Genomic DNA, 275,073 nt, shown 5'->3' with positions numbered 1-275,073 from the left:
TTTTTGGTAAGTGGGTATTGTTGGTACGTTTATTCACAACTAGTAATACTTATTATTGAGTTATACTTAGTACCTTGAGACAAATTAAGTTGAATTATCAGTAATATGTTATACTTCCATACTAGTACCGGCAAGATTTAGTATGAAATCAGTTTTTGAAATAATTTCTTGACTGACATGTGCACCTGTAATGATGATCCCGTCTCAGTCAGTTTTTGGATGACAAAATCAATCGTAAGAATGAATCATTTGGGCAATGGTACCGTCGGATGCTTTGATTTTCTTAATTGGGTAAAGAAAAGTTTTCGCGAGCCGCAGACTGATACTGTATATTTTATATTCTGTCTTTACTTCAGTTTAATACAGAGGGCGCAATAGCCCGACAGCTCAGAGGTTCTCGTACATATGCTGTTACGGCTGCTACCAAAGAGGTACGTTTTGCGGTTTATTTATTTTTTTATTAAGGAGTAGTATGGAACGCCGTAGTTTGCATGACTACCTTTCTGATTCTAATCACCTGCACAAGATATTTTTCAAAGTAGAAGCCCATGTTATATCCCTATTAAAATATATGACATGATGATAAAGAATATTTTAATATGTACAGGACAGAACTTTAGACATTGCGTAAATAACATAAAAACTATCACGATATTTTATTCGATTATGGCGCTCGATATCCTTAACGGTCTAGCTGCTCTCATGCACGTAACAGTTTCCATGCAGTTCTGTGTGTGATAGCTCATCGCAGGGTTTACACTCATGATACACAGGTAGCTAGTAGGTAGGTCCGTGTAGCTAGCTACTCGTAGTGAGCAGCACGGAACAACGTGTCAGAATCATCTACGGCCCTATCTAACGTTAATCAGCCAGCCCACAGCGGCCTGCGAGTGTGATCAATTCTGGGAGCATCTACCTAATAATAGTGGAATATTTCGAAACGTGAGTATCAGTGTTTAAGAGAAAGTTCGCATTTATCATGTATACTATGTGAATAAAAGGGTCGTAAATGATGTGTTGTAGGTCGTCCTCCGTAATTTGAGAACTGATTGTAGATAAAAAGGGCCGGGCGTGAGCACCCGTGAGTGACCGCAATTGTAATGTCTTGTCCGCCGATACTCTCCGCTTCGCACTGCCAGCTGCTCCCGGTGTGTTGCTGCCTCACGGCACCACCAGTCGTGCGGCATACGGAAAGCAAAGCAGTCAGTTTTGCTGAGCAGTCAGCGTATGAACTATGATGATTGCTGAACTCTATTGAGTGTGCTACTCAAAGGATGTACGAAAGCCGCTTCGTGATGGTGACGTATCCAGGATAGTTCCATTTGTGGATATGTTTTGTAGTACATTAGTTAACATAATTTTTTTCGTGGAATTAGACGTACTTGTCGGTCAAGTTGGGCACTAATAACACTATGTCCATTCAAAGTTTCATATCCATGTAGATATTTCAAATTCCACGCACCCAGGCCTAGGCTGCATCAAAACCACAGTAAATACAATGTACTTCATCATGTTCATAGGTTATTTCCAATCACTCATGTAAATTTGAACCAAATCTGTCATCTAGAACTATGAAGGAATGGATGTCGCCTTTCATGCCGTTACTCAAAAACAAGCTCTTTGCGAGCTTGGATTGTGGCAGTGTATGTGGCCTGCAACCAGTGACAAGACAATCTGAAATTGAAATAAGCCATTTGATTTTAACTTAATGATTAAGGGCAAACAAAGGTATGACAACTTTTGGGTAAACATGAGGTAAAAAGCAATGAACAAGTGATTATGGCATGTCGAATGGTGTCGTTTGATGGATATATGATGATTAAAAAATGTAGGCCTACATGTAGTTCCAAGAGCACGTACACAAATGTTTTCATGTTTGCTCCGGCCAGGAATTCCATTTCTTAACTCACTTATTTCAACTTGAACTTTCCATAATCATTTGCAATTAAACCCTCATTACATGTTCGCATAAGATGATTGCTAACTTCAGTTTCAGATTGTGTAGGCAGTGTACGCTGTGATCGTGAATTACAAGCTCGCAATGAGTAAGTTGTTTTGAGTAGTGACATTAAAATCAGTGTTGATCTGATAACCGATTTGTTTTAAATGTATGCGAGTGATTTTGGTGCAGAAAATGTACATGGAATCTTTATCTACATAGATATGAAAGTACATTAGTCCCAGTTCCTAAGTTGTTGTGTAGGCCTACTGCTAACAAAGTGGTGGTATCTGTCATACATTCTATACATAGGGTAGAGTTCATGGAGTTTAGAGAACATTATCTTATGGATACCAATGGAAATTTAGGTTGACAATAAACTTGTAAATATGTGATTACCAATAGTTGACACTGACTGGTGAACTTTTTATGTCATGAGATGTAATAATGATTGTGTCAGTGTAGAATACAGTTATGTATAATACGTGTCACATATCTTACAGTGTTATTTTACATAAGAGGTATCAAAAGAGGTGTATGTGATGTGAAACTTGGGACTTGGTTTGAATACAGTACAGCAGAGTCTCTCTATAAGTATTGATTGGACTCGAAGATGTGTAATCAAATCGGTAAAATGACAAGTAATAGGTTGGATTGATTTTGGATTTTTGCTTGCATCCTGCCAAATGTTGAATTGATCCTCACTGTATTGTGCATGGTCTATATTCAATCCTGTTGCAGAATTGTGTGGATATACTTTATTTCCAATATGAAAACAGTCCTATACTAACAATTGTCTAGTTATCCACTTCAAGTTTCTTTGCGTTACTATGCACCCTCTTGATAAAAATGCATTGTATACTCCATTTACACAAGAGAATGCTTTTTATCATGATGGTTTAATCTTTACAATTTGAAGAAAGAACCAATTACTGTTACATCATTAATCATGCTAGCAATTAGGCATGTCAATGAAAGCTAGAAGAAAATGCAGTACGTGTACTTGTCAAATTGATCACAATTAAGGGCCCATTGGCTTGTATGAGAAATGTATTTCCAGGTTAGACACAAGTATTTAGGGTATTTATAAGCAAGCAAAATGAAGACCCCTTATCATATAGGCCTAAATCTGTTATCAGTAAAAACAAAAACACAAATATTGAGCATCTGAAGTTGTCAGTCTCAGTCACAAGTGGTTAAAATTACATTAAAATTTGTAACACAAAATAAAACATTTTATAATGAATCTGTGATTTTTGTAGGTCTGGCATATGTGCCAGCAAGATCTAGTGCAAATGAAAAAAAAAAAAAAAAAAAAAAAACAGCTTTCCAATTATCTTGTTAAACAAGCAGGAGAAGTGCAAGCTGCAGAAGACGCACAAAACATCTTTTAACACATTGATTATAGACATTTTATCATACAAATTTGTCGGTTGAGAATGATAAGGGCGTTAAGTTGCCACTAAACCCATAGTGCAGAGACTCCAACTCTCCCGTTTTCGACGGGAGATCTCCCACCGAAAACCCATTTTTGCAAAATCTCCCGTTCTCCCGCTTGAGATTTAATTTCTCCCGCCCTGGCTCTTTGTCTCCCGTTGGAAAGGATTTCTTACTTATTTCTATCGTATGTTGAAAAAATAAGCCTTAGATAGCATCAGAAAGCATCTAGAACCCTAGGAACTTCGCGCTTCGCACACATCAAGTTGGAGTCTCCCGTTTGCTAGGGGTTTCAGGCGGGAGAATCTCCAGATCAGAAGGTGCTTTGGGTTGGAGTCTCTGATAGTGTTCAAGACAACTTAACGCCCTTCTCATTCTCAACAGACGAATTGTATTTAATGCATCATTCTAACCCATGTTTGGTGGACATCTTTCAGTCCATTTTCAGAGTAAGATAGCAAAATATCCGTGAATGAGATCAGAAGTGATTTGCTATATAATAGAGTAAATGTGAAAATTGAATTTAAAATTCTAAGTGAGAGCCAGAGCTGAAATGCCTGGCTGCCCATCACTGACATTTAACAAAACATTTTGGAAATAAAATGAACAGGAAAACCACAGGGCCATTACTTTTTGTGCACCAATGATTTTAATGACTGCTCATTTCATAAGTATGTAATGACAATTAAGAGATACAAAGCCTGTCTGAACTACCAGCCATTGCAATTTTCATGAATCTTATTAGAAGGTGATTTTTTTTTTTTTTATGTCAGGGACAGTGTTTTCTTAGATTTTAGCTTGAATTGAAAGCTCGTTGAGTAATGCAAACATTGTTTAAAATTTTATCCAAAAAAAAGGCAAAGCTTGATAGACAGTGTCATTCAGTTGTCAAGGAGCATACTAACCCCTATTCATTGACACATACACACATATATGCACACACACACACACACACAGACATCCCTCACACACAAGTGACTTGAGGTGTTGATACACATTGTGTAGTTTAGTGATTTTCATTGCAAGTAGCTGAAAGTCTAAAGGTTTAACAAATCTTTGGTTGATAGTTATTCCAGACCCAATCCCCAGGTTAAGAAAACAACAAACAAACATAAACAGAACAAAAACAAAACAAAACAAAGTAAAAGTAGGAAAATGGCAAGTGAGCATTATTTTTTTTTTAATGTGCTGATGAGTTTTTATGGGCCCTTGGAGCACAATGAGAGGTTTTACATCAGTGAACGTAGTGATCAGATGTGTGTATTCACATTCAGATACATGACTGAACATTTATGTGTTTGTGTGTGTGTGTGTGTGTGTGTGTGTGTGCATAAATTGCAAATTTTTGTAATTCAATGGAATTAAACAGACATGTTACATATTCAGATCTGTACAGTGATGTCTTCTGACTCTGCCTTTTAACCCATGTTAATGGCTGGCCTCTCAATTTGGAAGTAGAATTGTATGCTTGCTCGATGATGCATGTTCTCAGTCATTCAGGAAATCAGATGATATTCCATATTTCTTTAGAATGATTTCCTTAAAGTTGGACAGGGCTATGAATGCTTTGTTAGCAGCACTTCTTATGAACCAGAGACTCCAACCCTAAGCACCTTCTGATCTGGAGATTCTCCCGCCTGAAACCCCTAGCAAACGGGAGACTCCAACTTGATGTGCGCGAAGCGCATATCATGAGCGCAAAGTTCCTTGCGGCCGGGGTCTAGGGCCCGCTTGGGCCCTAGAAGCTCTAATAGTTAGGGTTCTTGATGCTCTCTCGTGCTATCTAAAGGCTTATTTTTCAACATACGAAGACAAAAAGTAAGAAATCATTTCAAACGGGAGACGCAGAGCCAGGGCTGGAGAAATTAAATCTCAAACGGGAGAACGGGAGATTTTGCAAAAGTGGGCTTTCGGCGGGAGATCTCCCGTCGAAAGTGGGAGAGTTGGAGTCTCTGATGAACTCTAGTTCACACAATTTGCAAGTATCCTAGAAAACAATGAAAGAGTTTTGAATTACTTCCACTTTGCATCCCAAGTGTGGCAGATCTATGCGAATCTACATATTAGCTACACATGAAGTGGTTTGTCATACAAGGATTAGGCTGTGCCAAACCCTGGATTGATTAAATGATGCTAAAACTTGATACCATTGTAGTGCGTAGCAGTATCCCCAGCTCAATATTTACGTGTACCATGTTAAAAGAAGCACAACAAACACTGATGTGTTGTGCAAGAGTGTCTGTCTTTTTGTCACCAGAGTTCCCTCTTTGTGTAGATCTCTGTCTTTCATTGTGTTCTTACATTGTAAACCGTATTCACATTCAACAATGTAACAATGTATCTTGGCTGTGTTGAGATGTGCTGTTCTGCAGACTTTTATTTCGCCTGATGACACTTTTATGTGTGCTCAAATGAAATCAGCTTTGTCTGAAACTGAGTGATGGCTTTTTAACTACTGTAGAATAGAGATACGAAAAGAAACCGGTTTTTGTCTGCCGTTTTTATGGGTTTCTTTAGAGAACTGCTAGGCCATGGTGGCATTTTGTCACATGCTGCTAGAAATGCAAGAATTTGAAGCCCAAAGAGCAAAGGGGTTAGTCTTAGGTCAGATGGTAGTGCATGAATGAAAGGATACATTTTGAGTGAAACATATTGATATGAAAGAGAACTGAAAATTATAAATGAACTAGAGGTGGAAATGAGATTGTTTATGCAGAATGTTAATAAGAAATTGCCGAAATTATAGAAGAAATGGGCCTCTGCAGGTTGAAAAACATGATCAGTGGTTGGAACATTGGGTGACGTTATCCAGTCAGGGTTTCAGTTCAGAATCCCTCTTCCCCTCATTTATCCTGTACCAAGAGAAATTGCAGATTCGGTTGAGTCAGTGCTGTACCAGAAATACAATGTAAGAGCTACAGAGTAGATTGGCTCTTTTTTCCCAGTGCAGCTGCTCTTTCTGATCAATGAATTTTAGAAGCCTCCCCCTAAACTATGACGTCTCTCTTCCCACCAGAATGCATCTCTCCTCAAAGAGGCAGACTCCTGCTACATCGTGGTCTGTCCTGAATGTGAGTTCAGCTGGTGAACATGGTTCAATGAACGGCAAAATCCTATTAAAGGAGAGAAAGAAATTTCATGTTGAGATTGGTGGGGGTGGGTATACTATTGGTTGATAGTGGTAGAGGAAAAGATGTCTTGAGGGCTTTCCCAGCTAACAAGCTAAGAGATTAACGAGGCAGGTAGGGGGCAGAGGCAGGTGGGGGGCAGGGACAGGTTAAATGTGATACCAATATAATGAAGAAACTTGGGTACTAGGAGTATAGAATTGATCTGTGTTCATATTTAAAGGCTCAATCACGTCCACTCTTTATTAAAAAGAGGTTTATAGCCATAAAATGTTTATTTTATCTGTGTCCTGACCAAACAATGACCAGGCAGGAGTGCACAAGTTTGTCAGGTTTCCAGGCATGTGCTCATCGATGTCACTTTCTCTCTCGCTTTTTTGCTGTTTTTTTTTTTATGACTGCATCCGTGGAATCAGTCACTCACAGGAATGGTAGGTAAAATCAAGAAATCGACATGAAAAAAAAAATAGATTACCTGGTTAAAGTCGTTTCATTCTGTGGAGATACTGACCTGATTAATGGTTGCTTGTGTAGCCTTTCCATCGTAATTAATGCTAAGAAACAAAGAAAAAACAAACAAAACAAAGCACCTCAAACCCTTAATGTGTGGTAACACTTGGTATCAAGCAAAGCTGATAGCAGGGAAGGGAAGGGAAGGGGGAACTCGGGTGACAGGTGACTCTAATTTGGACATTCAATGTACACATTAAATGCATCACTTGAAAATGCACTAGGTTTGCTGGTCCCTTTGGAGCTGCACAAAAGGGATGCTATGATGCAAATCTGATGCAAATTGTTTTGGATAAAGGTGGGTACTAACATTTGAGCATGCATGTTTGTTGGACACACCATCACAGTAGCAGCGTACAAGGTTGTACAAAGTGTAAATGTTGAGAGTCAGGCTGGTGCTAATAATTAGCAAATCAAGGCGGGAGCTGCACTTCAGCACAATAAGATGAATTATATGAAATAATGTAATCCAAGACAGATGTAGTATTAAAATGCGTTGTGCGATACTGTATGTACCTGACTTTTGAATATTCTCACCCAGACTGGTCCCTCCCACCATAGGATCAGTAAAACAAATTATTAAATAGATAGGCCTATAAAGATGTCGCAGTATTAAATAGCTTGCATTTACCACCTGGTAAGTTCTGAATTGGTGGAAGCTTATATTGCACTTATTCATGACAATAAGTTTCTACTGAGTTTTGTAGAACAAAGTTCGCTAATACTCATTGTTCCACTATTGCGTGGCCATATGAGAGGAAAAACTGATTTTAGTTGAGATGAAGTACAGTCACCAGCCAGAGTACAAGCTACATTGTTCACATTCTTCCTCTTGACTCTATTAAAGGTCCTGTTTACCATTGGGAGCTATGATTAAAAAAATGTTCAAAATATCACATTTAATGCATATAATAATAGGTCTGTTGTATCACAAAACATCCTTCAATATAAATTTTTTTTTGCAATAAAACCTTAAATGTAAGGAGAGTATCAGTATTTCTCTCAATAAACCATAACTGTAGATGGTTTAGTCTGGAAATATTTTTATCATAACTATTATTCACATTTTGTGTGTTTAACAATATTTAACATTGATTATAATACAGATCCAAATTTTTGAAATGGCTGTTTCTATCCCTAACTCACATTTTAGAACTATTTTAAAGCACTAATGCTGAATTTTTGTTTCATCTGCAAAATATGGTACATGTAAATTTTGCCTTTAAAGAGAACTTTAGCCTTATAAGTAAGGCAGTCGCCAGAACTTCAAGCACTGCAGGATATTTTGCATATCATTATTAGGCTCCAGGCTCGATTTCACACGTTTGTGTGATTACACTAGAGGGCCGAGCCAAGTAGCTTATTGCAAATCATATTTTTCCTGTGGCCAAAATCATTATCCCCCCTCCCCAGCCAAGTAATTAAGTTCGTGACTCTGGTATCGCCCCAACTGGCGTCTTAAGCGGCTTTTTGGGGAAACCGTGTTGGAGGTGACACCAGAGACGGAAGAAAAGGATAGTTTAGTGGAGGGATGGAGGGAGGGGTGGAATCAGGCACAAAAGATGGAAAGAGAAGAGAGATGGTAAAGAAAGAGGAAAAGAGAAAAAAGAAAGGGTATAGAGAAAAGAAGAGAGATTAGAAAGAGAAGGAGAGAAAAGAGGAGATAAAAATATTTGGAAGGAGAAAAGAAAAATAGGAAAGAGAAGAGAGGAACCATACACAGGAGATGAAAGGAAGAAAGGAAGAAAAGGGAAGGATATAAACATATGTAACACACAATAGATTGTTTGCGGAACTTGCATTTTTCAGTGTGAAACATGCTAAAAGGTATTATTTTCATTCTGCTGTGAAATGTGCCTTCTGTAGCATGTGTGGTATTTGTTGAAAAGATTATCAGAAGCAATAAAAGGTAAAATCTCCTTCATTCATCTGTCAAAATGTCTGACTTTCTGTCCTTTTATTCCATCGTCATTTTCCATCCTGCATTATACTCAGGGGGGATTACTTTGATGGCTATAAATTGAAGGTTTGAGTCCCTACCTTAAAGGTATTGAGTGGTTTACCTTTTGCCAGGCAGGTGTGAGGATTTCTTTACCTCTATGGTTGAAGAGACTGCTTACAAATTATTTTCGGTGAGGCTCTTCTTACCCTGGTGATAATTTTCTTTCAGCTGGATGTGAGAGGGTTGTGAAGTGGTCAACATGATGCTGAAAAGTATTTCTGAGATAAGTGTTTTTACATGGCTTGAGCTAGTGGCCTGTTTCTTTGTAGGCATGATGTTGGTTATCAATTGTTCTGCTGTGTGAAGCAAAGAAAAAAATTATGGTATATAGTACTATAAACATCAATATTTTCGTGTGATTAATTTTTTTTTGTGCTGAGAAGCTCAAAAACATATTAGCGGGTTCTTGAATTTGCGACGCGCAATTGTCAACCCTTTCAGAATGTGCAGACAAAATTATGAAGATATTTTCACGGGTTTAAGTATTCGCGCTGGCCAGGAGTAGTGCGAAATATGCGAAAATTAATGTACCAAGAACATTTCTGTGTTTACTGTAGTAGAAGTAGGGCCTAATTGTAGAGGTAGTAATGATAATAGTAATGATGGTGATGCTTGTGATACTAATGATAAAATGATGATTAGAATAATGATGATTATAGAGAGAATTGATAAAGTGAGAGGATTTGGGGGACTTCAAATATCTGTGTTTGCTTGTTGCCTTGGGGCGAGTAATACTTTAGTTACCAGCAAGTAAAGCTTTTAAGCAAGGAACACAAATAGGCCTACACTTTGCTGTGAAATTGTGTATAGTACTTGTCCACTTCTTCTATTCATAAGCCAGCAGCGAAAACTGTAATACGTAATGCCCTACATGTATGATTATAGTTCTACTCACTTGTAGTGCTTCTTAAAGCCATGCAATGTCACCGCCATGGATGTGTGCATGGTGACCAAACATTATGAAGGAAAGTTTCCTTCCAGCCAATCACCGTTGATTTTTGATATTTTTCATTTCTAATATGATACTTGGACTTCAGACAAAAATACTGATTAATCTTGCAGTGAGTATGAGTAATCTTTTAGCCTAGGGCAGGTTTTTCATACCAGTGACATACAGTGTATTTGTTCTAATGCCTCCTTGAGCATGGTAGGAGGCAACATGTAGTCTAGACAGTGATAAACAGTGACATACAACATAAGAGGCATTTATTACACTACCACCAAAAAACCAAAGTCTTTTTGTACATTTCAGTTTTATGTCAAGTTGCTAGGCAACTACTGGCATGTGAGCAAAAAACAGGAATCGATATAAACCCTCCTCAGAAGTGAAGTTGTTTGAAACAGTTTTATTCCTCTTTTTTTTCTCTTCACCATGGTAAATGCTTGTCCCCAGCTCCAATACCAGTCTTCCGTGTGCTCATATTTCACTAAAGCTTCTCCTGGTGGGGTGCAGGGCTTAGCCATGGTATGCACTGCTGTTGGTTCCTTGAAAATAGTGTTCAGAATATTTATGATAGCAAGGGGGACGCTAGGGCATCCGTGATGATAGCAAACTCCTTGATGGTAGCAGGGGAATGTTAGGGAGAAGGAAAGAGCTGTAGGAAGAGGGAAGTCATAGAGGTCTTAGAATTGATTGAGACATTAGACATTCCGACAGGAAGTTTATTGCATGGATGGGCACAGCATAATTGTAGAATTGCGTGTATATTCCTCTTACGTGTGTACTCTCTTGGCACTGAAAAGTACAAAAATCCTTCTTTTGGTTTTCAGAAAGTTTTCAACTTTTCTGTTTTTTCCTCATTATTAAATACATGTATGTATATTAAAAGCTTGTGTACAGTGATATGCTATGTGTGATATATTTTGAGATATTGTCATCGTAAAAAAAAAGAAGGAATTGTCACCCTGAACACATTGCCCTGTATTATCATCTCAAAAGTGGGAAATCACTAGATTTTCACCCCAAACGGGCGATGCATGATGTTCATGTCATTAGTGGTTCTCTATCGTGAAATCAACCTCTCATCAACCACTCTCCGAACTGTCCCAAATTGCAGAAAAAGAAGAAATAATAGATAAAATAAAATAATAATAATAGAGTAAAAATTGTCCGAGATTGCAAAATATTATACAAATATGCTGTGTATGTAGGCCTAGTTGGAGTGTAAAGATTAGAAAAATAATGTATGCAAGAACAAGAAAAACAATTTAAAATGAGGAAAGTATATAGGCCTAGGCCTGTGCCAAAGTTGCTTCCTACATTTGAATGTGATGTAGGCCTACATTGTAAGTGATTGATTATACCCCCGCCAAACGAAGTTTGAAGGGGGTATATAGGAATCAGTGGACGGTCGGGCGGTTGGGCGGTTGGGCGGTCGGGCGGGCGGGCGGTCGGTCGGTCGGGCGGTCGGTCGGGCGGTTGGTCCGTTGCAAATCTTGCGTCGCGAACTACTTCCTCAGTTTTCAACCGATTCCCATAAAACTTGGCACAGATGTGTGCCTTGGGTTGTAGATGTGCAAGACGTATTTTTTGACAGTACCCAAAAGTACGTTGCCATGGTAACGGCATATTATGGGCAAAAATGGGTACAAATCTTGCGTCGCGAACTCCTCCCACAGTTTTTGATCAATTTTTATGAAATTAGGTACAGATGTTCATCTGAATATGTTAATGTGCAAGACACATATTTCCGCAGTGGCAAAAAGTGCGTTGCCATGGTAACGGCATGTTATTGGTAAAATATAGGGCAAAATGCTTCATGGCAAAACTGCTTCATCAGTGTTCTTCCAATTCTCATGGAATTCATATTGAATGTTTGTCTTAGGATATAGGTCAGCATGACACATTTCTTGACAGTGACAAAAAGTATGTTGCCATGGTAACAGCTCACATATTATGAGCCAAAATGATGGAAAATTTTGTGTTGCAAACTACTTCCTCAGTTTTTGCCCAATTCCCATGAAACTTGGTACAGATGTGTGCCTTTGGTTGTAGATGTGCAAGACGCATTTTTCGACAGTACCCGAAAGTACGTCGCCATGGTAACGGCATATTAATGGCAGAAGATCAAGGAAAGATCTTGCGGATTTAACTACTTCCTCAGTTTTTTGACCAAAGCTTATGAAATGTGGCACACACCTTGATCTTGGTGGGAAGATGTGGAAGACATATTTTTCGGACATGTCGGAAGCTGCGTTGCCATGGTAACGGCATATAAATGGCAGAAGATCAAGGAAAGATCTTGCGGATTGAACTACTTCCTCTGTATTCGACTGAAGCTCATGAAATGTGGCACACACATTGGTCTTGGTGGGAAGATGTGCAAGACATATTTTTTGGACGTGTCGGAAGCTGCGTTGCCATGGTAACGGCATATTAATGGCGGAAGATCAAGGAAAGATCTTGTGGATTGAACAACTTCCTCAGTTTTTGACAAAAGCTTATGAAATGTGGCACACACAATAGTCTTGGTGGGAAGATGTGCAAGACATATTTTTCGGACGTGTCGGAAGCTGCGTTGCCATGGTAACGGCATTTAAATGGCAGAAGATCAAGGAAAGATCATTCCTTGGGTAAGACTGTCGTCACGGGGCGGGGGTATTAATCACCTTAAGTGATATTTCTAGTTGAGGGGTTGATTGATTGGTTACAGCTTGTTATTCTGAAGGTTCGTTATTCCGAAGGCTCTTTATTCCTAAGATTCTTTATTCCGAGGGTTCATTGTTCCGAATTTCGTTTTCGGATTAACCAATCTTCGGAATAACGAACCTTCGGAATAACGCCACAAATTTTCGGATTAACGAACCCTTTTTCATTTTCGGATTAACGAACCTCTGGGTATAGGGAATTTGCGTGTTTCGGATTAACGACCCTTCGCAATAACGAACCTTCGGAATAGCGAACCTTCGGAATAACGAACAGCACCCGATTAATTGACAAGTGCTGGAATTTGATTGTGTGTGATGAAAAAAAAAAGCACATGCTGAGACTGTGTGAGGTTTAGACTGTTTGTACGTTATATAAATGAAGATCCAAGGCTGTTTTATATATGAGAGGAGAATATTGAATGCATTATGTCTATTACACAAGCTGTGTTGGCCATGCAGCGGAATTGATAGTTGTGCAAAATGAGTGTGCAATTACATTCACCTTGCCTATTGCATCAACCACTGCATGATGGCGAGATTGAGTTGTGAAGGAAAATGAACTACAGGGACCCAGTAGACTTCTTCCTCATGATCAAGTGTGATGTGGTATCAGTGATGGAGGTCTGTCTTGGTAACATGGGGGCGCTGTGGCATAGTGGATAAGACTCCCGTCTCCCAAACTGGAGGACTCTCGTCCGATTCCCTCCCAGTGCTTGCGTCCTTGGACAAGATGTTTTTACCCACCATGTCCCTCTCGACCCAGGTGTATAAATGGGTACCTGGCAATGCTAGGGTAATAATAATGGCAGGGCCTTCTGGTAGAGCAGTGGCAACACCACAGAGGCTACCCTGGATAAAGAAGACATTAACAATTATTACTATTATTATTGTTATTGTTATTATTATTTTAACCCCTCAATGTTTGGTTGATCTTGTACGAAGGGAATGTGGACTTCAGAAACCTGTATTCCAAAGTGTCGGAAGTGTAACAAAAATGCCATGCAGAAGAAAATGCAGAGAACTCCATGAAGTCTTGACAGGTAATGTGTCTGAACTCTAAAATGCCAAAGAGATGAAATTCAAGTTGGCCAGTGAAAGATGTCAAGCTGGGCTTTGCTGGAGATAGTTATTATCGAATTTTGTTTTTTCATCAAGTGGAGATATTTAATAGCTGTCCCTGGGGCCGTTTATGAAATATTAACATTTGCATTCAAGGCTATTTCTCCATACTTGCTACATGTAAGTATTATGTTGCATCGATTGTGTGATGTTTTAGAGTTATTACAGCTACTGCAGTAGATGACGTGTGTGTCTTTAAATACTCCTATGTGTAGACTCCATTAAGCTATGGCCATGAATACAGTGTAGGCTTGTTTCATCTGCTTTAATGAGTTTATCATAATTAGCTTTTTTTTTTTTGTTTAAAGATGCTTAATTGAGTGAGCAATTTTTGTTGAGTAGCATGTATGTAACAAAACAAAACTAGTGCAAGATAAAAGTTACGACATATTGTGTGATGCAAATAAAAAAAGAAAACTGTCATTAAATCAAATTAATTTTCATTCGTATCGGTTAATACTTTTTCTGTTATTGTCATAGAACTATTGTCAGAAGTGGTGAGTTGCCATACAGTGTACTTTTGAATGAAGTTGCTTAGCTGTTAACGTGGAACATAGCTGTCTGACAAACAAGCATACATCCTTGCCTGGGACAACTAAATTGACAATTGGTCAGGTAAAACGAATTGGAGCTTTTCTGCTCAAATGTGGTCTACATGTAAGGCACACTTGCCCAAATACCAATTTGGATAAGTTGGGAAAATGGTCTTCACTCTTTATGTGCCATGTACGCACGCCCGACTCGGGTCGACGGCGTGCCAACTTCGCATATTCTGCTCAAAAGCACAAAGCCGCCCAAACCGATTGATAAATCGCCCAATGCCACAATACAATGAAAGCGATTCTCGCGATTCCGTTACTCTCATATTTAGCTTGCACTTTATGTGGTGGTTGACTAGCAATCGGTGTTCCCTACTGGATTTGGGTGAAAATTGGAAGTTTCTGTCACTGTTTTGTTTGCAAAAGTCATGCTTTACAGTAATGTAGCTACTGGTCATTTGAAAGTCAAACAATCACGTGCCGTGTTTGTGCTAGACGGTCTAGCACGAACTTCACGCTGTGTTCATCCACTGTTCGTGCTGTGTTCACGCCGAGTCGAGCTTTCATATTGACAGTGGTCTTGGATGAACACGGCATGTCCTCCGGAGGACGTGCCGTGTTTTTGGCCAATATGAAAGGGGCAATAGATTTGACATACAATTCTAATACATCAAAGCAAAGCTTAGTATTTTCTTTTCAACGTTGCTCACTATGACGGCCTGAATTCACGAAGGTGGTACAAATGAAACCATGGTTTAAACCATGGACAAAAACCATGGAGCGCCAAGTGTCGCATGGAATATGTCGTTACGAAATCAGTCATTTCGTCGATGAAATGATTATTTTGTAACGAAATGACAACATTTTATAACTAAATGAACATTTCGTCCACGAAATGGTAATTTCGTTGACGAAACGGTCATTTTGTCGACGAAATGGCTAATTTCGTAACGAAATATTCTTTGTGACACTTGGCGCTCCATGGTTTTGTCCATGGTTTAAACCATGGTTTCATTTGTACCACCTTCGTGAATTTGGGCCTACATGTCCAGCTCAACAGAAATCTACAAAAGTTAAAGTTTGGGAAAACGGAATGTTTTCTGAAAGTATGACTACATTGATATTTCAGAATAATGTGGCACACAGGGGGTTTCTACCATGGCAAATAAAGAGATAGTGCAGTTCCCTTCCCTAGTGCTGATGTCATTTGTAGCTCAGGAATTCTTGTATGGATACACATTCATCTACTATACCCCTCTCTGCTAATCTCCATACAGTGGTGCTATGAGTCATGAAGGCATTTATCTTATGAAAGGATTAATCCCCTCTAAGCAGCAAACAGTCCCACAGATAGCCTTTTGTGTGGGTGATAGGAGATGATGCAAGAATGGCTTCTAATACCCAGCCATAGTGGAATTTCAATCGATATTTGAAGGGTCAAGATCCGGTGGGACGTGACGCTTCATTATGCCCACCTGCTGATGCCAATTTTAGGAAAAGAAAAAGAGGGAATAGTGATCAATATATCTGGTATCATTGTCTCCTATCTCCCATCGAAATCTCACGGGGGGGACAATGGAGTGATTAGCCCTTCTCTGCTGGTGCTAATTGACCACTGACACTCACTCCACTGACCATGGGTGTGGACTGGCCCACCACACACACACACTGTCACCAACCAGCTATCTTCATGGTCTGTGGTTCTTATTTTATGCCACTCAGTGCATCGATCATCTTTTTTAAATCATGAAACCCTATTAGGAATTATTGTTCCTACTCTCTAAAAAGATCGAGTGAAAATGTTCACGCTTGAAGGAGTGAATAACAGAAAAGAGTGAATTTAGAGTGAAATTGCAGCGAATTCTGATGAATATTTTCACTCGTTTTCGAGTGACCTCGGGATCACTCCAAAATCTTCGAGTGATCCCTGAGGTCACTCCAAAATGAGTGAAAATGAACAGTTTCACTCAAAATTCACTCCAAGTTCACTCTAAATTCACTTTTTTTTGTATTCACTCTTTCAAGAGTGAATATTTTCACTCAATTTTTTTTAAAGAGAGTATATCAACACTTATTGTTGTATGCTTCATTTGATACAGCCTGCGTTGAATCTGTATTATTCAATTGTGGGGGGAAGGTGAGGAGAAGTGGGGGGGGGGGGGGGGGTCATTAGTCAAAGCGTTTTCATCCACATTATACAATGTACAACTTTCATCTTTGAAATATTCTACCAGTAAAATACATAGTGATATCAAATCCCTGTACACATGTGCTCACTACAGCAGAAATACCTGCATCTATCAGAAAAGAAATTGTCATGTTCAGTGAAAATGTAAGCAATTGCTGTGGAACAATCATTTTCATACTGTATTTTTCCTGGTACCCCCGATATTTTTCATTTCTGAATCTAACTGCAGATTTAACCTACTTTTAGAAGACATTACAGAGGAGATTTGATGCTCCTTTACAGTCTGTAGGCCTATATATGTCATATTTAGATGTCTTTTAAAAGCAGGCACACGAACAGTCTGCAGTGTAAGGGTTTTAAAATAAGTGGGTAATCAACAAAAGTTTTGATAGACTATTCTCTAATTAATACCAGAAATATTTCCTTGCACTTTGCATCATTTCCACTGTCTATTGTGATATTGTATATTGTTTTTTGTTAATCTTGGTTACCTTACTACCTTTCTTACTACAGTATATTTAGCAATAACATAATGATGTATATCAATGGAACTACATGTACATTATTTCTAGTCTATAGACAAAATAGTAACACGTTATTTGCTCAGAAATAACAGAGAAAGAGGGGTGAGAGTTCTTTAAAGTCAAACAAAAAGTTACTTCAAATATTAAATTATATTTCTTATTCATTTTATATTTTGATATTTTCAGCAGTAGCATATGACAAGATGTTTGTATGCTTTACTGCATAGATCACACCTTGTGAAGTATAAAGTACATGGTAGAGTGATACAGCTACCACAACCAGTTCGACCCAGTCAATTAGAGGGGGCTCAAAGGAATCATCCTAGGATTGGATCCCAAAGCCACTGCAGGTGTTGACTCTCAGTTCCTCTCTATAATAAGGTGGCTGTAGTGTGGTTTAAACCCCACAGTGAGAGACCCAAAGCCCTCTTCAGTAAACCTTCAAACAGTGGCATCTTGGGATTGACTTCTTTGATCGGTGCACTACAGCCTAGCAGCCATTATGCAATCCCTTTGTGTTCATCAGTTCTCTGGTCTTTTCAGGCCATCTTTTTTTTTGACTGAATTGGGAATCGCTTGACTTGACACTCAAAACTCTGCTACTAGTATTGAAAAGCTGGATAAGGAATGGGGTGTGGAAGTTTCTCTTGATGCTGGATTGTGGTTAACTTTAGTTACACGTTCGCATGCAGTTGCCAAACATGAAGTTCAGGTAAAAAACTTAACTGTTGATGATTTGCTTCACTCGTGAATTCACGACGTGGGTCCACACACGCACCTAAACTTTAACAACTTACGAGCGAATCCTGCTCGATGATTATACCAGAAGTGCAGAGTCTTCGCTACGACCTTATGCCCATACAAAATAGCGCAGCTGGAGGTTGACCTGGAAGCGAATGAGAAGTGAGGTTCACACTAACTCACAAACTCGTTGATTATTGTGTCCACATGGAGCAAAACTACGAGTGGGGACCCCCCCATGGCTTGTGGATAGAGCATAAACTATAAGATGTCTTGTGGTTTTAATCATCAATGAAACTTTAAGATTGCTAACTCTCGAGTGCATCCACGTGGTGCTAAATACAAGCTAATCATAGAGAGTTAAGTTTTAGGAACAGCATGTGAACCTAACTTTTTCTGTGCTCTCATTCCCATTTTGAATTCTGAAATTAATACAGCTTCGAGTAATTCTGATTGATGTTGAGAGCTCAGGGGAGGGATGACATGAGTGGGGGTGGGGGAAGGAAGGGAGGAGGTAGGATTAGGGGGTTAAAGGTATGCCTTCTGGGGAGGGGGTAGGGTTGCTGAGGGGACTTTAATTGAGTGTAAATCCAGAAACATTCTTGGCATGAATCTTTTGCAAATTGGAGCCGATGACCTTTTTTATTGTGTAGACAAGAACTGTCACGAAGCTTGGCTCCTTGTTTTCATGTTTCATGTTATGAAGTTATTGCGATGAAGGAGGTAGAACGGGACAGGAATGAGAAGAAAGAGATGATATCAAACATGGAAAGAGGATGAAAACATGTCTTTGACTACTTAATGATACACCCATGGAATCAAACAATGAATTTGATTTTGTCGGAGGAGATTTGATCATAAGAACTGGATTCTGAGGCGTGTACAATTGCATCGATGATTCCTTTGAGTTAAGGACGTGTTGAAAAATGGTTCTCGCGTGCTCAGCCATGTTTCACTTGAAGACAGGGGTTAATGATGTTTTGTTGCCTGAAACCATGTTTGAACAGGCTGGATGTGGGGTTCGCTGGAAACATTCCTCATCGGGGCTGTCAAAATAACGGTTGTACATGAATGCCAACACCCTCTTTAACAATAGCTGTATGAAGACCGTCTCTAGTGACATCACAATAGAAACCTTTGGCTAGTGGTGGGTGGGGTGAGGGGGAAGGGCATTTCAGTTTGGGATGGGAAAGTTTGGAAATCAAAAGAAATGTGTTAACTTTGATGGCCACCTGGGTCATTGCGCCATTGATTATGTGTGACGTAACTCACACATGTGTCTGCTTCCAAATGCCAATATGATTGAACACTATTTTGTTCAAATTACTACTTTGTAATATTTTCAGTCGTGGTGAAGTTCATGATTTCATAAATTATAATCTTTTATTGATGTATACTGTTTCTCATGTAAGAATTGTCAAGGCCCCAATTAAGATTTTATGTAGCATTACATCTGTAACTTGCCCTCTGAAAGTTTTCGTGCAAATATTTTAGCGCTTTACATTTTTAGACATTCAATCTAAGGAATATCGATCTGAAATTACATCTCATCTTCCAGTCTTTCCGTGTGATTTAACCCGTTGAGGACGAGTCTTGAGCATACTGTACTCCGGCAGGTGTCTACAATGCATATTGTAGCAAAATCAGCCCATCCTCAACAGGTTATATATGCCTCTCAGAAGTCTTTACAACCAATCAGAATTGAGGATTCATCAAATGAGGTACATTGTATACTATGTTTGACACCTGACACAAATGTACACTGTAATAACACACTATGAATCATGTTTCTTTCCTTATCTTTTCAACTGTAGGTTTGAGGGACAACCCCTGAATTGACAGTGATCGTGTATAGTTTGGTTAAAGGAGACATTTGGATCCTGTGCATTCCAGTCTACATCCAGCACTGAAGGTTAATCTGATCTGGTTTCCTACAGGTAAGAGAATCTCTCCTATACAAGTGTAGCTCTCTTCCATGACTTGGCCTTGATAATGTGCTTAACATTAGCAAAATTCACAAACACCTAAAATTAACGGTGTCTGAAAATTGATTTTTTGCAAACAATGCAAAGACCGTTCATTCTTGTGTGTGGACACATGGAATGAGGTGAGTGTATTAAAGCCTCTGTAGGTTCCCCAACTTCTGTCTGGAATGAATTCTGACACAAGTAACTTCATACTTTAGCTCTTTTTACTCTGGTGATGGATACTGTTGGTGGCTCCGAGCACTTTGATCGTGGAATTTCCATCAAAACTTGAAAGACATCATCTACAAGCATCTTCTGTTTATTCCAAGTTGTATTTCAATTTCACATGTTTGTTTGTTGTTTTTTTAAAACACTCTGTATACGTAATGGCCAGTGATTGGTTCACAAACAACTTTGTACTCTACGCACATCCTCAGTAGTCAGTCAATCATTAGTTCAGAATCAACTCTGTACTATTGAAATGTCCTCAGGAGTCAATCAGTGATATTCAACACACATCATACATGTCTAGTTCTAGGCAGCTGAGTGAGAAGCAGTTAGTGATAGCCAGAATTTTGTGATAATTTTGTTCTTTTTCATTTTCAACCCTTTTCTGCACCCATCTATTGGAAATGTTATTTTTGTTTGTGGTTTACGATTTTTTTTTCTTCTAAAAAGCAGTAAATTATGAGGAAGTGCACTCCGTTGGTCTGTATCGCTTAGATTCTCTTGGAGTAGACAAGGTTATGAAAATAGCCAAAGGAAAAAAAAATATATATCTTTGAATAAATTTCTAGAAACCAGCTGTGAAAATTGATGTTTTGGCCTCACTATCTAATTGAACAATCAAACCTCTTTGGGTAGAGGTTGTACACCTTGTTCCTGTGGTGTAGCTATTGTATTCGCTTGCATTCATTCAGGACAAAGCACATTTCCTGAGTTTTGCCCAGAGTGCGTGAAACCAGCTGTGTGAAATCATTTACAAGTATCACGATTTTGATTCGACAACCAGAGACCTCCTTTTCATGAAATCTGCTCAGATCATTCCCCTTTTCTTGTGGTTGGTGTGTTGTCTAGCTTTCATAAAGCCATACTCATTAATTTCACAGATGTGTCGTATTCGGCTGTGAAAAAGATCTTTTTGGGTTGAATGAGATAGATAATGATCATCACAGATATGCCCAGGTCTGAACTAAATGCTGGATTGAGATTTCCATTCAGGGAAGGGAAGATTGTATGTTGCAGTGTACTATAGGAATAAAAAGGATACAACATAATATGTCTGTAAAGGAAACAGCATTGAACTCAAGATATAGATTTGATTACAGGAAGAAAGGGGAGGGTAAGATAAAGAAGCAGCAAGTTATGTCCTCAGGAAATTGTATCCAAAAGATGCAAACTTATGTGTTGCTTGATGCAAATCTTGTTTTACAGAATGAGACATTCAACCTTTTTTTTTTCTACATGGCATTGTGATTAGGTATTTGATAGATTTTATTTCCCATTTTGAACAAAAAAAGTGTAGTTTGCAAAATCAGTATAACGTGATTCCTTTCACAGTTAGGTTACAAAAAGTGAATAAATAAAATGACTAGAAAATGGCCTTCATCCAAAGAAAGTAACGCAGGTGTTTGATCTTGATAGATAAACAGATTTTGACTGGTATTGGCAAGGAGCTTCTTGGTATTGGCAAGCCGGGACCATGCAGCATGAAACCTAGCTGTGATTTTTTTTTTTTTTTTTTTAAAATAAGGAGATATCTCCTCTTTTCCATATTGACCAATCAGAATAATTTGTGATAGGATTAAAAGTATTATACCAGAAAAAAACAGAATCTCTCTGATGTTGTGGCATGTGCTTGTGTGAGAAAAACTGGACTATTGGGATTTTGGTAAGTAGTGCATATAGGGCCTACTATGCGCAACTTTCTGCCGTGTTTTGAGTGTAGGCAGGTGAGCAGGAGATTCCTAGTACTGAGGATGGATATCACATGACCACAAACTGGAATGAAACTCAAGAGCTGCAGAGCAAAAACTTATGCTGGCAGAAAAAAAAAGGAATTGAATTGTGGAATGTTGAAAAACTTTGCTTCTCAAGAGGGATTTTCAGTACTGTTTTTTAGCTCATATACCGGTAGTGGTCTAGCAGTGTCTGGCGAAAAGTGGAATGTGCAGAAAACCATGCCTTTTTTTTTCAGAGGCAGTGTAAAAGTTCGTAATGACGAGTGGGGCCAAGTAAAAAGCGGGAGACACTGTGTGGCTGATTCTTTGCTGATAACCTTGGAGAAACCAATGTGGCCGTGGAGAGAGAAGTAAATGGTGAGGCTGAGCATGCCGAACAGCAGAGTGGGGGAATATTGGAAGCAGATCGGACGGGTAACTGAGACGGAGAAAAGAAACAATAGTCTTGTCAGGCCGCGTAGATGAGGATTCTTTACGACAGAGATTGAGTGGAAGACACACAGGTAGTGATAGGTTGGACGTCATCAAACTGCACAAGCATCCAGTATCTCAAAGACGGCAATAGAGAGCAAGAAAGATAGACATAGAGATAAAGACAGTTTGAGGTCTGTAGAAAGAGATAGTACAGGAAAGAGAAAGTTTGAGATGGAGAGATAGATAGATAGATAGAGAGAAAGAGAGAGTGGGAGAAAGAAATAAAGGGAGATGAAGGGGAAACAAGGTTTAGAATTTTCTATTAGTGTCTAGAAGACAAGAGCCTATTGGCATCAATATGGACACACCTTAGGCACTGGAGGAAAATAGGAACCTGAATAGGATCTTGTGCAAGGTGCGAGAATTGTAAGGAGAGTAAAACACAAACCGAACAGACAGACGGAAAAGGGCAAACGTATCCGTCTCAATTCGTCTCCCTCTTCGAATCCCTCTCCTGCACTTTGTCGCGGCCTGGCATTGTTACGCCGTAAATTGTGCAGATGGAGCAATCCACGGATAGCGCGATTGATTATCGCTACTGGCACTCTCCTTCATTTCTTCTCCGCAAACAACATGGAGAAACTGTGGCTGGGACTCCGCTTGAGGAAATTTGGGAAAGGCTGAGGATTGGTGCCCAGGTCTTTCTCCTACAAACTTGAGAAGGTGAAAGAGAATAAGTCTTTAGTTGAAGCATGGTTAGAGGAGTTGAGTGTGACCCATATAGGGTTAGATGGAAGGAGAGAGGGTTAGATGGAAGGAGAGAGGGCTCAAAGATTCAGGAGGAGACAGGAAATTTACAGGTGCTAATATTGAAGGAAATAAAAAAAAAAATCATGAATGGAAAGCATCTTTTTGTCTACTGTTTACTGTCAGAAAAGCACAATTTTGCATCTAAACACACTTTTTTTTTAAAAGGAAACTACTGTAAGAAATACTGTTCTAAAAACTGCCTCGGCTGAAAAGGAAAGATATGATAGAAAGGTGGTTGTGAAACATTACATGTACAGTATAGACCGCCTACTTCTTGTATAGGCCTACTAGTGCTCCTGTGACTGCTGTAAAACCAGAAATTTTACAGTTATGAAAATTTTGTGAGGAGCGAAGAATCGTGAAGATAGTAAAATTCACACAGAAAGTGGTGTCCACACAAGCCACTGACTGCCAGTGGCAATTTGCAAAAGTTTAATCCTGAGAATGTTTTACGGATTTTACAGTATTCAGCTCACACAGTGGAGATGGGGGTTCACTAATCATCCCCTCTCAGCCAAATGAACCCCGGGTCGTTTCATGAGACACATGTATGAGAGACTTCATGAAATAGCTACATATGTGACCGACTTTGGCCATTCTGGGATTTATATAGGCCTAAAGGCTAGACAGGGTGTTCGGACGCAGAAAGTTTATAGTTGAACGGTATAGCTATACCAAAATGGTATAGCTATATGATAAATTTATGTCTGAACGCTGACTAACGAAATGACATATTTAACGAAACGACGGTCAGAGCATCGTTTCAAACTAGAACTTGATAACGAATCAGCATTCCGTCGTGTCCATTGTGCGTCTGAACGTATGGTGACCATACAGTAGAACGGTATAACTGAATGGGGCTTAATGGGAGCGCACGAAAGGCGACCCCATAGCTGTCACTCATGACTATAACAGCATGCACAGTGGGAAACTGCACATTTATACGACATTTTCCAGAATGGTTGAGATGTTTCTTTATCAAGTTTTGGTATAAACTGGCTTGCGTCAGAACAGGGTGTTTATGTGATGACTTCATGAAATGGAGCACTGGTGGTACCAGTCTCCTTCAGTATACCAGTCTGCCTCAATACACTGCCAGTCTACGTGAGTTCTTTTGCCAGGGAGTGAATGGCCTGGCTGCTTCAGTGTGGGCAAACCAATCATCTTGGGAATCTCGGGAGTAATGGCAATCTGTTGCAAATCAATCATGGCAGGCTCTGCCTACAAATAACATAAATAGACAGCTAGGAAAATACCAGCGGTGATGCCAAGTGGGGTCAGCCTTTGGAGTGGGGCTAGCCTCAAACTCTGTGGCCTTGGCTTCACAAGCAGGAATGCCTCGTTCTGATCTGATGATGCTGTATGGATATTCTTCATTGTGTGTGTTATTATCATATCAATAAATGTGCTATTTTGGCATGTGGGGGGGGGGGGGGAGGGGGGGGGGGTTGTATCCATAAAATGACAAATACATGAAAAATGTCTGGAATGTGTAAATGACTACAAAGTACTTGCTTAGCTCCCGATGTGCATGCTGTACACAGGATGAATATGCTCTGCAAGCAAGAAGTGTACGTTAGCTAGTTGTAACAAAAAGTTTTCGGGAAGAAATTAAATAGATGAATGTAAAGTAGCATGTACATCTAAAATAATGACTGAAGAGAAACAATGACGATTCTACATGTATCTATGCAGGTATGAAAGTTACTGTTGCTCTGGTATAATCCTGATAAAAAACATCCCCAAAAATGAAACATGGATCTGATGAATATAAAGAACCAAAGTTAATATGCATGATGTACACAAGTGATTGATATTCTCACAATGTTACACATGTCATGTTGGAACAGAGGACATATTTAGCAGACCATTTGACTTATTGATATTTTGTGAGCTTAGCGAAAAAGGGCATTAACACTGAAACATGTTTGGAGTAAGTGCCCTTTTAGCTCTCACATCACAATGTATCAAGAGTTGTTATGGTATAGGCCTACACTACTTGACAAGACACGATGTTTAGCATGCTGTTGAAGCAGCACCCTATTTCCTGGAAGCCACTATGAACATGTAATTACTTTGACTTCACAGGACACCCCCACAGATAATTTTAAAAGTGCTGCAACAGAACTCATGAATGATTCATATGTTCTTATTATGTATTCATCACAGGTTTGTCCTTAGGGCTAATCTCTCGGCCAGGAGACATCCCCCCCTCCCCCAGCCATCCCAGAGAGCAATGAGTAATTCTGCATGTACAATTTTTATCTATCAGTATCACCCATGATGTATCAGGGTTAATACTGTAAAACATGATATATTCGCAGCATCAAAATTTCGCGAATTGGAGCTGACGGCCTTTCTCATAGCATGAAATTTTCGTGACTTGCCACTGGCATCCAATGCATATTGTGTAGGCAAAAACCTTCGTGTGCATTTTAATTTCGCGAATGTTGCCGCTTGCAAAATTTGCGAAATTAAAATGCATGAGAAAATTCCTCATTTTACAGTACTAAATAGGGACTGTGCCGGTTAGCAGTGGTTGGCAGAATTAGTCAAAGACGTGATGAAAGAATTAGTATGAAACATTCTTTTTGTCTGTGATGTGGTTAAAGGGATCATACAGTTCTGGTTGAGACGTAATTTCAGGTTTCTAACATTTTAGGTGAGATAATGAGAAATCTCATAAGAAATATGAAAGAGCATGCAATTTTATGAGGAATTCAATGTTTATTTGATAAAAATTGGTTTTGAAATGGCTGAGATATCCAAAAAAAGAACGATTCTAGTAAAGTGTGGGACCCACACTTTGTAACGATCGCTTTGTTTTACTTTGTTTTTGGATGTTTCAGTTATTCCAAACCCGATTTTAATCAAATAAACTTTGAATTCCTCTTAAAACGGTAGGCTCTGTACTATATCATAAGTGTTTTCTTGGTATCTTGCAAAAATTTAAAAGCCTAATTCTCATCTCAACCAAAACTGTACTATCCCTTTAAAATGAGCTAACTACACATGTATGTAAATTCATGGCTGCAGTGAAGAATCATCTGTTATTGAATTTTCTTACTTGGAATTACATCTGCATAGTCCTGTCTCAGAGCAATGGATGAAGAACCTCCTAACACAAAGTGCCCAAATAATATTTATAAAATGATTATTTATCATGTGATGACACATCAAAACTGTGTAGGCCAATTTGAGTCTGAATGTGCAGTCTATTATATCAGCTCCAGTTTTTGTTAGTAGTAGTATTTGGCGACCCCAAAGCCCTTGCAAATCGGATTTAATTCATTTATTTATCAGCCAGTCCCTTATCGCCCCCATTCTGGACTAACCGGCAAGCTTACAGGATTATGTCTGGTATGCTGTCCTTTTCAGCAGGTTTGGATGAATGTTCAGCATTCTTCCTACAGGGGACGGGAGACTTCATCCAAAGAAATGTAGATTGGAAGAGACGGATTAGCATTTTCTAGCAGAATTTGTCTTCAGAAAAATTTCGATCCAATACTTGCGGAGGCATTTCTCTTCATGAGGAGACACCTTTCTATGAAATGTTGCAGAAAAATACATACACAAAGTTTTATTGATGCTATGGCTGTTTTTCTATAGAAGTTTTGTTGGATGTAAATATAACCTGACCATGATAACATGCTAGCATGTTTCACAAGCTAGATGTATAAAACTGTATTTGCAACTACCAAGTACGTTATGCTGTATTATTGCAACCACTTCAGAGCAGGGAGGTCTTATAGCACCTCCTGTTCAGAGTGTGGATTTGTATGTACCCTTCCTATTATAGAAACATCATTAGTCATTGCAGACAAAACTGATGGTAATCACACAAGACAAACTTCAAAAGTTGAAACAAATGTTGCCATAAATCATGTCTCAGGTAGGCAAGGAGGCCACCTGAAGCAATAGGTTGATCGATGACCTCAAACGTAGCCTTGAAGACCAGGTCATTCAGTCATCTGGTGCCATCTAATCTCCTGGCCCCTATTATCTGTTTAGTCTACTCACTGAGGTAATTGTTTCTTATCTGACGTGCAGCGAAGGGTGTCGTAGTAATAGCCAAGGAGGATTTGGTCTTGGTTAGCCAGGCACATTAGTTTGGGCTGGGCGATGACAGGGACAGGGAGGAAAGGCCGGCAAGCTTTAACGCCACTGCGATGCCAAGCTGCGGTTACAAGAATGCGTTCGTCATGATCTAAATGTCACAAGATGAACATAGAAGGGCCTAAGTGTGAACCATGTTCTGCTACCAACTCATCAAAAGCCCCCCTTCCCCTCCACTCAAATTTCATCGACACTTCATACATTGTATGCAAGGATTTCATTATCAACTGCACTTGTAATTTACTTCTTATCAAGTTTCTAGCCAAGAATTTTAGATTGTGAAGTTTGATGTGTGATTGCAAGTACTATACCAATAACGTCAGGGAATAATTTTCCAACTTAAATTTGATTAGCAATTTCAGCTGATGAACAATTTTTCAAATGGTATCCTGTACACTTCTATGGAATAAAACTGCTGCACGAAAGATAGCTTGTGTAGCAGTGGTGTGAAAGTGCATAGCAAATTGCGATGCGATACCAGGAAAATTATTCCCTGAACGTGTTTGTTTACACCCAATGAAATTTTACAAAGCTGTGGGAAATAATATGAACAAAGGAATAAAGAGCATTAAATATGATTTGTTGAAGATTGAACTGTTTTCGGTCTGTGTTGTATGATAGAAGACATTTTGTGTGCCTAAAATTAGGTGCAGTCAAGAAGTTCGTTGTCAAACTGAAATTTTAGCAGTTGAGCATTATTTTTCAGTGGTTAATAATCACAACAGTCCTATGTATCGGTATAAATTTGTGCTATATATATCCATAGTGTATGTTTGTACATGACCTACAGTAAGCTGCCGTTATGGTACATCATCAAGTCTACAGGTGAAACAATATGAGTTTCCACGGTCACACATTCAGAAGAGAAAACCTACTGGCCTCGTTGAGCAGATTTTGTATGGCATATTTAAAAAACAAAACAAAACCAATCTAGGTGGTAATGATTGCCCAAGTATCTTACCATTCAGTTTCATAGGGTAAACTATGCTGGACTCCTGCAACCATATTGTGAAAAAGTCTTTGTTTTCCATGTCAGAATGGAAAAATAAAAACAAAGCATCCAAATGTCCATTTTCTTCCAGTTGCTTCATTGCTGATCCTTATTCAAATCATGTGTATAACACTGCAGAGTGCAGGTGCTGTTTTGACATCCTATACTATAATACTCGAAGTTGTTGTTGTTGTCGCGGCCTTATGTATTTCCTGTTTTATTTCGGCGTTGCTGGTTTGTCTATCTCCTCCCGAGCCGTCGGCTCCGGGCAGCTGCGACCGGTGCCGTCGGCCGCAGGAGAGTATCCTACATCGAATGGCGCGGGTTTCGTCCCCTCTCCGCCTCCGTGTCGACGTCGAGGACGAAAAAGAAAAATTAATTAGCAACATGCATAATGCATTTTTGTGCGTGACGAAAGAGCCGAGCGTTTCAATATTCACGGAACCTGCGCTGGCCTCCTGCTTTCTCGATCTTCCATCTTTTAGCTTGCAGAGACACTGGGAAATACTAAAGATGATGGTGCAGCGAAATCTCTGACATCTTCCGGCGGACGCGCACGCACACACACAATGTACCTCGCAGAACTCTACACACTCTACACTGTGTGTATAGTTCTGTGATGTACCTTTGCCTCCGCCTGTTACGTGTACTGAATGTATTGACGATGGTTACACGAATCTGTGTGTGCGTCATGATATGGACTGCAAGGGCATTTACGTACAGTTCGCCATTATTGGCGTCCCCAAATGAAAACAACGAACGTTGTTATGTAATTGTATTTTGCACAACTGCAGAATACTATATGCAGCTAAGGTACGTCATTTAGTTTGCTCGCCGTTTGCTCTCAAGTCCGATGTCATTGTACGCAGACTGTTTAACAGTTTAGGACGCGGCTAAATATATTTGCCGATCGTACCCTTCCATATCAGATTACACGCGCAGCTGTGTCCATTCGTTTACTGCAGAGCTGCTGTAATCATACATATTCATAAGATGAGCGGACGTAGAGGAAAACCTCGCTTTGCCGACCGCCTATTTTTAAAATTGCAAGTGGAAATAGAATGTGTGGTTCTATGGTCTATCAAACCAAGTTTTGGTGACAAAAAAAAAGAGGGAGCAAATGAAGACGAATGCAGTGATGTATATATTCTTCTTTCTTCCATAACATGGGAAAAATATTAAAGAAAAAAAATACGAGGTCGTGAGACCCTACTCCCACGGGTGCCTATTAAACCTGATGACTATGATCTCCCCCTCCCCAAATAATAACAATAATAATAATAATAATAATAATAATAATAATACGGTAGTAATAATAAGGATACTGATAATAATAATATAATAATAACTATAATAGGAGCAATAATTGTAGGCCTAATATTGATTATGATAATGTACAGTCTGAAGCAGATGTAGTTCTATATGATATATCAAGCCAAGTTTTGGTGATTAAAAACAAAAAGGAGGGAGCAAAATTATGAAGACGAAAATATCTTATTTTTCTCTCATAACGTGGGGAAAAGAAACATGAAAAAAAAAACACAAAACAAACCGAGGCCTTGAGACCAGCCGTGGATTCCCGCGGGTGCCCGCGTGGATGCAAGAGCAGGGGGTAATCAAAGTCAGTGTTAATATCTTCCCGTTTTGACGGGAACAACCTGTGGGCAGAACTTTCGGGGAATCTCATTTGCGTTTTTGGTAATTTTTCCCTGAATGTTTTTGTTTTTTGCCCTGCGGAGGTGGAAATGAGTGTGTGCGTGAGGGGGGAGTGGTGAGGGGCAACAAGACAACTGTTGGACTTCAACGGGTGCAAATAACCTCTCGAAACTCAAGTTCTATAATAAAAGCAAGTAGTGGCGGGAATGATCCCTACCAATGGACCGGATCGCCGGGCATATACTACAAAAATGTGGGTGGTCATTTAGAAGACAGCACAATTAACGAAAGAATGAGAAGACTTTTCTTTTTATTTCTTCAATAAAAATGTGCAAAATCGTATTATGAGAAAAAAAAATAAATCCCCTCAGACCCGTGGATTTCCACGGGTGCTGCTAGTACACTGTAGGATCCTACTTACCGGTAGTACATTATGATTTACATTGTAACATGGGCTGTATTGTTACCTCACACAGACACTCCCCAACATCACTCCACACATTCCAGAGGTGATAGAGGGGAGGGGGTGAGGTTGAGGTTATGGGCAGTGCTTGTCATATTATGTAGTACCACTGTCAACTGCTGGAGGTGAGGTTGCCTTGTATGATGAACAATGTCAGTTTGTAGGATGAGGCACTGCCTAGCCTGGCTGTGGAGGTTAAAGGTCAAGCTAAGGTGAACTTGCAGCAAGTAATGTGAACCAAGGTGTGAAGAGTGAGTGACTTGCTACATGGTAGTCTTCCTTCAAGACAATTTCAGCATTCATCACACTTGCTCTACTATGTTGATGAAGAGAGCTCAATTAAACCAAGGGGGTACTGGGCTTGCCTATTACCTCCTTGATTAAACGGGACGAGTGGAATCAATTCTGCATCCTCTTCACTTAGCAAGTGAATTAATTACTCTTTGTGTAAGGGTCAGGATTTTGTGCTATGATGATGTCATACCAGTCGTAGTAGGTTTGAAGGGCCCCTAAAAACTTGCCTCAATAATTGTTTGCAATGATAGCAATCATTGTAGCGACAGCCAGAATTCTAGCATTTCTTTCTATGCTTGGCCATTGCACTAGAATTTGAAGTTATTGTTACAGTAAGTCATATCCTACCAAGACAGAATTTTATCATCAAGTTCAATGTAATCATGTGCCTTTAGTATTAATGAGCTTGTTGATAAGAGATATATTTGAAAGTAATAAGAGAAATGTACAATTATGATACGCTGATGAAAAGTGTAATGTATTAATACAAAATAACAGACAGACAAGACATTTATAAGTGTGTGAGAGCTTTCTCAAAACATTCAAAGGTGAACATAAAGTATGTAGACTTTTAGAAGCAGAAACCAATAGGCCTAATGCAGGGAATAATTTTCCTGGTATCGCATCGCAATTTGCTATGCATTTTTACACCACTGCTACACAAATTAACTTTTGTATAGCAGTTTACTTCCATAGAAGTGTACAGGATACCATGTGAAATATTGTTCATCAGCTGAAATTGCTAATCAAATTTGAGTTCCAAAATTATTCCCTGTAATGTTAAAGTTAGATTGCAGAAAACAATAGACTTTCCAGAAAGAAAGAAAAGAAAGAAAGAAAGAAAGCCAAATATACGATTTTGAAAGGGTTAACTACAGTGTAAGATGACAGAGAAATTTGAACTAAAAAAGTGTTAATGGAGTGTACAGTAGGAGGAAGTAATGTCTTACACTTTTGTGTCAAGCGAAGATCTCTGCATTATGTTCCGTTCAGTTTTTTCTTCTCCCAAACAATGTGTTTTATGTACCATGAAACCGTGTGAGTACTGTGTAGCTCCTATTCTTGGTGTACCTTCTGCACCAAGGTGCCATCTGGGTACAGCTACTAAATTGTATTCTCCTCTCCTATTATCTGGCAGTGAATGAGAAGGAAACGGCAGACAAGCTCAGACACAAACAAGAGAGAGATACCCCGTAGTGGTTGTGGTGTGGTACTGAGAAGGCAATGTTCACACCTATGCCGCTTTGTTGTTCCCTACCAGCGAGTCTGAGTAAGACCAAACCGATGTTGACATGCAGTGTAAACAGCCATTGTTTGGGAGCTGGATTGTTGTGGTTTGCCTGACCCTGATGAGTCATGACCTAAATGCTTTTGTAGGACATGTAGGAATGTTCCCTTGGTCAATCCTGTAATGGAATGAATCTTGAATACAAATCTTTAATAAGCATTGGACACTTTTCAATAGGCCTGTAGGCATGGTGAACTTTCCTCGTGTCTTATAATTGCAAGGTGTTTTCTTTCACATTTTCAAATGTCAGACTATGGCTGTTAACAGTATCCTTCCTTTGGTGCAATTGCTATACATATCATTAGATGTAGGCCATACTTGTAAGACATACTTTCCATGTCTTGACTTGAATACTTTGTAACAATTTTTGCTGTCATTTCATTATAGTGTACTACCCAACTCTAAGCCAGAATCAAGAAAATTAATAAAGGGTGCCTGTGCCTGAATGTTGAAAAATATTCAATCATCACTAGGTTGTCATAGAGGTTTCTTATGGTGATTGCCACAGGTACAATGTGGGGCTTACATAGTTGTCATGTTTATCACTGGTCTTACCTCCAGGCTGTGATGTTTTTTATACTAATGCATGTGCAGGTTTGATTTCTATCAGCCATGAGTAGAAAATAATTCTCAGTGGTATGTCCCATTAGCTGTACTCACCAAGAAATTAGCTGTGATTATCAGAACAAGTAGTCTTTTTTCCTTTATAAATAGTACATTGAAAGAACTTGAACTTGATAACAACAGCAAAAAATGCTGTACTTGGCCTTGGAAATAGGCTAGTTTGACAGAGGTGTCACAAGTCTGGTTGGTTACTAGGGAAGGAAGCCAACACCCGGTGACAGATGAGCCAGAGCCAAGTGATGTCTTCATGCCTTTCTGCATCACTGGGATTATGTTAGCCTCGCTTCAAGCTATATCTATATTTTTCCCCCAGTGGTGACCTTGTGTTTTTGTGAAATGATTCAGTCTTGGGAAAGACTACTTCTTCTGATACTTGGAGTCCCTTGGTATGTCATTAAAGGGGGGGGGGGGTGGGAGGAGGCAGAGGGGTGGTAGGTTATGATTGATGTAATGCTGACATGTGGATCGTGACGTAAGTATGTCACAGCCTGAGAACCGCATCACTTGTCTTGGGATAGGAGTAGGGAGAGGGATGGGAGAGGAGTAGGGAGAGGGATGGGAGAGGAGTAGGGAGAGGGATGGGAGAGGAGTAGGGAGAGGGATGGGAGAGGAGTAGGGAGAGGGATGGGAGAGCAGAGAAGGAGAGTGGGAGGAGGAGGAAGAGGTGGAAAAAGTGATAAAAGGATAGGAAAGAGAGAAAGAGGAAATGGAAAAAGAGGAGGTGGAGAAAGAGGGAGTTCCATTCTGCAAGATGGTTTGTGATTCAGTACAGAAGACGGAGAATGAATTCCTCTTTCAGACAAGGCAAAATTCAGTTGGTTTAAACAGGTGCCTTAGCTTTATACCTCTTTAATGAACTCAAATGGAAAACCAATGCAACATCAACTGAAAATTTAATGAAAGTATCCTGTCCTCATCTTTTGTGGAGTTCATCATCATTCCTTGGAAATGGGATACTCCTAGTCAAATTTTGCTGAATATATAGGATAATACTATTTACAGCTTAAATTTTGATAGATAAACAGGAATTCAGATTACTTGAAGATTACTGCTTCTGTAGCTGTCATTTTGCCAATTGACATGAAAAATGAATTTTATTTAATTCTTTTGATGTTTAATAGGCCTATGCAAGTATTACAGAATTTTATATTTAGCATCCCATTTCTCTAGTAAATGACACATGCATTGATTATTGAAGGATTATTCTTTTTTTTTAAACTTGATTGAAAGAAACAGCTTCAATGAAACTAGAAGGTGCCATTTTAGGAAAATGTTTCTCAGAAACGAGGCTGCCATAGGCATTCATAGTCCCATGCTGGCATCACACACATTTTGTATTGAAGTTCCGTCACAGTGAACAGGTGACTTAAGACACAAAGCACTGTGTATAACTTTAAGTCTGATGCAATGTTATGCGTGTACCTTCATCCATATTTCAGTCATGGCTGGTAATTCTGTGGGGACGGGAGGATAGTTGTCAGAAGCCGAACTTGGAGTGCCGTAAATTAGCGCTCTATCTCATACGGGGGCACTGAACCGTGAAATGCATGCACCATGAACGTATGAAGTGGTAATGAAATATTGATTTCTTTTAGGCTGCGTTGTGACGAAAAAATGGATTTTGCAATTACTGGACTCCCGACTTTGATCTGACACAGGCTAGGGTGCCGACAGTCCCAGATTCAGGTTTCAATAACGGCGGCTAGCTGTTGCCGGGATCCACGTTGGTTTGGGCTGACCATATGAGATTTTCAGGACGGGGTCACAGATTATTCATTTTTTATTCATATCAACCTTCCTTTACATAAATAATGTGTGTCCAGTAGCAGAGGTTGTAACTACTTTCAACCAGACCCTTATGAGAAGACTATCATGTCTCCATTCTTACAAAGTGTTTAATTCACATTGCATCTGCAGAATGCATTATATCAAAGAGACTGTGGAGTAATTACATTTAAAAAGAAAAGCATGTGCATATCTTGAAATGAAGATTGACTTGAGAATTTGAGCTAATAGCATGTTTATCTTAATTCATTTTATATATTTTTTGTTGTACATCGCACCCTGACTGACTCGAACATCTCATTTCTGCTTGGAGCATTCATGAAGCAATCTTGATGAGAAAGAGATGAGAAAAAGCGATCCGTTTGAAAAGAGCCAAATGTCTCTTGAATGAAGGCTAGTTTCTTGAATGAAGACTAGCTTCTGGCCAATTAGTCCTGCTTTAGGCAATGGTGATTAGCATATATCAGTTGTTCCAATATTTGAAGAAGAGTTGTGTCATTATTGCCAGCTATGTCAGCCCAGAGCCAAGCTCAGATTATATCCACTGTTTGTCCTCTGATGTAAACCCCTGGGACATTGTCGGGTGGAGGTTAATGGATTTCAATGAATATTGCCCAGAGCATTTTGTGGAGCTCTGGGCAGTTAAGTGCCAGTGGAGTTAAACTGTCACAGAGATAAATAAGTTGCCTCTTTTCTTTCATGCCAACACTAAGAAGTATATCTAAAAAGAAATACACTTTATGAAGACAAATAGAGTACCTAGAAATGGAAGATTTGGCTCATGTGAATTCTTTCTTGAGATTCCTTTCCAGATACTGTGAGATGATGAAAAAGTAATTGAATTTATATGCAACATGTTCCCCCCTTCAACTGGTACCTTTCTTTATACAGTCTGTTTTAATTTGCATAATGGTATCACAATATCTGTGCGGTCTCTAAATATGGAAAAAGCCTACCTATTGTGAGCCTCTGTTCAGTCTGTAAAAATACATCCCATGACTACAAACATTGTGTAACCTGCATGGTTGCAAGGTTGGACCGAAAAAGGAGAAGAGGAAAAGAATAACATGAGGACTGAATTTTGTCATATTAAAGTATGAATCCATACCATATTCAAGCTGGCTGCAATAACCAGGATAAAATTGATGAAATACAATGGTAGAAATTCAGATCTACAGTTGTAAGATGAAAAAGTTGAATAGTGAATTTTAAATTTTCCCACTTTGTAATGAATCAGTGATATTAGTTACAACCGCATATTCAAATTGGCAGTGATGATGTCATTGCTTCACAAATTTTCCTTTGAATTGCACTTATTTTTTTATCTTCACTAAATTCCCCCTTTTATGACATGAAATCAGTCAGAGAAATTAGTGTCTAAAAGCCATGATGATAGAAAAGAATGAATTAGTATCAACTGCAGACAAGCCCATAGAAAGTCTGCCTGAGAAGTATGAATGAAAGTGTTCATGTGGATGAAAAAAAAAATTATTTGCCAGAACTCATCAATTCTATCTTCCTCTTGCTTGACAGCCTACCTCATCAAAATCAGGAAGGAAGTAGGCCCTACTAAGATATCCTGGATTGATACTTAGGTAGTGCTAATATATGAGATTTTTGCACCAAATAAGGACAATTTTGAACTGTTTTGATAGCCACAGGTTAGTGACATTAACCCTGAATCCTTCATTTAATATGAGACAGCCCTGTACCATTGAAGTTGAGGATTTGTCTCATGTTGATGAAAACAAAAGTTCAAGAATTGTAGGTAGAGAGAGAATTTCAGCCAGAACCTATGGTGCAATTTTACAGTAGGGTTTTATTGGGTTCCTACAACCCATTCAGATTGGAATCGATAATGTTGGAGATATTTGTGTCTTGTTGCGGCATTTGAGTTTGATGTCAGTTATCAGCAACACGGTTTATGGACACCCTGTGTACCGGTGGCTTGATAAAGTACAGGCGACCTGTTTTCCAATTTTACTGCTCTGTTAGTACAGAGCACACAGTAAAATGTGGTGGGGGAGGGGGTGGTTAAAGATAGCATTTAATCAAATTTTCATATTGGATGTATGCCCCATTGCAGAATAAAATTGCATCAGGAAACAAGCATGGATTCAGAAGTTTAGTGAAGCGCTACAAGTATTTAGTAACTTGCACTTTTGAAAGAAAGAGCTGCTCTCGTATAATCTTGTGGTTTCCTTAGATACAGTACATCAGTGTTTATAACTTGAACAGTGCTTTTAGACTTCAGCGTTGTGCTATTAAAGTGAATGATGTTTCACTCTAACATCCTTCTGCTTCTGAACAGACAACATCTGAAGAGTGATTTGTAGCTTTTGATGCATTAAGTAACATCATAACTTCATAACATCATAACATCATAACATAACTTGCTATCAGATCTTCCTCTGTGATTTGATTCAGCACGCCGTACCCCAGGTTACTGTTGTAACGTAACCTGGGGTACGGCATTGGTAGCACCATCTCATGTCCATTATCATACAGTTGTGCAATGTTGTCATGGCAACTATTTTCTCATCATCGGTGCCAGCATAAATCGGCATGGCGATAATGATCCCAATGCCGATTTTCCTTCCATGTCAACCTGTGTAATCTTATCAGTACAAATTCACTGAGTAACTATTCAAGAATTTGTAAATTATTATTATTTTTTTTTGTGAATGATGTTTCACTCTAACATCCTTCTGCTTCTGAACAGACAACATCTGAAGAGTGATTTGTAGCTTTTGATGCATTAAGTAACATCATTTACTGTCTAACTTGCTATCAGATCTTCCTCTGTGATTTGATTCAGCACGTAGGCACCATAAAAAGTTGCTAAAATCTTCTCTGGCTTGGACACTGGAAAGAATGCAAATTTAAACAATAATGATTGCCGTCTGTAAGTATGTATTTTGAGCTAGTGTTCCAAACATAATTGAGGCTTCTCATATGTTCTCAAAATGTGCTTTTCTTTCTTTTCTTTTTTTTTTGAGGGGGGGGGGGTTGCATTGACATAATTGTTTTGTAGACATGGATGCATATGATACCTTGACATGATGTCACCAAGATGTAAATTGATGAAATTTTGTGGTAAACTACTTTGAAGAAACATTCTTCAAAGATGCCTTTTTTTCTTCTGACTGAAAGCATGGCAGGTAAAACCTTTAGTAGGCCTACTATTATTATTGTTTGCATTATGATTGTATATAGTTAATCAATGATGAAAGCAAGAGATTTTTAAGCAGAGGGGTAAAGATAAACGAAGTAAATGTTTTCTTTACCTCTGTGCAAGTGAAATTTGTTAGATTGCAACTGCTGATCTACATTTTAACTAACATGTCGGATCTTACAAATTTCATGTAATGTAGAGAGGGCAGACAAATTGAAGAAAACTCATACCTACTATCAATGATGTTTCAATAATATTATACCCATGTGTTTAGAGGGGTAACCGATTGCTTCATTCAGAGATGCAACACATTGGCTCAGGCTGCATTTCAGATGGATTATGCCATTCAATAAACTCCAAGTCCATATTCAAACAAGGAAATAAAACTGATATGGCAGATCTATCTCATAAAGGTGGTTAACGTTTACGTAACAAACCTACCAGCATCACTACTCGTTACCGTTTTCTGCTGGGAAAAAAAAAAGAGCAATTCCTGTTATGGACCATTAGGTAACGGGCTGTCAATATTGACTGTGGATCTGTTCTCTTCTCCCACTTAAACAGTCAACCTCCTCTAAATAACTCCCCACCTACTCTTTTCCCCCTTCCTTTATTTTGGAGAGCTTTAATCTTCGGGATTTGTAATGGTAGAAGTTGACTGGTCTTTTCTGTGTTGTAAATGCCCACCCCAACACTGCATCGTCACCAACAAAGCAAGTTACGTAGAATGAGGGGTGTATTAAGGACTCATCACAATCTTCCTTTGTGTTGTCTTGGCCTTCGCAGTGGTTTTACCTTTGTGAATATTTCAATGGTTGGTGAATGCTCTCAAAAAGATTTTTTTAAGGCCGGATAGTACTCTTCTTCTTTGCTCTATTATATATCTTGGGATTTGTGCTGAGTCTTCATTTCCGAGAATTACCTTCAGGTGAATTACCTCTGGATGTTACGCACAAGAAATGCACATCTGACTACCTGGTAGGTCGTATTTCTATCATTCATTTGTAAGTATTATACTAGCCATTGTATGCTCTTCGGTATTTTTATAGTGTAAAACAAATTATAATGTTTATTGCTTTCTTGTAATCTCTATGTAATAATCTCTGTTTTTTCTTTGTCTACTCTTACATGTATATATTTGTAGAAAACATGTGAATGGGTATAGATTTAATACAGAATTTAAAGCAGTTTAGTGGACATCTCTGTGTAAAAATTACCTTGTGTTCAGTTGCTTATATTCTTGCAAGAGGTTATCATATTGATGTCCAATCTTGTTTGTATTCATCTTGGAACCCATTGACTTGTTAGGCATTTTGTCGGCTGTATCAGAACTTGGCCATTTGGAAGACTCAGTAAAGTTTTAGATACAATTGTGAAATTCATAACCCATGATCAATGTGTCATGACTGTGTGTTTACTTGATGTACTAGATTGAGGGGAGTGGGGAGGGGGTGGATGGATGGGCGAGGAAAACTTGTCTCTGTTACCGAATTAGGTTAATGAAGCGGCAAGTTGGAAGGGAAAAATGCTAACAGGGGATTCCATTGGTAAAGAAATGTGACTCGGGAGAGGTTTACATAGACACGTGTTGAATACGTGGGTGCCTCTCTGCAGAGGATCAATACTGTCGTGGTCTGGATTTCTGATCTCATTTTTTTGATCTCACCGAATTTGTTTGCCGGTGCCGATGAACTAGATCCAACTCTCATGTGGCTGACAAAATTAGGTGATCGATGTGTCAATAGACGGCAGAGCATGAGGTGGAGGGGAGAGACAGAAGGATGGAGGGGAGAGAAGACGAGTAAAGGAAGAAGGAAGAGAAAGAGAAACAATTAGAAACCAAATGTTCTGAGAGATGGGGGGGGGGAAGGGGGGAGGTGGGATGTCAATGCTTTCTGTGTGACAGAAAGAAAACACATTCTAGCAAGTATTGTGTGATCAATTAAGGAATGCCGGCGCAGTATAGAGAGGCTGAGAAACTGAAGATCAAAGGGTAAAAGCTAAATGTGGTGGTGTTAAGTTTCAGGTTTACTTAGGGAATATTAAATCCCGGGACTAAGAGGCAGAGTACAGGGCAATTGTCATAATGCCGTGTTGCACAACAGCATGTATTGGATGAAACAAACAAGCCATACCAAGTCAATAAAACATTTTTTACAGAAAGTATGTTAGTCTTGAAGGAAAAGAAGGAAATGAAAATGCGTTTGTACATCTGATCACATTTCTGACATGTTTACATTCGTTTATGGAGTGTCCATACACTGAAATGAGTGTCCCTGCTGATAAACTGCTAACTACCCACGACATTCCGCGCGACAGCTGTCTTGCAAACTTCACAGATTGACAATCAAACATGCAATACTTGATAATGCTTGCACGCAAGATTACTTCTGTAGATATAATGCATGCACCCTGAAAGCAAGGTAAAGCTTAGTGTCACCTCCATAATCGTCTGCTCAAGGTCAAATTGTTCAAACTGCAAACTATTAAAATTTAGCCATATTTAGTAAAGTATCAGTTTGCGAGGAGTCTCATTTCAGTATCTGAACACTCCATAAACACTCTAAAACATGTCAGAAATGTAATTACATGTAAGATGTATAAACACGTTTCTGGGTCCTTCTTTTCCTTCCAGACTAGCATACTTTCTGTGAAATTTTTATTGACTTGGTTGGTGTAGCATATTTGTTTCATCCAATAGGGCCTACATGCTGTTGTGCAACAAGGCATTGTGTTTGGCCAAATAGAATTTGACAAACTTGATTGTGAAAATTTGGAATCTAGTTTGATCTCAGACTCACAAAATGTTTTCTAGGTATGCCTACTATTGGATTATGTTTTTAAGATTGAAAAACAAATAGCGTTTCATATAAAAGTCTGGAGATTGAGTGAAAGGAAGGAGGTGGGGGGGGGGATGGAGAACGTGTGTGACAGAACGTATGTGAAAGAGAGAGAGATAGAAATAGAGGGATAAAGAAATGAGATAAGAACAAGAGGGGAGAGAATGTTATAGAAGGTATTGTGTGAGAGAGAGAGAGGGGAGAGATAATAGGGAGAGATATAGAAGATAGAGTGAAAGAAAAGACAGAGAGAAGGGGAGAAACAGCATGACAGAAGGTATAATGAGAGACAAGGGAGGGGGGAGGAATAGAGGGGGAGAGACAGAAGAAAAAAAGAGAGATAAAGAGAGGAAGCTTATATAGCTGTAGCCAACCTAGATACATTTCCAGAATACCGTCTTCTATATGACTTCATTGATCTGTTGTTGAGGATGGCATCAGCTGAAGAACCTGGCATGTAATATTAGAACTAATGCCAATGGAGTACAGTAAAGGCATCATTCTCTACCAGCACACCATGCACTGGGGGTTACAAATTTCTCTTTTGGGTCATTTTCTGCTAGTCGGGTACAGAACAACTAGTGGTCAGCCCTCATTAGTCAGACACAAGATCTCTGTATATCAAATGAACAAATTATCCAGTATTCACTTCATTTACTACCCAAGTGCATGTACATCTCGGAGAAAGTAAATATACTTTGAATCAAGCTTTTCTGTGGTGAACACTTACAAGATGGTGCATTTTAACATATTTGCCAGAAAGATCAAGGAGAGCCAATCTATCAGAGTAGCAGTTTTATAATGGCATTGTGACGTGATTGTTTGAATAGATTAAGAATATATACTGTAGTCCCACATACCCATACTTTCTTACCGCATATATGCCTAGGCATTAAAAGTTGTCAGGTTTCCCTAAAAAAAAAGGATAAAAGGGTGAAAGGAATATTACATTACCAATAAAAAGACATAACAACGATGTAGCCATCTTTTCGTGATGATGCCAAACTTAAACTGGGTTTTAACCCATTGAGGACGGACTGATTTTGCTGTAACAGGCATTTCCCATAGACTCCTGCCCAAGTACTCTCGGGACTCTGACTCATTTCCCCAATAAAACATAACAAATGCTAGGATGATTCAAATTCATTGACAAAATTTGAGGTTTACATGCACTGTAGGTTGTTTTGGTTCAGTGTTGAAGTCAAATATGATGTGAAAATTTTCGATACATCACTAAATAGAGTGATTAATAGACTGGCATGGAAAAGAAAGTGAAAAATGAAATAGATGTGGAATAAACGCTGGTTGAAGTGGACAATTGCTGTTGGCTGGACGTGGAACATATGGTATAGTCTTCAGTTCTAGACCCTCTCTATTTACCATGTAATGACGATTGACATTTATGATCAAATTTGGCATGTCCTACAAGCTAGACTAATATTTCCAGATTCTAAGCTGCTGGTACTCTTTATCAAGGAAGTCTTGTTTGAATTAATATTTGAAAAAGTAAATTCTTATCTTCTATACATTTTATATTTTACTCAAGTATTAATAAATTGACAAAGATGAGTTCGAGTATTTTTTTTTTTTGCGTGAGATACTCCATTCCTGAAAGCTTTTGCGACTATTGATAAAATACCTTGCTTTGTGGAAGGAAAAGTGATTACAAGTGTCTTCACATTTTTAGAATTGTAGTCAAAGACTATCAGCTGGCCATGCAAGTCTTGTTCATCTGGCATCTAATATTTGTGGAATGTTTGTTTCATCCAATCTGTCCATGAATGAGTTCAATACAAGTGATTCACGTCGTCGCCACGGTAGCTGGGATGTTTGTTTATGCTTGAGGATGGTGGAATCAAAAATGGCGATGGGGGAAGGGCCAATATTTGCTGTTGGTTGAAATCTAAGGTAGATAGCAGATTGGACATCAGTGAGGAGGCTGTGTGTGATGTTGCACGCTGGAATTTATTTGGACAAGTAGGATCTGATTTTCTTGACTAGAGTGCCGTGATTTTTCTTGTAATTGAAGCCTTCACGGTGATGATGTCATCACTTGTACTGTTTACTTTGTTACACACCATTCAGTCTATAGTTACGTTCAGACGACAAGCCTTAACCTCGAGATTAGGAAACCTCGATGTTAGAGCTTGTAGTTAGGGACCGTGAAGATGCACTCGTAGTTAGCTAACCTAGAGGTTAGGTCGATGTTAAGAGCCACGAGAAATCTTATGGTTAGCACTCTAACCACGAGCTGCGAGGGGTCCCCACTCGTAGTTAAGCACCGTGTGGACACAAAAATCAACGCACTCAAGGGGGCAGGAATTTGACCTCGAGGTTTCGTAACCTAGAGGTTAAGACTCGTTGTGTGGACGCACATCGTAGTTAGGGGGCAAGAGCTTAGCCTCGAGGTTAGGGCTTGTCGTCTGAACATAACTATTGTAGTTTAGTGAGGAGATAGCGGATATATTTTTACATTTTAGGAGCATCTTTTCATGTTTTCATATCATTAGAAACAGAAGTGATCTATCTTGTGTAAATATACCCACTTGATTTCAAAATTCTGTATTCATGTAGGCATAGTCATTGGCTAAATTTTGTGAAGGTAAAGTGTAGGCCTATTATTGCTCCCAGAAAACTGTCTAGAGTAGACAAGGATTCTCTGTGATTTTAACAATCAAATTGTATCTGACAGGAATGTACAGTGTGTGAATTCACTGGAACGGGGATGTTTTTCCATAATTTGTTTTGTTGATACAAAGATTAATGTGTATTCCACAAGCAAGCAGGAAAGTTTATTTTCTAAAGTGGTCTGTCAGGATAGAGGGGCCCAACTCCGTGAAGGCGAGCCGTCATGCGTAAAATCCTCCCACGTGTTCGGTGTTCATCGTCTATTGAGTCTTGTCAGTGACTGAGGGTGTGGAAAGCTGTATACTGAATGGAGGTTTGCTCCATGAGCTGGCCAGATGTTTTCTAGTCCGCTGTTGTTTCCATTAATGGGCATATTACGTCTTACGTCCCATGAGGCTTTGCCCAATTTGACAAGTTCCATCCCTGCGGGTAATAGGTCTACACCCTTGCTTTTTCCTCCATGGTTCCTCCTGGAGAAACAGCTGGTCTGCTCATTCAATTTGCGTTTAAACACTGCGAGCCCAGTGGCGAAACATCGTCCAGGTATTGTAGACTTAACAAGGGGAGGGGGTCACGGCGAGTCATCCGTCTGTCATCGCGGCGAATTAAGAGAAGATGGTAGGGTAGAGGGTAAATGGCAAGGCATGGAGGCACGCCAGCAGAGGTTTCCATGTGAGCTCCTGGCTCGCTCTCTCCCTGACATTTGGGAAGATGAGGGAGTATGTCTGACCAAGAGACAAACGGACTTTGCTCTCTCTGGTGTTGTCTGAAAGATGGAGAAGAGAAATGCCAGGGGTTTGAAAATGAAATGCGCAGAGTCATACAATGAGACAATTGAGAAAGAAAAAGAAATGAGGTGGACATGGCTATTTAAAAGTTTGATTAAAAACGAATGGCATACACTATAGTCCTTGCTGCATGATGATATGTACTTCTGCGTTTGTGAAGGGGGAATGTCCTTGCTGGCCCATATACGTCATGAATAGTTTCTCTTTCTGCTACCGTCGTTCCAGATATGAAATTGAGAAGCGAATGTAACATCGCAAAATGTGACATTTTACTGACATTTGCAAGTGAAGGGAGTGATTCTTGTCAATGAGATGTCTCTGGCTTCAGGTTCTTCAACCAATGGCACGAAGTGATATACAGATTCAATGTCTGACTTCTCCTTCTCGGAGCTAGAGAGGGAAGAGTAGTCCTGGTTTTCTGTCTGATAATAAGAGCTTTTATTATTGCTCTTCAGCCAGGGAAGTTCCACTGGGTTTTCTATACTGATGCAAGACTCTCCAACATGCACTTTGTTTCACATGTCGATATCAGATATTTATGAAATGTGAAACACTTTAAATCTGTTTTCTTCAGTTTGGAAGAGCACTAAAGACATATCATGACACTGAAAAATTACTACTGTATGCGCCGAATATTTCACGAGGTTTTTATTTTCGCGAATTTCGCGAGTCAGGTACTATTTGCAAAATTAAAGACACGCGATAATATTGACTCTGATCCCGATGTAAATGTGACGTATGTATGTACATTTCTCCATTTAGTACGGGACTCCACAATCGCGATTTTAACCACTCGCGAAATCGTCGGGAATTTCCGATTCGCAAAAATTTAGTCTCGCGAAATATATGGCGTATACAGTATAGCATTCATTTTTATTCAGTCCCTAATGACAGACATCCTTTTATGTGTTTTAGTTAGTTCTATATTATCACCTTTTAGAAAAGTCTCTCTTTGGTTTGTTCAGCAGTGAAAGCTAGAGCTCTCTTCTTTTATGACAAAGATATCACTATCTGTTGAAAGAGGAACGAGGGATGAATGAGGGAATATCTTACCAGTGAGACCAATTCAAGGGTTATATAGGAGCAAAGGTGCTATCAAGAAATTTAGTCATGGGAATTGAGCCATATTGGATGGGTTTGCAGTGAATTTGTGATGTGAATTTGGGCCATTCTCCAAGAGGCATAGTGTGAGGGGGCTGAGGGAAGAGCAGGATGAGATATCGGACAAACTTGGCATTGAAATTCATGAATTTTGCATCAAATTGGTCATTCTGACACTTTGCATGCCACTTCACTTTCTGTGCCAACACTCTAGCTAGTAGCTTTTGAAGTCGAAGGTTGCGAGGATGGGACTTTTCAGCCCTTACAAAAAGAAGTTAACCCGTACTGTGAAATACAGTGCAGGTACAGTGTGAACAACTTCCATAGAATCTTCACCATCATCAAAAGACTGCCCTTGGGACTATGAAGACACCCTCCTTCTATTCCTACGTATGTACATACAGTATCTCATGGTTGGCGGAAAGGTGTTGACTTGAGTTCGACCTTCAAACAAGCTCCTGTTTGACACTTTGTGCAGTTTACAATAATTGCTGAAGTAGAGAATTTCCAAAAAAAAAGTAACTTGGGAAATTGAAAATCAACTTTTGCATGCTTTGTAAAACAAATCCACAATGCAGATATTATTATTGTATGTATGCTACAACGCACAACAGTAGGAATTTATTTTTCACAGCAATATGTAGGTGCACAGTTTCTAAACAATGTGCTGTTGTACTAGTAGTACTGTACACACATACACACACTTGTGCAATATATTTCAGTTCATTGAGGAGTTCCTGCCTCCTTCTAGCAAAATTTAGTATTCTGTGAACCTTGCGAAGACAAATTGGTTTGATATGTGGCTGTAGCCAGGATTCTTTGACTGACCTTGTTCTGCCTGATGTAATTGGGTCTTCTGCTTTTCAGCTGCCCTACGATTAGAGTGGAGCACCACAGTGGAGCACCACAATGCCTGTTGATGTCTCTTTTGTCCGGATGCTGGTCTCAATTTCTTCCGAACAAGATGTCTCCTTGGGGTTGATTACCGTTACGAAAAAAGATTGTGGACAATTGAAAAGTTGTTTTGCAGGGACATTTTAGGAAATATGACATGACATTATAGGCTTAATGGTCACCTGTTTTGACTAGGTGATAGAGTGTGTTTACTTCTAGATGGCTGCTCCTATTCAGGTTCTTTTGAGTCCACGAAATCCTAACTACCCATTGAAAATGGATTTATAAGACGTAGCCCGTATTTTATACATTTACAAGTATCAGGTAAAGACTTCGTTTCCTTCCAGATGTTTTTATAAACTTCTTGGCGACTGTTTTAATGGGGTTTTGCAGAGTATGAATGAAGAACCTGTGTTCTCTCTGCTTGTGTGGTATCCCCCTCCCCCCTCCCCATACCCTGGGGGTGGGGTTTGGTAGGAATGGGAGGTTGTGAGGAGGAGGAGCCAGGTGGAACAGACTCCATATTGTCTCTTGAACTCCCGTGGAAAGAAACCCAGAGCATTGAGCTACTACAGAGAAGTGAACTTGTGTAGAGATCTGCGCACATCGTTCATTCCACTAAACCAACTTCTCCTATGGTACTTGATGTGGAAGGGCCTTTTACATTGACAGTGGAAACTCACAACACTGGGAAAACTAATAACCTTATGATGAAATGAAAGTCCCATAATGCAACTCTACACTCTGATGTCCGGGGCTACATGGCGGTCATTGGTAATTCCCCCCCCCCCCCTCGAAAACTTTCGCACTAATTTGTTTTATGCGGCATGCGTGGACAATCTTAATTATTTTTTTTAATTTTGTATCGTGAGGCAAAAACTGTTAACTGAGGAGACTGTGTGTGAATTGGGTTTGCATAGTACAGAGGGAGAGACACCTTTTTCAGTGCTATTAAATGTTGCAATTCTTGTTGCATTGTAAATAGAAAGATCAAACTATGTCAATCTTGATCGAAGTGATTATAATTCTCAATGGGAATGAGCCTAGATATCAAAGAATTCATTCCAGGGCAAGTCTACCTAGCTCTCATACTATAAGTATGAAAAGCAGGCCTCTGGCTTGAACAAGACTTACCCTGTATTTTTAAAGAAAACGTGAATAAATAAATAAAAGGGACAAAATGCTCTGTCTATTCGTACCTTGTTATAGGGATAGAACTGCACTGAGCAGTTACAATTTTTTTTTCCATTAAATGATCTCTCTCATGACATCTGTCCAGAGGGATATGAACTCTGTCCGATTGTCTGATGGGATTTGTCAAAAGAATGACCTTTGACCTGTGAGAGGTCGCAGAGGTCAGACTGGAATGAGCCATCAAACCCTGTCTTGACTGGCGGTAAATTTAATGGCAGCCATATTTCAAGTTAATAGAGTATCTGAAGTGATGATGTCCCAGTCTTTTGTTACAGCTTGGGTTGGAACTAGATGCAGACATAAACACTAGGCCAGGTGAGGTTGTTTAGAACCAGTTGCCATGGCAATGAATGGCTATGACAATCACACTTAGAGTGCTGAACAAAAGGATGCTTTATATGTGATGAGTTTGAATGGATTGATGGTAGTTAGTGCTAAAAGTAAAACCATGAAAGTTCTTTGAGCGAAATCAAACTTGAATCATCTGAATCCAAGATCCAACTAGGCCCCTATAGGGCACCACCGTTTCATGAAAGTTGTCAGCTCTGTCAAGTTGTCAGTCACTGATAATTACCATAGTAACAGTCAGTGACCAGAGCTTCTCAGCCAATCAAAACCAAGGAGTTTGGTGAAATTGTTAGAGACTGACAACTTTCACAAGACATTGAACAGGTTGTGAATTCATATTCTTACAACAGTGCAACGAGGGAAGCTATAATCAACTCACTAGTCTAGAGGGAATGGTACCAGTTAAAACAAACTCATTCCTTCCTTTTTTAAAAACATTTTACTTTGGCATGGAAGATGCTATCATGTGTTTGTTTAGATTATGAAAATAAAAACTCAAACTCTTAGCTTCCTGATTCCCATTCTTCCGTTCAGTAGAAGATATTTCCAGTGAATATTTCTATCATCGGTATCCAGCTTAACTGTTTCTTTTGGCTTTTTGCTGTCATGCTGAGAAGTGTAAACACAACTTTCTAGCTTTTCTCAAAAGTTTATATTCAGCACAATTTGATTTGACACCCATGTGATTCATTTACAAATGTTGATCTGTTTGGTTTCAATGAAATCGTAGCCTGGATTTTGCACTTGACTGCACAGCCCCTCTGTGTGAACACTTTGACGGCGTACAAAGCTTCAAACGGTTGCCTTGTGGAACAATAAAGAGTGGGAGTGTTTGCTTCTTACGATCAAGAAAAGCTTTTAAGTAATTTGAGGTAAAGCCGCCTAAATGCCTCTTTTGTAGATGTCCAGTGTAGCTTGAAACTCACCCTGTATGCATGCTGGGCTCTGTAGGCTGCTGGTATTCCAGCGGCTATGGGCCTACATGGAATGTAGGTATATAACTGTGTAATAGGTCACTGTAGAATAATGGGAAGTGGTTCATATGTATGGGAGTGTTACATTTGAAATGTGCAGACATATTTTCCTCTTTGTATGAGTGTTATCCTCATACCATTAAAGACATTAACCCGTTGAAGATGAGTCCCGAGTGAACTCAGGCAGGTGTCTGTGGGAAATGTGTGTTTTGGCAAAATGAGCCCGTCTTCAACAGGTTAAGATGGAATAGGGCTATCATAGTATATTTTGTGCAGTTATATCATCATGCAGCTATGCATTACAAAAGCTGTGTCTCACTAGAAATGAGTGAGTCCTTGCCAGGTCTTTTTATAAAGTTATTCATGCATTAACCTAGTCATTTACATTTCTATATTCATATCTGATTTTTATGCTTCCAGAGGAAGATTATTGCTTTTATTTGATAACTGTTTTCAGTGTGGTAGCCCTTTGTTTGTTTGTTTGTTTGTTTTTCTAACAGCATTTTTAGAATACTGTGAATGATACCCTGGGTTTGCAGACCTCTTGTACATCAGAAATGGGTTTATTTTAGGCCCAAATGATGATGTGCCTTAAAAAGCTTACATCACTTAACATTTTATTTATTTTTTATTTTTTAAGAATTCCTATTGAAATTTTGTATAACATGAGTGAGTGTGCTGTCATTGGGTTCTCTCTTTTGTGAGGACACAAAAATTAGGAATAAAGTTTTGAATTTACCTGAAAGTTGTAGGCCTACATCATGGGGGCCTACTTATAACTTGGTGTCTAGTAATTAGTATCAGGAGTTAGTGTCAGTGTATTTTTAGTCTTTGAATAATTGATTCAACAGTGAGTTCATCTTGTAACTTGTTGTATCTTAGAAGATGTAATATTATTCATCTCAGGGTTAATGCTTGACATGGACTGGTCCTGTAAGCAAAGGGGAATTTTATGTCTTTATTTTCTTTGCAGACATTTCTCATGTTATCTCAGCAGACATGTCAACAGACATGCAATGTAGCGATGCCATTCAAAGAAAATCTACAAAAAACTCTAGAGGGAGACCTTAACCTTCACCCCTCTGAATAATATCTTTCTTTCAAACTCTACCTTGCCTGCAAGATAATTGTACATTTAGGAAATGTTTGAGGAGGGGAAGAATACTACACAATGAAATCATGATTATCCTATCACATGAAATGTCCTCCAGAAAACCTGGAAACAGGTTTTCTGCCACCATGTTTACACAAAAAGAAAGCCTTTAGTGAAGAAAGGTTTGGAACCAATTAGGCCTACATCCACAGGGAGGTCTTTTGCTCCCTACATGGGAACTAAACTTTTTTTATTTAAAAAGTCTGTTCATGTTGTATAGTTTTGGCACTATACCAGACCTCGAATGTAAAGAGTTGGCTAGTTTCTATAACAGTATTAGATAATTTCACATGTGATTGCGAACTTGTAAAGTTGAAGAGAAGTCATAAAAATGTACTAAAAACACTAAACATCTAAAAGTGCAAACATAAACAAGGTTATATAATGCTAGTTCTGTCTTTATAAATTGAAATTGTACAGTTGGACAGTTATTGTAAATATCACAATGTAGATCATGATGCATTTCTTGTGTTTAAACTTGGTATACCCGCAGAGTAGTATGTTTTTTATTTTGTTTTTAGCATTAAATCAATGTGACATTTTGCAGGCTTACCTTTAGCTGGCGTTTCTAAATCAATATTTTGGTCTTTAAGATGTCCACCCCTCCCCATCCCCCTTCCCTCAGCATGGAAACAGAAAATGTCTTTCATCCCAAAGTAAACAGAGGATCCAGGGTTAAAAATGTGGCCTAGCTTTTTATTTCTCCTGTCTCTCTCTCTCCTTCACTGCATATTCCATGCTGTGTTGAGAATCTCCACTTTCCAGACATATCTCTGTGATGTTTATTTTATGTCACCCTAAAGGTCACCATGGAATGTTGATTAAGTAAACAGCCCAAAGAGGTAGTGAGTAGCATGGAGTGCACCCTCCCTTTCATTCCATGAAGCCTTGTGGAGCTGGGAGGTGTGATTGCTACTCATTTTCTCTTGTTATTTTGTTATTCCAAGTTCTCCAGTACCCTGATAGACATTTCATCAGGAATATATGAACAAGGAGTGAATAACCTTATTTTCTCTTGTTTGTTTGATAAATGCATTGCAGCGTGAATTGCTCTGTAAAAATATTTGTATCAAGTGCAGGATAGCCAGGTGCATTATCTTTACTTGTTGAAAGATTTCAGAGCTGAAAAGCTAGCAATACTAGGGAAAAATTGTAGAAAAAAGGCAGATGCGTTACTTTTGCAGAAAAAAAAAAATGCAGATGCGTGGTCGTAAGTTTAATTCCGCTCGCTATGTCTCTCCTTATGCAGCCATCTCAAAATATTTTAAGATTACAAGACTGTCACTAGCAATACTGGATAATTACAATCACAAGCCATTAGGCAGGATTGTAAAAAAGATTCAGAGGTGATACCGCCGTGGCATGTCTCAACTCTTGGTAGAAAGTCTCCAAGGCAATTCCCATTATCCACCAAAGTTCATCTAATGCTGTCATCTGGTGTCAGTGTGTGTCAAGTCTATCTCAGGCAAAGTGTATATTGAGCAGCAAGAAGTGAAACCATCACATTAAAGGCATCATTTACCACTTGCAGATGAAACAAAACCCCCAGTATTAGTCCTTTAAAATAGTTCTAAAATGTGAGTTAGGGAAAGAAACAACCAATGTAAAAATTTGAATTAGTAAAATCGATGTATTGTGAGATATACGAAATGTGAACAATAGTTATAAAAATAAAATGTTTCTAGACTAAACCATCTACAGTTATGGTTTATTGAGAAAAACACTGATATTTTTTTTTAGGCTTCATTGCAAAATTCTGTATGGGAGGGTGTTTTGTGGTACAACAGACCTACACATATATATGCATGAAAGGCAATATCTTGAACATTTTTCAAATCACTGCTCCCAAAGGTAAACTGGACCTTTAACCTACTGCATGCCACAATAATTTCCTGTTCATAGCTCTATGTGTGTGCAATTAGTTTACATTTGACTTATGGCCACAGAAAGGGTTAATTTCCCCACACCATCTCCACAATACTTTGAGCTTTCTTCGCACCATTGCTATTGTCATTCAGAACATGCAAATCAGTCTCCATGCTTTTTGTCCACCCAGAGCTATCTATGAATCTCTAGTATGTAATAAGGTTTCATTAAATAGTTTAGCAGCTTTCAGGGTTGCTCACTCAGGTCCAGCTGTGTCACTAGATTGCTCTCTTTTTATACACCCACAGTCTCTGCAATCAGCGCCAATATCAGTCTTTGGAGCAATCGTACAAACATGTCCACACTTTTCTGCCTGATTTTCTCCATTTATGCACCCTGTTGGCTTCCAAATTGGACCTTTGAATCGAGCCAGAGGCAGCCAAAGTCACAGGTGTTGCTTCTTCCTATAATTTGAATAAGTTAATGTTTTACAATGTGGTATGAGTGATTTTAGTGACCTTTGCTTTCTTGATATTGCGAGTGTGCGTCTTCATCATCTCAAAACAGCCAGCTGTGGGAAATTAGCACAAAATTTGACGCATACGCATTTTGCATCATTGCTCAGATTACTGTGTGGTTCAAAACTGGATTTCCCCGCGCAAAATCTCCCATATCACCGTATGTACATGTACGATACTACAGCAGACCGGTACGTACTTTTGTACATGTGTAGGTACAGTAGGTATCGCAAGTTACAAGCTCGATCGACACAATAACGCTATACTTGTTCTTCTGTCCAGTGAGACATTTAATGAAATTAACGATTCGCAGAGTTTAAATGCATCGTAGATACACGCACAGTCTGCAAGAATCTTCAGGCCACAGCTTAGGCATAGTGACTTAGCCAGAATATTAACAGAAGTACAAATAGGGACGAAACAGCCAGAATGCACGATACGGAGTGCTATTTGCATCTTCATTGCACAAATAGAACGCTATTTTGACATCGGGCTAGTTTCGTAACCACAAAAAAATGTGCTATTTTGAAACTTTGGGCTGATGAAAACACGCCTTTGGTGATATTGTGTATTCACACAAAATATGCCATGCTGCTTGCATCATGATTTGTGCATCCATTACAGGTGCCTTGACTGGAGTTGATTGAATGACTATTTGTGCTTTCTGTTGAGATTTCAAATCAAATCTGATTAATACAACAGGTATCTTGGGGGAATTTTGTGTAAATATGCCTTTTCAGCATTGAGATTTACATTTGTACATACCTAGGCTATGAAAATTGAAGAAATGACAACTGTACAATGATGGAGATTAATGTATTGTACAGTATGTCCCAAAAAAAATTACAATGGGGCCCTTTACAATGATATCCTTAAAAATGGTGAATCAATCTAAATACAAATTCAGGGTATGAAACTACAACTCGTTGCCCACATCTAACAGAAAACCCCATTCGATTTGCTTCAGTGGTCAAAGAGAAATACGGAATTTTGTAGAGGATGTTGGGAATCTCTTCTGTCCAAGTTCTGTCTATTATTCACACACAAGATCATCGAAGTGCTAAACTCGGAAAAATCTGATTCATGACATGCTTTACAACAATCCACATTTCTCTGTGACCGCTTGACCAAATCGAATGGGGATTTCTGCAAAATAAAGCTAAAATGTTATATTTTAATGCCCTGAAGTAGCATTTAGAAAATTTAATCATATAGGGCGTTATCAATGCAAAAATCTGATTGTAATTATTTGGGGGAGATACTGCAGTAAGTCGCCCCAAAAATTACAATCAGATTTTCGAATTGATAACACCCAATATAATCAACCTGTCTAAGTGCTACTTCAGGGTTTTAAAATATGACATCTTAGCTCTATTTTGCAGAAAACCCCATTCAATTTGGTTAAGCGGTCACAGAGAAATATGAATTGTTGTAAAGCATGTCATGAATAGGATTCTTCCAAGTTTAGCACTTCGATGATCTTGTGTGTGACTAATAGACAGAACTTGGACAGAAGCGATTCCCGACATCCTCTACAAAATTCCGTATTTCTCTTTGACCACTGAAGCAAATCGAATGGGGTTTTCTGTAAGATGTGGGCAATGAGTTATAGTTTCATAACCTGAATTTGTATTTAGATTGATTCACTACTTTTAAAGATATCATTGCGGAGGGCCCCTTTGTAATTTTTTTTGGGACATACTGTAAATCGTCAAGATACAGGTAGGCCTATATGATGAACATGTGAATTTTGTTTCATTAAATTTTTCATTCTTCAGAAGCAGAAGGACATAAGTCCTATTTATTTTAGAATTGATAATCCATTTAGAAAAAAAAAGAGTACACATGCCAACAATCTTTCTTGAGGTTAGATGGGCAGAAAACAGAGAAGGCTGCATTGTACAGATATGACAGGGAAGGTGAGAGAAAAGGACAGAAAAGGTTACAGGAAATGAATGATAGATCAATGGATACATCAGGGAATAGATCAAGTAATGGACTAAACACATATTTAGGTAGAATAATAGATTACTGTAAGACCAGAAACATTCGCAGCATGAAACTTTTGCAAACTGTAGCTGACAGCCTTTTTTGCCACATGAAACTTTTGCGAATTTCCATGGGCATTCAATGCATTGTGTGGACAAACTTTCATGTGCATACCATTTTCACAAATCTTGGTTTCTTACAAAATTTACGGAAGTTTCATACACCCCAAAATTTGTGGTTTTACAGTATTAGTATACAATATATCTGTGAAATAACATATGGATAGATTCATTCAATCAGAAAAGATAGAGAAGAAAGGCAGCATGATACAGGAAGAAAAGAATGAGGATAAATGAAGGGAAAGTGGAGAGTTATATCAAGAGAAGTAGAGGAAAAGTGGAGCTGGTGTGGGGATTTGGAGGTGGAAGGTGTATCCTGAGAAGCTGTAGCATGAATAATTCAGGTTAGAGCCTGCTAGATTAGGGACATGGATTCATTTAATGCCCAGTCGGCATTCTGCTAGGCTGATGTTCGATTTCTGTCGCTAGTCTGGTCCTGTTTAGAATGATAGACGCTGGTAGGCCTTCTAACACATAATTTGCTCGGTTTGTGGCAGAGAACATTAAAGGTAGTAGAACATTGTAGGAGACCTCAGTACCTTAAGTTTGTCTCAAACAGTTTTAGCTAAAAAACAAAAACAAAAAACAAAACAAAAACAAAACAAAACAAAAACGATTTGATATGATTTGATTTGATTTACTTTAGATCATTTCATCCTTTGGTCCGATATTGTTTTGTAGTAATGGATTTTGATGGATTGGAGTAGATTGTGATTGATTTAAAACTTAATACCATGTTTAGACAAAATTTACAAAAAACTACTAAAGCATGGAAGAGAGGGACATCCCCTCTGTGCCAAAGCAATTTCAAAATATCAGATATGCATTTTTACTTTCAATTCAATTGTCCTTTATTTCTATCTAACAAAGGTACATTATACGAAGTACACATTGACAACATTTGTATCACAGAGTAATTTGTGAGAAGTACAGGTTTTAAGGTATAATACAAAATATATGTACAAATGAATGTGATGAATAATTAGAAAAGTAATGCAAACCTTGCAATGATGATAAATGTAAATTTACCAATGGAAAAAAAGTAATCTACTGAAAAGCAGTGCTTGTAAGGCATTGATCACTCGAAAAGCAATATGCCGATAACACCATCCCAAATTTTATGTGAAGGGCCATTCTCATTTGGAAAAATCGCAAAGTGAAACTTCGCGAACTTACGAGTGTCCATTCAACCTGCAGCAAAATTTTGCAAAGTTACGCACCCGATATGTCGGCCTCATGCAATAGCAGCATTGCTTCATCTGCGCATGAAGTTTTTGACAATGTAAAGCAAAATTAAAAACTCACTTATTTAAGTCAGTATACTTTCTGAAGGCTTATGCAGGTGCTGCCATTCTAAGGCCAAGAGTGATCATGGTATCCTTTCCACCAAAAGTCATTATCAGCACCAGAAGTCACAAATTGACAGATGTGACACAGCAGAACTGTTTGATATTAATATCATTCTGTAATTTAGAGAGTATTTTGAGTTATCCAACAAGTTACTTAACTAGTTTGTTAAAAGCTTGCCATTACTGTGTCAAAAAAGAAATAAATATATTCATAGATATGAGCGCTTCTGTAATGTGGAATATGGAATAGCTAGTTATGATGTCCTCGGGTAAATATGTCCATAAATTCAAATTGTATTTATGCAGATGGGCATGGGTTTGATTGGATGCCTCCTTCAGATTAAATTTTAGAGTGCTGAGTGGGTGGGAGAAGGGCTCTTATGGTAATCAGACATTTAAAGAGGGAGTTTTTATCTCTAAATTGCCCCGTGTATGCCATTTGCCCCACTTAGATAACATACCTCGACCCGGTAGGCCTCCCATATCTTCAACCATGTTTGTATGACCACAAGATTTCAACATGATTGTGAATAGATAATCAACATTTAACAATCCATGCTATCCCACACAGTGTCCCAGTTCCCTCTGTGTTCACTATGTGCAGGATCAAAATCAACCTAAATCGCTTCTTTGCCTTCATTACTCACCACCCAAATATTCAAACTACCTTGATGGTTGTTTACAACAGTACTGGGACACAAAAAGACCTGTTAGGGGAACAGAGCACCAAAAATAGGCAGTCGATTTCAGCAAACCATTGGAATGTGGCTCTACCACCTGTTGTGTTCTTGACAAAATATCCCTCTTCAATATCCTGAAGGGTTGCTTTGAGCGTGTTTCTACTGAGCGACGAAAATTCTTGGTGATGCCGGCCGATGTGTGGTGATACCGGCCGATGCCGGCCGATTCCGGCCGATGCGTGGTGACACCTCGAATTTTTCCTCAGTAGAAACAGATCGGGTAGTGGCCGATGCCGGCTGATGCGTGGTGCTCCGTCGTCCATCTATTGAGGTGGTCGATGCGTGGTGACGCGAAGGACGATTCTCAGTAGAAACACACCGGGTAGCGAAATTCGTGGTGTACCGGACGTCTAGAATTTCTCCCCGCGCTTTTCAATCGGTTCATCGCACACACTCCTCCGACACATGTGTACAAAACACGTGTGTACACACAGCGACCGTTTTCGCATCATGCTTTGTGCCAACTCGCTTGTAATTTGTGTACGCGGCGTGACGTAGGTGTATTGTAGGCCCTGTATAGTACGTTACACGTTACTAGTATACTGTATGTGAATTGTGGCATTCATCGTTTTTTTTGTTCGCGTGATTAATTACCGTATACCTCACAGCTAGCTAGGCTATTGTTGCACTACTGAGCCCTTACAGTTGTACTTCGAAGTTTGATTTTACACCGCGTTATTGTTTTGTATTTCATATTGATTATATCGTCTCGAATCGCGAGAGTTATGTCGCAGCTTGAAGAAACTCTTAACTGGACCCTCGATCTTCAAAGATTTCTGATCAGTAAGTGGCAAGAAATGTTAGTTCGGGGTATCCTGGATGGGAAAACGAAGAGGAATGCAGTGGCCTATCAAAAAATAGCCGAGGCTGTAGCGAAGGAGGCAGGGATCGCATTGACACAGAAGAACAAGAAGACTATCCAGGCGGCGGTGAGGAACAAGATAAAATATTTGAGGGAGCGCTTTTATAAAGCTGACAAACTGAACACGTCTGGCAAAGGAAGGGACGACATCCTGAAAGTATGTCCCCTGTACTACCAACTTCTCCCCGTGCTTAAGGATCGACCACTCACGAGACCGGCAGTGGTAGTGGACTCCGGAGCTCCGGCTACCGCCGGCGTGGCGGGCGACGACGCCGACCTGGCTGGATCACGTGTTCATGAAGAAGCAAGATCTCGATCTCTCACCCCATTAACAGTAGCGAGTAAGTAGCACCCTTGGCCTTACTTGGCGTTGATGAGTACTAACAGTAGATGTTAGAGGTCTGCAGTACATGTAGTCGTTAACGTACAACATACAACATACAGTGTAACGTTAAATGTATGATATACACTTGTACATAATGTCAAGGGTTGGTTGCATGTACTAGTAACCGCACGAGAACTGTGTCTCATGTTACTGCAGTTTGTACTTGTGACAATTTTTCTATGTTAGTAGGCCTACTTGGAAAAAAAAATGGAAATCTGAAATTATATGTGAAATGAAGAATCCAATATTGGACCCGTTGTGAGCAAGAAAATTGAACTTGATAATTTGGTTACATAAAATAAAAATTAAATTGTGAGTAATACCTAACGTTTACTCAAGTTAAAATTATTATTTTTTTTTAAATTAAGATAAATCATATTGGTACTTTGATGGTAGTGTTGGTTTTTGTCAGGTCCCCCCCCCCCCCCCCCCCCGGCCCCCTTTGGCCCCCATGTCACTAATTTTGTGTTACTCGTAACATTTATGAAAGGGTGTGTATGGACTCGTGGCATGGCACAGAGAGTTTTAACCCTTATAAAATTTTTCTTTTTTAATTTAATTTTTTATTTTTGCTGCTATGATTTGATGGCCAAATACACTGTTTGGAGTCATCTACAATGTACATTTCTTTTCTCATTCTTATCATCTACATGTAGGTCAAGAAGGTGACAGTCAGTCGGAAATTGACTTTATGGACACAGAGGAAGACGAACCTTCTCAGGCCCAGATCAACCCTCAAACATATGAACATGAAAATGTCATAGAAGAATATGAAGCTGAACTTCAACGAGTGAAGACTCCAGAAGGTTTCCCAGGTACGTTCTGCTTCTTGATTTTTTGACACGCCAAATGATCACAGATTACAAATCAAATAGACGGAATTGTGTAACTATTGACATGTTGATGCAAGGGTTAACATTTTGTTATCATATTACTATTTCATTAGCACTATGAACAGTCAATTACTGTACATACTGTTAAAATTTGAATAATATCATACCTGTTCCTTTCTGTTCCTAAAGATTTTTTCAGCATTAAAACCACATGATTTCAGTCTTAAACAATCCAAATATGCCTCTGAATGTGTAGGTTTTATGTTTTTCATTTACTGATGTGTGCCATAGTGTTCCTGTCCCGTAGTCCGTAGGACATTTATTAACTTCTGTTATAGTGTGTATTGAATTTTATTACTTACAGGTCACCTGAATGACGCTGCTGGAAACGACAAAGAAGCGCAAGTACCACAAGGACCACAAGCGCCACAGGCACCACAAGCACCACAGGCACCACAAGCACCACAGGCACCACAAGCACCACAGGCACCACAAGCGCCAGAGGAACAGGTCGCTCCACAGCCACAACCTCCTCCAGCAGATGCTCCACAAGAAGAACAAGCACGTGCAGCTCCAAGACAACCAGCAAATGCTGAACGTGCAGAAAATGCAGGTACAATAATGTAAAGATATACCTTGGGAATATCATTTTGCGGATCAATCTTTTTGATTGTATTCATTCCAATTTCCAAAAAGAAAATGAACACTTTTTTTTTTTTCAAGTACCGGTAGCCTATTTTAATCTGATAATTACTGTAACATATCAATGATGTCTGAGGTGGCAGGAATTACCTCATTGCTACTACTTCTACACGAGTTTGTTATGTTTCGAGTATGTGTGCTTATTTGGTGTCAAGGCTTCATTTGGGCTTACTTTTTTAGAAAGGAGCATGTCCTTGCTGTTGCCCAACCATAGCAGGAAGACATGAGTGATCCCAAGATATTGTACTCTATCGTGATTTTGTAAGAAAATATTTTGCAGACAGCTTGTTAGAGAAAACAGGAATACCGATGTCACATTTTCAAAATATGAACATGTAAGTTGAAATTGTTTAACCACTAATGCATGTGCAGCATATTGCAGAATATCATACTGTAAGACCCATTTCATTCTTTCTTTGCAGAAGGGCCGCCCAAGAAGAAGACAAAGTTTGAAACCTCCATGGATTTCTACTTGGAGAAGCAGCAGCAGGCAGATGAGGCAGCCCAGGAGCGCTTGTTCGCCCGCCAGGAAGCTTTGCAAGCTCGATATTTCAGATGGGAGGAGGAGCGTTCTGAAAGGGACATGGCATTTAGACAAAGAGCCTTGGATCAACAAGCAAGTTTCCAGAATAACCTACTCCAGCTGCTGGGGAATGCCTTCCAGCCACAACCCCAGCAACCAAGGAACCCATATCCAAGCAGACATCTGGATTTTTCAACACCATCAACTTCAACTGCAGTGCCACATGCTCATGTTCCGTTTCAGCAGACACCACAGCACCCACCACACTCTGCAAGTGGGAGCGGCGAGGAACGTTCATTCCTTGACCTGGACCACCAAGGAATGAATAGTTGGCAGTGAAAACCAGTAACCAAGGAATGAATAGTTAATAGTGAAAACTACTAACTCAGACTTGATTACCCAAGTTTCAAGTAATGGTTTACTAAGTTCTGCTCGTGTACATGTTTAAACCGGGAGGCACATAAAAAGGCCACTTTACCCATACAAGGCAGCTGTATCTATTCCATGTCCTGTACTAGTGTAGTGCTGGAAGTTTCTTCTTTCATTTCTGTGTCAATTTAGACGTGATTTGATAATAAATTATTATGACCTCAGGGATGCAGAAATTTTGATTACCATCAAGCTAAACATGGGTGCCAACAAACTAAAGCTATACAGTACATATTTTCATTTCTTTGAACATTGGACGATCAACTCTTGACAAACTCTTGCCAAATACATGTGAACTCATACTTTATGAAAATAGCAAATCCTGCGTGGATGTAGTCTTGCCAAAAATGTGAAAAGTTCTATTGCCATTATCTTTGAGACGTGGTATGTATTTCATAGTGTCTGATGGAAATAAGGATGTGTTTGATTCTTGATGTTACTGTGCCCATAGACCTACATGTAGGTTGTGTTTTTTAGTTCTGTACGTACACCAAAGATTCATTTCTTCTCGTTCTTTTTTACAGTTACGTGTTATTTTGTTTAAACACATAATAATCTAACAAATTTATGTGCATAAAGATAATTTCTTTATTGCTAGTCATACTGCATTTCTGTGTCGCTTGTGTATGTTACTGTTTATCTTTTGCTGCCAGTATCTTTCTAGGCATTTTTGTTTTCTTTTTGTGGAATTTAAGTGGTGCCAATCTTATGTTGTTTCTTGCCGCTTTTCATCCTTTAAGTGTGTGCTTTAAGACAGTATTCCTTGTACAGTATTTGTTATGAAAGTTTTAATGTATTCATTTAGTACTAGTAGTAGTTTTGTCAATAGTCAACTTCACTCAGGTTAAACATGATGGGACAAGTGAAGCATTTATTACAGACTGTTTATCTTTTGCTGCCAGTATCTTTCTAGGCATTTTTCTTTTCTTTTTGTGGAATTCAAGTGGTGCCAATCTTAATAGTTGTTTCTTGCCTCTTTTCATCCTTTAAGTGTGTGCCTTAAGACAGTATTCCTTGTACAGTATTTGTTATGAAAGTTTTAATGTACAGTGTATTCATTTAGTACTATATGTAGTAGTAGTTTTGTCAATAGTCAACTACACTCAGGTTAAACATGATGGGACAAGTGAAGCATTTGACTTTTAACATAATTCAGCTTATACAACACACAAAATTATGTACACCTGTTTACTAATTAAGGTTGCTTTTGTACTCCATCTACTGTACATGAAGGATTAATTCATTGTTCAGTTTCAGTGGCATGACTTGTAATATTTACACGTTAATCAGAAAAAAAAAAGTTTGCTAGAATGTATTATTTCATTGTAGCTTGTGCTTGTCAGTTTCAGTTTAGATGAAAGATAAGCTACCAGCTGTGCATCTTTTTTAATGTAAAGTGGGCTAATCATGTGATGTTTCTTGCCCTTTTCAGCCTATGAGTGTGAGCTTTGAAAATAGGGCCTCTCTTTTTCTTTTTGTTTTTTGTTTGTATTTTTTTGTACTTTGAGTCTTTCTGTATTCCATATAGTTCACTCAGTACAGTCAAGTTAACTCAGGTAGAACATGATAGAGTGAGTAAAATGTTTGACTAGATGTCCTTAATGTAACCACACATAAAAAGAATGACAGGGTGCAATATGTCAGGTACAGTGAGCTGAATTAAAAAAAAAAAAGTTATCAAAGTTCTTTCAGCTGAAAGTATTCACTTAAGTTTAAAGTGTATCTTAAAGAGATTTATTTTTTTTTACAGAGTCAGTAACATTATATGTCTTATGTTTTGCATATTTATTCCAATAAATGGAGAAACTCATTTCGAACAAGCTTTTGAGGACTTCATATGTGTTACAAGTGCAACAGATAGCCAAACAAGATGTGTATATACAGTAATGTACAAATGTACATCATCTTGTAAGATGGTGCCAGTAACCTGTTACTGGGTAGAGATGTGAACTAGTCATTTGCTAATACAAATTATTTCATCAGTGTAAGGCTTACAATAGTTTTTAGAAACCAAACACACACACACATACTAATGCACACACACACTAAAAAAAGCAAACAATAATAAAAAAACAAATGAAATATATATACATGTATATATATATGTATATACATATATATATATACATATATATATATATATATATATATATATATATATATACATATATATATATATATACATATATATATATACATATATTATATATATATATATATATATACATATATATATACATATATATATATATATATATATATATATATATATATAATATCAATACAGTGGAAACTCGGCATAAGATCCTTGGGCTTAGGACTAACACAATTTATTGTTTACATCAGATATCTTATCGTATCAGTATTCAATAAACAATATGAGATAAAAGGTTATGAATTCATTTGGACCAGAGAAATCAGTTGGCACTATCACATATTTTATCACTGTATTAAATGTCTTGATATTGAATTTCAACTGTAAAATGTATTTTAAATTGAAGTGGTGGTTGTCAACGTGCTGTTGTTGATATTCATGCAGATGGTGATAATTATGATGATGACAGGATGATTATGGTGATTAATATACTATAAAAGTGGATATTTTGCGAGTGTAATTTCCACGCTTGAACAGGTTATACAGCTGTATGAATTTTGCATACTTTCATTTTGTGGAATCGGGACATTAACTACTGGAACATACAATGTATGGCAAGCAAAAACATATCTGCACCAACAGTACACTGATTTATCACTCAATCCTAAATTCATGCGAAGTATCTTACACCAATTCTGCCTTCTGTGTTTCCTTTTATTTTGTTGTCTTTCTTCTCTTTCTTTTCTGATGAAAAACTAGTATCAAAAGTGAAATAAAAAGTAGAACAATATTTCCCAGATTACCTTCTTTGATGGAATGGAACTTGAAGTGGTCTCATGTGACTACACAGAGATGAGCTCAAAATCAAGGTCAGAATGTAACACCACTTAAATCAAGGTGAGGAGAAACAAAGAAGTGAACAAAAAAAAAATCGGAAGTTCTGCTAATTGCCTATCCACTTTGCTTTAAAGATACACTTGATGATGCAAATGAGAGTAATGCCACCTTGCATTGTACATCAAAATATGAAGGTTTGTAACAAATGCAATTACAAATAGACTTCAAAGTTCAAGTTATTGCAATTTTTGACAAGGTAACACAACAGACACACAAAAGCAATCTGAAAATGGTACTGGCAAACCTGACCTCAAATGACCTTTGGCAATCTCTCACGATACATGTAGCTTAAAGGCACCCTTCTTTCATCTAATGTGTCGAAATATTAATCACAAATGGACTTTATAAACTCACTCTAGAAGAGTTGGAAAAAGTCAACCTACAATTGTAAACTTTACGAGATGGACATACCAACTAACAGATGGACACAGATTTATCTGTATCTCTGCATGCACAAATGTTAATTTGGGTAAAAGAAATACATATGATTAATGCAACTTGGCATTTATCAAACAACAATGAAAAAAAAAACAAACAAACATGGTGTTCATGGACATATTAAATTTTGCTGATAGAGATAGGTAAAACTTGCCTAGCTATGGTAACAGCAAAATGAGTAACAATGTTCAGATATTGCTATTCTAATTACATCTTCAGTTTATGTTTAATTGGAATGAAAACTAGCAAAAACATTCGTTGTAATGCATAAGTCTGCAAGACATATCAAGATCCTGGTTATAATGCATGGACATGCAATACATAATTTACAAGTTTGAAAGAATTAAAGTGTCATGTTTATGCCAGAACATCCAAAAATGATAGTGACGCTTGCCCTGTGCATTCAAAATAAAAAGTGGAATACATTTCTGCCATAAGTTGGAGATGTGCAAAGATGCATTATTAGATACTGACAATTGCCATGGAATCTGTAAAACTGTACATGTTTAAAGTGGGTGATAAACTACATCCATTTTTTCCCAATTCTCATAATTTGCACATACATTGGACTTGTATGAGTCCACATAAGTCCCACTGAAATCACCTATATGGATATTAACATGCATAGCAAACTGGAATCTCGCTGATAAATGTTCCATGGCACACCACAGGCAAGATGCAGGCCAAGTAGAGGCTACTGAATAGGAACATGACTACCCTTGCTCATTGAAAAAGTTCAACTCCTGCTAAGGTTCACTGCAAAAGTTCATCTCCTGCTCAGGTGTGCAGTAAGGGCCTGTCGCATATCTGATGGTGTTGGCAAGAGAATGTCTGCATCTTCAGGATTCCAAGGATCTGCGATATTCAACGGAAGATGTTCCACTGGATCCTCGAAGTCAGCAAAGGCACGAGGCAAGTCAAGGTAGCGACTGTTGAACAAATCACCATGTTCAATGCAGAAGTTGTGCAAGGCACAGCATGCAGAAACCAAATGAGGGATGAACTGAATATTCGACTCGTTCTTCTTTCCAAGGCAGCGCCACCGACCTTTCAGTTGCCCAAATGCACACTCTATGATGATTCTAGCACTACTGAGTTTGTAGTTGAATGTGCGTTGCTGTCTGGTGAGGTTGCCAGTATCAGGATACCCTTTCATGAGCCACTGGAGAAGAGGATATGCCGGGTCTCCCACAATGTATGCTGGGACATTGCAGCCCTCTATGTCTTTGGTCAACTGCAACATGAAAAACAAAGCAAACAATATGCATAGTCAGTAACACAAACGTGACTGAATATTGCCAAATCTTACCATGTACAATATCTTCCCTTTAGAAATTAATAATAAGTCATGTCTGTAAATTCATTTATGTCCAAATGATATGATAATTAATGTGCCTTAGCCCTACATTACATATTTTGGTTAAGTAAATCTCTCAAGGCCCTACAGATATTACTCCACGGTCACATACATTTCTAATCAGCAAAATTATCAATTCCAATTTCAAAAGGAGCATACACACCAAACAATCAGCCAAAGTAACATACATGAGGCATGCAACCAAAGTTCTTTTCATCCTTGGCTAATGTTTGAAAAGTAGATTTTTCAGACATCATCATCTTGTTTTCACAAAGATATGAACACATGTGATATCATCCAAATCAGCAAACTTACAAGTGGGAAAAGTGTGTTCGCTTCACCACGTTGAAAAAGACTGGAGTTCCTCAGGACTCGGGCATCATGAGCTCGTCCTGCCCATCCAACGTAAATGTCTGTAAATCTGTTTTTAAAAAAAAATATATAAGATATTGATTTAACATGGCCCTTCCCTTTTGCATTCCTTCCCAAATAGCACAGAACATGATATATTCCAAAAGAATGGCATGACTATTGTAAATCTATCACATTTCTGTGATATTTGAAGGTTGTTAGCCGTTAATGTACCAAACGCTCACCATAACGTATTCTGTGTACATAGGCACAGCTGCATGCATTAATCCTCCTGTGGTTGTAATATGATACTTATACTTCGAACAACAGAAATGCATGTTAAAGCTGTCAGAAAAGAAGAATTCACTAGCTTCTCTTACTTTACCAATGGCAAATAACAACTCACCACTTACATGAACTACTTATGTTTAACTAAGTGCATCACACAGGTCTGTAAAACCAGACTGTATTTAGATTTGTAATTTTTGCGTAGTACGCAAAAATTATTCAAATCTTAACAGTCAATATTAACTAAACAAATAACGACCCTCTTGAGTTCAAAATTTACAGGAGGTTTCCAAATAGTGTTTTCTTCAATACCTACATATGTGTAAGTGTTCTCACCAATTTTTCAAAAATTTGCATGCAAAAGGGATTGGCTGTCTTTGACATTCATTATGTGAAGTAAATAATTCACATTTTGTTCTTTTCAACATTGCTTATGTCAGGCACCATAAAAACTTTGATCGAGCAAACACGCATAATAAATTTGAATTCAAATATACATGTACATGAATTACTGGTGTAAGACAGAAATTATTACTTCATTTCCAACAAATTCTCTTTATCAAATATAAAAAAGGGACTTCAATGCCACTTTTATTATCTCTTTGTGTGAAAAACAGAGAGAAAAAGAGCATTCCCACCGTAACCGATGATCACACACTGCTTGCAAATTGATAGAGTGGAAGCCCTTCCTATTCAGATAATCGGCCTGGAACTCTGATGGTGGCGTAACATGGATTTGGGTCCCATCGATTGCTCCAGCACATTGAGGCATTCCACGGTATACTTCAAATCCACGGAGGACAGCTCGGAGGTTTTCATCTGTAATATAAATAAATGACATAATTTTTATGCAAGACACAAATTATTGTATACACAATGTAGGCCTATACTATAGGCCCAAGCATATAAAAAGAAACCTGTCTGAAGAGCATCGATTGAAATGCCATACATTGCACATTATGTTTATCAATGCATCATTATCATTTTTGGCAAAACCAATCATTACCACAGTAAATCTGTCTGGGAAGATTTCCTTTCACAAAACCCACCAAATTTCACAAAAAGTGTTTAAGGGCCAATATGTTTCTATGAACAACTTGAAAAATGTACACACTACAGCACTGCAATTTGATATTCCAAATAAATTGAATTAGTTTTACATTAGTATAATCTCCTGTCTGAAGTTAAATGTCCAATCTACCTTTGGGAACAGTGATATTAAAACTTTTGAAGATATGACATTTATTAATGCATGTGTAAGTCTGTTGTACCACAAGACATCCTATCATATAACATATTAACATTTTTGCGATAAAGCCTAAAACATGAGGAAATTCTGTATGTTCTAAATAAACCGAAATGTAATTCTGTTACTGTAAGATGGATTAAATGTAACTGTTACTGTTAGATGGATTAATCTGGATTCCAGCCTTTTTATTATAATCAAAGTAAAAAACTCATATGCACCAGGGTGCCTACCTAAAGAAAATTTGTTCATCAAGAAAACAGCTCATCATGGATATCATTTGTGCTTTTATAGTCCCACTTTGGAACACTACACCGACAGTAAACACGTTACTGTTTGGTTAGTTAAGATGGTCTAGGTACTCTAGATTGGTCTACATACTAATATTAAATTTAATAATAGAAGGCCTACTAGAATCTACTAGTCATTAGACCCTTCTGACAGTTGTTACATATACTAGGCATCCATACTGACCATCATGATAGGACTTGAGTGTTTATGAACTCACCTGTCGGCCATTTCACGTAGTTGGGATAGACGCCGGAAATAATCGCCGCAACAACCTCATGCACAATTTTGCATGCTGTGGACCGCCCTATCCCAAACAGATGGCCAATTGTGCGAAATTCGCACGGGGTAGCGAGTCTCCACAGTGCAACTGCTACCCGCTTTTCAAGTGGGATGGGCTTCCGAATATTCGTCGGAATAAGCTCCGAGAGTTCCTCTCGGAGACTGGTGCAAAGAAGATCAAAAGAAGCCCTTGACATTCGGAAGTTTCGTGTCCATTCTCGGTCTGAGAAATGGGGGAAGGCACGTTCTTCCCACCACGTGTGGTATGTCGTCATCACAGCTGTATCCACGTCCACAATGCGTGATGATGCATAGAGGAGGCTAATTACCATAGCGGTAATGTTCCTCTTCTTCCTCCTCTGACACGCTTCTTCCACCTCTAAACGCCGAATTTCCCGTAGCATTCGGCTACCTCTTCGTCTCCTTCTCAAGGAACTCGATTCATGTATCGCTGATGATGATGTTTGAGCGGATGATATGAGTAAATGCAGGTACGCCAGAAGAAACACGTTATCTCTGGTTGGCGCCATCTTCGTGTTGTTTACCTTCCCACAAGGCAGTGCGGGCGTGACCCGATCTGTGACCTAAGAATACCAGACTTCCGGAATCACTGCATTTGCACGTCACCTATGCATCACCCCGTATTTTATCGCTCAGTAGAAACAGCTCGAGTGGTCGTAAAGTTCGAGGTGCTGCGTTGGACAAAATTCGTGGCGATGCGAGGAATGCGAGGTGCTCTCAGTAGAAACACGCTCTTTGTTTTTTGTTTGTTTGCTACAGCCATCTTAGGGTGGGTTGCACCAATCAACGATTAATATTCGAATGCGACTACTATTTCCTCAATTTCCTGTAGAATTTGTTGTAAGCCTTGAGCGTTTTTTAGCAACCTTTCTACAAACTTTAAAAAAAAGTTCCTCAAATTTGACAGTTGTCTTGAAGAGGTCAGAAGCTGAATATGAAAGAAACGTTTACATTTTCCCCTATAAGAAAGAAATTTACTGCCCAGTATAGTACCAAGTAGTTGATTAACTAACTATGAAACTTTGTTTATGTTTGGCATAGTTACAGACTTAGAATTTGATATATATATATATATATATATATATATATATATATATATATATATATATATATATATATTATATTGCCCAATATGTTCTTATAGGGATGGCAGATTATATAAAAATGTATACAATGCACCAAGTTTTGACTTTGTTCAGGGGGCTCCATGAATTTCTTTTCCTCATAGGCAGTTATATCAAATGCCAAAACACACACTCAGGAAAGTTGAAGGAAATGCATTTCTCTAAAAATATATTCTATTACTAATAGCCGAACTTTATTCCGATGTTAAAGAAAAAGCACATGTAATACTTCTCTTCAAAATTAGAATACCTTAACACAAGACATATTTGTGGCATGAAATTTTTAGTAAATTGCCTGTGCGTTCAATGCATACCATGAAGTGCAGACAAGAACTTTCGTATGCATTTTAATCTTTGCTCTCGAAAGTCATGAAAATAAAATGCACACAAACACTTCTCATTTTACAATAGCTTGTGTCTGTTTGAATTCTATCACTGTTGCATGTAGGCCCCAAATCTTTGCACATTTCATCTGCTCAAATGTAGCATTAGGCATATATATTCCTTGTTTAGAATCCATTCTAGTCTGTACAAGAGTACTTCAGTTTGGTGATTTATCATTATATTTACCCTTTTCATTTCTTGCAGATAAACCTTTCTGATCTTTGCTGGTGACAAGCTGACAGAAATACTGTATCAAGGATTGGTTACTACTAAGAAGCAGGTAATTGCATTTAGTTGAAGCACCTCATATCTTTCTCTCAACGTTTCAAGGCAGACATGCCATAGAAATTAGAATGGATCTTAACATTAAACACTGATGTATATGGCTGGTTCACTTCGATAAAACAGCTGTAGCTTATAGATACTCAACTTCATATTGTAATTCATATTTGGAGGCATAATGTAAAAGAAGTCAGTTATGTAAATCATCAATCACTTTCATCATTTTTACATCTTGGAGAAATGAGAGTCAAACAAACTTTTGAATGATTTAGTTTGTGAGAAATCATATCATTTCATAGCCAAAATGTTGGTTGACACATGGAGGAAAGATGGTGTGTTAATATCTATAACTATAAGCCAAGGTGTGAACAGAGAGTAAACTTTTCAGAATGCCCAACATACACATTCTTTTCCCACTTATCAAAAGAGGTTTGTTGTTTTTTTAACACTCAAACACTGACAGGTTGTGGATCTCTCTGAGTGATTTACCATGCAAATAATTGCTTGAAAGTGGACATTCAGAGCAAAATTGGCAGAGTTACTTCAGTGGTGGTAGTTCAAAAGTATTTTGATGTATGACATCAAAACAAGGTTGTAGAACCAGGAAGGTGAGTGTATGATAGAATCTGTCACTTCATTCCTGCATTCTGTTGGAAGCAAAGTGATATGAAGGCCAGTCAAGAATTCTTCAGGCATTAGAACTAAATCAACTGTAAAGCTGGACGTATGTACAGTCTGTAGCTGCTGCATTGGTTTTATTTTTAGGGAACAATTTTGGAGCATCGAATCCTAAGCCATTCACAGTAAGAACCGCCAATCAATGGATAAAAAAACCTTGGCCATTAATTGACCTGTTGTGTGTATAGGAACTCTCGCCTTCGCCTCTCTCACTGGGCACATAGGTGCACGTGACTGAAATGCCGCGGTGATACCGTTGGTTTGCCAAGCGAAGTTCCCTGCTTGCACAGCGATGTCATTTGTCAATAGCGGGAAGCGGCCGATGAAGTATCCACGACAAATTGCTCTGGAATCTCATCTCATGCCGAAAAGCTCTTTCAAACAGGACTGGCTTCTTTCAGAGAAAAATGATATTCCTAAACTGATGGCAGAAAATATATCAGCACTTTTGAGTGGCAGCTTTTTTTTTCCATTTTTTTTTTCATTATGAATCAGATGTATTGATGAAGTCATACTATGATATTTTTGTGGAAGCCAAATAAATTATTGTCCCCGCCGAACGAGTTCGAGCAGGGGACTATGAAACGGGCTCCGTACGTGTGTGTGTCCGTGTGTCCGTGTGTCCGTGTGTCCGTCCGTCCGTCCGTCCGTGTGTCCGTCCGTGTGTGCGTCCGTGTGTGATCAAAATGTTCAAAATGCTACTCCTTCGCCATTTCTAACCCAATTTTGATTCTGTTTGCTTTATATGATAGCACTACATGGGAGCTTTGAAACTTCTATACAGAATTTCAGTTGTGACCTTTGACCTTGACCTTTGACCTATATTGTACATTTTGCTTCAAAATGCTACTCCTTCGCCATTTCTAACCCGATTTTGATTCCATTTGCTTTATATGATGGCACTAGGTGAGGGCTTCAAACCTTCTACACAGAATTTTGACCTTTGACTTCTTTGACCTTTGACCTTGATTTTTGACCTACACCATTGTATATTGTACATTGCCTACAAAATGCTACTCCTTCGCCATTTGTAACCCGATTTTGATTCCGTTTGCTTTATGTGATGGCACTAGGTGAGGGCTTCAAAACTTCTACACAGAATTTTGACCTTTGACTTCTTTGACCTTTGACCTTGATTTTTGACCTAGATTGTACATTTTGCTACAAAATGCTACTCCTTCGCCATTTGTAACCCGATTTCAATTCCGTTTGCTTTAAGTGATGGCACTAGGTGAGGGCTTCAAAACTTCTACACAGAATTTTGACCTTTGATTTCTTTGACCTTTGACCTTGATTTTTGACCTGTATTGTACATTTTGCTACCAAATGCTACTCCTTCGCCATTTGTAACCCGATTTCGATTCCGTTTGCTTTATGTGATGGCACTAGGTGAGGGCTTCAAAACTTCTACACAGAATTTTGACATTTGACTTCTTTGACCTTTGACCTTGATTTTTTAACCTATATTGTACATTGGCTACAAAATGCTACTCCTTCGCCATTTCTAACCCGATTTCGATTCCGTTTGCTTTATGTGATGGCACTAGGTGAGGGCTTCAAAACTTCTACATAGAATTTTGACCTTTGACTTCTTTGACCTTTGACCTTGATCTTTTTACCTATATTGTACATTTTGCTACTAAATGCTACTTCCGGCGGGGACATATATTACGCACCGCGTAATTTCTACTTTTCCTTGTTTTCTTTTGATTTGTACTGATAGCAAAAACGTATGGCACCAGTATCATTCTTTGTGAATGAGCTAGTTGTGCAGTCTTTGAATTCAAGATTTCATTTATGGAACAGTCCCTGCATGTGTACGCTTAGTGTGTTTAACCGATTTCTTTTGCCTTGTATATAAAATATGTACATATGATATTCCTATTTGCTAACAAGGTATACAAACAGAAGATAATTCAAGCAGGAGTTAAACAAAAGTTGAGAATGTTAAGTATTAGAATCAATGCAGATTGTTTTCAAATTCGATGTCTGCTATTCTGGCCCCATATTCAGGATGCAGGTGGCTCTGTTAGCCTGTGATTTAGAGTGTTTAGAGATGCTGTGTACTTGTGGCACCTTAGAAATGGTGTCCTCATAAACAGCTTCATGAGATGCAGTCGAGTCCGGTATCAGAGGCGACCGTGAGTTTACGGCTGAGACTCTCTCCGCTAAATATTGACTTTGGACTTGGCCAGCCATAGCAATGCATTTGGTTAGAGATTTTTTTTTTCCCCTTTCCCTCTCCGAAGTCACCTATCTCATTGAAATCCGAAACATCACTGTCGGTGGTATCACATTGGGATTTCAACGGTGCTATGGTACACACTTCTTTCTTCTCTGATGAATATCCACTTACCCCATTGAGGATGAGCCGATTCTGCTACAGGCCTAACATGTGTTTCCCATGCAGACACCTGACCGAGTATACCCAGGTCTAGTCACCAATGGGTTAATAATGATTGGAGGGCAAGAGAAGGGGAGAACAGTGTGTGACTTTTCTAACTGAAGACTACATCAGCACTGAGTTATAAGTGCAAATGTTTAGCATTGTGATTTGAAAGATAGAACTGTATCTATTATTTGTTTACATTGGTAACATAATTAAGTGTAGAAACTTGTTACCAGGAGTTTAAAAGATCAGTACATTATGTCTTTCTGGGTTAGAAAGATGGTAATGGTACATCACTCAATGCAGAATGCGTTGGATTGCCATCTACTCTCCCGAAATCTCGCCCAGATCCTTTCACAGATGAAGTTCATTTGAGGGTCAGAACTTGAACTTCTAAGATGTCAATCAAATTCTCAACAAGAAATGATATCCAATATATGGAATGTACACACAATCCAAATATTTTTCTCTCTCTCTCCCAGTGTTGGCATGATGTTAGTGAGATAAAGAGTTTGTGGTTGTGCATCCGGTAGTCTCTGCCATTATTAGACGAAGTTGCGGTCACCGTTCCCAGAGGGCGTACTGTAAGCTGAGGGGTGACCGAGAGAGAAGGGGGTAAATTTTGGAGAGAACAACAAATATAACCTTGCATGTCGTCAGGTTCCTTTTCCTGGCTGCACTTGTAACAATAGGCATCACAAAGCCTAAAATAACATATCATGGGAAAAAGATCATGAGGTTGGTATCAGTATAATACTTTGTGGCACGAGTGAAGTTGTCACATACAGTATGGTAAAATGTCTCGAAGATATGATGATCTTTTGATTTTGCTGAGCATTTTAATTTTACCATTTGTTATCAAAAAGCGTTTGAGTCAATTGTTACTGGGCAGCTGAAGAACAGAACCTGAAATTTCAGACTCCTAGCCCTTTCTTTTCTTTTCATCTTTACTACATCTTTTCCTTTCCTAGCCCCCCCCCCCCCCCCTCCCACTGGGGGGAGGAGGGAGATTTGTTCGTATTTGAAGTTTGAGGAAGTGGAAAGGAAATAGCCTCATTATTCCGATATTAGGATCGTAGGAGTTTGGATAAGAGCTGGCAGGGAAAAGTTATCGACTCAGACACTGGGACTACAATCTCTTTACGAAGTCTGGCACAAAATTCTGTCCATAGGAGAAGCAGACTGAGGTGAATTGTTGCACCCTGCTTCTAGCTATAGTAGGGCAGTGCGAGTCGCAATTTCCGTGATATTTCACACGGTTGATTATGATTTCGCAAGTCACCGAACAACAGCGCCCTCGGGGTTATTATAGATTTTCTCTTCAGTGAGCATGTCGTCTTTGTGGTGGTGATTAGGTTATCGCAGGGCAGAAAAGTAAAGCAGCAGCAGTCTTGATGGCGAGCATGTTTAAAGCCAAAATTTACTTTTTGCAGATGAAACAAAAACCCAGCATTATGCTTCAAAATAGTTCTAAAATGTAAGTAAGGGATAGAAACAACCACTGTAAAAATTTGAATCCGTATAATCGATATTAAGTATTGTTTGATACACAAAATGTGAACAATAGGTATAACAAAAATGTTACCAGACTAAATCGTCTACAGTTATGGTTTATTGAGAAAAATACGGATCAATATCTCCTTATATTTTAGGCTTTATTGTGAAAATTTTATATGGTAGGATGTTTTGTGATACAACAGACCTACACATAAGTATCAAAAGTGATATCTTGAACATTTTTTAAATCACTGCTGCCAAAGGTAAACTGGACCTTTAAGGGTGGAAACCCTATTTTTTCATAACAAGTTCTTTAATCATACTTTAAAGAAAGTTACATAATTGTGAAGGAGGATTATGTGAGTGATTTTTGGGACCCTTGAATCTTGTTAGCCTAGTCTATGTCTAATTGAATACCAAGTGATTTGCAGTTTGTATAGGTTATAGAGGAATATTTGCAATGTTTAAAGTTACATTAGATGGTTCTTTTTCCCCACTTAGTATATCTTCCCTGTGCCTAATTTGGTTTACTAAAATTTGTCCTTACTCACTTGCACCAAACTACCCAAACAAAACAAATCTTTCTATCGCATAGGCATATAACTGTTATAACTCAAACAGTGGCAGGGCTATTCAATTTCTGTAACACTGTGTCAACGACGCTGTGCCATTGCACAGCACAAGCTCTTTGATTGTACATGAAACACATGGAGCTCTATCACTATCTCCAAAATACCATAGTTTTGTACATTTCTGTCATGAAGTGAAAATGTTCTAGTCATAACAAAAAGTGAAGAATCAGATGTGATTACTGCATATAATGCTCAGCCCGTGCTACTACTCGGTAACTCCGCATTACCAGAAGTGCACAAGTTGACACTGAAAGTGCAACCCTGCTTGACCTTTGCATGTTGCGCTTGGGTGCGCATAATATCACCTCATTTATTTTCATGTAGCCTACAGATAACCTTACGACCCAACCACTAGCAACGAAATGTTGTACATTATATGTGATCTATTGGGAGAATAATTGCTTCTGGACCAGTTACCAATTGTCAGAATCTCCTGGCAAATGTTTACATCAAATTGATCACAATGATATTACAAGTAATTGATGGCAGCAAGTATGTTGGGATGAGAACAAGAAATATTTGAGAGTCAGTATGTGAAGAATTTTCAAGTCCTGAGTATACTCGGGCAGGGGTCTATGGGAAATGCGTATTGTAGCAAAATTAGCCAGTCCTCAACAGGTTAAGACCTCTTTGAAAGGAAGTAGTGTAGTATGAATATTTTATTCCAATCAAGCCATCAGTTTGAGTGTCTTCCAGGGTTCACCAAAATACATGTCCTTTTCAAGCATCAGGGATACCAGTTTTCTGGCCAAAGCCTGAATTCAGGCTGTGGTAGTATCAAATCTCAGTCCCTTTTGTGCACAAAGTAGCTTCATGTAATATTTATTTCAGGTCCTCTCTTTTATTCCAGCTGGCATCCCTGTAAGCTGTAAGTTCTGTATTTTTGTGCTTTGTAAGGGTCAGCTGCTGTCATCAAGATTTTTCTTTTCCTAGGTATTTTAATAACGTGATGTTTTTACTGAGTCATTGGTAAGCAATTTTTGTGAGCAATTTTGACATGTGTCATCTATTTTGGGCCCTCGTGCGTTGATCTGTGCTCAGTCATGCAGTGAGTCTGACACCTGTAAGGATGAATGAGGTACCAGACAATTTGTGAGTCACAAAAGACACCAGCGCACCTTTGTAAGTGAGCTGCCGAACGTTTTCGTTTAATTTGTCTGGCGGAGAGCCAACCGTGAAGGTTTGGAAATCAGCCATACGGCAGAGCGTTGCATTCATGTGTGTTAGTGGGATTCGTGTTTGTAACATGCCTTTTCACCGCAATTAACTTCCCCCTCAAATTCAGTTTGTAGTGCGGATTATTTTGCACGGAGCTCAAACACCGGATGCTCCCTGTCGTTTGGCATATGAGTGATTTGGTTTGTTTCGACCAGACGTATTTGTCTTTTGATAAATGTGGAGAAGTATGCACTAGCAATGGTCCGTATGTTTTCTGTTGAATGAGTAATATCTATAGAAGTGCCGTGTGTGGCTTGCTAAGCATATGTTTGCTTTGACACAGTTGAGTGAAAACCCCCATGCAATGATCCCAAACAAGAAAGACGACTGACGTGTTAGTATCAATGTATCAGATCATTTTAAATCTGAGTGAGGGAAAGCATAAAGCTGTCTTCAAATGCGTCTACTTTTCCATGTTTCTCATAACATGTGTGTGTTTTCGTCCCGTCGCGATTGAATAGCAGAGTAGAGGGCTCCCTCTCTCTTTTTCGTGTTTTTTTTTCTCGGCTTGATATGAAGTGGTATCAGACGGAGCTGCAGCAGATTGTGTTGAGATATGTTGCCTCAGCCACTACAGACAATCATTAATTTTTGGCTGATCTGCGAGGAACCATGATCCAGGTAAGGAATTGAGAAATGGGGACCGAATATACCACTTAGTTTTAAAAGGGATCAAATATTTGTGAGCTGCGAATTCAATGTGAAACAGACTGAGGAATATCACGATATTACGATCCAAGCCACTTTATGTATCATCACTGATGAATCCGCCTGACTAAAGTTTAGACTTTTTTTTTTTTCTATGACTAGAATTAGAAATTTTTGTTGTCTCCTAACCCCTGCATTGTGGGGAGCTCCGCTGCTGTTGCATACCTCTCTATGGAAACTTGAGATGGACAATTTTTGGCAAACACTTTTCAATTTCCCATGGGGAGGACAAGCAAAGGATATAACAGCCCGACAAAGCCACTAACAACAAAATAGTAAGAGGACACGTTCGTTTGTGATTTTCTTTGGAGATTTTTTGGGCATCTTTGAGGGAATACCTGGTCTTCCTAAATTAGTTTGCCGTGTCAGTGATACCTCTGCAATGCCCCTGGTAGTTTTCCCTGCGAGATGGATGGAGATTGAGCTCATAAATTTCTTCCTCATCAAGAACTCGTCGATGAGAATGGTAGCGTGTCAGGCTGAGGTGTTCAGACTGGAATGGACTAAGGATGAGTTGTTCACACTGGGAGAGGTAGTGGACAAGCAGTCTATCGAGACTTATCACATGTTTATTATTATTTTTTTCTGAGATAATAAGCAAGCATTGTGTTTCCTTCAAATAGAGTAGATTTAGGGTGAAAGGGGGGGGGGGGGGGGGGAGAGGAGAGGGGGAGGGAATGAGATCAGTGCTCACGTATTGATACAATCTTTGAAGACTTGTATGATCAAAATAAACACTGATGACTGGTTTCATAGAAACCATCTGCATTTGATGTATGAAGATAAACACTCTGTAGGCTTATATCATTACATAATTCCTGTAGGTACTTTAATAGCTACCATGCATTTATAGCCCTGTCAGTCTAAAATACTAACCTGCTAACATAAATAGAGCAAGGAATTATTTTCCCTCTTGAAATTGAGTAGCTATTTTAGTTGATGGACACACATTTTGAACAAAATGGTATACAACTCTATGAAACAAAAATTGCTACGCAAATGAATTTTTGTTTAGCAGTCATATCCAAAAATTCTTAAATAGTAAATTACTACGGATATTATTACCTGTAGAGCATGATAACCATAAGTGTAGCCAAATGTATTTCCCACGAGAGAGATTTTTTTAAATTTACATTCAGATTAAATACATTTCTATATTTGGACACCGTCTCTCCACCCCCACAAAGTTTTGGAATGAGGTTAATAGCAGCCGGTTTATTCCAGTTATCAAAGTTAATGGAATTTAATCACTTTGCCACCACAAATTTCCACCATATATGGGACAACACATAAATAAGCCTTGTCTGAGAGTTGTTCAATTTCAATAGCAACTTTTATGTATGCCATGATACGCCCAATAGGCCTACATTGTTTTAGACAACAACACTATTCTAATGGTGTGATAGCTGTTTGCTAGTCTGATGCCTGCAGACCCAGATGTGACTGTATGAAACTATGTAACATAAGTGAATAATCAAATATATAATCTCTCCTAATGTTTACAGTAACAGCAGACTCCAAAGAACACTTAAAAAGAAAGAAAGGGGTTCTGAAAATTAAGACTAGCCAGCTGCCTTCACAGGAGAATCCCCCCCCCCCTTTATTTCAGGATGCCTAATTTTGCAGGGTAGAATTAGCTACGGTAGATCCCCCTTTATCCCAAGGCATAATGGAAAAACTGAAGGGAGGTTGGAGCAAATTGGATGGGATAGGAAACAAAATGTGATTTACACTAGACTGCCACTCAAATCAGGGAGATAATGAAAGGTCGGGAATGAACCTTACGAACAAAAAGCACAGCTGAACTCGTGTTCCTGCTTTGTTAGTGCTGAGGAACTGTCTTTTTTGTGTGGATATGTTGCCTAAAAATTGGCTTTTGACACATTCACAGCATATTCTGTTAAAAATATGCTGATAAAGGAGGTATTTATGTTGCATTTTATAATGCAATTCCACAAAAGCAGACAGATGACTGAACTGATATTAAATTGCAAGAATTTGTTGTGCTTTGTTAATAGAGAAAGTGGTGACATATTTGGTTGATTTGCTAATTTTGTTTGCCTTGCTGAAAAAGAACAAAATCAAAAGGAGTAGGCTACTTAGCCCTAATCTTGCTAAACATGTAGGGAAGAGGGACAGTAGGTGTAGCTAAAGTGACAGCAATGTTATAGGCCTATCCATCACAACATTCATGTTCCAGTGTAGAATGACTGGGAAAAAACAAACAAACATACAAACATTGTGGGCATTGTTTTTTTTTTGTTTGTTCGTGCTTTCAGTAAAACGTATTGAACTGAAATGTGAAGCGTGTAATTATAATACTTAATGTAATGGTCGTGATAGAATTGATGTGAACTGAGAGGACTTATCAATAAAGTGAGCTTTTACCCCCAAAAGCGACATTTTTAACTCAAGGTTCCCTCCTCACACAGTACATGGTAACTTAAGTTTAAATCTGTTTGACTGATGTGAGGATATAGGAGCTCTCTGCCCCTATAGTTTCTTGAAAGATTTACTGTAGTGTGTCAGAAAAAGCATTACTTGCACATTCTAGGTGGGTCTTCATCAGCTCGAGCTTGAAGAATAGCCCGCTATTTCTGATCCAAAGAATTAGCCCAATCAGAAAATAGCCCGCTAATTTTACAATGAAGACCGAAATAGTGCGCTATTCCGATCGGAAAATAAACCACCGAAATCTTGGACTTATTTGCAGAATAGCCAGCTAATTTGCAAAATAGCACGCTAATCTTAACACGTCTTCATCAGCTCGAGCTTAAACATCAGCACTGCATGCGTTGCGCACCACACAGGAACGTAGGCAGTCGGGTCGGAGTGTGTTCGCACCGGTGCCGTTCGTTTAAGTGCGCATGCACCAGTATCGAGCTTATAAACCCAACTGTGCCTGAAGCTGGAGCTGGTGAAGACGCGAGTCCACATTTCAGCTGACTTCGGGCTTATTTCTCTGATCCCCCATAAGCGTGCTATTCTTCAAGCTCGAGCTGATGAAGACCCACCTAATATATATTTGTATTCATACAATGGAAAATATTGCCAGATCTTTAGAGTTTGTATAAGTTTATGTGATGGTGAGAGAGATTGATATAGATGAATATATGTTTATATATTATATGCCCTATATTTTTTTTTTCTCTCTCGATAGAGATCCTAAAAAGATACTGGAAAGCAAAATATTTTTGTGGTATGAAATTTTTTGTGAATTGCCACTGGCATTCAATGCATAAAGTGTGACAAGAACCTTCACGTGCAGTTAGTAATTTCACTAATCTTGGCTCTCGCAAAATGTGCAAAATTATAATGCATGTGAACATTTCTAGTTTTACAGTACATGTGACTGTACTTACTGGCATTAGTTATTGCCAGCTGACCCTAAGGCTTTGTGACCCTACATCTTGGGGTATGACTCCTACCTGGTCGTCCCAGATCTGACAAAAAGTTTTTCCCCTCCTGCCTCCTGTAATAAATCATGGAGACCATCTCCTGGTGTTCTTACCATGGAAACGATGGCTCTGGATGCTCAGCTCCAGATGCTATGTAGATGGCATCAATTTCTGTCAGAAGACATATAACCATTAATCTTCACTTTGATGTTTCATTAGGGTATTCACCCTGGAGTCAGGCTTTTCCTGAATTTCCTTTTTTGCTTACTTTTTAAAAAGTGTCAAAGAATATTAGACGAGGGAAGTAATGCTGCAAGTAAGAGAAAAGAAGTAGTACAAAGGACAGAGAGAAAAAGAAAAGAAAGGAAAGAAAGAAAGGGAAGAGTAGAGCAGTAGAAAAAGGAGACAACAAATACAGCGTTGGTCATTTTAAATCCTCTCAATGTTGATGAGAGAAATTCCAATGAGTTGTTGTGTTATTAACAACATAGGCAGTATTCTGTGACTTAAAATAAAAGTTTCTGTCCGTGTAACAGGCATAATGTTGAGCAGTGTAGACATAGGGTCCTAAGTAAGTGACAAAATAACAGGGGATTCCTTACGGAATAAATGTCCATTTTTAAGCATTAGGTAAAGAAACTTTAAATAAAATTCAAGTATAAACTGGCACAATACTTAATAATGAACTAATCTGTATGCCTAAGTTTTCTGTAACTGTGGAAAGCAGCACTAGCCAAAGGTTATGGCAAAATTATAAAATCATCAATTTTGCTCTGTCTTGCAAAGTCATGGCAAACTATCATTGAACTTAGTTCAGCCATGCAATGTGTGAAAATTGTTTGATAGATACAGGGATGCCAGAATCTTTTTGAAGAAATTTAATTGGCCGAGGGACATAGACAGTAGGTAGTAGGAATCTTTGAATTCCAGAAATTGAATGGATGAATGATTAGAAATGTGTCCAATTGTTGTCTGGTGAATTTAAACCCCAACAGGCATGTGTAATACTTGTATACAGTACCAATTCATTATTTCTGCTGAAATGCTGGTCCCATGCATGAACAATTTGAAGCATATGCTGTATCGACACCGCTGCTGAAAGTACACCTGGTTTGTACATGGCACCAGGTATAGCAGGAATGTTAGTCCCAGGTATAGTGGCTAGGGATTGACTGTTCCAAGTTTATCCCATTTCCTTTTTCTTCTTACTCATCCTCCTCTCAAGTTATTCTGTCTATTTTTCTTCCAATCTGTCTATCCATCCATCCATCCATCCATCCATCCATCCATCCATCCATCTGTCCATCCTAGCTAACCAGCTATGGCAAACAGGGTTCAGAAGAGTCAGGAGAAAAGTCTGTTTCCAGACCCGAGCCTTGAATATTGATCACATCATTGTTTTTAGGCAAACACAATTTGCAAATTTACCCCGGGTTCAGGTGAACCAACACTAGCTTTCGATTATTTTTTAGCGACAGAGGCAGCTCTGTGTGGTGAAAGTGAAAAAGTGAGCGTTTTTTTTTTTACCTCTCCACATTTCGATTCCTTGGAAGCCATGACTGAGAAGGAAAGTGTACAGTGTAGAAAGAATGTGTGTGGGTTATGTGCAGTTTCTTCAAAGGCAAACTCTGGATTTTTTTTTCTCCTTCTCGTGTGTCAATGGCATGTCTATGCCATTACTCAAATTGATCTGAGTGTGTGAAGTGACTGTCGTCAGAAAACGGAGTCATTTCTAGATGGCAAGAAATGGCGAATATAGCAGAAAAAGAGACAATTTCCTTAAGTAAAGTTATCCATTGAACATGATGCGATAGGAGTATATTTCACTGAGCTTTGCTGGATTTGCCATTTGAGATACAGACTGTTGCTATCAATATCATTATCAAAACATCATGCATCCATTTTATCACTCAAAGCTGAAATTGATGCCGAGGATGGAAGGCTAAAGGCACTTCAAGATATCAGTAACCAGAATATTTCCAGTCACCACATTGAAGCAAAATCTCACTGTGTAATGGGAAAAGCTCTGAATTACACAAATTTTCTGGACTAATGCACTGATGAAATGAAATGAAATATTCATTCTTTAATTTCTGCTGAAATCACTGGTTTCTTTTATCAACATCCTGGCTATGGAAGTGAAAATGAAAATGTTGTCGTCGAGCACTTTAAAAAAGAAACAGTTGCACAAACCTCAGCAGAAATTATGTGGGGTTTTCGGTTGCTATTTTATTTCCTGAGTTGAATTTTGAGAAAACATCCTGAACTTGTTCATGAAATGATTCTGCCAAGATGATGTAAACAAACTTTTCATTCCTGGTATTTTCTTTACCTATAAAAAGCATTTTATTGTTTATAAAATGTGGCCATTCTCACATTACACTCTCACATTACAGAAAGGAGTAATAATGTGACAAAGTAAAATTGTACATGGGTACATATTTCAGAGGCTAGGTAGTGTGAATGAATAGGATCTCTCAAGATCTCATATGCCACTGGTTATCTTAGGTGTGTTATTTACTTCTATTCATTGTTATATTTATTGATTACATCCCTTTTTCTCTGTGTGTGTATTTAACGTATATAGCCAGGTCTTAATATGACACATCAAACTTTAACCTATATCTTTATAACATGTATTTTTTCATCTGTTGAGTAAACCTTGAGAATGTGTGGCCTCTCAACAAGCGCAACCTGAAAAGATCTTGCCCTTTTACTTGGAGAGAGAGAGAGAGAGAGAGAGGGGGGGGGGGGGGTGGGGGAACACAGAGAGATGTTTATATATTACCGAAGCCTTCAATATTTCTTGACTCTGTGCTGTTGTGGCTGAACTGACCGCTGCGCTGATGTCTGATATTGCTAATATGAACTGAAGAGATAGGACCATTAGCCTTCCTGGACACCTATTAAGATTCAATTTTGATGTCCAATGTCCCGGTAAGAATCCAAGGGCGACGGCATCTGGCCATCTTGACTGAAATAAAAAAAAGAAAAGGAAAGAGAAGAGAGGTAGATGTGTGCGAGGCTGATGAGGAGCAGCCTGTCTAGAGCTGGCCTCATGTTTCTTGTTTATCTCCTGGTAGTAGATGGAGTGAAATGTCATGTTAGATATGCTCAGAAGATTTGTTGTATCAGTAATGACATTATGTCGGGCTCCTCTCCTGCTCTGGATGAGATGTCATGAGCTATAGTGAAGCTGCTGAAGGGGCGTTCAGGCCTACTATGTAACCTCCTATAGGTAGAAACTTTACTCTTTGTGTGGTTTGTTTGGTTTAGCATAATACCTGATTAGGTAATCCTGCATTTAAAGTGGACAGAATATTGAGTTCCCAACAACTTAAAATTAGACCTGGCTGTGGCTTATACACTCTCAAATGTGCATATCAAACCTAGAGCTCTACAATATTTCTGTTGGTGGAAGAACTGTTTTAAATCTAGAGCAAAGAACGTTAAATCAATTTTTTTTTTTGTGTGTGTGTGGGTGTGAAATTACGATGGTCACCTACAAGACTTTAGGTTGTGTGCAATTAGTCAGACAAAACTCCTAAATATTGTTCGCACAATGTGATTCCTGTCTTCTGCTTTGGATTAATCACTACACCTGTTTCCTAGTAGCCAAGTGTATAAATATCCCTGAGTGATTATGTTAGGAGTAAGTTGAAAAAGTCAAATGAATTGTGGTCAGAGTAAGAAGATAATTGTCAGTTGAAAACCAGTAGGGCACCATTACATTCTAAGATTAAAGTGTAGATAAAAGTAAAACAATCAAATTTCATAAAATAAAAAGTTAATGACATTAAAAGTTGGTATTTTTGTAAGGTTTGTTCCAGATATTGGGTAAAGTGCACCCTTGTGGTTTTGATTTGTAACAATTTACTGAAGATGGAAATAAATTAAGAATTGACACCATATTGTAGAAGAGATCAAGCTCTACAACATGATATCAATAACTCAGTACCTCCCAATATTGCGGTAACGGCCTTCTGGCTCTTAGTCTGTGATATATGTTTATGGGTTTTTTGTTTGATTTCATGAAGTGAGATATAATTCTGACTTCCTTCTATTTTAAATACTTATCATAATCACATTCAAGTGTAGAGGAAAAATACCTTAGTACAGTCTGAAAATACAATCTTTGAGCTTTTGTAAAATTCCCACATAAAAGTTTTCTCCCTGGTATACAAAAGACCAGTCTGTAATCAGGTTTGTCTATTCAGGGAATGGTGGAGGAAGAAAATAGTTGATGTTTATGGGAGAAGTACCATAATATGCCATTTTAGCAATGTAGTCAAATTTGAGGATAGCCATATTGCAGCATGGATATCATATTGACACAGTTTTTGACACTGTTGAGAAACTGGGGCTACCTCAGTCGGCCTCTAGTATCTGGATTGAAAATGGCACTCGATGCATGATTCGCTGAGCATTCTGTGTCCCTTCGCTATCTTCAGGAGATATAAATGTAGTCAGGGATTACGGATGAGATAGTTTGAGAGGGCTTTCAGGAATCGAGAGATTTAAAGATGACGCTCATCTGTCTGTTCCCAAGATTTTTTACCCCCCTTTTTTTTTCTATGGTATAGCTAGGATGTGTTTACATTGGAGAGATAAACAGGAATCTCCAGATGCAATTGGCAGAACCATCCAATGGTGAGTGAGGTGCTCAGAACTTCTTGAGAATGTCACAGATTGGTGAGGATTGATATTTTTGGACTTCCTGTATAGTCTGGGGCGCGTCCAGTTGCTCAAAATTGTCGGAATTTCCTTTTTCGTGGTCCGTTAATCTCCCCTCCTTGCTCTTGATGGTAAGAATTTGTATGTGTATGTGTATCTATCTCGCTTTACTTACCTTTCCATTTCACATTAGCCATTCTGATGCCAGTCAGAATCTAAATGGATAGGCACAAGTAAAGCTCACTCAGAGATAACATGTTTGATTCTGAACATACATGTTTGTTGAATGAGTGAACATTACTATTATGTAATACTGTAAAAGTGGAAATTTTCACGCATTTCGCGCAACCAGAAGCTAGCGCGAAAATAAAAGCACGCGAATATTTTTGTATACCACATGCTCCAGTAGTTATTGTCCCGATTCCGCAGAATTAAAAACACACGAAACTCATCTTTCCCATCCGAGCGTGAAAAATTACTTGCGCGAAAATATCCACTTTTACAGTATGTAATTGCAAGGATTGGTAATGAAAGAGGGCTATTCAATCTTTCCCCATCTTTTTCAAGCATCATGATTGCTATCCATTACATGCCTTAACCCATTGAAGATGAGTCCCGAGAATACTCGGGCAGGTGTCTATGGGAAATGCTTGTTATAGCAAAATCAGTCTGTCCTCAACGGGTTAATACTTTGTCTATCCACCTATTGTTGCCTTCAATATCAAAGCCATCATACAAATTCATTCCTCTCTTCACCAACCATCACTACCATTACCACTTCTTGGTGTGGTTTTTTTTAAATCACCTATGCATATGAAATGTAAAGCAATGTACTTGTAGTTGATGATTAAGTATTTACACATATTGATAAACATCTGGTAAATTTCACACAACCATCTGTCCATTAACTTATGCCTTTCATGCAAATAATTTATTTCTGTTCCAGCTTTGATAGCTCACATATATTTTACTCAATCATCCATTTGGTGTTGTGCATCTTTAATCACTCCATCAGTCATACCAGTCATCACACCATCCATCCATCTTTCTCTCCACCTGTCCATTCATCCATCTATCCATCTAGCCATCCTCTCATTTTTCATCCATCCATCAAGCCAGGCCTCCATTCGAGATTCAATCATCCATTGGTCTCAGTCAACCTGTCCTTCCATCCATCCATCCATCCATCTATCCATCCATCCATCTATCCATCCATCTATCTATCTACCCTCCTGCTGTCTAGATTTTCCATCAATAATTCAAGCCTATTCTGTCCAACTTATCTTTATGCAAATCCATCTACCCTATCTATCCCTCCACCATCTATCTACCTATCCTTCCATCTTTGTACTGAACAACCTGTCCATCTGTCTATCTACTTTTCCACTGACCATTCTAACCATACACCCATCCTTCCGTTTAGTCATTCACCCACTCTCCATCCTTCTATCCTTGTTCCATCCATTTCTGCATCCCACATTCATCTACTCCAACCCACTTTCTGGTAGGTTCTTCAGTCTCTCCATTCATCCATCCATTTATTCATCCATCGCCTCTCTTCTCTTCGTTCATTTCATCTATCTCCTGTCTCAGCTCTGTATTCCTTCCATATCCAAACATCCACCTTCTGCCTTCTCTCCCAAGGTGTAATAAGAATCGTACCGTCATCCTTTTTGATTTGGAGATGGCTTTCAGTTCAGACATGTGACAATGATTCTATTTTTGCCTGGTGGCTCTCATTGCTTGGTACATGTAGTTGTGAGAAAGCATAAATTCAATCAGGAATGGTTTCACATGACATTGCAAACCCTATCTGTTCGACCGACCGACCGCAGCTGGTGTGACTAGTCGGAGAAGCTAGTTAGTCGGCTTCAGCGAGCAGAAAATTCGGCGAGGACGAATGCGGAGGTTGTCACGCTCTGATAGCCTCTGTGATGGTTTGTGATTGGCCGAGATGGGTTGTGAGAGAGGAGACGGTTGGGCTATCCCGACTATCGCTCCCTTTTCCTTGAGAGTCTTGTTTACACGAGATGAGGGAGAGTGCTGCATCAGTGATTAGAGAGGAAAAGAACCGGCCTGCTCTTGTGAAACGTCTGAAACGTTTAGCTCTGAGTTTGGGAGACAGTGATTCCAGGAAGGGCCACTCTGCTTCTTCCGTCATTAATTCAGGGTCCGACATCAGCACAAAGTACTGATGTCGTGTTATGAGGGGACAATGTTGTTGTTTTCTATTAGGAAGTTTACCATGAATATGCTAAGAGTCTATATTATGGAGACAGTGCTTATTCCTTGCATTCTGAGGATTTTGTGGAGTAGCCATACACAAACAAAACAACAGAAGCATGGTCAGAGTCTATATTATGGAGGCAGTGCTTATTCCTTGCATTGTGAGGATTTTGTGGAGTAGCCATACACAAACAAACAAAACAACAGGAGCATGGTCAGAACTATGGACAGCTGAAGTTAGTAGAAATGAAAACTTGACTTTGTAGGTTTATGTTTTCTCAAGACATTTGCTGCCATCCTGTGTAATATCTTATCTTTTGTTTTGGCCACAGTAAAATAGAATAGTTGCTTTTCCACAATTTGGAAGCCAGGGCTGGTTCCTAAATCTATTCTCACTTTAAACTTTGTTAAATGACTTCTGGTTTTAGCTGCTGTTTAACATTTCTTTAATTTTTGCTGACTGTGTAATTTTAGACTCTATAGTCTCCTTGACAAAATTGTTATTTTGTTTAGATTTGGGCATTTTTGGCATTATTGACCTAAGTTTTCTACCCTTGGAGCTCAAAAGCACTACCAGATACGGCATCCTTCCCTTGTAAGACTACAAACACTGAACCTAACTCTTTGGATAGCATGTGGATGAAATTTTATATTCAATGATTTTAGATTAGGAGATGCTGGCTATGCCTTATATTTCATATGCATAACATTTCCCGCATAGGAACTTGAAGTCTATTGTGAAGGTATTTGAATTCACAGTGAACAGGCGGAGTAATGAAATGGGAAATAGGTGTTATCTCATATCAAGACTAAAGCTAATAAGCTAATAAGTTTCCACCATGGAGACAATTTATATTGCATTACTGTCATGGAAGGCACATTTAAACTTTGCATGAAAATTGAAATACACTTGTGAGCTCAGAGTGAGAATTGTGTCATGAACTACCACACACTTCTGTCTTTTCCCCTTTGAAGATTGCACATCTACCTCACAGAGCTGTACTTTTGGTCCAGAAATACCACTGTATTTTGTGAATGAAAATGGTACCAACTGAAATACATAAATGTGACATGCACACATACATTTCTCCCTGTGGTACTGTACTCCACGATTGCAAATTTAACCACTCGCAAAATTGTCGGTGAGTCCCAGTTTGCCAAAAATTAGACTTGCAAAATATATTGCTTCTACAATAACACAGTTCTTCATGGGCTATCATGAACACACATATGCACAAACAGACACAAACGTACGCACACACACAACAAACGTAGACAAACTCAGAGAGTTTCATTTGCCCTGTCGGTGCACCACTAGTGAAATTCTATTATTGCAGCTGCCCCAAACTGCTGTAAGAAATTGTGGGAAAAAGTTACAATCAGAGAGTATATTGACCCCTCATTTGTACATGTGTTGAGACAAAATTCTCCCCGAATTCCCATCACCCTTTGTTTACTTACAAAAGAGTAGGAAGTGTAAAAAGAGATAATATCTTATGTGTCCTTCATATATTGTGCCGTATATGGACCAAATTGGTGTTTAGTCTGTACAAAGTCCGATCTATGAACACCCATCTAGCTTTCAATCAATAATATGGCTTTAGTCCAAGGGACCACAGTTGTTACATAGACAAAGACATCCCATCCCATACATTGTGTGTGTGTTTGTGTTTTTCTTTTTAGTACGAAGTATCCAAATTAGATAGCAAATGTATGGAAACCAGTTGAATTTGGCTTGATGCAAATAGGGTGAGTAACTGCTGCAAGTTATTAATAGGTGGGAACTCTGAGTAACCTTGAATGATCTAGATTTCATACAAGCCTTTGCATCAGAAACTCAATCTAGGAACAATGCACCAAAACATATGATTGATTAACTTACTAAGCTCCAATATGGCCTACAGTACATGTAATCCCATTACTTGTTGCATGTATTATAATAACACAGCGACTAATACCTCAAAGCTGAAGCCCCATATTGTACTGCATATTTGACCACATCTAATGGTCTTTGTCTTTTCCCGCCTCCCAAAAGCAATTAAATGGAATTGTGATGGCAAATAGGACGATGAACAATGAAAATAAATAAAAAGGGTTTATTTTGTTTTTGTTTTCAACTTTGTTTTGATAAGAACCGAGCTTGAATAATTAAAAAAAACCCCAAACATAAAACATTCTACCAAATTACACATCCCTTTTATTAAAGTATCCAAAATGACATCATCGTTATATCTAGATGTAAAATTTATGAATGAGAAGAAGATCGCTTTGCAGACCAAAATTGTTGCAAACAAACTGATTGTGGCCATCAGTTCCACATACTTCATGCCTAATATGGGCATTATATTTTCTGAGTGTGATATCTATTAAAAAACAATTTGGCAGTGGCTGGATTTGCAATCAAGAAATACAGAAACAGAAAATGGAGAAATAAGTATCATCACTATTCAAGAAATGAAGCTACAATTTCTCATCAGGGGTGTGGTACTCTTTGCAGTCGTGTTTTTTGGAGGGATTCCATTGGTATGTTTATTTTGGTAATATTCGTTTACCCATGAAATCAATGAAACTAAGATCACTGCAAAATGTATGGCATGATTACATAGTACTTATTGCTTCTCTGTTTGGTAATGTACATGGTTCACACACACAAATGAACATTTTATTCTGATTTAACTTGAATATACAGAGTGATATTTTGTAAAGGAAGTTACTTTCATCAGGAAATTAAATGACCAGAATTAAACTCGGACATTGAGCTTGACGTTTAGCGAGCATAACATAAATGTGTATGTGTGTGTGTGTGTGTGTGTGTGTGTGTGTGTGTGTGTGTGTGTGTGTGTGTGTGTGTGTGTGTGTATGGGGAGGGGGGGGGGGATATGTGAAGAAATTACCTCAATTTCTGAAGATGTATAGGGCCTGTATATTGTAGAAGACGTGCTGCCACTGATGCGATTCTAGAGCCAACTTGATCCTGCCAGATTATCACAAAATTTGGTGATCCAATTATTTCAAGGCAGCAGTTGAATGGCCAAACTGAAAAAAAAAATGAATTAAAAAGAGTCTTGGTAGTGAAATGATTATCCCTGCTTTTTGTATTTTGTGGATATGAGTGATATGTCTGGTGATTCTAGATGAATTATGAACTCAGAATACATTGTGATAAATGTTTTTCCATGCTTCATTAATCCCATAGTTCTGATAGTTTACTCTAAAACTTTTATATGATTTACAAAAAGATCTAGCTGCATGTTTGCACTGTGTAGTGGAGTGCACTTTTTTTTAAAAAACCCAAATTGCCGGTAAGTGTAACTTACTTTTCATTCCCGTCGGTGTAAGATGAACATGTTACAACAGGGAACATACATGAAGGGTTACATCAAGGAGGTATACTGGGTTATGGTAGTATGACCTGACATTGATGTATATGATAGAAAATGTATGAGAGCATTAATAGAGTAATCCCCGCAGAAGCTGGTAAATGTCTGTGTTGAACTCATCTCCATCTGGCCAGCTAACGTTCACTGTACTTTTCAGTGCTGCAGTCAGCTGGCCTAGGACTGGTAGCGTGCTAGAACATAGTGTTAAATTGAACTTTTCTGACTTATAGATGTCTCATAATTATGTAATATCGCTGCAAAGATACAATTACAGCAGATGATTTACACATATAAAGGAAGTGTGTACAATCTTACTGGCTCTGACATGATTACCATGCATTCCATATGCAAGTTGTTTTTTAAATCTTTTTATAAGGTTTCTAATTCTTGTTGTTTGTCCTACCACCGCCAAACCACGGTGTGATTTCATTGACACGTAACCAAAATGGTCACTCCTGAGGTAAAAGGTAATTGTTAAAGTTGGTAAATAATAACAAAGTCCACCCACATAACAGTAGAGATAAACAACTTCTGCATAACAGCAACAGAATACTTATGTCCATATCATTAGCAATCTAACCTTGCACTTTTTCATGCTCTGTTTATTGATAGGACTTAAATATTTTTTTATTAACATTTGTATATTTTATGAATAGATTGTTTTCTGTATAAGAAGGCATTCCTCTACTGTTAATAATAACCATAACTGGAGGAGGTCTCATATGACAAGTACTGTAAAAGTGGAAATTTTTGTGATGTGGAAATTATTGCACATTTCAGGCGGCATCAAACTAGTGTGAAAATAAGATCATGTAAATTTTTGGCGTGATGTATGTAATTCTATTCTTTATTTTGATTCTACAGAATTTAAAACATGCAAAATTCATCTTACCCAACCCAGTGCAAAAATTACTCATTCATTTTTTTCCCCCATAATCTTGAAACCAATAATCTAAAGCTAATTTTGGACATAGGAGAAAAAGTGAGTATAGTTTCCATTTTCTCTTTCTCTCTTTCTGTGTTTGCAACAGAAAGCATCCAAGAAAATGATTAAATAGTTAGCTGGTATAATATGCAAGTGGAAATATACGGTGTATGGCACTAGGTTATGATTGTTCCAGCAAATTACCTCCCCATATCTGTCAGAGGGCTGATGAATGGTCATTGTCTGGGGAAAGAAAAATCACTTAGCATGGCATTTACATCAAGAGGGAAACGAAAATTATGAGGTCTATCAATCATGTAGATAAGTTCTAAACAGGACCAGCCCAGTGTATGTCATGTTTTTTTTTTTTTTTAATTTAGCCAAATTGTAAAAAAGGGACAAGGTGTTTTTCCTTCCTTTTTTTTAAATGTCATCAACATGAAAAATTGTGCAACCTTGACCGCTTTTTAATAGCCATTATGGCAAGCAGCTGTAAGGAAAAGTTGCATGTTAAAGGGTGTATACAGTTCTGGTCGAGGTGAAGATTTAGCTTTTAACGTTTTGTGAGATATTCAGAAACCACTCTATGAGATATCAAAGAGCATGCGGTTCTAAGGGGTATCAAAAGTTTATTCGGTGAAAATCGGTTTTGAAATGGCTGAGATATCCAAAAACAAGTTGAAACAAAAAGATACTAATAAAGTTGGGGCATGTCGCCTTTTATTATTAGCACTTTTTTGGATATCTCAGCCATTTGAAAACCAATTTTCATCAAATAAACGTTGAATCCTTCTTACAATTACATGCTCTTTCATATTTCATTAGAGGCTTTTCATTATCTCACTTAGGAATGTTCAAAACATGAATCCCTATCTCAACCAGTACTGTACAGTCCCTTTAACATCAGGTGCATTTTATCTGATACTGACAAAGGCTCTTCTCAGCACGTTAAGAGTTACAGAGGGTCAGTTTTCATGGTATTAACCAAAATTTTGAGAATTTCATAGCCTTTGAAGGGGTTGTCAATTTTGAAAAAAGTCATGTTTGGTGTATTTTATGCAGAGATCATGAATACGATGATAATGGTATGGCCCATATTTAAAATGGAAAGGCATTTCAGCGTTTGGTGGGATAATAAAAAGCAAAACCCGGGAGTTGTTGAAAACAAAGCATAGGAAGAAATACACAATCCATGACCAGATTTTCATTTTACTTGAAACTATCTCCTCTTGATATTATGTTTCTAAATGTGTTTGGTTTGAATTTTTGGTGTGAAACATTTATGGGTTGCTCTGAACTAAGTCCCAAACTCCAGTGACCCTATAGAAGCTTATAATATAGTTATATTCCTCTACAAACCATAGCTGTGAAATCTTGGAATAAGAGGATTACAATTCTCATGGTTCTCCTCTTCAGTTTCATTTTTTTTTTCAAATCCTCTTTTTACTTTTTGATTCCTCACCAGACAATACAGCTTAATAGGTTTAAGAGACCTGGGTGCTAAAGATAACATTTACGCTCAAATGCTCTAAGAGGTTTTATACTTATTTTCCAACATATTTCAAAAATCCCTCGTTGGATGTTTCAGAATGAGAAGCTAATGCAAACTCACTTTTTTCCCATGTACCTTCATATGCAGAATTGACAGTTAGCTGGAAGATTCAAATTATCGTAGGAGGCCCAAACTGATGATCTGATTAGGGAAGGGTTCGCCTTATGTATAATAACAGTATGATGAAGATAGTATTTCCCACATTTTGTGAGAAAATATTTTTGTTTTCAAGTGTAGCATCTTTCAGGGAGAATTATATATCAGTTTTGATAGCAAAACAATACGGTACGCAGGAATTTTAGTTTGTGATGCTGATTTCTCTTGTTTGAAGGTGATGCCAAATCAATCACATGGTGTAGAAAGAATGACTGAATATTTTCATTTTTTGTGACTCTTGCAATCAGGACATTCAACCTGCATTCACTTTGAATCCCACATTGAAAGCCTAGCACCGCAGAACTTTCCTCTCCAAAATCATAGTGTGAATGCTCAATAGAAATTTTCCTGGTGCCCCGTACAAAGCTTTTTGGATCCAGGGACAAAATCTTGCGGAGTGAGTTACCATGGGCTCATAATTAGTGCCCAGTGGTATTTATCAAATGTGTGCATGGGCGAACTCTGGTGTCGAATGGCAGGGTGCTCCTCAAACCACAATTGCCCCCACAGCTCCAGGACAGCCAATAGTAGTATGAACAGTCAATCACAAAAAAGATACTCAATTCCTCCTGACTGTCCCTGCTATGCTAGACCCAATGGCCCCAATTCACAGAGGTGGTTTAAACCTGGTTTAAACCCCGACCATGGTACAAATTTAGACCATGGTCTAAAATAAGCGTGGAATAGGCGAACCTTTTACATGCATGTTTGTTATTGGACATCTGTTGGCATGCAATCTGTCAATCGTATTTACGCAGAAGAAATTTGCATAAAGCATGGTTTAAATTCATACTACCTTCATGAATTCGGGCCAATGTGTATGTTAGGTTAGTGTGAACAGGGTCATGGGTAGTGGGTAGGTGCGAGGAGTGGGAGGGGTGGGCTCAGCTACCCTAAGCTTAATCGTTAATTCCATAAACCAGGATGCACGGACCATAAATTCCCTCAGGGAGTAAATTGGTTTTTCTGGACTACCCAGCCAGCTTCAATCATGAACTCATTCATCAAAAATTGAAGGAGGGAAAGAAAGTCCACTGTCTCCTGACATCTTGTATCTTTATGTCAAGGATTTTATTCTTTTCTATTCTATTTGCAGCAACCAAACATGAGGCTTCAGTACTCTTGACAGATTGTTTTCCATGGACTTGTCATAAATCTGCTAACCAGACATGTGTATAAATGTAGCTGAGGCAGTATTTCCAAAATGCTACTGAATCTTTCAAACTATTTGAAATACCAAGTGCATGTGTGTGACATATTTACATCATTTAGGCTGACAGAACCATCTGTTCATACATAACAAAAATGATTAAATTGGACCAGAAAATTCACGAAAGCCAGCATTTGTAAGGCTTAAGAATATGTGCAAAAAAGGCAAAGAATTTGTGTAGTATACAATTTTTGCATCACTGTAGTTCATAATTCATGGCGTTAGCGACAAATCCCTCCATACTGTTTAACTTAAAGTTGCATTTTGATGTTCAAGGCACAAACACTATTTCTTGATGTTTAGACTGCAACAGCTCCGAGAAATGTATTTGTACCTGTAGGCATATTTTAGGTTTCTTAAATATAAAACCAAATTTCAGTTAACGTAGACAATAGAGTTGAGCAAGAGCACAGATAGTTTTATTTTGAACAGCTTTCTTTCAGTTCTGCAACTGTGCCCTTTCATAAAAGTTGCAATCAATACAACCTTTGTAATATCTAGGACCCTATATCTGAATCAAAATAATCATGATAACATATCTATCACCTTACTATGATTGAAGCTAGATTTAATGTTGCGATGTCAACATTGTTGATTGCTTTATTTTGCCTATATTAATCATATTTCTGGAGGAAAGAAATTATAGTATTTGAATTTTTCTGCTGTCACCATAAAACCAAGCTGTGGAGCATGAATGCTCCCCGAATGAATGCCTTTAGAATGTCTCGCCTTTCCTGCGCGGAGGCGAGTGCCAAGTCCCCAATCAGCTTATGGTTAAAACCTTTGAGGCATATAGCCATGCCATGCTGTGCAGACAATAGGAGGTTAAAAATTGGGAGCAAAAGAAAAAAAAAAGCCTCTACCACTGATGTGGAGGATGGGGGTGGTAGGCAAGGTGAGAGACAAAAAAAAAAAAAAGAAGAAAAAATTATGCAGGAATATGAGAAAAATGATGATAATGGACCTCAAAGAGAAGGAAGTAAGTACTCAGTGCAGTATTACATGCTAGAAGTACACAAAATAAAAACATAAATATATTTATAAGTGGAATAAGGAAGAAAGAAGCAAAAAAGAAGAGAAATGATGAGAAAGGAGAAGAAGCAAAGAAAAAAAGGAGAAGAAGTGAAAGAGAGACATGAAGATAGAAAGATGGTTGGATAAAGATAGGTATTAAGTAGAGAAAGTGACGGAGGAGGGAGAGAAAGTAACGAGGAGATTAATGAAAAATGACAGACAGGTGTTAAGTGAAATATTTGATCACTTCATCTCAATTCTCATCCAATTTCTTATCCGTTGTACTTGAGATAATACTCCTGATGGATTTTTCCCTTCTTTTTGTATAAAGATGCATTTATTGTGTCAGAGTCAAAGCGAGAACTGATGAAAGAGATTTGGAAAAAATTGATTTGAATTTCACAGAACATATGAGTGGAAGACTGTGAGATAAATGTATGTTTTTGGTACTTTATACATTTCATAGGAAATGAAGTATGATGATGAAGAAATTTGCTGGAATGGAGACTATTCCCCTTGTTATGGGGATTTCTGTGTCCTACACACATTCCTCGACGGTACAGAGTGAGTTTTGATTAAAGACTAGCAGACCGAAACGCTGGGTGAATAAATTCATTGGTCCCTTCCTTGCCAGCGTCATTTACTCTTGATCCGCTGGAGTGTGAGGAGGGATGTACTGATGTTGCCAAGCTGCTGGGGGACACCAGATTGACCTCCTGGTAGTGTGACTTGCTTGAGAGGTGAGATTGGAAGCTAAATCTTGTACGTGTGTGTATGTGTGTGCACGGTGTGTGTATGTATGTGTGTGTGTGTGTGTGTGTGTGTGTGTGTGTGTGTGTGTGTGTGTGTGTGTCTTTTTCTGCTCCTAAAAAACTGTAGCTACAGTTTGGAAGTATGCACACACCCCAGATCGCCATGGCGAAGAGAGTGATACCAGGGGATGGCATCTGATGCCTTCTCACATCTGTGCTCCACATTCAGTTCAGTTCCACGCTCCCTTCCTCACAGTCCATCAACTTTGGACTTTGCGCGCGGTGGATTTGGATATTACCGGGAGATTTTGAGAAGGGATTGTTGCAGGCTGGTTAAATCTCCAATTCTGCCACTTTGGCAAGTTTTCCCTTTCAGCAAGTTTTTGAAGTGCACAATTTGTGTTTAAAGTTTGGACTGTGGATATGATGGATTTTGAGGAGTGACTTCTCAGCCAACTTGTTGTTGATTGCACAGTGAGTTGTGTTTACATGCCATCTCCCTCACAATCACATGCCCCATGTTAAGTGATGTATCATTTACATGTGACTACCTTAGCATAAACATGATGTTCTAGTGACTTGGGGTTTGCCGTTCTGATTGTTTTGATAATGCACACGCCTGAACAAGAAGGCTAATCAACACTGTTTGATTCGTAATGATGGAAATTGGAATGAATCAGCACAGATAGGCCAGAATAGCACATGTTGCTTGTTGTGGTCTTTGTTTGCAAATATGTATTGATATAGATATAGTGCGAAAATGCATTGAATTCTAGTAACTTTCAGATTTAAAAAAAAGAAAGAAATAAATTGGTCCCAACGTTGTTACAGTATTACATCTCTAATTGTGAAACTTTTATTGAGGGTTTTTTTTTGTTTTTGTTTTTGTTTTTGTTTTTTTTTTACTTGGGAGTTCATACCCATACTATGTTTTATGCTTCTAAACTGATGATAAATTGCTAGAAGGTTCTTTGTTAATTTGTGGAAAGAATGCAAATGAAAAAAAAATTATGTTCATGATTGTAGTTTGTCACGATAGAAAGATATATGTAGTGGAATTAATCAACATTCCAATAGAATAAATGTTGCTCTTTTATCACCAAAATAATTTTTGCTGAATATGAAACTAAATAAAACTGAAAGATGCCAATATTTCTCTTTAGTCAGCATTTTTTTTTTGGCACAATAATCCATCAACTGTCATTGCTTTTATGAATTTTATGACAACAAGAAGACTTTAATCAATGCCCAATGATTCCAACTTAAATCAAACTATCAAAGTTCTACTGATCTTCAGTTCCTTTTTCAGATAGGTTGTTCTGATGTTTAAGAATGGTTCCAACTCATTGACTGCCGTATCATTTTCTAACTTTTTCATATCCTTCTACTTCACCATTCAGACAAATATAAGCAACAAATATGAAACCTCACTCGGGAATTTTGATGCTGCAAGGTGTAGTCATGTTGCCATGGCAACATCAACTCTTTAGGGACGATTCACAGTAGCTCTAGGCCTCATTAAATTGCACTATCACCACCACTTTGCTAGCAGCTCTATTTGTTCATCTGTGTGCAATATATGAGCATTGTGCATGTAGATGGAAGTGGTTGGAGGAAGATGATGTGAAAGAGGACGAAAAGGAGGAGAAGGAGGAGGAGGAGGAGGAGGAGGAGGATAGAGGGAGGAGTGATACCACATTGGATGGATGACGGTAATGACCAAAGCACCAATCTGGTATGTGTCGGTAATTTGTACCTTACCAAGTGCTGGAGTGATGCCATGCAGCGTTCTCGCTGCTAAGCTATGTTTTATGCATGGAAATGGGGAAACCTGTGCATACCGCGATGTCATCAACTTCATGCTACCGTGTTCAAGAGCCATCACTGCATTGTTAGTGTCATGCTGGACACATTTTAGGTGGTCAGTTTTAGCAGTAGCCCCGTTCCGTGGATGACCGCTGTGTTTTCCTTTTGCCTTCATTCTGTCTTATTATTCTCTGTCTTCCCCTTCTCTCTTTTTGTACTTGAGGAGTTTGCAATTCATATCAATATTTAAACAAACTGAACAGGCTTTTTAGCTGCCGTCGGAGCAAACCCTCGCTGACACAGCTCTTCATTTCCCCGACACAGCTCTTCTTTTCCCCGCCTCACCATGCTCTCAAACGATTCATCAATAACGTCCATATTTTCATAACACGGCAGGCAACAGTTCGATTTCAGCCACCAGAGTTGTACTCCGGCACTCCACTCAGCTCCCACTCTGTTCAAAACTTTCTCGCGTCAGGGTCGTGAGATGTCAAGCTTTTTCCCACCTATTTTTCCTTCAGACTTTCTTGTTTATTCAACAGTGTGAGGTTTAATTTGAGACAATTGACCTTTCCGTGCCATTTTCATTACTTTGCCAGTTTACTCAGCATGTATGCATCTCTTTATTTCTATATGCATCTCCCTCAAGAAAAACACTTGTGTGAGAAGATGGGAAAAAAAACAAAAACTTGGAATAATGAAGATGTGTTTGGTATGAATACAGTCATGCTCGATGAAAAAACAAAGTCAAGTTATATCACTTCTTCAATTTGATGACTAATTTCACAAAGTGTTTGTCTGCAGTTTTTTCCCACCTGGTTTATTTGAATGCATGAAATGTTTTCCAGCGATAAAGAAGAATATGAGAAGATTTGAATTTAAAAATGTTACATCACTTTCCGTACTGGATGTGCAAATATGTTGTACTTCTAAAATTAACTGTGTCTAGTTTGGTTCTATATTAAAGAGAGCTCCTGTAATGTTGTGCTGAAGGTTAACTACTTCATTTGTTGTGTGACTCCATTTGAAAATAAGATCGTTACATTTCTTTTTTCATTTGAGTTATGAAACGTTTATCGTTTATGCTGTACATGGATGTAAGTGAACTGTATTTATGATCATCACTATGCTGTGTGTGGCCAATGAAATAGCACGGAGAATGAAATCTGAGACCTAAATGTTACTGGGAAGAGAGCAAAATGAGGCAGAGATATTCCGAGTTTGGATCAAATCTCCTCCTCTGTGAGAGAGAACTTAACACTCCGTGGATTGTTCCCCGTTGGGCTGCTGCCTGACTTTCGTGTTCCATAGTGGATATTGGATTTCAACAAGTTTGCCCTGTAGTAAGAAACTAATGCTTTGATTCAGCTTAACTGATGGAAAGTGAGATTTAAAGATGGAAAAAAAATGAAGATAATTTCACGATGACATTTACAATGCTGTAACAAAGCAGCCAGCGTGTACAGTGAAGGCATGACAGGGTATTTCTAAAAATGAGTTGGAGAAAGTGGAGCCCATACAATTAAATGCATGACAGAAATCAAATGAACCATAATATTGTTTTCGACTTGGAAAAGAAATGGTATTTCTCAATGCAGATTGTAAGGAGAAAAATGTTTCATGAACAAAGGGATATGATTTTAACATAGTATGAGCATGGGAATTAAGAATTACATTAGAATATTTCATATGCAATGTGAAGTAATGCCAGAATCGGATATGATAGAGGGGTATAAAGCAGGCAGTATGAAATAAGAAATGTATTGTTCCTAGAATGTTTTAACATTCAAACTATTACTCCCAGATGTGCACCAGTGTTTTGAGATCTATACTTTTAGAAAAAATATAATCAACCACGAAATGAGAATTGTATGCATGTAAACAATTCTGCCATAAGGAACATTAAATCATGGAGCTATTAAAGTATCTCCATGGTTAAATGGTCTTCTCTGTGCTTTCAAAAGATTCTTGAAAGTGGAACATTCTATACTGAATTCAGAAAGGTAGCAGAGTGGATGGGGGAGGGGGAATACATTTCTGGTCTTGTAAGGAGGGCATCCACCTCGTCAAACTTATCTGTTTTTAGAGATTTAATCAAATACATTGTGATATGCTGCAGAAGACCGAGAAGAAGGCCTCATTACATCAAGCCTGAACCAAAACAAATAGGATTGGATGCAGAACCTACTCCTGAGCAAGCAATTGATATACTACATGAGCTTAGCGTAATGGAGGATTTTCAGGCGTATGCTGTTGTTGCAGCGTTGGTTGAATATCTCCGCCACTCAAAGGTCCCTTACAAAATTGCTTTTCCACTTCAGACTTGCCGAGCCACAGCTCTTGAAGAGTAGAGCTTTGTCGGCATAAATAATATTCGCAGAGCCAGGAGATACTGGTGTAGGGCACAGATCCAATTTGTGTAATGCACCGTGTTTACGCAATAAAAACCCAGGACAAACTTGTGATGGGATATGTTTGAGTGGTGTTATCATATTGTTTTGAGTTTGGAAATGAGCTACATGGGACCGGCCCTCAACATTATTTGAGAAAAGTTTGGCTGCTGAACAGTTGAAGCAGTAAATATCGCCCTATCAAAATGCGGGGATCATTTGTGCCGGGGCACTGACATTAATTTATAACAAGCAATTTATACCAAGCTTTTATATGTTGTGCCATCCTTTTTTATGTGATTTAGAGATGAATTGGACTGATATTGGTCCAGGGTAAATGCTTGCTGTCCTAGCCTGCTACACTCTCCCTTGTAACACTGACGCTGCCTCCAGAGATGTCGTACCTAGTAAAATATTGCATGCAAGAAGGAAAATTTACTTTGGGAAGTTGTTACAAGTTACATTTATAAAAACATAGCAATAGATTTATAGCAAAAGTTTGAACAGTCATGGCAAGTACACTGTAGTTAAGATATATAGCATCTTTTGATCACAGTCCTTGACTCCTGAAAGGATTATTTTAATTGTTACATTGTGGATTTCCATGTCCAGTCTCTTATGCTCTTGAGTCACAAAGATGCAGGTTCTTTTAGAAACATAGCCTGAGCATGGTGAAATGTCAAGAAATGCTTCAGATTTCCTTTAATGTTGTAAATGCAAATTTTTGTAGTTTGTTAGAGGTGGTGTTTACCTACAACAGTGTTCTAACTATGTCTTCATTTTGAAATTATTCTGACCACAAGGTTTATTTTCTTTTCTCCCCTGTGCAGAGATGCCACCACTACACTGAAGACTAAAACCTTTCGGGGGAACATTTTCTCCCTCCGCTCATGTCCGGCTCAACCGACACCCTGACGTTGAGCGGTATCTGAGCTAGAGCTATCCAGCCAAAGAACCCCTTCCGTACGGCCCCCGCCAACCTCGTAACCCCATCCCGTGTGTATTGAATCCTTCCCCTGCCATGGACAGTTGGCGTCCCAATCCCAGGGCCCAGCCCTTCGTGCCCAAGCGCCACTTCTCTCCTGGCAACGTGCGGGGCACGTTTACCTACCACCGCACACCGACACGACGCCTCGTCTCCAAGATCTTCCAGGTAGGTTCATCCTGATGACAAGGGTTATGCAGATGATGATGATGATGATGATAATAGTGATGTAGTGCTGGTGGTGATGATGATAATGATGATGATTTAATGAAAATGATAGTAATGCTGATGGTGGTGGTGATGGTGATGATGATAATAATGATGATGATGATGAGGAGGAGGAGGATGAAAAAAATGAAAAAAATGAAAAAAATAATGATGACCTGATGATGATGATGATGATGATGATGATGATGATGATGATGATGATGAGGATGACGAGGATGATAAGGATGATGAGGATGATGAGGATGATGAGGATGATGAGGATGATGAGGATGATGATGGTGGTGGTGGTTTTGGGGACTATCCTGTTAATGCTGACAATGGTGAAGATAGTAATGATAAACCTTATTGTAAAAATAATCATGATGGCAGTATTGTACATTGATAAACATTTATATCAGTACCTCCCTCTTGCTGTGTTGGAAAAGTTATGAATAAAGTGCTTGATAATGTGGTATTTGATATTAGATGGAAATTTGATGGAAAAGTGAATATGATTTTGTTAGTCAGCTCTGCCCACATGGTATGAGAACAAGTTAGGTTGAGCATGATCTTATGTTGTTCAAGTTGTACGAGCGTGTAAAGATGCAAAAAAAAAAAAAAGAACTATGATAGTGGACATCAAAATGACGCAACAAAACATATGAAGAGTTTTTTTTTCACTGTGTTGGTGGTGGTAAAATGATTGCTGTGATTCAGATATTTTTTATGGGAAATGAGATAAGATGAAATGATAATGATGAGAGACATTATGAGATGAAGAGAATAGCTGACATGATTACAACAATGATGATGATGATAATCATGATATGGATCACTTGAATGAGGAAAATGGTATGGATGCATCAATAGGCTTTATGTTGGCAGTTGAGGACTGAGATTGTGTTGGGTGCAGATTTCATTCTCAGCCTTATAAAATTAAAATGATCACATCACTAACTGGTAAAATCTGATCAATGTCAATAAGAACCTCATCATCCATTATTGTCCAACCTTAACATCCAAAGAAAATTGGCCTCGTGAGCTGAGCTGTATCATCAGACCAAAGTTACTAAAACGGTCAGGTTTCAGATTTATGTGTAATGCGATCCATATTCTGGTAAATGTTCTCATTTTACCATGGAAGATTCTGAACATCAATTAGATGGTCGATGTCACAGGACACACGGTAGTCCCACTGCCTGTCATCAGCTACATGTGGAGGTGGGAAGGGAATTCTCTGGTTGCCATGGTAACATTCTGGATGCGGTCCGGCCAGCCCTTGACGAAGCTCGTCAGCCAAATATCAGTGCTTAATTGCTGTCACTCCACAAGATGCCAAGCATAATTTGTAAAGGGATCGTCGGGGGAAATTATGTGCGATAAGGTTGCGAGATAAGTGACGCGTCTGAATTTGGGGAGAGGCGGCGGGCAGTGCCTGAACTGGTAGTATGGCCTGCCTTGTCAGGAGACATTAGGAAAGTCAACATTGATTTGCAGCACTTAGGGAATGTTAGAGGCACACCATTGTAAAGATGCAAAGGAACGTGGGGAAACTAATTCCCATTGAATTAAGGAAGGAGAGAGAGAGAAAGACTGAGGTGAGAGACAAACATACTGTAGGCAAACAGATGGTGAGTCAAACCTATGAGGAGAGGAGAAAAGGGAGAGAGGACAGATGAATGGTAAGAGATTAGAGAGAGAGAGAGAAAGAGATAAAGAGAGATATATAGAGAGAGAAAGAGATAAAGAGAGATATATGTATGGAAAGAGAGAGAGAGAGAGATATAGAGAGTAAAAGAAAGAAAGACAGAGGGAACTTTAGAGAAAGAAAGAGAGAGAGAGAGAAAGAAAGATTTATGACTGGCAGAACAATTCAAGTTTTTTCTGACACATGAGACAGAAGTAAAAGATAATTTAAAGTTTCCTAGAAAGACAAATCCACAACATCGCCTCAAATTGGGTAATTTGTTTCATTAAATATATGAAAAATAGTTCTTAGAGTCAATAAAAGGTCAAACACTGTATATTTCCATCAGTTTTCACAATATGTGCCATTCACAAGTGCTTGATGTGCATGTAATATGAGCACTAAGGTGATAGATTTATCATTTGCTTTAAAACATTTGTATTTAAATGTTAGATAGGCCAATATTAGTCAAGCATTATTCAGATAATTTCCTCTGTGAGGATGTGAAATAGGTAAATGTGGTCAGATGTCGGTCGTGCGATAGAAATATCCAGGTGCATGTTTCTGCTTTTGCTGGAGGCAAGTTGTTGTATGTTTAGTGTATTCCCTCTATCTGTTCATTTATCTTGAGTTGTTGTTTGTGTGGTATTAAGTAACTCATGAAGTGTTCAGGTTTTCATCAAACGAGTTTCATCAAACAGAGTTTCTTCTGTAAGTGTGAAACCTCTCCTAGTCATGGACAGCACTTTGTCCAGCAGCCATATCAGTTAACGTTGTGATGTTGAGGGATGTAATATCACCTTGTCATCAGGTGTGAGTTTATTGCTGAAAACCATAGTCCCATCTACTCACTTTAGTAGGTGGAGAAAAATGAGTTGAGGCAGGACAGTCACACTTCAACAAACAGGCACTGCAGCCGAGCTCATGAATACAAACACAGCTCTTCTGTTTGTGGACAGGAGTCTTTGTCATTCATGCAGGCGATATATATATTTTCCTCTCTCTCTCCCGCTTCCTTTAAACAATACCTGTAATAGATTTGCTACTCCTCCTCGTGCCGAGAGAGGGGCTGCGGAAATTCATTACAGTCAACATGTAATCTACTCTGGCCCAGATTACAGGTCTAACCAGCACAAATTGAGTTTGCCAAATGAGAAAGGCCAACCCCTGCTGTAGCCTGTGGGCGGGTAATGATACCCAGGCAATTGCTGTCTGATTAAACTGCCAATTTCACTCGCTAATCAGAGTAATTAAAAGATAATGACGAGCACTAGTCGTGCACTGTATCATGAAGCAGCCTCTAGTATTATGTCAAGGTTAATCAATCAGAGTAACGTGATAGAACACACTACAATGCACAGCGTGACAATGTGTGAGCGTACTCGTCAAACGGTTCGTAGGGTTGGACCTCTCATTCTGATTTTGAAGGTCATCGTTTTCGGCTTTTGACAGGAAATGAAAATACTTTTGAGTGTCGAAAACTAAATGATTCACAACAAGTATGTACATGCAGTTCCATAGGGGAAAAAATCAGTCCCTTATGTATTGGGATGCTGTGGGTATTGGGTGTATTTATTCTAACAATTTGGGCCTCAAAGAGTTGTGCATGGGTTCTTGCCTGTTTAACTGTGCACGGGTGAATTTGAATAGTTGGATAGCGTGGACTTGATTGAGGTGTGAGAAAGCTCTTAGCATACCTTTATTGCCCCCGCCTCTTCACCACTGGCAGTTTGCTTTGTGGTAGAGAAGATGAGAGGGGGAAACACAAAGTGGTTGGCTCACACCAGCAACAGACTTACAACCTAAGACAAGGTAATATATCCTGTCATTGATATCCCAAACTCCTCGTAAAAACCAGAATAAAGACTTCACGGTGGGATGAGCTTGATTAACTTGTCTTGCAGTTTGATTTACGGGTGTAATTCGGAGTGATTATTGCTGTATATTTCGGATAGTATTCAGGTAAATAAGTTCAGGAGTGTATGTAAACTAAATTTTATTGTCTTGAAGACTAAGTTTTTTCCAGACATGTAGTAATGAAATGGATATAAATGTTTCTCTGCTTCTGTGCTCTTTGTTACTCTATGGTACATCTACTTTTTGTATCTAATATTCCAGCTTTTATTTTCATTTTTCTTCTTTTTGAAAGGAAATGAATGTAGAAATATATAGGGCCTACAGTGTATATATCTTATCATGTACTTGTTTGAGAAAACAAGATATATCCAGAAGTATTTATTGGCATGACTCTTTTAAAAATAAGTTCATAATACACCCAAGAGAACTGACATCTTAAAGGGATCTTCTAGTAAACACACAGTGAATGTAGTGGGGTTAAGAAATTATCTGCCTGTTGTCAACACAGAAAGAGATATCTAGGTTAATAAGGCATAACAACAAATGCATGTACAATGTATGTACCAATCCAATCATTTGTATCTAGAGTTAGCACAGAGGGGGTTATTGACCTTTTCATTCAAGTCCATACTCTGTCCAAGAGAAAAATAGAGAGAGTAAAATTTGGATTGGGCAGCCAGAGGGGACAAGACTTACAAATTGCTTCAGCACCAACAGCGAACCTTTTTTTTTTTTTGGAGAAGAGCTGGGAGAGAGGAACCAAGGAGAGACGAAGAGACGGTGGTTTAGGGATCAGGCAGGGATGGATAGGTGTGCAGTTTAGTGCATTGTGGCATGAGGTGCAGACTCAAACAATGTCATCCATTCACTGGTTACCATGGAAACTCCCAGTGTTGGCAAGCAGGCTAACTAGATTGAAAAAAAAAGACTCCATTACCTCACCAGATACATATACTATAGATATCAACAATGTACAGTGTAGGCTGAATACATGATAGCTCATTCAAAATCAAGAGTGATCTATAATGTGTGCAGCAGGGTCTTGTTTTTAGTATGAAAGAGGTTTGTGTTTTCCCTTGATCTGATCAGTTTTCTAGGTTTTTTTTAACATGATTTTTATAAGGATCTTTTTAGTCAGTCCACAGTCAAATTACGGCTATGTACCAATTACTCTGGATATAAATATTTTTGGCAAAATTCACTTTCGCATTCATATTGATGTACAGCAACTCCAGCGTGTGATACCATCTTTGAACCTTCCACTGGAATGATGGGGCACTAATTACTCCCATCACGCCAGCTTCTAACATATCAACTTCAGACTCCTCATTCCAGTAATCAATTGATCACCGGTCCTGGTAACCGAATACCTCAACCCTTAATACATCTTGATCCTGCGGCAGTCATAAACTCTTTCCACTCGGTTCTAGCTTTATGTCTCCACTCTATGTGCGTCCGTTCTCCGTCTCTCTCTTGCCTCGCCAACCATTCGCGTTGGGGGGAGTGACAAACACGGCTTCTTGGATTTCATTTGTCGGTGTGGTCGGTCTGTGAGGAGAAAACGCTCCCTCTTTCTGGAGAGGAGGTTAAGATGAAAGGGACTCGTTCAGGTTTCAGCAGCAGATTGAGGGCGCCGCGTCGGTGGTTTTGAGGGGGGCAATGCACTCGCTCTACGAGAACCTCTGCCGCAAGGTCGACCAATACTGAATAAGTACATCCTTGATTTGGTGGAAAGGTACATGGCTGTAACTCTGTAATTCCATCAGCCATGGCATAGCGTAATATATCCATATTCTCAAATTTTATTTTGACTCTGCAATGCCAGTCTGTCTTTATTGCTATATATTTTTTTTCCTTGTAGGAATAGCAATGTGAGGGTCAGTAAGTTTTCAAGCTGTTAAAATGTGCTGCATGAGGAATACTTGGTGTTTGTTTGTTTGTTTGTTTGTTTAAATTTGTTTGTTTATTTGTTTGTTTGCTTGTTTTGTCACTACCTGCACCATAAGTCTTCTCACTGACCTTGATGATTTAAGATTATTCAATGTTCATGATGTCAGTAGAAACTGTTGAATGATATCATCTGTAGGAATTTCAGCCAGATCAGTGGTATTTCTCCTATTCTGTTTCACCCACTCCTGGCCCCATTCGCACTGTATTCCCTTAAAAATAGATCACGAATAATCTGTTCAGGGAAGAATCGTACATGCACATACGACATAAAGCCCTGCAGTAGGAAGAGACTTCAAGCTTTGATTATGCATTGACTCTGAGCCGTTTGACTCTCCAAAGCATCAATTTCCACTAATTTTGTATGGTCAGCTGAACTTTAATTTAGGTTTTATACTCTAATGACATAAGGTTTATGTAAAGCAATGACCAGTAAACAAGTTTCCAGTGTAAGTTCTTATCAGTATGCACATAATTGTGGAGCCTGATGTAAGCTGTTGCCAGCCACTCCTCACACTCAATTGTCAGTCATGTGAAATTATTTGATGAGACGCATGTATGATTTGTATTAATGCAATTTACACTATAAGACATGCCACTTGTTAAAACGTGTTTAATAACTTGTGTTTTATGATGTTGATACAGAACAACCCATTTTTGGGGGAAAAATTCACTCTCCCCCTTCTTCCCACCCCCCATAAAAAGATATGAAAATGAAATTTATTTTGTCAAAGGCAACTTCTAGTAACATAATTCCAGTTGAGGGTAAGACAAGATGAAATATAAACAGCCAAATTTTGAATAGTCTTAGTATGCAATATAAGTTTGTAACTACAACCGAAACTATGAAATCCTAAAAACTGGAGTTGGGTGTATTCTGTACTCTAAATTAAGAAAGATATCAGATGTCAGGGGATAGATTTCTTTTGATTACACATCATACAGACAAAAATCAATGGATTTCATCGACACGTGCATGCTTGTTTGAAGATAAAATGACAAGTTCTGTGATGTATTGATCAGACTAACAGCAGCCTATGACAAGATCCATTGATTCCTGTCAGCCAGAGATATTTACTCAAGTATTGGTTCATTTTTTTTTGGTCATCTCATGCTTCCAGTTCTGAAAAACAAATTAAAGGCATAATTTGCTATTGGCAGATGAAACAAAAAACCCGGCATTAGTGGTTTAAAATAGTTCCAAAATGTGAGTTTGGGATAGAAACAACCACTGTAAAAATTTGAATCTGTATATAATCAATGTTAAGTATTGTTGAATAGACAAAATATGAACAGTAGTTATAATAAAAATGTTGCCAGACTAAACTGTCTACTATTATGGCTGAATAAGAAAAATACTGATATTTCCTTATATTTTAGGCTTTATTGCAAAAATTTTATATGGTAGGATGTTTTGTGATAGAAGAGACCTACACCTATATGCATCAAATGTGATTATATTGAACATTTTTTTACATCACTGTTCCCAAAGGTAAATAAGACCTTTAACATTCTGAATTAAAAGGCTAGTGGAATAAGCTGCCCCAAAATATTTTCTCCCATGATGTCGAAATTTTAACATTTTTTTTTTTTTTTTTACAGTAGTTCATGTCCAAAATTCATGACAGTATAATATGTATAACTCATAAATCAGCTCTATGAGGTAATTTTAACCAATTTGTCACAAAGTGGAGGTAATTTGATGCTGTTGTGGAGGATGCAGTATTCAAGTCCAAAATCATGCTACTACTTGGCAGATGCATCATAAATGTTATCTATAGTTCCATGTCTCTTTCTCTCTGTCCAACATGAGCATTTGTGAGTCTGTTAAATGATGTCCAATATCCCTTGCAATGCAATCAGTGTAGCTCAGTGGGAAGGGGGGGGGGGGGGGGGGGGGGAGGAGGTGCCATGATGCCCAAACCCCACCCTATCCCACCACCACCACCACCAACTCCACTACCCTTCCCTGACCCCACCACTACCCCACTCCACCACCACACTATTCTACCACCATCACCAAGGCTATGAGAACATGAGGAGACCTTTGCTTTGAAGAGTGTGTTCCTGTTCCTGCTCCATACTTCCTCAACCTCTTGACGTATTCCCAGAGGAGAAACTCAGATATAGTGATGACAGGAAGTCAGATACGCGAGATCTTCACACGGCGTGTTCATTTCATGACATCACTTCCTGTGATGAACAACACTGAAACGAAAATTTTCTGAAATAGCATCACTTGGGAAGAAAAATTCCCACTACATGTTCCAGCAAACTGGTAAAATGATTAAAAAAATTGCAACAGTGAAAGTTTCATGTAGTCCCCCCCCCCCAAAAAAAAAAAAAAAAAAAAAAAACAACAGCAGCAGCAGCAACAACAACAACGACAACGACAACAACATTGTGTGGAGTTCCAAAATTTGTCAACAGTGTGATCATGGAAAATAGTTGTGTACAGGCCTGGATAGTACATTACTTTCATTGAAGGAAGTTTTGTCAAGGGTAGGAGGTGATGCTCATCAGTCATCACAGAGTGAGCTTCAAATGAAAGTTTTTCTCCTTGAGTTCATGAAAGGATGTTCACCTGTGAGGCAGTGTTATGCCAGCAGGCTGAGCTTTACCGTGACAATAAGGAAAAGATCAAGAAAAAGGTGACATAAAGAAAAAAACAACAAATATTGATCAGCGCAAAGGCCAACTGTAGTTGTAATTATGACAAACCTGTCGCAAGTATGGTCAATGAACCCCAAGTATCCAAAATTCAGAGTCAATAACTTTTGGAGATCTGTCGCCGTGGTTACCACTCTCAGGAATCAATTTTGCATTCCTCCTCCGCGAAAGATGCCAGAAGTAGAGACGTTTCTTCTCACCGCTTTTGGTTTTTTCAGATTATTGTCACTCATATTGGATTAGTGATGGAAATATTGTCGAAATCTGTCAAAAGATGAAAACAAGAGGCTTAAGTATAAGATGTCCACAAGGCATGAAAGCCCCGGGATGCCTTTAAAATGAGGTGTTGTGTAGAGATGCTGGTGTCATCCTTCAGTGGGAGAGGAGAAATCTATAATACTACCTGACTGAGATGTGAGTAAGCTTCTCGCTCGGCACTCAGAAACTCATTTACTTTTTTTTCCTGCTCCAAATGAATCCGAGCCTATGGTAGGAGGAAGAGGAAAATGATTTTCTTTGGGTGAGAAAGATGACAGTATTCTCCGGAGTAGAGGCCTACGTGTATAGAATATTCATGGCAGGAGCAAGGAGAATCTCTCGATGCATAATTCAACGAATGGTTTGTTGCATGGCATGGCAGGCGATGCACTCGTTAGTATAGAGGAGAACAATCTACCTCTCTCCCTCTCTCCCTCTCTCTCTCTCTCTTTCTTTCTCTCTGTCTTCCATATACATATATATAGTTTTTCATATGATAGATGGATGTCATTATACTGTAAAGCATGAAATTTTCGTGGCATGAAATTTTTGCAAAATCGAGCTGATGACCCATTTTTTTTTTTTTTTTGTGAGTTGCCACTGGCATTTCACATGCATATCTGATTTTGCGAATTTGGGCTTTTGCAAAATTCATGAAATTAAAATCCACATGAAAACTTCTGGTTTTACAATACATGAATGAGAATTTCAACTAGAGATTTACTCTGAAAAAAAAAGGGGTTTAGAAATATACCTTTGCATGGAGATGTATATGCTGATATACATTTATGCTTTTAAACTTAGATATAACTTCATCTTACTTGATTTTGTTGAAAACTCTTAACAATGCATTATTGATAAGGAATGACTGAGTTTAATTTATTTTTAGCATACTATTCACAAAGTTACTGTACGCAAATGTTGCTATTTTCACGCTGAGCGGCTCAAAAACATACTGTATACGCCATATATTTCACGAGCCTAAATTTTCGCGAATTGGAACTTCCCGACGATTTCATGAGTGGTTAAATTCACGATCGTTGAGTCCCATACTGAATGGAGAAATGTATACGCGTATGTCACATTCATTGCTTAATTTGAGTCAATATTGTCGCGTGTCTTTAATTTCGCGAATAGCACCTGACTCGCGAAATTCGCGAAAATAAAAACCTCGCAAAATATTTGACGTATACAGTATTTGCAGGTTTTTATTCATGCTACCCAATTGCCTGAAGGTTTGTTTCTGCCAGTGGACACACACACACACTCAAAATCACAATTAGTTTTTGTATTTCCATGTGTCTGAATGAATGTATAGTTACTAATTTACTGTGCAACATGCACGTACTGATGTACGCACATCATGGTTCAATGACACAAGTATGTATACACTTTTGATTACAGAATACAAACAAAAGATCCATGCAAACATATGGCCTGCACAGAAGCCACTAGCTTACATGCACACGTAGTTAGTATTAATCAGCCGATGAAACTCACAATTCAACCTGTTCAGTGTGCGTAGAGAATCGTGAAGATATTTTTGCAGGTTTTAGAATTTGTGCTGGCCAAAAATAGTGCAAAATCTGTGAAAATTGACTTATTGCAAATATTTCTGTGTATATAGTATACATGAAGATATAGCAATGGTAAGGATGGATTAAAATCTGTGGCTCTTCTCTGACCACCAGTCCTTGCTTTCTTCCTAAATGACAGATGAAAATGGTTACGTGGTTTCAGAATAGCTCGAGTCAATGTGTAGCTCATACTACCAAAGTGGGACCAACTGTGAGGAGTAAGAACATCTAATGGATTCATTTTTATTACCATGAACTCATACTGTCCTCAAATGGTCTTTTGGCAAAAAGTTTCCTTTGATAAAAAGGCAGTGTTACATCGGCAGCATTAATGTAATGTCATTTCTACCTCACAAGCTGTTGTCAAGATCTGTGTAGTGTTTTATGTTAGGTGTTTTTTGTTTTGTTTTGTTTTGTTTTTTAGTATTCTGAACAGTACATGATCAAATTCAACAACTAATGGTAATATCCTAAGCTTGATTATTCTGCTATATAGATCTACATAGCAAAGTTATAATTCTGATTTAGAATTATAGCCCACTTTTGTCCAAGACTGCTCAGGATTAATTATTGTTCCTTACCCAGGGTGACTTATAAATCAGGACATTTTTTTTTTAAACCCCCATCAGCTCCATTTTGTTCAAACTATAAAAAAAAGAATGAAAAGTTTCATCAAGAACAAATTGAAAAGCATGATGGACAGGCATAGATAGCCATTGATTTTTTAACATCCCTTGGTAAATAAAACCTGTTCTTTGATATGAATAACAGCTCATATTTCGAGCAATAGCATCAAATACCATCTACACTTTCTCCAAAAAATTATGAAGAGGCATTTTTTTAATGAGGTAATTGCTGTATTGACAACTATGTCCAAACATATATCTTTCAGTCAAAGGATGTCAGTCTGAGTCAAAAATCCCAGCTGGAGCTGTGTAAAATACTTTAATATAAAAGTGGGTATTGCTTGTTAAACAAGTGGGGCTCCTACAGGGAATAATTGGATATTTTGTATTGTAAAATGACAGACGAGATGCAGAGCCGTTTGAGAGGGGTGTAGAAGATGGAACTAAAGACCTTCTTGCTTCCTGGATGCGATATTTGTGATGTCATCCTTGTTCTCTCACTTTATTCATTCTTCACACCACTCAATGTTCTTCTGCCCATCTCATATTTCCTCATCTTGTCAAATTAAAGGTGACGACAGCTCATAATTGGGTCTCAAGTTCCCATCTTCGTTGTTAGTGACGTAGAAGCAAAGAAATGAACATCCTGTGGAGTTCGTTAACCTCCCAACCCTACAAATTACTTTCATGTTTCCCATCAATCATCTCTTAAGATATTTTTTCCCACTCAAATTTTGTAAAGGTCAAAGGTCAAGTTAAATCTCTGAAGTCCGAGGCCAGATCTATGATTCCCTCCAATCTCCTCCCAGTATCTCATTTCAGTCAAATTGTCATTATTTTCATGATGGAATGGGGGTAGAATATCTCCTCCCTGCCCCGCTTGGCACTTGTCAATGTCGTCGAGTGCTCATTAACAGTGCTCTCTTTTCCGCTTTGTGAGCTCTTGGAGGGCTCCCTCGAGGTCTGCCGACAGAGTCATTAGCTCATTGAGACGCATCATTAGGCACGATGGGTCCGACCAGTGATGGTGATGCACAAAGCTACTGATCAAAAAAAGTGGCTTGCTAGTCTTCTTTACTAAACCCTTTATAATACCAATATTATAATACCCTTCAATATTTCATGTCATTATAGAATCAGAAGATAGGATTTAGCTTCTGATGTATTCCTCAGTCAAATTTCATATTTTTAGAGCACCTTAATCCTTCTGGTGATCTATATGTTTGCAGAAAATGTAAGATTTGTAGAAAACAACTGTTTTCGAGGCTAGTGTTCTGATTCCCTCCACTTGATGTAAAGAAATAGAAAAGTGATTGAAACCTGCCCCCGTGTCATCATTTACTGTGTCTGGACTTGTGCCACTGCCATGAATAAAGTAGGTTCATTGCATCAAACACACAGACCAAATAATAGATTATGATAGAAAACTCAAGAGATATATTCAACTAGAAGGCTGTCTCTGTGCTTAATCATGTGAACATTATGATGCCAGGCTAAAAGAAGATGTTAGTTCTTGAGTTATTGATATTTCAACAAATGTTGCTTCTGGGCAAACACATCATCAATATGTGGGATAAAAATGGAAAGCGGAGAAGCAGCAAACTCACTTGTTTAATTTTGTAACATCCTCTCCCTCACTCAAACAATTACGGTAATTTGAAGGAGTGGGAGTACAAAGTATTCGCCCTACAGACGTCAAGGCACGCCAAAGTGTGTAAGAAGACCTCTCATTATTGTAGAATGTTTCTGTGGTAATGAAATAAAGTTTCAATATCGGTATCATATTTATCACCAATTTCAAATGCACTAGATGTACGCCCACATGCGATAAATTCATGTTACAAGGAGTTAATCTTTTTTTCCTTCACGAAAGAGTAGACGGCTATCCCAATGTAAACTGGATATTAGGAATGTCACAATTGATTATAAGTCTGATGGTGAAAACAGGTAAAATTGTAACATGCTCATATAAGATTATTGATTGAGAAGATATAGAAACTGTCTTCTTTATCTTTAATTTTGATTGCAAATACTGTGGAACTTTTAATTAATTCCTTCTCCGAGCTGTCAGTGCTTACACAGCAGATTGATGAGAGTGCTTGTCTTCATTCTATTTAACTGTGCTGCACTTCTTCAAGATTTTTTTCTTTTTGCTAATAATTTCGTCCATATATATCCTAGCCTGCAGGTCTGTATGATTTCTGTTAATGATAGCCCTACTCATACTCACCCGACATGAACATATTGATCTACTTGTCACATAAGGTTGTGGAAATGTGTAGAATTTTGTTTTTAATAGTATCACTCATTTTCTCCTCCATGTAACCCTCCGGTGTAGATCTGTCTATTGAATTGAATACAGTGCGTATTCCTTTCTGTATTTCTAGGTGACAGTCATGCTTCTCTTTCCACCCTTAGATGAAAGGGCAGGAGAAATATCGCTCCCCACAGAGAGATGATGTTTATGCCTCGGCTAGAACCCACGAGAGTCATTTAGGATGAGTGACCTGTTAATGTGTGACTCTGTAGTATCAGTCACGACATTTGATCCCTGGGTTGAACTGAAAAGCTGTCATTAGCAAGGATTCATGCTTTTGATTGTTTCATGAGGCTGAACATATTGTATGGGATGGGGAAAGGGAAAAAAAATCTTAAGTTTAAATCAAATGTTTCTAAATTAATCTCTTGCTCAAAAGATTATTTGCCTTGAGATGAATTTATCACCAATTCTTCATTTTGGCAACATATTTGAGAAGCTTAAATTTCCTATTTCCGTATCAATTAGGCACATTTTAAAGTTTATTACTGACTTTGTGCAGGTATAATGAATCCCTTAGAAATTGATGGGTTGAGACATACAGCCTTCTGTCAGGCGGTAAGATAGAGAGTAGATTTCTAATCCTGACACAACCCCAAAATAAGCTCTCTGATTTTATCCAGAGTGAAAGTATACGGTATGCTGCAATCAGTTATTGATGTATTGATAATATTTTGTTCATGACTAAATGATTAAAAAAGAAGAAAAAAAAAACAAAACTGAACAAACTAGTAATTGTTTTGTATTTATATGTCCACATACTAATCATGTAGGCGTACATTTGGATGCATTAATGCTAAGTGCCAACCTTGTGCCTATTAATGAAAGTACAAAATGTTCAGAACTCACATGAATTCCATCAAACATTTGCAATAACTGTAGTTGATACCCAAAATTGATAGCAGGATCAGTCCACATAAGATATATCCACGCCACCTCCCTCTTTTAGTGGATATTGATGGAACAATTAAGATTGTTGTAGTGGGAGTATGTTTTGTGCAATGTGATTATGATACTCCTAAACTGCATTAAATGGATGCATGAAACACTGATGGGTGAGTTTTAGCCATCATTTGTGGCTGATTATTGGCAGTAATATTGATGTCATTTTCAATTCTTTCTACCAGCAGTGATTTCACTGAGAGAAGTTATCATCCCATAAACAGCAATTTTCCTGTTGATAGTTTCACTCCCGCAGTCGGCGGGGCCCCAGCGGAAGAGAAATAAGTAGTCATGTTTGTATTTCAAAATTTGCAGTCATTTTGGAGGGCTATGTCAATGGTGAAGGGTAATAAAAATCAATTCAGCATGAGCATTAGCTTTGTATACAAAAGTGCAAAATAGTTCAAGGCATGCTATGTCAAAGTGAAAAAGATATTGATCAACACCTAAATGCATGCTCTTTCAAAGTGAAATTTATAGTTTACACACACATACACAAACACACACACACACATACACACACATGCCATCACATTGACAATATATGTGGAATTTTGTTCTTTCGTGCTGCTAAAAATATTTGTGATATTAGTGAATATACAGAGCTATTGCCATGTCTGAATTGACTTGTGCTTGACATGTGTTGCCGAAATTTCATGAATACTAATAGAGCTTTGAAAAGATGGTTTTTAAATCTATAGGCATCCAAAATGCATGTCATTGCTTACAAAACACGTACCCTATGAAAAAAATGGTATTGTATTATTGCCTTCCTTGAAATCAGAGGGAGTGTTTCTGTTGAAACAGAGGGAAGCAGACCAGTTTTAGAGGCCAGTCTCTAGTAAAGGGTTTGCATTGTTTGGATTATATACGCTTGATGAACAAATATAGGGTACTTGTTGGATGAGAATGGATGGATTTATACCACTATGATATGCAGTGACTCATCCCTAGTATATGTAGCATTTGCCTCACAGAGAGAAAGAGAGAGAGGGAGAGCCTTTTATTTTTATGGCTGCTTTTACCCGATGCCTGGACTCGATGTCTGAATGCCCAGAGCTCTGGCAGCAATCAATGTTACGAGTTACTACCGCCTATTAATTTCCTGTCAACTGAAACTCTGGCAAATTTAATTGCTGTTAATTATTCATATTCTCTAAAAAAAATTGAGTGAAAATTTTCACTCTAAAAAGAGTGAATACAAAAAAAGAGTGAATTTCGAGTGAAATTGGAGTGAATTTTGAGTGAATATGATTGGTATAATAGATGCAGAGGTATATAAGACCATTTGTACCATGAGTAAAACACTGGGAATGATACTCACTCTGAAAGAGAGATCTCTGGGTATTCCTTCTGTGTACAGTGGCAATGTACAGTATGTGCAATATTCTTGGTTTTAGTTTTTAAAACACCCAGAAAGCAAATACTTTTTTTGTTGAATATTTTAGAGATTTATGTTCAGATAATACCATTGATATTGGGGATGTGAAAGAGTTATAAAAAAGGAAAAATTTATCAGCAATAAGACAGTTTCATTCATTTAGAAGTACAAGAAGACTTGAATTATAGGAGCTCTTAGTTTCAAACTGGCATTTGAGTCTGGAAGACAGACTAGCTCTTTGTAGCTTGAAATGATATTAAGTCATGTGTTGAATTGTATATTGTCATATTCTAGCCAAGGTGCAAATGCTGCATTTTGTAAGTTCATTAAAGATTGTTGAGGTGACTAGGGAATGCTTTTAGAATTAAAGTACACTTTGTAGTGCAACTACCTTTAAAACATACAAATGTAACTTCTTTTTTTCATTGGAATGTACCTTCTGCCATTTAACGCCTCAGTGAATTAAAGCTTTATGGAATAGTGGCCCATTTGATCCTTATAAACCAAATGTTATACATTTACTTATAATAGGGGAAATTAATGTAGATGTTGCAGTGTAGGTTTGCAATAAACCATAAGTCTAACACTACTCTGCTTGATAGAAGGCAACGCAATACAAACACAGATATGGAGCCAATGTGGGTGGGATTATCAAAGGATTAGGATTGAGAGTTAGATGACAGGAAGATTAATACCAAGGTCAAATCAAATGGAATACCAATCGCCCTCGGGATAGTTGCTGAGGATACACATTTGATTAGTAAAGGAAAAGAATATAATTTGTATATGTATTGGATATTTACTGTGATAGGGATGCCACATTTAAAAAGCTTAAAAAAACCAAACTACTAGCTGTTGCTTCGTCCAATCTCAATGTTATTTTTCTGTGCTTTATTGTAGCTTGTGTAAATGAAAACAAGAATTCAATAAAAGATTTGATTGATTTCAATTCTTCCCCAGCAAATTTGTTAAATGTTAGTCTAAAGCTATTACACACTTTTCATGATTGTGACATTTTCTTGACAAATATATGAATGTAAGATCATGCGAAAACAGAAAATTATTCGAATTCTTTTTTATGCACACTTTTGCAGCAGATATTACTTTTAGTGGAATTTGGGAATGAATTGAAATGACAGGATCTTAGCTAAATTGTAAATTTTATTTTGGTGAAAGTGGATTTGGCTGAATTTCAGAGAGTACAATAAGGGAAACACTGATGTGGTTTATAAGCACTGCTGTGGTTTCTCAAAATGAGTAAAGTAACTGGAGGAAAGATAATGGAAGACAAATAAAACCTGATCAATCATGCAGGAATGTGATATAAATATATCACGTGAACATTAAGCAATTTTTTGAGAACAGAATTTTAGTTGAAGTGATGATCCAGGGTGGTCCATGAGGGATTTGGGCATGTGGCTGCAACATGCCCATATTCTTGTGCAACATCCTCAAAAACCAGCAACATGCTATGCAACATCCTCCAGGATGGCAACAAGCTCAAAATAAAATGTATACGAACATGTGAAAAACATGTGCAAAACTTGAGAAACATCAGACTACAATTTGTACTCAAATTTGTGTGTAAAACATGAGACAGAAAATCAAATGTAAGCAGCACAACGGGTAAGAAGTTCCAAAATATTGCACTCTTGTGATGTGCTCGTGCACATACAATTTTCACAATATTCTCATATTGAGAGCTTGCAACATGCTCAAATTTCAAGTTGTGGACCACCCTGTGTTGTGTAACAGAAAAAAAAAAGATACCACCACACTACAAAGGCACATAAACTAAATGTTTCTTGACATTTAACATACAAGAGATGTGAAATAGCTCAAAACCCCATAAATATCATGTTTCATCATTTCTCCATTATGCACACCCTCTTGCTCTATTCCCCGTTCTCAGACACATTCTACTAAAATGACATGGAGAGCAAAGTTATTGTTAGATGCCTGAGATCAGACTTGCACTGAAGAAGTTCATTCTGTGTATACAGTATAAGCGGTGCTTCTCAGGATGGTTCTGCAAATTGTTGAGTGGAACAGAGCTTTAATTCGGTTGCGAAAGAGATGCAATTTCCTCCCAAGAAGGAAATGATTGAGGACAAGAAAGGACTCTTTTCATTTGTAGCACTCTTGGAAAGGAAAAGGGCATCTGATGTCTGGAATGCCTTTTTTTTTTTATGGGGAGGGTGGGGGGGGGGGAGGGAGGGGGTAAAATGGGAGGGAAAGAAATCATGTGTAGCATAGCCCAGAATGTTTGATGTTCTCTCTATGCAGTTGCAATGTCGCAAGTTCAATGTTAGATTTGAGTAAGAATGCAGTAGTCGTGTTTGCAGAGACTTAGGAAATTCACACAAAGTTTCACCTGTTGAGTGAAATGGCTAGAATTTAGTCCGGGATTATGTTGCTTGGTAACAAGGATGAAAAAGTCTTGAATTTTTGTGTACTCTGTTTCACTCTCCTTTACCCTTGATCTCTCTCTCTCCTTTCCACATGCCTTCCTCCTATTTCAAATAAGCCCTTTTTACACTTGTGTTTCTTAACCCCGTACTTTCTCTGACCCAGGACTATCGTTACTCCCGTACCAATTTTTTCAGCTTTTTACACTCGCCAATAAATCCCGTACTAAGCTCTTGTCCTGGGCTAAGGAGAAAATTGACCTTTTTACACTCGTATTTCTTAGTCCCGTACTTTCCAAACCACATGAATATTCATGATTACGCTGTGCACTGTACAAGTACACGCACACACTGGCAGCACTTGATTACCTCGTTTCTGATTGGTCAGTGGGGGGTCAGACTTCGTCTCCGTTGCTTAGCCCCGGATTATTTTTTCGTTCTGTTTACACTCGCTTGCTTGGCACCGCAATTGCGGGGTTAGCACCACATAATTGCGGTGCTAACCCTGCTTTCTTGCAGGGCCAGATAGTACAGGATTATCGGTGGGGCTAGCCCACTTGGGCAAAAACAAGTGTAAACAGAAAGTGGGCTAAGGAAAGTCCCGTACCAATGGTGGGGCTAAGGCCCCCCCTTAGCCCCACCGTTGGTACAGGACTAAGCAAAAATTTGCAAGTGTAAAAAGCCCTATACTGAACTTTTCACCTTTCCTGAGACGAAAGCTTCATGGCCTTCATCAAGAAAGTCAGTCAAAGAGTCAAAAGGCTTAGGCCTACCAGTTTGACGTAAACGTAAGGAAAATTTGCCTGTTTTGTAAAACATTTTCATGCTTTTTGGAGGTAAATCTGTTGCTTCTGTTTGTTTTAATTCCTCACAGATGACATGAAATGTCATTGACTAGGGATCAGGTAAATCTTAAAGGGTGTGTACAGTTCTGGTCGAGGTGAAGATTTAGCTTTTAACGTTTTGTGAGATATTCAGAAACCACTCTATGAGATGTCAAGGAGTATGCAGTTCTAAGGGGTATTGAAAGTTTATTCGATGAAAATCGGTTTTGAAATGGCTGAGATATCCAAAAACAAGGTGAAACAAAGAGATACTAATAAAGTTGGGGCATGTCGCCTTTTATTATTAGCACTTTTTTGGATATCTCAGCCATTTGAAAACCAATTTTTATCAAATAAACGTTGAATCCTTCTTAAAATTACATGCTCTTTCATATTTCATAAGAGGCTTTTCATTATCTCACGTAGGAACGTTCAAAACATGAATCCCTACCTCAACCAGTACTGTACAGTACCTTTAACTGAAGCTTATATAGCACAAATGAAAACTTATCCTCCAAATCCCAATATAGGCTTACTACAATACTAGCAACATAATCTTATGAATAGGCTACCTATTGCATCATATTGGCCTTTTTAGAAATACCATTTCGGTTGTATGCTGGGGTTGAGTTTGTTGTGCATTATTAGATTTTGGCGATGTTTTGGCTGGAACTGTGCCAAGAGGCAATGTATAATAGGCCTATCGAGTGGCAAGTAATGGCTGTGTACATGGGCATTTTGTGCTGAAGAATTATGAAATTTGGTGCTTGGGTGATACTATGTGTCTAAAGATGTTTTTACAATACTTCTATGAACACCTTAAGTCAATGACTAGCTCATTTCAGTTATAATCCCGCCTAATGTATTTCTGTTTGTATCCATGACCCTCAAGTAATCTTTCAAGCTGAATTTAACTTGATTTTAGCAGTGTTCTTCCTCTTCAGAGCATGAAATATAGAACTAACATCCTTCCTTTTGATGAAGCACATTTCAGGGATCTAAAGCATTGGAACTTTGTTGTTGTTGTTGTTGGCGAGATGCAATTTGTCAATGTGAGGACTCAAATGGCTTCTATTTTTGTTCAGTTCTTACTTTACCATCATGATCTAATGACTGCCACTAGAACCATTGTAAGACGGCAGTAAAAGTACTGATTTGAAGGGCTTACATCGATGGCTCAGCTTAATAAATGTGCCATCTTGAGGAACACACTGAGTAAGCAAATTGAATGTTGCATTGATTTGATGAAACATGGCACAGTGGGAGAGAGTTCTGCCATTTGTTTGGGATTAACTGCCTCCATACTGACATTCCTCAGGGATCTTAAAGGACAAGTTCACCTTCATAAACATAAGGATTGAGAGAATGTAGCAATATTAGTAGAACACATCATTGAAAGTTTGAGGAAAATCAGACAATCCGTTCAAAAGTTATGAATTTTTGAAGTTTTTGTGCAGTACCCGCTGGATGAGAAGACTACTGCAGTGTATGAATAACTTAGATGTCACATGCGTACAACAATATAAGGAAAACATAAAGAGAATTTCACAAAATTCCATCTTTTGAAAAAAGTACACATTCTCCTGACTTGTTACTGACAAATGTTATGGGTAATATTATTCCCCCTGCCTTTAGAAAGAGGCAAGTCAAGTGCTCTTTTATTATGCAAAAAAAGTGAAAATATGTTGAATTTTCTTTTACATTTTCTTTATACTGTTGTACGCATATGACTCACAAGCTGTAGTAGTCTCCTCATCTAGCGGTTCCAACACAAAAATTTAAAAAATTCATAACTTCTGCATCGATTGTCCAATTTTCCTCAAACTTTCACTGATGTGTTCTACTAATATTGTTGCATTTTCTCAATCCTTGTGTTTATGAAGGTGAACTTGTCCTTTAAGATTCATAGAATTATGGAAGGGCACACTGGGGTTATTACAGTCCATATATATTTGAATCAGTGATTGAGTCTTGCTGTATGAGTAAGTAATATTGCATCATGTCAATAGCATCTCTCGCTGTGCGTTGAATGATAAAGGTGTAAGCCATCTGTGAGAATCAATCTTTCTGTAGGCTACTTACCAAGAAAAAAAAATGATAAGGTAGCAAGTTGAAGTTATCAGAGATTTTTTTTTTTGGATAATTTTGTGTCATCTCACTGATAAACTTTTGAGAGCAGAATAGAGAAAAGATTCACCAGTAATACAAGTGTAAATAGAGGGAAAGAAAGACATAAAGAAAGAAAAAAGAAGAAGAAGAGAAAATGTACTATCCCAAGCCAAGCTATGGATAGCAAACAGGTGAGGACAAATTTTGAATTGAAGAGTCAAGAAATATGCTTTTGGCGTATTATGTGAAGTATTGATGACATTTGTAGAAGTAGAGGCCTTTTCAAAGAGGGATTTCCCCTTTAAAGGGACTGTACAGTTCTGGTTGAGGTGGGGATTCATGTTTTGAACATTCCTAAGTGAGATAATGAAAAGCCTCTTATGAAATATGAAAGAGCATGTAATTCTAAGAAGGATTCAACGTTTATTTGATGAAAATTGGTTTTCAAATGGCTGAGATATCCAAAAAAGTGCTAATAATAAAAGGCAACATGCCCCAACTTTATTAGGATCTCTTTGTTTCACCTTGTTTTTGGATATCTCAGCCATTTCAAAACCGATTTTCATTGAATAAACTTTTGATACCCCTTAGAACTGCATGCTCCTTGACATCTCCTAGAGTGGTTTCTGAATATCTCACAAAATGTTAAAAGCTAAATCTTCACCTCGACCAGAACTGTACACACCCTTTAACTTTGTGTGCTCCAGTCTGTGGATGTAAATGAACGTTTGGATCATGGTTTTCACTGGTGGCGGAAATCATCCCAAGGATGAACTTGTCTAGTGGCTCTTTTTCTCTCTCTCTCGTTTTCTCTCTCTCCTATTCACCATCCAACATATAAATCAGAGTAAGCAGTGAGCGTAGGCCTTTCTCAAAAGTAATATGAGATGTCCATAGTTGACTCAGAAGCGGAGTTGCTTCCTTTTTCCATTCTCGGCCTGAGATGCAGCACTGTTTGTCCGTGTGTGCAGTATGCAGTGTTATGTGACATGGTGTTTGTGGACGTGTGGCTCACCCTTCCTCCAGCCAACTTACACATGCTGCTAACAGCAAACATGTCTCAGTGGAGCTAGACATCTCATCTTCATCCATGTTGAAAATTAATTCGCAAGTGCCCATCTGCTTACATAGATTTTGACAATGATCTCTTATAATTTTGTAGTCATGTGATAAGATAGGGAGTTCACTGTCAAAGTCTACATATAATAGGTATTATACAAAAAATAAAGAAGCATGAATGTGATATCTGAGTCTAGAATTTGTGCTTGTTTACTCCAGTAGTGTTGCTGAGTTTTCTTATTATAGTAACAAGATTAGTATCACTGATATCAATAGTAGCTGGCTACACTACACCTATTAGACTTGAGAACAGAAGTTTGTTCCTATTTGAAATAAATGCTATTTGTGTGCAAGCATAATGTGGCGAGAAAAATAAAAGTAAAGTGGCAAACTTCTGGAGCAGAGACTAGACATAATCTTGCATGCGTGAAGAGTACAACAGGGTGAGTTTGACACCAAGCATGTGAGATAAACATCCCAGGATATAAAAGTACATCCTGTGCAATGGATCAAGGAGCAAATGTCCATGTTGGTACGTTATTCCCCTGTTGCGCTCATAGCGCTCTTAATAAAGCTGCACACCAGTGGAGCCAGCGCGTACGTAATCGGGTTATCTTGCCCGAGAAGTCTAGCGATCTCGTTACCGAGAGCACAACGATGCTTCTACTTCCTCATCATCCATCTTGTTTTATCGTTGGAGGAAAGATGGAGGAGAGAGAAAAAAAAACAGAGATGTAATTATCAAAGTGAATGAATCTGCAAGTGAGCCCCAAATGAGAACGAAGCTTGTTGATCCCTTCCAATGAAATGTGTGAAGTCACGTCACGTAGGGTGTTGAAACCAGCTGAAGAGCAAATTGAGGATGAGATTGGGAGGAGTGTGGAGTAATCAACCACAACACATCGACAAAGATTTCATATTGTGCATGTCGACAAAGTCAATGTCAAGAAGTGAGTCTGTTTTCAGGGACAGTAGGAAATGTTGAGACGGATGCAAGCAGAGACAGGGAGGCCAGTCAATATGGAGGAATATGACTCTCTATCCGATGGAACTTGATCTTCTTTAGTAGGCCACTCTTTTAGGGGCCTGAATTATAGAGATGCAACTCAAACATAGGGTTTTTTTTCTTCTTTTATGTGATGAACCAAATTAATCAGAACAGTTTAAGGAGCCAAGTTCTCAAATCTTGCAACCAGTTTCATGCTGATAGTATGTCAGTGAGTAATGAAATCTTTTCCTTTTGTAAAGCACACATTAGTGTGGGAAGTGAAATTGTAGAGAGTGTAAGAGTTTCAAAGGTTAACACAGCTCCACTCTTTTTACAGACTTCTGCCAGCAAGTACCACAGAGCTCTGCAAAATCCTGTTTCCAGGGATACTTTTTGTAACCGTGGTAGATGCAATTGTAGTTATAGGCAAGAAATGATAATATTTGAAATGCTCTGAAACAGTAGAAATTGAAATACACTCAACATCAGGTAGTTTGTACCTCATGTAATCAGCCATTAATTATTTAATCTCAGTGACTGTCAAATGTCCTCTGTATTGAAAGTTGAAACTTTTGTATGTAATCAAATTGTCAGTGCTCTACTCACAAAGCTAGTGTCAGCAAACTTTACTTGTTTGTAGTCACTCACAGGGTATTTTTGTACTTCATTTGATATCTCCAAAATATGTGGAGTGGTTATTACCATGGCAGATCTGTGGAATGCAAAATTTGCAATGTTCCTGCAGTAGGAAGTTTTCCATGTTAATAATAGAAATAAGAGTGTAGGCCTACATACTAAATTTACTATATATTGAGAACATTTCAATGTAATTGTTTGAATTACTCTCAGTCCTGTTTTCTGCCCTTTCTTAGAGTTTTATGCAAGTGCCCACTTAGCTATTCCAGTCCTGAATCCTTTGAGGTTTTTTTATTTATTGTTGGAATGTTTCTTGTTTTGTTTCTGCTTTGTTGCAAAGCCTCAAGTGTCAATAATTTCCATACCTCTCTTGGTCTCCACGCAAGGAAGAGAAATAAGAAATAAGAAGAAGAAAAAAAAAAACCAGCGAGAAAAACAAGGTTGTGAGGTAACCGTGGTGATGGTGTATGCAAAATCATCTGTTGCCTGAGGTGCTGTGGTCGAGTAATAAAGCCCCAAAATCAATGCCCAGAATTTTGCCAGCCATGACTAGAATAGCTTCCTGTTATGTTTTGCCGTAGAAATCGAATTTAAGGACAAGCTGTCGTGCTGTGTAGTTGCATTTGATATCAAATTTTGGTTGTTCAGCTAGCTTATTAGTTACTAATTTTTCATCATCAACCTATGTAGCATGATAAAAAAGGTGGAAATTTCTTTGTAGCAATCAAATGACCTGAATCAATATGTGTGAAATAATGGTCTAATGGCAAAGGGTAGGATTGTTTATTGTCACATCGAATAAAATAATGCTGCAAATAAAAGACAGAAATAGATTAAAAACAATCATGTTATAACAACTGTCAAATTATTGATGGCATAACATCTGCCACCCCTCCATACCTCCCGATCTTCCTCCTCAAAAACAAAACAAAACAAGACAAGAAAAGCAAAACAAAACAAACAAACACCCCCCCCCCCGAAAAACAACAACAGAAGCTTTCAGAGTTTCTGTTTTGAAATGTCAATAACTTTACTGTAAGGAAGCCACATTTCCATTTGATATGCCGTATAATTATGTAGGTTATTGTCCAAACTGCAGGTATATAGATAGTGAGTATTGCATTTTGAGTGTTTCAATGAGTCTATTTTTCTTTTACCCGAGTTTGCTTATCTTTCAGCACAAACAGCACTGGGTCACATATATTTTAAACTGACAGTTATTTAGGGAAAAAGAAGAGAAACGGGCAGGTGGGATAAACGGGCAGGTGAGATAAACTGCCTCAGGGAAAGACACAACTGTTGTTTGTTCAGGCAGTTAATGTACAGTTGAACTCCATGATCCAGATGTCATGTAGGAAATAAGAATTTGGAAAAAAAAAAGACTTCAGAATTCAAACAGACATACAGCATGGTAGAGGAGTCATCAAAATAAAACCTTTAGAATGACATTTATTAAATCTAAAGTTAAACATTTTCACTTTAAATAGTGGTATTAGTAGGCATTACACATACAATTTATACATATGCAAAGACCATATTATTATTACTGTATTATCCACGAATAGAGATGGTATGGGAGAGGTGTATGTATACTCATGATTTCTATCGTCATGTTCAGCTTAGGCAGTCAATTTTCTTGTCTCAGACTGGTTTCATCCTTATAATAGAATCAAAATTGTTATCCAGTTGTATTAATAAAAGAGAAATTTTAGGCTGAACAGCAGATAAATGACGATAAGAATAGCTAGAGATGATACAGGAGAGGTAGGGGAAGGTAGAGACGAAGAGAGTGGAGCGGTTTCACCATCACCCGTCAAAGAAGGAGAAAAAATAGAAAAGCAATTTAAGTGATGGTCTCTTTGTCTTCTCCCATCTAGCCACAGGGTGGCCTCCATTTATTGAGGCAGTGTTCAGTAAACCTGCCAAGCCGTCTTGATGTACTAAGGAGAGGATATGAACACTCGGTACAAATGAACCTTCAGTGCAGGACAGGTACATCAGATTGCTGTCACTGGTATTAGAATGAACTCTTGAAGGGAACTTTGGAAAGGAACAAAAATGAAAGGGGGGGGGGGTATATTCAGTTCAGAACTAAGGTTACAGCGAGTGTTCTCATTGGAAAGAGGAGATAGTGAGTGAGAGAGAAGGAGGGTATGGGTAGATAACTGTTAGACAGACAGACAGAAAGGGAAAGAGATAAGATCCAAGTTTTAATCTGCTGTGGATGAGCTGATTTCGTTATGACACTTATTTCCCATAGATACCTGTTCGAGTATACATGGGACTTACAAGAATTCAATGGGTTAATGAATGTTTGGTACCATAGCCCAACTCTAGAAACTGAATCTGACTGAAGGAGCAAGGATTCACTATCACTCATCATGTGACTCAATGTGAGGTACTCTGTAGAAGAAAGTGTGTAAGCATCTATGAAAGAAAGGAATGTGTTTCCTGTATTTGCCTATGATGTTTTAGAGTTTTTGAAGAGTATACAGGATTTACACTGCTTTTGTGAGGTACGTTGTAGATGTGCATCTGGTACATTTCCCCCTTTTTAGCTCACCTGAGCCAAAGGCTCAAGTGAGCTATTGCGATCGCCCTTCGTCCGGCGTCCGTCGTCCGTCGTCCGTCGTCCGTCGTCCGTCGTCCGTCGTCCGTCGTGCGTCGTGCGTAAACTTTTTACATTTTCATCTTCTTCTTGAAAACCCCATGACTGATTTTCATCAAACTTGGCAGGTAGCATCCCTAGGGGGTTAGGAACTCAATTTGTTAAAATGGGCACCATGCCCCACCCAGGGGGCCCCCAGGGGGGCCCAAACCCCCCAAAATTAAGGAATCTGTAAAAATCTTCTTCTCTAGAACCAGAAGTGATAGAGCTAAGTTAATACTATGACTTAGTACATTGATGACTGTAGTTTCAAGTTTGTTCATGGCAGAATCAGGGGTGCCCCCCTTGGGACCCAGGGGAGGGGGGTGGGGGAGGGTTCTAATGGGGCCTAAATTGTACATTTTCATCTTCTTCTTGAGAACTCCATGACCCATTTTCACCAAACTTGGCAGGTAGCATCCCTAGGGGGTTAGGAACTCCATTTGTTAAAATGGGCACCATGACCCACCCAGGGGGCCCCCAGGGGGCCCAAACCCCCCAAAATTAAGGAATCCGCAAAAATCGTCTTCTCTAGAACCAGAAGTGATAGAGCTAGGTTAATACTATGAGTTAGCACATTGATGACTGTAGTTTCAAGTTTGTTCATGGCAGAATCAGGGGTGCCCCCCCCTTGGGACCCGGGGGGGGGGGGGGGGGGGGGGGGGGGGGGGTTGAGGAGGGGTCCTAATGGGGCCTAAATTGTTCGTTTTTATCTTCTTCTTGAGAACCCCATGACCCATTTTCACCAAACTTGGCAGGTAGCATCCCTAGGGGGTTAGGATCTCAATTTGTTAAAATAGGCACCATGCCCCGCCCAGGGGGCCCCCAGGGGGCACAAACCCCCCAAATGAAGGAATCTTTAAAAATCTTCTCTAGAATCAGAAGTTATAGAGCTGAGATAATACTATGAGTGAGTACATTAATGACTGTAGTTTCAGGTTTGTTCATAGGAGATCCAGGGGTGCCCCTCTTGGGGGTAGGGGGGGGGGGGGGTGGTTGGAAGGGTCCAAATGGGGGCCTGAATTGTACATTTTCATCTTCTTCCTGAAAACCTCATGATGGATTTTTGTCAAACTTGGCAGGTAGCATCCCTAGGTGGTCAGGATCTCAATTTATCAAACTGGGCACCATGCCCCACCCAGAGGGCCCCAGGGGGCCCCAATTCCCCCAAATTAAGGAATCTTGAAAAAATTGGGCCCTTATTGTACATTTTCATCTTCCACTTGAGAATGCCTCGTCAAATTTTGGTAGAGCTGTGAATAATTTAGATTAGTGACTGCGTGAAAGGTGAACTTGCGATACTCAGGTGAGCGCTAGACCCGCGGGTCTCTTGTTTATCACACACTTGATGGGAGACAGGTGAATTGGACTCAAAAGAGTTTGGTCTAGTTTGCTTTAATTTTCAACATTGTTAGCCAGTTGCTACTAGGCTGATGTTAATTCATACCACTGAATCAAGGACCTGTGCTGTACATGTATATTTAGTCAAGTACAGGTGTATCTACACTTCATTAAGGGATTAGCAACTGTGTCCCCGAATATTCTACCTGTAGGTGATAACATATTTGCTGTTCAATAGATGTCAGGTTCTTAGCACCTTGAGTGAAAAGCGCGCACACACACACATACACACACACGCAAACACTCAAACCAAACACCACCACCACCACCACAACAACAGCAACAACAGCAATAACAGCAACAACAACAACAACAACAACAACAACAACAACAACAACAACAACAACAACAACAGCAATGACAACAACAACAAAGAAACAAACAGACGGGCCAAATTCAAAAAGCAACTTCATTGGTAAGGGGTGAAAACAGCACTTTAAAAAGTTTTCTGTAGGCCTATGTCTATGAGTAGGAATTGGAATGAAAAAGTGAGTGAAGATATAGAGGTGATAATGTAAAAGGATTTTGGTTCACTGAGATTTGACATTCATATCACTATCAGAGACAGTGCAAGGTGCTTCCAGATCTGGGAATATCAATATCAATATCAGTCAGTTGGGGTGAGAGAGTTTGGTGAGAGTGAGGGAAAGGTGTGATACGTGCCAGAGAGGAGGCAAGAATTGGTGCAATATCCCACACGAGACTGATAGAGTGGGACCAAGGGGGGAAGACAGAATTGGAGGTGCAATGGCCAGCTCTCATATTTCTTCTGCTGTTGATATTAGTTTCTGACTCAAAAGGCCAATGGCCAAAAGAAGGAAGAGGGTCACCAGGCTTTTCATCTTCTTCCTCTTTCACCACTGACGCCTGGAGGAAGAGGAACTAAAGGCAGCTGAGAGGAAATCCCTGGAGAGACTGCACTTGTTGATGATGTTTTGCTCATCTAGGAAGTTGGAATCGGTGTCCGCTGCGGACTGAGCCTTTGCAATAATCCTTATTGATCACTAAATTGGCAACATGTTCCCTTGGTGAGGCACATATGAGGAGTGGTTGATGAAAGAAAGCCTTCTCAATGATGATAATACAATATCTTGGTTCATGCATGCTAAATGTTTTATGAAACCCAGTTAAATATGCTGAACTCAATTTGATTAACTCCAAATATTCTTCTATCATTGTTGTATCCAAAATACAAATTTGTTTTCAATTGTCAAACACTATAGTGGTAAAACTTCACCAAAACATTTGAAATTATAAAATATTTTTATTTTATCTCAGTTCTTGTATCATACAATATTTCCAAGCAAATTGGTTTACCTAACATGGTAAACATATTACTTTTGCCCAGCAAGATATGTTTGAATTAATGTCTATTTAAACCTTTCTGTTTCAGACAAGTTTGTAAGAGTAGTGTCCTACTTTGGTAGTGGTGATATATAGTGAGAGTTTAGAATCTTGATGTAGTATAGTTTTATATTTTTCGTCTTGAGAAAATTAATGGATTTTCTGTAAGTGTAAATCGTGATCACTCTTCTGGGCCTGGTTTGAAAACAGAAACACAGAAATGATCAACTGCTGTGCTTACTTTTTCAATAGCAAGAGCTGCACAGAGGAAAAAACAGAAGTAACTTGGTCAAGTTAATGAAAGCTGGCTAACTGAATTTAGCTTGCCATCCTCTTCAGGCGAAAAGATCTCTCTTTTCCATGGTGTCGAATATTCCAGGCGAAATTCTTGCGAGATGTTTGTTTTGTGAATCTCTGGGCTGTAAATGTCACGGTGTATTGCGTTTGGTGCCCTCAGGTGTGATAGGCCGCCGCACTGTGGATATAGAAGGGCGTCCCTGTCAGTTCGGGCCAGATGACAAGAGAGGTGGTCTAGATTTCTTTGTTTTCATGGCATTTCGGCCCACCGAGTGTAACTATTTTCCCCTCTGTTAGCACCCTTGGCGCTCACCTACAAATACAACCAAGCTCCATTTATCACCGTGACAAGTGCTTTATTAGGAGTAAGGTTGTCTTGTTTATAGTGAGTGGAATGTCATCCAATCAGGATCTTTTATCAAGTTTAGAGAGTCAACGGCCCTTCAAAGCATTTCATGTCACTCTTATTCGAAGTTGAAATGATATGGAAATATGCTAGAAAAATATTAAGCTGGTTTATAGATTTAATTAACTTTTGAATACTTGTGAATCATTGTGTTTTTTTATGTTACGGTTAGTTCACTTTAAAAAATGAGTACGGGAACTTTTGCCCAATGTGTAAATACAAGGGTGATATAGAGTGTGGAAAAATTAAATTGTTCTCTGGCCTATCATGTATATCAAAATACTATGTCTAATTTTTCACATTCTCTGATGATACTGAAGAAAAAGTAGAGAATATTTGTGATATAATCCTTCTGAAGTTAAAGTAATGGGAAATTATTATATCAGCATTGAAATGAAGAGTAAAGTCTGGTAAAAGACAAACTACAGAATAAAAAAAAAGATAGAAGAAGGTACATGGAAGATAGAATAGACTGACTGAGAATCTGATGGATAGGATGATCTGATAGCTTTCCTGTTGCCATAGTGATCGTTAAACTGAGATGATATCCCATCGGTATTTTGTCTGTCTTTGACTTCTTTTCATGGTTCCTGTAAATACCAACATTGCAAGAATCTGGAATGTTGTCACACCGTAAAAAACAATCAGAAAGAAAGAAGAATCTTTCCTTCTTATCGTTTTAAAACTCAAAAGCAATTTGGGGTCAATTTGGGGGTCATTTGGGCCAAATTTTTGGATGATTGGAGAGGAGGAGCATTCATCCCTGCTCCTTAGAAGTCATTTGCTTGTCTGGAGATACTGGTCTCTTTCCTAGTCGGCTCTCTGACTCATAGAGGGATGTCTTCCATACTCCTACAGCCAACTGTTAGACTTATCGCCATGGAAACCGTTTCCAGATATTTGGTGGTTGAGACAAAGTAGACCACCTGATTGATTGCATGTGATCATTTAAGAGCCGCGATTCCTTGAACATTGTGTGAAAGAAAAAGGGATTAGAAATTCTGCATTCATGGATAGAAGCAAATAGCTGAATGAAAATATGATACTGATTAATGAGTGAAAGAAAAAGTGAATGAACCGTTAGAGAAATGAATCAGTAAACCATTGGCATGCGTTCACATCAAGGAAAAAATTCAGGGACCTTGAGTTTCCTATGCATACATTGTTCAAGATTTAAAGATGTATTCGTAGACATTAGCTTTAACAGAAGAAAATACCCAGATTACTTTGAAATATGATTTGGAAGATCGTATCCCCATAACACTAATGACAGTGGAAGATATGCATCGATCATGAAAATATGCTAATGCATGAAAGAAGAAGACAGTGAAAGAAGGGGAGATAAATGATACAATAAGGTAAGATGAAAACTCGAGACAGCACTAGGAGCACAGTGCAGGCCTTGCTGGAATTCTTTGTATGTACGAGGATATTTGTGCATGTACTATTTATAGGGTGTTCCAAACTGAGCAATAAAAAATTGAAGGAAATAGCTGTGATGGTACCTACTGTAGGATAGGAGGGGTACAGACTTTAAGAAGAGGAATTCAAACCACTTTGTCATTGAAATTAATGGTGCCTAGCTGTGAAAAAAAAAATGAGCCTGAAAATTTGACAAACTATCTTGTCTTTCATATTTTCTGATGGAGAGAACTCATGAGGATAGCATCACCTCCTCCATCCAGCCAGACGGCTCCTGGAGGTCTGGTGGTGAAGGAGGTGTACAAACTGATTGCAAGGGGTAACAAAATCCAAATCAAACATCATTTAATTGAATCAAAAAGTACACCTGCTCTCCTCGTCCCATCTGGTCCGTGCCGAGGCGGAAATTGGAAATTAGTTGGCCGCTTTCTTCTTCCACATTTTTACGGAGAAGGTCAATATTCATGTCGCTACATAAATGGTCAAACAGGAGATGGACGGGTTTAAAGGTCACGTTGTCTTGGAGTGGTGCAAAGTGTCTGTGGCTACAAAGTGATTGGATTTGGCTCCACTTATCTGCCTCCTCTTTTGTTGTGAGTAGCGAGTTGAAGTAAATTGGGGATGAAGACAAGTATGCTAGATATATGAGGAATGTTGGGCAGAAAAAGATGAAAGTGGATTGCTTGTGTGCATTTGTGTATGTACAGAGTGTATATGCGTGTGCGTGCATGTGTGATGAACTCAAGATGTGTATGAGGTGCACATTCGTGCCGAGATGCAGACGGGTGGAGAAAATTGGATGGTATTTTGAACGGTAAGAGGAAAAAGACATACCCACTGTGAACAGAACTGGAATTGGGTAGTTTGAAAACCTAACCAATAGAAACTGTGTCAATCTTACAAGCAAGGCTGTAGACTTTTTATATTGAATGATGAGGAGTAGACGCTGGGTGAGTTTGGTGATGCACTTTACAAAGAAAGTAATGTAGCACAAATTGAGAAACGGAAAAGGGAAGATGTCTGCTAAACTATTTTAGACTTAATAGGCTAAACAGAGAATAGAAAGTTAGAGGAACTTATGTATATAATGGAAATACTGTACATTACTAAGAGAGAGTGGGATGGGCATAATATATACTCAAGAGTTTGCTGAGGAGAACGATGAAAGTAAATAGAGGAAATACGGGACTTTGAGTGACACTGACATGATTAAGGGTAGGTCTGCCGCTATTCATTGTTTCCTAGTATTTCATTTCACAGTAATGTGATTGATGCTGAAACACTTCTTGATGATAGAAAAGATGTCAATCAAAATTGCATAGGCCTTGTAAAAAAAAAAATAATAATGCCCTAATTTCAGCTATGGCAAAAAGCTCTTACAGCTTGTATAGAGCAATGTGTCTGCCAGAGACTTTCCTGGAAAAAAAGGTAGACAGTGTAATCAGCAGTAGATGTGAATATAGAGTTTGGACTTTTCTCTTCTTTTTCTACCATGATTGGTATCTTGTGGCTGGAAGGACTTCTATCCATGTAGTCACTTTGGATTGCTTGTAATGTTATTATTATTATTATTATTATTATTATTGTTGCTGTTGTTGTTATTATTATTAATGTCATCATCATTAATATTATCGTACTATTGTACTATTATTAAAGCTTCAATTTCAAGATTCAATTGAGCGCTTTGTTCAAGCGCTCATTTGCACTGCAGATATCAGATCCATACACCTACTTTGGACAAAAAGAATTGTTGCCAATTTGAAGAGCTGTTGCACAAGTTTGCCATTGCTGTCCTTAACATTCAAAGTTACTTCTGTTATAACGAATATGAGATCCTCCTATCGATGTACAGTACGTGGGATGTAGGGAAGAAAGTTTTGTCAAGCTCTTCTCTCTCGTCCCACGGGTGTTCTCCTCTTATCTATCAACAGGCATTCTTTGTAATTGAACAAGTGCTACCTCCCGAGTGTCAATTGGCCGTGCAATTACAGATAGCGAGATATTATGCTCTTCCCTCCCGCGACCAGACACAGCTAGATGTGACGGGCTGTCTGCGTGACGATAAGAGTGGTTCTCGCTGGAGGAGAGGGAGCTGTAGTCAATCTCAGTCTTGTCCTCTCTACTCACTCATGATATGTCATGCTACATCAGTCTTTTCATGCTTCCTGTCTGAGTGATAGATAAATGGTAGCCCCTCCCCCCTCCTCCTGAAAGATAGGTAAAAGGGATATAAACCTCTATCACGGCCAGCCACTTTGGGCCAACCAAGACCCTCATATGCCAAGGGCTGCGATAGCTTGTTTGGTACTCAGTTAACGGCTGAGTAACAAATGGTATCAGTCTTTTAATCGCTGGATGCAGTGCTGGCAAAGTATGTGGATACCCCCCACCCCTACCCCCCATCCTATCTTCATTTTTGCAGCATGCATTTTTGCCTCCATTTCACCTCAGGAATTGGTATTTCTGACAATCATGTTTGTAGAATCTAGACATAAACAGGGCCTTTACTATCTTGGGAAACGATTCTTGCAGCAATCAGGTTTTCCTGTGTTTAACTGGTGGTACATTTGTGAGAAGGAATGACCCATGTGGCTCACTTTTCTATCAATCAGGGCTTTGGTGTTTCATTTTTGTTTCAAATCAGGAATGGGTTGCCATTGAGATATTGTCATTTAACCCAATCTCTCTCATAGTACAGATCACATTGGGCTGTCTCAAGTAGCACTTCCAGTTCCCATGAGCAAAGGGTTAAAAAAAAAACAAGGGCTGTATCTCCTTGCACGGACAGTTCATGTAAAACCAGACTGCAATGTGTCTGTCCATGTGTTTGCTGGCACGGATATTTCACAAATGTCTCTCCTGTCACACTTTTCCATTTGTTGTTGATTTGATTTGAGTTTGTCAAAAGTTTTTCATACAATTTACATACAGAAATCAGTAATTGTTCTTCTCTGAGACCAGACAGATGGTTGATTTGAATATCCTTGAGTCAATATGAGATACGCAAATCCAGTTCTTTTTTATGCGACTCATGATTTATGAAACAGTGTATAACGACATACAGTTTTAATATTGTATATTTGCTCATGGGATCAGCCTCGAAAGGCCAATGGCCTACTGCTGATTTCCTCCACCTTTTATTTTAATTGTTATGTCAATCTTGAACACACACTTTTTAACTTTTAACTGTGATTATGTACTTATCCGAAATAATTTTTGGTTTGTATATGTATGTGTTAGAACTGATTGATTGTATATTTATATGTTTTTTCCTGAACTTGTGGAAATAAACTTAACTGAAACTGAAACTGAATATTTTCTCCCTTCCCAGAAATATGCATCATACAGGTGGTGAATTTGGCATTATTGAGAACAAACTCCATTGATTTTTTGTCACTACGTATTTCATCATCTAATTTTGCTTGTTTTTACTCATCCTTGTTAGGTGAATCCAATTTGATTCTAGGCTAAAGGAAAGCAATTAGTTTAATCTTGAATTTGGTGTATGTCCGTATCCATGGCAACCTTGATCATCACTAAATTTTCCAAGCTGAAGAAAGAAAAGAGGTTCTGTAATGGGAAACATACCAAATATTTGAGCTGAGGGATGCAGTCATATTGCATACATCAAAGATGTGATTTACATGCCACAATTAACGCATACCTTAAAATTAGCAATGAGGGTAGCTGAATTACTGCATTGTGATATCAGCCAGGCTGATTTATATCCTTACCTAGTGCAGAGTCAAAATAAGTCTCTTTCTGGAGACAATCTACCTGACAGTTTATACACTTTTGTTTGTTTGTTTGTTTGTTTGTTTCCATTTTTCATCTGAGAAGATGGCTGGATAGCCCATATTCCGCTGCACTAGCTGGTCTGTATTCGTGGTGTCCAGTTGTGTGAGTACTTAGGGCAGACCACTTCACCTGGTAATGCAACCTGCTCTTAACGATGACTGAATGAAGCAGGGTCATTTTAGTACGTGGGTTGTGACTCTCTTACACATGGGACCTCCATTTTGTGTCCTATCCAAGGGACAGAGTGTTTTGCCTCTACTACAGGAGATAACACACACCGTTGCTCAGCAACACTCGCTGGGTTAAAGCTTTTAGACTATGAGATGGGTGATTTTGTTTTGTTATGTTTTATTTGTGTTTTTTGCCAGGAGAACTGAATGACTTGTAAATATGCTGAATTAGCCTGGTTTGTTCAAAGTTTTGACCGTAGGAGAGAACTTTTGAATTGGACAGGAGATTAGAAAACCACATCGGCTTTTCTGTAACCTTTTCTACCAGAGAACATTCTGTCAAAATGACATTGGTTAGGCTAATGACATAATCAATTCCTAAACTGAAGTATGTTTCAGATTTATTGAAAAAAATTGTGCATCATTGTGAGCAATGCAATCATTTCCAACTTCATTTCTCAGCAAATTGGCCCAATTTGCAAATTGCGTAATACCCTAATGGCCAGCTGAACTGGCTGGCTGATAGAGTGTGTCAAAAATGATCAATTTATGCATGGACCTCTTTGGCACATTACTTTCGGCAGGCATTCCTTGTAAGTACTCTTTCCTGTCTTTCCGTACACCCGGTGTGATAATGGTTTGTGGATTACTCTAGATGTACCGTTCATTCACCTTTACCGTGACAAAAAGTGTTTGTCCTTAATTCACTGAAGCTGTGTGAGAGGTAACATGTTAATCTGAACTTTAAGGCCTGGTAACAAGAAGATTGCGACTCTTCATATTTAGCGGGCTTTTTGCCCATCCCATTCCCTGGTTAATTATCCTACTAATGTCAGGGAAAATTGAAATTGTGATGAGATGGGATATCGTGGCAATGCTGGGTAGTTGAAATTCATCTCCTGCGTCGAGATACAAATTGGAATCTTTCAAATTTGTCGCCCTGAATGTTTCATGAGGTAGATAGATACAGGAAGGATGAGGCGGAAGATTTGAGGAAGATTTCCTGGAGGTAGGAGAAGGAAGAGATGAGATGCTAAGAGTCCATGACGTGGTAGAATCTCCTCACGATAGCCTCATCTTTGGTCTGTTTAGATGATAACAGGATGTCAGGAGAGATTTTTCATGTGATGCTGCAAGCAGATTTTTCCTTTTAGAGAGGAGAAGCTCTCCAAACTGTGTTGCCAATGGGACTTGGGAAGCAAATCGATTCATAACTTCTTGGAAAAATTCTGATTATGTGAACTTTTTTTTTTTCTGGATATTGTGCCTGATTCTTATGTCACATGTATTTTACATGTGGACTTTGCTACTCAAAAATATGACCCACTTGCATTTGCTTGGGTCAAAGCTGTTGTTACTCTGTTGAGAAGTATTGCTTCAAACTGAACAGTATCATGAAAAAAAAATGTGCTGTTCTTTAGATGTATTGTTCCTTCTTCAACATTGAATACCAAAACTGAAGTACAGTGTTAAAAAAACTTGCCTTAGAAGTTATGAGTACGAAGATCAAAATGAACTACAGTGATGAATTGGTCGAATGTCTGTGTGTGTCAGCATTGTTTTACACTGTGAGACTTTTTGCAATGATTGGCCAGACATTCGTTGGCTCACAGTTAAACAAATTTTATGCCGCACCTGTGGTGGAGATGTATCAGTGTCTGCTTTCATTATGTGACACACCAGTGTACATCTTTATATGCAGAATTAGCCGCAGCCAATCAGAGAACGGGAGACTGGTATCAGTCTTGATCGACCAGAGTTTTCTGCAGGCACCTATGTTGGTAGCCGTAGAATTAATTCAATATCCCTTTGCCGTGACGTGGCTTTGTTTAACTCGGCAAATCTCCGCCATCTCCCCCGTCCATCCTCCCGTGGCGTGCCTTCATTAATCCTGATTTTCCCTCTTGAAACATGAAAGAGCTGACTAAATGGGGCTCATTAATGAGGGAAAATGTCAAGACCAGGGGACGGCGGAATTGGTGTCAGGAGTGGGATTAGGGGGTGTAGAGAGACAAGTCTGTCGGTTGGTAGACTGGAGGAGGGTGCCTGATGGAGGGGGATGCGGGATGGAGGCGGAAGAGAGTGGAGGAGGAGGAGGAGGAGGAGAGAGAAATAGGGAAAGAGAGAGAGAGGGAATATGAAACTGTTTTTGGTATGAGCATCCATGATGTTTAAGCTCAGGAATCTGAAGATTTAACTTGGATTCCATGGTGACATGTAGCAGGTACTACAAAGATTGGTGTGAAAGGCTTAGCAGGTAGCAGGTGGAATCTAAGGGTGGATGGTTTGAAGTATGATCCCTGAAAGCTGAAGGAGAAAATTTCACTCACCATGTTTGAAGCTGGATTTCAAAGTTGTTGATGTTGTTTGTTGTGTGCTATAGTGTCATTCTCAGCCACTGCGATTGTAGTGTTGTTTTGTCCTGGAGGTTTGGGGTCTAGCACTGTACAGGGAAGGTACTTTGTATTCTGTAGTTTCACAGCTTTTCAATAATTCCTTGTAAAGAACACTGGGATTGATGGATCAAACATATCGTTTCATTAAGTCTGTGATTCTAATGTCAGAAGGATATTCAAGCAGAGCTGGTGTAGTTGACATTTTCATTATTATAGAATGCAGGTAAAAATGACCTGCTTATTTTCAATGTCAAGCACACTGTTTGAGATTGGCTCTAACAGTTTAAATCGGTTAATTGGATTTCTTTTTTAAGTTCAGATATTTAGATATGAAATAAGCACATAATTGTCACACACTCTTCCCTTGGATAATTGTAAAGAAATGCTACAAATGTAGTCATTAAGATTATTATGTCATAGCATTCCTTGTGTGAAACACTAGTGCATCGTAAGTACTGTTTCAAAATGCGTTAATGGGCTTGAATAATGCAAGCGGAAAGATGTGTAATGTTGGTGATTGCTGAAAGTTGGTTGCAAGACTGCTGGTGAATGTAATTTTTGAATAGGTAGACATAATATTAATGTATAATTTGTGGAAAGCAAGAACAGTGATATTTTTTAGCTTCCCCATACCCGTCGTGATGTGTCATGTGCTTGATTTATATGCAAATTTGTATTGTATTCAAAGCCCACAACTCTGTAGACTCCACTGCTCTCATTAAAAAAATACTTTCATTCATTTCATGTTTCAAGTTGTATAACTCAAAACATGACTATTTTCTCCCTTCTCCAGATGGTTTTGTTAGCTGTTCTTCTCGTCACAGTACTCATCAACATTTTATTCATAGCAGAGACTGGGAGGAGACTAAGAGAGTCACAAATTGAAGGTAATCACGAACTTCATTTGCTTTCATTTGACAGCGTTTTAAGAGTAGTGCTTTTTTCACTAAGCCAGGAAGATAGAAGACAGCGCTTGTCATTGAAAGGAAGCTAACCGTAAATGTCATCCAGTTTTTGTATGTCATCAGGCTCCGTCCTTTTCGTAGGGATAAAGACACAACATGAAGGAGGCTGGTTTAAAGAGAACGTCTTCTGTAAGGTCAGCACCTCTTAAAAGAACACGAGGAAGATGTCACAAAATCTTGTAGTACTCTTTTTTGTTTGTGCTGAGAAACTGATGTTAAGTCATGAGTGGCAAAGTTTTTTATCTTTGCCTGATACATGTATCTTACTCCATGAAAAGGGACTTATTGAGCTATCCTTGCAGTATAAATTAGGATGATTTCTGACCTTGTATATTTTTTTGTCATTTTTTATACTTATCGCTTGTCTAGTCATCGTTACTTTTACTATTTCAGTTGAGTAATTCATTGACGTTCATGACATTTGTAATACCCATAATACTGTTTCTTTGCCAAATATCAAATCTGATTTATTTAGTTTGTGCATAAATTCACTTAATGCTTTAGGTAAAAAAAATGCATTTCCTGTTGTACATTGTAAAAAAAAAAGTAAGAAGAATGGGGTACTTTTTGCTTAAAAGACTTTATGCTTCAGTATCATAGCATTATTGCAAGAATAGCAAAGGCTGATAATTCTGAAAAACTGGTTAGTTGTTGCTATGGTAACTAGTATCGTTGCAAGGTATTACTATAGGAAGTCTTTGTATGTGATGATGTGATGGAGCCCTAATTTCTGACAGAAACTCCCTTCAGAAATGAAAAATTGAGGTAAGTAGTATGAGATACAGAACAGTAAACTGACAATTTCTGCATTGATGCAGGCACATGTTCCCACTCTATCACAGACCTGCCAAATTAAACCATTGGCCCGTGAGACTGAAACATCTTTTAATCAAATGAGTTTTCAGACTCTTAACTTCATTATGTAGAGAGGAGCAAGCATGGAAACATCATGCCTAAACTCTATGAAATCTGTGCTTGCTGAGTTTTATGCTCATGTGTTTCGTCGATGAATTTCAATGCGAAGCAAATGTGTCTCTTCAAAGCCCCATCATCAGGCTACGAAAGCTTGAGAGCTCCTGATGGATTAGACCTTTTTAAAATGCTGATCTCTGTATTTTCAGCGATGGTGCCAATTTGCTGGTCGGCTTCTTTTCCTGTTAGAAAAGGCAATAAAAGCTCACTCAGTAGCTAAGGGGGAACTTCAGCCATGCAGGCAGGGTGGGGATAGGATTTAAAAGACAGCGCCTCAAATTTCACATTCACAATCATCAGCCATTTGTCAAAGTCGGTGAATAAGGCAAAATATGGCATATATTGCCGGCATTAGCATCACCATTGTGGATGCTTGTTATATCTTAGAGCCAGTGTATGTGTTCTGGTCTATGCTTGCTTGGTGAAATTCAAATATGTATCTACTGGATCGAGGGGCAATAATGATAATGGTAATACGGTGTTATTTACAAGGGTAGCTTCTTTAATGTTTTCCTTGTTCTGCACCAGGGTAGGATCAGCCAGGTGATATTTCCCTAACATTGCCTGGATCCTGATTATTCACATTGAAGAAGAGATGAGGAACATTTCTAAATCTGAAAAGAAAAATGCTGTCTTGATAATGTGTGCAGTAGGGAGGATTTGAACTCGGGACCTCAGAGTTGAAAGTCCTGCGCCTCAACCACTGAACCACAGTTTTATCATTGTAGAGAAGGAACATAACAAACGAACATAGTATAGATGCAGACAAATATTTTACTCATGAATCTAACAGTACGAACTGGATAGATGAAAGCTGAAGAGATTAAGTTGCAAATTGAAAGAGATTCACCCAGGAAATTGAAAATTTATAAGTAAAATAATATGTGGTGTTTGAATTGGGAAGGGTTTACCTGATTTGAATAAAACATGAATTATCATATGTTAGCAAATTCTTGTATGAATAATATTCCCAAGCTTTGCAGATGATGTACACCAAACTGTATTCTTACCTGAAGACAAGGGTCAGTGTAAACTCAGTTGGAGTAGAGTGAGTGTGGAATCACCCCAAAAAAGAATAATAATAATGACGAGAGAAAAACACTCCCATCTTCATTTTAATGTAAAATAAAAAGAGAGTCAGAAAAAAGGCTTGCTCAGTTGATAAGCAAGATAATGACTTCTGGGAGAGACCACTTTGAAATGACAGAGTTCAGAATAACTGGCCAGCCGGTCAGATCCAATTTGGAGTGGATTAAATCCCTAGGAAGGGTGAGTTATTCATAATAATTATGCCAGGTAGGGAGTATCGGCCCCAGCAATGATGAGTAGAGTCACTAGCATTTCAGGTTGATGGATAACTTTGGAATTTTGAATCAGAAACACAAATGAATTTTCCTCTTTACATTTCGTTATATTTGTCTACTTAGCACGATCTGTGCAACCAGAAGAGCTTATACAAGATTGAAAAGAGGCATTTTCATGCTCCGTACTTTGTGACGCTCAACGTCATATGAGTTCTACCGACCAGAACTAATCAGTTGAGATGTCGCTCCTTGTTAGTTATTGTTGAGCCAGAGAAGTACAAAGACTCAGTCAAAGAGTTGATGGGATTTTAACCCTACAAGAGGGATGGTGCTATGTCACATTTCATTTTATCTGGATAAGATTCTTGTCATCTTTTGAATCAGACCAATTTGCTTGAAGTGTAAAGTGAGCTAAAAATGAATAAAGGGAAAGGAATAATCGTCCCTTGCTTACGACAGGGCATGAGGAAGGGGGGGGGGGGGAGGGGTAGAAGGAAACCTTTTGATGACAGTTTGTTGTTGTTGTTGTTCTGCCTATCCGGTCACCAACCCTAAGCTGCCACGGCTACATCAAATTTTTGTAGAAATTGATGTATTGATGTCTTTTGGCAGAATTGTAAGCTTAGTACTCTACATTGTAAGGTAAAAATGAAAGAGACATTCCAGAAATACTTTCACTACACACAGCTGTTCCCTCAAACAATCTGTGAGGAAATTGAACACTTAATTCTAGAACAAGTAGAAGTGTGATCTTCTGACAAACTGGCAGATTTTAGAGAGAATCTCAAGTGGGCCTATTATTGTACCTGTAAGCCTATTACCAAACATGATCTGTAATGTGGCAATAGTGCTGTTCTCATTGCGAAAAATTTCAGAATTTGGGTCACATCGTTTTGATCCCCCTCACTGTAAAAAAAAACAAAAAACAAAAAACAAAAAACAAAAAAAAACTCTTTGGTCGCGATTTACCTGCTGATTATTTGCGAAGAGTTGTTTTGAATAGTTTGCTTACCAGTCTATATCTAAAGGTCAATTCAATGTATCACGGCATGCCACAGCATAGTAAAAAAAAAATTGCAAGGAGTGACTTGCGTAGTGCATTGTGGGATATAAATAATACAATTTTGATTTTTTTTTTTTAGTCACTGTTTGTCACTGCACAACTTTGTGCCTTTTTGAAAAAAAAAAATGGTGCAAATTTGTTTGATCTCGATGGCTACCCATATTTCGTGAAAAAATAGATGTTCTGTTCTGTTCTAACTTTAAAAATGTCGAACTTGGGTAGCAATTAGGATCGTGACTCCCAAAAATATGTGTGTGTGTGTGTGTGTGTGTGTGTGTGTGTTTTAGTGCAATGAGAACATCACTAATGATAACCTACTTCATCCTAGGCACTCGTGTTTAACTTCTTGCTGCAATCATTCATTAAAATCACTTCAAATTTTTGATTTAATTAAGTTTTTTTCTTTCATCAAAGTTTGATAGTTGTTCACTTTGAAGTATGGTTAAAAAAGATTGATAGTTTTTCACTTTGAAGTAGAGTTAAAAAAGTTTTTGAATCATTTCACCCGAAATTGCTTCTTCTTCTTTCTTTCTTTTTTTTACAATATGCCCAGTTTTTTGTTTTTGTTTTTTGTTTTTGCCATATAAGGCCGTTTCAGCTAGTGTGTTTACCTTGATGATATCTGTTTTTGAAATCATGCTCACAGTTCTTGGATTGGTGTTTGAGTGTAGAAGAAAGCCGCTGTCTCAAATTAGTTTTTACATCATCCTGGTTTTCATCTCGTCATAATGAGGGGGAGGCAAACTTGGTTGATGGATCGGGATAGAAAATGGATCTGATTTGTAAACGCCTCCTCATCAGCTGCACTGTAATTGTAACAAAATGTGTGAATGCATGATTTGACATGACTGATGACCGCGCTGAGAAGACAAGAGTAAATTTGGAAACTAGAAAAGGGTTTGTACTGACCCGTAGGTATCTGGAGCTATGTGATCAAAAGATTAAAATGCAAGAATTTCTATGAAATGTTGTTGATTTGATATATCTTTTTCTTCTCTTAAATGGCAGGTTGTTGATATATCCTGTCCAAATTCATTGAAGTGTATGGCACAATGTGCCTGGTTGATACTGTTTGCTGTGTGAATAGTTCTGTAGAAGGATTTTTACAGCAGTCATTTTTGCACTGTGCAGGATAATAATTTGCGCTGGTTTTAAGTGCAGAGAGGATATACTGAAAAGTTTTCCTTGCTCTTTGACATCATTTGTTGTAAACTGCAAGCACTTAAAATCCGTAATGTGAATTGGTAGGGAGAGAGGATGTCAAACTGCTGTGAGAGAATCAGATTGATGACAAAAAAATCAAGCAGAATTTATTCACTGATGAGAGTTCTTGATCTGCATAATTAAATTTTTAGTTTCTGGATTCATGGGGTATGTGTTTGAATTCTTTATGCATTTATTTTCTTTTAGTTATTTCATTTCAGAGTTGTGAAGAATTCAGTGCCCATATGTTGCGTCTATGCTTGAACATTATTATTCATAAACATTTTATGTCAAGTTGGGAGTTAACACAATTACTGTTGATTCAGATCACACTTCATAGGCCATTTTTACTGAGAGTGAGCTGAGGTTTGCATGAAGAAAAACAAAAAAAAATAGGAGAGGATTGACTGTAGATCACTTCTTTTTTTTTACATTTCCAAAAAAAAAAAAATGTGCATATAATAGATTAAATAGGAAGACAAAATGGAAAAAAAATGTTCTCATAGATATTTTATATGATGTATGAATTGTACATGTTGAAGTAGATGGGTGGATGGATTAGTAGAGTTGGTATTAGAAGATGAGTAGATAGGGAGGTTGTTACTTGGATGCATGGACATGAAAGACTTACTATGCACACAGGAAAGAATGGGAAAGGGGAAATGGATAAGAGGATAATAATAAGAAGAAAGAGAAAAGAAACGATCTGTCTGTATAGATGGCATTGACTGGTTCCTAGTCTGTAGGGTGAATGCCTGTGGATCAATAGCAATGGAATTAGCATTGAGTACTGGGATACAGAGATGCAGCTAGCCACTAGCCAGTGAGGAAGGGTAAAAATGACTGAAGGGTTATATAGCAAGAAAGGAAGGAAGGGGGGGGGGGGTGGTTAAAGGAGAAAGTAAAGAGAGTAGCTTGGATGCTGGTCTTACAGGCCATTTTTTGTCTCACAACCGCTGCTTCAAGGATGTCTTTAGTTTTGTGAACAGTACCTTTCCTGGTGGTGAAGATAAAATAGAGCCCTTTTTACACTTGTGTTTCTTAACCTCGTACTTTCTCTGACCCAGGACTATCGTTAGTCCCGTACCAGTTTTTTCAGCTTTTTACACTCGCCAATAAGTCCCGTACTAAGCTCTTGTCCGGGGCTAAGGAGAAAATTGACCTTTTTACACTCGTATTTCTTAGTCCGGTACTTTCCAAACCACATGCATATTCATGATTACGCTGTGCACTGTACACGTACATGCACGCTCCGGCAGCGCTTGATTATCTCGTTTCTGATTGGTCAGTGGGGGTCAGACTTCGTCTCCGTCGCTTAGCCCCGGATTATTTTTTCATTCTGTTTACACTCGTTTGCTTGGCACCGCAATTGCGGTGCTAACCCTGCTATTTTGCAGGGCCAGATAGTACGGGACTATCGGTGGGGCTAGCCCACTTTGGCAAAACCGAGTGTAAACAGAAAGTGGGCTAAGGAAAGTCTGGTACCAACGGTGGGGCTAAGGCCCCCCCCCCCCCCCCCTTAGCCCCACCATTGGTACGGGACTAAGCAAAAATTCGCAAGTGTAAAAAGCCCTTTAGGCTCTCAGTATCGAAGTATTGGGGGGGGGGGATGGCTCCAAACAACTTGCTGAAGCTTTGATATATGTATGGCTGGTGTGCAAAGTTTACACAGAAACTTTGCAAATTATGTCAGTGCTGTTGGAAGTAATGTGAAGATTTTATGATGTCATCTTGGTGCATTTGAGTGAGCCTTAGAATACTATTATGGAAATCTAGGAAATTGTTCAATTTCCAACAGACAGACTTTGAGTATCACTTGCACCCACAGTGTTCTAGATTCTATATATCATAGGGCCTGCTGTAGATACAGTACTACTAGTAGTCATTTAAAATTTGGTGAAAGTTGTGAAGGAAAGCTTTTATCAGGGAAAGGGCAGTCTACCCATGTCATATCCGTTTTTCACTTCTCATTTCTTCTTAAAGGACAAGTTCACCTTTATAAACATAAGGATTGAGAAAATGCAACAATATTATTAGAACACATCAGTGAAAGTTTGAGGAAAATTGGACAATCGATGCAAAAGTTATGAATTTTTAAAATTTTTGTGTTGGAACCGCTGGATGAGGAGACTACTACAGCTTGTGAGTCATATGCGTATACAACAGTATAAAGAAAATATAAAAGAAAATTCAACATATTTTCACTTTTTTCGCAAAATAAAAGAGCAATTGACTTGCCTCTTTCTAAGGGCAGGGGGAATAATATTACCCATAACATGTATCGGTAACGAGTCAGGGGAATGTGTACTTTCTTCAAAAGATGGAATTTTGTGAAATTCTCTTTATATTTTCCTTATATTGTTGTACGCATGTGACATCTAAGTTATTCATACACTGCAGTAGTCTTCTCATCCAGCGGGTACTGCACAAAAACTTCAAAAAATCATAACTTTTGAACGGATTGTTTGATTTTCCTCAAACTTTCAATGATGTGTTCTACTGATATTGCTACATTCTCTCAATCCTTATGTTTATGAAGGTGAACTTGTCCTTTAAACTGTACTGGATGGAATGCTGACTTTTAGGGCACATATTTTCCATGACCCCATTCAGTGCATAACAAAGTCAGGTCTGTAAATTTCCGGCTCGCTATTCTTGATGGTAAATAAGTCTGGTGCTTGTCATACTCCTGATATTAATTAAGTGTGGGGTAGAACAGGTATTTTAGATATCTAATAGTGAGATTGAATCAAATCAGTCAAATTTGTGAAAATGCTAATATTTTGACATTAAAGTGAATTATATTTGGAATTATTGATATCTTTTTTCTTATTTTCCCTTGAGATATGATAACTTCATGCAGAATGAATACCTTGTTACAAAAATAATTGAAACTCTATAGTATCCAATAGAACTTAGAAGGGAAAAAGTGACAGAAACATCATTCAGTAGATAAAGCACTTCTTTACTGACTGAAGATTTCAAGGGATGCTATTCTGAAGAGATAACCAGTTCTCAAATAGTCCTTCGTCTTTACCCTTAAAACCTCAGTCAGAGTAAAAAAAGGATTTGTAGCACAAAGAGCACTGTCCTTGTGATGTAGCCATTTTGTCCTCGTAGATCAAAACTATATGCTCATATTTCCAGTGACACCCACCGGGGAGCTGATTGTATGAATTCATGTAATGGGTTAGTATCAAATCCTTCCCTAGGATGGGATAGGCTTTGAAAGAAGGCATCACCTTGTCCTGATAGCATCCCTCTAACCTGGGGGCATCCCTGTAAAGAGATTCTTAACTTTCAGGCCAACTTTACCCTTTCATCCCACTCTTGGGCATTGGGGATGGGTTACCATGGTAATGTTTTCATCCCTGAAAAACACCCTCAAGCCCCAAGGAGTGCCCAGGGCTGATGATGTATGGTGTTACTGTCCCCAGCCTCTACTGTAGACATGTAGGAGGTGGATTACTAAGAGGAAGCTATAAAATCTTCTGAGAGGGCCATTATGGCTAAGGCTGGAGCGGGTTTGGCCCCCAAAGCCTGCCGATTATATATAGCCATTCCTCGGATGCCTAGAATTTCGATTGGCAGCATTTTTTCTCCCCTGGAGTTGATGGAAGACATGTCAAGAGCTGGTGATGTATGCACATAGAGGGAGCTATAGAATCGCCTCCACAGGCGCTGCTGTCTGCTGGGATGTGTCCACACCAGCCTCCCACGTTCATCCCAGCCAGAGGTCTGGGGGAGGTGGCAGTGATGTGTCCTGACAGTGGAGTGGCCTTGCAGCAACACCTTTGTGTGGTAATGTCTGAAATATTTGTGGAACAGCTGCAGCTGATATCAGTCTCTGGCTTCTTGTGGTCAAACTCTTGCCCCCTCATCCCTCCTTTTTAAATCTCTAGAGCCATCTCCTTTAGCTTCTACAAATCATTTCAGGGAGAATGCAAACTCTACTGGCCAAATTTATTTTAAGGTGAACAACTTCTTTGCAGAATACTGTACACGCCACGCCATATATTTAGCGAGTCTAAATTTTCACGAATTGGAAGGTCCCGACGATTTTGTTAGTGGTTAAATTTGCGATTGTGGAGTCCTGTACAGAATGGAGAAATGTATGCGTACGTCACAATCATAGCTTGATCAGAGGCAATATTTTGGCATGTCTTTCATTTCACGAATAGCACCTGACTAGCGAAATTCATGAAAATAAAAACCTTGCGAAATATTCGTTGTATGCAGTACATCTCCAAATATTCTTAATTTACACCTATTTCAAGAATGTAGCAAATCCTTTCTAAGCAAGTTACCGGAAGGAAAATGTCACATATCAAAGCCCCTGTCGAATGTACCTTATTGAAGTCTAGCCAATGTATAGAAATATGTGCCTTGTTTTTGCAATAGTAATACAGGTATTTGTCTTGAAAACAATCACATTCATCCCAATCGGGTTTGATTCCTATTTTTCCTCCTCCATTTCTGCCTCAATATACTGTGAAGAGACTAAAGTATTAGGTATATACATTTGTATATCTATATATTTGCAGTTGACATATGGAAATTTGGAGTTGTGAAGGTTTAGCATTTGACTATCCTGCATATTTCACAGCCATTCTGCTCATCTTTGGAAATTGGATACCAAGATCGTATCTTAATTGATAGGAGAAAAAAATGATATTGAGTAATGAGAACATCATCCTGTCCCAGTTGCCCAAAGATGTCAGAGCAAATTAAGTTCCTCAGTAAACCTTTATAGCAGCTGGTTCAATAAATCTTGGCCTCTTTCAGGCCGCTGACCAACCGCCCCCAGCTGTGCAGAGAGACGGGTATGAGGCACAGATTGGTGGCATACCATGGTGGAACGGCTGCTTGCTTCGTATTACTTACTTAATTAAAGCGAGCAGCCCTAACGTGGGAAGAGCACCCTGTTATTTCCAGGGCATCCTGCTGGCCTGAAGCTGACCGGAGGTCTGTGAGAAATTCACTCCTACTGCGGTGTTAAATTGAGAATAGGAAAAGATATAAGATAGGAGCTTGAAGGTAAATAATTGGAATCCTGAGATGATGGATTTAGAAGTTGTCTTTAATAGAGGATTCATTTATAAACATTAGGGATGATTGCAGTAAAGTGTTACGTAGCTGATTGTATCATTGGATGATCTTTCAGAATTAACATTGAAAATAAGAATGAATTTTATGATATTTGACCAATTGAGTCAGTCCTCCATTTTATTTGTTTGTATTAGTTATTCAAGCCTTCTACCTGGACTAGATGTTCAGATGAGTCATCTGGCTTTCAGTAAAACAAGTTAGAAAAGTTGATGGAAGGTACTTTGTCACAAGATGAATTTAACATTTTCTTATCTGGTAATGCATAGGCTCCATTACATATTAAAAATCAGAAAGATTACAAGTGATAGAAACCATGCAAACCTGCCACAGATTGCTTACCCTTAGAACTTGCAGTAAGAAGACTTGCAATTAAGTTTTGATTGCTCAAAGACTGGTTTTCCACTGAGTTTGGTTTCAATCTTCCAATGAAATTAAACTGTCTGAAGCAACAGGTGCTCCAGAAATACATATTAGTCCCATACCCTCAGATCTGTTCTGTTGGCATGGGAATGAATGAGTTACTTTGTCATCGCATTGATAGATTTTTCCTAATCATCTCAAGAGAAATATTTACCAAATTCCCAGTAAGGGGAGATCTTTGTGAAATACTTTGATTATTCACACTCAGATGTAGAATATGATGTTTTGATGAAGATTTGAAGATATTAAAATGAAAGGACAAAAAGCCAAGTACATGCATGATTAACCCCTTGAGGACGAGTCCCAAGTATACTCGGGCAAGTGTCTATGGGATATGAGTGTTGTAGCAACATCAGCCCATCCTCAATGGGTTGATCCAAATCAAGGTAGGAAGTGAGAAAACTCGCATGGTATTTATTTCTATTAAGTAAATGTATGTGCCATAAATATCTAAAGTAATAATAGAGCTTATTCCATTTTAATACCACATCATGATACACTGGCTTACATGAGGTACCCCAGCCACGCCTCAATGTATATGAAACAAATATAAAGTACAGGAGAATATAGAATTGATACCGAGGGAAAAAAAAAAAAGTTATTTACCAAGTTTTCAGCCAAACTCTTGGTTAAGGAATAACTTCATTGACACTTCAGTGATGCTGCACAGTGCGTCACAGTGAGGGACCAACTTGGTTGCATGGCAACGTAAAAGCAAACAAACAAAACATGTGAGGGAGAAGAGGATTGAGTGTAAAAAGGAGATGGACAAAGGAAAGAGAGTGAGATAGAAAAAAAAAGTGATGAAGATGAAGAGAAGTATGACGCAGGAGCACATCATTGTGGTCGATGAAGTCCTGGACAAGTGCCTAAGGCAGATAGTTTGAAGAATAACATTTTGCCACATTTTTTATTTCATTTTCTCATATTATTTGTGTGGACAAATTAAACTGCAGCAGAACACTTGTTTTCTCCATTCATATATTATATTGAAGTATAAACAATATCACTCTATCTGCCTATCTATCTAAATTTATCTATCTATCTGGGCTACCCATCTATATTCATTCATGTATATATAGAGGGAAAAAAAAAAGAAAAAGTATGTACACCATTTTTGTGGTGAGAGAGAGAGAGCCTTTAATAGACAGTCTTTTATTTCTCATACTGCGTTCACACATTATTTTTAGAAAAATATATATTACACCAGCAAGCATAGAGTGCACGGCGGTACAAGCTAACCTTTAAGGATTTGATTGGCACTGGTGGTAAGTCTAATCAATCTCGCAGCGTGTGTCGTGGGACCAATTTGCAAACTGATGTGAGCGCTCTCTGGATATGAAACTGTTGTTTTTCTCCCCCTTGAGTACAAATCCTGTATATTTTCCCAGCGTGTTAAATTGCAGTGTTTGTGTTGTTACATGAAGCGAATCCTTTGCTGCAGTGGTTTTGTATTTTCTTCATTATTCTTTCTATGCTCATGACTCTCAACATATGGCTGTGAAAGTATGACACTTATTGCCAAACTCTTCTACAAATTAGTCTCATATTTGACAGCACAAATTTGATAATATCAGGTTGAATTCTTTGCAGTGGCCTGCCTACCCACCACCATTATAAATACATTTAATTTGAAATATTTAACTTTATGAGAAGGTTGCTCGAAAGTATTTCTTTTTCAATGTTTATTAACATTTCATTCAAATTAAAGTGTAATCATCATCCAATAAAATGTACAGTCATAGCTTAAACTTTATGAAAATAGAGTCATAGGTACAAATTACACAGTGCTCAAAAAACTACATTGCAGTGTTCATTTATGTAGGTCTAAGTATGTTTAATTATATAACACACATACGCACGTAATCATGTAGGTAAAAAGAATATGAAATATGTTTCTATGTATATTGCCACTTGCTCTTTGTTCCTTCTTTATAGCTAGAATCAAAATGATATATATTCTATATATAGAGCCCGTGTGCATTGATATAGATTGAATGAAATAGAATGGTGACAAAAGTTATAGGCTGAAATTGATACATATAGGTCTTCTTCGCAGAAATTGCCTGTGCATTGCCCATTACACGCAGAGGTTGTTTGAAAAAAGAAAAAGAAAAGTGGCAATCAAATTGAGTGTCATTCGAGGGGAAGCAAGTGAAGTATAATGAGTTGAATTTTAGCAGCGAGGCAGCGCTGAAACATTTTTGCCTTGGTTTATTTTCCCTGTCATTGCTATATCTATTATAAATTGACGCTGTGTCTACTTTGTTCTGTGTGCCTAGCAAAAATCTTGACAGAATGTTTTACTCATGACTGAGGAGTTGTAGAAATTCACAGTGTGATGTTGCCGATCTCATTTACATGCTTTTTCAATTTGCATCAACATATTGTCTGTGGATAGCAGATAGTGTCGGAATAGATAAAACTGTTTGCTGAAACCACAAATCCTCTATGAATAAGATACTGAGGTGATCTTCAAATTTATTTCCTTTACAAACTTTACCATTTAGGGCATATATGGTGTATTGTGAAGAATTCCTTGTATAAGGTATTTTTTAACTGGCATGTTGAAAAGTAGCTACTTGATATGCCTACTTCTTGAGCTGTTCAATGGCAATGAGTCCAGTACAGGTGCAGATATCCCATGATGCTTTGCAACAAGGGTTCCTACTTGTAAGTTATTGCCTCCAATAAGAACAATACAGAATAAAGCAAAACAAAACAAAGAAAGTGTTGCATTCTACTGTTTCAAGTGTAGGATATTGCCAGAAATGCATCCCGAGGACACATTTCACTAGATACATTTTAAAGCCTGAATATTTCAAGGCTACAAAGGAGGTGAACAAAAATAAGAATGTTCTTGTTCTAAACAGAAAGGGAAAGTACCTCATTTCACATTGAGATATTGGATCACAATTTGTTTCTAGAACCTGTGCTAGGAATAAGAAAGGTGTTCTAAATGTTGAGTTGTATGAGGTGCATTTCAAATGAAATGAGAGGCGTGAAATTGATGGATTGCATGCATTATGAGCGCTAGAAATGTGTCGAGAACGAAAGGTACAATTCCATGCCCATTTCAATATCCATCCATCAGTACAACTAATGAAACTTTTCAAAGGTGTTTCCTGTGGCCATTTCATTCCCCTGGTATTCTGTAAAGTGATGTATTGGAATTGATACAATCATTACAAGAGGGGATTTGTTTTCAGAGAAAATGTTTTTCAATACCTATAGTGTAATTTTACATTTAACTGTTTCTCATAGGGTGAGGTGTGATAGCAGTTCTGTAAATCAATCAACGTCCAACACAAAAATCATTTTAACATGATTCTGGAATTGAATATGATCAAGACACAATATGTAGCATTTCCAGTGTCTTTTTTTTTTCCTGTATTAGCCTTCTGGAATGATGATTGTAGTTGGTGTCAGGCATTATGTTTAGTATAAACTTAATTGTCATGATAAGATGAAAATCTTAGTTAGAAAGTAGCGTTAAATGTTTAAACTTGTTCACAATAAATCACTGTGACAAGTTTCTGTCCTTTAGAATCAGATTCTTCTACCTCCCTAGATCGCTTCATGTTCACCCCCACGGTCCGTTGTTATCAGAGCTTATCTTCTTTCTGCGCCCTTCTATTCCGGCCGTCTATTGACAATCAACAAATCCATGTTTTACTTGCACTTTTCTTGCTCCAGACACAAATTGCCACTGGCTAAGATATATACGCCTCCCCCAAACTGCCCTTTCTGTCAGTACATAGCCCTCGTCAAATGCCAAACACTGCTTGGGTATACTCGCTCTCATCTTTTTCCCCCATTCAAGGGCAAGCAGTATGAGGAGAAGGAGTAGAGGAAAGAGAATATGCTGCCAGCCGAGCACCAGAGGTGTTTGATGTAATACAAACTATGTGGCTGTAATGAGCCTGAAGTTGTCAACATACGATATTTGCCCCTCCGTTTCAATATGCAGTCTGCAGGCCATGCAGTTGACCTTAGTCCCAGACATGATTATTGATGTGGTGCTACAAAATGTGAATGATTTCTTTCTTCAGTGTGGCAAGTTGCTAAGATCTAACCCTCTGCATACCATATTTTGTTACCTGCCCATAGGTCTATGTGTTTATGTGTGAAATTTGTGCATGTTTGACTCATTGACATGTAGAGTCAGAGATAAAGGCATTCCTTTTATGACCCTAGAATGTCCAGAGGCATTTTGACTTTGACAGATTACAAGTGATATTAGCAGAGGCTTGTTGGAGAGCTTAAAGAAATTCATATGCTGGTAGGTATAGAGGAAATAGAAATGATCTCTTTTTTTAGGACCTGGTGCAGACTAAATTTCATTTAGTCTGCAGTGGTCTGGAGGTGAAGTCTAAACCCACAATCATGTCATCTCATTAATGTCACATTGAGCTTTTGGGTTAGAGTGAGGAGTTACAGAAGGGCCATTCACACTGCCGGATAACAAAATTTTGGGCAAGAATTGCTAGGCAACTGTACCAAAAGACACTTGATCCATCACTAGAATAATTTCACACCAAAGTGAGATTTTAGCTTTGCAGCTAGCCTAGTTATCTTTATGATTTGATTATAGCTGCATGCAGCAAATTGTCTTGCCAATTGTGTTTGCCATATATAATAACTTCTCAAATTTTTGTTCAGTGTGAATAAACAACTCAAACATATCATTTTTAATGTTGTCAGAATCCCCTTATAGAATGAACCTAGTTCTTAGTTCTGACTCTCAATGGGAAACACAATGTTTCATCTCATATGTGTTTTACTTACTACTGTGTTTATAATATCTATCAGGTTGGTTCACAACTGATACAGTTATCATGAAGTTTGGAGATCTTGCTTTGTGTATTAAATACTTTCCAATCCATTTGATGCAGTGAATTCCAATGGAGGAAGGTTACAATCTTTCCACCAAAAGAATTCACAGAGATAAGCATGTAATGATTTACGTCTAACAAGCTGAAGGCCTAGAATGAGGTAAGGATTGGCATGTGAAGTGATTTATGAATGTTAGGTTTTCTTAATTTATGACTCTGTCTTTCAAGTTCGACATTATTAGTGGCTGAAGATAGACAGGAGCCAAAAATCCAATTCTTTTCTTTGTCTGGCTGTCAATGTATTTGTGAAAATACATTTCTCTGCGGCTTTCTTCGACCTGGTACTTGAAACTGAAGATAGCAGCTTTATTGCTGACTCTGTACTATGAGTGAGAAAAGAGATAGGAGCGGGACTTGGCTCCGGGCATTTGTGAAGAGACACAGTGTATATCCACTTGCCTTGATGCAAGCCTGCTGTAAGTTGGCAAGTTTTCATCTTTGACTTTATCTCATACCCTCAAGTTACACAAGAAAGAAAGATTGTAGTTGGAGTAAAGCCACCTACCCCTTAAAGATGAAAAAGAAAAAAAAACCAAACAAACAAACCAGCAAACAACAACAGTGATGGTGATGATAGTATTAATGATATCAATAATGCTGATGATGATACAACTACAAATACTAATACTAGTACCATAAATGATAGTACAATGTATATATATAACCAAACTGTCTGAGAGGAGGACAGATCTTAAAGATAATAGGAAGATTTTATTTCTAAGAAGAAGAAAATATGTAATCATATTTTTGCTTAAGTCTCTTTCTGTAGAGATGTATCAGTGAAACTCTTTCTCAAGAATTAGGCCTAAAGGTTGCTATTTTAAGAAAGTGATATATATTTTAGATTCAGTCAAAAAGTCTTTATTTATCTGTTTGCTGAATTCTTTTTCTGCATGTATATATTTTATAGCCACATTTTTACTCTTCAAATTTGTTTTATGATATTTTTGTGATTCTTGCCTCACCTCAGGTATTGTAGTCAGACGTGAAAGATGTCTGTTCAGAATACCCAATGTCCTGATGTGATTTGTATATTGTAGACTCCCTCGGCAGAGATTTCTGGGAGTATGAAAACATTGTTCCAGTAAATTGGTATGAATTGCCTTTCTCATGATTTGACCGAGCCTTGCTCTGCAAAGCGTAGAATGCAATTTGCTGTGAGCAATTTATGAGCTGTTCAGGGGATCTACCCTGTGCCGCGGGAGAGGGTTCTACTTGAAAGGTTAGGGTGTATGTTGTGTTTATTTTTGCTGTGCAACTTATTTTTATTATGTCCATTCCACTCAGCCAACAGTGTTGTCATGTTAGCAGCAGCATTGCCATGCAGCCATGAGAATAGAAGTAGCCTGAATGTAGTCGATCACTCAAAATTGGCTCACAGTTTAGATTCATGTCTTTCTGCCACGGTTTATCATGCCAATTTTGCATTATTCTTGGTGAACATGAACCACAATGTACAAAGGAGGTTTGAAAATGATCAGTGGACTCATGATTGATTTTTATAAGTTCAAGCTACATTTTTCCCACATACCAGTCCAGGGACTACAAGCATGTTTTATGCTTCCCTCAAATAATACAACAATACATTTGGACATACTTTTAAACTCAGTTAAGTTACATGTACATCGTTTGTGTCTCAATAGTTAGGAGTAGCCACTTCTTAACATATTCTGAAATACCTCTGTAAATACAAATGTAAAATGCTTCATTTCCTGTAGGAATACTGTTCTATTGTTACACTATTTGTATATCAGTCTTACTTTGGTGTAATCTTATTATGTGGGATAATTCTTGTGACTTGAGAAGATATAATGAGCATGAACGTTTTCTCTAAGAGGCTTGTATCCATGCCCAGAATCAGAATTAGAGGATGCCGAAAATGAATTAATCGGATTTTGTACGCTAAACGCCCAAGTTTGCCGTTTAATAGGATTTCATCAGCAAATTGAACAGGGTTGTTGGTATCTGCCTTTAGCATGCTCAAGGGTTTTAATGGACAAAAGGACATCTTGTATGCACAAGAAGTATTGAATGATGTGAAGCAGACCCCTTTCATACTAAGGGTCTGTTTGCTGGCAAGATCTTGCCTCTTTATTTTATTATTATTTTTTCTGAGGGGTGGGTGGGGTGGGGAATAAGGGGTTGCTTCTAATTCTGTTTTTTTTTTTCCATTCTTATCTTTTTTTAACCTATCATTAGTTATTACCAAAAGTAGTAGTAGTACATGTGAATGTTTACTGTTTTAACACTCCAAGTTAGTTATGATTGTTACGATAAGCTAATTGGTTCTCCATGGTCATACAGAAAAGAAGGTTTGATCACTCATTTTTATTGGGTTTTTTAGAAAAAAAAATTTAACTCGAGAAAACATTAAAAAAGGATCTTTTCTCAGAAAGACATTAAGGAGAGGCATGGTTTGGTTCGAATCTACAAAATCAAGGTGCGAGCTAAAATGTTCTCAATGAGTAGAGTACAACCAGGGAGATGAGACAAACCATCTCACCTCCCTGCACGACCTTCCTGTGTATTCCATTTTTTTTTTTCATGAAGTTAATCATAACTTAATGGGCTTTTAAAAGTACAAAGACATTTTGATTCTCATGGTGTATACATTGTGCTCTAGCAACAGAGTTCTATTTTTGTGCACATCTAAAATTCGTCCTTGCCCAAATGTTTAACTTTGGGTATCCTTGGTGCGGAATGGAGCTACCTTGGGACTCTCAAAACAAATCAACAGGGTTTTATGGGGTGTTTATGGAAATATTGAGATGGATAATGAACACTTGGTTTACTAGCAAACTTGGCCCATGTCCCACCAGTCCAGATGGAGTTGAGTGTAAAAGAGTAAACAAGGCTAGCTGTCTGGTCTCTACCAGATAAGCACTTCTACAATGTTTAGACAGCGATTATAGCTTCTCTTTTGCAATGCCATTCAGTTTCTTTGAAATCTTATTATTGCTGGAAAAATGGACATTGATATCTAAAGACAAGTAAGAAATAAAAAGCTTTCCCCAGTATCATTTAAACACTGCCTTTTAACCGCATAGTTTTCAGTGAGTTGTGTTCTGTAAGAATTGTCACAAATGGTATTTTATTCCATTGTCCCACATACTTATATTCGTGTCAATGTTTTTCCAGCTTGCACAGTCTTCAGCAAGTTTTTCCAACCTTGTTTTTATTTCCCGCCTCACATGATAAAGATAGGCTCTGATGTGAAAAATAACCTGACAAGATGAAATTTAGCCTCTTTCTTGTAAAACTGAATTATGTATTGAAAGTGTTTTGGGTGTAAAAACATAACGTTTAACTTAATAGATGCTGAGGGTGAGAAGATTGTTCCCAAAATACTACTGTTACCCAATGAGTAGCAAGTCTACTAAATTAGATTCATGAGTAAAATTTTCCTGGCAAAGCTTCTACATCTATGTTTTATCTCATTATGTGAACAGTAATCTAGAAGCTTTCCTGAGTTAATTTGATGTAGTCCATACTGTGTTTTTTGTCAGCACTATTTTTAGAATTTGACTCCAATTAAATTTAGACACAGTAGTTACGTTCAGACAGCAGGCCCTAACCTCGAGGTTTAGCTCTTGCCCCCCAACTACGACGTGTGTCCACACGACGAATCTTAACCTCGAGGTTACGAAACCTCGAGGTTAAACATCGAGTGGGACCCACTCGTAGTTAAAACCACAAATCGGAAGTTTCAGCCCACACTGCTATCAAGGCGTCTATTTCTTCTTTAGTCAAACCCTGTCGGACTCGCTTACCGGTACTCTTTTTCCCACCCGTTGCACCAGCTCCCTCTGTCATGGTATGCATAGCACTGCACTGATGACTTTATGCCTTTATGAAGATATTCGTCGAAAACAATTTTTTAGCGTCGGAGAAGAAAATAGAATAAAGTAGCGAGTTCGACGTGTTCAGTTTCAGAGATCATGGGAAGAAAAGATGATGTTGTTGTGATGTGCGTCATAGGTTTTTCACCTCGCGCGCACGTGTAGTGTATTTGTGGTGTATTGGGAGGTTGACCCGGAAGCAGAGGGAAATTGTTGGGGCTGGAGTTCACGGCGAGGTCACTCTTAACTTCGAGTTCGTTGTTTTTTGTGTCCACACGGTGCTTAACTACGAGTGGGGACCCCCCGTGGCTCGTGGTTAGAGCGCTAACCATAAGATTTCTTGTGGCTCGAAACATCGAGCAAACCTCGAGGTTTGCTAACTACGAGTGCGTCTTCACGGTCCCTAACTACAAGCTCTAACCTCGAGGTTTCCTAACCTCGAGGTTAAGGGCTCCTGTCTGAACGTAACTAGTGATGTACACTGTCTCAAGCAAAATGCCTGTTGGCCTTTTTGTACGTCTGCTTGTTACATTCAATGGCCTGCTCGCATTAATGGCCTGCCCATACATTCAGTGGCTTGCCTACATTCAATGCCTTGCCTACATTCAGTGGCTTTCCTACATTCAATGGCTTGCCTACATTCAATGGCCTGCTGAGATTCAGTGGTCTACAATGTACCTAAGGGATATTACATTCAATGGCTTGCCTACATTCAATGGCCTGCTTTAATTCAATGGTCTACCTATACAGTCACTGGCTTTCAATTGCCTACATGCAATGACCTGCCTAGATTTAGTGGTCTACCTAAGGGGTACATTCAATGGCTTCCTGACATTCAATGACCTGCTTACATATTGAATAGCATGCTGACATTCAATGACCTGCCTATACATTGAATAGTGTGCTGACACTCAATGGCCTTGCCTATCAATTAGATGGTGTGCTTACATTCAATGACCTTGCCTAATAATTGAATGGTGTGCTTACATTCAATGGGCTTGCCTATAGGCCTACATTCAGAAGGAAAAGAGAATGGAGAGATGTGTAGGGTAAAGCAAAGGAGTCGTGTTGATGAACTCTACTACAAAGAGCTTGTGTAAACCATTTGAGACCATGCCCAAGAGGGAGGAGTGACCATGTGAATGGATGTGTTGCGACAAAATCAGTGTAGTACTATCGTAGTACATTTACTTGATATAATGCTACTTTTCTACTGCCACAAACAATGGATAAACTCCTGCTTCTAAGGCTAGTACTACCGCTACGATGATGACGATGATGATGACAACTACTACTACTGTTGCTATTATCTCTACTAAAGTACCACTAGCACCACGAGTACCTTTTTATGTAGAATGAGTGATTTATAATAGTCCACTATCACAACAACAGCAGCAACAACAACTACAACTATGTACAACAACAACAACAAAAACAACTGCTACTACTACTACTACTTCAAGCCCGTTTTGCTGCTAAAATAGGAACTAACGAGTAAAAAAAAAAAATTCACAAGCAGTCATAGTTATATGGTTATTTTCTTCTTGCCTGTTTAATGTCACTTTAAATGACATCTGCTTTCACTACCGTCTGGTTCTCCTTACCATCATTACACATGACCCATGATTCTACAAATAGTTTTCTGCCAAGCAAAGCAAAGAGAAGATTGGGAGGGTAGATTGTTCCCCCCAACCCAGCAGTCTGGCAGGAGGGAGGCAAGTGAGGAGTTGGTGCAAGGTTTTCTGACCGTCTTTGAGGGCAGAAGAAAATATTTCCCTCAGGCTCTGATGATTCATGGCTAAATAAGGTCAAGGCCCGCTGACAGTCCAGTCAGAATTCTCCCCACCCCAGAAAAAAGCTCAAATAAGTTCAAACTCCTCTCAAATATAATCCTTTTAATCCTCTGAACAAAAAATGAAACTGAAATGAAAATGAGATTATTTCTTGGTACGTGCAGACGGTGAGGAGACGTAAGTGTTTAGGTCGTGTAATCACAAAAACGTAGCCAAGCAGAATATCTAAGAAATAGAACATTTCTCTGCAGTATATTATGTATGTAAATTGATTTTTTTAAATCTATCTGTCTATTTATTTATCTCAGAATACTTTGAAGGATTTCAGCTTACCTGGAAATTAATCTTTGTGTCAATTATTGAAGTGTAGAGTGGGAAGCCTAGAGTCATAGTGTGCAGTGTCGTATCTTTTTTGAAGGGCATCTGGTGAGGAGTTTGAAACATTTGCCTTATTTCCAGTAGGTTTTTATCTCCTGTTGGTTACATGCTTCTGTAATTACACGTATGCTGGGGAAATTATGCCAGACTCATTTCATTCACAATGCAAAGTCCATTTGTGCGTATTGTGTGTGTGCACGTGTATGTGTGTGTGTCTGTGTGTTTTGAATAGTAGATGTCATTGTCTGGTCGTTGTCTGTAGTCTTTTATGTATATTGGATTTGATAAAGCCATGAATGAAAAACACGTCTCATAGAGCCCCGAGCCCCTCCCCCACACCCATCCTAAAGAATGCATCTTGTGTTTTCTCATCATCACTATGGAAAGAAGACTCCACCTAGAGATAGATGGTTGATAGAGGGCAGAGCTTACTTGGAGGATATGCTGTGTATCCTCAGAAATCTACAGCTTTAAAAGTAAGCTGAATATATCTCTTTCTCCCTCCTCTCTTCCCAAGTTCTACCAAGTCTCAACGTCATGTCAAACCTGGGAATTCTCTTCCCACATCTGGAAAACATTGATCTTTGGACAATTCTTTCTTTTTTTTCTGTCAAATAGCTCGTTGTCGTGCAGTCGACGTCGACACAATGGCCGACTGTCTTGTTTCAAGTTAGACGGAGATGCATCTTAACTCCCCTCTGTCCCTAATTCATCACAATTTTTTTCTGCTTGCAATTTTTTCTGCTTTCTTGCTTGTCTCAGTGTCAGTTTGAGGAGACAAGGGAGGTATAGCAGAAGAGTTTGTGGAACGCTTGGGAAGCTCTCAGGGAGGTCAAAGGTCAAGCTCAAGGAAGAGTGATGGAGTGAGCAGGTGTCTGGGGCAAATTGTCTTGCCACCTCCGTTTGGCCTCCACCTTCATGCTGATTTTGACAACAATCACGTTTTATTGATCCTCTGGACCAGCTACTTTGGACTGTTTAAGCTGAATTCTTGCCTGAGGGGAACATTTTTGAGAGGAGTTATAGTTTTTGAGGGAAAGGCAATTCTAGAAAATCAAGACCTTGCATGTAATGGCTCAGTTGTGAAGAGTAGTGACCAATGATGTAAACGTCATTTTAAAAAAATGATTTATTTGCGAGCCTCCTTTCTTACCCACATTATGATGCATCTGTCTTGCACTATTCTTGCAAATCTTTCAACTGTAATTCTCTCTTTTGACACCTCATTATCATTATGAGTAGCATTTCTACCCTGTTACATGATGATTTGCAATCATTTTGTGCATTTTAGTTACAGACCTGGTTTATTGATCATACTCTTTTATTTTGTTCTGTCTCTCATTGTATTTCTCTCATTATAACTTTCCTCTTCCGTTTGCTTGTTATATCATTGTTTAGTTTGAAATCGCAGTCTTTGTTGAAAGAAAGGCCGACTACTGATAGTAGACCTAGCTCCTACATTGAATGAATTAAGGAGAAGAAGAGGAACCCAGTGTTTGGTTGGAGAATATGTTACTGTGATTGTCTGTGTTGCATGATTTCCTACGCTCCAAGACAAGAGGTATCATTTCTAAGTAAAAGCATCTTGGGTTATTATTTTGCTGATGGCGTTTCATAACAATGCTTTTAAGCCCTCGGTTTCCCTCTCCTACATGCATTAGACTAATAGCTGTGAAGGCTGGATTTATGATGCATGCAAATATGAACTGCTGCTTGTCTTTTTAACCCCCAGGGGTCTAGTGCTTTTACATTCTGTTGACATGCTGTCAGTATAGTTACCAGGAGCAGTGCCAGGGTTAAAGATGGTCAACTATGCCAGTGACCAGGTCATCCTGTCTCATAAGAAAATTGATTAGGATGTCCAGCATACCTAAAAGAGGCTGCTTCTCAGCAGGGTTCAATATTCCTTGGATTTATGTAGTACATCATTGAAAATGGTGAATATAGGCTGGGGAACCCCTTCATGTACCAATTTGGGTTATAAAAGCATATCCCCAAAATAGCTTAATGATTAAGATAAACAATGATGACAAATCCACCATGACCTTTGGGGTTGCACTTTTCTTCAGTGAATGTAGCTTACCAAAGTGTTTTAACTGTATGTCATATAGGCCCTACTATAAATCCAGATTTTTTTTTTCTTTTTGCCTGTGCATGAAATCTCAAATTTTGTGAGGATCCAAGATTTGCAAAATTAAAGGCATAATTTACCATTTGCAGATGAAACAAAAACCCAGCATTAGTGCTTTAAAATAGTTCTAAGATGTGTGTTAGGGATAGAAACAACCACACTGTAAAATTTGAATCGGTAAAATCGATGTTAAGTATTGTTAAATTTAATATACAAAGTGTGAACAATAGTTATAATAAAATGTTTCCAGACTAAAGCGTCTACAGTTCCGTGTATTAAGAAAAATACAGATATCTCGTTATATTTTAGGCTTTATCACGAACATTTTATATGATAGTATGTTTTGTGGTACAACAGACCTATACATATGCATTAAATGTCAAATCTTGAAAAGTTTTAAAATCACTGTTCCCAAAGGTAAGCAGGACCTTTAAAATGCACACCAAAGTTCATGCCTTTACTATCGTTATGCATCGAATGCCAGTGGCAGTTTGTGAAAATTTACTGCCACGAAAAAGACCATCGCCTCCAATTCACAAAAATTTCATGCCACCAATATTTCTGGTTTTACAGTAAGTAAATAATCTTTATGAGTCCATATGACAATGAGTGTCAGTTAAAAGGCTGTTTGCTGTTGAAAAATACAAGTTTGATTTCTGATTTTGTTTCCTTTATATGTGTGGCCTTTCAAGATGATTTTCAGTAATTCACCATTATCTTCCTAGGCATGAATGCAAACATACTGCAAGACTCACACATGTATGCAAGATGTTGATATCCTAAAGTAAATTCAGTCACTACTACATGTAGCTTGCATGTAAAATGTGCAACAGCTGGAGCATGTGTTATAAGTTTACGTGTGGTGGACTCATAATGTGGCATAGCACTTGATGTCTGTGTATGTGTGACTGACTGTGTGTGTGTGTGTGTGTGTGTGTGTGTGTGTGTGTGTGTATGTCTGTGCCTGTCTGTACAGGAATGCCACATTGATTTGTAGCCTGGCCTCCTCCAATAACAGACATATTCTTTGTTGGTCGAAAACATTCACCCTGCTGCCATTGTTGTGACTTGATTGGAATGTTGTCCTGCCTAGGCCAAGGTTTTAAGGGGTTTATCTCGAAAAGAAAGTTGTTTTCAAAGCAGAATATGAAGCAATAGACAAGCAAGATTTTCACAAAAATTTCATTTATTCACATATTGTTTGATTAAGACCTTGACAAGTATACAGTATAACCATGCCATGATTTTTGGGGAGAAATCTCTCATTTCTGTGTGTAGAAACTGGTTTGATCTTGTGTCTTTCTGATATTTGTATGAAGTAATCAGTGCTTATCTCTCAAGGACATGCAGTGATTTTATTTTTCTGGTTTTGTCAGAGGACTCATGAAAAAAAAAAAGAAAAATATCGTTCAATAAAGTGACAAATTAGTTACTTGGAATGCAAGAAGAACAGCTGAGAAGCAATGTGAAAGGGATATCAAGTTTAAGACCAAGATGGCTTCTATGAGATGCTCAGTGAATATGTCAAGGAAGATAAATTACCAAAACTGATATTAGCATAACTTTCTCAATAATGATATTCATCCAATTTCACTCAAATGTAGGTGGAGGTCATCATCCATATGAATTTGTCTTTATGGCCTGCCGAAATTCTCCTCCTCCCCCTCCCCTGAAAATATTTAGCAATTAAACAATGCCAAGGAAATGGATTTGCAGGCATCCCCCATCACTCCCAGATGATGGTTGCCATAGCAACAGTCCCTTGCATCACTCACCCTGGATGACAGGCTCTCTATGGACCGGTGTTGAAGCCTCGTGATGGATTGAGGTTTTGTTTCAATTTGTCTTGCCGGAAGACAAAGACATTTATCCCATTAAGTCTTTCATGGGAAATGCCGACACTATTCTCACCACGCTCCATCCATCTTTCTGGAATAGACAAACACCCGTTAATTAGACATGAACAAATTTGGGAAAGGGAGAATGACGGACAACAAGGAGACAGGACCTCTACCATGTTTGTTTGTTTGTTTGTTTTAGTATCAAGTGAATTTAGTAGTGATAATGTCATCAATAAGCATTAGACATCTGTTCATCTGGTGACCTATTCTATGGTATTAGTAAAAAAAAAAGAAGTGAACACAGTTTTGAATAACTGATTCGAGAAGGCATCAGTTAAAGGGACTCTACAGTACTGGTTGAAGTGGGGATTCATGTTTTGAACATTCCTAAGTGAGATAATAAGAAACCTCTTATGAAATAAGAAAGAGCATGTAATTTTAAGAAGGATTCAACGTTTATAACTGGTTTTCAAATGGCTGAGATATCAAAAAAAGTGATAATAATAAAAGGCGAGAGGCCACGCCTTTTATTAGGATCTCTTGTTTCACTTTGTTTTTGGATATCTCAGCCATTTCAAAACCGAGTTTCATCAAATAAACTTTTGATACCCCTTAGAATTGCATGCTCTTTGACATTTTTTAGAGTGGTTTCTGAATATCTCGCAAAACGTTAAAAGCTAAATCCTCACCTCAACCAGAACTGTACACACCCTTTAATGTACAAGCACCTGTATACACCTTCTTGTTTTGATTGATAATGAAAATAGATATAGTTTGATGAGGGAATAAAATTTTTGTGCACATGGTGAGTGAAACATTCTTTGAGTAGACAGCCATGTGCTACATTTTACATCCTTTTGCAAATAGTAGATAAACCTTTGCAGCGTGCATCTTAATGCAAGTTCTGACAAAATATACGGTTTCCATGGTAACCCAATTTAAAAGAGCATTAGAGTGAATGTATTCTCTAAGTGAATATCCCAGTAATAAGATTTCTCTGCTCTTGCTCCATCCAGAGCACTCACATTTTCCGACAGCAATCCCCTTATTCTGTCGACCCTCGCGCAATGCTCTCGGAAAATTGCCAGCAAAGCAACGTACCGAGGATTATACTCGCGAGCAGGAGATGTAGCTCCCCCTATGCCGAATTATGCAGAATTAGAGTGAACTTGAAAAGGAACCACATTTGGATTTCCCAGAGGTATCTGTGTGGAACCAGATGAGGCATGTGTCGTTTTTCCCCTCTGAAAGCTTTCCTTGTCCGCTGGCCAACTCACATGCATCTCACAGACACCAAAGATGATCACCTAGTAAATTTTTGCAGAGACATTCTTGGGAAGGAGGGAGGGGGAGGAAGCATCTATATCATGATATGAATTATTCTCCATGATAAATGTCACAGGGACAACCCTTTACAAGCTGAAGTATGACTTTACTTTATCATGTTCCTGCCATTCTACTTTCACTCTTAAGTAATTTATGATCTCTGATATTATCATCGGGAAAAGTCATCAGTTTGTCTGTTGTTTTTTTTCCTTTCTCCATGATTTGATCACTCAGATATTTTTTAATCAATTTGTAGTTAAACAACTTTTGATATACAAATAATTGAATTGATTGCATTGTAACTTTTGTCAGCAATATGATAATGTAGATTTCTGTATATTCTGAATAATAATAAAAAAAGAGATTCATTCTGGTATAAAGACCATTAAATGGCATTTGAGAAACTTATTACGTGACGTCTGATGCCATTCAAAGTTTTCTTCCTTTCTTCAATCCAGGTGGAACAGGTGCAGGTGAAGGTGAGGCGGTTGCCGTGGAGACAAGAGAAACCAAAGATGGAGGAAGGGATATCCTGGACACCTTGCCCCAGGAGCTGGACATTGAGGTCCTATCAAGTGCCAACAAAGTTGCCGTGTCTGTCGGTGGAACACCGGTGAGTAAGAAGTCCAGAGGAACGATGCGGCCGTACCATCCTCTTGGAGACTGGTTTGGGCATGTGGGATGGGAGAAGGAGGTTTGGGCGGAGAAGAAGGGTTTGAATATGGGGTAAGGTTGGGACTGGATGGACCAGTGAGGGTGGGTAAGGGTTTGGATGGACCAAGAGAGTTGAGCTAGGGTTACTTGTGGAGTTGGATTGTGGTAGTTGATAAGTTTGAACTATAGTAGGATTTGGATAGGATTTTTAGGAGAGGCTTGGATGGGGTAGTGAAATACAGGTGGGGTGGTGGGCATGGGATAGGATTGGGGTGGGCAAGTGCAGTTTAAGTAGGGTAGTGGGGCTAGGTTAGGGTCAGATGGGGGTAGTGGAGTTTATTAGGGAATGGCAGTTGACATGGGTTGAGGTAGTACGCTCGGGTAAGAGAATTTAGGGACAGGATAAGATTATGGGATCTGGGCTGGTAATAGGATTGGGGTGGGTCAAGACTGATAAGGATGGGGTAGTTTGATGGGGGACGGGTAACATAGTTTGAATATAGGGAGTTTGAATAGGGTAGGACAGTAGGCATGGTATATGGAGCTGTGTAAACACGGTTAGTCTTTATGGTATGAGTTATATCAGTTATCATATATGGTGCCATTGCTGAGAAGGAAACTGAAAAAAGCTTTCAACAGATTGTGTAGTTACTAAAAAAACAAACAAACAAACAAACAATGCTCACAGACATATTGCTTTATGGCACAGTGTTTTTTCAGGTGAAATTTGGGTTAGGTCTCATGAAAACAAAATCTTGTAATTGCAATGCATCAAAGTGGTGAAATTATTGGCTGTAGCCAAAAGTGCAGGAATCTTACTCTCAAGTAAGATCAAATTGATGTTGCAAAGAAAACTGTGCTGGTTGCATACTGCAGTAATACAATGTGAAGCTGTAAACTGTTGTGTGGATCTTTAATGCCCATCTTTATGTATGGTATTTTTTCTTTTTATCATCCTGTTCATCTGTATGCATGTGTGTGTACTTGTGTGTGTGTGTTTGCGTGTTTGTGTGTTTGTGTTTGTGTTCTTTGTAGTGTGCATGTTGACCACTATTTGTGTAAAGTTTACATGTTCAATGTATTTGTCTGTACCATACATACTAGTCCTGATCAAACTGTGTCACTACCTCACACTGAGTGTTCCATACACTTTATTGCGAGAGCTAGTGTGATGGTGAGAATTCAGCCAGTTAAGTCTTCAAACCAACAACCTCATGTCATGATTTACTGAACCAAATTTTGTATCATTCTTTAGAAATTAGAACACAATGCAATGAATATTTGATGTGTACGCTCTTCCCATAAGGCTCAGAATGCTAACAGAATTACAAGAAATATTTTGAAGTGAGATCAGTATTATGTGAAGTCATCAGATGGCAAGTCTTTTTAGTTCATCCCAGGGAAAGCAATATTAGAGGATAATACGGATCAAGAGTAAGATTCACAGCGACACTAATTAGTGGGAGACAAATCTTCAAGATATGCATCGCAATCCACATCTTGAGATATTTCTTTGTGTGGACATAAAAATCTCACTGAATAGTACAATCAGCATCACAATTCAAATCCCAAGAAATCTTGCAATTATTTCAGTGATTTGAGAAATAGCATAATAATTTGCATTGCAATGGTTGTGTGAATAGCGAAGCAAAGTGTCTCAAGGTTTTTTTATTTCATCATTCAAAACATGCATGATTGAACAGCGCTGTAACACAAGGGCACAGGTCACCATTTAGGTAGATTTCAGGCAAGCACAGTTTGGTTAACAAATTCATCGCGATCAGTAATTAGTGGGATATTTCTTTCCATCTGAGCAGGTGCAATTAATCTCAGTATTTGAATCGCAATCATTATCCTGCTATTTTGTCTGTATGAATGCAACTCGTGTATTCTGTCACATCACAACAGCAGCCTCTAACGTTTGTGCTGTATTGTGTAAAAAATTATCAAAAGCTAGAAAGGTCATTTGTGTCGCATTAAAAGTGAAAGATGATATTATTGTTTTTAACAAATGAGATGAAGCTCATCTGATAAACTGAAAGTGACCAGTGCCATCTTCTCAAACAGCATCAATATCATGCCATGCATGGGAGACTCGCTGAGAATAACTTGATACTACTCCGGCTGCTCTTTCCGTGGAGTGTCTGTACCTCTGCATTGCGATGCTACCACCGAGCCGCCCCGCCCCTCCCAACCTTTCAAAATATCATTTGTCTGCCGCCTGTCAAGCACCCTTAGATAAAGTTGTAATTTGAGAACAAGCGGGACGGTTAGCTTGAGAATCTCTTTACCGCCAGCCTTTGGTCAGGTGTCGCAGAACTTCCAATCAGTGCTTTGAGGATTGCTCGGCAGTGATAGAATTGACGACGAGTTGCCACCAATCGTTGGTGAGAATGCTTCCGCCTTGAAACAAGAAGAGGAAGAGCCGTTGGATGATGGTGGAGAGACGAGCAAATAAGATGTGGGATGCCTGGTACATCAAGGACTCCTTTGTGCCTTGCCGCTCCTAACTGGGGGCCATTACTGCAGAAGGATGCTGAGATTATTGACCCTGTTCACATCATCACAAATCTCAAGATTAATCAGTGGTCATTTCTACTGTCTGAAAAAAAACCTTAACAAAATGCTAATAAAAATTGCTCGGCTTATTTAAGTTGGAGCATGAGAATGAAGGATGAAGTCTTTGTTATGTTTAAAATTGTAAATTGAAGTTTTATTCAGCAGTTTGAGGATGTAAATCATGTGTGTTTTCTTCATTGGAAAATTATGTCATTTGTAGCTGTGTACACACGTAAAATAAAATAATGTCAATTTAATGTATTCAGGCTTACTAGCTTGTGAATATTAATTAATTCAGTCCGTAAGGCAACTCTTAGCTAATTCACAGTGAGTTCCTTGATACTGTTCCCAGTCTCTTAACCCATGGAATTGCAAAATGAAGAGAAAATTTGTAATCAGATGAATATCGGAGTTAGGATGTGATATTGCACTGAGTCAGGAACCCTAGCTGATTTTGACTCAAACTTAGATAGCTGGGAGAAATGAGTCTAGGTTGTAGCAAAGGTCAAGTGAGCCCTCTGTGGTCGTGTAGTTAATATCTGAAGAAGGTGTCTTTTTTGTCCGTGTTTGTGCTGGCACCCTGGATGTAAAAACCCCGCAGGAGATACCGTTCTGCTTTGATTGTTAGAGCCTAATCAATATCCGTGTAAGCTCCCCGGACCATGGGAGGGGAGGATGAAGACGGGAGGAGCACGAAGCCATCTGATCTCAATTCTCACAAATCGTGCCACATGAGGGATAACCGTCCTGGGCAGGAGGGAAACAGACTGGTTTATAGTAAAAGAGAATAGAGAGAGAGAGAGAGATGAAAAACTGGAGCAAGCTGATTGGTCACACGACTCGTCATGAAGTTGATAGGATCTAAGAAGATTTCTCCAGTCTGGAGGGAAACCTCTCTCTAACAGATATATAGATACTGGTATTGGCTGCCTACACACTGCTGCACATGAGTTCCAGTCAATGTATTGTGAGCGTGCTGCTGTTATGATAGTGATGCCCCCTTTGAGATCAGAATTCCAGGATTTTCACTTTTTGTGCAAACTCATATCAGAAAATATTTTCACTGCACTGGTCTTAGGAAGAGTAAAGTAAAAGACCTATAGCTGGTCAGATTTTTATGGCAGTCATTTCAACTCATGATAGCAAACATTCTTAAACACTTTGAATTCTATGAGAATAATGAGTTGTCATCTGTTGCTCATTTTCTAAGCTACTTTGTAAATTATGTCCAAATTTTTTACTTTTGTAAAGAAAAATATATATATTGTTGTAGGTAGGCATAGCTCTGGCCAGATATAATTAGTCCTATTTAGACAAAAACTTGAAGGTTAACTCCAGCAATTGAAGTTTGTGACCGAGATTTTTTGTAACGTGATTCTAATCATTCCCTTGAATAGGTTTTAACTAGAACATGTGCTTCAAATAATTCATGCTGCCGTGCAGAAATAGGCAACTCATCATGCCGAGTCCATTCATTGGTGTCGTTAGTCCTTCGTCATTCAATATACCTGTGTAGAGAGAGAGAGAGATGTAATCATGGCCCCCCTCCATCCACCGTGGCTGTCCCACCGGTATACCGACATCTCGGCTTCCTGCCCTCATTCATAACATTTGGAAAGGGTCTGCTCCATGCATCACTTACCAAGTCTCCTCCTCCTCCTCCCTGCTGCCGTGGTAACACAATTCATCTCCTGTGAACATCTTGTCTGCATCTCCCTCAGAGAGAAAGAGACAGACAGACAGACAGACAAACAGACAGAGAGAGAGAGGGAGAGAAGGCGAAAAATATTAATGTGGATCTGTTCATCCTGCACTAAATCATTTTCTTTGCTGAGCGTGCATCGAGATGGTTATGAGAACGTGTGATTTAAACTCACCGCACACATCTGAGATATAGACATTGTAACCGCTGTGGGTATGGGAACAACTTTATGTTGAGGCACACATCCTTTTATCCAGACATACTTTTTTTGGTGTCATAGATACATTTTGTATGCAAGATCAATTCTTAATTAGCAGATTTTGCAAGTTGTAGTAATGTAATAGGTTATATGCAGATTGATTGTGCAGTTGCATTCGTAGATCTCTTGGTAGTCCCAGCTGTTCAGTTCATCTTGCTAGAAAAGACATATTTTAGCACTCAGTCTGTTGATTTGATGTGGGAAATTGCTGAATCTCATCACATTATTTCCTCAGTCTACCCTTCAGATACCCCTCTGTTTTACTCGACAAAATGATTTGTTTGATATTTTGACTTTCTGAAAAACTGGAAAAGGATAGTCTATTCATTTCATCCTCACTTATTTCTCAGTTTACGTACCATGCAAGCAATGCACAATGTAACAGGCCTGTCTTTAAAAAAAAAGAAAAAAAGAAGAAGAATCTTTCATATTATGTTGCGTCAGAAGTACCCCTGGGGCCTAATATACACATACTCAATATGTGTTGAATGAGTTGGAGGTGAGTTTGGATTGCTGGATAATGCAGAATATCAGCGTAGAAGTTTGACATGTTTCATCTTCAGAAGATATGGAGTTGGTGAGGTAGATGACTACAGGATTTCCTTTTCATCCCCTTTGGTTGGAATTCACACAGCTAGTTTTAAGTCTTGCTCTCAGATTTTGCAAATTTTGACTACATTGATGCATATGACTGATGACACACACCAACTGATATCCAATATAGAATGCCACTGACATGTGCATATGAAGAGTTTCATTGCAAAATTGGTTAACCACCATTTTGAAGCATTTTAAATTTTGAAGAAAAAATAAAACCTTTGCAATGGTTGCTCACTTGTTTTACATCAGAAGGAATATTCCTAAAGTTATGATGAAAAATATCCCATATTTCCTTATTATTTTCCTTTTTAGCAGCTTTAATAGTATAGGCCCCTATATCTCAAATTAACAAAAGTGGAGTTAACTCCTTTTGCCTTCTAATTCTTCATGTGCAGGGTAGACATATTCTGCTCTTATTTTTATCCGCATATTGAATTCAAACCACGGATTTGATCTAAACTACCTCTGTGACTTTGGGCCAGTATGTCCACATTACTGCTTGATGGAAAGGTCAAGTACCTACATAGGATATAAATGGCTTTCACCAATCTCTGAGTTATGAATATAAAAATCAAAAAAGTTGAACATCATTTGAATTTTAATAACATTAGCACTCAACAGTGATTTATGGCTGTATATTTAGCTCACCTGAGCCAAAGGCCCAAGTGAGCTATTGTGATCATTCATTGTCCGGGTTGCGTCGTCTGTCGTGCGTCGTGCATCGTGCATCGTGCCTAAAATTTGTCACATTTTCAGCTTTTTCCTGAAAATCCCATGATAGATTCTCACCAAACTTGGCAAGTAGAGTCCCTAGGGGGATAGGATCTCAATATGTTCAAATGTCCCCCGAGGCCCTCAACCCCCCTCCCCCCCCCCCAAGTTTGCTACACCTATGTTCCTAGGTGATAGTCTACAAGAATGCATGGAAGGTGAACTTGCGATACTTGGGAGTTATTTGAGAAGTATGAAGGACTGATTTCATAAAGGTTGGTAGCAAACTGGTATAAGTACAGTAATGTATTGACTTTACTCCCGATGTAAACACACAGATGTATTTTGATGACATCAAGATCAATGCTAGCTTTGAAGAGCATACTTACAATGATTGTAAGCTGCTTGTACACTGAGTTTAGGGATAATTGTTCTAGGATGTGGAGTGGGTTTTCTTCTCTTTCATTCTTAAATTCATGATTATTTGCTAAGCTTGTATTCATTCATATTGCTGTTAGAATCTGTAACTGTGCGTGTTCCTCTATGGTGTGTAGTCAGCTTAGAATCCAATATAATCTGTGTTCAGGATGCACTGTTGCCCTTAGGCACGGTTTATACACCCTCATTGGGTAGGTGATACATGTACACTTAGTTAAATATTTTGCCTTTAAAACACACACACACACACACACACACACACACACACACACACACACACACACACACAAGAAAGATATTTTGTGACTTTTCATGCATGGTAACTATAATACAAGCAAACAAAGACCAATCAGTTTCGTATATCACAGTTAACACAAAGGAACTACTTCTCATTTGCATTGTGTGGTTAACAATGGTGGTCAGTGAAGTTTGAGATTGGATGGGTTAAGTTTCATACCAAAAGAAGTTAATGTGGTAGTACAGCTCTCCTGAGTTCACTCAATACCAGCTCTCTCAGTCACCATCTTTGTCATCTTGTGTAGAATTCTTCTGGAGGTTATCAAGCCACCCTACACTGCTGAGTGAGTTTGTAGCTTGGCTACCCTACGCTGCTGAGTCGGTTTGTAGCTTTACTCGTTGCCATGTGACATGATTAATGTGCTTGTAAAATGTGGTCGCAGGATTTCACCCCAAAGTCCCTTGCCAGGGAAGAAAACCAGAGGAAGGAAAACAAATTGGGATTGCTCGAACTTGGACAGCAACGGCACGGTTACTTCATTTGTTGCACTCCAAAGGGCCTCTAGAGCTAGCTTGGAAAAACACAGGACAATCATTTCCTCATAAAAGCAGCTTGCTGTAAAGATGGTGTTTGTACAACCCTTTTTAGCCTTCCCTATTACTGGTTGTCAGACACAGCTGTGTGTGATGTAGGGGTATGAAAGCCTGGTATGGATTCTAAAACATGCAAGGTATAACATTAGATGGAGTGAAATATTATTCCCTGCTTTGGAAATAGCCTACAGATGACAGATTACTTGAACATGATTCAATACTGCTGTGGTCCCTGGTCTGAAAACCCATGAATGTTGTCCTTATGTTGTACAAACACGTGTTTCCAAAAAAAGTTGCCTGCAAGCTATCATTTAGAAGCCTTGAGAAGAAAGCCGCGCAGCTCTGTTGTGGTTTCTTTCAAACCTCAAAGGATGTAAAGCTTGCCTTTGCACACTTAAACTTCTTTATGCCAACCAGAGAATTTCTGTAATTTTTTTTCTTTTTTTTTATAGCAATCTTTGAAATCATATTGTGTTCGATGAATTCTCATTTGTGTTTCATATACTATGCTGTCTTGATTAAACATGTTGTACTGTTTAAACATGAAACCATCTGGGAAAGTTCCTAATTCTTTTTGTTTTAAGTGATGTCTTAACATTTAATTCTGATTCTAGAATGTCATGGAGCCAAGAAATAAGAAAGTGCAACCCTAAAGACCAAACAGATTGCAAGCTCAGACTCGCAAGGATATTCCAGGTTGTTTATAGAAAATGTAATCTCACCTTCAGGTTTTTGAGTAATGGTGACAATTACTACACCTCAGGAAGTCTAGTCCGGAAACCTACAATATGTCATGATACTTGACAAAGTTTTCAAGCCAATTTACAGATGAGAATATTCTCTTCCCCTCATTGACCAGTGAGGACTTGAAGCTGTCTTTCATCTGTCCTCAAACTGACTTTCAAACTTTGTTAGCCACTTTTTTGCCTTTCAAATGATTTCCACCAGATTTAGCATTTCACAGCTGTCTGTTGGTATGTCATCAACTACATGCACCATAGTCCTTTTCTGGTTTGTCCAGGATGACATCAAGGCATTCTTAACTTGTGGACTTGATGAAAAGTTTTATCATGTTTTATTTTGAAAGTATTTTGTTGTAGGCTGTCGATTTTGTCAGCGTTTCTTGATTCTTGATTCTATGTTAAAGGCATCTCCTGTTAGGTAGCGAGTAATGAGAGAGAAAAGAGAGCTCTGGTGGGAAAGAGAGACAGAGTGCTCATGAATAACTCACAATCTTGCCTCACCTTACCATAAAGACTTGTACTGTTTGCATGCAAAACAGAGCTGAACACTTGCGAATTGACAGTGTAAACCTACGAGATTTGGAAAATTTATTCACTCAACTCAACTATTGAAGCTTTTTGTTCTCGATGGGTAAAAGCTAAACTGTCCTGTTATTGTCATGTAAGTTGTTAGAGTATCTATCAGTGGAGTACATCCGCCAAGCCTCCGAGATGCTGTAGGAAACTCCATAAAAAATTCAACTCCATAATTTTTATCACAAGAATATAAAAGCCTCCATGGTTTTCAAATTTTTGTAGCGCATAGAGATGTATCAACACAAGTATTTTCTTGAAAGCTTCTTCCAACCTCCCTGATTTTATGTTCACGTGTGAAGTGAATGTTGGTAGCTATGGTATTTAACCAGGCAGAATGTGATATATTATTTAACTCTTGGCTCTTTCATGTAGCAAGATGTCTTATATCATAGGAGTGAAATATGGCAAGTCTAAAAAGTATTGTGGAGAGAAGTGATAAAAAAGGCTCATAAAATTAGCAAACTGCGAGCTTGAAAGCCTCCATGGCTGTAAGCTAAGAGAAGTGTGTTCGTTTCCCAGCTCTTATTTGAAGAGTACGACTCATCCCGCCATGAATAGATAATGAAGGCGATGGTAAAATATTCATGAGCAAACATTAGCGCGCCGCTGTTTGGCTGGCGGCTCCTTAAATGTGCCACATCTCGGCATGGCGTGCATCTTTGCTGCTTTGGGATACGTCAGGAATGGTTAGGGTCTACGTGTCTGTCCTTATTTTGCGTACATGCAACATACAAATTTCATACTTCTCATGTTTATGTAAGAATGTCTTTTTAAGTAGGTTGGGAGGAGGTTGGAGACATGACATTCAATTAGATCAGTGTGTCACCCTTTTTCTTTCATGTCTCAAAACTTTCCTCATGTTTGCTGTTTTGTAGTCGTGAGTTATTATGTGTCTGTCTGCTGTCTGTCTTGCCGTATGCTAATCTTTGTCCATCGTTTCCTGGCCATGTGTTCTGTGTTTGTCTGTCTGTGAGTGTCTCCTGTAGTAATCACTTGCCTTAGGGTTGATTCAGTCTGACTGTCTGTATGTCTGTCTTCTTGTCTGTCTGTCAGTGAGCCTGTGTGTCCGTCTGTCTGTCTCTTTGTGTGCTGGTGTTTTTATTCTTGTCTCTCTCATTTTTTCCCCAATCTCTTGCGACATTTTAGCATTTCTGATCCATTTATTTTAACCTCGGGGCAAAATTCTTGATTTCAGATGATTCATGCTGATATCGCTGACCTGAAAGTTTTCAGGAATTGCAGAAAACCATCTCGACATCTGATCTGAAGTGATTTGTTCTTTTCTTGCCTCACACTTTTTGTGTGTAATATGAAGTTACAAATTCAGCCAGTTCCATCCAAGTGGAGAAAGCAACAAACCACAGTTTCTGTTTGTGTGTAATATGTGAGAATGAAATAAATACTGTGGAAATTCTCTTATTGGAAATTGTCTTGAATGATAACACTATACTTGTTTTTTATATAAGGCTGAAGTTGATTTCCTGTCAGAGAATTGGACCATCTTATTACATCTCCTTTTCGTCTCCCCCCTTTTCCCTTTCTTGTTTCCCTCCCCTTGACCCACGGGTCCTTCTTCTTTCTTTCTCTTAAAATTTTTTTTTTCTCTCTCCTTCTTGTCCATTCTTTCTCTCGTTCTTTCTCATTTCTCTTTCTCTCTCTTCTCTCCATCCCATATATCTACATCCATCCCTCCCACTTCCCCTTTTCTTTTCCCCTCTCAACACTCTTTTCTCTTTCTTTCTCTCTCTTTCTCCTCACTTTTTGGTCATTCTTTCTGTCTTTCTCTCTCTTTCTGCCATCTCCTCCTATCTCTCCCATCTCCTTCCATCCCTCCTCCCCTCCCCTCCCACTTTTATCCGTTGCCATGATACAGATCCTTGAAGACGATGACAAGGACCGAGGGAGGGGCATCCACTGCATCGTACTGAACCAGGCGACGGGGAGCGTGATGGCGCAGAAGGTCTTTGACACCTACATCGCCCACGAGGACGAAGCCATGGTGCTCTTCCTCAACATGGTGTCTGATGGCCGCATTATCATCCTAGCGATCAAGGTAGGATGCCACCAGACACCTCCACCATCTCCATCAGACTTCCAGCCCCCCTTTTCCCCTTTATCGTCTCTGGTTGAAGTATCAAGTGAGCTCTTTATAAGAACCCTCCTTGACTTCTGAACGATTCTTTGGAGAGGCTTCCTGTTCTAGTTCCATATTTTCATTGAGAGCTGGATGAACATAAAAACACACATATGGGACTGACATGACAAAGAGATATGTGATGGATGGCAAATCTTGTGGGTAGAGTTGGATAACTGATGCAGTGGGTAGGAAGAAGAAATGAGAGAGCAAATATTGAAAGAAAAGGCGCAGGGAAAGCGTGAAGAAATATGGAGGATGATGGATTATCCTGAGACTAGAATCCTCTAATCCCCAAACGGTTGCTAGGCAATGCTACCTCATTAGATTGCTTCAATAGAGCTCCATTTAAAACAAGGACCACACTGTTCTTTCTTTTGTGAGTGAACATCTTATATTTCTGTGTTTTTCCCCTGTGGTTTAAGGTTATCATTTCAAGCTGTCATGAGATAGCCAAGTGTCAGTGAGGTCAACCTCTCCTCCCTATCACTCTACTTGATTTCCTGGAGAAATGGGAGAGACCCTCCTAACAATGAAAAGCTTTCTACCTCTCAAAGATAGAAACCCAAACAAGGAAACCAAGTCCTCAAGTTCAATGACATACCGATTCAGTCACATGATAGCTGTTGACAGAAAACATCTGAATCCATCTGGGTTTTCCCCCAGATTGCCTTAACCCGTTGAGTGCATTGAGTGCTGATTGGCACAGAGAACCCCATAGCATTGTACACACTGTCCAAAGTCCCCAGCAACGAATGGGTTAAATAATAAGTCCAAGTGAACACTGTCATGTCAAAGATTATGTCCCCTGTGGGGCATGCTTGTCACTATCAAAGGAAATGATGCAGTGGCTGGATATTGCTCCAATACCTGAATTGATTAAAAACTGTAAATCTGAATTCTGTAAGATGTTTGTCATTGAGATCTTGGCCTGTTACTGGTGAAGTGGTGCATTGTACATTTCTTATTGAAAATTTCTGGCTATGAATTGATTTTTCACTACATGTCATTGTGGAGCATATGTCAAATAAATGTTGGCGGTGCATGTCTAGGAGGGAAATGTTACACATTGCACACCTAGCTGTTCATATGACATGTGTACATGGCAATCATTCAACAAATGAGCAGAGCAGTGCAGTCACACTTCTTTTCTGTAAGCCCAAAATAACAACCAAAATATGATGGCGTTATCTACTCTACCCCCACTGCTGCCCCTTCTCATGTTTACGTGCCTATATCATCAGCATTCAACTCTGGGTTGATGCAAATCTTACCGGTGGAAGGATATTTATTAAGAATCCTTGTGCAGCTGGGCTGTTATCCAGAATAATCACAAAATCGATATCAAGCTTGTGTGAGATTGAAGAGAATATGTAAATAACTGAATGAAATGTCCCAAACTGCCACACAACAGAATCAATTTTGACAGCATATGATGGTTCAAGTCGATATGAGTGGGTGTAATTGCGTATCACATCCAAAATTCACGCGTTTACATGAAATTATTGATTAATGAAAGCACCATTTGGCAAACTTAGCAAAACAGTTCACTTTATGGGCATGCTGCAAGAATTGGATGAAATGTATTTCCATCTTATTTACTTGAAAATGGATGTGTATTGAGAAAGTCTTCAATTCAGGTACTTAAGTTGTAAAGCTTTTTCTTTTTTAAATCTTAATGTTGAAAGTTTTGATTTAAAATTTCATGCATGTGCAGAAGCAAATCATCATTTGGAGATGCAAGTTTATTGAAATGTGGAATACTTTTGTGTAAGGAGTACTACCAGTGATAATAAAGGAATCCCATAATCTTAAATTATTGTAATTAAGCTGTATGATGTTTTGATCATGGATACGAATTCAAAAACTGATTTCTTGATACAGTGTGCTCAGTTTGTATGGTTGTAGCAACAACATAGTTTCTTAACTGGTCTTTTCCAAGAATTCTGTGCAGAACTTAGAGTAAAATCTCTAAACTTGGTAAGTTCATTCTGAGCTGTGGGCTGTTGTTGGGTAAGAGCACCAAGGTATCGTCAGTGCAGTGGGCAGAAATTAGATTAAACTATCGTGTGTCTCTCTCAAACCAACGAGAGAGGAGAGGCTGGGTACATCATTGAACTAGCTCTGAAGTCTGTTTAGAATAGTCAGGTGAGCTCGGCTGCTTTCAAAACAGGATGAAGAGAAAGAAACGGAGTGCAGTTTAGCCCCATGGTATTAGAATTACAGCTGAGAATTCCATAGGAGTGCTACCTGTACCTGTGGTTGTTCCAAGAGTAGATTCAAGATGCAGCAAATGATAGAGAGATAGAATGGCCCCCTGTCTTGGTAACTTGGTTAAGTCATTCCTTTCCCCTCAGATTCCACCTGCCCTTTCAAATTTGCAAACTGCAAATCTAATTTTTGAGTTAGGGGGAGTTTCTCTGCCAAAGATTGACAGCTTTTTGAATCACGCTAGGGTAGTAGGTCAGTTTTCCTGCCAAACAACATGTTTGTTTAATAGTCCTTTTTCTTTTGATGATACACAGTGGAATGACATTTTAAAAATTATCTCATGTCATCAATCTCCTAAATTCGTAAATAAAAACGAAACAACCATCAGTAGAATAAAATTGATATGACTATGTTTATCAAGAGAACTATTGTTGGCTATGTCAGGTGAGATCTCTTTGGATGGTGGTGTTTTTTTGTTGTTGTTTTTTAAGCTTCCTTTATTCTCTTCACTCTGTCATTCCTTGGAGAACAAAACAATAACAATGGCTGCTTCTGATCAATACACATTACATCTAACCAATTCAACTTCTACACCGATGCACTAATGAAATAAAACTTATGATTTGTTGACATTCCATAAGTACGATGTTCAAGAATTCTGTATGTCTACATTACAACTTCTTACACTTCTGTCTTATTTTAGCTTTTACTTCCCACATTATAGGAACAACAGTATATATAGTGATTTAAAAAGAACTTTAATATCACATTAATTTGGGGAAAAAACCCATGATAATACAGATCACAGAATCAGTGTGGAAGTTAAGTCATAAAGTGATGATGAAAAATTAATAAGTTCTTGGTTACGCATTCATTTACAGTCTTGTATTTGTGAGCAGCTGTAAGCAGATGTAAATATAGTGTTCACATGTTCATCTGGCGTTCTTTGAAGTAGATTTAGCAAAAAATCTGATAAGACAGTAAGTAGCAGGCATGATATTCTGTAGATTTAAATCTGATTTCAGATTTTTTTTCCTCAAGTCTATACACATTTTGCTTTTTCCATGTATGAAAATCACCTGAAAATTTTGAATTCCGATTTTTTTCAACAAACCTCAATATCATCCCTGAGTAGTCACATTAACAGGTAGCACTGCAATGGACTTCTAATTATGTACAGTGTAACAATTGTAATTATGATGATATTCAGATAATGATGATATCAGATAATGATGATGTGAAGATGATGATGATGATACTTTTGCTACACGCATTGCAGTAATCATCATTGTCATTGCTATAGCAACACTTCCATAAATGAAGTGACTTGTACAAAAGCATTGATACATACACGATGTAGTTCTGATAGCATATTTACACGTCAATTGTACAGTAACAAATGACTTTAGTGACATGATAAATTTATCAAAATATATAGAATAATCCTAGTCAAAGTTATGGGCGAAGTATAATTCCAGTGGATGCTGTTGATAAGGAATCAGTTAGTTTATTTATTTATTTATTTAGTTAATTAATTGATAAATTAATTAATTGATTTATTTATTTATCTATCTATCTATCTATCTATCTATTTATTTATTTATTTATTTTCTTTTGCAAGACTTATTGTGTACTAAAACAATGGCACTCTGTGACATGTTGTACAGGGATTACTTGACTACTGAACTCTCATCTTTGACCTTTGACCAGGATGAGGGCACGTTTCAGATGAAGGAGCAAGCGAAGCGAATGCTGAAGAACCTTGGAAGTGAGAAGGCAGCTGACCTGGGCTGGAGAGACACTTGGGCCTTTGTCACCCAGAAAAAGAACAGACATGGTGAGTGCAGGCAACATCCAGGGTGTCGTCTGTATCCTAGCAACCATACCGCATCCCCATCTCATTAGTGGTTACACCATATTGAAACCAATGGTGTTGAGAGTGGCTTACCCCTCTTAGAGCCATCATCTGAAGATCCTATAGAGTACCAAAGTGTGATGTCATAGCCATTCATTGCCATGGAAACTGGTTCTAGACAACCTTACTTGGCGTGAGTGTTAATACGCTCACATGGTTCCAACCCAAGCTAAAAACAAAAGACTGTGACGTCATCACTTTTGGAATCTACTGAGGTTGTGTGTGAAGATGTTGGCCATAGGATGAATATTTCAAGCAAGAATTACAGTTTTCAGACTACCATGTACATATATGTGAACATATATTCCATGATATGACCACAAAAAAAAAAAAAATGTACGCTGGACTATCTGATGCATTGCTCATACAAGTGAGTTTGAACACACAGGTTTGACCCACTATGCAGTGTGTAGGTTTTGGAATCCACTGTACTCAATACCCTTTCAATGTCAAGTCAAAGTACATGTACGGTCTTAACTGTCAGAAACAATGTAAAGAGGGTCAGATTTTTTGACACTATATGAGTAAACCAATCCCAGAATATGCGATTTTTATTTATTTATTCATTTATTTTTTTTAGGTTAACATTATGAGCAAAGTAACCACAGATGCCTGTAGTGACTTTCTTCGAACAAGAGAAAGAAATATCTATGAGGACATGTCCTGAAGCAATGTAGACATCTGACTCCAGTTTGTGGCAGTCTTGTGGCTTTAAACAGGAGGTGAAGGAAAATGGAGGAATGTGAGCTTAATTCAGGGGCTTGGAATGGACGGCTTAAATTCATAACCCGAAGGCTTTAACTCTACTCAGTGCCACATGGAATACCTCACCCCATCTTAAGACCAAGAAATCCTTTATAAGGCATTCAACACAGCCTGACAGGGATTTTTTTTTTTTTTTGTCCAATCTCTGCTAGGTATCAGATATCATGATATTTCTATCCCTCGCACTAATTCTGACACTCTGCTGCGTGACAGGCGACTAGCGCCATGCTGCTGGGCTGTCAAGCCTCTAATCAGCAGTTTTAGCCTGTCTGTTGCAATATGCCTAGTTGGTCTCTTTAAATTTACTTTTCAATTTAATTCCGGCAGCTGTAATCATTTGGTTCTAAATTTTGCAGGGCTAATCATTCTTTCCATGTTGACTTGGCCTTAATTTCATATCGTTTAAAAATGCAAATTTGTTAGACACCAGAAATCAGATTGTGGTCTGAAAGAGAGAGACATAAATTTCTCCTTAGGGCGACGATCCAAAGAGCGAGTCATGAAATGATTTCTCACCAGTGAGTCAAAGGAATCGCATTCATGAATTCAAATTTCAGCAGACCAATTCAGCCTAGGCTTTATTTGCTAGACTCCATGATGTGACAATCATGTAACCACAAAGTTTCATCTCTCTCCTTAATGTGCTCATTTAATTTTCATATTTGGAAAAATGGGTCTTGCTAATCAAAATGGTAATTAACAGTATGAGTTATCCTGCTTAGCCTACTTTGTAAAAGCGTCAAACTTCTTGACGTCAGCTTACAGTCTGCTCTCATTGCATAAATCATAATGATATATCCCTAATTGATGAGTGGCCAAGACTGTGATCTATTGATTGACACATGACAATCTTACGACGATGCATTTATTATCGTGGGGCAGGCTCTTTCTTGACCAGACAATATTGATCATCATCAATATCTCCTTCAGTGATTAGCGATGACTGTTTTCCCTTGTCTGTTGTAGACTCCATCTCAAGAACCCCATTAAAAATGTTGGCCAAACTCGGTGATTCAGATCCCCTGAGCAAGCATCAATTAGAGATTGCGGAAATTGCCAGCATAACTGTCGTCTGCCCAATGAGCTGAAATTGAACATCAAGACTGAGTGGATGTTTCAATGAGCTCTACTACTCTGCTTCCAAAGATGAAGATTTATTTGATGGTGATGGTGCCGTGATATTCATTTCCCATGCTTTTCTGCCTACTCAAAGGAATTCTGACCCAGTTTACAAACCCTTTCTATGCCAAATTAGGTTCTGTCTCATGGGTTTGAATAGAGTACTGTTGCTACATTTTGAGTTCATACAGCAGTGTTTGAATATTGATAAATTGGCATTTGTAAAAATTAAAAACAATCTAAGGCATATTGCCATGTGCCATATGCTGCACAAAGTGGTGAGGTTTTGGGGGGTTTTTTGGTGTTTTTTTTAATGGGAAACATAAGCATGCAGCTATGATGATTTCTCACCAATCCTCAAAATATGTTAACATCCAGCCTTCCGTCACATTTCATCTACAACAAGACATGTATCTTAGGAAGACCAGTTCCATCAAAGTGATCCACAATTTGACAGAATTAAATTATATCATGTTTTCCCCTTTAAACCTTTTTATTTTGACATTTCCAGGTATTGAATCTGTAATATGATAATAATGATAAATCACATATCACCGAAGATGTAGTCCTTAACCCACTGAGGACGGGCTGATTTTGCTACAACACGCATTTCCCATAGACATCTGCCTCAGTATACTTGGTACTAGTCTTCAACGGGTTAAAGTGCATTTTGTAAACAGAACAAAAAGAGAGGAGTAAGAAATGAACAGAAGAGGATGAGGAGAAAGCATGCAAATTTGGGGAAACACATGAACAATCAATATTCAGATATTGACATTGATAACGACTGATAATAATGTGCAAAATATCAAAATGAGGGATATCGTTCTATGTTTGTTTTTTTATTGTAATATTGGTTTGCTAGGTATATTATAGTTGAACACTCCAGACAGACATGAACATTCCATTGCATGAATATTGTTAGGTGCTTTGGAATTCAGTGCACAGTATGCATGAGACATGAGATACTAGTATAATGATCCTGGAGTCCCGTACCCATTATTAGGTGCATCAATCACATAGAAAGCTGTAGGGAATTAACCATCACAATACCATTCCGTATCCCACTGACTCACTTCCATGCAGTGAATGTTTTAGACTTGTTTCAAGGACAAAGACTGGAACCATTTCTATCCCCTCTACTACCCACAGGGCAAGCCTATGCAGAGCAGCTTCACAAAGCCCCCAACCTGTCCAGCTGGGGGTCACCAGTCTTGCTAAAGACTAACATACCACTTTCATCCAAAGAAGGTAATCATGTGTTTTTGCACCATTCTGTCTGATATTATTCATGTTGCTTCTCCTGCTGGGTGTGTTTTCATAGAACATCTGAAGGACACACAGCGTTGGATTCTTTTGATGAATTGCTCGTCCCAATTCACTGTTCAGTAATTGTTGTATTGTGGACATCACTCACCACATTAGCTGACAAAAGAGTTGATTGATGTATTGCCAAGTGGTTGTTCCAGTGCTGGTCTCATACTAGCACATTGTCAAACCTCCTTGAAATGAATAATACAAGCATGATTATTGCACCAGGCAACAAAATGGTATATTTACATGATACAATAATACTTGTAGCTATTGTGATATTATTATATTTTGAGAGGAAAGGTACATCAAAGAGAAATTTGTATTCCATGAACAGGCTCATAAGATGGCCTGTTAACCATTCAGTAGGTCTATTTATTGTGAAAGTTTACACTTAACTACTGCAGCTTTGAGTTTATGGTAATGTTAATTGGATTGCCGACGGTATAAAAGAAACTGTGCATATTTGTATCAATTGTAATGTTTCCCATATCATTTATATTGTGTGTGACTTTTTTAAAAGCATATTCTTAAGTAATTATGATTGAATGTCATCATCCTCATTTTTTTTTTTTTTTTTTTGGCCTGGTCAGTTGATCAATACTTGTCTGAACAATGAAAGTACATATTTGAATAGATCAGAAAGTACAACTGTCTAAGAATGCAACTCGATGATAGGAAAAGCCAATAGAATACTTGATTGAACAGAAGTGATTGAGGACCAACGGCTGATGATTTCATTTTGTCCTTCACATCTTTCCGTGTAACCTGGTAGAGAGCGAGTGTCAGTGGCCGGAGACGGAGGCCAACGTAAGGAGGAGAGAGTTTTGTGCCAAGGTGGAGGGGTACGGGAGTCTCTGTAGCTGTGAGGACCCCGCCCCCATTGAGATGCACCCTGAGCAGGTTGGTTGTCCTCCATATTATCAGCCAGATTTCAGAAAAAGATGTCTATATATCCCTCATCCTAATAATCTTGTGCCAGGATTTGGCAGTAAATTGCTCATGTTACAGAAATATTGCTCTGCCATCAATTTCATATAGATATGTGTGATATTATCTATGTTACTGTTGAAAAGAATGACATCATGTAGTACCCATTTTTATGCCTCCGCCCGAAGGGTGCCAGAGGCATTATCTTTTAAATGCCACTGATTGACAAGCATTTGTATCTATATGCAGGTACATAAATCTCCAGTTATTAGAGACAGAAGTGTAGGCATACACATACACATACTGACATATTAGTATAGTCATTAGAAATACTGCATTAGTTCCTTCCCCTCACTTAACTATACATTTAGTGAAGGGACTGTGTCGAAAAAGAAAACCGCAGCTATGCCCGAAGAATACTCCCCATGTGGGGTCCTTAGAGATTCATAATTACAACTGGAGCCTATGAATGAAGAGATTATTATTCCTCTACCAACAGTGATCAGGAGCAAAGAAAACTCCTAAAAGATTGATGCTGATGAAATGTTTACACTCTTACCGCCATCAAACAAGCTTTCATCCTCTTCTAGAACTGATGGAATTTTTTGCACAGAGAAAATGGTTGATGGTAGCTGTAAATGTCAGATCATTTGAGAGATAATTCCCAACACTCCATTTAGAATTCCCTAGCTTAGACTTACCACTTTCCACTGGAATACTGGATGGTATATTGAGATTAAAGTTTGTGAACATGGGGGTGGAGGGGGTGTGTACTTAGCCTGAGAAGGCTTTGCAGTTTATTTAGCAAGTCAGCAAGAATCAATTTACTGGAAATGACACATATTAGATTTTATCCCTCATTGGAATTTTTTTCACAAGTTGCAATGTTTCTGAATATCTTGTCTGTTTCCTCTCTGTTGGGAATGCATACATTAGAATGTGATAACACTGCTTGTGCATGGCAGAATGAGATCTGAGTACTGTCAGTTTTCTTGATCTCTATCATGAAAGTTTGATCTAATAACTTTGCCTGAGCTTGTAGAGCTGCTGATATTTGTAGATAATTGACAGAGAGAGGCTGCTTAACCCATTGAGGATGGACTGATTTTGCTGCAACACGCATTTCCCACAGACGCCTGCCCAAGTATACTTGGGACTTGTCCTCAATGGGTTAAAGGAAACCACTGAAATGGGATGTGCAATATTTATGAAATCCATCTTGTAAATGTTTGAAGCTATTATTTAGCTATGCCTCGATACTAATAGCTTCCCCTTAATGAGATTTCTGTCGTTGATCACTGCACAAATAATTGATATTGTAGATTTTCCTCCCATTGATAAAACATGTGTTTATCTGTCATCTGTATGACTTAAAGGAATATATCACTCATTTACGTTCATTTATGGGCATAGATACACTTCTCATCTATCTTATCAAAAATTAAGATTTTGTTTTCTTTACAGATTTGTATCGCCCTAGCTGGATGAGAAGACTACAGTGATTTGTGATGTCACAGTACGACACATAAAGAAAATATAAAGAGAATAAAAATTTTCATATTTCTAACATAGTGAAAGCACTTGGCTTACTTCTCTCAGAAGGCAGGGGAATTTTACCCTCAACATATGTCCTTAAAAGGTGGAAGAAATGTATATTTTTCATTAAAATTGTGACACTTTGAAGAATTCTCTTTATATTTTCTCTATATCATGTGACTGTGACATCATGAATTGTGATCTTTGTATCCAGCTATGGCAGAACCGGAACTTTGGAGTGGATTGTCTGATTTCCCTCAAACCTCACTGATGTGTTCTAATTATATTTCTACATTCTCACTCTATTCACACATATGTATATATTTGGTTACCATTCCCCTTTAAGTTCACATTCCTGATATGTTGCCTCTTTTCTCTTATTCATGGCGTGTCGTCTTTCCGTCCCTCAGCTCATGAACAATCATGTCTTCAATGTGCCTGTCATCATCATAGCCAGCAACAGACCAAATTATCTCTACAGGATGCTGGGTACCCTTCTCTCAGCACAGGGAGGTAAGACGACTCCAAAATAGATTCAAGCAAAGTGGATAGTATTCTCTAGGCTGGCAGCCATGTTACTTCCAGTATTCACTAGTTTGATAACATGGGGAATCTGTGTCATCTCCACATTCTTATCTTTTGTTACATTAGGTTTAATCTGTTGAAGACTAGTCTTGAGTATGATCCGGCAGGTGTCTATGGGAAAAGTGTATTATAGCAAAATCAGCTTGTCCTCAACTGGTTAAGATCAAGCTCTGACTCCTGGAGATATTGGTACTAGGTATGACCACGTTTTGACCGTTCGTAGCCTACATTACTGACTTCGAAAAAGAAATCAAGCACAATTACCTTGCTTGCGTGTCAGACAGCAACTGGTTTATCGACAGATCAGGCTATTTCTGGTGAAGCACTTGTACACAATAAAGTCTGTTCATGAGATGAACTTGTGAGTAAAAAAACCACTGGGACTGTGGGGAGCGAGATGTTTAGATGTCGGTGGCTGTACTGTGGTGATTAGTCATGAATAGTCTTGGGAATAGGAGTATCAAAACGACCAACAGAGTGGTCACATATGAGCTGTGGTAATGTGGTATTGAGTGAAATCTTGCTATACACAATTCTACCTGTTAGCATATGATTATCAATCTGTACAAACCCAATAATCACCCCAGACAGGAAGAAAAAGAAGATGAGTCTTACAAATCTTTGTACAGTGCAAGGTGTAGACAAAATGACCCATTCGAGTTTGACTGATTTCTGGCAAATACAGCAGCTCTTTCTGTCTTCCTGCTGTCCTTGAAATGCAGCTGCACAGTTTAGCCATACATACATGTAGTCTATGCCTACACTGAATTCTGTTGTAGTATGAGTAGATACACTGAAAGCAGCCTGTATATTATGGGCATGGGTCAATTCTGTCAGCCCCTCTGTCTTGAGCACTAGATTGGTTAATAAAACATTTCACTAATTTCAGATTCACAGAAATAATGTCTACAGACTGAGCACTATGAGGATACCTGTTTACCTTCAGTTTACCTCAACCTGGTATTAGTCTGATCACTCAACACCATTGTTTACTGTTGTAATGTTTTATCAGTATAATTAATTTTCTCAACAAAGTGTGAATACACACACAGATTTGTACAAATGTATTTATGGGACTACAGAAAGACTTGTCGCACAAAGCAGATAAACTGTCTTGAACCTTCCTTCCCAGTAGCAAATCAACAATGTAATATATTTACCTTTACTCCTTTTCAAGCTTATGAAATCCACTATGTTTTTGCCTGAATACTGTATTTAGCAGAATAAGCTCTGAGCTGAAGGCCTTATGTACATTGTTTCTTATATTTGACCACTGCAGTAAATCCAGAGATGATTGTGGTCTTCATTGATGGCTATTTTGAGGAGCCCCTTGAGGTGGTCAAGTTATTTGGTCTGAAGGGGATCCAGCATACACCCCTGGGGGTCAAGAATGGTCGGATATCACAGCACTATAAGGCTAGCTTGACTGCTACATTCAACATGTTTCCCGTGAGTGTGTAGTCAAAATACATTCATGAATCAACCTTTGTTCGCTTCTCTTTCTTTTGTCTTTTAGCTTCTTAATTTTCTTTTGACCTTTGTTGTTGCTCTTAAATTTATTAACTGTGCAGGCATTCAGAAAATTGATAATCACGCAGCTGAGCAGACAAATGAGTCAAAAGTTTCTTCTGAAACAGACCATGTCAGAACAGTGTACATTTGTAAGTTTCATTCTCTGGCTGAGATTTGCAAAATGAAAAAAAAAAAGAAAAAAATAAACTTAGCAGAATTGAGGAGGTGCAATGTAGATCAAACAAAGAAGAATGTTTCTTGTGGATGATCAATTTTAACCAAGCCAATTATTTGTAGCCATCTTCGTAACATAAAAGGAGAAAGTCATTATCATGTTTTCTCTTGTATCATGCTAACATTTTAACAGATTTACAAGATTTTGGAAAAAAAAGTATTCGCAGTAAGTTTTGCTTTTTGATAATTTATATCATGTTTTCCTTGAAACTGACGTAGTGTACATGAGCTTCACGTATATTCATTTGTTTTCCATGTAATCTTCACAGAGAGCACAGTATGCAATTGTTCTTGAAGAAGACCTTGATGTTTCTGAAGATTTCTTCAGGTGAGTTCAAATGATGCCCATCTCCATGCAAAAATAGGGCAATCTTTATGAACTAAATGACACTTATTCCCTTGCATTTATCAGTGTGATGTAATTCATGAATATCATCATCTTTTCCTTCTTGTTTTCTCATTTCATCACATACTTGCTGAGGTATACAAGTGTACTTGTGTTAAGATCACCACAATTTTATATTGTAGAATAACAACCAATCTCCTCAATGGATATCAGATGGCTGTACCTTGTATTGCCATTGTCACAAGCAAATAGCCTCACTTCAGAAAGCATTAGGTCTACTTGTGCATGTTGGCAAAGATTTGTGTTGAAATTTGTTCTCTGATAGACCGGAAGTAGAAGGTTCCTGATCATAATGTGTCACATTTGGAGAAATATGTATTATTTGTAGCCACAACTTTCTTAATTGCACACTGATGTCAAGATATCTGAGAGCATATGTACAACCATTATTGGCAATGCGCTGAAATAGCATGAATTTGAATAGTGAGAGAAATCCACTGAATATCATTGTCTGATGGCATGAACAAGTGTTGGTGAATTAAAGGGTATATTATGTATCAAATCTGTCTAAAAAGAAATCAGTGAATAAACAATTTGAATTCGATAAAACAGAGGAAAAGGACTGAGAAATGTATTTGATCTAGTCTGTCTAACAGTAAATAAATGAAGAAGCACATAGAATGAAGCTATATACTCTGAAAGGACAAAGAAAGGTGATTACATGAGCAAGTGTGAGAGTATTAAAACTTGTCAGATAATTTAGATGAGGCACTCTAGCCTGTGATACGTCATTCCAAAAGGGCAAAGAAACCAGGATGGCTGCAGTGGTCGATGTAAACAGTGTAGATTACCGTAGTATGGGTTACCACAGTGTAGGCCATCAAAGTGTGGAGAAGTTCTGGCTGCATGCTTCGTCTCCATATTCATGATGATTCTTCAGTCTGCGAGGAAGAGATCGGTGTATCTCGCTTTGGTCTGAAAAACTTCTCACCTTAGAAAAGTGAGATGAGAAAATTCTCTCTGAGTTTATTATGACAATTAATATTCACAATTCCATGATATTGAAAACCATTGTGTGATTGTATGTCATGAAGTGATAGCCATGTTTTTCTTTTTCTCTTTTTTTTTCTGATGAGAAAGTATCTTTGTAGCACACTATGTAACCCCTAGACTCCCAGCTAGGATAGGCTCCAAAGTGAGAAATGAGGAATAAGTTGATTCTTCTTCGGGAAGGAAACAAAGTCAATGGATGAGTTAATTGGAGAGACTCTTGTATTTCTTTGTGCTACATCCAATGTAGCATATTTCTTTTTGCATACTATCTTTGCTCTTTATCTCATACTGGTCTGTCTCTTGTATTCATTTCATTTCTGCCATTCCTTTCTAAATGCTCAGCAGTCTTTTCATCATTAAAAAAACCCCCAATATGAATAAATAAACAAATAAGTAGAACATGAATATGTTGACCTGAACTTACTCAAATTAAGTCATGTGCCGACTTTTGTGTTTGTCTGATTCTTTCTTTGTTTTTGTTTCTTTCTTTTAACCATAATCCAATCTTTTTACGAGTACTGAGAATAATTGACCTTTGACCTTGTGTTTTTTTTAATCTCAGCTTCTTCAGTCAGACCCTGCCTATCCTAGAGGAAGACAGTAGTGTGTTCTGTGTGTCAGCATGGAATGACCAGGTACGGCCTCCTTCTCGGCTTTATTCTCTCTCTCTCTCTCTCTCTCTGTCTGTGAATGCCAGTGGGTGTTAAGTTGTATGTATGTTCATGATGTATACTCACAGCTTTGATAAATCATGTACATGCTATAAAAGCTTTTACGGGTTTGTTAATCGGTGTTTTTTTACACTACATTGATGATTTTGATTTCTGAATCATTGTAAAACGTTTAGTCTGACAGAATAGAGTGTGTGTGTGTGTGTGTGTGTGTGTGTGTGTGTGTGTGTGTGAGGCAGAGACCAAGAGTAAGAGACAGACAGACAGACAGACAGATGAACAGATGGATAGATAGAGATACAATGTGTAGATGAGAGAGAGAGGGGAAGAAAGAAAGATTTTTGAAAGTGACCTTCACATCAATCATTGCATAAATTATTGACTGATCCTTGCCAGAATACCACATCAAAAATTAACCACAATCCCTGCCTTTTGAGAGTTGCTTGTATTAGGCTTTGTATTTTCACTCTTTTTTTTTTCAGATTAGAGTAATGGCAGTAATACTGAGCAACTAAAGCCTTTTTCCACCTTGATTTCTCCCACAGGGCTATGAGCACACCAGTAATGACCCATCGTTACTCTACCGGGTGGAGAGTATGCCAGGCCTGGGCTGGATCCTAAAGAGAAGCATCTATAAAGATGAGTTGGAGCCAAAGTGGCCCACCCCAGAGAAGGTGGGTGGATCCATTGGGTGCTGCAGCTCCTAGAAAGAGATACTGTATATGCCAAATATTTTATCACGCAGTTCTCGGTCGAGAATATGTGAGATTCCGTTTGTGCATGCGCAGAAAATATCATCAATTTCATCGTATATCTTCTTGATTTGGGCTCGATTTTCATCAGAAAGTTGCGGGCAGCCATTTTAGTTTGGCAGTTGAGTTCTATGATATTTCGCGAGGTTTTTATTTTCGCGAAATCACGAGTCAGGTGCTATTCATGAAATTAAAGACACGCAAAAATATTGACTCTGATCCCGATATGAATGTGACATACGCATATGCATTTCTCCATTCAGTACAGGACCCCATGATTGCGAATTTAACCACTCGCGAAATTGTTGAGACGTCCCGATTCGTGAAAATTCAGACTCGCTAAATATATGGCGAATACAGTACTCTCTTGCCTCACTTTTGATGTGGTTTTAAGACCATGTAGTGATTGATTGTAACCTTGTGTGTCCATGCAGTTGTGATTGAGTATTTCAGCCCAACTACACATCTTTGCAGTTGATGGTGATTCGTAAGATTTTGGTTATATCAGAAATCAGCTGACTGCTTGTTCACTGGAACTGAGTTTGATCTTCTCATACCAATTCTGTTTTCAGTGCAGTGGGATTCATGCATTCTGCCCTCATTTGTCTGTGTTCTGTGATGTTATAAATGAAATTAAATCACATATTGAGAGAGAACCACATGTTGACACATTTCAATTTTAGACTCTATTTTTCACTATTAAAGAACACTACATAAATACGCAGTCTTGTGTTGATTGGAAGTGGTAACATACAGCACTCAAATTTTGTGTCACTGTTGCTTTGCAAATGTATCACTCTGGAATCTGTGGTTTCTTAAAATGTCAACCTCCATTCATTGAAGTGACAGATTAGATTGCAGGGTTGAGTGATGCAGGGATGGTATTGGCAGGGTTAACATTGTTGACCACAGGCAGTTCATGTGCTGAGGGAATGAATCAAATTTCATACATTTTTAGGGAAGGTGGATACCACTGGTTTCCATGCACCATCCTGAAGGTGAACCTGGGCCCCGTTTCATAAAACTTGTTATCAGTGACAAGTTGTCATAGCTGTTATAAGCTACTGAAATCCTTGCATCTGATTGACTAAGAGCAAATTTGTCGTAGAAATGTGGCTGTTGTCACTAGTAACAAGATTTATGAAACGGGACCCTGGTCTTTGAATATTTGAAGATAAGATTTATGCATGTGAAGAAACTTGTGCAGTCGTGATCATTTTCGTACATATAACCGTGTGTTTGGATGTGTCTAGTTGTGTAGTCCTGAATTCTGACACTCTGTTTCAACCTGTGATTCTTGTACCTAGCTGTGGGACTGGGACATGTGGATGAGACTACCAGAAAACATGCAAGGAAGGGAGTGCATCATACCAGATGTGTCCAGGACATACCACTTTGGTGCTAAAGGGGTTAACATGAATAGCTACTTCCAGGTAAGAGACAACAACAACAACCACAACCACAACAACAACAACAACCACAACCACAACCACAACCACAACCACAACCACAACCACAACCACAACAATAAAGGCAAAGTTAACCCGTTTGCAGCCTATTTGATTTGGTGTTTTCCTGTCCTTGCCCATGTTTCATAACTCAGCAGGCCTTCAATTGATTTTGCGTCACAGCGACTCATAGCTGATGTGTGTACTAGTTCAAGTGCTATGTGCAATTTACTTCTGGATCTGGGCTGGTATCTTCATGAAATGATCCAGCACAATCAAGCTACTTCATCCTCCTGAATTTGTAGAGAATTTCATAATTTTGTTTGATAGCTTTCCCTTGCTTTCCACCAAGTATAAGACAAATTAAAATAATGTGCTAGAAATAAAGAAATTAAACAAGGAAGTATGATATTTCTGAAAATCATCAGAAAGATTTTTTACTGTTCAAAGTAAAACATCTCATTTCTCATGTAAAATTTTTCTTCTCTACCAACCCTTTCTGCCAGGATCTCTACTTCAAGAAGCGTCCCCTCAACACGGCGGTCCGCGTCAAGCTACGAGACATCGACAAGATGTCGCAGGACAAGTACGAAGTTGAGATGCATCGTCAAATCCGCCAGGCCACGGTCCTCGACCACAGGTTATCGCCCTGCGACGAGGAGTTCATTCCCGGCACGGCCACGGGGGAGTCCTACGTCATGTACATCCGCATGTACAACGATAGGGACTTTGATACGTGGATGTCTACAGCAAAGGTATGTTATAGTGGTGATAAATGTTTGAAATGTGAAAAAATAATTTCTCTTCAAAAGAACAAAATGGAATGTCATTAAGGAAAGCCAGTTTTACTCCTGGCCAAAAACAATGTTTGCATGAAAATATAGTGTATTTTGGCTACTTCAATGATGTGTGGGTTATGTGTATCAAACACATTGATGAGCATCAAACTACTTCAGAAGGTTGCCCACAACTATGAGTGATGATAATGAAATGTTGTAATGTGCTAACTTCATGTATTAAGATGTTCAAGGCACAATGAGAAATCATCAACTCAGCTTTGAAAAAATTGGATTGAGAGAGAGAGAGAGACAGATAGAGAAAGAAAGAAAAAGAAAGAATGCAATACATACAAAACTAGATTGAAAAAGCATGCCTCCAGGTATATCCTGAAGGATTCAACAGATTGAATGTTTTGAAAGCTTGACAAATACGTTGGTTTATTGCACTGTGTGCTCAGCTGCTAAAGAAGTTCTTATCAAGATGGACATAATTATGCTAATTTAATCCATACCCAAGACATTGTGTATTTTGTAGAATATATGTATACATTATATCTATCTCTATCTATCTATATAATTACATATATATGCATTTTTTTTTCTAGGACTGTATTTGCAGTCGTGTAAAATGTGATAATTTTTTTAGTATTCTCATCTCTTTTTACCATTGCCAGTGCTTCCATATATGGGATTTGGATGCCAGGGGCTTCCATAAGGCTATGTGGAGATTATTCGTCAAGAAGAATCCTGTTTTTATTGTGGGTGTGCCTGCCTCGCCTTATTCGTAAGTATCCCATCATCCCACTCTCACTGTTTCTTACCTTAAAGGTACTGTTCACCATTGGGAGCAATGACTTAAAAGATGTTCGAGATATCACATTTGATGCCTATGTGTAGGTCAGTTTTAGCACAAAACACCCTACATTTGTACCATATAACAATATCACAATAAAGCCTGATATATAAGGAGATATCACTATTTTTCTCAGTAAACCATAACTGTTGACGGTTTAGTCTAGAAACATTTTTATTATAATTATTGTTCACATTTTGTATATTTACCAATACTTAACATTGATTATACCGATTCAAATTTTAACATTGGTTGTTTCTATCCGTAACCCACATTTTAGAACTAGTTTGAAGCACTAAAGCTGGGTTGTTGTTTTTTCTGCAAATAGTAAATAATGCCTTTAATAGCAAGGCTGTTGGGAGGTTGAATTAACTTTTCTGAACCGCTTTGGAGAGAGCCAAAACTCAGCTCATATTTGCTAACGAGGTCTGCTTATGGGTTGGATGAAGATAACTTTCTACCTGTCATTGTGCTTGTGTGTGTGACATATGTACTCAACCTAAAACATCCTTTCAGAATATCTCTTTATGATAAGTCTATCAAAGTCGTAAATCATTGTGACCATGTAGAATTGCTGTGTAAGAATCAGAGAATGCTTCAACCGAAGCTCTGGCTAAGTGGCTAAGTTTTCCTGGCCATGTGAATGAATACCAACTCTTATTTCCTAGCAGTACCTTGAACTCTTGTTGTTGTTGTTTTTTTCTTGCTAAAAATACTGCAGCTTTCATGGAAAATCCTGATTTCCCAAACAGTATTACTTCATGTACATATGTCTGGAGGGGGTAGGGGTAGGAATACTGTTTTTTTCCATTAAAACTATGTCTTTTCAGCCCTCAGAATACTACAATACTGTTTTAAGGGTTGGCATCCGTGGGTTCAATGGAATCTCATACAGCAGGTCAAAATTTTGTATTTGTTTCCGATTTTGTCCTTGCAGAAAATACAAACCAACAGACGTAGAGCCGATATTTATGGAACAGAAGAAAGAGGGGAAGACATGACGACCGGCTTAGACCAGGACCTGAGAGTAGAGATCCAAGAACCGTCTCCCAGCCAATGTCATTCCACCCACTGCTACGGCGATACTCCTTGTTGACTAGTATTAAAGAGTGCATCGAGTGTTTGCTGGTGTGTGGTGTGTATGTGTGTATGTATGTTGCTGTTTGTTGGTGTGTGTATGTGTGTGTTTGTGTGTATTTTAGAGTAGGTGTTAATTATGGAACAAACAGAGAGTGAGTGTGTGAGAGAGGAGAGTTGATTCTTTTGGAAATGCATCTTATAATGGTTTTGTGAGTGAGAGAATTTTCTTGATCTGGATGGACCCTTAACCCGTCAAGGACGGTTTGATTTTGCTACAGCATGCATTTCCCAGAGATGCTTGCCCGAGTATACTCGGGAAGCGTCCTCAACGGGTTAATTTCATGATGGGTGGACTTGCATAGGTATGATAAAGGGTTTATATAAAGTATGGTGAGTTTAGGCATGTCAATATTTCCTTTAGAGGAGGTAAGGAGGTAAAAACACAAACTGATGGAGGTTTTTTTATTGTGGAAAGAGGCAATAATTGTATTATTTAGTGCAGAGATGACTGAGAATTCCACTGATGGATGTGCATTATGCCTGCAGTAAAACCAATATTAGCAGTAGCATGGGAGGAGATGCATGTCAGAAACAGCCATTGGAAAATTGTCAGACTTGAACCCATTCATATTGGGGAGTAGAGAGTCAAAACAGGAAAAGAGAGAGAGAGGGAGAGAGAGAGAAAGAGAGGAGAAAAGATTGATATAGAGCAAGAGAAGAGAGTGAGATTAAAGGCTTCTTGAGAGGAGATATGAGAAAGAGATACCAAGAGAATATTTATATCACTATTGAAGTCATTATCACATCACCTATGTTGCCTTCACTTTGTATAAAATTGTACTCGTCTATTAATAGCTGTTATTGCATTTGAATTCATTGAAACATTTGCTTGTGATCAGTGTGTGTTACGATCAAATATTAAAGCTTAGTTCACGGTGTGCACAACCCAAAGCCTCACTTGTATTGCACAGACATAGAAATCTTTTTTTTTTAATCAAATGGCATTTTGTTTGGCAATCCAAAGAATCATCCGACAATAATAATAGTCAGTGTGTTTGATTTACTGTGTCTCTTAATCCTGTATGTGTTCATGCGAGTAGCTGTAACCTGTCAAATAACTTCATCAGCATTTTGATAATTCCTGGCAAAATCTGACTGTAAGGTCATTGAATCAACCCAGAAATAGATGTAATGATGTGACTGTCCCACAAGATGGACTGATGTACATGTATTCACAACTAGGAGCATGATGTAATCTCTGTTATTGACTAATGGCTCAAGGTAGTTATTGCTGATCAGGGAAGAAAACAAGTGAGTAGAGAAGGCGATATGTCAACCAGAGCATTGCCAAGATTACAGAATGAGCATCGAAATGATGCAGCTACACGAGAAGAAGAACTATCTAGAATGGAGAGCTTGTGGTCTGATTTTGATGACCTGAAGAATTTTTGCCATCTTTTTCTTATATTTCTGCACAGTTCCCCTGTTGATGACATCAAAATAATGTGTTGGATTTTAATGGGAACCTTTGTGCTGGTTTTTAAAGGATTTAAAATGCTTTTCAGAATTTTGTCAAATTTCTGTTAAATAGCAAAAAAGGCATTTATGTTGAGGTGAGGCATCACTTCTGTCAAATGTGCAGGTTGCGATGTAACATTCTCATAAAACTTTAAAAGCTAATGTGACTTTCTGGCCATATTTGAAGGATTTGCTGTGAGAGGCTGTTTTTATTCAAGATGGCTGCCATTTAAGCCACAAAGAGACAAAGCCTGTTGGTTGACGCACCCTCAATGCCATGCACATGAGATTCAGTTATTGCAGGATAAGACTTTTTAGATTGTTACCCTTTTTATGAGTGCAGGGAGTGCAACATGTGGCAGTGTGTAAGGTGTAGAGGGGTGGAATCAGAGTATGAGCAATGCTGCAAGGTACATGAAGATGGGGCTGACGTATCCAATCTTGTGTGATTCTCACATGGTTGGATTAAACAAAGTTTGCATAGTTCAAACTGTGTAACAGATTGAGGATGGCTTGACAAAAGAAGTACCGAAGACTCACAAACGGTGTGCTAACTTATCAACACTTATATAAGATATTTTAGCCATTTTAATGTTCTGTAATCATGGAGCTGGAGAGATTTTATTTCTTTATTTTAATGTCTCTTGAAATCATTGCAGTCTGATTTTTAAAACAGATTTTGACAGGAAATCATCAGTATAAATTATGACGATTCTTTTTATGAAGGTGAAAAATCCAGTACTAAATATAAAGTAGAGTGACAATAATGACGGCATAAATTTTACTATGATTGTAATTGATATATATATATTTCAAGTTGTCCATCCGTGCATCAGTACTGGCTAGGTGGCAGAAGGTAACCTTGTAAACTGACCGTAGGAATGAGATATATAATACCTATGAGGGGTTTGACATTGACTAAAGTACAAACTTTATAAATGAACAGATATATGGAGCAATCCTTGAATTGTTATTGTATATGTACTTGATTCTATGAACACTACAGATATGAAGGGGAAAAAAAAGGAAACACAGGCAGTACTGGTAACATTGCTAGTGTACAATTCGTCCACAGGCTTTGATGTACTGGTAGCTAGAATGGCTTGTGAATGAAATTGTGAAGAGTAGTCCCAGTAGAAGGATACTGACAATGCAAATTTTCACCCAATCAAGATTCTGTAAGCTGTTATTTATCCGCCTTTGAATGACGACTTTCCAAATGGCAGTATTTCAGCAATGTGGTTTGACGTATTTGTGAAGTGCAGATTTGCAGAAAAGTGTAGCTTTTTACCCAAATGATGCTGAAGTACAGCAGTCAGTGCTTGATTTTATCAATGTATGAATGATTCCAATCAAGTCTAACAGAAGAAAAAACCAAGTATATCAGCAATCATGTGCTATTTAAATCTTTACCCGTCATTCACATTTCACATCTGTATTATCACCACCACTACCATAGACACAACATTGTTCAGTGTTGATTAGTGGGACAGTGCTAGGTATAGAAGGGGAAGCCAATGTGTGGATTGTTCACACGCCATCGATGGAAATGTGCAACATGGAAAAGAAACGAGAATACCAAAGAACATTTATGTGAAGAGATAAGTTCAACTGGTCTTCTTTTCTCTCTCTATTTTTTATTTTTTGTGGGGGGAGGGGGAGGGGAGACGAGAGTTTAACACAGATGTAAGCAATGGTGGAATAGTGTCATGTGGGTGCTGTCACAATACATGTAGGTTTTTATTAGAATTCATCCCAATGCAGACGTAGACACCAATGATCCAGGCAAATATTAATTTTGGTTATTTTGTTTCTTTTATTACTAGTACTCAGACAAGTGATATAGTTACAGTTTTATGTGTAAATTTGCAAACTGTTGTCACGATGTAGTGGAATTGAGATGAAGTATTTCATGTTGTGTTTTAAGATTGTCGTTTCTTCCAGCAAATTCAAAGATAATGAACGGTGTGATTTTTTTCAAACAGTAGTTCAAACATCCAGCATCCAGAGTAGGCGTGGGGATGTTCGTGGAGTACTGAACAAACAAAGAGGAGGTTACAGATGGTAAAAAGTGTGTGATGTCTGTAAACTCTATCACGTAGCTGATTATTATTGTAGATAGCTGTACATATTGTTATGTAATTGAGATGTATGCTTTATATGTATGTGTACAGGAGTGCTGAGGCAAAGTTGCACGTTTCTCCCGGGGACTGGAGCCCTATTGGTGCTATTGCTATGCAAATGTGCAAAGAAACAGAAGGTGACGAAAGAAGAAACTATAACATTATCAGTAATCGTCACCTCCCTTTGACGATTATCACTGTATTTAATACTAATATCTTTTTTTTTTCCCATTCAGAAGCTGGCTCTGTGATGGATTAACGTAATGTGGATATAGCAAAATGATTGTAGAGCTGTTCAGCTTACTTCAAACAAGTTTGTAGTTCAGAGCCAGTTGCTACCTGGAATAATACCAGCGTCCTCCCTCCTTAAAATAATCCGGTATAAAGAGCTAAACGCCCCAACAAGGCTGTCTCAATTGACAGGGTGTAGCGATGTTCTGTTATGGTGGTAATTTAAGCTTGCTTCAGTTCGATGTAGCATTAATGCTTACAAATACATAATTTTTCAGTTATTTTATATTTACATCTGTGTCTAACTTCCATTTTGTGCTGCAAAGTAGTGGTGTTGTGCTTGAGCAAAGTTTTTTTTTGACTTTATGAATAGCTGGCACTCCCCAAACGCCGTCATGAAACTTGTACCAAACTGCCAAACTCTGAATGTAAACATGGCTACCTCATTGTTGACATCACTAGAACATTTCTGCGTCAACATGTTTTGTAGAATTCTGTTCACTGCGCCCCTTACCTTTGAGTAGTTGTCTCTTATGTGATGGTCTCCATGTTTAGTATTTTCTTTTTTACCATTGTAGGAAGTAGTTTGAAGTATGATGAAGATGGAACTGATTCAAATAGTGACTGAACTAATTTATTGTTTTCATTTCAGAGGATTGGAATTTCCCTACATGTAGGATGGTGGATGTATGAGGTAAACTTGGAAACCATTTTATCTTCTTCGGATAATCCATGTTGACTTTTGAACCCTTTCATAAATGTTAAGTACTCTTATATATATTTTTTCCTTTGTGCTAATACAGCACAGTTTAAAAGTGAAATGTCATTCCCTTTTTGACAAGGCAGTTACCATCATGTTGTAAGATTAGATGTTGGCAAAAAATACTGCGTATTTGGGCGATTTTGTATTCTTGCGTGATCAGTTTTCCCATTGTAGAATAACCCCCATGCACCAGATTGCAATGTTGTGTCGTGTTCCAATCACCCAAGATCAAGTGTTCCACATTTTGCTGTAATTGATTTAACCTCTCTTTACGAGATCTTGACATTTTAACGCAAGATACTAAGTCTGTATATTAGATATTTAATTTCTTGATTCATATATTTATGAGTACATTAATGCTTTGGAAGATATTGTTTGGTTTTGTTTTTTGGCATATAATGATTATTTCTGCCCAGAGTTTTGTAAATACATACTTTTTTTCTCTCAAAGACTTAGTTTTGTAATCGATGAAGCTCTGAGATATTAAAAAGAAAATCTTGATTTTTCACTCAAAGGTTGAGTTGTGATGTTGCATCATGTTTAGAACTTATGGTTACTATAGAAATTTGTTGAGAGAGAGAGAGAGAGAGAGAGAGAGAAAAGGAAAGCTGAAATGGCAATTGTTGTTTCAATGTGCAGCTACAAAAAAGTCAAATATACACTAATTTTTCAGAACATGCTACAATAATCACATCGCATTTCTGAAAAACAAAGACTTGAACATGCGTTATCGTCAAAATACCGATCCAGATGATAAACATGTACACTCATTTGAAAGCTTTACAGCTATAAGGTATGTTTATTCATGTCAAAATATAGAGCTCAGTCTAAAACCTCTTGTACAGTATAAGACAATTATCCAAGTGGTACATACCATAATGGACACATGTACGGTAATGCTAAAATGACTAGAATGTCGATGACTGAGAAGGCGAGTATGATAATGATGAAGAAAATGGATGATGGTGGTGATGGAGATGATGAAAATAATGATTGAGTTATCAAGAGCAGCCTCTTCACTGTTAGTCTAGTTTGCTATATGTCAATCCCTGCATTGTCAAGTACCGGTACCTACTTTAGCACATTAACCCTAACAGGGCCGGGGAGGCAGAATCCGCCCCCCCCCCCCTCGACGTTTCGTGCTATAATTCTGTAACGCGAGAAAGCCTTGTCGCGAGGCTTCTTGACTTTCTTCATTCAAGTCTCGCGCAACTTTTGAGACCAAATTTGCAACGTCTGCGCATACTTTTTCGAAGCCACGCCCATTTTTGTAACGACGTGTCGCCCAAAAACGGGCACAATTTGGTGATTTTGTGTACATTTCCTATGGAAACACGTGGGACTGTTTCAAGTCCCACTTGTCATGAAAGTCATAAAAACCTGATTATTTTTACAATTAATCACTTTCATTGACTAATTTTATGCGAATTATGGTAGAAAAGTGGTCAGTGACAATTTCCAATAAAAAAAAACAAAGAAAAACCAAAAGTTGAAAAACAGAGAAATACATAAGAAATTCTGAAAACAATAAAATACATAAAATTGAAATGAGTTTTGGAAGTTTTTGTGATGTACAATTGTTGGATATGCTAAAACAGATTAACAGACCAACAAGTAGACTCTCAATGCTTTTAATTAGGCTAAAATATGATCTTGAGCTAAATTTGCATAATTAATTGAAATTAGAAATTGATTTTTTTCAAAAAATTTTATGACACAATCTTGTAGATTATGACGTGGGTGTCATGCATGCCAAATTTCGTCGCGATCGCACCACCAATGGCCGAGATCTCGGGGGGGGGGAATCCGCCCCCCTCCGGTTTTAGCATAGCCAAAAAAGCCCGGCCTGATTAGGGTTAAGGTCAGTAGGATGGTGGATGAATGAGGTAAACTTTGAAACCATTATATCTACTTAGGATAATCCATGTTGACTTTTGAACCCTTTCATAAATGTTAAGTACTCTTATATATATTTTTTCTTTTGTGCTAATACAGCACAGTTTAAAAGTGAAATGTCATTCCCTTTTTGACAAGGCAGTTACCATCATGTTGTAAGATTAGATGTTGGCAAAAATACTGTGTATTTGGGCGATTTTGTCTTCTTGCGTGATCAGTTTTCCCTTTGTAGAATAACCCCCATGCACCAGATTGCAATGTTGTGTCGTGTTACCAATCACTCAAGATCAAGTGTTCCACATTTTGCTGTAATTGATTTAACCTATTGTTACCAGATCTTGACATTTTATCGCAAGATACTAAGTCTGTATATTAGATATTTAATTTCTCGATTCATATATTTATGAGTACATTAATGCTTTGGAAGATATTGTTTGGTTTTGTTTTTTGGCATATTATGATTATTTCTGCCCAGAGTTTTGTAAATACATACTTTTTTTCTCTCAAAGACTTAGTTTTGTAATCGATGAAGCTCTGAGATATTAAAAAGAAAATCTTGATTTTTCACTCAAAGGTTGAGTTGTGATGTTGCATCATGTTTAGAACTTCTGGTTACTATAGAAATTTGTTGAGAGAGAGAGAGAGAGAGAGAGAGAGAGAGAGAGAGAAAAGGAAAGCTGAAATGGCAATTGTTGTTTCAATGTGCAGCTACAAAAAAGTCAAATATACACTAATTTTTCAGAACATGCTACAATAATCACATCGCATTTCTGAAAAACAAAGACTTGAACATGCGTTATCGTCAAAATACCGATCCAGATGATAAACATGTACACTCATTTGAAAGCTTTACAGCTATAAGGTATGTTTATTCATGTCAAAATATAGAGCTCAGTCTAAAACCTCTTGTACAGTATAAGACAATTATCCAAGTGGTACATACCATAATGGACACATGTACGGTAATGCTAAAATGACTAGAATGTCAATGACTGAGAAGGCGAGTATGATAATGATGAAGAAAATGGATGATGGTGGTGATGCAGATGATGAAAATAATGATTGAGTTATCAAGAGCAGCCTCTTCACTGTTAGTCTAGTTTGCTATATGTCTATCCCTGCATTGTCAAGTACCGGTACCTACTTTAGCACATTAACCCTAACAGGGCCGGGGAGGCAGAATCCGCCCCCCCCCCCCTCGACGTTTCGTGCTATAATTCTGTAACGCGAGAAAGCCTTGTCGCGAGGCTTCTTGACTTTCTTCATTCAAGTCTCGCGCAACTTTTGAGACCAAATTTGCAACGTCTGCGCATACTTTTTCGAAGCCACGCCCATTTTTGTAACGACGTGTCGCCCAAAAACGGGCACAATTTGGTGATTTTGTGTACATTTCCTATGGAAACACGTGGGACTGTTTCAAGTCCCACTTGTCATGAAAGTCATAAAAACCTGATTATTTTTACAATTAATCACTTTCATTGACTAATTTTATGCGAATTATGGTAGAAAAGTGGTCAGTGACAATTTCCAATAAAAAAAAACAAAGAAAAACCAAAAGTTGAAAAACAGAGAAATACATAAGAAATTCTGAAAACAATAAAATACATAAAATTGAAATGAGTTTTGGAAGTTTTTGTGATGTACAATTGTTGGATATGCTAAAACAGATTAACAGACCAACAAGTAGACTCTCAATGCTTTTAATTAGGCTAAAATATGATCTTGAGCTAAATTTGCATAATTAATTGAAATTAGAAATTGATTTTTTTCAAAAAATTTTATGACACAATCTTGTAGATTATGACGTGGGTGTCATGCATGCCAAATTTCGTCGCGATCGCACCACCAATGGCCGAGATCTCGGGGGGGGGGGGGGGGGGGGAATCCGCCCCCCTCCGGTTTTAGCATAGCCAAAAAAGCCCGGCCTGATTAGGGTTAAGGTCAGAATGGACAGTGTGTGTAAAATAGGTTACTGTATATGCCATATACAGTTCAGCAAGTCTACTTTTTTTTTTGCAAATTTGAACTTCCCAACAGTTTAACAAATTGCTAAATTTATGCTTATGGAATATGTTAATGCACAGAGTGGTGGGTGCATCCATTCACACAGTAACGTGCAGACTTGGGCCAACTAAACTGTATTATAGTAGCGCACACCTTATTCATGTACTACATGTACAGTCAACCTTGCCTAAGTGGAATCTATTTGGACTGAAGAAATGGCTTCAACTTTGAGAAAATTTGACTTATGAGGGATTAAAATCAGGAGAGTATAAAGAGAACAGAACTTGAAGAGATCTCTGACTTTACATGCGAGGTCAACTTAAGCAAGGTTGACTGTACACGTGTATGTACTGTGGCTACATACCCCTACATGTACACATACATGTACTATTGGATCACAGAGCTGATATTTTCAAGTGTTGTGGAATTCGCGTATGGCATCTGACTCGGGAAATTCGCCAAAATAGGAAACACAAAAAATACACGGCATAAACAGTCTTCAAGAAGGCATACACCATGCGGGAATCTACCCCAAGATTTCCTGGCCCTTGTGGTTCTCATTTCTCAGCCAAGTCTTTTTTCTTTTTTCTTTTTTGACAGCCAAATCAGTAAAATAGTGAGGGTTGAATTGTTATTAGATGATACAGGAAGTCACAAATAAAGGTCAGGACTTGGTTTACTACTTTGAAAGGCTTGTGATAGACCATTAGGATAAGAGTAGGTTAGGCTTGATTAATTACCCAAGATGGTAAAGGATAAGTGAGGAGTAGAGATTAAGGAACTAATACTTTTTAGGCAGTGATATAAATCGAGTGAGTACAGAATTCTTACTCATAAACTAGGTACCATCTACCATCATAACTACATGTAATATGCATATTGAGTGAAGGGTAAAAATGTGATTCCAATTATGGGCAGATATGATACATATCTTTACATCTTTGAGAATAAATTATATTAATATTGTTAAATTATATTAATATAGTTTAATCTTCTCCAAATCATGATTGAATGAAGCCACACACATGAAAGTACATTCTGCAAAATCTCTCCAACACTGTATTTCCTTACATAGACATAATATATGTCATTGTACACTGTAAGCTGTAAAAACAGCATAATGTATGCATCTTGCCAATAAATAAAATATTAAGGTGATGTTTATAAAATGAAAATGTACTTCAGCCATCAATAAGCAATGGTAAGATAGACATGAGTACAGCAGTAGAGAAAAATATCGCCTGATGTTGAACGATGCAATGGTATTTTCTATTAAAGAGTCCTTTCAGAAACTGCATAATTGTCATACAATATAAAGGGTCAACAATTAAAATGCCAAATTCCATCACATCAAATAATATAAATAATTACAGATAATTGCAAATCTTCATTAATAAGTCAAACCTCTTCAAAGATGGTGAGATGCCATCTCATAATGACTTCTTAACACATGCTTATCAATGTAGGTTAGACAGTAATACATTGTATGGATCATTAAGGTCTGTTGTCATTACTGGCCATGCAATAAAAATGTGTGCTAAACTTATGATTGTCACAAAAAAAAAAGATATCTATTTCGACAAAAGATGTTGCTGTGATACTGATCCAAGACTTCCTGTGTACTGCACATCAGTTTTGCTTCAATAGACAGCACAGTGGCACCTTTCTGTAAAAGTTGTAACATTTGTATACAAATGCATCCATCAACACATTGCTTATTTAAATTCCCCATCACAGTATGATATCAATATGTTCTGTGGTTGGAAGACATTTGTAGCACTACATGAACACATAGAAAGGTGTCTGCTAACTCTACATATGAACCATTGCATCACGATTAGGGCTAGGGAGAATGCGCTTTAAAAGTTTGTGCCATACTGTTTCAACGTTCTTCCTTCAAGTATAACTTTCTTCACAAAATTGGAGGACGGCTCCACAAAGTCAAATACTACTTTTCACCTGCATACTATCGATAAAAACAGTTTTACATCTTGCAGTATCAAAAAATAAACCACACACAGACACAGACACAGACACACTAACACCACACTGAATCATATACAGTATCTTCCAGCACTGTGTTACATACAGCATTTGCGTCTTCACTTACATACATAAAAAACAAAACAGTCTAGAATCTTGACCAACTGTAAAAGTGGAAATTTTTGAGGTGTGGAAATGTTCACGAAATTTTGCGCTTTGCACCAGAAGCTAACTTGAAAATAAAGCACGCAAATATTTTTGCATGACATATGTTCTGGTAGTTAATATCCTGATTCCTCAGAATTTAAAACAGGCGAAGTTCATCTAACCTGGCCGAGTGCAAAAAATTACTCACGTGAAAATCTCCGCTTTTACAGTACAGCTTCATCAAACACAAACAATCTCCATAATGTATAATATTCCTATTAAAAATCTTTTATAACAAAGAAGAATGACCTTTGGTGCATAAAAATCATGAAAATCACACGTTGAGGAATGAAAGATTGACCTTTATCTTACTGTAAAAATGGATATTTTTGCGCGACTGATTTTTTGTGCGTTTTTGCATGTTTATAATTCCGCGGGATCAAGGCAGTAAGTACGGGAACATATGACAATCAAAAATATTCGCGTGCTTTTATTTTCGCACTAGTTTCTGGTTGCGCGAAATGCACGACAATTTCCACACCACGAAACCTCCACATTTACAGTAACCTTCAAGCTGGGATTGTACAGAAAAGTGAAATGTGACTGTAAATTGCAGTTGATGGAAACTATAAAGTGGACACCCTAGCTTGTCATGAAACTCATGACATCTCCTCTGTGAATTCAAGAATTCTTGTGTGTACATGTAGAACAGTACTACATCCATCAGTCTTACACAACATGCAACACCCCCCCCCCCCCCCAAATAAGAAGTTGTTATTAACTTGGGCACAAATTACATTTCTAATTTTTCATATTCTGAACACATATTCTCTGAATTTCCAATGTTTGAGTAGAGTTGTTGATACAGCAAGCCGTCATATACTTGAATCTCAGATCAAAAGTCTACAGTCGCTGAATACTGTTTGTGTCCTTCTTTTAATTTCTCAGTTACATGTAACTTTTTATCTAGTGTTTTTCATCTAAACTGAATCTTGAAAGTTAACTAGGCTACTTCAGACATTAAAAGTATTGAGATGGATATTTTTATATAAAACAAAGGCAGGCGTAAAAAGATAAAAAAATAATCTTATGACAAACTGAGACCTATTCAATTTATACTTATAAATATGAAACACACACATGCATGCACACACACACATACATACACAGAGTAAAATATCAGCGTATCTTTTTTATGACTTTGTGACCTGTTAGAAAACATCACAGAGATGTAACATACATGACTTTGGTATCAAAGAGACATAAGCCACTAAAAAATACTGAAGACCTAAAAAAGGGGCAGAAGGATTAGTCCACTTGACTACGCTATCATCACACACATGCCTAAGTTTGGACACACCCACATTCTGTGGATCTAACTCCTTCTTACAGCACTCGTCTCAGATAAGTCTGATGAGAAAAACTGTGGTCCTGTGCCGTAATGCATGAAGGTCAAGTCTTTTAAGGTTTCACGTTTACAAAGACATGATGGGCCCACTTCCACATAAGAGGTCTAGAATGCTATTTAGGGAGGTTAGATAGCAAAGGGAGATTCAAGTACAGAAATGAAGTGATTTACAAAGATGTGGGGTATAGTTTGGCCTCAGAAGGAGGAAATCAAACCGTCAAAGTTTTGATTCAAGGCAGCATAAATCTCAGCCAGTGAGTGGAGGAGTCTCTCTACCACAGGTCTCTGTACACCATGAGCTCTGACTCCCCTGAGATTCCCCAGAGGAGCTCTAGCCATCCATGGTACCAGCCACACCCTAAATCCATCCATGGTACCAGCCACACCCTCAATCCACCCATGGTACCAGTCAAACCCTCTAGCCATCCATGGTACCAGTCACACCCTAAATTCATCTATGGTACCAGCCACACCCTCTATCCATCCATGGTACCAGTCAAACCCTCTAGCCATCCATGGTACCAGCCACACCTTCTATCCATTCATTGTACCAGTCACACCCTCTATCCATCCATGGTACCAGCTACACCCTCTATCCATTCACTGTACCAGCCACACCTTCTATCCATCCTACGCCTTGGTCCCTCCATTCTCCAGAGGCTGCTTCTGGTTGGATGCCTCCCCTCGGGTCTGGGGCTGTTTCTCCATGAAGGTGATGTAGGAGTAGATAAGACTTCCTGCGACACTGTGGAGGTAAAGAGGCATAAAAGGAAGGCATCAGTGTCAACCATCCAATGACAGATACTGGTGATATCTGTGTGTTACTAGTTATATATCAATTACGTTGCCAGTTGTGCAATGATAGATGCATTTATACACAGCACTTCATATGAATATAAATAATCATAATATGCAAAAAACAAAAAACAATAACAAAACCAAACAATATCTTTCAAAGCATTAATTGATTCTGATTGGTTGAAAATCGGGGGCATCAATCAAAAAATTGCCTGTGCACAGCCTCATAGTATATCACCAAAACTGCTCCTATAGTGCCTAACCAACCTCATAATATGAAACCGCTCTCTTTGCTGGTATAAACACAACATGTACAATGTACATGGACCTGTGCACATGAATAATGCGATAGGTGACCTGTGCCATCAGAATGCAAATGTCTATGGCAGAACCTGATGTCTGAATTGGCTAGTGCGATTGCAATCAGGCAAGTAACATTTCCCTTATTTCTATTAGGCTTATAAAACAGGTATGAACTGCTTTTATTTGGTGCATTGTCAATATGATTGCCCCATCTGAGGGATTTCAACTCGGGTCATAGCATGGAGTTGATATCCAACGGGGTAATATTATCAGCAATGCCCAGAAAAATCTAGTCTATATCTGTATAATAGAGACCCCACCAGTCTCCTCTACGTCAAACAGCACACACCTATTTAAATGAGATGGCTGGATAGAGCTGCAAAGGGGGAAAATATCTTCTATTCACTACAGTAAATGGTCTGAGAAGTATCTTGGCTTGTCAAAATAAAGAAAAAGGAACTACAATTAATCATGTTACAGTGCACTCCCGTTACAACGAGCACGGTTATAACAAAATTTCGTTATAACGAAGTAAAACTTCTGGTCCCAAAATTATCACCATTAATGTCTATGGTACAAAATTCGCTTATAACAAACACGGTTATAGCGAAATTTTCGTTATAATGAAGTCTTTTCCCAGCCCCACCGACGAAGAAAAACAAAAGAAATGTGCTTCGTTATAACGAAATGCGGATCGCTTTCGAAAATACGTAGCGGAACAAGCACGGACGAACGCTTCACATCACGGTGTGTTCGCTCCATGTGTCACGCAAAGTTTTCGTCAATTTTATGCTCTCTTTAATGTAATATCCTAACAAAATTTAAAAGGTACAGTGTACCATCCCGTTTCACATAGCTGCACAGTGTAAGATGAGTATTCAACAAACAGAATTTGATATATGCGTGGTTTCCTTGTTTTTGTTATTATACTGTATTTGTTCGGTTACAACGAAATTTCGCTATAACGAAAGGAAACTGCCGGTCCTGAGCATTTCGTTACAACGGGAGTGCACTGTATTGACTTTGAATACCATTAGGGCCTCATAATAACAAAGTACTGTCTGCAAGAATGTTGCAACAGTTTGCACACATCCATGTTATTTCTTGTACATATTTTTCAGAGATCTAGAAATTCACACTTGTGCAAAACTTTAAACTATCAGTGTCATAGAAGTCTGTTTTGGTTGTGGATGGTGTGGCACCAACTGAATTCAAAGTTCTAAAAGCCAAATGTAATATTAAAAAGACTGACTTCAGCACATAATTTTGAATGGAATACAGAGTATATAATTTTCTTTGAAATGCCCACAAATTTCGGCACACAATTTCTGTTTATTTCTTTGTTTTTATTTCTGGACAAATGCTTTTCAACATATTTAATATCCAGTTTGTTGGAGCCTATGACTGACAGCAGTGGGAAGGAAAACAGGTGACACTACAGTCTGGGGAGTCAATGCTACTGTAAAACACAATATTTTCGCGGCATGAAGTTTTTCGCGAATTGGAGCCGACAGCCTTTTTCGTGGCATGAACATTTCGCAAATCGCCTCTAACATTCAATGCATATAGTGTAGACAAGAACTTTCATGTGCATTTTAATTTCTTGAATCTTGGCTCTCATGAAATTCGCGAAATCAAAATGCATGCGAACATTCCTTGTTTTACAGTATTCTGTTCACAACCATACCTGATGTTGAGCCCAATAAAGTTGGTCCAGCTGAAAATGTAGTCTCCGCCAAAGAACATCCCGGCATATGTGACACAAAGATTCTGTGGAAAGGACATATGGTACAGATGGGAAGTTGCTGTTACTCTCAGGTCTTTGATGTCACAGGATTATCAGTTTAATTTCCCTTCCTACATGTCATCACCAGTCACTTCACATTTTCCAAGACACTGCATTACACTAAAAATATTTGCATCTCTTCTGATAGTAAATGAAGAAAGCAAACCACTACTTTACAGTGTTCATCTTCCCAAAAGTTCTTAAAACTGACACAGAAATAACCTGCAAGCTGTACAGTACAGATACAGCTGTTTTCTGCAAAGATTGAAAACCTCATACCAGAGACCAGGCAATGTCATGACATAGTAGTATGTCACATTGCAGGAATATTAATCAAGATTTTCATTTTCCATCCAGTCACCTTAATATAAGCTTAGTAATGATTCTAGTGACCTTTTTCGATATTAAACTGAAGATGGCACTGCAGATGACCAATATGAAATCAATAACAATGGGCTATATTTAGCTTATTCTTTTTTTAATTCAACTCTTACGTTTCAAAGTTTGAAGATTATACACATGCAATAGACTGGTATTGAATGAATGCATACTACATATCACAGACTGTGCATCTAAGTGGCTGCAGCAGTATCTTGCACTACTTTTGAAGTTTGGATGTGATATACAATCTCCTTCTATGTAGTAACCAGAAGCATCCTATCCAGACTTGGGGAGTCAGCAGATGACATATTGATCACATGACCTTTATGAATCATACCTTGAGGCAGCCAACGATGGTAGTAGTGAGTGGTGAGTTGAGACTGGTACACAAGACTATGGAGTACATCAGCACAAACCTTGGAGAGATGACAGAATACTTTGTTACTCCCATCTGGTTTTATCTCTCTTTGAATGATAGGTCTGATATTTAGGTCTCCCTTTGTTTGATATTTGGCTATTTCAGCATCCCAGCACACTGGTTCACTCAGTATTGAATTATAGAAGCCTTGTTGAATTACAAGAAAATATGATTAATGCTCTTATCCTAATTTCAGTTTGATTATCATATGAAATGACTAAACAAACAAATCAAAACTCCAAGGGAAGTATGTATTGCAATCTAAATATCGACTCACAGTGTAAGAAATTATCATTTATACAAGCAATATTGCATTGCATAACAGAAAGAAAATCAAAATTAACCAGTTTCCTTCAAAGAAGGTCAATTAATACACTTCAGCTTTAAAACACTTACCAGAGAGGACAACTACACACTTTGTTTTCTTAGTTGTTGTTGCTGTTGTTGTTGTTGTTATTGTTGCTGTTGTTGTTTTTTCATTTCTTTTCCCTCCCTGTGAGAATCTATCAAAACTAGTCTGTGCATTCGGGCTTTGGCAACATAAAGTTCATCTCAGAACCTTCACATCATATTGAAATGACTCCTATGAGTCTTCCCTATCACTACATCACTAAACTAAATCATTCTCAGGCGAGTATTTCTTGACCCCTATGTGACCTTTAGAAAGCTCATCAGACTTCAGGCATCACAACTTACCCCATGACACAGGAGAGAAAAAAAATGCAGAGAAAAAATGTGTCGTGCCAATGCTGGAAGTCTATCGCCCTCTGTAGGTCATTGGTAGCATAGGACACGGCCAGAGTGGGCAGAAGCATGAAGACGGCATTGTAATACAAAATGCCATATTTTCCCAACTCCTGTTGCACAAAAGAAAGATGTGTCCAATGAGCAAAGTTTTCACAATACTGTATACACCATATATTTAGTGAGTCTAAATTTTCGGTAATCACGACTTCCTGACAATTTCACGAGTGGTTAAATTTGGAATCATAGAGTACTGAACTGAACGAAGAAATGTATACGTGTACGTGACATTCATATCGGAATCAGACTCACTATTTTCGCCTGTCTTTAATTTCACGAATAGCACCTGACTAGTGAAATTCGCGAAAATAAAAACCTCGCAAAATATTTGGCGTATACAGCAAAATAGGCAGCATTACAAACTCATTACAAAATTGTTTTCAACGATGTGTACAACTACATGTAGTATGATAATATTTCTTACACATTATTAATTTTGATGCCAAAGGCAGCAAAATGAGGAGACTGTTACACATCCAAATGAAGACAGATGCGAATCAGAGGAACAGTAGGAGGAGAAGAAGGAGAAGAACAAGGAGGAGGAGGAGGAGGAAGAACAGAAAGAGGAATATGAAAAAAAGAAGAAGAGAAGAATACGAGGAAGATGCCGGAGAAGGAGTAGAAGGAGAAAGAAGAGGAAAAAAGATGTACTGTAGGAGAGGAAATAGGAAGACAGTGAAGATGGAAAGACAGAGGGAGGGCAGCAGAAAGAAAGACTATGACGAGGTCTTACCTTGGCATTTAGTTTCTTCTTCATGACGACACCATTGGCCGCTGTGAAGACATCGTTGGTTAGAATGAAAAGGTAGCCCAGCGCATTGAAGGATAGGTCAGCACTGCCAGGGTAAGAGATATTTTTGCACCAGACGTAAGCAAGACTAAAGAATGTAAAAAGCTACATCCATAGGCTTACGGATTTATGACGCAATGTTATTTGTTGTACATAGATTATCTAACTAGTGATTACATTTTCCTTTGCATTGAAGTCAACCCATTTCATGAAAACGATACATGTATATCATGGGTGAAATTATCATATTAGAATAAAGTCTTGAAATAAGATTCTCTATCGCAGAACAATGATAGCACTCTTGCTCTTAATTTCTTTTGACTTCAAACTAGTAACTGAAACTGTTTGAGGCTCACACACAACATATTCACCCCCCACTATCATCCTGGCCATGATTTGTTTCAAAGATTTAAAACTGAACCCTTTTACCCAACCACATTAATTGGAAATTTAACAAGAAATGTATGGAATAGTGAAGTCTCATATGTTTTGATGGCACAGAACAGAATCACACTCTTAATTGCTCAGCCTAATATTACTTGTACAAGCAGCCTAAAGTCTGGTTTAACCTGTTGAAGACTAGTCTTGAGTATGTTCGGGCAGGTGTCTATGGGAATGGTGCATTATAGCAAAATCAGCATGCCCTCAGTTGGTTAAGGTGAAGCTCCAACTACTGGAGAAATGGGTACTACATGATGTCGCTGGGGCGACAAGACCTCGTATCTACAAAATGTCAAATGTTCAGGAGAGCAAAAAAAATGGCAGCCAAGGCACTGCATCAAATGGGAGAGCCCTTCTATTCGACATGCCGTGGTGGCTTTATCTTTGGGGTAAGACAGCTAGGATTTGGACAGAACATGACTTAACTGATTATCTGACCATTAATCAAAAAAAGTCATTTTCACCAAAATTTCAGATACGAGGTCTTGTCGCCCCAGCAACGATATGTGTAAAGTATGACCACTTTTGTGTGTTTGCACATTAGTGATTTCAAACAAGTAACCAGTAATCAAATGTGACTACCTTTCTTGGGTTATGTTATAGTTATTCTATATGTTATTCTTGGTTATTGGCAAAATCAGCTTGTCCTCAGTGGATCAAAAGGAAGATGGATTTTTTTCACAAAGGGCTTTTCTTACCTGGCAGCAATAATTGCACCAACTATCATGGAGATTACAACAACCTGGACCTTCAGTGATGCTCTTACACTGGAAAAGGTAAACATAAAAATGAGCAGAGAGAGTAAATAGGCGAGGGAAACTGGTGTGCATTTACTCATTACAGGCAAATATACACATTCTTTCTGAAATATCCCAAATTTATTACAGTATTCTCAAGTGTACTTCAAAGATTTCCTAAACACAAGTCGCAGGGTAGAACATAATTAAAAGTTCAAAACTCTTTTGTCAATTCCTTAATTGGCATTTTGCTCCTTAATCCAAGCAAACCTTTGTTGCATACCTGCCAACCCTGACACTTAATAAATCTATACAAACAAAGAAAAATTATTTAAAAATAATCTGAACTTTCATAAATTTCATATACTTTACTATTAACAGATATTTCGAAATAAATCAGAAAACACTGAAATTAATGCGTTTTCTTTAGTGAAAAATCTGAACATTAAGATTAAAACTGAACAGTTGGCAGGTATGGAAATCATGTGAGCATGTACAGCCTGTTTTTGAACTGCTCCAAAGAATAACAGAAAACACAATCTATGCTTGTTTACATTCTGCATTCTTACAATTGATGACTTTGGGTATTGCTAAATCACAGCCATATTGCCATCTAAGGCAAATAAAATGGGATATAATAATTTCATTACAATGTACTTAAGGGTTTTGGTCAATTTTGATGGTACAATACTTATTTTCCATACTCACCCTAAAACTAAATATTCTGCAATCATTGTGAATAAGATAGAAAATCTCCTGAGAACAGTGAACATAGGCAGACTGAAATAGAAGAAACAGGAAATACAAATAACCACCATCTTGCAAAACCAACAAATACAAGGACGTAATACTCAAGTGCTAATGATAGTAATTACTTCCTTTTTTCCTTATTATCAATACTATCACTATTGTCATATATTGTATTTACTACTACTACTACTACTACTACTACTACTACTACTACTACTACTATACAAATTGTTATCATCATTGTTAAAGATAATAAAAAGTTTTGGTACCTCAAAAGTTTCCTTGAATTTCCTTGTCTTAGTTTGTGTTTCAGGTTAAAGTACCTTTCATATAACTAACACTGTGAGACTTACTCGCCCCAAAGTGATCTCATGTCTTAGTAATCATGCAATTAACTGCGACCAGCAGCCCCCTACGCATAGCGACCAGCAGTCCCATACGCATAGCGTAATCGGGCTTCGCATTGTAGCATTCAGGATCATGACAGATTTAGTATCGCAGGATAAATGTCAACTTAAAATCCCAAAAATTCTTCAATTTGAAGACTTACCAATTAAGGTGAAGTATTGAAAACAGGCTTCAGGCAACGTTTGGTTCTGCCTATAGTCCCTTTCTGTTTGAATTGATGACTGAATGTGACTCGGTCGAGAGGACCTTGGGAGAGCTACCATACACTGAATACTACAGCCAGTGCATGCGAACACATCACATGCGCACAATTTCAAATCCATCAACGGATAAGATGTTTGTGTGCACATGCGCTGGCCGTAGTAGTCAGTGTCGTAGCTCTCCCAAGGTCCTCTCGACCGAGTCACATTCAGTCATCAATTCGAAAAGAAAGGGACTATTGGCAGAACCAAACGTTGTTCGAAGCCTGTTTTCAATACTTCAACTTAATTGGTAAGTCTTCAAATCGAAGAAATTTTTGGATTTTAAGTTGCCATTTACCCGCGATACTAATTCTGTCATGATCCTGAATGCTACAATGCGAAGCCCCATTACGCTATGCGTATGGGGCTGCTGGTCGCAGTTAGCTATGCGTACAATGGGCTGCACGCTGCTGGTCGCAGTCAGTGGTTTCGTACAATATTTATCGACGCCGTACGGCGACGGCTCTGGTACGAAACCATTATTGCATGATTACCGTAAAGTTCCGTGTATAAGACGCACCCGTGTATAAGACGCACCCCTAATTTCGAACCTAAAATTAAAAAAACAAAACAAAACACGAAAATGTCCATGCAAATATTGCGTGTGTCATACATATTATTTCAGCTCAAAATTTCCCTAGAATGCAGCATGTATTTGCTCTATTTTTCGTTTCCTTTTATATTTTCTTTTAACGGTATTCATCGGACATCAACAAAATATGGAAGACGCAAAATGCGAGACTTGTCTCGGTACTCACTTGCTATTGTTTCGCCTTTCAATCGTGGTACATGTGTCATGCATATCGTACTCATGAGTGTACAGTACGATCTTTGCTGTCATACATAGCAGAGGGTGTCTCGCATATTGACGCATATCAGACTGGAAGGTTCATTACGAAAAATAAGAAAAACATCAACAAGTGTAGCAGAGGGATCATACGGCAAGACGTACGGTGCGTACGGTAATTACACTCATGCACTGTTACCAGTAACATGTGTGTCTCTTGTACCATGCTTGTATGCACATTGCTAGCCTTTTGCAAAAGGCAGCTCGCTGTAATTTCAGCACGCGCACACAGAGAGCAATGGACTTGCACACACAGCGCGCAACGGGCAAGCGCGCTTTGATCCGATCGCTGTGTGCACGCGAGTCCATTGCAAAAGCCTCTCTGCAGCTGCTGCCTTTGCCAAAGGCTTGCTAGCTAGCTAGCTAGCTACAGTGTAGCTATGCTATCCTAGCTGGCCTTGCACTCGTGAAATGAAGAGCAAACGAACGACATGGATATGCATGCATGCTTCACACATCGTTCATATTTACGGTGACATAGTGTCGATCTTACTCCGTATCTTACAGCTTTTGTCTATGACCATATTGATACTAGTACATTGATAAGTTTTACGGTATCGGTAATTTAGTAATGATACCTGTACATCGCGTATTCCAGCTACTAGGTTAGCTGTTGGTAGCTTGGTAGACTGACATCGGTAGCATACAGCAGTGCTGTTACAGCTGTTGTCTATGCTGGCCAGATTGATACATCGTTACTGCACAAGGCCGATGTAAGTTTATCTCGTATTTCCAGCTTTTGTGTGTGTCCAGATTGAAAGATCGCTCTTTTATACGTAAGTTTTAGTGATTGCTTACCTTCCAAACGTCGATGGGCATACATGGCCCCAAGTTGGCCTTATAAAATTGGGTGTACATGACGGATTTTTTTCCATGATTCGACTGTACCCGTGTATACGACGCACCCCCGATTTTCAACGTTTTCCGACGAAAAAATAGTGCGTCTTATACACGGAACTTTACGGTACTAAGACATGAGAGCACTTTGGGGCGAGTAATTCTCACAGACAACGTACTTTAACGTGAAACACAAACCAAGACAAGGAAATTCAGGGAAACTTTTGAGGTACCAAAACTTTTTATTATCTTTAATACCCAGTATGTCTCATTTATCAAGGGTCGTCCCTTCAGTATTAACACTGTTGGAACCACAAGGGTCCTCCCAATCCTGTCATTGCTATCACTACAGCACTGTCTCGCTCCTATTTACACTGTGGGTTCAAGCGTAACATGGTGGGTTAAAACTATCCTATCCATGAGTACAAGTACGTGGGATTTGAACTTAGAACCACCTACTCAAGAGATTAGAGGCCTAGAGGCTGGGGTGAGTATAACATCCTATCCACATTAAGGGTAGGGTGTGATTTGAACCGAGAACCCCCTCCTCAAGTGACCAGGGGCTCACCCACTACACCACAGCGCTCCCATATCCCACATCACTTGTTTTTATGGCACGCACTGGTTGTCCTTTATCTTTATACCTTCCACAAATACATGTACATGCAGCATCGTTAAAGTAATCACAAGTAACATTATTTTCACATGCCAGGTGTTTGTTATTGTTGTCCTTTTTCTCACTTGGCCAATCATGAAATGACTCACATTCTACCATCCACTTTATTGTTGAAATATTTACATCACAATCTAATATAGCAGAAAAATATGACATACACATAGCAGGATTAGTATCTCAAGTACCAGTGAGATAGTATGACTGACAGTGATGTTTGTTCCCTAGCAGTGCGCACATAGTGACAAGTACAGTGATTAGAGGTTACATTGGATTTTACTTACTTTAGTCGTTTTGTGCTACCCAGGCCAAAGACGAGATTCAGAATGTATATAAGTGGTAAGGGCCATATCTGCAAATGAATACAAAAGTTTTAATGCAGGAGATGCAACAGCTAAACAAACTGAAGTGACCATTCTAGCCTAAAAGATTTTAACTTTATCTATCACTTTTTATACAGTGTCATGTTAGCAAAAACTGACTTTACAAATGAAATTAAAGAAAAAAAAAGAAGAAAACTCTTACAATGCAGGCAGTCAATAATCAATACCAGTATTCAATGAATGACAACAAGTGGACCTTTGGGACAAAGCATCAGGCTACTGTAAAACATGATATTTTCGCGGCATGAAATTATCTCGAATTGGAGCCGACTGCCTTTTTGAATGAAATGAAATGAAATTTTCGCGAGTTGCCTCTAAAATTCAATGCATATAGACAAGAACTTTCATGTGCATTTTAATTTCGCGAATCTTGGCTCTCGCGAAATTCGCGAAATTAAAATACACACGAACATTCCTCGTTTTACAGTATCGAAAGAATCCCACAGTATGAGCACCATACATTTTTTATTCATTGCAAAGCTACAGGCTGAGCTTATCATTGTGTTTACCAAGATTTCCAATGATTGCAGAAGACACTGCAGGGCAAGGGAAGGAAAAAGACTTTTCTATTTATTTCTTTTTAATTAATTGCAAAAGTATTACAAGGAAATCTGTAGTACAGTTCATAAGACTATGAATTAGAGTTACAGACATGAAAGCACATCAGAGATTTCAGTTCTTTTAATCTTATGAATATGATGAATGATGATGATGATGATGATGAAACAGCATTTGTATAGCGCCATTTATCTGTAGAAACATTCAAAGGCGCCCAGCTCCCAAAAAGTGTCACACATCATTCACAAAGTTGCTGGAAAAGATAAGTCTTCAGTTCAGACTTGAATGTATTGAGGCTGCTGCAATTCATGTGCTATGTGAATACTGTAAAATTGGAAATTTTTGCAGTGTTGAAATTTTTGTGAACTTCGTGCAACTAGAAACCAGAGCAAAAATAAAAGCACATGATTATTTTTGCTTGCCATAAAAATGTTCCAGTAGTTAATGTCTTGATTCCGCGGAATTAAAAACACATGGAAATCTTCTTACTGGGCTGAGCACGAAAAATAAGTCACATGAAAATATCCACTTTTACAGTAGTTCCCTCAGGACTACATGATTGCTAACTTGTAAAGTTTAAGATTTGGCAAAATCAGAAGTTATCTATTATGTTCAAAATCATAGGCAATGTGAATCATAGGCAATGAATATTGTGGACAAAGAGGGATACTATTGGCAATGCTGCACACTGCCGCTGGTCTGACAGTCCCTGACCAGTAAAAATCACTGTCAGACCAGTAACTTTTTCAAGAATAGACCAGTAAAAGATGGAAAAACTGGGTACATACTGGTTAGACAGACAGGTCGCACCAGTAGAAAAAATGGGTAAGTATGCAGCCCTGCTATTGGTAAAAATTGTAACGTTTTATTCAGCTTTCAGCAAATACTTATTCTATGGTAGAATACAGCACAGGGCTGCCTCTTTCCAAAGACAGACAAACCACAAAGGCACACGTAGTCTGCTACAGACTTACCTTTCTAGGAATTTGCCAATTCCAGTCAGGAAAATGAACAATGCCCAGACTTTTTCCCAGAAAGAGTATGACTATCGTTGATACCATCTGTTGTCATACATGAAAACAAGATTTCATTACATTCAGCATTTTTACTATGTTGAAAGAATGGTAATACAGATAAGACGACAAAATGAAATATATCATCAGCTGATGGAAATAAAAACACCCGGGACAATACTCCAGCAATAATAATTACACATTACAAATTAAGCTTACCTCAGGGATAAAATCAGTTATAAGGAAAATATGGAACAGACTCCCATATTCTAGGTGACACCAGATAAAACAGGGCCTCACTATTCAGACCACTCTACACTTGTCATTACATCAGAAACTCCAAGTCCAGGCATCGCCCACATAAATCAAGAGGGCCATTGAAGCTGTGATAGAGTGATAGATGCTCTCGCGTGCTATCTTACTAGCCATACTCTTGACCATACTAGTACTGACAAAACTGAAGTTGGACCAGCAAAAATTAAAATTTCAAGCGGGAGAAAATACATCTTGAGCGCGAGACACACAGCTATAGTGGAAGAATAGGGGGATGGGAGATTGCGTGAAAATGGCCCCAAAGCAGAAAATTGGAGTCTCCATTACATTATGGAAAAGGAAAAACTTAAACCACTAGCTTATATGTGGCTATCTGTTTACTTTGCATTTGTAATTTCAAAGTTCTGTGCATGAAAGGCATACAAGCACTTTTTTTCTCTCTCTCTTTCTTCTCCTTCCCTCCTTCTGGTACTCACCTGACCGAGACCCACAACCTGATAGGATGGAAATCTGCAAAATAATCAGAAAAGAGAAAATTGCAAATAAAGCGTAATGCATAAATCAGAACTGACGATAAGTGAAGCACACATCAACACTTTCTATAAACCAATGTACAATGTAGCTCAAATTCATTAGAAAGATCTGATGAGTGATATGTAGCCTATCTACATACTGGAAAATATTTTAATTCCAAAAGCTAAATCAACATTTTCTATGATGTAACGAGACTCAAATTTACATAAATGATTCGATATCACACTGAAATTGGGAGAGCATTACAAGACCATCGTCTTTCCAAGGGCCGGACAAGACAGGTGAATAACCAGGTAGAGGTAATACATAATAGATATTTTCTGTAAGTTTCATGCAGTTTGGGTTAAAAAACTAAATTTGAGATAGAATATCTATCAGCATGTGGATACAAAACAACTGGACAGGGGGTGCCCTGATATTTTATTTCTTTTAACCTTTTCTTGTGGCCAAAAATTCCATCAAGTTGGATTTGAAGCTGTTGAGAGTCATACTTTCACCCATGCTTGAGGAAAGTTTGCTCCATTCATTTATGCTTCACTGTGAAAAAGAGCTACCTTGGTACAGTCTGAGCTTTGATCTGAGTAGTCCTGCTTTTTTGTGCAATTGTAAATTCAATTCTCTATCGATGACTAAGGGTTCTGTATGTACTGTTGAGGTATTGTTTTTATCTTCCTTGGTGATGTTAGATAGCTCGTCAACCTCCAGCATGATCAATCCCCTGTCTTCCTTTAATATCTTCTCTGTTCTTTCTCTGTTGCTTTCATTCCTTTTTTCTCCTGTTTTTTGTCTGTTTTCTTCAAATGGTTCTACTCCTGACCACCTTAGTGTACCATGCCCAGTGCAGTGTAGACCTCTATGCTGTAAAACAAGGAATGGTCGCGTGCATTTTACTTTTGCGAATTTCGTGAGAGCCATAATTCGCGAAATTAAAATGCATGTGAAAGTTCTTGTCTACACTATATGCATTGAATGTTTGAGGCAACTCGCGAAAATTTCATGCCGCGAAAAAGGCCGTCGGCTCCAATTCACGAAATTATCACGTTTTACAGTACGTCAGTACAGTAGGTCTACACGTTGTAATGTAGACGTAGACTCTAGACTAGTCACATTTTTTTCTGCGAATAAACCATAGTTCACTACACTGGAGGAAGTCAACAAAAGAAGAAGAAATAACGTCAAGAAGGTAATGTAGGGCAATCAAAGAAGAAGTGTGATAAATTTACTGATAGATATTTATTACCCATACTAATTAAAAGTGATCCCCCATCTGTATCACCTCAGCTCATAGAACTAGTAGATATCAGGCTCAACCTCAAGTTCTAAGTTATCTAACCATCATCAGCAGAGCGCAAAAATCATGTCCGCTCTTGCTGTGGCATCTCTATGGGCAAGAGATGGCAGGTTGAAATGCTGTAGTCTCTTCTCATAACCTGTACTGATTGAAAATAAAGAAGTAGAATGTACTAGAACCCTGGCGCTGGCCTACATGTACCCTTCCAAATTCCCACGATCCGATCCCGCCCGATCGCGCGATCCCACCGCAGCCAGTTGGTTGGTATCGTATCCGGGCAGCGTGTTTTTTTTAGACGGCACAGATTGGGGAAACTAAAAATCTATCGGGGACCCTATCCCTAAACCTAACCCTAACCATCAAACCCTAACCCTAACCCCAACCCTAACCCCAACCCTAACCCTAACCATAACCATAACCAAAAACCCTAACCCAACGTTTTTCCCATAGGTTTAACACGCGCCATGCCCCAATCTGTGCCGTCTTTGAAAAAAAACGCATCCGGGCAATTACCCCCAGAGGGCAATTACCCCCCGGCTAAATACTGGTTGGTGGTAAGGTTATAGTAAAGATTAGGATTAGGGTTAGGTTTAGGGTTAGGAGTTTGGGTTAGGGTTAGGGTTAGGTTCAGGATTAGGATTAGGATTAGGGCCAGGGGAAGGGTGCGGGGTAATTGCCCAGGGGGTAATTGCCCTAGACCCGGTTGGTATAACTCTTCGCAACACACCTTTTTAAACGTATGGGACTAATCTCACACCCTATCGACGTGGCGTTTATTAGTCATCGTGTATTGACCTCAATATCAAATCAGTGATGTCACTACTTACTTGAAATTAGTCAATACAGCTTTGTTGATGAAGACTATGAGTATGGAACTCAAACTATAAAACAGAGCTGCAAGAAGTCGACTGAGTCTCGATGGAGCCGACGAATCGGTGGACGCCGTCGTGCCTTCCCCTGCCATCGTTGGGTTGTTTGTTGTCTTTTCTTCTTCAGATTTTACCATGGTGCACCGGTGCGTGTATGTGTGGTACATACAGCGCGGTGGTGGCGGTCGGTGGTGCTGGTGCTATGGTAGACGTGGGTACGGGTGGAGCTAGATAGCTAGCTAGCGCTGCGCCGGGGCGGCGGACCGTGGAATCCGTGGACATGAGCAAGTGACAGTGCAGTGTACTAGCTAGCTAGCTAGCTATACGCTATACGCTTTAATACGTGACGTGAATCGAACGAACCGTCGAAAGTCAACGTTTACCACCATGTCGACTACTACTAGTTCAGCTCCAAATTCATCCGATGGAGTCAAAAGGCCCAACAAAATTAAAAAGTAAGTGTACCAGCTGTAAAATCTAAGGCTTCAAAACTCAGTATTCGGTGAATAAAAGTTCTTAGTTGTACGTGTGTTTTTATCTGGACCGAGTGATTCAGTGATTCACGCTTCGCGCTTTTTACTTTGTGTAGATAGGTCCCATACATGCAATCTCATGTAACCTACCACGCACTAACTTGAATTGCATTGCCATTGCATTGGCATCATTGACATTGGGAAGCTTAATAAAGGTATCTTCTTCTTCTTCTTCTTCTTCTTATGATTAAGTCTGCCTCCTTCAATAGACTGAAGATTCTTGCAGACTGGTGCTATTTACATTATGATACAATTTATTTACAGATATTTACAAGCACATAGAAAATATGACGAAAATAACTAGCCACTGTGATCAACCGTTAGACGGTTTCGAAATGATCCCACAGATGGCGCTGAAACAATTTCTGACGACAGGGAATTCCAGTTCCTTACAGTTCTTGGGAAGAACGAATGGCGATGCGATTCAGTTCTCGAATATGGTACCTGATAGGAGCTTGAGTGTGGTTGCGAGGCTCTCGTCAACTGAGTAGCCTGTTTGATAATGTAGTCCTGTGCTGAAAGAGGTGTAAGATTATTGTGTATTTTGTACATCATAATTAGCCTGTCATTTTCTCTGCGCTGTTCCAGAGTGGTCCAATTAAGTTCTTGTAGCATTTTGGTGACACTCGAGGTGTTATGATAGCAATTTAAAGTGAATCGCGCAGCTCTTCTCTGGACCATTTTGGGCCATTTCCACTTGGTGGATTAGGTTCTTGGTAGATGGATCCCAAACTGTGGAAGCATACTCAGCAATTGGTCGAACCAACGTTTTGTAAGCTGTGGCTTTAACATCAGAAGATTTTATGCGAAGATTGCGTCTTAGAAATGCAAGCACGTTATTGGCTTTATTGACAGTATTGTTGATGTGTTGGGTCCACTTAAATCAGAAGTGATGGTTACACCCAAGTACTTCACGGATTCAACAGATTCAAGAGGGGCGTTATTTAGATGATACACGTGTTGCACCTTTCTTCTTTTCCTGGATATTGTCAAAACCTTACACTTATCTGTGTTCAAAGCCATCATCCATTTTTTCGCCCAGTCACCAATTTTGTTTAAGTCCTCTTGAAGATTTTGCGTATGATGTTGATTGTCGATGGTCATGTAGGAAATTGCATCATCGGCAAAAAGGCGAACCTTTGACGCGAGACCATCAGGCAAGTCATTGATGTAAAGCAGAAAGAGGCAAGGCCCAAGAACCGACCCTTGAGGCACTCCAGATCCCACCGCTATTGGAGAAGATTTAACACCATCCAAAACGACCCTCTGACTTCTTCCATTGAGAAAACTTTGAATCCATTTCAGATTTTTCCCCCTGATACCGTAGTAGTCCAGTTTACGTAAAAGCCGCTCATGTCCAACCTTGTCAAAAGCTTTTGAGAAATCCATGATTAGAACATCCGTTTGACACCCTGCATCCAAGTTCCTGTGTAAATCGCTTGTGAAACCAAGTAATTGTTGTTCACATGACATGTTCTTACGGAAGCCATGTTGCAGGGGGAAAATGATGTTATTTTCGTCCCCGTGCTTCATAATTTTGCTGGCTAAAACGTGTTCCATTACGGTAGTTTGCAGCAAATACATGTCAGCGAAATGGGGCGGTAGTTTACAGGAGTAGATCGATTACCTTTCTTGTAGACTGGTACAACATTTGCTTCACGCCAATCATTTGGTATTTCACTTAATTCATATGACAACCGGAATATATTGCAAAGAATTGGAGCCAGAATTTTTGCCAGCTGCTTCAAGACTCGTGGAGTTATACCATCCGGTCAAGGGGCCTTGTATATCTTCAAACCACAAAGCAACTTTTCTACACCCTTTGATGTAAACAAAATATCCTCCATTTCTTCAAAGTCTGAGGTTTCCGGTAGTAAGTCATTCGGTATGGGAGTTTCCTTGGTGAAAACACTTTTGAACTGTTGGTTCAATGCTTCAGCTTTTGCAATCGGATCAGTGATCGTAATACCATCACTTTTCAGTTCTCTTATTCCTGTATTATCAGTCCTGTTGTGTTTGATGAAGCCCCAAAATCTCTTCATACTGTCAAATTCTGTGGTATCTTCATCGATAGAAAAAAGAGATTCCACATAATTCCAATAAGCCCTCCTTAATAGCTCCTGTTGCAGTGATTTCTTAATTGCTTTCAACTCTTCCTCCAATTGAAAAGGGACTACCCCGTGGTTTCTCAATTTCATGTTCCGACTTTTTTTATTCAACCTATCTCTCCTTTTGATCAACCTTTTAATCTTGTTTGTAATCCAAGGTATTTCATTCTTTTTGGATGTCATCTTACATGTATGTGGAACAAACTCTGTCATTCCCTTCTCTATTCCATTCTTGAACATAACCCAAGCCTCATTCACTGAGCAAAAGTCAAGCTTATCTTCAATTTCCTTGCCTACACCTTGCATGAAATCAGCAAATTTCTCCCAATCCGCTTTGCTGTAGATGTTGATTTTCCTTCAAGTACTAGCTTCTGGCGAGTTGGACAACCAGCAATCGTGAGAAGTGGGCAATCATGATCTTAAATGCCTGGTACAACTGAGACATCGGTGACTAACGTTGGATTATTTACTAGGAATAGATCAAGGACGTTTTCTTTCCTGGTTGTTTCCTTAACTACCTGTGTTAACCCATGGTCATCAAGCATAGAACCAGAAGCATGATGAAGCGCTGGGTGATGACATGCTTTCACCTGTCTGGTTTCCCAATCACCTCCTATGACTACCATATGATCGCGATTCAATTTACACAGGGATCGTTGAAGCTCTGCAAGACTCTCTTCATCAGGTATTAGCCCACATTTGCAAACCCACGAAAATCAAAACTGCATAAAATAGGTCCAATATGACTTCAAGCACAAGTTATAACAGTAACATACCTCACCTGTTGCTCTTTGTCTATACCATTCGATGAAAGAGAGAAAATTATCGTTTTAAATCAATTTTCAAACCGGGTCAACCCGACCCAAAATCGAATTACGAGCGCGGGCTAGCTACGTACATGTAACTTACACATGTATCGCATGCATGTAGTACGTACGTGGACCGGAGCTAGCGAGCGTTATACGCATGCATATGGTGCATTTTCATTTATTTTTATGAAAGTAATGAACTAATTGGAACGAAATTTTGCGCAGGTGTTACTGCAATCATACCCAAACTCCATGCTAACTATGAGACCAATTGCTGCAGGTTTACAAATGTGGGCTAGTACCTTTAAATACGTACATTGCATTCATACGCATGCACGTTCAGGTTGGTATGTCAGGCAGAAAGCTGAATAGCATACAACTCACTGTATTTAGTATTAAATCAATTAACTCATTGAACTTGATGGATGTAACTGCTGTGAGGATTGAGAGATTAGTAGTGTAAAAGTAAAACTAAGTGGAAATTTTTGCGGTGTTGAAATTTTCGCGCATTTCGCGCAACCAGAGAATTCAGAAGCTAGCGCGAAAGTAAAAGCACGCAATTATTTTTGCGTGTCATATGTTCCAGTAGCTGATGACTTGATTCCTCGGAATTAAAAACTCGCGAAACTCTTCTTACCTGGCCAAGCACGAAAAATTAGTCGCGCGAAAATATCCACTTTTACAGTATTTAGCCTAGGGGTGGAGTTCAACTCTGGGAGCTCTGCCTCTGACTGGGGCTATCCTGGGTTTTAGGCCTACTACTACTGCACTAGGGGGCTAGCCCGACTAGACACCGTGCGAAGCACGGCATCCCTGTGTTGCAACACTTTACAGCGACAGGGCTGTGTATAGTTACAAGGGGGCTTAATTATTTTAGGCTTCTAACTTCAGCAGAGCCCCTAAAACTAACCCTAACCCTATTTAAACCCTAAAGCCACCTACATGTTGTAGAGTCATGTCTAAATGTAATCATATAATCTACTTTGATACATATCACATTTCTTTTTTCAATTTTAGTGGGTTAAATTACATATGGCGAATTGCAATGTGTGTTCTAACACATCATGTCACAGTTTTTTTTCTTTTTTTTTATCGTCAATTTGTGTGTTTCACTGTCTAGTTCTTCCAAAACTGCTTTTGGCAGGCTTTTTGCTGTGTGCAATCTCATGCTTCTGACCACAACTGAGAAAACATTATGTAGATTGAAGAGAGAAGAATATACTGTGTCTCTCTTTCTCTCTCCCTCTCTCTCTTTAATCTAATCAAGAAACCAGCAATCTCCCTCGGCATATCTTTTCTTGTCAAACTTAAATTTGTTCACAGGATGTGTTTTATCATTGTTATTGAGTATAATACTGAGTTACACAACTGGAAAGACTTCCTCATGCCCCCACCCCCCTAATTTTGCCATATCACTCAGCACTACCCCACCCTTATTAGCTAAATGCACAGATGCACGCACGCATGCACATTTGGCAAGTGGTAGGGACAGTATGTATCCATGCGTAAGCTGACAAGGGTAGGGTAGTATAGAGTGTAATGGCAAAATAAGGGGGGGGGGGCATAAAGAAGTCTTTCCATACAAATTTCCAGTAAATGCTCACCTTTCACATGACTGACTAGATTCTTTTGACCTGCTCTCAAGTTATATATGCCCCTGGCTTATATTAACAAATCATTTCTCTCGTTGTGTTGTGTGTGACAGATACACGCCACCAGATGAAAATTCCCCTGATGATCCCACTGCAGACTACATGAACCTCCTTGGTATGGTGTTTAGCATGTTTGGACTCATGATGAAGGTTTGTAATCAGTTCATGATTTATAAACATTCATAGTTAGTCTAAAATCCTGTAGCGCTCTTTTGCATCTCCTTGCAATTTAGGCATTTAAAGTGTGCACACAATAACATTCAACAGGTATTGGCATCAAATTTTAGAGATATACAAATTATTTTCCCCTTCTATTTTTCTTCCAGAAGTGCAGTATTGTTACATAGATGAAGCAAATTTGTAAAACTTTAATGTAGATTCGTTGTGACAGAGCAATAAAAGCAACCAAAACCCAATTTATTTTTTCTATGAAAGTACCATGAATTAGAAATAATGCCTGCATGATATTAAGACATAAATGATACCACTGATACTTTCAAAGTTTGTAACTCATTGTTTTTAAAACCACTGGGATTAAAAATTATGTCTGATTTTCTTCAACATGTAAAAAACAACAACAACAAATTATATAGATCACAATTGTTGCTATGTATTGGCACTTGTATATTGGTATATTGTGAATGTACAGTACATGTATGTACACACGTATGCAAATACAGGTTGGGATTTGTTCCATGCATTTTAAGCATGAAGTCATCAATATCATGATATTCATTGATTAAAATATGTGCACCTGCAAATGAAACAATAAAAAAATACTGTGTTGCACAGCATTATTTGTAAAAATGTTTTGATACATTGTATCACTCAGAAAAATATGAAGAAACAATAAAGCTTGCCAAATTAATTTCTAACAAAGAATATTTGTAACTATCCCTGTGCTGTTTCATTTCTAATTTCTCAGATGAAGTGGTGTGCATGGATGGCAGTCTTTTGCTCTTTCATCAGCTTTGCCAATTCAAGATGTAATGAGGATGGAAAACAGATGTTTAGTAGCTTCATGTAAGTCAAATCTTCTTGATAATTTATCCTTCTTAATTAATTGAGTGAAACCTAATAAGTAGAGTGTGTTCATGTTCAACTACAGTGTACGTGAACATAGCAGTTTGTCAGTCATTGTGTAAGTTTGGAGTGAGATTTTCTGAGTCTTGTGGAGAGTGTGTTCAGAAACAAATCACATAATGCAGTTCTAATGTAAAGTTTGTCATGCAATGACCACTAGAACATGGAATGTAACACAGCTCGCTTGTTGATTGGAAGGTGGCTTTTTGTGTTAGGTCAGTCTAAGTTTCATCACAGCAAGCTACTTAAATATGTTCACTGTATTATTACTGCATCTTAATCTACTGCACATCCAGTTGTGATGTGTGCATGTTTGCTACTAGTTGTGGCCAGAGTAGTCACTAATTGACCATTCAAAGGTTCAGGTGCCTTTATGTGCTGGCCCTTCTTGTACAAGTACAGTGTATTTTCTGTGGAATGACTGAACAAAATTGAATCTTCATATGTGTTACACAATAAAACTCTATCCACTCTCAAAATTTGAAAAGGGTCAGCTTCATTAAAGGGAAGATAAACCCCAAGAGCAATGTGGATTGAGTGAAAGCAGCAACGTTAGTAGAACACATCAGTGAAAGTTTGAAGAAAATCGGACAATCGATGCAAAAGTTATGAATTTTTAAAATTTTGGTGCTGGAACCGCTGGATGAGAAGACTACTAGAGGTTATGACGTATGAGTGGACAACAATACCAAGAAAATTTAAAGAAAATTCTACAAAAATCCTTTTTTTTCATGAAAATTACAAATTCCATCAACTTGATATTGACATATGTTAAGGGTAGCAATTATTCCCCCTGCTTACTGAAAGAGGTTGGTCCATTGCTCTTTCATAATTCTAGAAAAGTGAATTTTTGTTGAATTTCCTTTATATTTTCTTTGTAGTGTTGTCCACTCATACGTCATATCCTCTAGTAGTCTCCTCATCCAGCGGTTCCAACACCAAAACTTTAAAAATTCATAACTTTTGCATCGATTGTCCGATTTTCCTCAAACTTTCACTGATGTGTTCTACTAATGTTGCTGCTTTCACTCAATCCACATTGCTCTTTGGGTTTACCATCCCTTTAAGACCCCACAGAGCCAGCATCAAAGTACACTAGCTTGGGCATAAAGTGAAATATTGGAAATATAGAGATACAATCAATGTTTGTCAAAGGTGAAATTTTGAGAGTTTGCCAAATATCTTTCCCTGTAAGGAGGTACATAGTGCTATTGATGTGAACTCTGCATTGGGTAGTCTTTAACTTCAGACATATACTATATCGATATGATACTATAGAAAAACATTCTTTTTTCACAATCACTACAGTTATTCCGTACCACAGTAAGTACTTTCGCGTCCAACTGGTGGCTTCTTCAAACTGCGTCATAGCTGGCAGTGTGACGCAGTCTGGAGAAGCCACCACTAACCATTTGGAGGCGAAAGTACTCACTACGGTATAAAATAACTTTCGTAACGTGAAGAAAGAACATATTTCTATGAAATTACCAATCAGATGAACCTCATTCAGGATATATCAATATGAATTTTTGTTTTCCCGAGTGGGATGTGAATGACAACATTTTCTCAGAATTGTGTAAATTAAGCCTTTTTTGTTTGTTTGTTTTTTTCATGTTTATGTTTATGTTTTTGTTTTAGTTTGTTTTTGCAAAGAGTGTTGTCACCATAATCAGTTATTCAAACCTTCTGGTCTTTTACATTACAGGTTGTCAATATCGGCTGTAGTTATGTCATACCTTCAGAACCCAGCTCCAATGACGTTACCATGGCAATGACAGCGGGAGACAGAAGTGTTTTAGTTTGCTTTTTCCAGCCTTTTCTCACTCTTGTGATTCTTGCTCTGTTACATGTGTTTGATGGTATATCCCCCGTACTATACCCATACATCTTATTAAAAAAACAACAACAACAGATATGTTCATAGATACTGTACTGCCTAATGTTGAACTATCATTTGCATGCTGAAAAATCCCCTGATTTCCCAATACATGTATAGAAGCCGTTGTTACGTCATAAACCCTCAGCAGCGCAGCGCGCCTCGCCCTGGCAGAAACTAGAGCACACGCACTTAAGTGCACATTTTGAAACCTCAAAAATGCACAGCTTGAACTCCCAAGTTCATTGACCCTACCTGCCAAAATATCAAAAATCCTTCAAAAATCCATAAAAATTGTCGGATCACTACCCAAATTTAATCATCTTTCCTGCAAGTTTCATCCAAATCTGGTCACAACTTTTTGAGTTATTTTGCACATGGACAAACAAACCAACGGTAATGAAAACCTAACCTCCTCCCATAGCGAAGGTAAATATCAGTACCCGAATAGGCATTGGTGCACTTATGGATAGCATTGGTGTAAATTTGGATAAATAACATCTCGCAAAAATATCTGTGTCCTCCATATTTGCAAAAATATGTTTACATGAAAATAACAGGTTTTTACAGTAAGTGCAACCTATCATAGAATAGGTCACATGTAATCTGGACAGTTTCACCTTCATTGATGTGCACTTTGTGAATGCATCCAATTGATTTATTGTCTATGCTGTATGATTGTGATAAAATAGCTGTGATTATTGAAGATTGATTTTGGCAATGAACTTTGTGTAATAATAAGTAAAATTTTCTTTATCTGAGTTTTAGAATGGATTAGTTATTCATTTTGGGTCATTCCATCTTTAATATGTCAGTCAATTGTTTATGGATTTGATCAGTGAACAGATCCACAAGAAACTCTTTGGTTATCATTTGTAGAATGGCTTTCGGTATCAATACATGTATGTAGTACACACAGTATCTTGTCCGGAAGGTCAAGAAATTGAATTTCTTGTCTGCTTCTAAAGAAAGATCCTCACATCTCTTGCATGAGTAGCATTTTTGAGACATGGAGGATGTACATGAAAGAGTGTAAATGTAGTTATTGCAGAATGCAGTTAATATCTACTCCATGTTACAAGAAAACAATTGTAAGAATCTTACTTTTTGCACTGTAAAAGACAGTAAAGAACATGTGCATCTGTATATGGCAAATAGAATTTAGATCGCTCCTGTATGCAATAAGCATCTCTCAAATGACATTATGAGTTTCACAGTGATTGTAGTGTTGTCATGAGAAATGGCTACTGGTATGTTGTATAGCAGGTTCAAAAAATAAAGTGATATTACAAATATGTTCTTGGTGTTCTACAAATACATTACATTTGATTATGGTGTCAAGGAAAAGAAGTGATATCGAGTGATGGGGGGGGGGGGAGTGATATCTGACATACATTAATCAGGCCTTCTCCCATTGTTGATATAAAATTAAGTATTCAAAAGGACAGATTATGCATTTGTTACAGAAAAAAAAAGAAGAAAAAGTTCTTGCACAGGGTCTAAGAACAGCAATACATAACAGAGGCACCTGAACAGACATACTATCAACCATGCATTATTTATGTACCCATTTCTCATCAAGGTATACATTCAAAGAGACATTCAACATATACACTCAACTTCAGCCAAGTCAAATCAAAAAGACCAGAGATAGCACTTCAATTTGCATGACTCGACTTTCGCAATAAAGTAAACAAATGTTGGTACAATGTAACTCCCATGTGTAGATTGTTTCTTTGACTTGCCCAGTTTTCTGACTTCAGTCAGGTTGACATAGGCGAGGTTAACTGTATGTGAACATATGTGGTTGTACATGTATATGTGTCTGTGTGTCTGTGTGTGTATGTGTGTGTTTGATGTTGTGGTGCCCTCCTATTGAGTTTGCCATTGCATTACTAATGGAGTCAAACTAAGTGGCTACTTGCTAGCATTGATCAACGGGTGGGAAAGGGGAAAATACACTAGCGTATATTTCAACACATGGGACCTGTGATAGTTCAGGTGATGAAATACTGTCAGTAGGCAACATCCTGTACCATACAAGTTTAAACCCAACAAATATCTTCAAATTTTGAATTTGTGGCAACAGTTCATGATTTTATCTTATTCAGAAAAAATAAACATACAAACAAAACAAAACAAAACAAAACAGTAACAACAACAAAATGCTGCATAAATCATCTCTCCCTTCTGACTTTCCTCAATAAGATACTTCAAAGAAATGATACAAATCACTTGTTGGCTTTCTTCATTTGCATAGATCCAACAGAAGAGGAAGCAAAGTTTCTTGATATGCTATACAATTTGTAGAATATTTTTGTTTCACTTCACCATGACGATATAATTCAGTGATAGGCCTGACCCATCTTAAAGGTGAACTCCTGTGCTACTCCTTCAGTTGCAGATGTTTTATATTTGTCAGTGGCGGATGGGGTGGGGGGGGGGGGGGGCACCAGATTCTCGCCCCCCTTCTCTCTCTCCTTTTTTATTTTATTTATTTATTTATTTATTTTTTTTGCTTGTTAGCCAATGAAAACCAGGAAGTGGCAACAGAAACAAACAAACAAAAATTACACAGGAGCATTTTTTTGTTTTTTTTTTGCTTATCAGCTGATTGAACCCGGAAGTGGCACCAAAAAGAATTTTTTTTTAAAACGAAAGTCCTTGATCCTCCCCTGTTTGTATATAATGTATATGCGAGTGATCGTAATCCTATATAGGGTGATGATGATGAGGGACAAGCACTCCATGAACCCAAATACTCAAAATGAAGTGAAACTTTTCCCCAGTGTTTTTATCCAGCATTTTCATTTTTTTTTTTTATCCTAGTGAAGTATCCACTTTTTGGTGTAATTCTTACTGTTTGGCTGGCAAACTGAAGTGTCTATGGTACATTACAGTTTTAATAGTAATCCTAATGATAATTACAGTCTGTTCTGAACCTATGATCATATTAAAAACTGTCAGCTGTAGTTTCGCGGTTGTCATCAGGTATGGAATGTTGAAGACTATGATCTGTATGAAAGGGGTCAAAGTTCACATTTGACCATAACACAGAGGTCGAGCATCTGGCTGGCTGGGTGTTGTTACGTTATCCGGTGTGCGGCACGGTGTATCCGAGGAGTAGGTAGTATTACCGTACCGTACCCGTGGCCGTACCCACATCGCATACAACACCGCACCGGTTGCTGTTGCTGACAAAAGAAAATCCCCGAATCATGATTGTGGTTGGTCCAGAATGTTCGCTTGGGAAGTGATTTGAGTCTGCTGTGTGGGATTCAAGATTCGAAAGCTGATATTAATTGTATGAAAGAGGACGAGTTGATTCGGTATTCCCCACCTGCCTGGGAAGTTCAGTTCTGACTGAGTCTGTCGTTAGCAAAGAAAGGATACAGCGTAGCCTAGCCAGCCTGTCTGCTGTAGGGCGGTGTGTGTAGGTAGGTATGTAATACCATTTTCCTCCTCGCTCGCTGGCTGCCGATCGTCTACGAACTGTGTAAATAATGACGCCGTAAATCACTGGTAAAACTGGCTAAAACCATAATGTTAATGGAACAGTAACACTTGCGCCCAATGAATGGTGTCCATAAATACGGACTTAATGTTGGGCAAAATGTTAGTACGAAACGAAACATATAGGATAAGGACATTTTCACATCAAGTTGACTTTTAAGTATGAGTCGATCAGCATGATCAGTTGACCGACAAGTCTGTCTAATTCCGCGAAAAACTTCTCATTTATAATAAATGACATTTGCTGGGTCAGTTTTAAAAACTGACCCAGCAAATGTCATTATTATAAATGAGAATTTTTTTGCGGAATTAGATAGACTTGCCAGTCAACATGATCAGTAAAGTTTTAAAAGGTTCACTCAGCTACAGCTAACTTTACAAATTAAATTTATGAGTTAGAGGCTACATCTGTTTACATAACATTGGTAAATTTTAAATTTCTTCAGGAGAGGTGCCTTTGTCATGTTCACTCTGATCTTTTTTGGGTTTGCTGATCTAAATAGAGATCTACAATTAATGTAACTTTAGGGCGTACTCTGTAGTGGGGTCTATTGACTATAGCGTTTATCAGTTTGCATCCATGGGGAGGCAAGTGCTTAGATGTTGAATTAGATTAGCCATACTAGTGTCATTTTAATTAAATATTACTGGCAATACTTGATACTGCTCACCGCTCATGCATGTCCTAAATGAATGACAGGACAGGTGTAACCCAAAGAATTTGACCTGCAACTAATCAATGCAATCATTCCTGAAATCACACATACTTGTCATTGACAATTCAATTTATAGCAAGCCGCCCATAACTTGACCATAGCTCCATCCAAAGTTTGATCGCCAGCTGCATGTAAAGTAGGTGTCTAACACATTGACACTGTACACAGTACATTGAAACGGACACCCATCTATTTATAGCATTGCACGTAATGAACAAGCTTTCGCGCATGAGACTACCCGCAATGGTTTTGCATTCTTCACTCGAGATTTGATGATGCCGAAATACTGAAAAACCCGATAATAAACAAGATCAACAGCAAAACAATGACACCGTACATTATGGATGCACATTCATTGGAAAAGCATTACATGCATTTCACACGTATTGTCAATAGAGGGTAGGGGTGTTGGTTTCAAAACTACAGCACAACTGAGTGTGTTACAGTTTAAGATATTAACCCACATGTTCGAAGCCTGAGTTACCTTTTTAGCGTGTATCGCAAATCACATTTTTAATGCGCTCTTGTGAATTCAGAGTATTTTCTTTACATGTGAGTAAAATTTCAGGCAAATTGTGAGATATTTCAAATATCTGTTGATAGAAGAAACATTAGGGTGTCGAGGTGTTGGGCACCCAACTATACCTGGTACAATTGTAGTTCCTCCTATGCTCTTGCGTGCTGTCGAATTTCGTCACAGGAGGTCAAACTTTGCTGGATTTGGTGCAGGTTTTTTAGTGATTCAAATCTTTACAAGATCATTGAGTTGCTGAAAAGGTAGACCCTACAGTCTAGATCCTACATGCTTTCATTTGTGTGCCTTAACCATCATGTGCATTTAATAAACAAATGTACAGCAAGAGCAACAAGTTATACCTTCTCAATATTTTCAGCATTTTGTACATAATTTGTCATATGAAGAGAGAAAATTGTATGTGACATCGTGTTTCAGGATGTGATTGTTATGTAGAAATACCTAGATTCAAAGTTTTGAAATATCGTTAATTTTAATTTTTACTTGTAGGCCTAAACAGTGTAGAGACTTCATCGTTCCAGCAGCCACAGAGGAGGAGCCATCATGTATAGTTTTGATGGTGACTTTCGGAGGAGACCGGTGGTGTCATTGAGAGGAGCCAGCAAAAAGGTTAGCCCCTGTCAAATCACTGCTATCAGCTAGTCCTACGGGACATTTTCAGTGTCATGCTGCCATGCAGGAAGTGCCTGCAGTAGTCTGATGGTAGCTTTCTGCTGAATGAAACCTTGCTCACACCAAGCCAGAATACAGTACAACCTCCAGAAGCTGTGTTTTGTCTACCCTTGTCCACTATTTTATCCATGAACTGTTAAAAATACCTACCTCTGTCAACAGTAATCCCTTCAGGGTAGTTGCCAAGTCACCATCATTATCTAGGTCTGTCTTCAAAACTCTCTCCTATTTATCATCTCGTCATTTATATTATTCTATGATTTTACTTTATAATGTGATACACATCTTTACTTTGCTTTTGGTTTAATAGGTAATTCAATATTATGAAGTGTTTGTCTTAAATTACAGTTGTACCCCTTAAAATGTGTACAATGTATTATTTCCATACACTTGGCAAAGTAAATTGATAAACTACATGATACCTTTAATATACATAATGCTTTTCCTTGCACCACATCTAGAGATTTTCTTATATTTGGGAAGCTTTTATCTTATATCGTCATGACATGGTGCATGCCTGTTGCTGAGCAGGGTGTGCAAAGTTTGCTGCCTAGCATTGATACTTGCAGTAACATCAGGAGAATGGCGTAATGATTAAATGCGAGCGAGCGGAGCGAGCGAGCTTGAAAATTTTGACATTTTACAGTCCAAAATCTGCCGTTTGTAGCTATATTTTTTCGCTTTGGAAATTAAGGAGGTGGGGGCACATCGGGCGCAAATGCTGGCAATTACTGACAGCAACATCAGGAGAATGGCATAACGATTAAATATGAGCAAGCGAATCGAGTGAGCGTGAAAATTTTGACATTTTACAGTCCAAGAACTGCCGTTTGTAGCTATGTATTTTCGCTTTGGATATTATGGGGAGGGGGGTTCACGGGGCGCAGCTGCTCGCAATTACTGGTAGCAACATCGGGAGAATGGCATAAAGATTAAATGCGAGCAAGCGAAGCGAGCGAGCTTGAAAATTGTGACATTTTACAGTCCTCAAACTGCCGTTCGTAGCTAAATTTTTCGCTTTGGAAATTAAGGGGGGGGGGGGGTGCCCGGTGCACCTCCCCCCACCCCCCGGATCCGCCAATGGTAGTCAAGGGTGTCGGTTTATGTTCATGATTGGGGGAGGTATGACCAGCAAGGGGGCGTCGAAGTGACCAAGCAGGGAAGGATGTCCAAAATCTGCACTTTAGAGCATCCCCTAATCGATTGTGTTTGTGTGTGTGTTTTATATTCATTGAAAAATTAGGAAATAGCCCAGGTCAAGTCTTATCATTGGCAATGCAAGGCATTTTAATATAGACTAGTATGTAAAGCAACACTGCAAAATAAATGATCTAGCTTTGATATAACGAAGCGTAAGGTCACAAAGGTGTATATTCTACATCACATTACGCAACATTGCAGCGACTCTTTTTGCCGTTCGGATGTTCTCATTACACTGCGCATATCCTGCTTATATTCAGAATACCAACCAGGAATCACGCTGAATCACAATCTTTTGAACAATGTTTCACACTATATACCTCTTTAATTATGGTTAAAAGAAATCTTAGAAAAATATCTTATTTCTTGATCACCCTTTCATGTCGATTTCAAAAGCAGTTTACTAATTCTTGAATTACCATTTTGGTATTAAAGTTTTTTGGTTTTTTTTTACCAGTGGATTGGGGGGCACGTGCCCTCCCCATGGCCCCCCCCCCCCCCCCCATGTGCTCCTCAGTGAAGTATATCATATGAATTCCTTTGTGCTTTGAAATTATGCAAGTTAGAATTACATTCAGATGATGGATCTGATCTTCCTGTGTTGAAAGCTGTATGAGTGACATACATATTGCATTGTTGTGTGTGTTTTCCCCCAATAGGAAGCGACTGCATCTCTGTTACAAAGAAATCAAGAAGAGAGACGGAAGAGAGAAGTAAGTTGTGCAATAAAAGGTATCATATAAAAGTGCTTTCAATACAGATATTGCCTAGATTATGGTAATTAAAAGTGGTATATTGATTTTTATTATTGGCTTATGCCCTTGTGTCATCTGTGCAATCATTTGCTGAAGCATTTACAGTATAAATGCATGATCTCTACTTTCTGTGGACAGTCATTTTGTGTGGGGTTTTTTTTAGTGGCATATTTTCATTTATTTTATGAAGTGTATTGTCAAAAGATCCTATATTGGGGGGTAAAACATTCATGTAGTCCAGAAAACAGTGACTTTACTGTTTGTTTGTTTTATGTGTGTGTTTGTTTGTTTGTTTTATTTATAAAATACCTTGTACCAGTACACTGTATTGAAAGTTTGAAGTCATTACTTGCATTTTTGATGGACTGAATTCTGTTCAGTTATGATTGACTGAAAAAATACAGCTGACTCAACAGAGCAATTTGGAACATGATATAACAATGCAATGCTATTTTGATCTATGATGTATCAAAAGGGAAATACAGCATGTATGATTAGTTTTTTTTTTGGTTGCATTTTTGTTTGTTTATTTGCAGGCAGAAAGAAACCGCCTGAGAAGTGCCACAAAGATACAGTCATTTGTGCGTGGCTCCCTCTGTAGACACAAGCTAAAGAGAAGCCACCGACGGGAGTGGGATGAGAGAGTTGCAGCTGCGGCCAGAGAGCTGGTCGATGTCCAGACAATGTCCAGTCTGCAGAGATTATTGATTCACTTCTACAACTCCACAGAAGATATGCAGAGATTGGTAGGGGCACAAGATTCATTCGTTCTTCATGCCAGTATATCAATTTAGGCTGTCATTCAAACCAAAGTGGAAGAGTTATGTGGGATCTCCAGCTTGCTACCTCAAACATCTTTCATTCATGTGACTCATATCCACATTAGAGAATTTTTAGGAGATATTATAGATCAGTTGTCCAAGCCACCTAATAAAAATATTTCAGTATTGTGCCTCCTTTGTAAACAATAAATGTCATAATTGTAAAGTGTAACTTTGACTTTAGACAAGCAGAATTAGACATTTGTTTGATTTTATATGTTACTTCATTCTCAAGTATTGAAGTTGAAACTGTGTTTGCGATAAAAGACACCATATGATTTTCTCATCAAAATGAATATCTTCATTCTGTTCTTTGAATGTGATTCATTCACATTTTCTCTGACCTTTTTCTTTGTTTTACCTACCTGAAAGTGAAGAAATAATTCCTTGACAAGGTAATGTCTCATTCTCTACTAATTTTCTTGCCTTCCAGACCTGGTTGTGTCAGTGCCTCCTGAAGCAAAGAGAGACTAGCATCCGATTGTTACAGCAGGAGCACCAAACTTGGCTGCATCAAATGATGCACATCTTACAGATGTGCTGCAGGTCAGAGAATAATCATGGTTTGTTTTCAAAGTCAATGACAGTTTCTATAGCAGACTGTGTAAAGCGCTAGTTCTTCAGTGCCGGACAAATACTGCTTTATGGCAAAATGGAACAAATGTTTGATTCACTAATATACTCCTTGACTTGCAATGGTGAGGTTGAAGGGGAGGGGAGTCTCAATATTAGTATTGTAGTGACTATTCAAATCGAATGGAGAGCCACTAGAAAACATCCATAGTAAATGTCAGAGACTTAAGTTTACACTAGCATCAAGGTCAGCTTGAAGTAAAATGCCCCTCCCATCATCCCACCTCACCATTTCCAAATCCCAACTCACCTCCCCCATAAGAGCAAAGCAGAGAAGCCATACAAACACGTCAATAATGAGCATTAATGAAGGTGCTGTTGGTGGAACCCTTTGTTTAAACACAGCTAGATTCCTGATATTAAGGATTTTCCTGTCTTTCTGTCCAGTACAGTGAAACCCCGTTATAACGAGTTCAGTTATAACGAGGAACCGCTTATAACGAGGTGATCGTGTCGGTCCCGTTTTCTTTTGCGTGTAAACCTATGGCAAAACGAATCGGTTATAACGAGTTCGGTTATAACGAGATTCCGGTTATAACGAGGACATTTTTGGCGCATCATGACAAAGAAAAACATGAGAAATTTGGTCGGATATAACGAGGTACCATTTTTTGACTTGCCGCTTTTCAAACACGCGACAAACGAAACATTGAAAATCGAATTCACGCTATCCATGTCTTTTTCCCGTTTTGCAGAGAACGGTTCCTTCCATGTTTTCTTCTAAACCATGCAATAAGACATACTAATACCATCAGATGTTCCTACTAAATTATTAAACATAATCATTCGATTTTCTTTTTCGCGAGATCACACGCGTGCGTAATGTTGTAGGTCAGACCACAGCGCAACAAGGGAAAAAAGATAACGCACTCAAAAACTTTTCATGTAATGACACTCGTGGCAAATATGGAAATTGGAATGCGCGTGCAACTCAGCATTTATTATCCTTTCCATTTGTAGTCCCGACTTCCAGTTCTTTCGCTGGTGCTGGTGAGCAAATATGAGTGTATGATTATAGCCGAAATAATTAATGACTTCACGATCTCGCCGGGTGACAGTAGCGTAAAAATAAAACGCGAAGGGATTTTCGGAAGAAGATAAAGAACGCATCTTTAATCCCTTCGGGCGCAACGATAATACATTGTATGAGATTACAGCCGAAATGATTCATGAAATCATCGCATTCGCGCTGGGCACCAACAGCGTAAAAATACCCCGCAAGTTACGGTAAACGACGCACGTATGTTATTCTGAAATCATCGCGATCACGCCGGTTGACAGTAGCGTAAAAATAGTTAAATAGCGCATTAATCGGTGTTCAAAAAAAGAAACAAACGCATTTAACAATTTGAATAAATCTGGGTTTGTTTATTATCACAATTTTAACAACGCATTTCACAATGAAGATTTTCTTTCTTTCAGAATGGTCTATGAGGAGCAGATCTGCGTAAAAAGGATCACAACCTTCTAACTTCAATCCTGTCGCATATTTTTCAAGAACGGATGTACAAAACGCGAAGAGATTTTCGGAAGAAAAACAACAACGCATTTTAATCCTTTCGGGCACAACGATCATGCATTGTATAAGATTACAGCCGAAATGATTCATGAAATTATCGCATTCCTCCTTGACACCAACAGCGTAAAAATATCTCGCAAATTACGGTAAACAACGCATTTATGTTACTTTATTTGCGCTGGCGTTTAGAAAAATTTAACAAACGCATTTTATACAATCTGATTTTAATATAATATAGAAATAAAAATGATATAGATATAGAATAATTTCCCTTTATTCTCTCGATAATAATGAGCCATAATTGTGTAATAAAACGCAAAGGATGTTCTTAACTTTCGTTAATGGGTATATTATAACGTCGTCCTTATGTTTTTCTTTGTTTTTGATGCGTACGGTTATAACGAGGTACCGGTTATAACGAGGTAATATCGCCGGTCCCACGGACCTCGTTATAACGGGGTTTCACTGTAATGGAAGAAGTTGGATCTGTGATGATCCCTATACCAAGGTTGATGTTCTATAGGGATGATATACATCTAGGTAAAACTTACTTTTCATGCCTTCATTACCCTAGTATCACATTACCCCCGTGACCCTTCCAACCTTCTTCTTCCCCCTCTCCTCCGTGGTTCTTCTTCCTCCCCACTGACTTCCAAACTCTTTACATAATTCTTACTCTATTTTAATTTGTAATTCTCCATAAGGCATAATATGAGATCCCACTCGTGCATGCGCCAACAATTCCCTCACAATATAGCGCCATTCTGAAATGTCTCTCGCCGACTAGATTTCTAAATCGTGATCTATCACCGTATTCCCTTGACTTCGTTGTTATTCGAAGCTTCTACGTTTTTGTTTGGATGCTAGTAGTTTACGTGCGAAACTGATTTTGATTATTTTCCTGCCGTGCAGAGGAAAATTTTCATTGGTTGGTTCAGACTTTTCAGTTCGCATGGAAGGGAATGCAGCAGCGGAGATGAGGCCGGCACAGCCGTGCTCTACACCTGGAACTTCGGCCCAGATGCATTAATCCTTACAATTGTCCGTGTCTCCTATCCTGCCTTCCTTGGTGCAACCTCAACTTCCAGCTCACCACTGCCCTTTGACTCTGACTATATACCTTCAATACCCTCTCCCTATGTTGCTTCCATCCTCCTCTCTCCTCAGTCTATTTTCTTCTTTCGCCAAACCACAGTCCTTTCAAAGACTACATACACATGTTGTTACCACAAATCTCTCTTCCTATTAACTCTTGAATCATCTTGATATTTCTTATCTCCAGACTCCTTGAAGCCCCTTCGTCTACACCAGTCCCCATGCCCCTCAGGATGCTGGAGGTCTACACTGATCTCAATACCTATCAACAGTATGGAATAGCCCTGGAATATGCAGTCAGGACTGTAGCATCGCTACAGATGCATCTCGTCCAAAATGGTGAGTCATTCTCCCATTCATGCATCTACTCATTTACACATTCACTCATTTGTTTAGTTCTACATGTTTGTTTCCTATCTGAATATTTAGCATGGTATAACTTGTCGGTTGAGAATGAGAAGGGAGTTACGTTGTCTCGAACACTATGGGCTTAGTGGCAACTTCAAGCCCTTCTCATTCTCACCCAACAAACTTTTATACTGTATTTTTTTTCAACTCAAGGTAGGAGTGTATTTTTAATGCCATTTATTATACCCCCGCCAAACGAAGTTTGAAGGGGGTATATAGGAATCAGCAGACGGTCGGGCGGTCGGGCGGTCGGGCGGTCGGTCGGTCGGGCGGTCGGTCGGGCGGTCGGGCGGTCGGGCGGTCGGTCCGTTGCAAATCTTGCGTCGCGAACTACTTCCTCAGTTTTCAACCGATTCCCATAAAACTTGGCACAGATGTGTGCCTTGGGTTGTAGATGTGCAAGACGTATTTTTTGACAGTACCCAAAAGTACGTTGCCATGGTAACGGCATATTATGGGCAAAAATGGGTACAAATCTTGCGTCGCGAACTCCTCCCACAGTTTTTGATCAATTTTTATGAAATTAAGTTCAGATGTTCATCTGAATATGTTAATGTGCAAGACACATATTTCCGCAGTGGCAAAAAGTGCGTTGCCATGGTAACGGCATGTTATTGGTAAAATATAGGGCAAAATGCTTCATGGCAAAACTACTTCATCAGTGTTCTTCCAATTCTCATGGAATTCATATTGAATGTTTGTCTTAGGATATAGGTCAGCATGACACATTTCTTGACAGTGACAAAAAGTATGTTGCCATGGTAACAGCTCACATATTATGAGCCAAAATGATGGAAAATTTTGTGTTGCAAACTACTTCCTCAGTTTTTGCCCAATTTCCATGAAACTTGGTACAGATGTGTGCCTTTGGTTGTAGATGTGCAAGACGCATTTTTTGACAGTACCCGAAAGTACGTTGCCATGGTAACGGCATAGTAATGGCAGAAGATCAAGGAAAGATCTTGCGGATTTAACTACTTCCTCAGTTTTTTGACCAAAGCTTATGAAATGTGGCACACACCTTGATCTTGGTGGGAAGATGTGGAAGACATATTTTTCGGACGTGTCGGAAGCTGCGTTGCCATGGTAACGGCATATAAATGGCAGAAGATCAAGGAAAGATATTGCGGATTGAACTACTTCCTCTGTATTCGACTGAAGCTCATGAAATGTGGCACACACATTGGTCTTGGTGGGAAGATGTGCAAGACATATTTTTTGGACATGTCGGAAGCTGCGTTGCCATGGTAACGGCATATTAATGGTGGAAGATCAAGGAAAGATCTTGTGGATTGAACTACTTCCTCAGTTTTTGACAAAAGCTTATGAAATGTGGCACACACAATAGTCTTGGTGGGAAGATGTGCAAGACATATTTTTCGGATGTGTCGGAAGCTGCGTTGCCATGGTAACGGCATTTAAATGGCAGAAGATCAAGGAAAGATCATTCCTTGGGTAAGACTGTCGTCACGGGGCGGGGGTATTAATCACCTTAAGTGATATTTCTAGTTTTTATCGCCCCCTCCATACCCATCTGCCACCTTTTCAGCCACATCTCACCCTCATTTTTTTTTTTCTGTACAGGATGCTCAAAATCTTATCTTCATAGTAGAAATGATACCTGCTGGATATCAAAGTTGTCATGGTGTGACCGAGGATAATGTTTTCTTTGTGTAAAGGTTATTACAAGAGTGTGAGATGTTTCATCAATGAGAGACTCCCTCCAGGCATCGACTTCACTCGACCTCCTCCCATTGCTCAGACAGCCTTGGACCTTACACTCAGACCTGTCCACATCACAGCCACCAGCCCAGCACTAAGAGGTCAAAGGTCAGAACTCCTACGTGTCTAATCATATATACGTGCTACCATATGCACTGACATTGTATGAAAATGAAGCTATGCAACAATTACAGCCAAAAAAGATCACTAACTTCTTAGAAATAGTTCAAATCTCTGAGTGACATCATACTTGTAATATTCAATAGACAGTAGTGCTAGAATAGACTGTTTACGAAACGGTTTGCTATGGTACTGACATTTTTTTCTTATATACCCTGATGTTGATAGCATCATTGTCACAAGTTATGTAAGCCTGAGTATTTCTTTCTCCATTCAAACTTTCCTATACAGCAGATGCCACAAAGTCTGATAATATTCATAATTGTGCCACTATAATTTAACCAAGCATCTTCAAGCTGTGATGATTTGTATTCTGACCATGAGAAGCTGTAGCCTCTGGTGCTCATATTGTAGATATTGGGATGAATTCTGAAGAGGGAACTCGTGTAATTTTATGTTGTCTGATGTGCATTTTATTGATTGCTTGTGTGTAGAATGATTTAATGTGATGCTTCTGAGATGCATTCAATACATGATTGATGTGACTTTTGTTTGTTTGTATTGTCAATAGGAATCTGGTCCTGTGTTCATTGTGCCAAGAACTGCTATGCAGACAGTCCTCAGAGCAGATCAGTGAGTTCCTGATCCCAGCCCTAGCCCACAGGAAGAGTGGTGTACAGCCAGAGCAGCTGGTAGAAGCCCTGGTCCCAACGGTCAGCAGTGGGGACATGTCACTGGACAGTCAGGGAGTACAGCTGGGTGTGGAGCCATCGCCATGGTTACTATATGCAGTCATGACGATAGTTGGGCCATATATTGGTGAGTTATTGTCCATGTGTGTCTGTGTATGTTAGTAGAAGGCTTAGCTTTGTGACCCTGCACCACAAAACAGACAAAAAGTCACCAGACATAAAATTTTAGTCAAGAGCATATTCTGATAAAGCAGACTCTAAGCTTTAAAATGATGTGTTACTCAAATCTAGATATCGAAAAGAAAGCACACACTTAGGAAGAGTGTGAACTGAGAAAAGAGGCTCTGAAGTACAGTATCTATTCAAGCGCTTAATTTTTACCAAGCCGAGCTGGTTGTGTGATGAATGGGACAAAAACCAGGATGTAAACCACCGGAGTATATAACAATGAAAGGATTATCAGATTAGACTGAAATTACGTATGTCTTATTAACACATTCTGTCCTTAATTAATGCTAACTTTCAAAGTAGTAGCATCATCCTTTCAAAAGTTATAGGAGTTGAAAGTGAAGAGTGTGTACAAGATTTTTAAGAAATGAAAAGGGGACTCTAAAGACACTCTATTCTGCCAAAAATGTTCGAGATAATCTGCTAAAAAAAACACACTTTTCTGCCGGTTTTATGATCCCAAATTTTGGCATAATGTAGAAGGAGACTTGCTCTTTCAGAAAATATAAAGAAGTCAAGATCGGCTCGGTTGACCCATTTCACCTATTTTCAGTCCTCACACAAAATCAATGTGTGCGACTTTTTGTTCGTTTTGTGATGCACGGTCACATATGTACTTGTATGATGTAGGCTGCCTTTGGAAATAACGTAAGAAAATGTTCAAACTACGGTCCAAGACACAAAATATTGTAGCATGATAATCGTACTATGCAGTAGTGATGATATTAACAGATAGGAAAAGACAATCATGTGACTAAGATGTACACTGCTATTTTATTAATTTCATGTGACACAAACAGACTTGATATTTAAATGAAAGGCTCTTCTAGTCATCTGAGATTAGTGTGTACTGTTGATTCCTCCCACTGCTGTAGATGAATTCCCTCCTGATCTTGTGATCCGATATCTCCTACTCCTGAGGGCTCTCCTTCCCACCTTACCCAGCGCTGACAGACTCCACCTCATGATGATGGCTGACGATGACTCCGACATGGAGGAGGACTTGGAGAGGGACATTGGAGAAGTAGGTCAATCTGGAAAAAAATTCAGTGAAATATCCCCAACCGTAGCAAACAAACATACAAAGAGCTATGAGTAATCCTTTGTGTCTATTAGCAGCCAGATGTAGACATGGAAGAAGATTTTTGGATGATATGACAAGAAGTTAACCCATATCAGGCCACCTACGGGATATTCCGTAGTTCGTCCAAACGTCGCAGGGGCCATATACGGAATATCCCGTAGTTAATGAAATGACATATAAACGACGTCATTCCAAAGTTCGTTCACTTTCTAACCTTTGACATCATATCCCAAAATGCTTTGCTACACTGTCTGCGATAATTCAAGAAGGTTTTGCCAGTCGAACGCCAACAATGTGTGTTTACATGGAATAACGCTAATAACCACGAAGCATCAGTGGGTGTTATCTACAGCTGTACGGAATGCTCAATTTTGGATTTTCAGCAGCAGTTTTTGAGGAGGTTTAACACACCTGCCGGGCGATGATTCGACTGTGATAATAGTCCCACATGTACATCCACATGTATGTACAACAATTGTATAATTCAGTCGAAACTGAAAAGCTGTAGAAGTGTATCTATCGTGAAGAGTTTCGCTTCAACAAACTATAGGATGCACACATTATACTGTCGATTTCCCAAGCACTCGCAATGGCTTCATCATCATTTACATAAACATAAACCTGCAATTATTGTATCAATGGTCATGATATTTATATGTCTAGAAAACTGACACTCTGATCATTTAATTTTCGGTACTGGATGTGTAAAATTACAACATTTACTATTTTTAATCCATGAATGAAAGCCATCAAACAGATTGATTTCGTAACTTTTGGATGACTGTACTTCACTTCTGCTGAGTACTATGACTGCACTGTGCATTGAATGGCAGCATGTCATATGCCATTTTAAAGAAAATTTTATCGTCTTTCAAATGACATATAACTTGTTTATGTTTTGTTCATTGCTTGCTAATGAAGAGCGATGTTTGGAGAGTTGTCTGCCTGTCGGCATGTGTGTACAAACGGTGTTGGGCCACTGCAGTGTTTGTTTACACAAGTGCGTTTGCCCGATATGGGTTAAGTTCTGTAAAGGTCAAGGTTGAAAAAGATACCACACCATCCAACAAACACACACACACAGGAACTCTAATCTCACTTGTCTAATGCCGTTTTGGTCTCATCCAACATGTGATGATCGAATGGGTTTAGCTGTTTTGGTGTTAAGATGATGTGCTATAGTGTGTTATAGTTATCAAATCCTTCATTAAAGGAATCCTGTACCCTGATTGGCCTACATAGCATCATGTGACCAAACATATCATAGCTATGTTGAAGACAAGATGACTGTGACATCGTATTCATGGTATAGTGCACAATATACCATGAATATGATGTCATGTTTGCGGTATAGTCATTTGATAGCGTGAGTATTTGTTTACTGTGCCTAAACTGTCTTACATTTCTCTATTCATCACAGTTTGGCAATGCGTCTACCATCTCAGAGATCCGAGAACAGTGTGTCAGACAGGTCAACTCCCCGGCTCATGTCAAGTGTCTGATCGCCACGACGACACAGGGCAATGTCCCCGCCCTCACAGCCCTCTGTACATTGTGCCACGCCCTGATGGTGGACCACAAACTTCATGTACCCAGGAGCAAGTATGTCACTCCATTTTGACAAAGTCCTCTATGAAATGATTATCCACAATTACAACTCTTCTAAAAGTAATGACTCTTATACTCAGGATTATGCACAGTTGGTGTTGATGTTGTGGACGGTAGGGGAATCCCCATACATTAGACTTTACACAAGACACTTTATGCCATATCAAACTCTGCTTTGCACATATTTCTGCATGAAACCATTTAAGTTGATACGTCAGAAGCCAATGCCTTTTCATTGTCAGTTACAGTAAAGACTTGATGAGCAACCAGCAATGAAGGCACAAGGAGAATAAAGGAATTGAATACCAATATATTACATGTAAGTGTTGTAAGATTGAATTACAGTGCATCATTTTGTTGACCCAGATACCATCGATAGTTGGAACTATTTTGCACATATATAAGGATCCAGTGGCAAGCAGAGGCCACTCTCTGTAATACTTTGTTCACAAGAACATGTGTGTTTTATTATTATTTTTTTTTTAAAATCTTATCATTAAAGGACAAGTTCACCTTCATAGACATGTGGGTTGAGTGAATGCAGCAATTTTAGTAGAACATATCAATGAGAGTTTGAGGAAAATCGGACAATCCGTTCAAAAGTTATGAATTTTTGAAGTTTCTTCTCAGTCACGGCTGGATGAGAAGACTACTATAGCTTGTGATGTCATATGAGTACAACTACATAAAGAAAGTATAAAGAAAATTCAAGATATTCTCACTTTTCTCACATATTAAAAGAACACTCGACTTCTCTCTTTCAGAAGTCAGGGGAAATAATATCACCCCTAACATAAGTCAGTAACATGTCAAAGAAATGTGCACTTTATTCAAAAAGTCAAGTTTTGTGAAATTCTCTTTTTATTTTCTTTATATTGTTGTACGCAAGTGACATCATACACTGTAGTAGTCTTCTCCTCCAGCAGTGATTGCACAGATACTTTAAAAATTCATAATTTTTGAACGGATTGTCGGATTTTCCCCAAACTTTCACTGATGTGTTCTACTAATATTGTTGCCTTCACTCAATCCACATGTACATGAAGGTGAACTTGTCCTTTAAAGATATAATCTGAATTACCTCGTCATACTTTTGTCAATCTTTAATTACCTCATTATATCTTTGTCTACAGGTTGCTTTATTCACTAGCCATCAACAAGGCCTTCATCAGACATCTATGGTCAACTCTTAGAACAGTTTCATCAATATCTGTCACAGGGTGAGTGAGGGTGCCAAACATAGATTTCCTCCCCCAGCATCTATGACTCGAGCAGAGCTGTTTACCTTTCATTTGATTGCATAAATTAAGTCCAAAATCATGTTGCCTATAAATTTTCACTCAGCAAAGTCCAAAATCATGTTGCCTATAAATCATGAAAGTCTACAAAAATCACTTTTAAAAAAATCAAAAAGTTCTACCAACACACTTTCAGGTCATAAGTACAAATCATGAAGGCACTTCTATCAGTTGTTCACTTTGTCTCAAGAAAGGCAGTGAATGAAAAGTTTAGAAATTTGATGTAAATTGTAAATGTTTTGAGTTGGCTTCTAGATGTTTAGGAGACCTCTGTTTTCAACTGTATTTTCTATATTTTTATGTCATGCTATGATGAGCTGTTGATTTCCATTTCTGTGGTTGAATCAATACCTCAATTTCAATCATGATGAATATTGCTTGGGAATCATGCCAGTGAGGATGACACTTTATTACATTGGATAAATGTTATGGTCAGATTCCAGATGTTATGTGTAGTAATGACCAATGCCATATTGTAAGTTCATAGTAAGTAGACCAGTTTAAAGTAGAGGTAATGTGTATGAAGGAATCTTATACCTGTCATGCACATCTTTGTAATAATGTGAAATTTTCACTCAGCAAAGTCCAAAATCATGTTGTCCTCTACTTCCTATGGACTTGCATGGATGGCAGACTGAGCAATGTTACATTTCTTTATTTTCATCATATGCAGAACCCACATTCCTCTGCTCCAGACGATATCCCGGGGGATAGACCTTCCTACCAGTGACATTAACCGCATCATCCCCCTCCTGTCTGTCTTCTGTTCTCTCTTTGGTCACCTCCTGGTGTCCCTGCATGACTCCGAGTTTTACGGCGAGGATTCTGGTGAGTAGCAACTATCTCCCATCCTCTTCCTTCCTGCTGCCTTCTTTAGAGGGGGTAGTGGTTTTACTGTCCACCTCGGACATGGAAGGTCTTTGATTCAAATCCCAGAGAGATCTGTTGCTTTATAGTGTTTTGTCCCTTTAATGCAATGGTCTGTTAGTAAATGTTCATTTTTTACTGATAGCAACTGATGCCAGTGCCCACTTGGTATGTTTATAGCTGTACGAGTGTATTCGTTTACATGTATGAGACTAGTATCATAGTAAAACCACTGATCAGCTTCACTCCAAGAAGTGGACCTGATTGAGAAGGCTGGAAGCAGAGATTTGTTGCACGTAATAATCACCTACATCTCCAGATATGGCATCTAGAGAGAGAGAGAGAGAGAGAGACAGTCAAACCTGTTTACACAACGATCGCCCAGGGAAAACACTTGATGAGGTTGCTGCAGCCAGGTGACCATCATCGACAGGTTTCATTGGTAGCCATTACAATAGACATTTTCAGTGTCCCATATGAGTATATTTATACCATGATGCTCACACATGTACACACCTATAAAAAGTCATCATGTTAGCTAAACACTCTGCTCCTTCAAAGGATCACCAGTGGCTTAGTAACAAATAGATGTAACTGGCATTTGTTTGATACAATGACCTAAGAAGGCCATAGTGATCTGGTTGCTTGGCAGTCACTGTGCACACTTTTCAGTCATCCCATTTTCCTCAAACTTTCACTGATGTGTTCTACTAATATTGCTGCATTCACTCAGTCCACACATATATCTCGTTGAACTTGTCCTTTAGATCTAAACTTCCCCTGTTTTACTCCAAGTTACGTTGGAGTCATGCTGGCTAAAGATGATACCATTACAACTCTTACTGATGTAATGCTAAGACAATGAGGTGTAGAGTCTCTGAGACGATTTACTCAAAGTTTGCCTTCATGCATAGTTTGTACATTTATTCAAACAGTTGTTGCACACACCATGCAGAAGAGGTGTACTCTATTGGTCAAACAATAAACACTCTTTATAACCTTAGAAAGTGCTAAACATGCTAAACAGGCTTTGGTCTTCTGTTTTATATTAGCAATTGCACCAATATTGGTATACAAACAGCATTGACAATAAAAGGGATTGTATAGTTTAGTTGAGACCTAACTTCAGGTTTCCAACATTTTTTGGTGAAATAATGAGAAGAGGATGTAATTTCAATGGGAATCCAATGTTTCTTTGATGGAAATTGGTTATGAAATGGCTGAGTTATCCAAAACAGAGCGATCCTAATAAAATCGCTTTGTTTTGCTTTGTTTTTGGATGATGTCTCGGCCATTCCAAAGCCGATTTTCATCAAATAAACTTTGAATTCCTCTTAGAATGGTATGCTCTGTACTATTTTATAAGTGGTTTCTTGATATCTCACCAAAAGTTAAAAGCCCAATCCTCATATCCACCAATGCTATACCATCCCTTTAAGGCCTAGTATGTGATAAATATCCCTGCCTCTGTTGTCTGTAGACCCAAATAAGATGAGTCTGATGCCCTTCAGTCTTGAGGAGCTGGTGCACATGAGTCTGGCCCTAAGGAATGCTTGCCTTGGGATGGTGGAGCTGGCTTACCCTGAGACCACTCCCTCGGTCACCTCTGAGTACTCTCTGGCCATGGCCAGTGTAGGGGTCAGACGGAGACTAGACCCCAAGAAAGCTGAGAAAGTCATGGCTACTTGGCTCTATGTCTTCAAGGTGGGTATGAATCTAGTTTGCAGGCGCAAACCCTTGTTTGTTGTAAAGGAGTCTGCGCCAAGACTACTACATGAGCCACCCTGGCACTGTCCCGTAGGCCCAGTGTTGTAGCTTCTCCCTTGTTGGGAGAGGCTGCAAGTGCCAGGATGGTGCATGTAGTAGTCTTGTGCGCAGACTCCTTTACTACCAACAAGGGTTTGTGCATGCAAATTAGTATGAATCGGTCAATGTCAGTGAGTTTACTCTTGTGGTCTGTGCGTTGTATATGAATGAAAAAGAGATATAATGATCAGTATATTGGCTCACCACTATTGGATAAGCAGTTTTCCGCAGCTTTTTTTTTTTCTTCTTCTTCTTTTTTTTTTTACGTGAAGAAGTGAGAAAATACACTCTTCAAATGAGGAATTGAGTAATATTTATCATTTCAGTATGAAATGAATATGTATGTGAGATATATTGTCGACTTTCACCAGATTTGATGATTTTTGTGTGTAACCTTTACTGGACCAAATTCAAACTCTTCCTCAATTTTTGTTGTCTTTAATTCTTGTATTTAATATCTAGGTATTTACAGTTACAATCAGTTATTATTCTCCTGTGAATCAAGAAATGCTAGTGATGGAAAAAGGACATGAATGAAATTTAGTAGTAAAAGACCGATTTGCTCTGCATTTTTCTCACTTGACCACAGGTCACCACCCAGCTGGTCAAGCAGCTACATGCCAGGGACATCCGACGGCCATTCTGTCCCCTGAATCACTGGCTAGCACCAAATGTCCACGTCTATGCAGATCAGAAGGTATAGCTACTGCTAGATACAGCGCCATGCGTTGACTTTTTTTTTTTCAGGGGCTTCTCCTCCCCCAATACTTTGGCAGTATTTCCTTTAACTGGTAATGTACCACAAAGAATAATGCATGCCTTCATGACATGAAAAAGTCCATTTTATGTTGCTACTCGCTGCGTTTTGTTTTTCTGACAGTGAATCAAACTAGCTGCCCTTGTTTTTAGTCTTTCAAAAGTTCTGGAAATCTTCCAATTTCCACACAGGATTTCAAAATGTCTTCTCTGTACCATATGGCCATTTTTACAATCAGTGGTGTAAAACACAGTGTTGGCACTAATTGGTGTATAACTTTCTTATACACTGACAGATATGCATTATTTTTTCTCATAAACTTACCACCCACAGTGTCTACCTTGGGTACCTTAATGAACTTTCCTCTCTTTTTCTTTCAGATGTGGCAGGCACTTACATGCTTGAAATCCAACACATTTGGTGTACTCACTCTGACATAGTATTTTTGTCAGAGCTAGCATATTAAATTGTTTATTCCTTTTCATTATTTTTGTTGCTGTTGTGATAGACAGGTATCCAACATTAAGAACTATTATGTTTACCAGGTTCTGCTTTGTCTTCGTTAGATACTGAAATTGTCCAAACTTTATGTTTCGGAGGTGACATTTTCCGTTAACAATTAACCCCTCTTTTGAGTTAGCTCTTGTTCACAATTATAAAATTCAACTTTGCTAATTTCCATCAAAACAGAATAGTAATCAATCTGACTTAACTTTGATCCAAAGATTATTTAATTCAAATAACTTATCATTTTTTGGTGAGCGTTTATAAATTTATGTAACTTTTCCGTTAACATTTCTGTCACCTCCGAGACAACGGATTTATGCATTTAATTTTTTTATTCTTGACATCAGTTATACATTACATTTGCAAAAATGTAACATATCCCCTCACATTATCTCTGAAGGAAGGTAGTAGGAATATAGCCTGTTGTTTTCATTTCGGAGCAATTTACAATTTTCCGTTAACACTTGTCACCTCCGAAACACTTGTCACCTCCGAAACAACAAGCATATTATATTTGATAATTTCTTGAAGACAAAGCAATTTTGTTTGATTCTGCCCAATTGACAGGAATCTCTTTTGGATGACAATAGTAATATGGCAACAGGAAGTGAGAATTTTCTAGGGATTAAAAAAAGATCCAATAAAAACTAAAAATTACTGTTTCGGAGGTGACAAAACACTGTTAACAAGATTTTTTGTTCATTTCTGTTGAAGAGAAACCATATCATGTACACCAATGGTTTCATTTATTTTAGTAACATAAGTCTCAAAGTGAAGAAATCAACTACCACACTCTCACTCTTTTTTTTTATTATGCCTCCGCCACGAAGTGGTGCCGGAGGCATTATGTTTTCGGGTTGTCCGTCCGTCCGTACGTCCGTACGTCTGTACGTCCGTACGTCCGTACGTCCGTCCGTCCGTACGTCCGTCCGCTTTCGTTTACGCGATAACTTGAGTAATATTGACGTAAATTCTACCAAACTTGGTCCAAGTATGAAGTATGATGGGGCAATTAGCTGATTAGATTTTGGGTGAAATCCGTTAAAGGTCAAAGGTCAAAGGTCAAGGTCAAATCATGAAATTGTATCCGTTTACGCGATAACTCAAGACTGGATCGAGCAAATTTCACCAAACTTTGTCGGAGAATGATGTGTGATGGGACAATTACTTGATTAGTTTTTTAGTGAAATCGGACTGAGGTCAAAGGTCAAAGATCAAGGTCAAATCCTGAAATTTATCTGTTTATGTGATAACTCAAAACTGGATGAAGCAGCTTTCACCAAACTTGGTCCAAAGATGATGTATGATGGGACAATTAGTTGAGTAGATTTTAGTGACATTGGCAAGAGGTCAAAGGTCAAAAGGTCAAGGTCAAATGCTAAAAATGTTGCTATTTCCCCAATATCTATGCAATGCCTTAAGGTATTTTCTTGAAACTTGGTGTAGACATGTACTACTGCATAAAGATTCTCCAGAGAGAGTTTCATGTCATAAGGTCAAAGGTCAAAAGGTCAAAGGTTAGGTGAAAATGTTGTAATATCACTTTTCTCACAAATGGTTCAATGTATCTTCATGGAACTTGGTACATATGCATGTACTGACTGGCAGAGATTATCTAGGGAATTTAGGGACATAGGTCAATAGTCATGGGGTCAAAGGTCAAGGTCAACTCCTCAATATTTTACTATTTCCCTCATACACTAGTATATGAAATGCTTGCATTATTAGTTTTCAAACTTAATTTAATACATGCATTACCTAATGGAGATTCTCCAGGAAATTTCCAGCCAGAATGTCAAAGGTCAAAGGTTAAGGGTCAAAGGCCAGGTTTCAATGCCCCCCCCCCCCCAAAAAAAAAAAAAAAAAAAAAAAAATCTATTTTGTACTGTAATTGCACTCTTTATTCATACCTTGGAAATTACTCAGTGCATAAACTTATAAAAGGGTCCGTCAGAATTCAAGTAAAAGTTTTCAATTCCCCAAATATGTGTACCTGCACTCTTCGACAATTACAGCAAACCCAGTACAAGGAAAGTGAACATTCGAGTCATTTCTGACAAACCTGTCATATCAATATTTTGCCAGTTATGTGAAACTGTCATGGATCATACATTGTGAAGACATTGTACTATATGCCTATTGGGAGAATCATGCATTATGGCGGAGGCATCAGTCGCCATAGCGACATTTCTAGTTGCTAGACTGTACGTTTTAGGGCAAATTTACATTTTTTCACTTTTTTTAACAATGAGAATGCACAAAATACACCCTTCTGTTGTATATATAATATTGTAATCAAGATCATTTCTCCTGCTTTAGTTAAGTAAACATATAGATGCTTTCATCTTAGAAGCTTGATTTCCAACAAGCAATTTAGTTGTGAAGATTTACCAATCACAGCTTTCCATGTAGGTTGCTTTTTCTTGTGTTTCGGAGGTGACATTGTTTGTTAACACCATATTGTTATGTGATAGTGAAAGGCAAGACTTCAGTTCCTTTTCACTATCTATTAACATTTTCTAATACTTTTAATATCTACAAAATCCTCACAAAAGAAGTGACTTGTTTATACATAGCTCACCAGAATTCCCTTGATACCAAAGTGATACATGTGGCAGTTCATGCATGCCCTAGTCCACAATCATTAAAAAAAAGAATAAAAAAAAAAATCATCAAATAATCAAACTTCACAAAAAGGCCACATGCCTATAGCTGGTGCACAACTTGTTCTTGAATTCTTAGTTGTTGTTTTTCCACGTACAATGTGGTAATCATAAACAAAAGTATGTGATTTTTTTTTTTTAATATGACAATAATTATTACATTTTCCAAGTTGAACCAACTGTTTATGACATTGTATTTTTTAAAGATTATTCAAGTTATGTGACATCTAAAGTGAACAGAGGAACAAGTCCTGAGGACTGGAAAGGGAAAGATAAAAAAAACAAGATTTGTAGTTCTATTTCAGTATAATTTTGATGAGGTGTTTACAGTACCTTGTTTTGTTATTATGTTTTATCTCAGAATTTGGCTTTAAGTACTGGAATTTCAAGGAAAAGAAAATAGTTTCTTAAAGGACAAGTCCACTTTCATATACATGTGGATTGAGTGAATGCAACAACATTAGTATAACATATCATTGAAAGTTTGGGAGAAATTGAACAATCCATTCAAAAGTTATGGGTTTTTTAAATATCTGCGCAGTCACTGCTGGATGAGACGACTACGACAGTGTATGATGTCACATGCATACAACGATATAAGGAAAATATAAGTGAATTTCACAAAACTTTACTTTTTGAAAAAAGTGCACATTTTTTCAACTTGCTCTGATGTATTTTAGGGCAATATTATTCACCCTGCCTTCCAAAAGAGAGAAGTCATGTGTTCTTTTGTTATGCAAGAAAAGTGAAAATACAGAATGTTGAATTTTCTTGATACTTTCTCTATATCCTTGTACACATGTGACATCACAAGCTATAGAAGTCTTCTCATTCAGCTTTGACTGAGCAGAAACTTTAAAAATCCATAACTCTGGAACGGATTGCCTCACTTTCCTCAAACTCTCACTGATGGGTAAATATTGCTATATTTACTCAACCCTCATGTCTATTGAGGCGAACTTGTCCTATTCCAGTTTCGGTCCCTTATAGGTTTATTTGAGACCAGTTTGTGTCCGGGACCTTCTGTGAAGTTGATGGGGAAAATTGCTGAACAAAAACAAATTTTCCCCTCAAGTTCACAGAAAAGCATTATGCTGCTCTCTTCAGCTGGGAAACACAAACTGTTGTCTTAACCAAACTTTAAAAACCTGTTAAAGATTAGTATGAATTACAATCTCAACAAAATATGAGCTGGTATCTATTATCATGAAAGAGAATAAACAAACAAAATAACAAGTAAGAACTGAAAGAAAGAGCTTATATTTGAAAATTAAAGCCATGAGGAAAGACATGAATGTTCACTAAATAGTTAACACCTGAGAAGTTGGGTTGTCTCTGTGTTGTGTCACCCCAAAAACAATAAAATGGTTTTTCTTATCTTATACTTTTTACTCTCAAAAGTGACTGTTAAATATGCATGATTTGCAGGTAATTTTCAATCAATTCAAAATGATATGTAAAATATGTTTTAGTAATGTCAACAGTTTAAATGAATCTGGTGTATAAAAAATTTATCCCAGATGAACCAAACACCTTTCACCAGTATTATAACATTTGTATGGTGGCTATCAAGGATGATGAAGAATTCATGAACATCCTTGAATTAATCTATTTATAAAACTATGTGCAAACAAAAACGTACACAAGTCAAATAAGAATTTTTGCTTTTGGTATTCATACCGTATGTCCCCGCCAAAAAATTACAGTGGTATCCTCCTCCGCAATGATAACTTTAAAGATAGTGAATCAATCTAAAATACAATGTGAGGGATTGAAACTTTAACTCATTGCCCACGCCTTACAGAAAACCCCATTAAATTTGCTTCAAAGGTCAAAGAGAATTTAGGATTTTTGTAGAGCATGTGAGGAATCCCTTCCCTCCAAGTTCTGCAAGTGTTTACACATTAACATGCAGTTCCAAGAGCATCCAAGTGCTAAACTTGGAAGAATCAGACTCCTGACATCCTTTATAACAATCCACATTTCTTTGAGATCACGTAACCAAATTGACTGGGGCATTCTGCAAAATAGAGCTAAGATGTTATGATTTAAGACCCCAAAGTAGACTTTAGCTGATTTAATCATATTGGGTGCTATCAATGCAAAAGTCTAATTGCAAATTTTTTTTTGGGGACATACTATATGAATACATGAACACAATGTTAACATTGAATGTCACCTCCGAAACAAAGTTATTCTTCCCTGGTGTTGCGGAATAAAATATTCTGAGAGTAAAGAAACATTACTGAAATGATCTTACACCCTCATTTCAATTTAAGGTAGAAAATGGAATGCCATGTTTCTTCGGGTTACAATATCTAGTTTATGTCCGTTGTATTCTTACTGTAAATTAATATTTTAAAACAATGTTAACATTGAATGTCACCTCCGAAACGAAGTGATTCTTCCCTGGTGTTGTGGAATAAAATGTTCTGAGAGCAAAGAAACATTACTAAAATGATCTCACACCCTCATCTCAAGTTAAGGTAGAAAATGGAATGCCATGTTTCTTAAGATTTCAATATTTAGCTTACATCCTTCGTCCAATTGGAAGGCAAACTACCGGTACCCGTGCTAATTAATGAAGTGTATTTAACACACTTGTTCTGTGTGGTTTATCTGCTTGAAACAGGAGTTAATTTCTTGTTCTCGAGTTATAATTATTAGAAACATTGATAAAAAGAAGAAGTTTTTGTGTTATTCTCACTTATTCTCAAAAAAAGTGAGTGTTAATATTAATGTCACCTCCGAAACATTCTAATATGTTAACTGTCACCTCCGAAACATCCATGTGTGAAAAATCCAAGTTTTAAAGAAATGATTGGAATTTCATTTAACCTACATAGGAAGGTAGCCCTTCTTAAAGACTTGTCATAGTAAGAGTTTGACCTGGCCTGCCCTCCAATAAATAGTTGAAATCTTAAAAATTACATGTCAATTGGTATTTTTAGCAAAAATTTATAAATCTCATGTATTTTTTTTTTAATTCACTTTTTATTCAACCCCCAAATAGTTTTGATTCACAAACTATATATTGTTGTTAGACATATAAACTTTGCATGGTGAAGTTTGACTACAGAGTTTTGTCAATATGGTGCAATTCATGAAAGCAAAATTTTGCTTAAATTTACTTCAGGTGCCAGGGTTTTCCTTAAATTACACCAATAACCCTTCAGCTTTAAGGTCTGAAATGTTATTTTTTCAAAAATTTGAATACTTTCAAACAGGAATCAAACAGAATAACGAAAAAATATTTTGTTTGAAATTTTGACCCTCCGAGTACAAAAGTTACACCACTGATCGTAAAAAAGGCCATATGACATTACGTGTATTTTGGCAATTGCTGAAAACAATTGCTGAGGTACATGCTCTGTCAGGGTTGGATGTAGATGCCATACTACAATGTTGCAGGCCACCACTAGACCTGTGAATGTTAGGTTGTTTTTACAATCAAACTGTCCAAATCAAATTGTATAATGAAGAGGTGAGGTTGGATGTATTCAAGTCACTTCTGATGAAGCTCTGAGAGTATTTGTAAGCAGTTGACCATGGGATGTACTGTAAAGGTAGTAATGGGCATGTAGTGCCTTGCCCATTAGCACAATCACTTCTAGCAAGGGACTTGAACCAGTGACCTCAAGATTGAGCCCCTAATGATCTCAACCACCGAGCCTTAACAGTTCTTTGATTGATACTATCAATGCTTCTCCTTCTACCAGTCTCGTGGAGTGAGGGGTCATGGGGGTAGGATGTATCGCCCCAGACGACTCCAGCTCCTAGCCCAGCCCAATCCAGATGATGAAGAGGGACCACCACCGTCCACCCACATGGCACGAAGACTGGTCATCTTGGCTGAGCTTCCTTTTGTCATCCCTTTTGAAGAAAGAGTGCAGGTAGAGTGTTTGTTATCTTGTATAGTAAAGCTGTCAGGATTTAGTACAGGTAGAGTGTATGTTACCTATTAAGGCATTTATATAAAGGCATCTTACAGAAATGCCAAAATAGTTGAGTATTTTCATTTTGTAATTTTTAACAAGTGTTCGATCAGTATGCCATCTCATTTGCTGGAAAGGTATATTTGTTTTTTGTTTTTTTAATTTATTTATCTTTTTTTTTTTCTCTCTCTCTCTCTTTTGCTGTGAACATGATAAGATCTTAGACCTGAAGAAAGTAGAATCAAGAATGTCTACCAGATCATAATCTGTCGTGAACTTAAACAATTTTGGGAACATTAGTTCTCTGTGCATATGAGCTTGTAGAATACTGTTTCTCCTCCAACACTATCTGAACTTGCTTTGTTTGATTGAGGTCTGTGAGGTCAGTGACTTCTTTAAGCTGCTAGTATAGACAAACTTGCCAATAGGACCTTCAAATGTTGTAATGCAAAATACTCTCTGTGGATGGGTAGTTCCTACACAATTGTCCAAATGCATTTAAAAAATAGTCTGCCAGAAATGTTAGTGGAACTTTTCTTCAGGTGTGCAACATTTGCTCCTGCGGCAATTGCTTCGCTCTCATTTTCTCCAAGGACTTTAATAAGGTTGTGATAGCGTTTTAGATTTAGTTTGATGTAAGGATTAGGATTAGGGTAAGGGTTATGTTTGTAGGTAGAGTTTATGTATGGCTTAGCATGTTGCTATTTTGTGGGAGCAATTGTCGCAGGAGCAAAAGCCATGGAACCCGTCTCTTCAGACAGCCAGTCTCTACAAGAGTTGTAATAAGACATCTGTTGTGCTTGGTGTCCATTAGGTATTCCGTGAGTGGGTAGCAGCTGACAAACAGGAATCTCAGGGAGACTTTGCTGGTTTCCTCCCAGGGAAGAGCATCGACATCATCGTCAGGAGGAACTACATCTATGAGGATGCCTATGACAGACTGCGTCCAGAGAATGGTGGGTATATCAAACATTTGCACCGATCACCTTATGGTAGCCGTGTAGGTCTGGGTTACTATTTGTTTGTTTCTTTGTAAAGTGATGGTTAGCCTGTTTGAACCTGTGAACCCTTTTTAAGTGAAGATAGTTGACTTCTGTCAGTTTTATGCTATACTTTGCCAATTTTTCCTGTCAATTTTGTATTTTGTATTTCAGCTAATACTGCTTTGTGTCAACAGCTCTGTTACTCTAATCAAATGATAAGCTATCATGATATTTATGATAGTATGAGTTAATGTCATTAGTGCTCATCATTTGAAAGTGATTAAAAGAAAGCTGAGTGAGATTCTAGGGTACTAAATTGAATTGATCAGGCATATGTGATAATCTTAACAAGTTTTGGTTTTATGTTTGTAAACCGCTTTGATTGATTGATTGTTTGTTCCTACAGAGCCTGACTTAAGGAAAAAGTTACGGGTGACCCTGAAGAATGCCCAGGGACTGGATGAGGCTGGCATCGATGGCGGAGGCATCTCTCGCGAGTTCCTCTCGCAGCTTTTGCGGACGGCCTTTGACCCCAACAGGGGATTTTTTAAGACCACCACCGATGAGCTGCTGTACCCCAGCCCTCAGTCGGCGTACCTACTGGAAGATTTCACCAAACATTATTACTTCATTGGTAGGATGATGGGAAAGGTGAGCTGGGTACTTTAGTGAAATGTCCCATGAAGGATACAATATGTAGATGCAAAACTTAGTTTATATAAGTGGTGGTATTGAAATGCTGTGTTAATGCAGTGTGGAGATCATACTTAAGCCAGATCCATGCATGGTGTCATCTCTGAATAATGGTTTAAGCCATTCTACAAGAATTATAGCCTTTTGTTGTTTAGGTCAATTAATTTGGAATGAGATAGAATGTGATGCAGGAAGCAGAATGCTGAAAGTTTTAGATGGTCTTGATGTTCCAATAGAATAGATATCTTATCATTCCATTAGAAGAGAAATGCTGAAGGAGATGGTATTTGGAGTAACCCTAATCAGGCCGGGCTTTTTTGGCTATGCTAAAACCGGAGGGGGGCGGATTCCCAACCCCCGAGATCTCGGCCATCAGAGGTGTGATCGCGACGAAATTTGTCATGCGTGACACCCACATCAAAATCTACAAGATTGTGTCAAAAGATTTTTTGAAACAATCAATATTAATTTTGATTAATTAATTATGCAAATTCAGCAAAAGATCATATTTTAGCCTAATTAAAAGCATTGAGAGTCTCTTTTTTAATTTGTATATCTGTTTGAGCGAAACGTCGAGGGGGGGGGGCAGATTCTGCCCCCCCCCCCCCCCTTTAGGGTTAAAGGGAGGATGTACATGCATGTGTAGTTTCCTAAATACTTTGGATATTCTTGTCACTAAAGATTCAGTTGAACTCTGTAAGTGACCTTTGACTAGTCTGATTATTCAGGCAGACCCTACTCTGTTTAGTGGATGTTTAGATCCCATATCAATTCATAAGATTATTTTCATGCAGATCCCGTAAGAGAGCCTGCTTATTAAGGTCCCTCATCGCTCCATTTATGTGTACAGGTCTATGAGAATCTGTTGATGAGATGTCTCATTATTCACACAGATCCTCTACGAGAATCTCTTGGTTGAGATCCCCTTTGCAAGCTTCTTCCTCTCCAAGATTCTCAGCCGTCACTCCAACGTAGACATCCATCATTTGGCCTCCCTCGACCCTGTCATGTACAAGTGAGTTCAGACTTGGCTTCTGGTCATGTGACCACGTAGGGGATATTCAAATATTTGTAAGTTTGTAAGCTACAAAGCAATAACACTTAACTGGTACTACTCAGAGATATTGACAAATCTCTCAGTTGGTTACCTAAAAAAGTAGAAAAGCTTAATGTTTTCCTCTCAGGGATAATCAAATGTCTCTTGGTTTATACAAATAAAAGCACTAGCTACCAATGTCACTAGCCATTAATCAGTTGACCTGAAAAATAGACAAAGATAAGTACAGATGATAAATTGTTGGTAGCGTGACATTGTAAGTAAAAATGTGATGTTACCTGTAGGCCTGATCTATCATATGATATGAATCTAGCTTCAAAGCAATTCATCATTGTGAATTTGAAAGACACGTTAAGAATCATGAAAGCCCTCTCAAATAAAATTTCAAAGTTTCTACAAATACTTTCAATTCTGCCCTCCCCAAAATAATTACATTTTTAAATGTCACTAGCATGTGACAAAATTCAGCTCAAACTTTTGATGGATGAAGCTGTGAGGAGTAACGATGTCATCAGATTTCTGTATTGTTTGATTTGTTTAGATATGCATTGCTTCTTCAAGTAATGTCAGGAGATGAGGTTCTGGTTAATTTAGCTGCTGAAAATTGGAGCTAAACATAGAGGTTGTGTTGCTGTAATGTAAAAGTCTTAATGTTGTTCTTCCATTCGTTTCTCCAGGAACTTACTTTTCCTGAAGCATTACAAAGATGATGTCACAGACCTGGATCTGACCTTCACAGTCATGGACAATGAATTTGGGGAAGCCCAGGTAAAATTGGGTGCAGCATCAGATTCTTTGTGTATATTCTTCACATTTCTCCATTAAAACGCTAATGCCTAAACAATCTATGAGTTTTATAGGTAAGATAGATATGAGTCTTCATTTGCACTTTTGCCTTGGATATATTAATCCTAAGATCCTACATTCATGAAGCTAACTGCTTCCAGAAGCTTATTTTATAACTATTGAAGAAACTGGCTGTTTAATTGGCTTATATGCAATTTTGTCAGGAGCCGCCTTAGCCAACAATGTATTTAGAAGTATGTATGTAAATTGTGCAGACATCTCTTTATCATGTGCTAATCTGTAAGTAGAATTGTAGCTCATAAAATGATGATGCTCACTGGAGATACTGCAATGTTGTGAGAACAGTCTTTTGATGAAAGAAAATTCAGTTGAATGTTATAAGTTTGTCACTTTTCACCTTGTCAATTGTCAGGTCCATGAGCTGAAGCCAGGTGGGGCCGAGATCCCAGTGACAGCAGCAAACAGGATAGAATACATTCATCTCATGGCGGACTTTAGACTTAACAAACAGGTGAGATGGCATGGAAATAACTCTCTCTGGAAGATGTCATGGTAACAGAGCAATATGATGCAGACTTGGGATGTTTCTTTAATGTGATAATTCACAGGAGTAGTGTCACTCAAGGTGTAGCATTACCAGAGTTAAGTGGTAAAGAAGTGTGGTGTCACTCAAGGTGTAGTATTACCCAAAGTGTAGCATTACTCAAGGTGTGACATTACCAAAGTGTAGTGGTAAGAAAGTGAAGTGTCACTCAAGGTGTAGCATTACCACAGTATAGGGGTAAAGAAGTGTGGTGTCACTCATGTGGCGACAGTACAGAAGTGCAGCGTTGCAGTAGTTTCATAGCACAGAAGTTTAGCATCACTTGTGTGTGTTAGCACAGAGGTGAAATGTAGTGATACAGGAATGATTTGTAACCCAAGTTTAGTAGCATGGAAATGCAGTGTCACTCAAGTGCCATGGCACTGAAGCGCAGTCTCACCCAAATAAGGTGGTGCAGAAGTGTTGTGTCATTGAAGTGTGGTTAGTGAGAAGTTAATGTCATGTGAGGGTGGTATTAAAGACATGTTGTTGAATGAGTGTGGTGGTAGAAAAATCTCTCATTGTATGGTAAATCATAGAGGTGTAGTGGCATGTTCACAGGACATATTTTGGACATATGGTCATTTTGGATAAGATTTTTACAAGGCGTACAGGAATTGTGTGGAAGATTTCTGACGTAAAGATGTGATGTTAAAAGCTGTGTGTGGAAATTTTGTGTACAACAATGTGAAAGCTTTGTGGTTAGGTGTTGCGTACATTACAGGGCAAAAAGTTGTATGAAATAGAAACTGTGTCAGTCACTATAAACTGGAATCCATATGAGTTTTCATACAAACCAAATGTTTTTGCTTCCCCGCCAGATTCGACCCCATATCCTGTCCTTTCGTCAGGGTCTAGCCGATGTCATCGACCTGGAATGGCTGCGGATGTTTGACCACCAGGAGCTGCAGGTCCTCATCTCTGGCGCCTCGATGCCCATCGACGTCGACGACCTCCGCCAGCACACAAACTACTCTGGTGGCTATAAGGATGACAGCCCTGTAATTAAGAACTTTTGGAGGGTGGTAACCAGCATGACCAACGCCCAGCGACGTCACCTCCTGAAGTTTGTCACCAGCTGCTCTAGACCGCCTCTCCTTGGGTTCAAGGTGGGTCTTGACCCCTCCACTATCATTCACAAGAGTTTCTTGAATTTTCTTCCTGATTTCTCTTTTTTTTTTGGGGGGGGGGGGGGAGGGGGAGGAAGAATTTTCTTTCCAAAACAAAAAGCTTGATATCTTGATGTGTATTTTTATCTGTTGTGTTTGAGTTGTTGTGTCAGTGTGTACCACTATTTGCCACCATCTGCTTCACATTATTGTGTGTGACAGACGCTTTTGTCACACGCTGGCATTACAGATACAATACACGATATTAATAACGATACAGGTCAGAACTTTAAGATGTGATTAGAAAGAGAAATGCATCTTTACACACTTAATAGCCATGATCACAGTGGCAAAACTGTGCGCTCAAAGTTTTGCCAGTCTGCTGCTTACGCCCAAAAACTTCTCATGAAACTCCTTGCAAAACTTCCCACTCAAATTAGGAAAATTTCCCCAAACCCCACAAATCTTCTCAAAGTTTGTGCAGTCTGAATGCTTCCAGCTGATTGTGATTTACATTAATATGCATTGTTATGTAGCACATGTTGCACATATGCAGCAGTGACCCTAACTTTGAGAACTGAAACTTTGAGAAGTTTGGCTACTAGGATGAATGGATGTAAAAGCTTCACATAGAGTTCTTAACCCGTTGAGGACAAGTCTGGAGTATACTCAGGCAGGGGTCTATGGGAAATGCAATCTTTAGCAAAATCAGCCCATCCTCAACGTGTTAAAGTTGAACTTTGAGAAGTTTTGCCAGTGTGACCATGACTACAGGCTGCTTTTTGGCTAAAGTCAAAGATTGGTGATCTCTTCCTTCCTTGTCATTCAACCAGGAGCTGTACCCAGCCTTTTGTATCCACCATGGAGGCAGTGAGTCCGGCCGACTACCAACAGCCAGCACCTGTATGAACCTCCTCAAGCTGCCCGAGTTCCATGATGAGAAGACACTCCGTGAGAAGCTGCTCTATGCTATCGAGTCTGGGGCTGGCTTCGAACTCAGCTGAGAGCAGAGGAAACATGGACTGATTTATTTCATGATGTGTGATGGTGCTACTGTCCTGATCTCCACAGCAAGTTGGTAATTTGGAAGCCGTCTGCGGGCGATCTCTTAGGATGAACAAAGCAGGACAAGAATTCCATATGCTAGCTAGTGGTTTGATGTAACGGCCTAAAATGATGATGGACTGATCAGACTGTAGCCCCATACTCCATACCAATGCTTCATCAAAAAGACTGGGCTGGTAGTGACAAAGAAACTCATCCCCATTGATGGATATTTCAGTGGATGACTGCAGAGAGAGCAGATGAGAGAACAAGGAAGGCAGGCCAGAGAGGTCTGTAAGCTGATATATACTGGCTCCTAGATGGAAGTGGAGGAAAACTTGCAATGAGGTTCAGATCAACCTACAAATGTAAAAGAGCTCCTTTCTGGCTGAGGGATCTAGTGTGATGTATTCTTCATTGAGTTCACAATTGTACAGAAACAAGTATGTAAAAAAAAAAAAAAAACATACAAACTCCAGTAATCTTTGTACCATGGCTTACCGAAATCATCTTGTATATCAATAAAGTGAACATATAGTTATATGGCACTGAGCTTGCAAGTATATTGAATGAACTGTGTCATGCTCTCGAAAAGACATAATGGGCAATTCCGCGGTTAGTAACGTTACATTTGAACAAATTCAGATATTTGTTTTTACTACTAAATTACCATTTATTCATTTCAAGTCAAAATTATGTCAAAAACATGTTCATCCTTCCCAGGTTTATGATACAGAAAAGAATGAATACAATCCATGAAATATTAGAATTGCTATGGCAGCTTAAAGGGCAGGTTAGTAACGTTACGAAAAAAGGACATGACAAAAAAATCAATGTCTTGTAACAAAAAGTGTGCAAAAATTCAAGTTACTTCAAACAAAGTGTTGCATTAATTTTAATTATTGCATCATGACAAATGTTCACACAAAGTTTTTGAGCAGTTCGACCAATTATTTTTTAGCTAGACCCCCAAAAGCATGGTTAGTAACGTTACGGTTAGTAACGTTACATTTGTCCGGAGTAATTCCGCAGGTCATTTCACCCTTTTGTAATTGACAAAATGTCACATGACTTCTGGAGTATTTAAATGTATTCATCTTTTACCCATTAGCAAAACTTTGAGGAAAAAATTTCAAAGGAACCCACTGTAATTTGCATTTAAGTGAATTTCAGCATCCCCAGTCCCACATGTACATTTTAAATGATGGTTTTAGATCTCGCGAAATCAATAAATACGAAAAATAAAATCTACTGAATTTGAAAGACCTTAATGATTGGTGAACATCCATGGCATTAGTTGGTACCTAAATTAAAGAGTAAGATAAAGAGGCACATTTCTTTTATCCATGTCATGTCCACCTAACTGCGGAATTGCCCATATGCTTAAGACATGTTTATCATATTGAAACGTGTACTTATGTGATTAGATGACATGAACATATATCAGGTTTATATTGAATGTTGATTCATATTGGAATTATTTTGATTTGTCTATGAAATCAATAAATTGATGTGTAGGGGATTGGGAAAGTCATATATAATAACAATTTTGATTAAAATTTTACTTTCATTTATTTGATATCTCTATTCAGTAGGTTATGATTCTACAGTGCAATGGAATAGGGCCTATGTACCAAGTTATGGGGTATTCTGTGTGTACAGTGAAATGGTTAGCAAGTATAATGCATTTGGATGTCGAATTTTGAATTGATTTATGCAACATGCCTTGAAATTCTCTAACATACAACTTTGTGGCACATTGAAAAATATGTGTGTTGAATGTCTACAGGTGTTGGTTTCTAACTTACACCTGTTTGCATTGTCCGAGGTTGAGTGTATTATCAAATTGATAAGGAGCATGTGGCCAGTTAATGAGACAGAATACTGATGACATCATGGCGGCCATATAGTAAGTTGCATCATTGTACTGGTGGCAAGTGTGTATTGACATTATGTGGAAGTTAGGAAATTCATATCTCGTTGTGAGAAAAATAATTCTCTGTTCTCATCAAGGGAATTAAACAGTCCAGTGTGATAACGTACAGTTTTGTTGATTGATGGTGAGTGAGCATTAACTGTGGAATGTCTTTGCTGGATATGGAAAGTCACTGGTTCAAATCTTGAGGTAAACAACTGATCCTATTCATATGCATGCATGGGGAGGGGGGTCTACCTACCACTCTCATCTCGTATGCAGTGTTTACGTTCAAAACGGAAAAATTATGTACTCTCTCAGAAGACGTACATGTGCAAGATGCCTGTATGTTAAGCCCTGCAACCAGTGAGCATGGGAGGTCAGAGGTCAAAGGTCAGAGTGTAGGTCAAGAATGAAGCCTCTCTTCCTCATCTCTTTAGACAGGTCATTAGTGATTACCAATAGACACCAGATGGTAGCAAACCAGCATGAATGGAACAAATAGTTGGAATGTGATTTTCACACATTGCATTTTGTCCCTTGAGACTTTTGAAGCTAACAGCAGGGGGACATACCAGTGGACATGGTATTTTGAGTGTCAAAGCTATTTCCTCATTTTATTCCTCCATGAAAATTTCTAGACTGAGAATATTATGAAAAAGGGAGATGGACATAGTCTTTAGTAATTCTGTCTTGACAAAGATATCACTAACGTAAGGCAGAAATGATTATGAGAATATGCTGTATTGTTAGGTCACATATGTATTCTGTCAACTTTCAGTGTTTAGTGGAGTCTCCATCACCAAACAGCTACCAGTATATTATACAAATGGTAAAAGGAAGTGATAAGATGGTATAAAGATATGAGTATTGACTGTCTGTGTGACCAACAGTGTTTCCATCTAATGAAAACAGAAATGTTTTTTCCTTTTGTGTAGGCTTTCATTGTCACAGAAGAATACAGCATGAAAGGTCTCACAGCTCCATGTCAAAATGTTTGCCTTCTGAGAGGCGTAGTATGCATTTATCTTGTTTCATTCTAATCATTTATATTCCTCAGAAATACTCTGCAAATGCAAGTGGTGTTGATGTAGTGTAAGCATTATTACACAAAATTGTGAGCATGGTTCTAACAAAATTAACAACATGGTTTTGCAATGATGTAGGTACTTCAGCTTTATTTCTCCTAGTCATATTTTAAAAGGTAAAGGTTCTGTAATGTCCTAATGTTTAAAATATGTCAGAATGGTAAACAAAACTCATTGGCCAGGGTGTATCGATTGCCTTTATTGTCGATATCACTTTGTTGACATTGCACACCACTGAATTAAACATGTTACTGTACACTCTCATGTCAAATATATATATCTATGCTAGAAAAGTTGCCAAATGAAATCTTATGATGCATACTTATGCTAGATATTATCAAGGCATGAAAACATTCACTTTTTTCACAAGCTTGTGCAACGAGTGAGGTGGAAAATGCATTGATCAAGTCGTGCCGAAATGCATGCTTTGTATGCATTTTGACACAAAGAATATATATATATTTATCAGCCAAACGTGATTACAATGTATTATGTTCCATGTCAAAGTGGAATGTTTATGGATATTTAAGAGTGTTTCTATGATGTCCGCTAATAAAGATTTTTATGTGTAATGAACTTGCATTCTTGTTTTGCAGATTCTGTTAAGTCGTTGTGTCCGTGGTGCCCTATGTTCATCTAGCTGCTGTATTATCTCCCCAAGATTCGTATTAATATGTAGTGTATTCATTTATGCTGCAGTTTCTCTAGGTTGTAACGAGTCTGAAACAAATGTGATATAAGTATAATAATACTGTACATAAGTACATGTAATTGGTGTAATTCTGTCTCTGGCTTAAAAGTTTTCTAGTTTGATAATATAGTGTGTATATCTCAGCATATGTCATATAATTCAATTGTTGTTTCAGGGCAACATAATTTTCAATTCAAGATTTTCACTAGTTTTGCAGCAGTCTGGTGTTTGGCCATTGTTGTACTCTTCTGCTCCAGGAGAAAAATGTGACTTGGTGTGATGTGATTGTACTTTAATGTTATCTTTGTCTGTTTGTGTGTGAATGCCTGTGTACATTATGTGTGTTAATGCATGTGTGTGTGTGTGTGTGTGTGTGTGTGTGTGCACTTGTACATGTTTCAATCAGGCACCAACATTGCAGCAGTGGGGAAGTTCGTAATGAATTCACTGTTCGACACGACTTGAGAACAGAGTACATGTATTTTCCTAGACTTAAAGGGATGGTATAGTATTGGTGGAGATGAGAATTGGGCTTTTAACTTTTTGCGAGATACCAAGAAGCCACTACTTATCAAATAGTACAGAGCATACCGTTCTAAGAGGAATTCAACGTTTAATTGATGAAAATCAGTTTTGGAATGGGTGAGACATCAAAAAACAAAGTAAAACAAAGCGACCATGATAAAAGGTGGGTCCCATCATTTATTGGGATCGCTCTGTTTTGGATATCTCGGCCATTCCAAGACCAATTTTCATCAAATGAATAGTGAATTCCTCTTGGAATTATATTTTCTTTCATATTTCATAAGAGGTTTCTCGTTATCTCATCAAAAGAAATAAATGTTAGAAACGTGAAGTTAGGTCTAAACAGCTAGAAACTATACGATCCCTTTAAAGAGAGCTAGTCTGACCTTGTCCTACCTAACAACTAATGAATGCAACTTGTTTCAGACTTGGTTCATTACATAACAGAACCAATATGAATGGAGATTACCTGAAAGAAACATCCACATTGTAGAATACCTCATGAAATTCCCTTACTATATGCCAGCTCTTTTGTACTCCAAGAATGTAGCCAAGTGGAAGCGCTGAAATGTGTCCCGTGTGCGTGCATTAATTTCTCACTAACATCCACGGCCTGACGTCACAATGTTTACACTAGCAGTGCGCACTCAATCAGTTGTTACAAGTGCGTCGCGCGCTACTATACGCTCTGTCAATCCTGTAAACAACTTCTAGTTCGGGCTGCCGGCCAGCCTTTCTTGTGTGCATAACATGTGTGGCGTACGTATACTTCTATACGTACACAGTACTTATATGTGCGAGATTTCCGAGTGCGACGTGCGTAAATGTTTGGGACGACCATCTTCGGACATCGATTCTTGAGCGAGTGCTACATGTAGCTGATTGGTATTGACCCACAAAGGTACGTGAAAAATGCTGTTAGTTTTCGACCCATTTTATAAAACAAATGATGCACAGGATTCGCCTTGTGCATGTTTCACAATTGTAAATACCCTCGAGTGCGCTACATCTCCACTAACGCACTCTATCCTGTGCATCATTTGTATACTAGCAATAGCAACACACTACCGACTTCTCCTCGAAAAGTATGTGACCCAAATTGGTTTTATGAGCAAAGTGAGTGGTCTTTACAGGGTTACTTTTGTTATAATGTTTCGTTTATTATCTTAACTCAAGTGCACTTCCAAAAGGAGATACTTTTCTAATTTTAACAAAGATGTTTTGCTGTAATTCTTCTTTCCTAAAGTAACCTAATTGTCATAAAAACAGTGAAACAAAGTAGATCTGAACTTAAAAAGTGACAAGGTCCCACAGCAAGAGACAGGCTTTTGAGATTGTTCCAGTGACGCATGTTATTGGCTTAGAGCCAGAGTGGCAGCAGTGCTACACAATGACATAATTTTGATCACCACCGTCATCGTGAGGACAAAAGGCCAATAAATGGAGACTTGAATAGTTCTTCCATTCAACATTCAGCTTTCAGTCTACCCTTACCTTCTCGTCATTCAATGGTTCATGCCTCACGTCCCTTTGACAATTCACCTAAGGAGGAAGTAGGTTGGTCTCATCATCTGTACATTTTTTATCCCCAGCGAATGAATTGATCATGCCCCCCACCCACATAAAATGAATGAAAAGCCAGCACTATCAAGAAATAACATTCAACATCGTGGAACAAAATGTTGCGACAGAGTGGTTACGTTATCACCAAATGCTGCCACCCCCCAAAGAGTATATACCGACAGTAAATGAAATTTATGAATTAAGGGCAAAGGAGCTTCCGCAATCACTATAAATAGAACAGGAGAATTGGTAAATCATGTGATAGTTCAATCACAAGTCATACCAACATACTAAACCAATCAATCGCATCTATGCCTTGTGTTTGAATTTTGCAGCATACATGTACTTTGTAATTTCACCCTGGTCATATTCTAGGTATTATTAGTGCTTGATATAGTTTGAATCTGCATGCCATTGTGTACTGAATTCCCATGAGTTTATCTTATCACATTGTTATCACATCTGGAATGTACATGTTCTCAAGATTCATCTAGCTTGAAGACTCAGAATAGGCCATTTTGTTTTGTTTTGTTTTTTAAAATCTGGATATACTAGTAGTCATCACACACACACATACAACACACACACACACACACACACACACACACACACACACACACACACACACACACACACACACACATGTATGGTGTACAGAATTGTCAAGTACATGCAGTAACAGGATCATGGTAGTCAAGATTCTTTACAAAATTAAAGGGGGCGCACATGTCCCCACTCCATTTTTCCTTTTTATTTCTTTTGTTTTAACAAAAAATAAAGTGGGGCACGCGCCCGGTGCACCCCTCCTGGATCCACCACTGCATTATCCTTACTTTTCATCACTATCAGTATACAGTCATCATATTTGTCATCGTCATGGTAACACATCTTCTCAGCATCATTAGGAGTGCATCACTTCTCCCAAAACAAATCAAGTCTCCCACAAAACAAATCTCCATCCAATGGTATACAGATGCTACAAAACTCCATCAAAATAATGTTGCAAAATGATCCATTTGGTTCTCCCTCTGTGTGTGTGTGTGTGTGTGTGTCTCTCTCTCTCTCTCTCTCTCTGTCCTCTCTGTCTCACTGTATTGCAGTCAATACAAACATCAGACACAACTACTGTGCATATCAGCCTGTACATTTCATGCAAGAAACAGCCAGAAATATGACATATCATGTAAAATTACAGATTTCTTTACTGAAATATGATATTCAAGGCTTATCACACACATCAGTATATTGTATGTGCCAAACATTTTGTGAGGTTTTTATTTTTGTAAATTTCGTGAGAAGGGTGCTATTCATGCATTTTAAAACAAGCAAAAACACAACTCTTACAAAAGTGTATACCAACATGAATGTGACATGCACTCATACACTCTCCACTCAGTACTGTACTCCACAATTGCGAATTTAACCACTGGCAATATTGCCGAGAAGTCCTGATTCACGGAAAATTAGACTTGCTAAATATATTACACATACAGTAATCTTTGCATAGGTGTTGATTTAATGTGATAGAATGGAATTGAACAAATAGCTTGTACTTGACAAGTTGTGAATAAATGGATGAAATTAACCACATACATTTCTCAGAATGTGAACTGAAAATGGAGCTTAAAAACATACGTTCATAAATTATAAGGCCCCTGGTTCAAGTCCCTTGCCAGCTGCAGATACAAGTGTCTCCTAGGCTAGGTACTTTATCCTCATTGCCTAGGGTGGGCTCTTGTACAATGTGGCTATTCTTACTATGCTTCTTCAGTAGTCGCATACACTAAGAATCAATCATATCTTCCTGACTTGACCAGTGTTATAAACAGATGAATTCTAATCCTTGCACACTATTCATACAATCATGTATTCTATGTGTCGTCTTTTTTCTTCTCATCACACATTTACAAATTCCTACACTTTTTGTCAGCAGAAATTCCAGTTTTAGCAAATATACACATATTACATTCAAAAGACACACAACAAAAACAAAACACTTGCACCATTACACACAAAGGAATTTTATTAGTAAAACTTTAGAAAATGGTATGTTTTTGTTTTCTTCTGGAAGGGCAAAGTAATACTGAATGTTACTTTGACTGAAATGCAGCAAAAAAACAAAAAAACAAAATTAGAAATGTCGCTATGGCGACTGGTATGCCTCCGCCATAATGCATGATTCTCCTAATAGGTCTATAGTACATGTGGACAATGTGTGATTACATTTTCACAAAATTGGCAAAATATTAAAATGACATGTTTGTCACAAATGTATTGAATGTTTACCTTCCTTGACCTACCATGTATGTTTATTGGATGAATAGGAGAGCATGTATTTGGGGATTAAAGAACTTTAACTTGACTTTGACCATTTCATAAGTTTATGCACTGAGTAATTTTCAAGGTATGGAGAAAAAGTGCAATTTCTGTATTGAACAGTAAATTGTTATCATTTTCATCTGGCCTTTGATTTATAAGAGAATCACTGTCAGGCAGAACATACATAAATTCGGCATGTTCTAAGTTTCAAGATAACTTGAGCCACTTCCGAGATATGGAGAAAGAATAAAGTTCAGCACTTTCACTTGATCTTTGACCTTTTGACCTTTGACCTTCTTGGCAAAAAAAAAAAATCCCAGAGAATCTCTATTGGGTTATACAGGCATACAAAATTGTACATCAAGTTTAAAAAAAAAAAGTCCTGCTGGCATTGCATAAATATAAGGAAAATAGTAAAATTTTGAAGTATTACCCTTGACCTTTGACCCCTGACCTTTGACCCCATGAACCCTAAATTCCCTAGATAACCACTGCCAGTCAGTAGATGCATATATATACTATGTTCCATGAAGATACCTTGAACAATTTCCAAGATACAGAGAAAAAAGTGAAAATTTAACATTTTACTTGACCTTTTGACCTTTGACCTTTTGACCTCATGACCCCAAACTTTCACCAGAGAATCTTAATTGGGTAGTACATGTATACACTAAGTTTCCAGAAAATATCTTCAGGCATTGCATAGATATGGGGGAAATAGTAAAATTTTAAGCATTTGACCTTGACCTTTTGACCTTTGACCTTGAGCATGTGCACCCAAAAGTTGATAGGCACAACTTCACCCCCTAATACACATACATGCCAAGTTTCATTAGGATACCTCAAAAGGTTTTGGTAGTTACCCTGTCCACAAAATTCATTACGGACGGACGGAAGGACGGACGGACGGACGGAAGGACGGACGGACGGACGGACGGACGGACGGACGGACAACCCGAAAACATAATGCCTCCGGCACCACTTCGTGGCGGAGGCATAAAAACAACATAATGCCTCCCGCGACCACCACTTCGTGGCAGAGGCATAAAAAACTGCATGATAATATTCAGTGTGGGTAAAATGCATTGCAAGCATTTGTACTTATCTCCATAATGTTTTTTAATGGAATGACTTTTCACATAATAGCATTTCTTA

General features: G+C 38.4%; 5 protein-coding genes across 5 annotated transcripts; 3 read left to right on the top strand and 2 right to left on the bottom strand.

The window, feature by feature from the left end:
* Positions 1 to 63,750: 63,750 nt before the first annotated feature.
* On the bottom strand, positions 63,751 to 67,326 carry LOC139725266 (uncharacterized). Its single transcript, XM_071636354.1, has 4 exons — positions 66,735 to 67,326; positions 65,619 to 65,799; positions 64,657 to 64,762; positions 63,751 to 64,218 (listed from the first exon to the last, which is right to left on the bottom strand). Exons 1-4 carry the CDS (start codon positions 67,324 to 67,326, stop codon positions 63,751 to 63,753), a joined length of 1,347 nt encoding a protein of 448 aa, XP_071492455.1.
* Positions 67,327 to 68,536: 1,210 nt separating this feature from the next.
* On the top strand, positions 68,537 to 195,955 carry LOC139725284 (protein O-linked-mannose beta-1,2-N-acetylglucosaminyltransferase 1-like). The gene is made up of 17 exons (XM_071636371.1): positions 68,537 to 68,605; positions 100,043 to 100,365; positions 138,365 to 138,458; positions 165,269 to 165,423; positions 175,757 to 175,936; positions 179,939 to 180,065; positions 183,180 to 183,278; positions 184,114 to 184,241; positions 186,215 to 186,317; positions 187,669 to 187,838; positions 188,405 to 188,463; positions 190,097 to 190,169; positions 190,751 to 190,879; positions 192,265 to 192,390; positions 192,912 to 193,160; positions 193,859 to 193,968; positions 194,975 to 195,955. The coding sequence occupies exons 2-17, from the start codon at positions 100,234 to 100,236 to the stop codon at positions 195,036 to 195,038; spliced, it is 1,998 nt and encodes a 665-aa protein (XP_071492472.1). The 5' UTR covers positions 68,537 to 68,605; positions 100,043 to 100,233; the 3' UTR covers positions 195,039 to 195,955.
* Positions 195,956 to 207,805: 11,850 nt separating this feature from the next.
* Positions 207,806 to 222,421, bottom strand: LOC139725283 (solute carrier family 35 member D2-like protein). Its single transcript, XM_071636370.1, has 11 exons — positions 222,285 to 222,421; positions 220,109 to 220,142; positions 219,321 to 219,407; positions 217,690 to 217,757; positions 214,357 to 214,428; positions 213,610 to 213,678; positions 212,414 to 212,516; positions 211,573 to 211,733; positions 210,796 to 210,874; positions 209,979 to 210,061; positions 207,806 to 207,935 (listed from the first exon to the last, which is right to left on the bottom strand). The coding sequence occupies exons 1-11, from the start codon at positions 222,419 to 222,421 to the stop codon at positions 207,821 to 207,823; spliced, it is 1,008 nt and encodes a 335-aa protein (XP_071492471.1). The 3' UTR covers positions 207,806 to 207,820.
* A 292-nt stretch (positions 222,422 to 222,713) lies between these two features.
* Positions 222,714 to 230,326, top strand: LOC139725282 (PAT complex subunit Asterix-like). Its single transcript, XM_071636369.1, has 4 exons — positions 222,714 to 222,781; positions 227,482 to 227,578; positions 228,354 to 228,451; positions 230,217 to 230,326. Exons 1-4 carry the CDS (start codon positions 222,714 to 222,716, stop codon positions 230,284 to 230,286), a joined length of 333 nt encoding a protein of 110 aa, XP_071492470.1. The 3' UTR covers positions 230,287 to 230,326.
* Positions 230,327 to 233,565: 3,239 nt separating this feature from the next.
* On the top strand, positions 233,566 to 266,315 carry LOC139725290 (ubiquitin-protein ligase E3C-like). The gene is made up of 22 exons (XM_071636379.1): positions 233,566 to 233,828; positions 235,641 to 235,760; positions 237,683 to 237,736; positions 238,315 to 238,524; positions 239,033 to 239,145; positions 242,034 to 242,185; positions 243,934 to 244,084; positions 244,668 to 244,915; positions 245,892 to 246,040; positions 247,521 to 247,702; positions 248,842 to 248,928; positions 249,680 to 249,834; positions 251,354 to 251,577; positions 252,269 to 252,376; positions 259,326 to 259,499; positions 260,356 to 260,497; positions 260,931 to 261,175; positions 262,111 to 262,232; positions 262,952 to 263,042; positions 263,494 to 263,592; positions 264,486 to 264,773; positions 265,607 to 266,315. Exons 2-22 carry the CDS (start codon positions 235,695 to 235,697, stop codon positions 265,775 to 265,777), a joined length of 3,231 nt encoding a protein of 1,076 aa, XP_071492480.1. The 5' UTR covers positions 233,566 to 233,828; positions 235,641 to 235,694; the 3' UTR covers positions 265,778 to 266,315.
* Positions 266,316 to 275,073: the final 8,758 nt, after the last annotated feature.

This window comes from Diadema antillarum, unplaced genomic scaffold, assembly GCF_040938485.1.
Source record: "Diadema antillarum isolate AM-2024a unplaced genomic scaffold, OU_Dant_1.0 seq00000030_RagTag, whole genome shotgun sequence".
Classification (NCBI taxonomy): Eukaryota; Metazoa; Echinodermata; class Echinoidea; order Diadematoida; family Diadematidae; genus Diadema; species Diadema antillarum.
Note: the sequence above shows the minus strand (reverse complement) of the source record. Positions and strands in the feature narration are given on the sequence as shown.

Bases quoted from the DNA above. Each gene is read 5' to 3' on its own strand.
- LOC139725266 (XM_071636354.1), bottom strand. From the start codon at position 67,326: ATGGCGCCAACCAGAGATAACGTGTTTCTTCTGGCGTACCTGCATTTA. The intron at 64,763-65,618 runs GTGGGAATGCTC...TTTTAAAAACAG, and splicing joins GTGTGTGATCATCGGTTACG to ATTTACAGACATTTACGTTG. The intron at 64,219-64,656 runs GTAAGTTTGCTG...TTCATGTTGCAG, and splicing joins CGAACACACTTTTCCCACTT to TTGACCAAAGACATAGAGGG.
- LOC139725284 (XM_071636371.1), top strand. From the start codon at position 100,234: ATGGACAGTTGGCGTCCCAATCCCAGGGCCCAGCCCTTCGTGCCCAAG. The intron at 184,242-186,214 runs GTTGGTTGTCCT...TCCGTCCCTCAG, and splicing joins TTGAGATGCACCCTGAGCAG to CTCATGAACAATCATGTCTT. The intron at 190,170-190,750 runs GTACGGCCTCCT...TTTCTCCCACAG, and splicing joins TGTCAGCATGGAATGACCAG to GGCTATGAGCACACCAGTAA.
- LOC139725283 (XM_071636370.1), bottom strand. From the start codon at position 222,421: ATGGCAGGGGAAGGCACGACGGCGTCCACCGATTCGTCGGCTCCATCG. The intron at 217,758-219,320 runs GTAAGTCTGTAG...ATTCATTTGCAG, and splicing joins ATTGGCAAATTCCTAGAAAG to ATATGGCCCTTACCACTTAT. The intron at 211,734-212,413 runs GTAAGACCTCGT...TTTGTGCAACAG, and splicing joins AGAAGAAACTAAATGCCAAG to GAGTTGGGAAAATATGGCAT.
- LOC139725282 (XM_071636369.1), top strand. From the start codon at position 222,714: ATGTCGACTACTACTAGTTCAGCTCCAAATTCATCCGATGGAGTCAAA. The intron at 222,782-227,481 runs GTAAGTGTACCA...TGTGTGTGACAG, and splicing joins AGGCCCAACAAAATTAAAAA to ATACACGCCACCAGATGAAA. The intron at 228,452-230,216 runs GTAAGTCAAATC...TTTACATTACAG, and splicing joins CAGATGTTTAGTAGCTTCAT to GTTGTCAATATCGGCTGTAG.
- LOC139725290 (XM_071636379.1), top strand. From the start codon at position 235,695: ATGTATAGTTTTGATGGTGACTTTCGGAGGAGACCGGTGGTGTCATTG. The intron at 235,761-237,682 runs GTTAGCCCCTGT...TTCCCCCAATAG, and splicing joins TGAGAGGAGCCAGCAAAAAG to GAAGCGACTGCATCTCTGTT. The intron at 239,146-242,033 runs GTCAGAGAATAA...TCTTATCTCCAG, and splicing joins ATCTTACAGATGTGCTGCAG to ACTCCTTGAAGCCCCTTCGT.